Source organism: Rhinoraja longicauda, chromosome 17 (genome assembly GCF_053455715.1).
Source record: "Rhinoraja longicauda isolate Sanriku21f chromosome 17, sRhiLon1.1, whole genome shotgun sequence".
NCBI classification, from domain to species: Eukaryota; Metazoa; Chordata; class Chondrichthyes; order Rajiformes; family Arhynchobatidae; genus Rhinoraja; species Rhinoraja longicauda.
In genome coordinates this window covers 5,756,258-6,044,615 of record NC_135969.1, presented here as the reverse complement: position 1 = coordinate 6,044,615, position 288,358 = coordinate 5,756,258, and the positions used below count along the sequence as shown (strand labels likewise).

Genomic DNA, 288,358 nt, shown 5'->3' with positions numbered 1-288,358 from the left:
TCTTCAGACTGAGAGACTGAGAGTCACAGGAGAGGGAGTCTATAGTTATGGATAAGTTGTACACCGAAGGCTCTACAACTTACCCTCCCATATCTCTCGACTCCCTCTCCCCTGACTCTCAGTCTGAAGAAGGGTCTCGAACCGAAAACATCACCCATTCCTTATTAGCATCTGCTTTGATCCGTCGTTTTCACACCTTACCCGTCCATATCTCTAGACCCCCTTTCCCCTGACTCTCAATCCGAAGAAGGGTCTTGACCTGAAACGTCGCCCATTCCTTCTCTCCAGAGATGCTGCCTGACCCACTGAGTTACTCCAGCATTTTGTGTCTACATTCAGTGTAAACCAGCATCTAAAGTTCCCTCCTACATACGAAGAAAATGGGGATGACTGTAGAATTTTATTGCCTTCTGAAATATTCTTAAGCAATAGTCTGTGCCAACAACATTTCAGGAATGAGAACACCAGATATTACTCCAGCATAAATACCTGTGGTGATCAGTGCTCCTCAAAATACAAAGGGTTTTCATTCATCGCAGTCATGTGGACTCATTAAGGATCTTGTCAGACAATGAGAGTGATTGCAGTGCTCACGCCTGGGAAATCAATATCAGCAATGTAATTGCCAATCGCTCGGCTCTTGAAAAGCCTTTTGTGTGAGTGCTTGAACAGAAACTCTTCCCCGAAGATTGTGCAGCTGCTAAGCCAGCTAATTGCACCATACCTAAAGTGATGCAAGTTAGTCCAATACTCTAAAGCACCAACGAGCTTTGTGCTGGCCATGTAACTTCAGAAACCGTCTTCTTAGGCCCCCTTGGTCATGGCTGACCATGGGTGATGCATCCTAGTTGGCTGCTTGCTCCACACCTCGGCTAGAGCAGCGTCGCTTGTGGCTGAAGAGACCAATGCGGGAGTGAGTCTCTGTGGCAAAGGTCACATTTGTGTGCGGTCTCTGGTCTGTTGAAGTTGCTGCGCTCCTTTCTGCGTGCCCGCTTGTCTGCCGCTGTGTTCATCAGTTTCTCTTCCCCCGTTTTGAGGTGTTGGTTCAGGGTACCTCTCTCCACCTCGTACGGTCAGCTGCAAGGCTCTCCCAGGACTCCACATCGATGTCGAGCGCCTTCAAATCTCTCTTGCAGACTTCCTTGTAACGTAGCTGGGGGCGGCCGATGGTTCTCCTCCCAGATGTCAGCTCTCCATAGAGGATGTCTTTTGGAATACGGCCATCCTCCATGCGGTGGACATGGCCCAGCCACCACAGCCTGTGCTGCCTGAGTAGAGTGGACATACTTGGAAGGCCAGCGCGAGACAGAATCTCGGCGTTGGACACTCTGTCTTGCCAGGATATACCCAGGATACGGCGGATGCTTCTAAGGTGGAAGGTGTTGAGTCTTCTCTCCAGTCTGGCATATGTAGTCCATGTCTCATTGCCGTACAGCAGCGTGCTGTTGACACAGGCGTTGTAGACTGCTATCTGTGTCTTCACTGTCAGCTTTGGATTGGTCCACACTCGAGTTGTGAGGCGAGCGAGAGTTGTAGCTGCCTTCCCGATCCTCTTGTCAATCTCTGTGTCCAAGGAGAGGTTGTCGGTGATGGTGGAGCCGAGGTACGTGAACTGATGGACGGCATCGAGTTCGTAGTCGTCGATGGTGATGACAGGCGGTGCCTCTGTATCCTGTCCCAGGACGTTCGTCTTCTTCAGGCTGATGGTCAGCCCGAAGTCCTTGCAAGCCCGATAGAAGCGGTCCATCAATGACTGTAGTTCCTGCTGGGTGTGGGACACAACTGCTGCGTCATCGGCGAACAACATGTCTCTGATGAGAGCTTCACGTAGTTTTGTCTTGGCTTGGAGGCGGGTGAGGTTGAAGAGCCTGCCGTCTGATCTAGTACGCAGGTAGATCCCCTCTGCGGAGCTGAAGGCATGTTTCAGGAGCAGAGCGAAGAAAATCCCAAAGAGTGTGGGAGGATGCAGCCTTGTTTGACACCACTGCGGATGTCGAAGGGCTCTGAGAAACTGCCATTGAACTGCACTGTCCCCTTCGTGTTGATGTGGAAGGATTCTGTCATGCTCTGCAGTTTTGGTGGGCAGCCGATCTTTGGGGGAGCCTTGAATAGGCCATCTCTGCTGATGAAGTCGAACGCCTTGGTGAGGTCCATGAAAGTGGAGTGTGCATATATGACGCAAATACATGGCCTGGTATTGAGTTGGAAATTTGATCAACAACGGTTGAATGGGCGGCGCGGTGGCGCAGCGGTAGAGTTGCTGCCTCACAGCGCCAGAGACCCGGGTTCAATCCTGACCACGGGCGCCGTCTGTACAGAGTTTGTATGTTCTCCCCGTGACCTGCGTGGGTTTTCTCCGACACCTTCGGTTTCCTCCCACACTCCAAGGAACGTACAGGTTTGTAGATCAATTGGCTTGGTGTAAATGTAAAATTGTCCCCAGTGTGTGAAGGATAGTGTTAGTGTACGGGGATCGCTGGGTCGGAGCGGACTCGGTGGGCCGAAGGGCCTGTTTCCGCGCTGTATCTCTAAACTAAACAATGGAAATAATGTGAGTAGCATGATGTTTGGGAACACTTCTCTTTCCCTGCAGACGATATATGTGGGAAGGAACTGCAGGTACTGGTTTACACCAAAGATAGGCCAAAAGTGCTGGAGTAACTCAGCGGGGCAGGCAGCATCTCTGGAGAGAAGGAATGCGTAACGTTTCGGGTCAAGACCCTTCCTCAGGCTTCTGAAGAAGGGTCTGGACCCGAAACATCGCACATTCCTTCTCTCCAGAAACGCTGCCTGTCCCAACTGAGTTACTCAGTTATTTTGTGACTCCCTTTCCCTGCAAATGACAGCGCTGAAAGATTCCATGGTCACCTGACTTAACAGTGCCCTGAAGAGGAGACAAATTCATCAAGAGGTCTACTCCAGAGAACCACTGTATTTTACTTAGGACTTGAGGAACCACGAACTGCATGAGAAAGAAGTGGAATCCTGAGATGAGAATGGGTTTTACGTGGCGGGGGAAATCGCATTATGGGGGCAAGGGCAGTGTTTGGGCCATGCAAAGCTGGCATTAATGTCTGCACTGCCGATTCCCAGTCACAATTGATCTAGGTTAATTCCCGGAATGGCGGGACTGTCGTATGTTGAAAGACTGGAGCGACTAGGCTTGTATATTAAGGGGTTGGACACGTTAGAGGCAGGAATCATGTTCTCAATGTAGGGGGAGTCCAGAACAAGGGGCCACAGTTTAAGAATAAGGGGTAGGCCATTTAGAACTGAGATGAGGAAAAACCTTTTCAGTCAGAGAGTTGTGAATCTGTGGAATTCTCTGCCTCAGAAGGCAGAGGAGGCCAAGTCTCTGAATGCATTCAAGAGAGAGCTAGATAGAGCTCTTAAGGATAGCGGAGTCAGGGGGTATGGGGAGAAGGCAGGAACGGGGTACTGATTGAAAATGATCAGCCATGATCACATTGAATGGCGGTGCGTACAGGCTCGAAGGGCCGAATGGCCTCCTCCTGCACCTATTGTCTATTGTCTAGCTTTACCTCTCCATGCCCATAAAATAAACCCCCCCACACCTAACTTTAAATTGAATCTATAGTAATTGGTAAGGCCCAAAGAAGTTATATATGGGTATGAGTTTCTATTGAATAGTGCATAGTACAGCAACACAGCGCAGGTTTGCTCTCCTATGCCCATGCCAATCATAATACCAAGTTAAGCTAATCTTCTCTGACTCCATGTGATCCATGTCCATGTGCCTATGTAAAAGGCTTTGAAATGCCACTATTGTTTGTGGCTTCACCACTCCTGGCAACGTGTTCTAGCCACCCACCGTTCTCTGTGGAAAAATGACCTGCCTTGGACATCTCCTTTAAACTTCACCAATTCCGGCTGTGCCGCCCAAATGAATGTACTTCTCGACGTTCATTGTCCCACCAATCCAATATATTCTCTTGCATTTCATCAATGCAGCTCCTGCTTCCTCATTGAACAATGTACCTGAGAAGGACTTGAGAGGATGGAAGGACCTTAGACTGTAACCCTGCCACCACAAAGCTTTTCGGTGGTTGCACTGAACATACACCGATTAGCCAGAACATCATGACCTTCTTGTTACAATGGCACCTGTCAAGGGGTGGGATATATTAGGCAGCAAGTGAACAGTCAGTTCTTGAAGTTGATGTGTTGGATGCAGGAGAAATGGGCAGGAGTGATGACCTGTGCGACTTTGACAAGGGCCAAATTGTTATGGCCAGATGACTGGGTCAGAGTATCTCCGAAACGGCAAGGCTTGTGGGGTGCTCCCGGTCAGCAGTGGTGAGTACCTACCGACAGTGGTCCGAGGAGGGACAAACCACAAACCGGCAACAGGGTTTGGGCGCCCAAGGCTCATCGATGCGCGAGGGCAACGAAGGCTATCCCGTCTGGTCCGAACCGACAGAAGGTCGACTGTGGCACAAGTCACAGAAAATTTTAATGGTGGTCACGGGAGGAATGTTTCACAATACACAGTGCATCGCACCCTGCTGCGTATGGGGCTGCACACGGAAGACCAACAGCAGATTTGGCAGGTGGTCATAATGTTTTGGCTCATCAGGTCATAATGGTTTGGCTGATCGGTGTATACTGCTGAACTGTGGATATGCCAGTACGTGGCAATCATTTGCCAACAACGCCTTGGACAGGAAGACCAACGAGCTTCAGGCAGACCAAAGTGATAATCTTCGAGCCTTATAACAACACCTTATATAACTGCAACATGATCTCCTAAATTCACTGTATTTATTTTCTTATTGGGGAGAGCAACATCTTTGACAGTCAAAGTTCTCCAATGCTGTACCAGAACACTGCCAGGTTAGGAACATGTCTTTTGGACATCCCGTAGATAGGAACCGGTGTTTGGGAGACTGACGGGATGAACGAAGATGGGTTTGCCAGCTGCTGCCGGGCATTTCCACGCACCTTCTCTCTCCACACCCACCCCCTTCACCCACTCACTCACTCACCCACTCACCCACCTACTCACTCACTCACCCACCCACTCACTCACCCCCTTCATCCACCCACTCACCCACCCACCCACTCACCCACCCACCCACCCACTCACCCACCCACTCACCCACCCACTCACTCACCCCCTTCATCCACCCACTCACTCACTCACTCACTCACTCACTCACTCACCCACCCACTCACCCACCCACCCACCCACCCACCCACCCACCCACCCACTCATCCACCCACCCATCCACTCACCAACCCACTCACTCACCCACCCACCCACCCACTCACCCACCCACTCACCCACTCACCCACTCACCCACCCACCCACCCACCCACTCACCCACCCACCCACCCACTCACCCACCCACCCACCCACCCACCCACCCACCCACTCACTCACTCACTCACTCACTCACTCACTCACTCACTCACTCACTCACTCACTCACTCACTCACTCACTCACTCACTCACTCACTCACTCACTCACTCACTCACTCACTCACTCACTCACTCACTCTCTAAGGGCCTGTCCCACTTAATCGATTTTTTAGGTGACTGTCAGAGTCGTAGCAGCTCACCGCCACGACAATGTCTACGACAAGCTACAACAACCTACCACCTAGTCGACGTCAAGAGACCAACAACCGGCGACCCAATCGTCGCGAGTAAGACGTCCACCTACGACAACCTACGACCACACAGACGGCAACCTACGACAACCAAAGTCAACCTACGTCTACCCGTGACAAGCTACGACCGTGTCGGCGACAACTGAAGACAATTCATGTCATTTTGGCCTCCGGTTGTGACGCCGGTACCTGTCGCCGGTTGACGTAGGTCGTCGCCAATGGAATTCAACAAAGTCAGCACCGGGGACAACCTACGTCACCTGGCGACAACCTGGCGACAACCTACAACAGCGCCCCCGTCAGGAGACGTCAAGCTACGATCATTGGCGTCAAACCAACAGTCGACGAAAACTTTTAAACATTTCAAAATCCAGCGGCGACCAGAAAAATGCTACGACTCCTTGGAGACGACTCACGGCCGTACAGGCGACACCCCGGCAACCGTGTGGCGACAGCCTAGTCACCTGTAGTCACCTAAAACATCGCCTAAGTGGGACAGGGGCTTCACTCACTCACAGAGTCATTGAGACCGAGTGGCAGCTGCCCTATCCACGCCTGCTCACTCTCCCCCCACAGCTCGTTCTGTGACCTCTCCCACACATTGTTTAGTTTAATTTAGAGATACAGAGATACAGCACGGAAACAGGCCCTTCGATCTACAGAGTCCGCGCCAACCAGCGATCCCCAGACATTAACACCATCCTACACACACTAGGGACAATTTACACTTATACCAAGCCAATTAACCTACAAACCTGTTCGTCTTTGGAGCGTGGGAGGAAACCGAAGATCTCGGAGAAAACCCATGCAGGTCACGGGGAGAACGTACAAACTCCGTACAGACAGCGCCCGTAGTCGGGATCGAACCCGGGTCTCCGGTGCTGTAACCCGCTGTAAGGCAGCAACTCTACCGCTGTGCCACCGTGCCGCCTCCAATGGGATTAGCACAGAGCAGCATCACACTCAGCTGGACATGGTGAGCTGAAAGAGCCATTCCTGTGTTGGACAATTCTATGATCGCATGAGATGGGAGATGCCCTGAAATAAAGCGTGTGAATGCTCAATGTGGGATCTGCTGGAGCCCAATGGTTGGGTCGAGATGAAGGTGTGGTGCCTTGAGTCAGGTCTCCGGTCAGTAGTGCAACAGACGAGATGTGGCATCCTGTGGGCACATTCACAGATTGCAGGGAAAACATCCCTGGAAAGCACAGCAGGAAATGCAGGGGAAAATTCAGTTAAGGGCCTATCCCAGCTCGGCGATTTTTAAGGTGACTGCCGGCGACTGTCAAAGTCGCAGCAGATCGCCAAGAAGCCTTTGATTTTTCTAACCCAATGACAATGTCTACGACTGCCCCTACGACAATGTCTACGACAACCTATGACAATCTACCACCTAGACGACGGCAAGCAACTGACAACCGGCGATTCGGTCGTCGCGACCTAGGATGTCCGCCTACGACAGGGACTACGACAAGCTACGACGACCGAAGTCAACCTACCTCCACCCTCGACAAGCTACGACCCTGTCAGGTCACAACTGATGACAACGGTAACCATTTCACGTAATTCTGGCGCCAAAGGGGTGTGGGTAGGGTCTCTGATCATTCAGCATCATGACTGCCAGGAAGCAACATATGATGGCGATGCTCTAACATCAAATGCAAGCCCTTCTGCTGCTGCTTGCAGCGGCCCTCGTGCTTAAAGTTCTGCAAGACAGAAGGACAAGAAGAATGGGGAAGAAGAAGCCCAAGAAGAGGTCTGTGTGGTTGAAGCCCTTGTCCCTGAAGAGACCCAGTGCAGTGCAACGTCAAAATAAATGCAAAGAGCTCGCTTTTCAATGCAGTGCAATGTTTGTGCTTGTGCTTGTGTTATTGGTCAAAATAAATGAAATTAAAATATTTGAAAGAGATGCCATGAGAAACTACTCTGAAATACAATAACTTCAGACATCAATCTTTGGTCAAAATGTCCAAAATTTACTTTATTCAAACAAGCAAAATTGTTATAAAAGGTGGATCAGCACCGGCGACGACCAAAGTCACCTGGGCGACAACCTACGACAGCGCCCGCGACAGGAGACGACAAGCTACGATCATTGGCGTCAAGCCAGCAGTCGCCAAAAATCATCGAGCAGGGAGAAAATCCCTGCGGCTTTTTGGCGACTACACACGACGATGCCCACGGCACCCCCGCAATACACTGGCGACCGTGCGGCAACAGCCTAGATGCCTGTAGTCGCCTTAAAAAATCACCAAAGTGGGACAGGCTCTTTCCTGAGATAAAAAGAACAGCCGTTCTCACGCTGAAAGGTGCAGCAAGCATGAGGGGTTGAACAGCCCACGTGTGCTTCTGTTTCTCATATCCTTAATAAGGCACTCTGAAATTTAAAAGAAAAACACCAAATCCTGAAAATGCTTGGACTGCATCTGTGGAAAGAGAAGCAGAGTTGACAACCTTTCATTGCAAAAGAGGGGGTGCCGAGACACCAGGGGGGGGGGGGTATTGAAGGGACCTTCTCCCATCAAGGGGACAGATTCAGATTGCCTTTCAAGAGATGGTGAATGTCTTTGCTCTTCCAGTGCAATTCCCTTCTTTGGACAGTACACCAGGCTTCATCACTTCACCTGGTGTCCTGGTGTCTCTCTCAACACTACCACTGGCATCAGTCGGCAAACAAACTTTAACTGGTGAATTAGTTTAGTTTATTTCAGTTTATTTCAGTTTATTTCAGTTTTTTTCAGGTCAGTTTAGTTTAGTTGAGTTGAGTTGAGTTTAGTTTACTTTAGTTCAGTTTAGTGTAGTTCAGTTTAGTTTATTGTCACGTGTACCGAGGTACAGTGAAAAGCTTTTTTGTTGCGCGCTATCCAGTCAGTGGAAAGACAACGCATGATTACAATCGAGCCACATAACAAACCGAGTTGAGTCCTTATTGCAATAAACCAAACAAAATCTTACTCATTGTGATGCAGTTGCAGGGGGTTAAACACTCTTTACAAGCCTTTAATCAATGCGATACGTCAATTAATGCCGTTTGACAAACAAGCAAAACATTTATTTAGCATGTCATATTCTTTTTATTTTGCAATATCTGAATCAACATATGTTTAATAGTTTACCCCTTAGGGAGCCAGAGGAGTGAATTGATTCATTACAACTTTGAAATGTCCCTATCTTTGTGTAAGGGGACCTTCGGACTTCCTGTCGTCAGCTGCAGTTGTGTGGTATGCTCACTTCACACCACATCTGAAAGCCTGGTGCTGTGCAAAGTGACTGCTAACCCCGAGATTAATGTAGAATGAAACAATTTGCACTTTGTTTATGTGGGAAAGTTCAACCTCCCAGCAAGAGGACACCCTTTCAAGTCCTGTGTTGGGGGATTTTATCTGCTACCAACTATTCTTGTCGGCCTGTGCACACAACACATCAATAATCGCATATTTAGCAGAAAGCGAAAAGAAGCTACGACAACGTTCTTGAGGTGACTTCACTGTGAAGTATTTATTTTCTTTTTCGTTAAATGGAATCAACTTGCAGAATTTAGAATCGTGCATAAGGCTTAAAGACACAACAAAACCGCAAGGCGGCTCGTATAATTTTGGAGGTTTTGGCCTGGCAGCTGTTGGGAATATGAAAGTGAATCCTCTAACTGGTAGCTGGAGCCAAGGCACTGGCATTAGCCATTGATATGAGTGGATGTGCTTGGAATGGCTTGGGCTGAGAGAGCCAGCTCCCATAGCCGCGGTGAAGCTTAATGCCGAATAAATTCAGGTCCACGCTCAAGGCTGATTTCCCGAAAGAATAGTCCTCTCTGTTGGAGCTGACTTGAATCGCACTGGCTCCCCATCGCTGTGCTGAGGTAGGGGTAATTGACAGCCCTTTAGAAATGGCCAACACAGGGGCTTTTTTTCCCGAGGATTGATTTCAAAATGACACTGCCCTCGGGGTCCTTGACGGCTGAGATTTGCAAATGGAGCCTTCAAAGGGTGTCGTAATGAGATCACCGCGCCTTCTGGTTGTGGCGTGGGTATCGCGGACGCGGGAATGGCATGGGAAAGGATGAGAATGCGCCCTGGGATCACTGTGGCCCATTCAGTAAAAGACTTCTTGTTTAACGCGGTACGCTTTCGATTGTTTCACTCTTTCCTGAGGACTTCAGCACATGCTCACCAAAGGCACATATCAAGTGCAAGTTTTGCAACCCACTGAAGAGTCAGAAAGAAAACATTGATGCTGGGCTCATAGACGCTGAGATCTTTGTTTGTTCCTTTTAGATTTATCCTGCATTTGTTTCCTGTTCTCCGGTGACCCTTTCCTTCCTGACCGCTGCAACGCTGACCTGACAATCTGAAGTATTTACGCAGTCAATAGACAATAGACAATAGGTGCAGGAGTAGGGCATTCGGCCCTTCGAGCCAGCACCGCCATTCACCGTGATCGTGGCTGATCATCCACAATCAGTACCCCGCTCCTGCCTTCTCCACATACCCCCTGACTCCACTATCATTGGCTCAATCTAACTCTCTCTTGAAAGCATCCAAGGAATTGGCCCCGAATGCCTTCTGAGGCAGAGAATTCCACAGCTTCACAACTCTCTGAGTGAAAAGGTTTTTCCTCATCGTTCTAAATGGCCTACCCTTTATTCTTAAACTGTGGCCCGTGGTTCGGGACTCCCCCAACATCGGGAACATGTTTCCTGCCTCTAGCGCGTCCAATCCCTTAATAATCTTATATGTTTCGATAAGATCCCCTCTCATCCTTCTAAATTCCGGAGTATACAAGCCCAGTCGCTCCAGTCTTTCAACATATGACAGTCCCGCCATTCTGGGAATTAACCTGGTGAACCTACGCTCGGGGAAACACTAGGAGCACCTTTCTGGGTTTTAGCGACACAAAGAGTCCAACTGCAGAAGTAGTATCGTCCCACGCTATGCTTATTAAATATAAATCCATATGACGGCCACCATATCCAGACATTGCAGTCTGAAGAAGGGTCTCGACCTGAAACATCAAGCATTCCTTCTCTCCAGAGATACTGCCTGTCCCGCTGAGTTACTCCAGCATTTTGTGTCTACCTTCGATACAAACCACCATCTGCAGTTCTTTCCTACATTTTTTGCCTTCAAACAGGTTCCCACAAATACTTGGAGCATAACGGCAAACTGCTGGAGGAACACAACAGGTCAGGCAGCGGCAGTGGAGAGAAATAGTCAGTCGATGTTTCGGGTCGAGATGGTTCGTGTGGACTGGTTTGTTATTTTCTGCTCTGGATTCCAGCCCCTTATGTCTCCTCACGCTATCTCTTGCTTAACCTTTGTCAGTTGTTCCGTTCCTAGGGGAGAGAAGTTAAATCTTCCGCCTGCTATGAACAAAATGCTGGATGCATTTAATGCTTCAGTCTGGTTTCCAACACCAATTTGATCAATGCAGAAGCACTCACAGATAATTACTTTGCTCTCTCTTTTGGTCTTAGCGCGGCAGAGCATCGTGTCCTTGATTTCACTGCGTTAGCAGCTTGGCCAATTGTTCAGGTTAATTGATATTGAAGCGTAACATTTACAAATATTAACTCGCTATATCCTGCAGCCTGCAATTAATACCTTGCACTGGGGTTCCACCAGAGACAATAGACAATAGACGATAGACAATAGGTGCAGGAATAGGCCATTCAGCCCTTCGAGCCAGCACCACCATTCAATGTGATCATGGCTGATCATTCTCAATCAGTACCCCGTTCCTGCCTTCTCCCCATACCCCCTGATTCCGCTATCTTTAAGAGCTCTATCTAGCTCTCTCTTGAAAGCATTCAGAGAATTGGCCTCCACTGCCTTCTGAGGCAGAGAATTCCACAGATTCACAACTCTCTGAGTGAAAAGGTTTTTCCTCGTCTCCGTTCTAAATGGCCTACCCCTTATTCATCATCATCATCATCATCATCATCATCATATATATACAGCCGGAAACAGGCCTTTTCGGTCCTCCAAGTCCGTGCCGCCCAGCGATCCCCGCACATTAACACTATCCTACACCCACTAGGGACAATTTTTACATTTACCCAGCCAATTAACCTACATACCTGTACGTCTTTGGAGTGTGGGAGGAAACCGAAGATCTCGGAGAAAACCCACGCAGGTCACGGGGAGAACGTACAAACTCCTTACAGTGCAGCACCCGTAGTCAGGATCGAACCTGAGTCTCCGGCGCTGCATTCGCTGTAAAGCAGCAACTCTACCGCTGCGCTACCGTGCCGCCCAAACTGTGGCCCCTGGTCAGAGCATGTACTGTGACCCAGGCAACTGAACCATCCTACCACAACTAGACAGCAGTCCCCAACTACTGTCTACCTCATTGGAGGCCCTCAGACTATCTTTGACCAGACTTTACTGGCTTTATCTTGCGCTAAACGTTATTCACGTCCTTCCCTTTACGATGTATCTGTACATTGTGAACGGCTCTATTGTGATCATGGATTGTCTTTCCACTGACTGGCTGGAATGCAACATTAACTTTTCACTGTACGTCAGTGCAAGTGACAATATACTAAACTAAACTGAACTGAACTCTTGGCACATTTGATCTGTTAGCATTTGGTGATAAGAGAAACCACGTCCAGGAGATTTGAATACACAACTATGTCTCGGTCTGAGAATAGATCTCTTTTCTGTTCGCTCTATCTCTACCTGTGTGACTGCCACTGGACCACAACACCTGTGTGACTACATCACCTGTGCGACTACGTCACCTGTGCGACTACGTCACCTGTGCGACTACGTCACCTGTGCGACTACGTCACCTGTGCGACTACGTCACCTGTGCGACTACGTCACCTTTGCGACAACGTCACCTGTGCGACTACATCACCTGTGCGACTACATCACCTGTGTGACGGCCACTGGACCACAACAAAGATCACCGCCTCTCTAACTCTGGCCTCTTCACCCGTCCTTCAATCTCATCCTTCTGCATCTTGTGTTCTTGTCTTCAGCTCCGAGCCCTGACCTCCGGAACTCTCTTCCATCTTAGCCCCTGTTTTCCTCTACTAAGATTCTTCTTAAAACTTGCATCCTTGATCATTCTTTCGACAACCGTCTGGAGTTATTGACAACGCCATATGAAATGCCTGCTGAGAACAGAATGCTGGAAGAATGCTGGTTTAAGTGATGGACCTAGCTACGTCCACAACTCTCTGCAATTCTTTGTAGTCTTGGACAGGGCAGTTGACAAACCAATGTTGTCGTGGGATTCTCCCAATGGTGCATCTGTAGAAATTGGTAAGAGTGGTTGGAGCCATTTGCTTAATCTTCTGAGGAAGTAGAAGCATTGATGTGCTTTCTTGACTGTAGCATCAACATGATCGGTCCACAACTACATTTTCGTGATATTTATACCCAGGAACTTTAAGCTCTTGACCATCTCCTCGTCACCATTGAAGCTGACTGGGACGTACACGCCACCCCCACTTCCTGAAGGTGATAACTAGCTCCTTTATTTTGCTGACATCGAGGCTATTGTACCCTCACCATGTTACCAAGCTCTCTGTTTCCTTCCTGTAAACCATCTCGTCATTGTTCTGCATCGGGCACACTTACGGTGGTGTCATCTGCACATTTGTTAATGGAATTTGATCAGAATTTGACCACAGAGTCATGAGTGTACATGGAATGAAGCAAGGGTGGAGAAGGCATCCTTGAGGATGTTATGAATTATCGTGGAGGATTTTTGTTGCCTATCCTTTTCTCATAGGTTCACAAGTTCACAAGTTATTGGAGTAGAATTAGGCCATTCGGCCGATCGAGTCCACTCCGCCATTCAATCACGGCTGATCTCTGCCTCCCAATCCCATTTTCCTGCCTTCTCTCCGTAACCCTTGACACCCGTTCTAATCAAGAAGTTGTCTATCTCCGAGATAGTCTATCTCATTGCGGTCCATGGGTCAGGAAGTCAAGGATCCAGTTGCAGAGGTTGCTGAGTCCCAGGTCCAGAGGTTTGGAGATGCGTTTGGTTGGAGTTGTGATGTTGAAGGCAGAGCTATAGTCAATAAGTCGGAGTATGACGTTGGTGTCCTTGTCATTCCAAATGTTCTAGCGACGAATGTCGGGCCAGGAGATGGCATCTAACGTGGACCTGCTGAGACAGAAGGCTAATTGCAGTGGATCATTTGTCCGAGAGACTGGAGTGAATGTTCATCATGACCAGCCTCTCGAAACACTTCACACAATGTCAGAGCCATTGGATGGTCGTCTTTAAGACTGGCTCTCTGGCTATTCTTTGGCCCTCGTAACGCAGGCGAGAACCTCAGACTGCAGTAGGGAGAGGTTAATGATATCAGCAAATACACCTACAATCTGTCCCAGGCAGGTTCTGAGGGCACAGCTGAGGACTCCATCCAGACCAATTGCTTCCCATGGGTTCAGTCCCAAGAAATCCGATCGGATGTCTGCTCCAGTGACCGTGAATGCAGGGGCTCCCAAGGCTGTCGCCAAGGTGACATGTGTAGGAAGGAACTGCAGATGCTGGTTTAAACCGAAGATAGACACAAAAAAGCTGGAGTAACTCAGAGGGACAGGCAGCGTCTCTGGAGAGAAGGAATGGGTGACGTTTCGGGTTGAAACCCTTCTTCCATTGACCTTCTGCTCAAAGCAAGCATGGAATGCGTTGAGCTGATCAGGAAGAGCCACACTGTGCCAGCGATACTCCCCGACTTCACTTTGAAGCCCATTACAGCAAATACGGATCAGGGTCCCAGGTATCATTTGGATCAACGCTACCTCAGACCATCCCTGTCGGTCTGCTCCTGGGCCTGGCCAAGATGGCCATCCGCGGGTCCAGGCAGCGGGCAGTCGACGGCCTCACAGAGGTCGGCTGCCGACCCCTGTTCCGGGCATACGTCCGTGCCCGCGTGTCCCTGGATAGGGAACACGCACACGCGGTGTCCACAGGGACTCTGGAGGCTTTCCGTGAACGCTGGTCGCCGCTGGGTGTCGAATGTATTGTTGACAGAGATGGCGGGATTTTAATGTGATAATTGTTTATTTTGTAAACTGCCGAGACAGGCGGCTTTTGTTTGATCACATTTTGCTTAGTATGTTTGTGTGTTTTTCTTTGGAATAAAACTTTTATATTTAATTTTTTTTTAAAGAAAAAAAAAGGTTAGGATCGAACTCGTGTCCCTGGTGTTGTGAGGCAGCAGCTCTCCCACTGCTCCACCATGCCGTGATTTGCCCGGAAATGCATAAAGAGCTAACAAGCAGCATTGTGCTGGAATTGACCAGGCTCCCCAAGATTTGCTGGCTGATTGGAGATATATCCATTCTGCACAAGGTCTCGGCAAAGCGTGAACAAAAATGCACGCAAATCTCCATTATGTTGTCCGGCATCGAGTTTCAAATGAACCGTGAGGGAGCTGAGCTCAGAACGAGTGAGTGGGAAAGCTCAGTGGCCTCAGAGGCAACCTTGGAGCAATGTGCTGGAGGGGATGAAATCCAAGGCAAGCACTAATAAGATGAGAGAATGTCATTCTCCTGCGGGCACTTTGCTGCTAATGGAATTGCTCTCTTTAAATGTCAGTGCAGTGAATGGCGCAATGTGATTGAACCCTTTCCACCCCTCCTGGGCATTCATGCCAACCGTTACATGCTAAAAATGATAGCTAATGGCCATAACAGGCAAAGCAGACGGATATTGATTATTTACAAACTCCATCTTGAAAGGCTTTTGTTTCTATTTGGCAGGAAACACAGAACGCCACAAAGGGCTGTGGAGGCAAAGTCGTTGGGTTCTATTTTAAAGCGGAGGTTGGCAGATTCTTGATCAGTAAGGGTGTCAAAAGGTTTTATGGGAGAAGGCAGGAGGATGGGATTGAGAGATTGAAAGAAAGATCAGCCATGATTGAATGGCGGAGTAAACCCGATGGGCCCTAATTCTGCTCCGGTTATATTTGAACTTGTGAATTTGGTTTCGATGATCTTGTCAATGGCGGATGGATATCTTACACTGTTTACTGGGCACTTATATTCAGTCCATCGCCATGATATTTGAGTATTTGGCCACAGCGCTTTAATTATTCATTCTATTCCCAGTCAAGCTTCCCTCTCCTGATCTCTCTGATCATTCCAAGGATTTCCATGTGAACAGGGGTCATCCGAGACTTACTGCCAAACTCTGGAGACATGCTGCGGAAATTAAAAAAAATGCAGATGTTGGAAATCTAAACTAAAAACACAGAATGCGGGAACGTAAGAAGCTCTTTCCTGGACCCAGCACACTGATGCAATTATACATCGACGCCTCTACCTCCTGAGTAGATTATGGAGATTCGGCATGTCAGAGAGGATTCTCTTGAACTTCTACAGGTGTACAGTAGAGTGCATATTGACTGGTTGCATCACGGCCTGGTTCGGCTACTTGAACGCGCAGGAGTGAAGAAGACTGCAAAAAAAGTCGTGAGCACTGCCCAGTCCATCACGGGTACTGACCTCCCCACCATCGAAGGGATTTACCGGAGTCGCTGCCTCAAAAAGGCAGCCAGCATTATCAGAGACCCACACCACCCTGGCCACACACTCATTTCACCCCTGCCATCGGGAAGAAGGTACAGGAGCCTGAAAACTGTAATGTCCAGGTTCAGGAACAGCCATTCGGCTATTAAACACTACAACCTCAAATAATCTCTGAGCAACATCGATTACTATTGTTATTATTGCACTATTATTGTTTATTTGTATGTGTATTTGTCATTTGTATAAGTGCATGTGATCTATATATATATGTGTATTTGTGGGTGTGTGTACACACTGAATTTTTTCTCTCTCGTTTATCATATTGTTTACAGTGTACTATGTTTACATATTCTGTTGGGCTGCAGCAAGTAAAGGGTCTGTCCCTTTTTGGCGATTTTTTAGGCGACTGCCGGCGACTGTCAAAGTCGTAGCAGATCGCCAAACTTTTCTTTTACCCGATGACAATGACCACGACAATGCCGAGTCAGGTCGAGATTACACCGTCTTCGGAAACATTGTGAAATTCCCACGCTGTCAATGCTTCTCCGGCATCCTACTTTTCGCTGAAATCACTGACAAGTCGGTAAGTACTTGAGAGTTTTGAAATATAACATCTTGCCCGGGTTACTTGAAAACCAAGCTTCACGGTAACAAGGCATAAACTGGATTGACTTCCAGTTTACTAATAGCAGCATTAAGAAATTTAATTTTAAAAGTGGTTAAATGCATTTTTGTGCGGAGTGTGGGCATTCTTTGAAAATGTACGGGAGATGCATATCTGGTTTCTGGGTTGCATATCTGGGTTGGGAGCCTACTTTAAATGTAATCGCTGATGGCCATAAACATCGCAAAATTCCCACGCTTACCCGACCATCAAACTGTCGCCTCCAATCTACCTGTCAAATGTCCTGACGGTAAATAAATTGGTTAAACACAAGCATTTTATGGTATCTTCAAATGACTTTACTTATTTTAATATTATGTGCTTCTAAATGCATCTAAGAGAACCCAGCAAACCTGGGGTCAGCATGCGACAGCGCCCGCAATAAGCAACGATACCTGGCGACAAGCCAGCTGTCGCCGAGAAATTTCACTCCGGTTGATTTCTCAGCGACGCGTCGAGATCCACTACGATTCTTGGAAGACTCCTCACGATCATGCCCGCGACACCCTGGCGAACTGTCGGCGATAGCCTAGTCACCGGCAGTCGCCTTAAAATCGCCTAAAGTGGGACAGGCCCTTAAGAATCTCAGTGTTCTATCTGGGGCATAGGACAATAAAACACTCTCAGCTCTTGACTAATGAGAAACAAAGAGAACTACTGAGAAACAAAGTTTTCCGTTGTATCTGCATGTGCAACAATAATAAACCAATAGCAACATGAAGGGTCTTTGGTGGGAATCGTTAACTGTTTCTCTTCTCACATGTTGAGCATTTCCAGCATTTACTGTTTTGATATCAGTATAAAAGGATATTTATTATAAGTACATATTTCACTTTGACAAACATTATTCATGTAGCAGTCAAGTAAGTAACAAAATAATCATATTTACAGTAAATTGAAAATTGCTATTTTTGCTTGAAAATTACTGTTTTTAGTTCAGTGTGGACAAGATAGTGACACAAGTTGGACTGAGATTTATATTACAAAATGGTGGAGTAACTCAGCGGGTCGGGCAGCATCTCTGGAGAGAAGGAATGGGTGATGTCACGGGTCGAGACCCTTCTTCAGACCCTGTCTGAGGAAGGGTCTCGACCCGTAATATTACCCATTCCTTCTCTCCTGAGATGCTGCCTGACCCGCTGAGTTACTCCACCATTTTGTGGTACCATCGATTTGTACCAGCATCTGCAGTTATTTTCCTACACTACCGAGCTTTATATTGATTATCTCAAATAACATGACTAGGTTCAAAGATCTTACACATATTCACTCGTTATTCATGGAATTATCTTTCTTCAGGTTGAACTGGCATGGCGAGCCAATCAGTTGTGATAAAGAAATCAAAGTAACATTTGGAAAACATCTTAAAATGTGGCATTAAACACTGACTAACTGTCCCACAAGTCTGAAGGAGGGCCTCGTCCCGAAACGTCACCCATTCCTTCTCTCCTGAGATGCTGCCTGACCCGCTGAGTTACTCCAGCATTTTGTGAATAGTCCCACAAGATTGATTACAAACGCGGTATAAAGAGCCAACCTTGCTCGATTCGCAAGGAGATTGACAGAAACAACAAATCATCACACAGCAGAGGGGATGTTGAACTGGCTAATGGAAACAATGAGAGCTTCACACCATTTAGACAAAAACAGCAATGATCATTTTGCAGAGCACAGTTCTGTTTTAATGTGCGCGGTGTTCTTTCTGAGGGCCGGCGCTGAGGGTTGCCACCTTTTTATTTCATTAATCAAAAATATTTATTCAAACATTAAAATAATATATACAATACAATAAAACCAAAACAGAACCCACCACCATAACATGAGACAAACAATAAACCATTGTACAACTATCTTACGCTCCTTGTCAAGGATGCATTCAACCCCCCCCCCCCATGCCCAGCGGTCCCGGAAATCCTCCAGGGTGCCCGTGGACGGCGCGCGGTCCCTCTCTCACCCACCCGGGTGCGGACGTAACCCTGGAAAAGGGGCAGGCAGCTGGCCCGGGCAGTGGGGGTTGCCACCTCGGTGGGTTGTGATGGAGTAGCGTGCGTGTGACTGAGATGCTGAGGGCTTAGCCATCACCTGGCTTGGCACGTGGAAGGGTCATCCATGGCGGGCAGAGTGAGGGGGAGGATTCGGACAAAGCACGGCCCAAGGTGAAGACCTCAACCGTGAAACAGGTGGAGGATGGTGGATGGCCAGCAGGTGGAGCACCACAACGGCTGAGAAGACGCTAGTGTGGGAGATGGGGGGGGGGGGAGTGGGGAGTGGGGAGGAATGGGTTTAGGAGGGAGAGATAGATCCGCCATGATTGAACGGCGGAGTAGACGTGATGGGCCGAGTGGCCTAATTCTGCTTAAGGTCATTCATCATTTATGACCTTGTGACCTCAAGGCAGAAGTGGACTGCAGCTGTGAGAGACTCCCACAAGTCATGAAGTCATGTTCATAAGTTCTAGGAATAGAATTAGGCCATTCAGTCCATCAAGTCTACTCTGGCATTCAACCATGGCTGTTCTCTCCTTCCTTCCCAACCCAACTCTCCTGCCTTCTCCCCATAACCCCTGACACCCGCACTAATCAACAATCTGCCAATCTTTAAAAATACCAAATGACTTGGCCTCCACAGCCATCTGTGGGAAAGAATTCCACAGATTCACCACCCTCTGACTAAAGAAATTCCTCCTCATCTCCTTCCCAAAGGTACGTCCTTTTATTCTGAGGATATGGCCTCTGGTTCTGGACTCTCCCCCCCTGGTGGAAACATCCTCTCCACGTCCACTCTATCCAGGCCTTCCCCTTTTCAATAAATTTCCATGAGGTCCTCCTTCACTCTTCTAATCTCTAGCGAGTGCAGACCCAGTGCCTTTAAAAGCTCATCATATGGTCAACCCAATCATTCCTGGGATCATTTTTGCAAAGTCCATGCCTTTGGCCCCAGGTCTGTCGTTGTCAGGGACTATGTGGTGGATGTCCATGCGGGTCGCCCAATGCTGTTCAGTCTCCTCTTGTTCAAGGATGCCATGCACATGCACCCACCTGTGCATCCACCACTCTCAGCACCCACAGAATGGACTCACCAACAGGACAACCAAGGAGTCATCAATGACTGCAGTGGTTTGGATAGAGTGGATGTGGAGAGAGTGTTTCCACTAGCGGGAGAGTACAGGACTGGAGGTCATAGCCTCAGAATTAAAGGACGTTCTTTTAGGAAAGAGATGAGGAGAATTTTTTTTTAGTCAGACGGTGGTGAATCTGTGGAATTCTTTGCCACAGAAGGCTGTGGAGGCCAAGTCAGTGGATATTTTTAAAAAGCAGAGATAGATAGATTCTTGATTAGTACAGGTGTCAGAGGTTATGGGGAGAAGGCAGGAGAATGGGGTGTAATAAAACATATGCAGGATTCAAGGATTCGGATCAATGAATGGAGGAAGTACATGGTGAAGAGCACAAATAATGATTCATTAAAGCAAACACAAGTAAAACACAGAAACTCTATCAACTATCAAAGAAAACAATACAAAATAATTCTTACGCCCCTCTGAATCTCCTTTTTTTCCCACTTTTATTTCACACCAGAGTAACTGTACAAGGCAATGTGGGTGCTTTATCACGTTATATTTTGTAGTCAGATTATCATGACATAAATAACGGGAGAATGCTTGGTATAAAGAAACTAGAAGCATTAAGCCTACATAGGATGCATTAGGACAAAAGTGAACATGACCATCACCAGCCAGTACTAGAACCTCAGGATATTCCTACTGCATACGAAATCAAGGGATGTGCACTGTGCAAGCACCCTTGGCTGAATGCCTCAAAAACAGTGTCTTTAGTTAAACTAGAAAGTTTCACACCAGTTGCACACTTGCAGCCTGACATATTCGAGTCTCCTGTCTGCAATGGCTGGCACTGGCACACACCACGGTCCAAGCTCTTCCTCTCTCTCTCCTCGCTCTCCTCGCTCTCTCCTCTCTCCCCTCGCTCTCTCCTCTCTCTCTCTCTCTCTCTCTCTCTCTCTCTCTCTCTCTCTCTCTCCTCTCTCTTCTCTCTCTCTTCTCTCTCTCCTCTCTCTCTCGCCTCTCCCCTCTCTCCTCTCTCCTCTCTCCTCTTTCTCTCCTCTCTCTCCTCTCTCCTCTCTCTCTCCTCTGCTCTCCGGTCTCTCCTCTCTCTCTCCTCTCTCTCTCTTCTCTCTCCTCTCTCCTCTCTCCTCTCCTCCTCTCTCCTCTCCCTCCTCTCTCTCCTCTCTCTCCTCTCATCTCTCTCTCCCCTCTCTCCTCTCTCCTCTCTCTCATAGAAACATAGAAACATAGAAACATAGAAACATAGAAAATAGGTGCAGGAGTAGGCCATTCGGCCCTTCGAGCCAGCACCGCCATTCAATATGATCATGGCTGATCATCCAGCTCAGTAGCCTGTACCTGCCTTCTCTCCATACCCCCTGATCCCTTTAGCAAAAAGGGCCACATCTAACTCCCTCTTAAATATAGCCAATGAACTGGCCTCAACTACCTTCTGTGGCAGAGAATTCCACAGACTCACCACTCTCTGTGTGAAGAAATGTTTTCTCATCTCGGTCCTAAAAGACTTCCCCCTTATCCTTAAGCTGTGACCCCTGGTTCTGGACTCCCCCAACATCGGGAACAATCTTCCCGCATCTAGCCTCTCCAACCCCTTAAGAATTTTATATGTTTCTATAAGATCCCCCCTCAGTCTTCTAAATTCCAGCGAGTACAAGCCCAGTCTATCCAGTCTTTCCTCATATGTAAGTCCCGCCATCCCAGGGATCAATCTGGTGAACCTTCTCTGTACTCCCTCTAAGGCAAGAACGTCTTTCCTCAGGTTAGGAGACCAAAACTGCACACAATAGTCCAGGTGCGGTCTCACTAAGGCCCTGTACAACTGCAGCAGAACCTCCCTGCTCCTAAACTCAAATCCTCTTGCTATGAATGCCAACATACCATTCGCTTTCTTCACTGCCTGCTGCACCTGCATGCTTGCTTTCAATGACTGGTGCACCATGACACCCAGGTCACGTTGCATTTCCCCTTCTCCCAATCGGTCACCATTCAGGTAATACTCTGCTTTCCTGTTCTTGCCGCCAAAGTGGATAACCTCACATTTATCCACATTATATTGCATTTGCCATGCATTTGCCCACTCGCCTAATCTATCCAAGTCACTCTGCAGCCTCCTAGCATCCTCCTCGCAGCTAACACTGCCACCCAGCTTCGTGTCATCCGCAAACTTAGAGATGTTGCATTCAATTCCCTCGTCCAAATCATTAATATACACTGTAAATAACTGGGGTCCCAGCACTGAGCCTTGCGGTACCCCACTAGTCACTGCCTGCCATTCCGAAAAGGACCCGTTTATTCCTACTCTTTGCTTCCTGTCCGCCAACCAATTTTCTATCCACCTCAAAACTGAACCCTCAATACCGTGTGCTTTAAGTTTGTACACCAATCTCCTATGTGGGACCTTGTCGAAGGCCTTCTGAAAGTCCAGATATAACACATCGACTGGTTCTCCCTTATCCACTCTACTAGTTACATCCTCGAAAAATTCTATAAGATTTGTCAGACATGATTTGCCTTTTGTAAATCCATGCTGACTTTGTCCGATGATTTCACCACTTTCCAAATGTGATGCTATCACATCTTTAATAACTGACTCTAGCATTTTCCCCACTACCGATGTTAGGCTAACTGGTCTATAATTCCCCATTTTCTCTCTCCCTCCCTCTCTCTCTCTCTCCTCTCTCTCCCTCCTCTCTCTCCTCTCTCTCCTCTCTCCTCTCTCTCTTTCCTCTCTCTCCTCTCTCTCTCCTCTCTCTCTCTCTCTCTCTCTCTCTCTCTCTCTCTCTCTCTCTCTCTCTCTCTCTCTCTCTCTCTCTCTCTCTCCTCTCTCTCCTCTCTCCTCTCTCTCCTCTCTCTCCTCTCTCTCTCCTCTCTCTCCTCTCTCTCTCTCCACTCTCCTCTCTCTCTCCTCTCTCTCCTCTCTCTCCCATCTCTCCTCTCTCCTCGGTGAAGCTCTTTTCTATCCCTGAAGATGCAGCTAATTTTATGTAATAATTCTATCACTAAGAATAACAGGTGATTATATGTCAGCTAGCTATTCTCCGTGGTACCATAATGGTGTGATTTATATGTCCCATCAGACACTGATGTCTCTGCTAGCCTCAGCTAGCCTCTGATGTCTCTTCCTCTCTCTCTCCTGTCTCTCCTCGCTCGCTCTCCTCTCTCTCCTCTCTCCTCTCTCTCCGGTCTCACCTCTCTCTCTCTCCTCTCTCTCCTCTCTCCTCGGTCTCACCTCTCTCTCTCTCTCCTCTCTCCTCTCTCTCCTCTCTCCTCCTCTCTCTCCTCTCTCTCTCTCCTCTCTCTCTCCTCTCCCTCCTCTCTCTCCTCTCTCTCCTCTCTCATCTCTCTCTTTCCTCTCTCTCCTCTCTCTCCTCTCTCTCTCCTCTCCCCTCTCTCCTCCCTCCTCTCTCTCTCCTCTCTCTCTCCTCTCTCTCTCCTCTCTCTCCTCTCTCTCCTCTCTCTCCTCTCTCTCCTCTCTCTCATCCTCTCCCTCCCATCTCTCCTCTCTCCTAGGTGAAGCTCTTTTTCTATCCCCGAAGATGCAGCTAATTTTATGTAATAATTCTATCACTAAGAATAACAGGTGATTATGTGTCAGCTAGCTATTCTCAGTGGTACCATAATGGCATGATATATGTGTCCCATCAGACACCGGGCTAGCCTCTGATGTCTCTGTGAAAGCAAAGCTTATCTCAGTGACCTCACGGGTGTCTTTATGATCTATTGGTCTCTGAATTAGCCCAAGCATTCTTCAAAAACTATCTACTTGTTTTTTTCTGAGCAAGGTTCGAATTTTGCTGACTACTCCATTTCAGCTCAGTCTATTTAACCCTTACATTACAGGAGGGAGAGATAGATCAGCCACGATTGAATGGCGGAGTAGACTTGATGGGCTAAGTGGCCTAATTCTACTCCTAACAACTTAAGACCTTATGACCTTATGGTTCAAGAAAGCAGCTGACCACCTCCTTCTGGATGGCAATTAGGAATGGGCAATTAAATGCTGGCATTACCTGAGAAGTACATATCCCTTTTTGAGCAAAAAAGAATGCACTTGGCAAATTACTGGAAAGGGAAGCAAACATGATTTTTCAAATCAAGGATCATATGAGCCTTGTCTGCCTTCTGCAGTTTCATATATCAACATTGCCACTTGAGTAGTTCCATCACCTCTGAGTCAGAAGCCCATGAGTTAAAGCCCCTGCCTTTAATTTGTGCATGCAGATAACAGGCAAGAGTACCATTTGGTGTTTAGCTTTTGAGCATGTTATGCAGAGATGGTGGTAGCAACCATTAAAATGAAGCCCTATTTTCCTCATAGAGTCACAGTCATACATCATGGAAACCGGCCCTTTGGACCACACCGGCTCACATCCAATCTATGCCTGCCCGCGTTTGGTCCATATCCCTCCAAACCTGTCCTATCCATGTACCTGTCTAACGGTTTCTTAAACGTTCAAATGAACGTGAAAGATTCCACAGTACATTTCAAGAAGAAGAGTTTTACTGGGTTCCCAGACCAATATTTTTCCCTCATCCAACATCTAAAACAGGTAGTCTAGCCATTTGCTGTTTGTGGAAGCTTCCTGTGTGTATGTGTGTGGGAAGGAACTGCAGATCAAAGGTACTAGAGGAGCAAGATGAACCACTCCATTGAAATCGCCTATACTGAAGTGTAGTTCGCAAAGGAGTGGGACGTCCGCCATTTTAGTAAGCAAAACCCGCCGTTCGCTATGCCTCTCACAGTGCAATCAGTGTTGTGGGGGAACAGTATGTGTGATGATACCATAAAAATGCAGAATATATCTCATCTATCAATTCACAGATTTCTGTTATTTTTATTTTTAAACGTTTCTGCAAGTTTCTGTCTACTAAAATGGCGCCGTGACATACTACGGTTTTTAGGGTCGAGTGGTCTATCTTGCTCTGCTCTATTATCTTTGCTGCAGATGCTGGTTTGCATCATAGGCAGTTTTGTGTCTATCTTCCTGTGTACATGTTGACTCCTATATCTTCTGACCATTGATGACCATTTTCATGAGTATAACATTCTGAGGTTATGTAACTTGCATGTCTTTCATCCTTTACTGCTAATACGTTAGCTGATAATCGGACCTTTGTTGAGTTACATTGTGATTACAGTAAGCTTGAGTACAATTGCAGTTGAAATGTGGCAACCGACTAGAAGGATTCCATTTGCCTCAAACAACTGTCAACGACAACTCGAGGATGAAGTGAATATACTTTGAAACTTTAGTGTAGGATGGAACTGACGATAGACACAACATCCTGGAGTAACAGTGGGACAGACAGCATCTCTAGGAGGGAAGGAATGGGTGACGTATTGGGTCAAGACCCTTCAGATTTAGTGATTTGTTAAACTTTAGGGAGTTAATTTTGGAATTTAACACCGTGCAGTATTTTCATAATAATAATAATAATAATAATAATAATAATAATAATAATAATAATAATAATAATAATAATAATAATAATAATAATAATAATAATAATAATAATAATAATAATAATAATAATAATAATAATAATAATAATTGCAACAACAACAATAATAATAATAATAATAATAATAATAATAATAACAACAACAACAACAACAACAACAACAACAACAATAATAATAATAATAATAATAATAATAGTAATAATAATTATAATAATAATAATAATAATAATAATAATAATAATAATAATAATAATAATAATAATAATAATAATAATAATAATAATAATAACTGCAACAACAACAATAATAATAATAATAATAATAATAATAATAATAATAACAACAACAACAACAACAACAACAATAATAATAATAATAATAATAATAATAATAATAATAATAATAATAATAATAATAATAATAATAATAATAATAATAATAATAATAATAATAATAATAATAATAATAGTAATAATAATAATAATAATAATAATAATAATAATAATAATAATAATAATAATAATAATAATAATAATAATAATAATAATAATAATAATAATAATAATAATAATAGTTTATTTGTCATTCCACTCCTTACAGATCATGCAACGAATGGGACGAAATGGAGTGCCTTCGGGGGCCATAGTGCAATACAAATACAAAACGTATAGACAGGGGATGACAGTGCAGTACAATATAGGGGGCGTGGCTGCGTTCTGCAGCTGCGGCTCACCAGCAGTCTCTATGTCTTTTTTTTGTTTTTGTCTTTGTTATCGTTTAAATGTTTCTTTTGATTTATTTTTAACTCTGTATATGTGGGGGGTGGTGGGGGGGGGGGTGGGGGAAACCTTTTTTTCCAATCTCCTCCTCAATGGAGATGCGACCTTTACCGTGTTGTGTCTCCGTTCGTGCTATGGCCTAACACCGTGGAGTCGGTGGCCTCCAGCTGGGATCGACCTTGAAGACTCCGGTCGCAGGGCCTGGACTTACCATCTCGGAGGCTTCGGCCGTGGGCCCTGCAGACCGCAACATCGGGAGTTCGCAGGTCCCTGGCTGGCGACCGGCTTTCGGGAGCTCCAGCCGTAGCAGCTTCGACCACCCCGAAGCGCGAGGTTTGATTGACCCGCTCGCAGGCCCCTCATCGCCCTGCGTGGCCTGGCCGCGGCACTTTCCATCGCCCGGTGGGGGCTCAGGACCTTTATCGGCCTGCTCGGCTCGGCCTGGGTCTTTCCATCGCCCGGTGGGGGCTTCAAAAGTCGGGAGCCTCGATCGCCTCGTGGCACCACGGGAGAAGAATGAGGAGGAGATAAGACTTTTCTTTGCCTTCCATCACAGTGAGGGTGTGCCTGGAGCAATCACTGTGATGGCTGTTTGTGTTAATAATTGTAATTGTGTGTCTTGTGTTCTTTATTGTCTACTGCCGGACCCTGACGTGAGAGGACGCTGGCGCTATTTGTTCGCCGCTTCTCCGTCAGGATAGTTTGTCTGTTTGTTTTTATGTCTTGACTGTTATTGTAAAGAGTCTTTGAGCTTTTACAAAAGCGCTATAAAAAATAAATGTTTATTATTATATTATTATTATATGATACAGTACAATACAATTAGAGTGCAATACAATACAATACATATAGACAGGGGATTAAAGCTTATCTACTTTATGGAAGAATGTAAGATATATTTTGGAACCTTTGGTAAAATTAAAGCTCAGTTCTATGGGAGCCTGAAGGCTTTCCACAATCGCACAAGTACACTTTTGTTTCCTCTACCCAATTCATTTTGAGAATTGGACTTTGGTCCTTGCGACTGATTTCCCCAAGGAGGAAAACAATTGGATGCAGTAGCAATTCAATAAGCAATAAACAGCAGCAATATTGTAACCGCAATGAAGCAAAGACAGGGAGGTATGTGTATGTCCTAGTCTGTTGCACAGTAACCAAAGCCACTAAGTAATTTGTGTAGGAAGGGACTGCTGATGCTAGTTTAAACCGAAGATAGACACAAGATGAAGTTTTCCACACTAGATCATCGGCGATGTCCTCATTCTTCAGGAAACGGTATCTATACACTGTAAATGGCTCGATTATAATCATGTATTGTCTTTCCGCTGACTGTTTGGCGCGCCACAAAAGCTTTTCACTATACCTTGTGACAATAAATTAAACTAAACTGAAGTGAACCTTTCCCTCCACAGAAGCTGCCTATCCTACATAGTTCCTCCAGCACTTTGTGTTCTGCTCAAGATTCCAGCATCTACAGTTTCTTGTCTCCTAGGTTTTCCGAAGTTCACTACCTTGTTGTGCTGGAGAAGCTTGCCTGTACCTAAGCTAATGAGGGCTGTGCACCGGGCAGAGTCACGCATGGTGGGCAGGTCCAGGGATACGTAAGGAACATGACAACATGCGGCCCATGTAAAAGACCTGGCCAGTGAAACAGGCTGGGAATGCTGGGTGGCCAGCAGGTGGAGCACCACAACAGCTGAGAAGGCAGAACAAACATAGAAACATAGAAAATAAGTGCAGGAGTAGGCCATTCAGCCCTTCAAACCAGCACCGCCATTCAATATGATCATGGCTGATCATCCAAAATCAGTATCCCCTTCCTGCTTTCTCCTCATATCCCTTGATTCCGTTAGCCATACGAGCGCTATCTAACTCTCTCTTGAAAACATCCAATGAATTGGCCTCCACTGCCTTCTGTGGCAGAGAATTCCACAGATTCACAACTCTCTGGGCGAAAAAGTTTTTCCTCATCTCAGACCTAAATGACCACCGGGTGGCGCCTGTAATGGCTGCCTCGCCAACAGTCTGCCTGTCCCTTTCTTCTCTGTTGTTTTTTTACTATGTGTTAAATGTATGTTTTTAGTGTTCTTTAGCTTGTTTTAGCTTGTTTTATGTGGGGGGGAGGGGGGGGGGACTTAAAAAAAAATCTCTTACCTCGATGGAGATGCGAGTTTAGTTTCCTCCCCTAAACTAAACTGAACTAACCTAGTTACCTTTTTACCCCTTACTGCTATTGCAGGAGGATTTGAGTAGACGAGTAAGGACATCTTTCCCCAGTTACATTGGCCCATGGTGAGATCATGTCTGGAATACTGTCTATAGGTCTGGCTGCCTATCCTCAAAAAGGAATTACTTGTGGAAGAAAATGTGTAATAAAGATTTGGTTCGTAGAATGGGAAGATTATCCAGTGAGGGGAGATTGCGCATTCTGGGTCGAGGTGCCGTTGAGTTTAGAAGATTAGCAGAGGGTCTCCTTGAAAAATGTAACATTCTTCATATGATTATCGAGGTGCTATCTTTCCCCTAGTTGGGGTTTCTAGAACCAATGGTCATTGGGTCAAAATAATTGATGCGTCATTCAGGACAGAGATGAGAAGAACTTCATGGAAAGTTTTTAGAAAGAAAGCTGTGCAGAATCAGTCAATTAATATATTTAACTGTGAAATCAATAGATGTTATAAGGGAGTCTGCAAAACCACTAACTTTTGTTTCATCAGCAAACTTGCTAATCTTGCCTTTCTGTTCTCATCCAAATCATTGATGTACATGACCAGCAGTAACGGGCCCAGCACCGAACCCTGAGGCTCACCACTAGTCACAGGCCTCCAGTCTGAGAAGCAACCTTCCACCATTACCCTCTGCTTCTTTCCATGAAACCAATTTGCTATCCATTCAGCTATCTCTCCTTGGACCCCATGCGATCTAACCTTCCAGAGCAGCCTACCATGTGGGTTTTTTTTGGATGGACTCACTAAAGTGATTATGCCTTGAAACAGAACATTACACATCACCATTTAACTGTAAATCATTTGTGTGGAACATATTTTGTTTGTGTGGGAGGAAGCATTGGTCATGTTAGTCAGCAGTCCTCAGTTAGTTCCACCTGCAGAAAGAATATCAGCGAGCTGATGATACTCCTGATCAGTTGGGTTTCGGTTTGATGTCTGTTTCTGTGCAGAACGCTGTGATGTTGAGATGCTGGGAATAAATTTCAATTTTAATTTTAATTAATTTTAAATTGAAATTGAAAATTAATTTCAATTTTAATTTTAATTAATTTATATATTTACCCATTATTCATCCATGTTCTATTTATTTATTTATTCACCTGCCCATTCATTCATTTATTTATTTATCCATCTATTTATCTATTTATTTATCTATTTGTCTATTTATTTATTTATTCACCTATTTATTCATCCATTTATTTATTTATTTATTTCTTTATTTATCCATTTATTTATTTATCTACTTACTTATTCATCTATTTATTTATCTATTTATCTGTTTATTTATTTATTTATTTATTTATTTGTCCATTATCTATTTATTTATCTATCCATTTATTTATTTATTTATCCTTTTATTTATTTATTTATCTATCTGTCTATATATTTGTTTATTTATTTATCGGTCTGTTTTTATATCTATCTATCTATCTATCTATCTATCTATCTATCTATCTATCTATCTATCTATCTATCTATCTATCTATCTATCTATCTATCTATCTATCTATCTATCTATCTATCTATCTATCTATCTATCTATCTATCTATCTATCTATCTATCTATCTATCTATCTATCTATCTATTTATTTATCTATTATTTATTTATTTATTATTACTTTTTTCTTCCTTTCGAATGGCTGTATGGTAATTTGCATATCACTGTACCTTAATTGGTACATGTGACAATAGTCGTGGTGACGATCCCTCGAGGTGGAGGATAATGGTCTACGTTCCGATGTCAGAACGAAGACACCTGTGCGTGTGTGTGTTTAATGTATACTTGATGTTGCACTCCAAGAAGCACACGGTCCTGCACAAATCAATCAACTAATTGTAATGGCAAGGGAACCAAGACGATTGGAGCTGATGGATCTGTTGCCGCTTTCATCCGCCTTCACAGCCGTTGAGTTCAAGATAACTTTGCCTCCCTGGTCCGCCGTTGAGGTCTTGTATGTTGGATGGTTCTTAGTCTGGACCCTCATCCTCGACCTTACCGCCATGGGTGGCCCCACCAGAAGCTAGTGCTTCCCACGGCATTGCTCTCGGAATCATAGGGGCACGCAAACCTCTTCACCACGACAAGGTGAACGATCCGAAGAGGTCACATGTGACAATAAAAGACCTTTGAAACCTTTGAGGTTGCAAAAATGACCTTACCTGTGACCATGGTAGTGGCACAGTCATTGAGCACCACAGGTTAATACACATTGGGTTTTGTTCTGCGGATTGTGCACTATCTAGTAGATAATTGCATATCTATCTCTCCCCCGTAGATTAGAGTGAATAGAGCAGGCAACCAGTGATAGACACAAAAATGCTGGAGTAACTCAGCGGGACAGGCAGCATCTCTGGAGAGAAGGAATGGGTGACGTTTCGGGTCGAGACCCTTCTTCAGGACGGTTAGGGATAAAGGGAAACGAGAGATAGAGACGGTGATGTGGAGAGATAAAGACTAAAAGATATGCAAAAAAGTAACGATGATAAATGAAAACAGCAAACCTGGGGACAGCAGCCGACAGACAGCGCTGCCCGCAATAAGCAACGATACCTGGCGACAAGCCAGCTGTCGCCGAGAAATTTGTTGTTTGTTGGGTGAAAATGAGAAGGTGGTGCGACTTGGGTGGGGGAGGGATAGAGAGTGAGGGAATTCTGGGGCTACCTGAAGTGAGAGAAGTCAATATTCATACCACTGGCCTGTAAGCTGCCCAAGCGAAATATGAGATGCTGTTCCTCCAATTTGCTTTTAGCCTCACTCTGACAATGGAGGAGACTCACACCAGTGATTGGGTGGGTCAGTCTGTTGACTGTCTGCTAGACATCCTAAATCAACAGGGTGAGAGATTGAAATGTTTTTTGGTGCATTAATCATTTATTTGTACTTTGATCGGCACCGTGGCACAGCGGTTGAGTTGCTGCCTTACAGCGCTTACAGCCCCAGAGACCTGGGATCGATCCTAACCACGGGTACTGTCTGTCCTGAGTTTGTACGTTCTCCCCGTGACCGCGTGGGTTTTCTCCGGGTGCCCTGGTTTCCACCCACACTCCAAAGGTGTACAAGTTCGTCGGTTATTTGGCTTGGTATAAATGTAAATTGTCCCTAGTGTGTGTAGGGTAGTGCACACACTAGAGACAAGTGTACTACCCTACACACTTGTCTCTAGTGTGTATAGGGTAGTATTAAAGTGTGGGGATCGTTGGTCGGTGCGGACTCGGTGGGCCGAAGGGCCTGTTTCTGCGCTGTACCTCTGAAGTAAAAAAATGAAACAAAAAAAAAAAATTTTTTTTAATAATGGTAAAGTGTTAAAACATATTCCCCAAACCTCCCTCCTGTTCGGCAATTCATTTGAACCATGTTTTGGGACTTGTCAACCTGTGGCTACAGCCTCAACAGATGGCAAAGGATGAAAAGGGAATGATCTCATCGTTTTATCTGTCCACTGTGAAACATGTAAACAAGCATCAGTAAATAATTATTACCAATGTTGCAAACATTATTCAATCAGTTATCGTTATACCAGGTTGAGGCAACAGTTTGCAAAGGTCAAAACTACTGAGCGAGGGGCGTAGGCGATTGATCGGTGAGCTTAAGTAACTGATCAATGTGGAATTCCGAAATCTCCAGCCTCACTAATGGTGACGTTGAAAGTAACCAATTGATGCACCCCTTTAAGGGCCTGCCCCACTTTATGCGATTTTAAGGCGACTGCCGGTGACTAGGCTGTCGCCGACAGTTCGCCGGGGTGTCGCGGGCATGATCGTGAGGAGTCTTCCAAGAATCGTAGTGGATCTCGCTGAGAAATTATCCGGAGTGAAATTTCTCGGCGACAGCTGGCTTGTCGCCAGGTATCGTAGCTTATTGCGGGCGCTGTCGCATGCTGTTTGCTAGGTTCCCTTAGATGCATTTAGAAGCACATGATATTAAAATAAGTAAAGTAATTTTGAAATACCATAAAATGCTTGTGTTTAACTAATTTATTTATCATCAGGACATTTGACAGGTAGATTGGAGGCTACAGTTTGACGGTCAGGTAAGCGTGGGAATTTTGCGATGTTTATGGCCATCAGCCATTACATTTAAAGTGGGCTCCCAACCCAGATATGCAACCCAGAAACCAGATATGCATCTCCCTTACATTTTCAAAGAATGCCCACACACTTTTCACAAAAATCCACTTAACCACTTTTTAAATTATTATTTTTTAATACAGCTATTAGTAAACTGGAAGTAAATCCAGTTTATTCCTTGTTACAGTGAAGCTTGGTTTTTAAGTAACCCATACAAGATGTTATAGTTCAAAACTCTCAAGTACTTACCGACTTGTCAGTGATTTCAGCGAAAATTAGGACGCCGGAGAAGCATTGACAGCGTGGGAATTTCGCGATGTTTCCGAAGACGGTGTCATCTCGACCTGACTCGGCGTTGTCGTGGTCATTGTCGTCGGGTAAAAGAAAATTTCGGCGATCTGCTACAACTTTGACAGTCGCCGGCAGTCACTTTAAAATCAACTAAACTGGGACAGGCCATTTAGTTTTACGATTGACCCTCCCTCACCCCTCCCACTCCCAGTCTGACCTTTCAATCATGGGCCTCCTCCAGTGTCACGGTGAGGCCCAACCGCAAATTGGAGGAACAGCACCTCATATTTCGCTTTGGCAGCTTACAGCCCAGCAGTAAGAACATTGACTTCTCTAACTGTAGATAGCTCATCTGTCCTTCTCTTTCCTCCCCCTTCCTAGTTCTCCCACAGTCTTCCTGTCTCCACCTATATCCTGCCTTTCCTGCCCCCCCCACATCAGTCTGAAGAAGGGTCTCGACCCGAAACGTCACCCATTCCTTCTCTCCAGAGATGCTGCCTGACCTGCTGAGTTCCTCCGGCATTTTGTGATACCTTCGATTTGTACCAGCATCTGCAGTTATTTTCCTACTCCCAGATGTAAATGTGCCACCCTAAACAAAACCCATGAAAGTGAAATAGCCTAACAAACCATTTTGTTCATGGGCAGTTTGGGATAATTCATAAGTTCGTTCATAAGTTCTTGGAGCAGAATAAGGCCATTCGGCCCATCAAGCTTATTCAATCATGGCTGATCTATCTCTCCCCGTCAACCCCATTCTCCTGCCATCGCTCCACAACCCCTGACACCCTCACTAATCACGAATCTATCAATCGCTGTCTGAAAAATATCCATCAATTCGGACTCCACAGCCGTCTGTGGCATTTTATTCCACTAGCCATTAACCGGTGGCCTTGCTAGGGATATCCAAGCCCATGAATCAATAAACTCACTGACTGGACCAGGAGAAGTCAATAATTTTATTGGTTTGTTTTCCTGAATAGGGTTATGCAAGTGGCAAATGCCAGGGCAGTAAAGCATGCAGTATTCATAAGATCATCAGGTCATAAGATCGTAAGTGATAGAAGCAGAATTAGGCCATTCGGCTCATCACGTCTACTCTGCCATTCAATTATGGCTGATCTATCTTTCCCTCTCAACCCCATTCTCCTGCCTTCTCCCCATGACCCTTGTTACCCACACTACCAAGAATCTATCTATCTATTCCTGCCTCAAAAGTATCCATTGACTTGGCCTCCACAGCCTTCTGTGGCAATGAATTCCAGAGATTCACCACCCTCTGACTAAAGACATTCCTCCTTTTTTAATCTCCTTCCCAATGCTTGGTCCACTCATTTCAAGTGGTTAAAATCGGTATACTTCAATGTCCTGAATTAAGAGCTCCAGCTCACGCCAACAGGAGAGGCTTCCAGGGGCCCCAGAAAGACAAGAGGAAATTGTGTTTAAAATGTATTGCAATGTTTTGTGGAGAGAATTAAAGGTTGATCAATGAAGAATGAAAGAAAAATGAGAATATTTGAATACAGTCGAATGATATGTACAACATGGAGGCGGCTGGAGAGGACCGGAGGCGTTAGTGGAGAGGTCGGCGCGACGGTCGATGATGGCGCCGACCAGCGGACAAGGACGGGCACGTGGAGTGAGGACGCCGCGGCCGGGGGAAGGAACAAAGGAGGACCCGGCGTGGGGGGGACCGCTGTGAGGGAGGGGAAGAGCAAGGGGGACCCGGCATGGGGGGACCGCCGTGAGGGAGGGGGAAGAGCAAGGGGGACCCGGCGTCGGAGGACCGCCTTGAGGGGGGGGAAGAGCAAGGGGGACCTGGCGTGAGGGGACCGCAGTGAGGGGGGGGAAGAGCAAGGGGGACCCGGCGTGAGGGGACCGCTGTGAGGGGGGGGAAGAGCAAGGGGGACCCGGCGTCAGAGGACCGCCTTGAGGGGGGGGAAGAGCAAGGGGGACCCGGCGTCGGAGGACTGCCTTGAGGGGGGGGGGTAGGGGGAGAAGAACAAAGGGGGAACTGGCACGGGTGGGGGGGGGGGGGGGGGAACTGGTAACTTTGTAACGTAGAAACATAGAAAATAGGTGCAGGAGGAGGCCATTTCTCCTGCACCTATTCAGCCATTCATTGTGATCATGGCTGATCATCCACAATCAGTAACCCGTGCCTGCCTTCTCCCCATATCCCTTGATTCCACTAGCCCCTAGAGCTCTATCTAACTCTCTTTTAAATTCGTCCAGTGAATTGGCCTCCACTGCCTTCTGTGGCAGAGAATTCCACAACATCACAACTCTCTGGGTGAAAAAGTTTCTTTTCACCTCAGTCTTAAATGGCCTCCCCTTTATTCTTAGACTGTCGCCCCTGGTTCTGGACTCCCCCAACATTGGGAACATTTTCGCTGCATCTAGCTTGTCCAGTCCTTTTATGATTTTATATATCTCTATAAGATCCCCTCTCATTTTTTAGTTTTCGAGATGCAGCACGGAAACCAGCACTTCAGCCCACCGAATCCGCACCGACCGGCGATCCCCGCACATTAACACGACCCTACACACACAAGGGTCATTTTACACTTACACCAAGCCTATTAACCTACAAAGCTGTACGTCTTTGGAGTGCGGGAGGACCCCGAAGATCCCGGAGAAAACCCGCGCGGTCACGGGAAGAACGTACAAACTCCTTACGGACGGTGCCCGTGGTCAGGATCGAACCCAGCGCCTCAAACGCTGTAAGGCAGCAACTCTACCACTGCGCCACCGTGCCACACCATTTAGTGATAATAAATGTATTGACTGGTTTTGCATTAATAGACAATAGACAATAGACAATAGACAATAGACAATAGGTGCAGGAGTAGGCCATTCAGCCCTTCGAGCCAGCACCGCCATTCAATGCGATCATGGCTGATCATTCTCAATCAGTACACCGTTCCTGCCTTCTCCCCATACCCCCTCACTCCGCTATCCTTAAGAGCTCTATCCAGCTCTCTCTTGAAAGCATCCAACGAACTGGCCTCCACTGCCTTCTGAGGCAGAGAATTCCACACCTTCACCACTCTCTGAATGAAAAAGTTCTTCCTCATCTCCGTTCTAAATGGCCTACCCCTTATTCTTAAACTGTGGCCCCTTGTTCTGGACTCCCCCAACATTGGGAACATGTTTCCTGCCTCTAATGTGTCCAATCCCCTAATTATTTTATATGTTTCAATAAGATCCCCCCTCATCCTTCTAAATTCCAGTGTATACAAGCCCATCTCTGCCTCCTCACCTGCTAGGCATGTCCTCCTGAAGACCTTTCTTCGGACCCGAACCATCACCCTTTCCTTCTATCCAGAGATGCTGCCTGTCCCGTTGAGTTGCTCCAGTATTTTGTGTCTACCTTCGCGTGTAACTCAGCATCTGCAGTTCCTTCCTGCACAGTTATGTCCCCCTGTTCTGCAGGTTGCAACCCCCCCCCCCATTTTAATGTATTTTCTCACGCTTTACTTCCAGCCATTCACCCATTGGAAAGACTGGGTGTATTCACTGGAGTTTGGAAGGATGAGAGGGGATCTTATAGAGACGTATAAAATTATAAAAGGACAAGTTAGATGCAGGAAAAATGTTCCCAATGTTGGGGGAGTCCAGAACCAGGGGCCACAGTCTAAGAATAAAGGGGAGGCCATTTAAAACTGAGGTGAGAAGAAACGTTTTCACCCAGACAGTTATGAATTTCAGGAAATCCCTGCCACAGAGGGCAGTGGAGGACAATTCACTGCATGAATTTAAAAGAGAGTGAGATAGAGCTCTAGGGGCTAGCGGAATCAAGGGATATGGGGAGAAGGCAGGCACGGGTTACTGATTGTGGATGATTAGCCATGATCACCATGAATGGCGGTGCTGGCTCAAAGGGCCAAATGGCCTCCTCCTGCACCTATTTTCTATGTTTCTATGTTTCTAGTCTCGATTTTTGGTATCCCCATGGTCACCCCGGTTAGGCCAGATAGGGACGTCCACTCTCCTACTCCCTTCATGCAACTTTACAAGCTTCATTTACGTCCCTCTCGGTTTTGACAATGGATCTCTGATCTGAAACATTGACCCCCTTTCTCTTCCCACAGCTGCAGCCTGACCTGCGGCGTATTTCCAGGAGTTTCTGTTCTTATTTTAGATTTCCTGCATCTGGGGTTACTTTTGTTTTTGATTTTGAAGCTCCATGCTCACCATTTATCGATAATGCAATAAAATATTTCTCAGAAAAAAATTGTGCAAAACTTGGGTCAGAAGATGTAATTGTCATTTAGCTTAGTTTAGAGACACAGCGCTGAAACAGGCCCTTCGGCCCAACAAGTCCGCACCGACCATTAACACCATCTTACACACACACCAGGGACATTTTACACTTACACCAAGCCAATTAACCTGCACACCTGTACGTCTTTGGAGTGTCGGAGAAAACTCACGCGGTGATGGGAAGAACGTACAAACTCCGTACATATCATATCATATCATATATCTACAGCCGGAAACAGGCTTTTTCGGCCCTCCAAGTCCGTGCCGCCCAGTGATCCCCGTACATTAACACTATCCTACACCCACTAGGGACAATTTTTACATTTACCCAGCCAATTAACCTACATACCTGTACATCTTTGGAGTGTGGGAGGAAACCGAAGATCTCGGAGAAAACCCACGCAGGTCACGGGGAGAACGTACAAACTCCTTACAGTGCAGCACCCGTAGTCAGGATCGAACCTGAGTCTCCGGCGCTGCATTCGCTGTAAAGCAGCAACTCTACCGCTGCGCTACCGTGCCGCCCATCTGATGAGAACTGGTGCTACCTTAACACATCTCGCCTGGGTGATGTTGCCTGCTTGCCCTCAAAATGACAGCTGTCTGTTAGGATTTGCTGTATTTCATACATGGTTGGAGGAATAGAATGATGATCCCGATAATGACCCCACAAGCTGCCTGTGGCTAAAATGCTGAAAGGAGAACGTGCCTTGGTTTTTAATATTTCTGTCATCTCATTTCTCTCGAGCATTCAATATTCAAATAACGATTGCGTTATTTATATTACTGCAATGTGATGCATATGGTTTGATGACCAAAACACGATGTCACATGGATTATTTAAAATTAAATCCTAATTTAGCAGCTATGTTTCCAGTTGATGAAATCAATCATCGTTCTCGCATCCGTAAGCCAGCGTTGGCTTTCATTTATCCTTTGCCAGGCCTGGGTTCACTCCACTGCAGAGGGACGCAAGATGCTAGGGTAACTCAGCGGGACAGGCAGCATCGCTGGGGGGAAGGAATGGGTGACGGTTCGGGTCGAGGCCCTTCTTCAGACTGAGAGTCATGGGAAAGGGAGTCTCGAGATGTGGACGAGTAATGTTTGTGAAAATGACAGATCAAAGCATCAGTGCACAGTGCTCTGTGCAGATGCTGATAAGGAAATGTAGAATGGTTCTCTGTTGGCTGAGGGGAAGGTGACAACGTGGCAACCAATCGGTAATATTTAATCAGGAGGACAGTAAGACTAGTTGGGCAACTAGGGTGGGGGAGGGACGGAGAGAGAGAGAAAGCAAGGGTTACTTGAAGTTAGAGAAATCAATATTCATACCGAAGGTAGACACAAAATGCTGGAGTGACTCAATGGGACAGGCAGCATCTCAGGTGAGAAGTAAGAACAGTCTGAAGAAGGACCTCGACCAGAAACGTCATCCATTCCTTCTCTCCAGAGATGCTGCCTGTCCCGCTGAGTTACTCCAGCATTTTGTGTTTACCCTTCGATTTTCAAACCATCATCTGCAGTTCTTTCCTACTCAATATTCATGCCGCTGGGTTGAAAGCTGCCCAAGCAAAATATAAGTTGCTGTTCCTCCAATTTGCATTTGGCCTCACTCTAACAATGGAGGAGGCCCAGGACCAGAAAGGTCAGTGTGAGAATGGGAGGGGGAGTTAAAGCATTTCGCAACCGGGAGATCACATAGGCCTAGGCGGACTGAGCGGAGGTTCTCAGAGAAACGATAGATTAGCCTGCGCTTGATCTCGCCGATATATTCGAGTATGCACTTGGAACAGCGGATACAGTAGGTGAGGCTGGAGGAGGTGCAAGTAGGGTTGCCAACTGTCCCATATTAGCCGGGACATCCCGTATATTGGGCTAAATTAGTTTGTCCCGTACGTGACCGCCCTTGTCCCGTATAAGGTCCAGGGGTGATGTAGGCCCAGACAGTGTAGACCCGGACACTGTAGGCCCGGGGGCGATGTAGGCCCGGACACTGTAGGCCCTGATACTGTAGGCCTGGGGGTGATATAGGCCCGGACAATGTAGGCCCGGGGGTGATATAGGCCCGGACAGTGTAGGCCCGGACAGTGTAGGCCCTGACACTGTAGGCCCGGACAGTGTAGACCCGGACACTGTAGGCCCGGGGGCGATGTAGGGCCGGACACTGTAGGCCCGGACTGTAGGCCCTGACAGTGTAGGCCTGGACACTGTAGACCCGGGGGCCGCTGTTGGCCCGGACAGTGTGGGCCCGGAGGCCTGGGCTCCTCTTAATGGAGGTTGCATAGCAACCCGCCTCCCGGCCCAGACGGCCGCCATTGGTGGAGCGGGAGCACATGGTTGCTGGCTGGGTGAGGTCACATGAGGCATGGGGCGATGATGTCACCTTTTGTCCCTTATTTGGGAGTGAGAAAGTTGACAACCCTAGGTGCAAGTGAGCTTCTACCTCATCTGCCACTCCACTGCCAGTGATAACTGCATGGAAGCCAGCAAGGCCCTGGTTGTGGTGTGAGAGGCTTAATCTGCACCATCAGATGGAGAGAGAGCGGCTCCTGAATATTAACAAACAAAACTCCACTCCCTCTCCCTGCAGATGCTTAATGTTTATGAAAAGGCAGGGAGGAATTTATACCTTGTCAAACATAGACAAGAGCTGCCATTCTAAAATGTCCAATTTCGGACTCGTCGGAATTTGGCTTCACACAATATCGAAACGCTGTTTGTTACTCAAAACAACAGGGTCAAGACTACAGCAGTGTGGTGTGAACTGTATGTAGCACTGCGAACCTAAACTACAGCGGCAGGTAAATTCCTGTCAATTGCAAACAGAGTTGGAGGCTCCAAGGAGGCTGGGCAGTCTATGTTCACTGTTGTCATGGAGCACTGTATCTCCACTGACCTCATCCCACCACTACCAGAATTCCAAAGGCAGAAGAAGGAACTTGAACAGGTTGGTTAGTGCAGGAAAAATGTTCCCAATGTTGGGGGAGTCCAGAACCAGGAGCCACAGTCTAAGAATAAAGGGGAGGCCATTTAAAACTGAGGTGAGAAAAAACGTTTTTCACCCAGACAGTTGTGAATTTGTGGAATTCTCTGCCACGGAAGGCAGTGGAGGCCGATTCACTGGACGAATTTAAGAGAGAGTTAGATGGAGCTCTCGGGGCTAGCGGAATCAAGGGAAATGGGGAGAAGGCAGGCACGGGTTACTGATTGTGGATGATCAGCCATGATCACAATGAATGGCGGTGCTGGCTCGAAGGGCCAAATGTCCTCCTCCTGCATCTATTTTCTATGTTTCTAGTACATGGATATTGTCCAAGTGTTCTCTGCAGACAGAAAGAATGGTTCCTTTTTGATGATAAATGGTACTTTTTTGTCACATATAACTCGATACAGTGACATTTTTTACAATTCAGTAACATCATACTATACACAAACACAATCGTACAATAAAAGTGCAAGGATTGGAGTGCAAAGTTAGTAGACTTCGCTGAGGTGGCACACAAAATGTTGCCATGTTACCAGCACCATCCTGTACCCTTCCAGTTTCAAGTTTTGTGGGTGCCATTTGGAACCCTTTCAGTTCAGTTCAGAGTTACAGCACGGACACAGGCCCTTTGGCCCACCAAGTCCAGCGATTCCCGCACACTAACACTATCCTACATACAATTTTACATTTAAGCCAAGCCAATTAACCTGCAAACCTGCACGTCTTCGGAGTGTGGGAGGAAACCGAAGATCTCGGAGAAAACCCACGCAGGTCACGGGAGGAATGTGCAAACTCCGTACAGACGGCACCGGTAGTCAGGATCATAGAAACATAGAAAATAGGTGCAGGAACAGGCCATTCGGCCCTTCGAACCTGCACCGCCATTCAATATGATCATGGCTGATCATCCAGCTCAGTATCCCGTACCTGCCTTCTCTCCATACCCCCTGATCCCTTTAGCCACAAGGGCCACATCTAACTCCCTCTTAAATATAGCCAATGAACTGGCCTCAACTACCTTCTGCGGCAGAGAATTCCACAGACTCACCACTCTCTGTGTGAAGAAATGTTTTCTCATCTCGGTCCTAAAAGACTTCCCCCTTATCCTTAAGCTGTGACCCCTGGTTCTGGACTTCCCCAACATCGGGAACAATCTTCCCGCATCTAGCCTCTCCAACCCCTTAAGAATTTAATATGTTTCAATAAGATCCCCCTCAGTCTTCTAAATTCCAGCGAGTATAAGCCCAGTCTATCCAATCTTTCTTCATATGAAAGTCCTGCCATCCCAGGGATCAACCTGGTGAACCTTCTCTGTACTCCCTCTAAGGCTAGAATGTCTTTCCTCAGATTAGGAGACCAAAACTGTACACAATACTCCAGGTGCGGTCTCACCAGGATCGAACCCGGGTCTCCGGCGCTGTGAGGCAGTAACTCTACCACTGCACCACCGTGTCGCCTTTCCCCAGACCTCATTATATAATGAGGACTGTGATGGTTTTAATTCCCGATAGCCTACTCGAAGTTCGGCTGCTTTAAATAGAAAGAAGAAAGGTATCAAAGGATTCCTCGGGGCTTCAGAGGCCAGGAGAGAAAATGGTTGATGGATTGGACTCCCTTAATTCCTGATGGCACAGTGACTTCATGTGTATTCATTCTTCGAAGATGATGAAGAATCCAAGATTGCTGTTCGGTGTGATTATATGCTTCTGATTGCACTGTAGCAACACAGCAGCATGACTGAATAATCAGATTCTGTTCAATAATGCATTTCAGTCAAGCATGAAAAACTGTTTTTAATTACTTGATTTCCCATTATAGTTTGTCCTTTGAATATCATTGCTGTTATACATAAACGCCTTTGACAGCAATTAATGGTGAGACTGTAAAATACTTGATAGGCTCTGAAACGTAACAAAGCTTTGGACCCATGGATTAAACGAAGTCCTAGCCTGACACCATATAATCGTGATTGTCCCAAAGCACCTGGCGGCCAATGAAGTCATTTTGATAGAAGTGGTATACTGAAACCAGCAGCCAATACCTTGGGTGTGCAAGGAAAGAATTTCACTGTGACTGGTCACATGTAACAAGAAAGTACAGATGCTCCCCGACTTACGATATTTTGACTTTACGATCGTGCAAATGCTGGGCAAACGTAGCTCGCTTCCGGCCACTTGATCAGGTGTATTAAATGCATTTCGACGTACGATATTTTGGGTTTACGATGGGTTTCTTGGAACTTAACCCCATCGTACGTTGAGGAGCACCTGTATTCAATTCAATTCACTTTTTGTGCGCAGTCAATATTTTATAATTGATTGATTGATAAGTATTTGTATTTATTCACTTATTTTGAGCATGCATGCTGCAGACAAGGAGGGATATGCATCACATGCAACCACAGGTGATTAGTTAATCTCGACGTTATGTTCGGAACAGACATCATAAGCCGAAGGGCCTCTTCCTGTGTTGTACTTTTCCATGTTCTATGCCCTAAAGATGTGAAGATAATAATAATAATAAAAATAATAATAATGCATTACATTTATAAAGCGCTTTTCTAAACACTCAAAGACGCTTTACAGGGTTTACTAAAACATAGAAAATAAAATAAATAGATAAATAAGTAAACGAACAGAAAAGGAGACAGAAGGTGAGGTGACGGTCAGTGGTTGAAGGCAGTGCTGAACAGGTGAGACTTCAGTGATGTTTTGAATGTGGTGAGTGAGGAGGAGTCTCTGACGGTTTGGGGTAGTGAGTTCCAGAGGGTGGGAGCAGCGATGGAGAAAGCCCTGTCCCCCCAGGATCTGAGTTTGGTCCGGATGGGGGGGGGGGACAGGAGGTTAGCAGCAGCAGAGCGGAGGGTACGGGTTGGAGTGTGTCTGTGGAGGAGGTCAGTCAGGTAGGATGGGGCCAGGTTATGGAGGGCTTTGTAGGTCATGAGGAGGATTTTGTACTGAATTCTCTGGGGGATGGGGAGCCAGTGGAGCTTGTAAAGATGGCGGTAAGACATGTCTTCAATTCTTCTGATGAAGTTGCATTCGCCGTTCTATTCACATCTAGTCACAGTGAGGAATCAGTGGCGTGTTTGTGAGTCTTGACGATGCCCAATTTGAAGGGGAACCTGCAGATGGTCGTGTTCCCTTGTGCAACAACCATTGTCCTTCCAGTGGTAGAGTTCCGAGGGGGGTGCTGTCAAAGTGGGCTGGCTGAGAAATGTTTAGAGATGGCCTGTGCTTTAATTACCATGTGCTTGTGGGGGGCTAAGGTGGTTGGAGTGACATTCTAGTAGCTGCTTTAGAAAACATAGAAAACATAGAAAATAGGTGCAGGAGAAGGCCCTTCGGCCCTTCGAGCCAGCACCACCATTCAATGTGATCATGGCTGATCATCCAAAATCAGTACCCCGTTCCCGCTTTAGATTTATTTTTTTTAGATTTAGATTTAGATTTAGAGATACAGCGTGGAAACAGGCCCTTCGGCCCACCGGGTCCGCGCCGCCCAGCGATCCCCGCACATTAACACTATCCTACACACACTAGGGACAATTTTTACATTTTACCCAGTCAATTAACCTACATACCCGTACGTCTTTGGAGTGTGGGAGGAAACCGGAGATCTCGGAGAAAACCCACGCAGGTCACGGGGAGAACGTACAAACTCCGTACAGATGGCGTCCATAGTCAGGATCGAACCTGAGTCTCCGGCGCTGCATTCGCTGTAAGGCAGCAACTCTACCGCTGCGCCACCGTGCCGGTTTGTTCCCCCATATCCCTTGATTCCGTTAGCCCTAAGAGCTGAATCTAACTCACTCTTGATAACGTCCAGTGAATTGGCCTCCACTGCCTTCTGTGGCAGAGAATTCCACAGATTCACAGCTCTCTGGGCGAAAAATGTGTTGAGCATCTAGAGATTTGTTGGAACTGCATCCATGCAGGTGCATGAAGATTGGAAAATATAGCACTGGACCATTCAGCCCTTACGATCCCGCTCCACCATTCAATACCATACGTCTTTTTTTCCGAGCAAATGGGACAAGGTTAGATGGGATTCTTGGTCAGCATGGATGAGTTAGGTTGAGGGGCTGTTTCTATGTTGTATGAATCCATGTCTCTCCCCATTCCCACAGATGACTCTTGCATCTCAAAATCTATCTATTTCTTTCTTAGATATTTGGCTTCCACAGTCTTCTTTGGACCCTGTCAGATCCTAGGGCAGTGTTAACGTGCGGGGATCGCTGGTCGCTGCGGACTCAGTGGGCCGAAGGGCCGAAGCCCCCCCCCCTCCCCATATCAAAAATCTTCTAACCCACCACTCTATCTCCAGGTCCCTCAGATCGGCCGACTTGGGGCTACTCACTATCCAGCGGTCTAGGCTTAAGCTCAGGGGTGACCGCGCTTTTGCGGTTGGAGCTCCTAGACTGTGGAACAGCATCCCTCTCCCCATCAGAACTGCCCCCTCCATCGACTCCTTTAAGTCCAGGCTCAAAACCTATTTCTACTCCCTAGCGTTTGAGGCTCTCCGAGGGGGCGCTGTGAACTGTTTATGTATGTGCTGTTATGTTTGCGTGCCATTGTATGTTCGTTTCTTCGTACCTGAACTGATGTACAGCACTTTGGTCAACGTGGGTTGTTTTTAAATGTGCTATACAAATAAAATTGACTTGACTTGACTATATCTCTAAACTAAACTAAACTAAACTAAACTAAAAAATAATATATTTGACAGTCTGCACACCACTGGCCTCACTGGCATCATTTATCATATCATATCATATCATATATATACAGCCGGAAACAGGCCTTTTCGGCCCTCCAAGTCCGTGCCGCCCAGTGATCCCCGTACATTAACACTATCCTACACCCACTAGGGACAATTTTTACATTTACCCAGCCAATTAACCTACATACCTGTACGTCTTTCCTGCAATGTAGAAAGTTATCAGATATATCAGCATCTACAAACAAAACAGAACCAATCCAATCTCCCTTACTATTGAATCCGTCTACCCTCGACCATTATCTAACCCATGTGCACTCGGCTTCTGCATCCTGTGCAGCTTGATAATCTTTTCAGGGGCAAAACAAGTTACTTCAGTTCTCTCAGAATATTTGCACACAGGGAATAATCACAATATTATTTTTTTGAATGACAGATGGCTGTGGAGGCCAAGCCAGTGGATACTTTTAAGGCAGAAATAGAGAGATTCTTGATTAGTACGGGTGTCAGGGGTTACGGGGAGAAGGCAGGAGAATTGGGGTTGGGAGAGAGAGATAGATCAGCCATGATGGAATGGCGGAGTAGGCTTGATGGGCCAAATGGCCTAATTCTGCTCCTATCACTTATGACTACTTAAAGCCAGAACAAGGGGCCACAGTTTAAGAATAAGGGGTAGGCCATTTAGAACGGAGATGAGGAAAGACTTTTTCAGTCAGAGAGTTGAGAAACTGTGGAATTCTCTGCCTCAGAAGGCAGTGGAGGCCAATTCTCTTAATGCATTCAAGAAAGAGCTAGATAGAGCTCTTAAGGATAGCGGAGTCAGGGGATATGGGGAGAAGGCAGGGGCCGGGTACTGATTGAGAATGATCGAATGGGGTACTGATTGAGAAGGGCCGAATGGCCTACTCCTGTACCTATTGTCTATCGTCTATTGTCTATAAAGCAGAAGATGCAGTTTAATGATTTGATACCCCATGTATTCAAAATCATTGCAAAGTCTGTGGTCTGTGTGCAGAATGAAGAGATGGAATTGGGCTTTGAAACTGCATGCCTACAAGCTCCATGCCTATTTGGATTTCCTTACAAAAGGATATCCAACATTAGTAAAGTTGTTGCGCCCAATCATGCTATAATGGACATATGCCAATGCCTCCTTTTCATAATGCTTGGCCTAACAAGACTTCTCAACAATTTCTAAACAAAGCTGCTTCACATGCCCACTTCACTGTCTTGTTAGTGCTGCTGTGGAACCCCCCGCTAGGACAATTTGAATACAGTCACATTCCTGTAGCTCCACTTCCCACACAAGTAGTGTTTATTTCAGCCATAGCTTTTACCCCCTCGTAAACTGGTTACTTGTTTGTAAATAGGAGTGGGCTACGAGGTTTCGAAAAAACGAAGCCTCGGCAGGATTTACCCCTCAGCGCGCACGAAAAAAATGATCAAAGATCAGAATCCAATTAAAACTGTGCAGAAAATATTTCTGTGAGATGTGTTAGTGAATTAGATAGTTTAGCTTAGTTTAGAGACGCAGCATGGAAACGGGCCCTTCGGCCCGCCGAGTCCGCGCCGACCAGCGATCATAGAAACATAGAAACATACAAAATAGGTGCAGGAGTAGGCCATTCGGCCCTTCGAGCCTGTACGCACCGCCATTCAATATGATCATGGCTGATCATCCAGCTCAGTAACCTGTACCTGCCTTCTCTCCATACCCCCTGATCCCTCTAGCCACAAGGGCCACATCTAACTCCCTCTTAAATATAGCCAATGAACTGGCCTCAACTACCTTCTGTGGCAGAGAATTCCACAGACTCACCACTCTCTGTGTGAAGAAATGTTTTCTCATCTCGGTCCTAAAAGACTTCCCCCTTATCCTTAAGCTGTGACCCCTGGTTCTGGACTTCCCCAACATCGGGAACAATCTTCACGCATCTAGCCTCTCCAACCCCTTAAGAATTTTATATGTTTCAATAAGATCCCCCCTCTGTCTTCTAAATTCCAGCGAGTATAAGCCTAGTCTATCCAGTCTTTCTTCATATGAAAGTCCTGCCATCCCAGGGATCAATCTGGTGAACCTTCTCTGTACTCCCTCTAAGGCTAGAATGTCTTTCCTCAGATTAGGAGCCCAAAACTGTACACAATACTCGCACATTAACACTATCCTGCACAAACCAGGGACAATTTGCAATTATACCAAGCCAATTAGCCTACAAACCTGGACGTCTTTGGAATGTGGGAGGAAACCGGAGCTACCGGAGAAAACCCACGCAGGTCATGGGGAGAACGTACAAACTCCATACAGACAAGTACCTGTAGTCTGGATCGACCCCGGGTCTCCGGCGCTGTAGGGCAGCTACTCTACTGCTGTACCACCATGCCATACGAAGTAAACATGAAGTACAGAATAAGCGAAAAGACTAATTTCCATGGGAGGATGTTTTTGTTCTCAACCAAACAAGTTAAAGAATTCAATGATTTGGGTACTTTAGCATTTTGACTTTTATCATGATGTTTCAAGTGAGCGAGATTGTTTATTGGAATAACGATTTATATCTTATACAGCAAACAACAGGATGGTGCGTAGCACTTTGCTGTTAATGAAGTACTTTTGAAGCGTCATTACTGTTGTTATGTTGGAACCAGAGCTGCCAATTTGCAAACAGAAATTCTGCACAACTGCAATATGATAATACCCAAATGGGTGATTATTTTATGTTATGATTATTTTTAAGTGCTGTTGTTTGAGGGTTAATATTAATCGTGACACTGTGGAATCACAGTGGTGCAGCTAGTAGAGCTGCTGGTTCGATCCTGATTTTGGGTGCTGTCCATGAGGAGTTTGTACGTTCTCCCTGAGACCGCATTGGTTTTCTCCGAGGGCTTTGGTTTCTTCCCACAAACCCAAGACGTGCAGGTTTGTGGGTTAATTGGCCTCTGTAAATTGCCTCTAGGGAATGGGATAACATAGAACTAAAGTGAATGGGTTACCAATGGTTGATTGATCAATGGTCGGCATGGACTCGGTGGGACGAAGGGCCTGTTTCCATGCTGTATCTCTAAATGAAACTAAACTAAATCACCGCCATTCATCAGAATGGGCAGAGGGAGTTCTTGTTCAATATCTCTTCAAAAACACACCACTTCCAACACACAGCACCCCTTCAGCAGCGGAGTACAGTCACAGCCCATGTTTTTGTGAATGGGATTGATCTTACAACCATATAATTGGGAAGTAAGAGTGAGATTACTGACAACTACTTTACGATGCTATTGCTGCTGTGGGCAGCACGGTGGCGCAGCGGTAGAGTTGCTGCCTTACAGCGCCGGAGACCCGGTTTGATCCCGACTACGGGTGTTGTCTGTATGGAGTTTGTACGTTCTCCCCGTGACCGCGTGGGTTTTCTCCGAGATCTTCGGTTTGCTCCCACACTCCAAAGACATACAGCTTTGTAGGCTAATTGGCTTGCTGTGTGTGTAAATTGTCCCCAGTGTGTGTAGGGTAGTATTAATGTGTGGGGATCGCTGGTCGGCGCTGACTCGGTGGGCTGAAGGGCTTGTTTCTGTGCTGTATCTCTAAACTAAACTAAACTAAACTAAACTAAACTAATCTCCAGTTGTGGACAGCAATGTAAATCTTCTCCCACCCCTCCCTCACCAGCCCCACTCCCTTTCTTACAATACAATACAAAATTGGTTGACAGACAGAAAGCAAAGAGTGGGGATAAATGGGTCCCTTTCGGAATGGGAGGCAGTGACCAGTGGGGTACCGCAAGGTTCGGTGCTGGGACCCCAGCTATTTACGATATACATTAATGACTTAGACGAAGGGATTAAAAGTACCATTAGCAAATTTGCAGATGATACTAAGCTGGGGGGGAAGTGTGAATTGTGAGGAAGATGCAATAAGGCTGCAGGGTGACTTGGACAGGTTGTGTGAGTGGGCGGATACATGGCAGATGCAGTTTAATGTAGATAAGTGTGAGGTTATTCACTTTGGAAGTAAGAATAGAAAGGCAGATTATTATCTGAATGGTGTCAAGTTAGGAGGAGGGGGAGTTCAACGAGATCTGGGTGTCCTAGTGCATCAGTCAATGAAAGGAAGCATGCAGGTACAGCAGGTAGTGAAGAAAGCCAATGGAATGTTGGCCTTCATACCAAGAGGAGTTGAGTATAGGAGCAAAGAGGTCCTTCTACAGTTGTACCGGTCCCTGGTGAGACCGCACCTGGAGTACTGTGTGCAGTTTTGGTCTCCAAATTTGAGGAAGGATATTCTTGCTATGGAGGGCGTGCAGCGTAGGTTCACTAGGTTAATTCCCGGAATGGCGGGACTGTCGTATGTTGAAAGGCTGGAGCGATTGGGCTTGTATACACTGGAATTTAGAAGGATGAGGGGGGATCTTATTGAAACATATAAGATAATTAGGGGATTGGACACATTAGAGGCAGGAAATGTGTTCCCAATGTTGGGGGAGTCCAGAACAAGGGGCCACAGTTTAAGAATAAGGGGTAGGCCATTTAGAACGGAGATGAGGAAGAACTTTTTCAGTCAGAGAGTGGTGAAGGTGTGGAATTCTCTGCCTCAGAAGGCAGTGGAGGCCAGTTCGTTGGATGCTTTCAAGAGAGAGCTGGATAGAGCTCTTAAGGATAGCGGAGTGAGGGGGTATGGGGAGAAGGCAGGAACGGGGTACTGATTGAGAGTGATCAGCCATGATCGCATTGAATGGCGGTGCTGGCTCGAAGTGCTGAATGGCCTACTCCTGCACCTATTGTCTATTGTCTATTGTCTAATACAATATATCTTTATCGGCATTGTACAGGGGTACAACGAGATTGGGAATGCGCCTCCCATACGATGCAATAAATTAATTAGCTAGTCAGTATTAATTTAAACAACAACAACCCAATGAAACAAATTGTAACAGTTTTAAGACAGAATAAAGTGCAAGTAGATCTGTGCCGGTTCACTGTGCGATGTGACCATCCGGCTCAGCAGGACCGGTTCATAGCAGCTATGGCCCTGGGGATGAAGCTGTTCCTGAGTCTGGAGGTGCGGGCCTCCACAATAACACCAAAGCTCATTCCATGTACTTATCAGAGATCCTTTTTAATGCGCTCGAGATTAGCTTTAAATATTATGAATTCCACAGACCTCCAGCGTATTAGCTTGAAATTACAATTAGCCAAGGAAACATTTAACATTCCACATGCTTGCAACTTGCGAGGCAAATCCACTGATATTTAATTTTAGTTCATGTCCACCTGAAGTAAAACCACATGCAGGCTAAATTATAGTGGCTGATATGATGTTGCCTCGCATGCCAATGCTTCTAAGAATGGGAAAACAAAGGATACGGGAAACGTGAAGAAAACTAATTTTTTGAGCCTTGTTGATGACTGGCTTTATATTTTCAACTGCTTCAGTATGCTTGCAGGCCACCAGAGGGAGTATTTTTGACATAGACACAAAATGCTGGTGTAACTCAGTGGGACAGGCAGCATCTCTGGAGAGAAGGAATGGGTGACGCTTCGGGTCGAGACCCTTCTTCGGACTGAGCCCCAGTGCACTGGAGAATGGAGTAGGCAGCTGCTATTTTGTTATTCAAAAGTGCATTTTATTTATAATAAAATGATGTATACAAAACATAAGGTATTTATTCACAAAATGCTGGAGTAACTCAGCAGGTCAGGCAGCATCTCAGGAGAGAAGGAACGGGTGACCCTGTCTCGACCCGAAACGTCACCCATACCTTCCCTACTGAGATGCTGCCTGACCTGCTGAGTTACTCCAGCATTTTGTGAATAAATACCTTCGATTTGTACCAGCATCTGCAGTTATTTTCTTACTCTACAAAACATAAACTGTGCAAAAACTCTCAATGTATAATATCCACAACTATCTTTAAACAAAACCATTTTGCCTCTTACATGGCCCAAATTTGAACATCAGATCTTTTTTTCCTAACAATAACATTTTATTCAGAATTTAAAAATTGAATGCAAAACAGATATTTCAAAAAATCTTCAGACATTCTCAGCATCGAAACATTTCTTACTTAGTAGTATTCACACCTATTGTTAAACAAAAAAGAAGGGTCTCGACCTGAAACGTCACCCATTCCTTCTCTCCGGAGATGCTGCCTGACCTGCTGAGTTACTCCAGCATTTTGTGTCTATCTTTGGTTTAAACCAGCATCTGCAGTTCCTTCCTACACAGAACACCCTTGCCACGGATGCAGTCCCCTGGGGTGGTAACTATTCCCTTGTTTGGGGGGTGTCCCCACCTGACTCTGCCCCTCAATGATCAGCAGTAAGAAGACCCTGGACTGTGGTCCTCCCAGCAGAGCTTGCCATTGGCTGCACCAAACCGGTGAGCCCCTTAGCATGTGCAGCTGCAGCCTGGAGCGGGCCACTCAGCAACATTCCCTCATGGATATCCTGCTGTGCCGGGAGGCCAGCAGGCAGACCAAAGAGCGTCTATCATAGAGTTGATGATCTTCCATCAGCAAGTGATGTCCATCTCCAATTGTGTCCCTCAGAGCAGCTCGTAGATCAGAGAATCCTTAGGACTTGCCTAAAGGCCCGTTTGTCGGCAGGACCTGTAATCTGCCTGAAGGCCCGTTTGTCGGCCGCACTAGGAACTGCCTGAAGGCCCGTTTGTCGGCCGCACTAGGAACTGCCTGAAGGCCCGTTTGTCGGCCGCACTAGGAACCTGCCTGAAGGCCCGTTTGTCGGCCGCACTAGGAACTGCCTGAAGGCCCGTTTGCCGGCCGCACTAGGAACCTGCCTGAAGGCCCGTTTGTCAGCAGGATCTGTAATCTGCCTGAAGGCTCGTTTGTTGGCTGCACTAGGAACCTGCCTGAAGGCTCGTTTGTTGGCTGCACTAGGAACCTGCCTGAAGGCTCGTTTGTCGGCAGGACCTGTAATCTGCCTGAAGGCTCGTTTGTTGGCTGCACTAGGAACTGCCTGAAGGCTTGGCTCTCGGCGAGACTGGGACCCGCCCAAAGGTTCATCTGTCAGTGTGACCAGTAACCTTCCCAAAGGCTCATCTGTCAGTGTGACCTGTAACTTGTCCGAAGGCTCATCTGTCAGCAGGACTAGGAACCTGCCTGACGGCGTGTCGCTCGGCGAGACTGGGAACCTGCCCAAAGGCTCGTCGGTCCCGTCCGGACACTAAGTGGCGGTCGGTGTTGCCTTCCGGTCACGAGGGGGCTCCGCGGTGGGGGTCCCTCTACGCTGGGATTCTGCCCCTCTCCATCGGGGACCTGGGGTGGAAGGTATTGCACCGAGGAGTCCCCTGCAACCTGTTCCTCGCGCGGTTCACAGACTCGCCAGCCGCCTGCCACTTTTGCAGGTAGGAAGAGTCTGTGTACCACGTGTACATGGAGTGTGTGAGGTTGCAGCCCCTGTTCCAATATCTAAAGGGGCTGCTCCTTGCTTTTTGGCTGCATTTTTCACCCACCATCCTCATCTTTGGACACCCTGTGCATAGGGGAGAGGGTGGGGGGCCGAAGATGTCCTGGTTGGGTTGCTCCTGGGCCTGGCCAAACTGGCCATCCACGACTCACGGCGCCAGGCGGTAGAGGGCTCTGCCCGAGCCAGCTGCCTACCCCTTTTCCGGGGTTGCATCCGCGCCCGGGTGGTGATGGAGAGGGACCACGCGCTGCCCACGGGCACCCTGGAGGATTTCCGGGACCGCTGGGCACCGCGGGGGATTGGATGTATCTTGGATGGGGATTGTAATATAATTGTATAATAGTTTCAATTGGTGTATTTGTTTGTATAGTATTCTGGTGGTGGGTTCTGTTTTGGTTTTATTGTATTGTATATATTATTTTAATATTTGAATAAATATTTTTGGAAAAAAAAAAAAAAAGGCTCATCGGTCGGTGTAACTGGGAGGGAGCTGGCGACGCCAGATGTGAGGTGCGTGGCGGAGGGTGAACCGGGGTAATGCCTCCAGCACCTTCAAGATCAGTTGCGGGAGGCGCCCCTGGACACAAAGATGGCCGGACGGGCCGACCGAACTTTGGACTTGAAATAATGGCGCCAAAAATGGTGGTGCCCACATGCGTAGTATATGCAAACTAAATATCACTACGCAGTTGCAAATGTGATAAATAAAGCACTATTGGCTATTGAACTGTTGATCTACGAGCTGCTCAGGATGAACTGTGACAAAGACCCTTGCATCATTCTCCGCCCTTCTTTGCAAATAAGATACAATACGATACGATAGAAATTTATTTATCTGCCGACAGTCGTAAAACACAACAAGATACATGAAACATGACATTAAAGTGATGAGTGGAAAGTCCAGGATTGGAGATGTGCAAATATTGGAGGGGGAGGGGGGGGGGGGGGGGGAGGGGAGTCAGTCTACCCCATGACAGAAGGGGGAGGAGTTGGACAGTTTGAAAGCCACAGGAAAAAATGATCTCCTGTGGCGTTCTGTGCTGCATCTTGGTGGAACCAGTCTGTTGCTGAAGGAGCTCCTCAGGTTGACCAGCCTGTCATGGAGGGGGTGAGCTGCATTGTCCAAGATGCTCTGCAGTTTGAGGAGCATCCTCCCCTCCAAGACCATCTTCACTCGGCAAAGATGAGGACAACCATCTCCTTTTGTAGCGGCCGCCCCACGAGATGTGTGCACCATTTGTAAACGACAATGGTGCAAGAAGGATGTGACTGGGAGGCCCCTCTCACCTCCAGCCAAGCGAGGTCTTGGTGCTTGTTGGTGAGTTCTGGAGACGAGGCATTTCACCAGACAACCAGCACAGCCACAGGGTCCACTGAGTCCTTGTCCTGCAGTGCCTGCAGGATGCCCCATGCTGACCACTGCCTGATGGACTTGTGACCAAAGGGTCTCGAAGTGAAGAAGGGTCTCGACCCGAAACGTCATCCCTTCCTTCTCTCCAGAGACGCCGCCTGTCCCGCCGAGTTACTCCAGCATTTTGTGACTATCTTCGGTGTAAACCAGCATCTGCAGTTCCTTCATACACATTAGGGCTGAAAGAACCTTTCCACAAAGGGCAGGTGGTGCGGCAATGTCCATCTGTCTGGCACAGTGTGCCAGGCCTATCAAGATGTTTTCAAGAGAGAGTTAGATATAGCTCTTAGGGCTAATGGATTCAAGGGATATGGGGAGAAAGCAGGAAAGGGGTACTGATTCTGGATGATCAACCATGAAAGCAAAATAGCAATTTGCTCATTTTTGCCTTAACCCGTTATTTATTTAGATTGACGTCAATTTTAAAGATGCCAGTTATAGCTTATTAAATGCTCTTTATTAAAGGCAGAAATAGATGAATTTTCTCAGTAGTCGCTTTATATTGAGGCGCACTGATTGTAAATAAGCACTAACTTGTTAAGATTGAATCATGCGTAATGTACTTAAAGCCTTTGTGGTCCTTCTGATGGTGCATGAGTAGCTTCTACAATGAAGATGTCCGGCTGTTCCTGTGTCCAGGAATGAAGCCCCAACTAAGCTTTTAGTTCAGTTTAGAGAAACAGTGCGGAAACAGGCCCTTCAAGTCCACATCCATCCCCGCACATTAACACTATCCTGCACACACTGGGAACAATTTACACTTATACCAAGCCAATTGACCTACAAACCTGTACGTCTTTGGAGTGTGGGAGAAAACCCCAGCGGTCATGGGGAGAGCATACAAACTCCGCACAGACAGCGCCCGTGGTCAGGATCGAACCCGGGTCTCGTGCTGCAAACGATGTAAGGCAGCAACTCTACCGCTGCGCCACCGTGCCGCGCTTTGCTCAATGAGACCAGCTTGCCTCCTTCACCCTGCATTGGCCATCATTGCGGTTCAGTTCAGTAACGCTGTGAAGCACCACTTTTATGAGCTTTGTGCAAGACATTGCCTGGAGTTTAAATTAAACAAGGAATGAGGGGACCTGGAAATAACTGGACCAAAGGTTGTAACGCAGAAGGACTATCTTGTTACAGTCAGGAACCAAGAAGTACGGCACGCCAATTGCAATGATCTGAATGTCCTCAAAATACATTTTAAGGCCTTTAGCAATGCTTGAGGTACAAATGAGATCATGCAGCATGGAGAAAGGCCATTAAATTTCACTTGGATGAACTTTCATTAAAACGGAAGATTAATAATTTAAGATGGGGGGGGGGTTTGCCCCAGAAAGTGACACAAAGATTATTCCTCCAATGATTTTCCATATAATTTTCTGCCTTTTCCAGTTTGGGTTGGAAATAAGACTGCGTACTTCCCATATTTCTGTGTGACCACTTGCTGCTTAGCATCAAGTTTCAATGAAGCAATTGGGGTCGGTTCTCAATTTCCAGCTTCTTATTGGCAGCTGACCGCTACTAGGGAAACGGATCGTGGAATCGGAACACCATCCCCACACGTACAGGGATCAGACATTTTATTTTGCGCAATATGACTGCTGCTCAATCATTTCTTGATGTCTGGCTGCATTGTAAAGTTACGAGAGGCATCGATGGAACCTTGTTTCCCAAGGTGGAAGTGCTAAAGAGGAAAGATCACAGCTATAAGATCAGATGGATAGCTTTAAGGCCAGAGGGAGAAGGGAGAAGGGAGAAGGCAGGTGAACACACAACGTGTGGTGATGAAGAAACCATTGGCTGGAACCCACTACCATACCCCTTACCAATGATAATAGAGCAGAGCAAGATAGACCACTTGACCCTAAAAACCGTGGCATATCATGGCGCCATTTCAGTAGGCGGAAACTTGCAGAAACATTTTAAATGAAAAATAACAAAAGTCTGTGAATTGATAGATGAGATATATTCTGCATTTTAATGGTATCATCACACATACTGTTCCCCCAAAACACTGATTACACTGCGATAGGCATAGCGAACGGCAGGTTTGCTTACTAAAATGGCGGACATTACACTCCTTTGCGTACTACACTCCAGTACGGGCGATTTCGACGGAGTGGTTCATCTTGGTCCTCTAGTATCTTTGCCCCTTACAGCCACTCTCCAAAGTCGCTCAACATTGCCACCCACAGCCCACACCTTGGATATATTACACTGAAATCATTATTAAAACACACCGTGAATAGTTGGGGTCCTTGTACTGAACTCCGTGGTTCCCCATCAATCATTCCCTGCCACTTGGAAAATCATCCATTTATTCTTGCTCTTTGTTTCCTGTATGCCCACCAGTTCCCCATCCATTGCTTCTAGGCCCATTATGTGCAGCCTGGTGCAATTCCTTCTGAAGGATCAAATACACCTGGATCTCCCTCGGTCATTTTGCTGGTTGCATCCTCAAAAAACTCCAGTAGATGTGTCAAATAATTTCATCCTCTTCAACATGCCCCTTGACTCTCATGATGCAGTCGTTGCTTCATGTGCTCCGCATTTTCCACAACCCTGTTTCCAGGACATCCAGCCTTCCTTCCGTTCCTTGTTTTATCTCAGTCTTTCACATTCCAGTCGGTTGGAACTGTTCCAGAGTCTTTGGAACCATGGAGAATTTAAACCTCCAGTTTAAATTCCATTTGGAATATTTTGGAGGGCCAAGGACCAAGTACCAAGGAAGACCATCAGTCCTTCTCTTTCCGCAGATGCTGACTGTTCTGCGAGATCCTCTTTTGGTTCTGACATTCGGTAACTGGTGTGCTCTATTGCGGCTCCACTGAGTTGTTTTGATTTCCCTCCCTATTTCTATCGACAACGAGGTCACTGGAAGCATAGTGTCCACCAGACAACATTGGTCTCCATCCAATCATGGACATTCCCTCCATTCTCTCTACAAATGCAATCCATTTAATGTTCATGGTTTCATAGCCTGCTGCTTACAGACAACAGCCAAGCCAGAAGGACAGGGTCAAGCATAACCATTTTTTGATGAGGACAGCAACTTATGGAAGTTATTCAAAGTCAAGTGACATTCCATTTAAGTTAATATGCACTGACAAGATGACAATGGTGTAACTGAGTGAGTTTCCAATGGACTTTCAGCTGGGAAAGGAGACTCAATTGTCTGGAATTGATAACAACCAGCATTCCATGACACAGTTATAATGGTTTACAGTCAAAATAAGGATGGGGATTGGGATGGAGTGGCGGGGAGGAGAAGGGTGGAGAAGTTGGATAGATCTCAATTTTACACGATGGTTTTACATGAATTAACTATTCACCAAGAACATGTTATACCAAAGGGCCTGTCCCACTTAGGCAATTTTTTTAGACGACTGCCGGCGACTGTCATAGTCATAGCCAGAAATCTGGTGACTGGACCCCCCCTACGACAATGTCTACGACAAGCAACAACAACCTACCACCTAGTCGACATTAAGATACGGCAAGCTACCGACAACCGGCGACCCAATCGTCACGAGTAGGACGTCCACCTACGACCGCACCTACGACAGGCGGCAACCTACGACAACCGAAGTCAACTTTTGTCTACCCATGACAAGCTACGACCCTGTCGGTGACAACTGAAGACAATTCACATCATTTTGGCCTCCGGTTCCTGTCGCCGGTTGACGTAGGTTGACGTAGGTAGTCGCAAATGGAATTCACCGAAGTCAGCAGGGGGGACAACCAACGTACGACAGCGCCTACGTCAGGTGACGTCAAGCTACGATCATTGGCATCAAAGCCACTGTCACCGAAAATGTTTCAACATTCTGAAAATCCAGCGGCGACCAGAAAGACGCTACGACTCTCTGGGCAAATGAGGAGACGAATCACGACCGTACAGGCGACACCCCCGCGACCATGTGGCGACAGCCTAGTCGCCTGTAGTCGTCTAAAACATCGCCTAAGTGGGTCAGGGGTTTAACCGCCATGTGAATCAAGATCTAGCCCAAGGTCTCATTTCCATTCCTTTCTACCTCCAATAATCAGTCATTTTTCAATCAGCTTCTGAAATGTAATACACTGCTGACATTGATTGGTCACTTTTTTTTTGGCTTAAATTTTAAATGATGTTCTTGTTAAAAATCATTAAATTTTGGTCACAAAGCCTGCACAATGCAACTAGCAGTTTGGAAGGATTCGTGTGGTGAGAAACAACATCCTTCCACTTGCAATGTTGCAATCGCTTGCCTTGCAGCCAAACAACGTGGGGCAGCACGGTGGCACGGTGGCGCAGCGGCAGAGTTGCTGTCTTACAGCTCCAGACACCCAGGTTTGATTCTCACTATGGGTGCTATATGAATGGAGTTTGTACGTTCTACCTGTGACTACGTGGGTTTTCTCCAGGTGCTCCAGTTTCCTCCTACATTCCAAATTGTAATGTAACATAGAAACATAGAAACATAGAAAATAGGTGCAGGAGTAGGCCATTCGGCCCTTCGAGCCTGCACCGCCATTCAATATGATCATGTCTGATCATCCAACTCAGTATCCTGTACCTGCCTTCTCTCCATACCCCCTGATCCCTTCAGCCACAAGGGCCACATCTAACTCCCTCTTAAATATAGCCAATGAACTGGCCTCAACTACCTTCTGTGGCAGAGAATTCCACAGATTCACCACTCTCTGTGTGAAAAAAACGTTCTCATCTCGGTCCTAAAAGACTTCCCCCTTATCCTTAAACTGTGACCCCTTGTTCTGGACTTCCCCATCATCGGCAACAATCTTCCCGCATCTAGCCTGTCCAACCCCTTAAGAATTTTGTAAGTTTCTATAAGATCCCCCCTCAATCTTCTAAATTCCAGCGAGTACAAGCTGAGTCTATCCAGTCTTTCTTCATATGAAAGTCCTGCCATCCCAGGAATCAATCTGGTGAACCTTCTCTGTACTCCCTCTATGGCAAGAATGTCTTTCCTCAGATTAGGAGACCAAAACTGTACGCAATACTCCAGGTGTGGTCTCACCAATGCCCTGTACAACTGCAGCAGAACCTCCCTGCTCCTATACTCAAATCCCCTCACTATGAATGCCAACATTTCATTCGCAATGCCAACATACCATTCGCGTAAATTGCAAATTGTTCCTAGTGTGTAGGATAGTGCTAGTGTACGGGGTAATTGCTGGTCAGCACTGACCCGGTGGGCTGAAGGTCCTGTTTCCACGCTGTATTTCTAAAGTCACTGAAGTCTCAAGTCACAATTGACACCAATGCCTCCTTTTCAATGAATGCCTTTCCATTGCTGGAACTTCTTATAGCAGTCTAAAAGTTCTTCCTTGTGGGACAGTCACATTGAGTAGCTCTGTGACCTAGGCACAACAGTTTCATGTAAGAAATCCTCCTTCCACTGGAAGCAATATTCTACACACAGCAAGCCCAAGAAAAACAGGTAAGAAAGATGTTACAGGACACTGGCATCTAAGTCCAAATCACGTTTAGCTGTTAGGTTTCAGACTTAATTCCTTTGCGTAACATGGAAAAAATGTTGTGGAATCTCCCACCCACTGTACATGAATGAACATTCAATCTAAAGTAACTTTAGACTGAATGATTAATTGCACGATACAGCATTGGAAGAGGCCCTTCAGCACACCGAGTTCAAGAGAGAGAGAGAGAGAGAGCTAGATAGAGCTCTCTAGGAGTCAGGGGGTATGGGGAGAAGGCAGGAACGGGGTACTGATTGAGAATGATCAGCAATGATCACATTGAATGGCGGTGCTGGCTCGAAGGACCGAATTGCCTCCTCCTGCACCTATTGTCTATTGTCTATTGTCTATTGTCTATTGTCCACACCGACCATCGATCATCTGTTCACGTGAGTTTTTGTTATCCCACTTTCGTATCCACTCCCTACGCTCTGGATGTGGGAGGAGGGAGGAGAATGCGGGAGGACACCGAAGGACCCGGATAAAACTCACGTGATCACATGGAGAACATGTAGGCGGCACCCAAGGTCAGGATCGAACCCAGGTCCCTGGCCTTACAAGGCGGTAGCTCTACCACCTGTGCCACTGTGCCACCCAAACTAAACACTTGCTAAAAAGAAAATCCCAACAGCCTCCTGTCACTTCCCTTTGCCTCCTGTGTCTCTCTGTTCATCGTATCCCCTTCATTTCCCAGCCAGAAAGAAAACCCAAACCTGCCCCAATGCTTTGGTAGTAAAATGCTTATGAATTGGTGTGCCGGGCCAATAAAGAACATTATTTATAGCTAATGGGAAAGAAACACTGAAGCGAACTGATTTGCATTTCAATCACCCATTGGCTTGGTGACTTCTTATTAAAAAAAAACTTTTGTAAATTTAGAACGCTTTGAAGCTTCTTTCTCATCGGCAATCTCTCAACATTAAGCACGGGCGGCTTGCTTCCAACTCCAATCAATCACCCGGGTTCTAACTTGGCAGTGGAGTCCTGATCTGCCGCAGATAGTTTGTTGTGCTTGACAGGATGAGTGGGTGGTTGGTTGGTGAGAGATGTAGGGTGCCCCTTCCACCTTGTACACCTGGCCTCCGCGTGCTCTGGTGGCAGACACAGAGTGTGGAGAACCTTGCTGGACATTTGGAAGGTTATGAGCTAGGTGTTCACGAGTCCTAAAAGCAGCACATTTGCTACATTCCCCCGCTCCGCCTGGTTCAGCAGGTGCGTGACCATGAGGTATCATGAGGGGACCACATGGGTTTCCTCCGGGTAGCTCCTGTTTCCTCCCACATCCCGAAGACGTGCGGGTTTGTAGGTTCGACACAAAATGCTGGAGTAACTCAGCGGGACAGGCAGCATCTCTGGAGAGAAGGAATGGGTGATGTTACAACTGTGTCATGAAAGACTGGGTGTTATCAATTCCAGGCGATTGAGTTTCTCCCTCCTTTCCCAGCCACAAATCCATTGGAAACTCACTCAGTTATGCCATTATTATCTTGTGAATATTAACTTAAATAGAATGTCTTCATCAAAAAATGTTTATGCTTGACCCGGTTCTTCTGTCTTTTTCAGTCAGAGAGTTGTAAATCTGTGGAATTCTCTGCCTCAGAAGGCAGTGGAGGCCAGTTCTCTGAATGCATTCAAGAGAGAGCTGGATAGAGCTCTTAAGGATAGCAGAGTCAGGGGGTATGGGGAGAAGGCAGGAACGGGGTACTGATTGAGAATGATCAGCCATGATCACATTGAATGGTGGTGCTGGCTCGAAGGGCCAAATAGCCTAGTCCTGCACCTATTGTCTATTGTCTATTGTCTATTTAAGCAGCAGGCTGTCATATCATGAACATAAAATGAATTGGATTTCCACCAGTCTCGACCCAAAGCATCACCCATTCCTTCTATCCAGAGATGCTTCCTGTCCTGCTGAGCTACTCCAGCATTTTGTCTCTATGTTTGAGAGAGTTGCAGTTCCTTCATACGAGTTTGTAGGTTAATTGGCCTCTATAAATTGCCCTTAGTATGTAGGAAGTGGATAGGTGAGATAACAGAGCTGGTGTGAATGGGGGATCGATGGTGGGTATGGACACAATGGGCCGAAAGGCCTGTTTCCATGCTCGATCTCAAAAATCAAAACTAAAAACTAAAACTATCAGAGAACATTTCAATGATGGCCATTTAATTAAAATTAAATCATGAAAGAGTTATTGTTATTCAAGTAAATAAAATCACCCACTTAATCTTCTGCTGATTTGACAAAATAGCAACAATTAATGAGTTTGTGAATGGTAATTTAACCTGCATTATTTCCACAGTTTGATTTTATTATATTAGGCTTAATATTGTTGAACTATCAAGCTGCTGTTTATAGAACTGTTCTGTATATTAGTGATGCCTCATAAACTACCTATTCAATTTATATTAAACAACCATAATGGTGATATGAGCATTTCGTAATGCAACACAAGCCCGTCTTCTGCCAAGTTTTTCTACATTATTATCAGATGAGAAAATATATCTAAACCTGTGATTTTTAAGCTCTGTGTATTGGGATTTGCATTAATACAGTTAAATGGAGCATTTTATGTACAACAAGCCCTCATTATATTGGCCAACTAGACCAAGTGGACCCGTTGGGCCCAAACCTCTCCTACATTGGTGCAGCACCCTCTCCTCCCCCCACTTCCCCTCTCCCCCCCACTCCATCCCCCTCAGCCCCCCTTATCCTCCCTCCTCCCCCCTCCCTCCACCCCCCCTCCACCCCCCTCCCTCCCTCCCTAGGAGATAGATTTAAACTTTAAAATGTGAATAACTTAAAAAATATAACTCCGATTTCAATGAAGCTTCTGCCATTAGCACCAAAGGGACGACGGTGAGTAAGGTGGGCCTAAAATTGTCACGCTATCGTGTACCGATTTGGCTGTAGTTCAGGAACAAACAAACAAACAAACGGGCGTTTTAGTATATAGATAGTGGGGGCGATGGTGAATGTTATTGCCAATTGTCTGCTATAACCAAATAAGGGATTATCATTGCACAAGTAGCAGAAACAAACAATTGCAGATGCCGGTTAATACATAAACAGAAACAAAATGCTAGAGTAACTCAGCAGGTCAGGCAACATATCTGAAAAAATGGACAGGTGACATTTCGGCTCGGGACCCTTCTTCAGAATCTCGGTCTGGAACTGGTCTGGCGTCCAGGTGAGCGAACGGCCCCACCATGTTGGCACCCAGGGGGTCGGCAAGGCTGGGTGGAGTCATTGGTCATGGACCACAGACGGCCGGAGTGCAGGGAAGTGTTGGCAGTGGCCGTGGCGGCAGCAGGCACAGTCTGGAAGCGGCAGAGGAAGCTGTGTGGGGCCGTCGGTGGAGATAGTAGGTCTGGCCAGGAAAGCGGCCGTGAAGACGGTATGGGGTGTGGTTGGTGTCGGCAGACCGGCCTGGCGGCAAATGGTGGTAGGTCTGGCCAGGAAGCGGACTGGGAGAAGGTGTGGGCCGCATGGGGTGGTGTCGGCAACCCAGACTGGCGGTGAAGGTCGGCCAACCCGTCCACCATAAACCAAAATACATTGTAATGTGGTCCGTAGAAACGTGTACGTGAAAACAGATACTGTTAAAATCACTGTTAATATTAAATCGTGAACAGTCTACAATGATCCCCCGCCAAGTACATTCACCATTCCCGGTCGAAAAAGATGGAAGCTATTTTGCAATCTATTATTAGGGTGAACCGTACGCTTTCAAGATTAATATTTTGAAATTTCTCATTTCAAAGGAGTTGCTTTCAATAATAAAGCGCACTAAATTATTCTTCAGAATAATTTGTGTCAAATGTTTTAATACCAGGACAGGTGAGGAAAGATGGAGTAAAGTATTCTCGGGCTGATAGATGCTCTGAAATGTCTTTACAACATCATGGCTGCTGAATATGATGGACTTCAGCCAGAAATCTGCATCAGATCGCAGCTTGGTTTCATCATCTTCCAGCTGACAGTGATGATCCACGTATATTGCTTGGTATATTATTGTGGAAATTTAACATTCAATTGAATAATCTTGGCCGACATTGTGAGCAATAATGACGTTACCATGGAGATCACATACACAACAACCGATATTTAAAATATTTTAAAAATGCAGTTTAATGTAGGATTTGATGTGTCTAATCCCACATCAACAGGCCTTTAAATCACTATTGTCAGTAGTAATACCTCAAAACATGTAACAGTGGTTATACCAAATATGTTATATTGCCAACTGTTTGCTATTGGGAGATGCAAATATGATTTTCCTTTAAGCAGTTTTGTTTCCTTCCACATTTCTTTCAATAGAGAGTGCACGTGACTGGGGCCAGGTTTCCTAGCAACCAGCGTTGTCTCTTTCCCACTGGTCTAGTATAAATTCATATTGGGAGGAACAAAAGTCTGAAAGCAAATCATGAGACAAGATAATTCAACAAAATTCAAGTTCTCCATTTAAGAAATAAAATTGCAATATTTTGATACCGCTATTCCTAAACCTAAAGTAGTGCCGATATTGTTAACAACAGCAACACATTAATCCGTATTCACAAGCAAGTGATTAGTTACAAACCAAGAAAGGGTTGGTGATAATAATGAAAGGTAATCTTCTTTGAGGAAGTAACCATTCTTAATAGGATTTGGATGTGAAACCTAATACCAATGAACTTGGAAGTACCAAAGTTAATCTCTTGGTTGCAATTTCCACTTGGTGACACTTCTGCCAGAATTTATTGGGGACTAATATGCTGCCAAGCTCATTATTTACTGTCTGCTGTAAAATGCAGAAAATAAATTTCCTTCAGGTCTTTGGAAATCTGTGGCCTATTTGTCTCCTGCAAACAAGAGCTTGTTTTCTTTTTCCAAAGGCATTAACAGTCATCCAATGCAAGTTCATGCATTTCACGTCTCGCAATGTGTTCAGTAATAGAGGGCGAGTTAATCTGCGGGCAAAACAACAAAAGCGCCATAATGCAAAGAAATAACAATAAATATGGAAGTCGCAAAAGGTAATTGCGATGATATAAAGCTCGAAGCAAAGGCTCGGCACAGTAATTGCAAAATGTTCATTTGCATTCAAAATAACAATTTGCCACTTGATGGTATTCATCACTCCTCACAGTTTGAAAAGCTTTTATTGATGTTGCCTGTAGTTTATGCTGGTCTCCCTGGATGTCATTGTTATTCCAGACACAAACTGTGGCAAAGCTTGCCCCGTTAACGATGTTATGTTTCACATGGCAAATTCCACATTAAAAGCCTTCTTAAAAGCAGGCAATTAAGATTTTTATTCACATTCTACACCGTTGTTTTCAGACGTTCATTAAAAACTCCATATCTTTGGTTTTGAAAACACTGTTTACATAACAGTGCAGGACTGTACATCGTGACTGAGTCACGGAACCCAATAAACAGCTTTAAACTTGCATTCAAGTTCTGATTCAAGGATTGCATTCAATTTCTGATTCTGTCATCTGACCACTAAAAAACTATTCCAATTTATTACATGTACCCTGATTTCAAGCACTGGTCAATAAAATTATGTTTCTATTTGCAGTATTTATTCAGTAAAGGTAATGAAATGCATGCAGCTCACAAACATCTCTAAGCTGTGACTGCTTAACATGCTTTGAATATTGAGAATGGTATTTTTGCTAAGATGTGCTTCTGCAGTTTTTCAAGGGGACACCTTCCAACCGCACAACTCAGTCTAGAAATACTTAGCCAGGGACGATGAAAAAAAAATCAAATGATGTATTATGTAAGCGAGCAGGTGGAAGTTTCAGAAATACTCTCAACAAAATTGCAAGGACACATATCAGATGGCTCGCTACCTTGTTGAAACTTCCTTCTTAATCACAGTGCACAAAGATTGTCACATCCAAGATTATTTTCTGAATGCTTCAGTTGAACGTGTCTGGACAATCAAATGATTATTTCTGAAGTGTTATTAACTTTTTTGCCCACATGTGGAGTTTTGGGCAAGCAAAGAAAGTGTAGCCACTAGTCCGTGAACGATTCCACCATGTCGACATGCTGGCAAGGCCAGCAGCATAATCAAGGACCAGTCACACCCTGGCCACTCCCTCTTCTCCCCTCTCCCATCAGGCAAAAGATATAGAAGTGTGAAAACACACACCTCCAGATTCAGGGACAGTTTCATCCCAGCTGTGATCAGGCAAACAAATCATCCTACCACAACCAGAGAGCAGTGCCGAATCTACCTCATTGAAGACCCTTGGACTATCGTTGGACTTTGCTGGCTTTGCCTTGCACTTAACGTTATTCCCTTATCATGTATACCTACACTGTAAATGGATTGATTGTAATCATGTATTGTCTTTCTGCTGACTGGTTAGCACACAACACATGATTTTCACTGTACCTCGGTACATGTGACAGTAAACTAAACTAAAGTAAACTAAAGTGTAAGAAAATAACTGCAGATGCTGGTACAAATCGAAGGTATTTATTCACAAAATGTTGGAGTAACTCAGCAGGTCAGGCAGCATCTCAGGAGAGAAGGAATGGGTGACGTTTCGGGTCGAGGCCCTTCTTCAGACTGATGTCAGGGGGGCGGGACAAAGGAAGGATATAGGTGGAGACAGGAAGACAGTGGGAGATCTGGGAAGGGGGAGGGGAAGAGAGGGACAGAGGAACTATCTAAAGTTGGAGAAGACAATGTTCATACTGCTGGGCTGCAAGCTGCCCAGGCGAAATATGAGGTGCTGTTCCTCCAATTTCATCAGACATCTAAAGAAGGGTCTCAAGTTCTGCAGTTCCTTCTGACACATAATAATATCCATTGAGGTTTCGGGTTGAGACCCTTCTTCAGACATCAAAACGTCACGCATTCCTTCTCTCCAGAGATACTGCCGGTCCTGCAGACTTACTCCAGTTTTTTTGTGTCGATCTTTGGTTTAAAGCAGCATCTGCAGTTCCTTCTTACACGATACTAATATCCACTGATTTGACCTCCACAGCCTTCTATGGCAAAGAATTCTACAGATTCACCACCCTGGCTAGATGGCGTCACTTCATAAGATATCGCCTACTCCCAATTTCTCCGTCTACGCCGCATCTGCGCCCGGGATGAGGTGTTTCACACTAGGGCATCAGAGATGTCCTCATTCTTCAGGAAACGGGGCTTCCCCTCTTCCTTTATAGATGAGGCTCTCACTAGGGTCTCTTCTACATCCCGCAGCTCCGCTCTTGCTCCCCCTCCCCCCATTCGTAACAAGGACAGAATCCCCCTCGTTGTCACCTTCCACCCCATCTGCCAGCGTATCCAACAAATCAGCCTCCAACATTTCCGCCACCAACAAAGGGACCCCACTTTCCATCCCCTCCCCTTTCTGCATTCCGCAGAGACTGTTCCCTCTGTAACTCCCTGGTCCACTCGTCCCTTCCTACCCAAACCACCCCATCCCCAGGCACTTTCCCCTGCAACCGCAGGAGATGCAACATCTGTCCCTTTACCTCCTCCTCAAATCCATCCAAGGACCCAAACAGCCTTTCCAGGTGAGACAGAGGTTCACCTGCACCTCCTCCAACCTCATCTATTGTATCCACTGCTCTAGATGTCAACTTCTTTACATCGGCGAAACCAAACGCAGGCTCGGCGATCGTTTCGCTCAACACCTTCGCTCAGTCCGCCTTAACCAAGCTGATCTCCCGGTGGCTGAGCACTTCAACTCCCCCTCCCACTCCCAGTCTGACCTTTCTGTCATGGGCCTCCTCCAGTGCCATAGTGAGGCCCACCGGAAATTGGAGGAACAGCACCTCATATTTCGCTTGGGCAGCCTGCAGCCCAGCGGGGTGAACATTGACTTCTCCAACTTTAGATAGTTCCTCTGTCCCTCTCTTCCCCTCCCCCTTCCCCGATCTCCCTCTATCTTCCTGTCTCCACCTATATCCTTCCTTTGTCCCGCCCCCCTGACATCAGTCTGAAGAAGGGTCTCGACCCGAAACGTCACCCATTCCTTCTCTCCTGAGATGCTGCCTGACCTGCTGAGTTACATCAGCATTTTGTGAAATAAATAACTTCATAAGATAGCTTCACTTCACCACTCGATAACACTTCAGGATGATTAGACCAGGTGCCCTAGTCACCCTGCAGTAAGCCTGAGAGGACTGCAGTGTAGACCCTGGAAGGCAACGTCTGTCCCGATTGTTCTCTGCTCTACTTGAGGCCCCAGTCTCTCCCGGGACCTTATAGCAGACATGCACTTTTCAGATTTACTCCCGTCCACCACTAATGGATAGGCACTCACTTATCAACAGTTATTTAACAATCATACATGAGGGAGTACAATATCACAGTGGAGAAATCAATAAACCACTGTACAAGAGGGCTGGGATATTGATCCACTCAGAATTAAATCCAACCACACCAGAAGTGGAATTTAAATTCAAGTAATATAATAAGTCACGGATCATCAGCATCAATAATTGTGAACAGAAAGCTGCTGGATTATCCTTTAAAAACGATCTGGTTCACTCATGCCTGGCAACTTTGTGACTGAGAACAATATTGGGCCCCATGTCTGAGGAAGGATGAGCTTGTGCTGGCTCTGGAGACGGTCCAGAGGAGGTTTACAAGAATGATCCCAGGAATTAGTGGTTCTAACATACGATGAGCTTTTGACGGAGTGGAGCAGTAACATGAAAACACAAGGAACTGTTTCTGCTGGAATCCTAAACAAAACACCGTGTGCTGAAGGAACTCAGCAGGTCAGGCAGGGTCTGTGATTGAACGGACAGACAATGTTTCAAGAATGATCCCAGGAGTGATTGGGTTAACATATGATGAGCGTTTGACGGCACTGGGCCTGTACTCGCTGGAGATTAGAAGGATGAGGGGGGGACCTCATTGAAACTTACCAAATAGTGAAAGGCTTGGATAGAGTGGATGCGGAGAGGATGTTTCCACTAGTGGGAGAGTCCAGGACTAGACGTCACAGCCTCAGAATTAAAGGACGTTCTTTTAGGGAGGAGATGAGGAGGAATTTATTTAGTCAGAGGGTGGTGAATCTGTGGAATTCTTTGCCACAGAAGACTGTGAAGGCCAAGTCAATGGATATTTTTAAGGCAGAGATGGATAGATTCTTGATTGGTACGGGTGTCAGGGGTTATGGGGAGAAGGCAGGAGAATGGGATTAAGAGGGAGAGATAGATCAGCCATGAATGATTGGTAGAGCAGGATTGATGGGCCGAATGGCCTAATTCTGCCCCTATTGCCTTTTGACTCTTACCAGCCCTTTGAAAAAGCAAAGGAAGCAACAATTCTCAGAGGCAATTCGGGATGGACAGAAAATTGCATCAAAATCAACCAGCCACACACAATTAAATTGCAAAGTTGCTGTAAACCACTAGAACACCATTCAGTGTAACGACTCACTGAATGGTACTTGTTATTGTATAATTGGAAGGTATTAATGCTTTTTATGACAAGTGATAAAATAGACCATCTTGTGGAAATCAAAGTGTGCCCTTTATATTTTATCCAATCCACTGTAACAAGAGTTGACTTCCCGCCATTCCAATGCTTAAATGTGTTAACTGCTTTCACCCTCCTAACTCATCCACAAAAAACATCAATCAGGCGAAAGGAGATCTAACTTTGGTGTTGCTATACCGAACCACAAAATCACAAAATTCCTGCAGTTCAGAAACTATCCTATGAGTTCTGCCAAACATGTCCAAATGTCTCGACTAATTGTGGATTTCCTAGATATTTGAATGATGCTTGATACTTAATTTGATTTCAATTGAACAGTTGATTGATGTGCAATGAGATTAGCAATGAGCTAATTGAGTGTCCCTCCAAGTAGTGGACAAAGGAGAAACAGTAGACCTTCTGTCGGTTCGCACCAGACGGGATAGCCTTCGTTGCCCTCGCGCATCGATGAGCCTTGGGTGCCCAACACCCTGTCTGTCACCGGTTTGTGGTTTGTCCCTCCTCGGACCACTGTCGGTAGGTACTCACCACTGCTGACCGGGAGCACCCCACAAGCCTTGCCATTTCTGAGATGCTCTGACCCAGTCGTCAGGCCATAACAATTTGGCCCTTGTCAAAGTCGCTCCGGTCTTTACTCCTGCCCATTTCTCCTGCATCCAACACATCAACTTTTGTCCACATACTTGGAGGACACTCAATTAGCTCATTGCTAATCATTCAATCAAATCAACAGTGCATCATTGAACAATCAATATCGACTTAAGAATGATATAAAGCACATGGAACATAGAAACGTACAGCACAGGAACAGGTCGTTTGGCCCACAATGTCTTTACCGAGCATGATGCCAAGTTAAATCATGAATTATATCACCAAACTTGAGATAACGAAGAAAAAAGGAGGTCCCGGTGTGGAGGAACCACCGTTGGGGGGGTGGGAGAACAAAGGAAGACCTCGCGCGAGATACTTTGTAGCTTTGTCGGTGCCCTTTATGTGGCGACCCTTTGTATACCTTGGGTATGCAAAAACAAAGAATTTCACTTTGACTTGTCACATGTGACAATAAAGTATTCATTCATTCATTGTCGGAAGGAGGGAATGTTTCTTCAATGACTTTTCAGATGAGGAGGTGTTTAAAGGGCCTGTCCTACTTAGGCGACTGCCAGTGACTGTCAAAGTCATAGCAGATCGCTGGACGTTTCTTTTACCCGACGACAATGACCATGACAATGCCGAGTCAGGTTGAGATTACACCGTCTTCGGAAACATCGCAAAATTCCCACGCTGTCAACGTTTCTCAGGCGTCCTGATTTTCGCTGAAATCACTGACAAGTCGGTAAGTACTTGAGAGTTTTGAACTATAACACCTTGTATGGGTTACTTAAAAACCAAGCATCACTGTAACAAGGTATAAACTGGATTTACTTCCAGTTTACTAATAGCTGTATTAAAAATAAAAAAATTAAAAGTGGTTAAGTGGATTTTTGTGAAAAGTGTGTGGGCATTCTTTGAAAAATGTACGGGAGATGCATATCTGGTTTCTGGGTTGCATATCTGGGTTGGGAGCCCACTTTAAATGGAATCGCTGATAGCCATAAACATTGCGAAAATTCCCACGCTTACCTGACCGTCAAACTGTCGCCTCCAATCTACCTGTCAAATGTCCTGATGGTAAATAAATTGGTTAAACACAAGCATTTTATGGTATTTGGAAATGACTTTACTTAATTTAATATTATGTGCTTCTAAATGCATCTAAGAGAACCTAGCAAACCTGGGGACAGCATGCGACAGCGCCCGCAATAAGCAACGATACCTGGTGACAAGCCAGCTGTCGCCAAGAAATTTCACTCCGGATGATTTGTCAGCGACGCGCCGAGATCCACTACGATTTTTGGAAGACTCCTCACGATCATGTCCACGACACCCGGCGAACTGTCGGCGACAGCCTAGTCACCGGCAGTCGCCTTAAAATCACCCAAGTGGGACAGGCCCTTTAGTTTAACTTTTGGGATGGGACCCTTCTTCAGACTGATTTAAGAATCCCAAAACATCACCAGTCCATGTTCTTCAGGGATGCTGCCTGACCCGCGGTCATGGCAACTATTTACCGTAATAATCAGTCTTCCTCACCCAAGTAGGTTAATTGGCTTGGTATTAATGTAAAATTGTCCCTAGTGTGTGCAGGATAGTGTCAGTGTGTGGGGATCATTGGTCGGTGCGGACTCGGTGAGCCGAAGGGCCCGTTTCCGCGCTGTATCTCCAAAACTAAAAACTAAACACTGAGGTGGATAAAAGGGAGGGTGAATGGCTGTGAGCATTCTAGGAACTCACCCCCCACACCCCCAGAGAGCACCCTCAACTTCCACGATTTGCCCGGACAGCACTTTGGTTTAGTTTATTGTCACGCGTATCGAGGTACAGTGAAAAGCTTTTGTGCCGTGCTATTCAGCTACCCTGCTATCCAGAAGGACATGTCGACCTCAGTGCATCGAGAGGTGAGGGGTCGGCTGCTGGAGGCAGTGGATGACATGTTTGTGGTGGTCTCAGTCCTGGTGCCAGTGTCCCTGTGGCTGTTGGGCGATGGAAAATGTCAAGCGAAGCCCACAGCAGATGCATGGCCTGGCCCTGGACGGAGACAATGACATCAGGCTGACCTCTACTCCACTGATCCGGTGTTGCCAGGACACTGGGCCTTATCGATACGATATAACTTTATTTATCCCAGGAGGGAAATTGTAATTAGATTGGAATATAATGATTGGGTCTTTTTGTAATTGGGAAAAAGAGAGCCTTTTGAAATGTGCATGTTCGTGTCTTTGGGACTTTAAAATCCATTTTAGTATCTAAACCCTGTTCAAAGACCAATTAGCAGAAACCTCCCATGCTAATAAACAAATCCTTGCAACTATGCAAGAGTAACCAAATGTTAGAAAAAATGCAAAAAAAGTAAATTAATTGTTGAAGTTCGGTTAACATTATTTGTGATTAGAATTTCACTATTCTTTTGTAACAGTTGCACGGAATTGAGGGTCCCAGCGCCAGGCATTTTGTCAAACACATCTCTTGTAATGGCAGGTGGCAACTGGCCAGTTGGAAAGACGGGACCATTGAGCACTCTGCGTTTCACACTCATAAGGATGCCATTCATACCTTGGCCTTTGCTGAGTAGTAGTTTTCAATCCAAGTTCCACCATCAAGTTATTATGTTCCTTCGTGAGACCACCACCGCTGTAAACATTGGCAACAGAGCGTTCCAATTAATTTATAGAACAATAATTTTCAGCGCCAAAGATAAAATCACCAATTTTCCAGTGACAAGTTGGTAATGTGCATGCACACATTCTCCAATTCTGCACACCATTCTGTGCTGTGATCTAACAACTTGGGCGGCCTGGTGGCGCAACGGTAGAGTTGCTGCCTTACAGCGCTTACAGTGCCAGAGACCCGGGTTTGATCCCTGACTGCGGGTGCTGTCTGTACGGAGTTTGCACGTACTCCCCGTGACCACGTGGGTTTTCTCCGAGATCTTTGGTTTCCCCTCCCACACTCCAAAGACGTACAGGTTTGCAGGTTAATTGGGCTTGGTATACGTGTAAATTGACCCTAGTGTGTGGAGGATAGCATTAACGTGCGGGGATCACTGGACGGTGCGGACATGGTGGGCCGAAGGGCCTGTTTCCACGCTGTATCTCAAAGCTAAAATGAACTGGTTTTCTCCTGCTGCATCCATAATATACCCGGCAAGAGTACTTCAGGGAATATTTCGCAGAATTGCAGAATGGTTGCAGCGTGGAAGGAGGCCATTTGGCCCATCAAGTCTCTCACAGCTCTACATATCTGTAAGCAACCCAGTTAGATCTACTCCTACTACCCTCTCTACTTCTACAGATACACATACTGTTAGGTTGTATCACAGTTTGGTTTGGGAACAGCCTCTGCTCAAGTCTGCAAGAAATTATATGTCACCCAGTCTATCAAACAGACCATACTCCCCACCATTGATTCAATAGACAATAGGTGCAGGAGTAGGCCATTTGGTCCTTCGAGCCAGCACCACCATTCAATGTGATCATGGCTGATCATTCTCAAACAGTACCCCATTCCTGCCTTCTCCCCATACCCCCTGACTCCGCTATCCTTAAGAGCTCTATCTAACTCTCTTGAATGCATTTAGAGAATTGGCCTCCACTGCCTTCTGAGGCAGAGAACTCCACAGATTTACAACTCTCTGACTGAAAAAGTTTTTCCTCATCTCCGTTCTAAATGGCCTACCCCTTATTCTTAAACTGTGGCCCCTGGTTCTGGACTCCCCCAACATTGGGAACATGTTTCCTGCCTCTAACGTGTCCAACCCCTTAATAATCTTATATGTTTCGATAAGATCCCCTCTCATCCTTCAAAATTCCAGTGTATACTTCCATCTACACTTCACGCTGCCTCGGGAAAGCAACCAGCATAATAAAAAACCTTTATTACCCTGGTTGTTCCTTCTTCTCCTCCTCACTCACATTGGGCAGAAACTACTGAGCTTGAAAGCGTGCACCACCAGCCTCTGGAATAGCTTCTTTCCCCACCGTTATCAGGCTTCTGAATGATCCTTCCATAAGCTGGAATACAGACTGATTCTTCTGTATCTCATTGTGGACATTGAATTGAATTGAATTGAATGAGTTTATTGGCCAAGTATGTACACATACAAGGAATGTGCCTTGGTGCTCCGCTCGCAAGTAACAACACGACATACAGTTAACAATTAAGAATAAAACATAAAACATTAAAACATTAAGAATAAAACATTATAGTTTAAACATGCGAATGAGATAAAATTCCAGAGCAAAAGGAGGCTACAGACTTTTGGTTGTTGAGTAGAGCTACTGCTCATGGGAAAAAGTTGTTTTTATGTCTGGCTGTGGCTGCTTTGACAGTTCGGAGTCGCCTTCCAGAGGGAAGTGCTTCAAAGAGTTTGTGGCCAGGGTGAGAGGGGTCAGAGATGATCTCACCCTATATACAGTATTTCCCTTCACTCCACCTATAGTACGAGCTTGGCTTGATTGTATTTATGTACAGTATCTGATTTGATTCGATAGCGATAGCAAATCATAGCTTTTCACTCCACTTTGGTACACGTGATAATAATAAACCTAAACCCGAAACGTAGCCCACATGAGATGAGTTGGTTTTATTTGTAAATGTATATATTTTTACAAATAAACATAAACCTTAGGCTGAAGATAGATACAAAATGCTGGAGTAACTTAGCGGGACAGGCAGCATCTCTGGAGAGATGGCATGGGCGACACTTCAGACTGTCTGAAGAAGGGTCTCGACCCAAAACATCACACATTCCTTCTCTCCAGAGATGCTGCCTGTCCCGCTGAATCGCTTCACCTTTTTTTGTGTCTATTTTCAGTGCATCTGTAGTTCTTTCCTTCTCACACATAAATCTTAAGCTGGCAATTTTGTGAGTTAGGCATTCTGGGTTGGGAACTGGTTTGGAGATGACTGATTTACGCTATTTTCCCCATTGTAGGAATAGTATTACTGGTGATCGTAAAGGTCCCTGCAGCCCACATGCGTTCCTATCTCAAACTCATTCTGAACTGTCTGAGTAGGCATCACATCAGCTATAACACTCAGACCACACTGTGATAACCATGAGACCGGTTGTAAAACTCCTCAATACATTGGTCCTAAAGGCCGGTCGGTGCTGCCTCTCCCATCCTGGTGCCTTGATTTTGATGGCAAACTGATGCTCCAGAGGAGCACGGTGATAAATGATTTATGCCTGTGCCCCGGAGGTCACCAGCCACTGCAACAACTCGCACGAGCATGGGCAGATGGAGAAGCACTAGCCAAGCATCTGATGCTCAGTCTGAGCACAACTCTGCAAAAGGGAACGTGACATGAGCTGCGGTAATGAAGAAGAATAAAGTGAGCCCAGTTTTGCATGTATTGGGGACGTAACCAGCAAAAGTAGCAGGGCGAGAGGAAAACTTTGGTGGCCCCTACGATCTGACCATTTACTTACTTAAGTGAAATGCTGGCTCGGCTCAACTTGGCCGACTTCCCGGGGCTATTATCATTTCACATTGGCTCCCACACCCTTTGCCACAGCATTTAATCTCTCCATCACTTGCTGCCAAGCAGAGTGTCTAGTTCTACTACTCAAGCAGGACAATTGTCCTTTGCTGCAGTTCTTGCTGAGATTTTATAGAAGAATAGAGTTGCTCTCCATCACTGACCAGCCGGAGAAAACTTTGTTCCCAGCCTTGTTTGAAAGGGGCCAGAAGCCTTTAACAGATGTGGCATGCAACATTTCAAAACACCTCTCCCCTGACTACCTCCTGCCCCATTGACAGCAAGTCCCCGAGATTACCCGCTATGGAGTAGATGCAGTCCATATCAGTAATTCCAACAGTTGTGGGATATCCCACTAGCTCGACTCAGTATCAACAATGCTAACATGGCTGATCCATAAGCAAAAAAAAAATGTATCAGCGTATGGATATGCAGGGAACGGAGGGATATGGATTATGTGCAGGCAGATAAGAGTAGGTCTTGGCGTTATGTTCAGCACAGACATTGTGGGCCGAAGGGCCTGTTCCTATGCTGTTCCTTTATGTTCTATGTCCTATTGTGTTTGTGTTGCCACAGATGATTGCACCAGCTACTGTGCTCAAAACTAACCCAGTGCTAGGCTTCATTAAGAATGCTGATTAGACAATAGCTGTATGATAAATATTGATAATGTTATTATCTGAATGGTGGCTGATTAGGAAAAGGGGAGATGCAACGAGACCTGGGTGTCGTGGTACACCAGTCATTGAAAGTACGCATGCAGGTGCAGCAGGCAGTGAAGAAGGCGAATGGTATGTTGGCATTCATAGCGAGGGGATTTGAGTATAGGAGCAGGGAGGTTCTGCTGCAGTTGTACAGGGCATTGGCGAGACCACACCTGGAGTATTGCGTACAGTTTTGGTCTCCTAATCTGAGGAAAGACATTCTTGCCATAGAGGGAGTACAGAGAAGGTTCACCAGATTGATTCCTGGGATGGCAGGACTTTCATATGAAGAAAGACTGGATAGACTCGGCTTGTACTCGCTGGAATTTAGAAGATTGAGGGGGATCTTATAGAAACTTACAAAATTCTTAAGGGGTTGGACAGGCTAGATGCAGGAAGATTGTTCCCGATGTTGGGGAAGTCCAGAACAAGGGGTCACAGTTTATGGATAAGGGGGAAGTCTTTTAGGACCAAGATGAGAAAGTTATTTTTCACACAGAGAGTGGTGAATCTGTGGAATTCTCTGCCACAGAGGGTAGTTGAGGCCAGTTCATTGGCTATATTTAAGAGGGAGTTAGATGTGGCCCTTGTGGCTAAAGGGATCAGGGGGTATGGAGAGAAGGCAGGTACAGGATACTGAGTTGGATGATCAGCCATGATCATATTGAATGGCGATGCAGGCTCGAAGGGCCGAATGGCCTACTCCTGCACCTATTTTCTATGTTTCTATGTTAAGGGTCATTGAACTTCTGCCACAAGGAGCTGGAAGTTCAAGGTGTGCTGGTGCTGGGAAAAGGGGGGAGGTATGAGGTGGTGAGGTGGGGTGGGAAGGGGATTTTTTGGTCCAGTTGCAAGAAAGTGGAGATACTCCATCTTGGAGAACTAGAATTTGGAACAGGTCAGTACACCAGATTTAGACCAGGCTCTAAGCTAACGAATCAGAAGTTAATTTGATATTTACTGAGTTATTAGTGCTGGGCCCTGACTGAATAACTGTATATCTAATGATCAATAACCACATTATTAACCCAGATAATAAGGGATAGGTTCAAACATGAACCCCTGGACAGTAATGACTACCATAATGGAGACCAAATAATCATGAATGGTAATGGTGGGTGTAGACAGGTTCTCGGGCTGGGAGGTACTTTTCCAAATCACCTTGAATCTCTCAGCTCACAATTGGTTTTTAGCTTCCCGGCCCTTGTGGATTGAACATCTTCAAAAAAATCTATCAGATTTGTGAAACACGACCTCCCATGTACAAAACCATGCTGATTATCCATAATCAGCCCTTGCCCATCCAAATGCCTGCATAACGTATCCCTCAGAATACTTTCTAGTAACTTTCCAGCTACAGATGTTAAGCTCGCCAGCAATTTTCTGCAGCCTTTCTTGAAAAGGGGCACAACATTTGCCACCCTCCAGTCTTCCGGCACCTCTCCTGTATTTGAGGATGGCTCGTAAATTTCAACCAGGGCTCCCGCAATTTCCTCTCTAGTTTCCCGCAATGTCCTCGGATATATCTGATCAGGCCCTGGAGATTTGATTACCTTCGTACACGATAGTACCTTCAGTATTTCTTCGACGGTAACACTGACTGCTCTCAAGACGCTTCCATTGACTGCCCCAAGTTCCTCCGTCCTACTGTCTTTCTCCTTGGTAAATACTGAGGACCTTGCCCATCTCCTGTGGCTCCACACAGAGGTGACCGCTTTGGTTCCTGAGAGGTCCCACTCTCTCTCTCTAGTTACCCTTTTCCCCCTTATGTATTTATAAAATCTTTTGGGATTGTCCTTAATGCTATCTGCCAGAACGATCTCCTGGCCCCTTTTTGCCCTTCTGATCTCCTTTTTCAGTTTACTCATTGGTTCCTGAAACTCCTCCAGGGATGCACTTGATCCCAGCGGCCTATACCTGTCCCATGTATCCTTCTTGTTTTTGACCAACGCCTCAATTTCCCTCATCAGCCGAGCTTCCTTACGTTTGCCTGCTTTGCCCTTCACTCTAATGGGGACGTACACGTCCTGAGCTTTCGTCAGCACACTTTTTAAAACATCCCACTTGGCCGATGTTCCTTTCCCTGCTCCAGTCAACTTGAGCGAGACCTTCTCTCCTACCCTCAAAGTTGGCCTTACCCCAGTTGAGCATTTTAACACGTGGGCCCTCTCTGTCCCTATCCATAACTATCTTAAACCTAATCGAACTGTGTTCACTGGTCCCAAAAGGCTCCTCCACACACACTTCATTAACTTGCCCTTCCCAATTTGCCAATACTAGATCCAGCGTCACCCTGTCACATGTGGGTCCTCCACATACTGCTTCAGAAAACTCTCCTGAACACCTTTGAGGAATTGCACCCCATTTAAACCCTTCACAATATGATTTTCGCTGTCAATATTAGGAAAGTTAAAATCCCCTACTGCAGCAACCTTATTTGACCTGCGGATAGAGAACTGGTTGGCAGACAGGAAGCAAAGAGTTGGAATTAACGGGTCCTTTTCAGAATGGCAGGCAGTGACTAGTGGGGTGCCGCAAGGCTCGGTGCTGGGACCGTAATGTCACCTCTGACCACTGCCGTGACATCCTCCTCAACCAACAATGCAACCCCCTCCCTCCTCTTTGTCCCTCACCACTGTCTCTCCTGAAGCTCCTGTATCCCGGAACATTGAGCTCCAGTCCTGGCCCTTCTTCAACCAGGTTTCAGTCATGGCTACAACGTCCCAGTTGCTTGTCCCAGATCCACGCCCTAAGCTCATCTGCCTTACCTGTCAGGCCCCTTGCATTAAAACACGTGCAGTTTAAACCAACCCTCCTTCCTCGCTCTCCACCTTTCACCTGCCTATTCTGTCCACTAACCTTTCCCTCACCACCCTCCACACCAACATAGCCTCTGTCCTGTATGGGATCCCACCACCCCACTGCCAATCTAGTTTAAACCCTCCCGTGTAGCATTAGCAAACCTTCCCACTAGGATGTTGGTCCCCCTCCAGTTAAGGTGCAACCCGTCCCTTTTGTACAGGTCACCCCTGCCCCAGAAGAGATCCCAATGATCCAGAAATCTTAATCCCTGCCCCCTGCACCAACTCCTCAGCCACACATCCATCTCCCCTATCTTCCTGTTCTTACCTTCACTAGCACGATGTACTGGATGCAGTCCTGAGATCACTACCCTGCAGGTCCTGCGTTTCAGTCGCCTACCTAATTCCCTAAACTTGTGTTGCAGGACCCCCTTCCTCTTCCGGCCTATATCGTTTGTGCCAACATGCACAACAACCTCCGGCTGCTCCCCCTCCCTCCTGAGGATGCCGTGCAGCCACTCCGGGACAGCATGGACCCTGGCGCCAGGGAGGCAACACATCGTCCTGGAGTCTCGCCTGTTGCCATAGAATCTCCTGTCCGCACCTCTGACGATGGAGTCTCCCACCACTGTGGCTCTGCCTGACGCCAATCTTCCCCGTTGAGCCTCGGCACCAGGGTTGGAGTCACAGCCCAGGCTGCCACTCAATCTTGTCGTGTCGTCTGCTCCAACAGCTCCCACGAGGGTGGAACTGTTTTCAATAGGTACAACCGCCAGGTACTGCACTCCACGCTTACCTCTCCTCCTCATTGTCACCCACCTTCGCTCTTCTTGTATCCTCGGTGTGGAGTGGGCGCCGCCATCTTACCGCGGGCCTCTGGTGGCCGCCGCCTTCGCCCCGCCGCGCTGCCACGGCCGCCACCCCGTGTACAATGCGGGCGGGCAGGGCCAGGGCCAGGGCCAGGGCCAGGACCAGGGCCAGGGCCAGGGCCAGGACGACCCTGCCTCCCGGGGACAGCACGGCCGGGTTGGAGGCGACTGGAGGCCGGGTCTCCCGGGCTGTGACAGAAGCCTCGCCGGCGCCCCGGGGAGACTGGAGCCAGTGGCCTGGGGCCCGTACCCGGGGCCTGAGGAGCAGCAGCAGCCGGCGGACGGCGCTCCCCTCCCTGCCCGTGGGGCTGCGGACCACCGCCCGGAGAGAACCGTCCAGGTCTCCACCGTCCCCCCAAGCCATGGGATCAGCCGCAGGACCATCCCCGCCCACACGATGTCTCCACTGTCTTGTGTGCATGCCACAAGTACAGTTGGCAAGTCGTTGGTTTCAGCGGCTTTAGGGCTTGTCTACCTGGCACGTCAAGCTTGGGGTCGGCGGATCGCTCGGAGGAAACCACCGGAAGGTTCAATGGGCAGAAAGACGATCCCAGCAAAGCGCCGTGGAGCGCAGACAGGGCAGAGTGAGATACGTAGGGCACTTCTGACCATCCACTGCATCCTGACCTGTCCCCAGCCGTCTCAACTATGTCTTGCTGCTGGAACCCGATAGGCCAGGACGAGAGAGTGAGGTCGGCGATCTGCGCAACTCCCCCTCACTTAAACCCAAGTCAAGCGCAAGTCATGACCTCAACCTTGGCCAGCATACCGCGGCTGGCGGCGATCCCAATCAGCGGTCAAAATAATACGATTGAAAGTGAAGTCACGGTCATCTTCGAACCCGAAGGACAAACAACAACAACAACAACAACAACAACAACAACAACACATCCTCGGTGTGATAACCTCACTGTAGGTCCTGTCCAGGAAACTCGTTTTCCCAGATGGTCCTGAGGTCAACCAGCTACTGCTCCAGTTCCCTAACACGGTCCTTCAGAAGCTGCACATGGACACAATTTCCGTAGGTGTAGTTGTCAGAGGCACCAGCAGCCTCCCTGACTTCCCACATCCTGCACGGGAGACACGGCAACAACTTGCCTGCCATTACTTCAGTACACAAATCACCAATTACAAATGAGACCCACTCACAAGAGCTGAGTGAAACCGATTCCCTTCTCTGCTGCCAATAGACAAAGGACAATAGGTGCAGGAGGAGGCCATTCGGCCCTTCGAGCCAGCATCGCCATTCAATGTGATCATGGCTGATCATTCTCAATCAGTACCCCGTTCCTGCCTTCTCCCCATACCCCCTGACTCCGCTATCCTTAAGAGCTCCATCTAGCTCTCTCTTGAATGCATTCAGAGAATTGGCCTCCACTGCCTTCTGAGGCAGAGAATTCCACAGATTCACAACTGAAAACGTTTTTCCTCATCTCCGTTCTAAATGGCCTACCCCTTATTCTTAAACTGTGGCCCCTTGTTCTGGACTCCCCCAACATTGGAAACATGTTTCCTGCCTCTAACGTAGCCTTGTTCAATAAGTCACTGCAATAAGTGACAAATTTAAATATCGGAAAACACTCGGAACTGATTCGAGTGTGTACTCCTCGCCTCAATAACAGCTTGATCAATGAAAATAAAACACATCACTAAAATTGTTTCCCTTATGGTTATTACAAAGTGTCAACCCTGATTTCAAACGATTTACAGTCGCAAGTGCATATTTGTAACAAGCAGGTGCTTTAATTACAAAATGCAACATGTGCCAAATATTTAGGCCATTCTTGCCGAACAAGAAGTCACAAACAGAACTTTGCATTAATACACCTCTAAGCAAATAAACATTTTATCCGGATGCATCATGGCTTGGTTTGGGAACAGTTCCATCCAAGACCGCAAGGAATTGCAGCAAATTGTGGATGCAGCCCAGACCATCACACAAACCAACCTCCCTTCCATTGACTCCATTTACACCTCACGCTGCCTCGGCAAGGCCAGCAGCATAATCATAGAAACATAGAAACATAGAAAAATAGGTGCAGGAGTAGGCCATTCGGCCCTTCGAGTTAGCACACCCAATCAAAATGATCATGGCTGATCATCTATAATTCCTGCTTTTCCCCCATATCCCTTGATTCCTTTAGCCCTAAGAGCTAAATCTAACTCTCGCTTGAAAACATCCAGTGAATTGGCCTCCACTGCCTTCTGTGGCAGAGAATTCCACAGATTCACAACTCTCTGGGTGAAAAGTTTTTCCTCATCTCAGTCCTAAGTGGCCGACCCCTTATTCTTAAACTGTGACCCCTGGTTCTGGACTCCCCCAACATCAGGAATATTTTTCCTGCATCTAGCCTGTCCAATCCTTTAAGAATTTTATATGTTTCTATAAGATCCCCTCTCATCCTTCTAAATTCCAGTGAATACAAGCCCAGTCGACCCATTCTTTCATCATATGTCAGTCCTGCCATCCCGGGAATTAACCTGGTGAACCTACACTGCACTCCCTCAATAGCAATAATGTCCCTCAAATTAGGAGCCCAAAACTGCACCCAATACTCCAGGTGCGGTCTCTCCAGGGCCCTGTACAACTGCAGTAGGACCTCCTTGCTCCTAAACTCAAATCCTCTCGCAATGAAGGCCAACATGCCATTAGCTTTCTTCACTGCCTGCTGCACCTGCATGCTTACTTTCAGTGACTGATGTACAAGCACACCCAGGTCTCGTTGCACCTCTCCTTTTCCTAATCTAACACCATTCAGATAATAATCTGCCTTCCTGTTCTTGCCACCAAAGTAGATAACCTCACATTTATCCATGTTATATTGCATCTGCCATGCATCTTCCCACTCACACAACCTATCCAAGTCACCCTGCAGCCTCATAGCATCCTCATTGCAGCTCACACTGCCACCCAGCTTTGTATCATCTGCAAACTTGGGGATCCCACATTTAATTCCATCGTCTAAATTGTTAATATATATTGTAAATAACTGGTGTCCCAGCACCGAGCCTTGCGGCACCCCACTAGTCACTGCCTGCCATTCTGAAAAGGACCCGTTAATTCCAACTCTTTGCTTCCTGTCTGCCAACCAGCTCTCTATCCATGTCAATACCCTACCCCCAGTACCATGCGCTCTCATTGTATCCACTAATCTCTTGTGTGGGACCTTGTCAAAGGCTTTTTGAAAGTCTAGGTACACCACATCCACTGGCTCTCCCTTATCCATTCCACTTGTTACATCCTCAAAAAATCCCAGAAGATTAGTCAAGCATGATTTCCCTTTCATAAATCCATGCCGACTTTGACCGAACCTGTCACTGCTTTCCAAATGCGTTGCTATTACAAGGGTGAGTCGCACCCTGGCCACTCCCTCTTCTCCCCTCCCCCATCAGGCAAAAGGCAGAGAAGTGTAAAAACGCACACCTCCAGATTCAGGGACAGTTTCTTCCCAGCTGTTATCAGGCGACTGAATCATCCTACCACAACCAGAGAGCAGTGCTGAACTACTATCGGACTATCTTTGATCAGACTTTACTGGCTTTACCTTGCACTAAACATTATTCCCTTATCATGTGTCTATACACTGTAAATGGATCGATTGTAATCATGTATCGCCTTTCAGCTGACGGGTTAGCATGCAAAAAAAGCTTTTCACTGTACCTCGGTACACGTGACAATAAAGCCCACTGCCTCAGAAGGCAGTGTAGGCCAATTCTCTGAATGCATTCAAGAGAGAGCTAGATAGAGCTCGTAAGGAGAGCGGAGTCAGGGGGTATGGGGAGAAGGCAGGAACGGGGTACTGATTGAGAATGATCAGCCATGATCAGCCATGATCACGAAGGGCCGAATGGCCTCCTCCTGCACCTATTGTCTATTGTCTATAAAGTGAAGTGAACTGAACAAAATGAAAATATAAAATGAAGTTGGGAGAGATAATCATATTTTAATAACAGATTTTATTTCTCCTACTTAAAATTGAGTGCTGCTTTAAACTGATTATATTTGAAAATACAATAATCTATGAAATATATCTAATATTGATTGTGGTCTATTTAAGTAGCCTTTAAATGAATGATGAATTCAGAATATTCCAAAGCCAGTTGACACGTTACCTCATCAAACACTTATAAATAAATGAAGGCATACTTTATTAAATTAGAATGGAAGGAAATGTGTTTTAAAGATATAAAACAGAGGTTAATTAGTAATGTTCCTCAGGGTTAGTGCCAGACCATTAATCATACATATAATTTATATATAGAACTGATCTCCTGGACTCTCCCACTAGTGGAAACATCCTCTCCACATCCACTCTAACCAAGCCTTTCCCTATTCTGTGCATTTCATGTGAGGCCCCCCCTCATTCTTCTAAACTCCAGCGAATGTAGGCTCAGTGCCATCAAACGCAAAGATCGCGGCTGATCTGTTTTCCTGCCCACTCACAATAATCATTGCTTTTGAAGTATCTATCTACCTCTGCCTTAAGAATATTATGACTCTGTTTCCACCACTCTGAGGAAAAAGGTTTACAATTGCTCGTGACACTCCGAGAGAAAAACGTTCAGCCTCATCTCTCTCTTATATGGACAAGCTAATCCTTCCATACCAGACAATTTCATTATTTCACTAGGTTGTAGAAACGTACCCTTCCAATATTAGCATTGTAAAGGATTCTTCTTCTTGCGTTTGAGGCAGCAGAAGTTATGAAGCTGCTTCTGCTTCTGCTGTCTCTGTTTGTCGTCGTTCGCCTGACTGAGTGAGGTCAGTTGACAGGGCTCAGCACGGGGAGGTCGACAACGTGAGCCCCTGTAAAGGATTAAGATGGTTTGACGTTCATGCTGTCAGGAAGATACCGCATTCAGATATTTACAACTAATCAAGAAAGATCCTGCCCTACACACACAACCAATTTCCTCAACACCTCCGCTCAATCTGCCTAGGCCCACACAATCTCCCAGTTGCTAAACACTTTACCTCCCCCTCCCATTTCCATACTAACCTTTCTGTCCTGGGCCTCCTCCACTGTCAGAGTGAGGCCCAATGCAAATTGGAGGAACAGCACCTCATATTTTGCATGTGCAGCTCACAAATCAGCAGAATGAGTATTGATTTCTCTAACTTCAAGTAACCCTTGTTTTTCCTCTCATTCGGTCCCTCCCCCCACCCTAGTTCTCCGACTAGTTTCACTGTCCTACTGATTAATTTTACTGATTATATGCCTCATTGTTACCTTCCCCTCAGCTGACAAGGAACCATTCTACATGCCTTTGATCATCGTTTGTTTTGATCTGTTGTTTTCACACCTTACCCATCCATATCTCCAGTCTCCCTTTCCCCCGACTCTCAGTCTGAAGAAGGGTCTCAACCCGAAACGTCACCCATTCCTTCTCTCCTGAGATGCTGCCTGTCCCGCTGAGTTAAACCCCTGTCCCACTTCGGCGAGTTTTTAGGCGACTACAGGTGACTAGGCTGTCGCCACACGGTCGCGGGGGTGTCGCCTGTACGGCCGTGAGTCGTCTCCTCAGTCACCCAGAGAGTCGTAGCGTCTTTCTGGTCGCCGCTGGATTTTCAGAATGTTGAAAAATTTCAGGCGACAGTGGGTTTGACGCCAATGAGCGTAGCGTGACGTCTCCTGACGTGGGCGCTGTCGTGGGTTGTCGCCAGGTGACGTAGGTTGTCGCCGGTGCTGACTTCGGTGAATTCCACTGGCGACGACCTACGTCAACCTATGTCAACCGGCGACAGGTACCGGCGTCAAAACCGGAGGCCAAAATTACATGAATTGTCTTCAGTTGTCGCCGACAGGGTGGTAGCTTGTCGTAGCTTGTTGCGGGTAGACGTAGGTTGACTTCAGTTGTCGTAGGTTGTCGTAGGTTGTCGTAGGTGCGGTCGTAGGTGGACGTCCTACTCGCGACGATTGGGTCGCCGGTTGTCGGTAGCTTGCCGTAGCTTGATGTCAACTAGGTGGTAGGTTGTTGTAGCTTGTCGTAGACATTGCCGTAGGGGGGGTCCAGTCGCCGTTTTTTCGGCGACCTGCTACGATTATGACAGTCGCCTAAAAAATCGCCTAAGTGGGACAGGTCCTTTTACTCCAGCATTTTGTGTCTATCTTCTACCAATTTCCTCGACGATTCCATAGCATTTACTTCTGGAATACACTTCCAATTCTTTGTTCAAGAGGAGTTCCCAGCCATCATCGCCAATTTGATCAGATTACAGCAATTATTGTGTGTGATATTACCACAGTGAAACCCAACACCTTTGCATGAAATTACTCGATCTGCAACTTTAACAATATTTACCAGTTTCCTTTAATGGCGCTTATTCCTTTATAAGAGCAAACAAAAATCTCTTGGAAACCAATTATTTCTTGAAAGCTGTGACCATGATGCCACGGACCAGCCTTGTGACACTTCTACACATCTCCACAGCATGAATGGCTCCTTTGTGTCCTCATGACCCAATTGGACATGTTATTCAAGCACAATCTCCCCCTCTTCATGCTGGTGCTCAATCATCTATATACTAAAACTCTCGTTTGTTTGTTTGTTTGTTTGTTCCTGAACTACAGCCGAAACGGTACACGATAGCACGACAATTTTAGGCCCACCTTACTCACCGTCGTCCCTTTGGTGCTAATGGAAGAAGCTTCATTGAAATCGGTGTTATATTTTTAAAATTATTCACATTTTAAAGTTTAAATCTAGGGAGGGAGGGAGGGGGGAGGGAGGGAGGGAGGGAGGGAGGATAAGGGGGGTTGAGGGGGATGGAGTGGGTGGGAGGGGAAGGGAAGGGGGGATGGGGAGGGAAGGAGGGAGGGAGGGGGAGGGGGGAAGGTTGGAGGGGGAAGGGGGGAGGGGGGAGGGGGAGGGGGGGAGGGGGAGGGGGTGGAGGGAGGGAGGATAAGGGGGGGTTGAGGGGGATGGAGTGGGGGGAGGGGAAGGGGGAAGGGGAAGGGGCGATGGGGAGGGAGGAAGGGAGGTGGGGAGGGGGAGGAGGGGAGTGGGGAGGGGGGAGGAGAGGAGTGGGGAGGGGGGGAGGAGAGGGTGCTGCACCAATGCAGGAGACGTATGGGCCCAACGGGTCCACTTGGTCTAGTTTACAATAAACTACAAAATAAACTACATCATGGTGAATCAGGCTGATTTAAAATCGTGGCACAAAATCAATCATTCATTTGTAGACTTTAAATTTATTTTTATTCTCGGATGCCACCAACCAATGCTGTCCATCCTTAGTTGTTCTGGGTCAGCTCATGCTCGATCTAGTCCACTGCCTGTTCTCACCCTTCACCCACCACCTTCACCTTACTCATGGCACGGTGACGCAGCGGTAGAGTTGCTGCCTTACAGCGCTTACAGCACCAGTAGATCCGGGTTCGATCTCAACTACGGGAGCTTGCCTGTACGGAGTTTGTACGTTCTCCCCGTGACCTGCGTGGGTTTTCTCCGAGATCTTCGGTTTCCTCCCACACTCTAAAGACGTACAGGTTTGTAGGTTAATTGGCTTGGTATAAATGTGCAATTGTCCCCAGTGTGTGTCGGATATTGCAAGTGTGCAGGGATCACTGGTCGCTGGTCGGCGCGGACTGCGTGGGCAAGTTCTCACACTTAACCGAGTATTAAATAACTAGCTACCTGGAGTCAGCTGTGGGAAGAACAGCAGTCACGACCACCAGCAGGATTATGCTTTTTAACAGAGTGCCATAACGTATCTCACTAGAACATTCAGGCAAGGACTCAATTTAATGTGCAGGAAGGAACTGCAGGTGTTGGTTCAAACCCTACTTCAATCTAATGGCCTCTCCACAGGGCAGCGTCCTTTCAATGTTAAACTTTCGCAATCAGTTAAGCAAAGCTTTGGAAAGAGCGGGCGGCAGCTTTGAGCAGCGAGGGGTTTGGCTGTGACATCGGGATCGATTGACCGAAGCGTATATAGAAGTGAGGTTAGGACTCGCGGAGCGGCCTGTTGGGAGCGGCCTTGTTGAGGTGATGTGCCTTGGAGTGGTAAAGTGTGCGTCTTTGGTTCAGGAGTCTTCGGCCAGGAGGCTGAGGCAAGGAGACCACGTTTAAATCAGCACTGTGTGTGTTCCGATATTTAACTTAATAAGTGACCTATTGCAGTGATGGCAGGCATGTTGCTGCAGTGCGTTTGTTGCAGGATGTGGGATGTGGATGTGGGAGGCTTGTATACACTGGAATTTAGAAGGATGAGAGGAGATCTTATCGAAACGTATAAGATTATTAAGGGGTTGGACACGTTAGAGGCAGGAAACATGTTCCCAATGTTGGGGGAGTCCAGAACAAGGGGCCACAGTTTAAGAATAAGGGGTAGGCCATTTAGAACTGAGATGAGGAAAAACTTTTTCAGTCAGAGAGTTGTGAATCTGTGGAATTCTCTGCCTCAGAAGGCAGTGGAGGCCAATTCTCTGAATGCATTCAAGAGAGAGCTATAGACAATAGACAATAGACAATAGGTGCAGGAGTAGGCCATTCAGCCCTTTGAGCCAGCACCGCCATTCAATGCGATCATGGCTGATCACTCTCAATCAGTACCCCGTTCCTGCCTTCTCCCCATACCCCCTCACTCCGCTATCCTTAAGAGCTCTATCCAGCTCTCTCTTGAAAGCATCCAACGAACTGGCCTCCACTGCCTTCTGAGGCAGAGAATTCCACACCTTCACCACTCTCTGACTGAAAAAGTTCTTCCTCATCTCCGTTCTAAATGGCCTACCCCTTATTCTTAAACTGTGGCCCCTTGTTCTGGACTCCCCCAACATTGGGAACATGTTTCCTGCCTCTAATGTGTCCAATCCCCTAATTATCTTATATGTTTCAATAAGATCCCCCCTCATCCTTCTAAATTCCAGTGTATACAAGCCCAATCGCTCCAGCCTTTCAACATACGACAGTCCCGTCTTTCAACATACGACAGTCCGGGAATTAACCTAGTGAACCTACGCTGCACGCCCTCCATAGCAAGAATATCCTTCCTCAAATTTGGAGACCAAAACTGCACACAGTACTCCAGGCGCGGTCTCACCAGGGCCCGGTACAACTGTAGAAGGACCTCTTTGCTCCTATACTCAACTCCTCTTGTTATGAAGGCCAACATTCTATTGGCTTTCTTCACTGCCTGCTGTACCTGCATGCTTCCTTTCATTGACTGATGCACTAGGACACCCAGATCTCGTTGAACTCCCCCTCCTCCTAACTTGACACCATTCAGATAATAATCTGCCTTTCTATTCTTACTTCCAAAGTGAATAACCTCACACTTATCTACATTAAACTGCATCTGCCATATATCCGCCCACTCACACAACCTGTCCAAGTCACCCTGCAGCCTTATTGCATCTTCCTCACAATTCACACTACCCCCCAGCTTAGTATCATCTGCAAATTTGCTAATGGTACTTTTAATCCCTTCGTCTAAGTCATTAATGTATATCGTAAATAGCTGGGGTCCCAGCACCGAACCTTGCGGTACCCCACTAGTCACTGCCTGCCATTCCGAAAGGGACCCATTTATCCCCACTCTTTGCTTTCTGTCTGTCAACCAATTTTCTATCCATGTCAGTACCCTACCCCCAATACCATGTGCCCTAATTTTGCCCACTAATCTCCTATGTGGGACCTTGTCGAAGGCTTTCTGAAAGTCGAGGTACACCACATCCACTGACTCTCCCCTGTCAATTTTCCTAGTTACATCCTCAAAAAATTCCAGTAGATTTGTCAAGCATGATTTCCCCTTCGTAAATCCATGCTGACTCGGAACGATCCTGTTACTGCTATCCAAATGCTCAGCAATTTCATCTTTTATAATTGACTCCAGCATCTTCCCCACCACTGATGTCAGACTAACTGGTCTATAATTACCCGTTTTCTCTCTCCCTCCTTTCTTAAAAAGTGGGATAACATTTGCTATCCTCCAATCCACAGGAACTGATCCTGAATCTATAGAACATTGAAAAATGATCTCCAATGCTTCCACTATTTCTAGAGCCACCTCCTTAAGTACCCTGGGATGCAGACCATCAGGCCCTGGGGATTTATCAGCCTTCAGTCCCATCAGTCTACCCAAAACCATTTCCTGCCTAATGTGGATAGAGCTAGATAGAGCTCTTAAGGATAGCGGAGTCAGGGGGTATGGGGAGAAGGCAGGAAATGGGGTACTGATTGAGAATGATCAGCCATGATCACATTGAATGGCGGTGCTGGTTCGAAGGGCCGAATGGCCTCCTCCTGCACCTATTGTCTATTGTCTATTGTGCTGGTGCCTCCGATCACTGCACCCGTGGGAACTGTGTCCAGGTGCAGCTCCTCAGGGACCGAGGCAGAGAACAGGAACAGCAGCTGGATGACCTTGCGGACCATCTGGGAAAACAAAAGCTTCCTGGGCAGGACCTACGGCCATGTCGTCACTCCGAGAGTGCAGAAGGTGCGATGGTTATAGAGACAGCAAGGAAGGGCATGAAACGAGTGCAGGAGACCTCAGTGGATGTACCTCTTGGAAACAAGTACCACCGTCTTGGGAGCAGTCGGGGCAGACGACACTTCAAGTCTGAGCGGCGGACAGGTCCGTGACTCGAATCCTGGCGCTGCGGCTCAAGCAGAGAGACCGACGACAGGCAGAGTCATAGTGGTAAGCGACTCCATCGCCAGAGGTGCAGACTGGAGGTTCTGTGGCAACGGTGACACTCGAGGGATGCCAGAACCAACTGTTGAGCCTTCCCAAGGTGTCGTGCGCCTAACTCGACGAAACGCCATTGAAGGGAGGTGCCCACTAAACAACCCCAATGATATATTTGCATCCACACAATCAGTTTTTTTTAAAGAGCTAATTAATATGTAGTAATATTAAATATGGTTTTTTTTTTAAATATGGAGTCATTTATTGTAAGTTGGTGTATTTAGTTAGATAATACTTTGGTGTTGGGCTTGGTTTTCTTAGCTGAGCGCTTATCCTGAGGATATAGCACAAGTACTTTGTGTTTTAATTGTAATAATGAAAGGCACAGATAGAGTGGATGTGGATGTGGAGAGGATGTTTCCACTGGTGGGAGAGTCTAGGACCAGAGGTCACAGCCTCAGAATTAAAGGGCGCTCTTTTAGAAAGGAGGTGAGGAGGAACTTCTTTAGTCAAAGGGTAGAACTCATTGCCACAGAGGGCTGTAGAGGCCAAGTCAGTGGATATTTTTAAGGCAGAGATAGACAAATTCTTGATTAGAACGGGTGTCAAGGGTTATGGGGAGAAGGCAGGAAAATGGGATTAGGAGGCAGGGATCACCCATGATTGAATGGTGGAGTAGACTCGATGGGCCGAATGGCCTAATTCTACTCCTATAAATTGTGGAAGCTGAGGTTGCAAATTAAACGTACACCTCTCTCTCAGTATGGAGTGCTACCAGTCCACACAACTAAAGCATTAATTATGCTGCTGGCCTTGCCGAGGCAGCTTGAGGTATAAATGGAGTCAGAGGAAAGGAGGTTGGTTTGTGTGATGGTCTGGGCTGCGTCCACAATTCTCTGCGATTTCTTGCCGTCTTGGATGGAGCAGTTCCCAAACCAGGCTGTGATGCATCCTGATAAAATGCTTCCTAGGGCGCATCTGTAGAAGTTGGTGAGAGTTGTTGGGGACGTGCCGAACTAATCCATCTCAGGAAGCAACAACAGTGGTGTGCTTTCTCGGTCGTTGCTTCAACATGGGTGGTCCAGGAGAGGTTGTTGGTGATATTTATTCCGGGGGAATGTGAAGTTTTCAACCAATTTTATCCGTTTTCTCTCTCTAGCGTGGACCATGTCCTTTTCCTTGTGGCAGGCGGCGGGGTGGATTCTAGGAGAATGTGCCGACTTCTGCAATTTGACTCTTGCTTTTCAGAGTGCCCCGAGTATCTGCCTCAGACTTCGAGGCAGCCCTGTTTGCATTTCATGGAATGGTTATCAAATTTCAAGGCTGTTTATTTTGACGTTACCAGACGTTTTGGTGTGTCATCCAGATTAAGCAGCGACAGGATTTTCTGAATTTGTAGCATTTCCCGTCTGCCTAAGAGGTGTCAGCTAACAGAAGATTCCTCGTCTCCACGCCACTTCAGCATCTTGACCCACCACATATCATCTGGAAACTGGTTACTATGTTGAAACAGATCTGAATGAGATGCTTAGCACAGTTATCTGATGTGCAGAAGAACCTGATACTGTATCGTTCACTTTAGTTTAGTTTAGAGATACAGCGCGGAAACAGGCCCTTTCGGCCCACCGGGTCCGCGCCGACCAGCGATCCCCGCACATTAACACTATCCTATACCCACTCGGGACAATTTTTACATTTACCAAGCCAATTTCCTACATACCTGTATGTCTTTGGAGTGTGGGAGGAAACCGAAGATCTCGGAAAACACCCACGCAGGTCACACGGAGAACGTACAAACTCCGTACAGACAGCACCCGTAGTCGGGATCGAACCTGAGTCTCCGGCGCTGCATTCGCTGTAAGGCAGCAACCCTACCGCTGCGCCACCGTGCCGACAGGTGACCTGCAAAGATAGACAGCCTTACATTGGAATCTTACTCTCAAAATGGAAGTTATAGATAGTCTGTAAAATAGGCACATTATTTAAATACCATGAATGATTGGTAATGATACCTAGGAGGTTATTTTCAGAGTATCCGACATAAAGACATTGCTTCAAACTAGCGAACTATGAAAAACTCAATACTGTTTTTGGCTCCCCTTATTTTGTCACACTGTTAGAAATTTAAGCTCCCAACCATTGAAAAATAGTACCCGAGGCAGCTGGACAGTTGAAATAAGGCCCTGATTGCTATAGGAAAAGTGCACTGTTGTGTTGAGGGCAGACCTGATCATTAAAACAGCATTCTTTTTCAAAACCACATCTTGAACATACTTTTCAGAATAGAGAGTGGGGTTCTTAGATGGACAATAGAAGCAGCAGGTTGGCTCCAAGGTCAACCGAGACGAAAACTGGACAGTGTTTGGAAATCTGCATCGTCCTAGCAACTTTGGTGAAAAATATGTCAATTAAGATGGAAAACTTTGTCTAACTGGGAGGAGATCAGAGATTCTGAACATTCTTTCAGTGCAAGGGTTTGGGATCTATCAGGCTTGTGATTTTTAAAAGATAGACACAAAATGCTGGAGTAAAGGGCCTGTCCCACTTAGGCGGTTTTTTTGGCGACTGCCGTCGACTGTCAAAGTCGTAGCAGATCGCCGAAATTTTCTTTTACCCGACGACAATGACCACGACAATGACCACGACAATGCCGAGTCAGGTCGAGATTACAGCGTCTTCGGAAACATCGCGAAATTCCCACGCTGTCAATGCTTCTCCGGTGTCCTGGTTTTCGCAGAAACCCCTTGTATGGGTTACTTAAAAACCAAGCATCACTGTAACAAGGAATAAACTGGATTTACTTCCAGTTTACTAATAGCTGTATTCAAAAAAAATTTTTTTTTAAAGTGGTTCAGTGGATTTTTGTGAAAAGTGTGTGGGCATTTTTTGAAAATGTACGGAAGATGCATATCTGGTTTCTGGGTTGCATATCTGGGTTGGGAGCCCACTTTAAATGTAATGGCTGAGGCCAAAAACATCGCTTCCCTGACCGTCAAACTGCCGCCTCCAATCTACCTGTCAAATGTCCTGATGGTAAATAAATTGGTTAAACACAAGCATTTTATGGTATTTTGAAATGACTTTACTTATTTTAATATTATGTGCTTCTAAATGCATCTAAGAGAACCTAGCAAACCTGGGGACAGCATGCGACAGCGCCCGCAATAAGCAACGATACCTGGCGACAAGCCAGCTGTCGCCGAGAAATTTCAAACCATTTGATTTCTCGGCGACGCGTTGAGATCCACTACGATTCATTGAAGACTCCTCACGATCATGCCCACGACACCCCGGCGAACATTTGGCGACAGTCTAGTCGCCGGCAGTCGCCTTAAGATCGCCTAAGTGGGACAGGCCCTTAACACTGCGCCACCGTGCCGCTCTATATGAGCCATTGTTATCGGTAAAGATTTTGAAAGCACTTGTTGGACCTTTGAAAACTGGGGCCTGAAGGGTGTCCCTTGCAACAAGTACTGGAGGATCACACAGGCCTCATCGTTCCCAAAGCTTTGCACTGGCCAGGGAACATAATAAATCTACAGGACACCTGGTTTCCTCCCAGCTAGTCAATAATTCCCCTTGTTTATATCAAGGCTGTTTGTTAATAGACTGTTGCAGCAGTATCGATCGAAGCAATTGCTTGTCACTTTCATTGACTTCCCGCAGTGTAATCCGCAGCCTAAGCCCTTACAGAGACAGTGGTGACCGATTACTGTGGGGACACTCCATCCACTCTGTCTGAAGTCCATCATAAAGAGGTGCATAATAACTAGGGTAAACTGTTATTCTCTACAGGGTCAATCCTTAAATCTCACTCAAAGAAAATGGATTGGGTAGCTCACAAAAATATGGAGTTCCACCATCTAATTTCAAAGCAAGCATTTTGTTAAATAACCAATGGTGATGTAGCTAACCGAGACGTGGAGATAGAGGTCAGATGGCAGCACGATGGCGCAGCGGTAGAGTTGCTGCCTTACAGCACTTACAGCGCCAGAGGCCCAGTTCCGATCCTGGCCACCAGGGTGCGTGGCTGCACGGAGTTTGCACGTTCTCCATGTGACCGCGTGGGTTTTCCCCGAGAACCTCCGTTCCCTCCCACACTCCAAGAGGTGCAGGTTTGTAGGCTAATTGGCTTGGCGTAAATGTAAAGATTGACCCTAGTGTAGGACGGTATTAATGTGCGGGGATCGCTGGTCGGCGCGGACTCGGTGGGCCGAAGGGCCTGTTTCCGCGCTGTATCTCTAAACTGAACTAAACTAAACTAAACCTTTGAATGCCCTGCCTGCTTCTTTGCTTCCCATCATGGCTGATAAGTGATTCTGGTGACATCTCCCCTCCCTTTCCCAGCAACTGTCCTGCACTCATTGTTGCTGCTGCCAGTTAGCACGGGAACTGGTGACAACTGGGAATTTAGTCAATTCAGTGCACAGCATCATAATGAGAGCTTCATGCGCTCAAGATATTGCGTCACTGTGCCCGACGCATGCAAAAGAATATCCCTTGCGCTCTCGACAAACAGTTGCGACATTGGGGTTTGATGTTTGGAGTTTGGCCGGGATTTTAATCAGCTGTAATGACTAACTGAAACAGACTCTGGCAATCTTTAAATCTCCTTGTTGAAACACAGAGGTGTACAATGGGCCATTCAAGGCTGCGTCCACAGGCCAAAGGAATCTGGAACCTTTCTGCTCATTATTATATTTCTGAACAACACTGGAGATATAAATGAAACCGAGGGGCAGGCATGGGAGGTAGATGGTGAACACACACACAGTCTCTCACACACACAGTTGGGGAGTGTGTCTGCTGGAACTCTCTCCTCATTATAATGACAGAGTTCGCTGGGTCAGTGGGAAGGCTTATTTTCTTCCCCAGCCAGTCCCATTTGCTGTAGGGTATCATCTCTCCAGGTACGATGGGGTTTTTTAACCTCTATTTGGCAACTTACACATCAAAAAGGAATCTCCTCAAAGGTGCAGAATGCTTCTCAGGAGATAGATAAGCTAAAACGTTCCAATTCGAAACCTCACCTATTCCTTTTCTCCGGAGATGTTGCCTGACCCACTAAGTTACTCCAGCTTTTTGTGACTACCTTAGACAATAGACAGTAGACAATAGGTGCAGGAGGAGGCCATTCTGGCCTTCGAGCCAGCACCGCCATTCAATGTGATCATGGCTGATCATTCTCAATCAGTATCCCGTTCCTGCCTTCTCCCCATACCCCCTTACTCCGCTATCCTTAAGAGCTCTATCTAGCTCTCTCTTGAATGCATTCAGAGAATTGGCCTCCACTGCCTTCTGAGGCACAGAATTCCACAGATTCACAACTCTCTGACTGAAAAAGTTTTTCCTCATCTCTGTTCTAAATGGCCTACCCCTTATTATTAAACTGTGGCCCCTTGTTTTGGACTCCCCCAACATTGGGAACACGTTTCCTGCCTCTAACATGCCCAACCCCTTAATAATCTTATACGTTTCGATAAGATCCCCTCTCATCCTTCTAAATTCCAGTGTATACAAGCCTAGTCGCTCCAGTCTTTCAACATATGACAGTCCCGCCATTCCGGGAATGAACCTAATAAACCTACGCTGCACGCCCTCAATAGCAAGAATATCCTTCCTCAAATTTGGAGACCAAAACTGCACATAGTACTCCAGGTGCGGTCTTACTAGGGCCCTGTACAAATGCAGAAGGACCTCTTTGCTCCTATACTCAACTCCTCTTGTTATGAAGGCCAACATTTCATTGGCTTTCTTCACTGCCTGCTGTACCTGCATGCTTCCTTTCAGTGACTGATGCACTAGGACACCCAGATCTCGTTGTACGTCCCCTTTTCCTAACTTGACACCATTAAGATAATACTCTGCCTTCCTATTCTTACCACCAAAGTGGATAACCTCACACTTATCCACATTAAACTGCATCTGCCATGCATCCGTCCACTCACACAACCTGTCCATGTCACCCTGCAACCTCATAGCATCTTCCTCACAGTTCACACTACCACCCAGCTTTGTATCATCTGCAACTTTGCTAATGGTACTTTTAATCCCTTCATCGAAGTCATTAATGTATATTGTAAACAGCTGCGGTCCCAGCACCGAGCCTTGCTGTACCCCACTAGTCACTGCCTGCCATTCTGAAAGGGACCCATTTATCCCCACTCTTTGCTTTCTGTCTGTCAACCAATTTTCTATCCATGTCAGTACCCTACCTCCAATACCATGTACTCTAATTTTGCCCACTGATCTCCTATGTGGGACCTTGTCGAAGGCTTTCTGAAAGTCGAGGCACACCACGGGATTAGGTTAATGGGGTTAGGAGGGAGAGATTGATCAGCCAGGATTGAATGGCGGAGTAGACTTGATGGGCCGAATGGCCTAATTCTACTCCTATCACTTATGACCTCATAAACGGCAGCTTCTAGGAGTTAGATTTCAGCATATTGCCAAACACCAGCAAGGGATATCAGGCAGAGACTATCTTTAGACTTAAAATGTGCAAATATATGTAAATGGATTAAAATATTTAATGAACTACCTGCATCTCATGAAAAAAAAATCTCTTTTGATTTGTTGTCAACAGCTTCTGGTGAAAATCCATGCTTCATGATGAAATGGGGTCATATATTCTGCACAGGGAAGAATTAGTACATTTTTCAGCAAGTCTACCTGATAGTCCAAAAGATATCCCTCTTAAAATTAATGACATTTAAACTAGGAATTAATTCACTTTCTGGAAACAACTGGTTATAATCAAGCCTAAATGTACTTGCGCATTAGGTGCATGCTATTTACAGAACGGCCTGACAGAACGAATGTGGCTCAGTTCCTTCTGCTTCTGAAATTAATTCTGAGAAATGTTTCACATTGCTTCATATTTTCCTGTGCTCTTGGGTTGCATTGAACAGCTGAAACGTTAGATGAATGAACCTATTTGAAGCTCTTGCTTTGTTAATTCTATTGGACAGTGACATTGCCAGGTCACATAACCGTATAACATATAACAACTACAGCACGGAAACAGGCCCGTTCGGCCCTTCCAGTCTAGTCTCATCTACCTGCACTCAGACCATAACCCTCCAATCCCCTCCTATCCATATACCTATCCAATTTACTCTTAAATAATAAAATCGAGCCAGCCTCCACCACTTCCACCGGAAGCCCATTCCATACAGCCACCACCCTCTGAGTAAAGAAGTTACCCCTCATGTTACCCCTAAACTTTTGTCCCTCAATTCTGAAGCTATGTCCCCTTGTTGGAATCTTCCCCACTCTCAAAGGGAAAAGCCTACCCACGTCAACTCTGTCCGCACCCTCTCAAAATTTTAAAAACCTCTATCAAGTCCCCCCTCAACCTTCTACGCTCCAAAGAATAAAGACCCAATCTGTTCAACCTCTCTCTGTAGCTTAAGTGCTGAAACCCAGGCAACATTCTAGTAAATCTCCGCTGTACCCTCTCCATTTTGTCGACATCTTTCCTATAATTTGGCGACCAGAACTGCACACCATACTCCAGATTCGGCCTCACCAATGCCCTGTACAATTTCAACATCACATCCCAACTTCTATACTCGATGCTCTGATTTATAAAGGCAAGCATACCAAATGCCTTCTTCACCACCCTATCCACATGAGATTCCACCTTCAGGGAACAATGCACAGTTATTCCCAGATCCCTCTGTTCCACTGCATTCCTCAATTCCCTACCATTTACCCTGTAATTCCTATTTTGATTTGTCCTACCAAAATGCAGCACCTCACACTTATCAGCATTAAACTCCATCTGCCATCTTTCAGCCCACCCTTCCAAAAGGCCCAAGTCTCTCTGTAGACTTTGAAACTCTACTTCATTACTAACTACACCACCTATCTTAGTATCATCTGCATATTTACTAATCCAATTTGCCACACCATCATCCAGATCATTAATGTAAAGTCTTCTGGCTTTTTCAGCATAATGACAACTTCTGCCAAGTGGAAGTCGAGTTCAATTCCACCTGCAATAGGATTGGCCTCATTCAGGATAGCCATGAATGCAACCACACCAACTCAAGTGACAAAAGAAAGCCAGGAGAGGTTTGAGGTTCCCCACTTTACTCCTGGTACCACCACCCGCTCCCAGGGAACTCCTGAATGATTTGCAAAGGTGGCCTGGTGACAATGTGCTGCCGAGGTCTGAGATCCCATCTCAGATCAGATCCAGGTTTCTGATGGATGACGTGCACCTCCTCGAATCTGCTGCATGCGGTGCTCCCGATGTGGTCTCCTGCACACCGGTGAGGCCAAGAGATGGACTAGGCACAACGCTTGCGCTCGCTCCACCAAGGTCTGCTCGATCTCTCGGCTGCTAACGCTTTTAACTCCCATCCCCAGACTGACCTGACTGTCCTGGGCCTCCTCCATTGCCAGTGAGGCCACACACAAATTGGAAGAACAGCATCTCATATTCCGCTTAAGTAGCATAAAGTCTAACAGTATAAACTTCAAATTCTCTAATTCTCCTACAAACTAACCTAACTCCCCCTCCCCCTTCTCCGCCCACCCATCTTTTTCACCCTCTCTCTTCCCCGTGCCCCACTTAGATTCACACCCATTTCTCCCATTTCACCCAGGGAGTTGTGAATTTGTGGAATTCTCCGCCACAGAAGGCAGTGGACGCCAATTCACTGGGTGAATTTAAAAGAGAGTTATACAGAGCTCTAGGGGCTAGTGGAATCAAGGGATATGGGGAGAAGGCAGGCACAGGTTACTGATTGTAGATGATCAGCCATGATCACAATGAATGGAGGTGTTGGCTCGAAGGGCCAAATGGCCTCCTCCTGCCCTATTTTCATAATTCATAATTCATACATTCTTTCCTCTGGTTTCACAATTCACGCTTCTTCTTTCCGTATCCTACACTTTTTGTCTTTTCATCTCTGGCCTTTGTCCAACCATCTGCCAATCAAAAGTTCCCCTCACCTGTATCCATCCCAATGGATGCATCCCAATAAAATGCTCTCTACGGCGCATCTGTAGAAGTTGGTGAGAGTTGTTGGGGACATGCCGAACTTCCAAAGCCATCTAAGGAAGTAGAGGCGTCGGTGTGCTTTCTTGGTCGTTGCTTCAATATGGGTGGTCCAGGAGAAATTGTTGGTGATATTGACTCCTAGGAATTTGAAGTTTTCAACCATCTGTGCTTTGGCGCTGTCAATGCAAACTGGGGATATGTGTACCGCTCCGCTCCCTGAAGTCCATCACTATCTCCTTTGTCTGGCATTTATCTGGAATCTGAGGAAGGATGTGCTGGCTCTGGAGAGGGTCCAGAGGAGATTTACAAGAATGACTCCAGGAATGAGTGGGTTGGCATATGAGGAGCGTCTGACAGCACTGGGCCTGTACTCGATGGAGTTTAGAAGGTTGAGGGGGGACCTCATTGAAAATTACAGAATAATGAAATAGTGGATGTGGCGAGGATGTTTCCACTGGAGGGAGAGTCCAGGACCAGAGGTCACAGCATCAGAATTAAAGGGGGCTCTTTTAGAAAGGAGGTGAGGAGGAACTTATTTAGTCAGAGGGTAGTTAATCAGGGGAACTCGTTGCCACAGAGGGCTGTGGAGGCCAAGTCAGTGGATATTTTTAAGCCAAATTCTTGATTAGAACCGATGTCAAGGGTTATGGGGAGAAGGCAGGAAAATGGGATTAGGAGGCAGAGATCAGCCATGATTGAATGGCGGAGTAGATTCGATGGGCCGAATGGCCTAAATCTACTCCTATAACGTGTGAACTTGTGATTGTGGAACAGTCTTGGCCAGGATACCAGATAGAAGACTTCTGCCATTCTTTAAATGCTATCAACGATCCTTTACATCCTAAGAATGCAGACAACACATCAGTTTAACACCACGTCCGATCATGTTGCACTGAAAAATGTCCACCTTGACTTTTGTACCTAATTCTCTACAGCAAGACTCAAAGCCACAATCTTCAAATTTGGGAGTGTCGGCCCTGAGCCATAATGGGACATTGACTTGGCTAATTCTTTATGAAAAAAATGGGTCTGATTGTGTTTATTATCTAAAATCAGCCATTTCAATCCAGTGTTAGATAGAGCTCTTAATGATAGCGGAGTCAGGGGAGTATGGGGAGAGGGCAGGAATGGGGTACTGATTGTGAACGATCAGCCATGATCACATTGAATGATCGTGCTGGCTCGAAGGGCTGAATGGCCTCCTCCTGCACCTATTGTCTATTAAAGCTCGGCTGTATGTCTACTTCAGTGTCAGTGATTATATAATTGGTACACGCTTACAATATTACTGTATGAAGCAAGATATTGATATTTTTAAGGTGGTTTTGAGTTCATTCATTGGAATTACATGCCAAATTATCCAATTTATTAAAAAATATGAAGTATACAATACTGAGTAACAATTTATTTGTCTAACTTGCATTCACAAAGTGAAACTTTTTTTTGTATTTTAAAAGCCTAATGCAATTAAAAAATGATAATCATATCATTGCTTTAGCCGTTTGATATGACGAAAGATGTTCCTTCCTGTTTGTTCATGTAATTTACTTTCTGTATCTTCTATTTATACACAAGGTTGTCAGCCAACGTGGTAAGTGTTGATCTTGTCGAGCAGGTGGATCATCTGTCATTGAGGGATGCCCCTTGAGTAGTCAGCAAATTCCCGCAAGACGAGGTTCCTTCATATCAGATTGCTACTTGGCCCCAATTTGGCCCTGCCCTCAGAAGTCCAAATTTATCGCACTGACCCAATAAATAAGTTTTTTTTTGTCATTCTTAATGGTGAAATATTATATAAAGTACTATCTTTACACAGGGCCGGCTGTACTTTTTGAGAAGGCTCCGCTCCTTCAACGTCTGCAGTAAGATGCTGCAGATGTTCTACCAGTCGATGGTAGCCAGAGACGTCTTCTTCGCTATCGTGTGCTGGGGCAGCAGAGCGAAGGCCATGGACGCCACCAGGATTAACAAGCTCATCGGGAAGGCCGACTCCGTCTTGGGGGCCGAGTTGGATTCAGGGGAGGTGGTCTTGGAGGGGAGGATGCTCCTCAAACTGCGGAGCATCTTGGACAATACAGCTCACCCCCTCCATGACACACTGGGCAACCCGAGGAGCACCTTCAGCAACAGACTGGCTCCACCGAGATGCAGCACAGAACGCCACAGGAGATCCTTCTTCGCTGTGGCTATCAAACTGTACAACGCCTCCTCCTTCTGTCATGGGGTAGGCTGACTCCCCCCCCCCTCCCCCTCCTTCTCTCCAATCTTTGCACATCCACGATCCTTTCCACTCGTCACTTTAATTTCATGTTTCATGTATCTTGTTGTGTTTTATGACTGTTGGCAGATCAATTTCCCTCCTGGGATAAATAAAGTTCTATCGTCTCGCATCATATCTTTAAAAAAAGTTGCACATCAAAAACCATGATAGATTTTGTTCCAGATCGCACAATAAACATAGTGTCATAATGTCACAGAGCCGTGCAGCATGGAAACAGGCCCAACTCATCACCGACCTAGACGCCCCAACTAAGCTAGTCCCATTTGGTCTATATCCCTCAAAACATTTCCGGTTCATGCGCCAGTCCTTCTAAATGCTGTTACAGTATCTACCTCAGCCACCTCCTCTGCTAGCTCATTCCATATATCCACCACTCTTTCAATTAAAAATTTGCCCCTCAGGTTCGGTATAAACGTTCGTAAGTTTGAGGAGCAGAATTAGGCCAATCAGTTCTTCAAGTCTACTCCGCCATTCAATCATGATCCATCTTTCCTTCTCAACCCCATTCTCCTGTCTTCTCCCCATAACCCCTGACACCCGTACTAGTCAAGAATCTGTCAATCTCTGCCTTAAAAATATCCTTTGACTTGGCCTCCACAGCCGTCTGGGTTCATGATTTTGTTGTGTGCAGTGTGTGGAGATTGGAAACATTGGTTGGATTGGGTGCCGCAATACATTTATTTGAATGGTCTAGTATCCCCAGATACACTCACTCTACACTCCAACAAGGTGAATAAGCTTGCAGCACTGGGACAGGGCACTGGAGGTTAACTGTGCTGCTGGAGGTGATGCCATGCTTTCCCAAAGTCAGACGCTTGGAAGAACACGTTCCCCCAGAATGTAACTGCTCGGGTTCCCTTAAATGATTTTCATGCCACAGGCAACCTTGACAAGGTGGAGGTATTTGAGGGGAATCCTGACTCATGAGGTCAAAGCAAGAAGGGGGCACATTGAGGAGTGACTGCAATAGTGGGGGGGGGGGGGGGGGAGGGGGGGAGAGAGAGGGCTTACAGGTGAGCTTGCCAGGCCTGGCAGTGATGATGTACTTGACTCACTTGCACCTCCTCCAACCTCATTTACCGTATGGGCTGTTCCAGGTGTGGGGTCCTGTGTACTGGCGAGACCAAGCGCAGGCTTGGTGATTCGTTTCGCTGGACACCTCCGCTCAGTCCGCCTAAACCTACCTGATTCCCAGCTGCTAAACATTTTAACTCCCCCTCCCTTACCCACACTGACCTTTCTGTCCTGGGCCTCCTCTATTGTCAGAGTGAGGCCCAGTACAAATTGGAGGAACAGCACCTCATATTTTGCTTGGGCAGCTGACACCACAGCGGTATGAATATTGACTTCTCCAACTTCAAAGTAACCCTTGCTTCCCCTCTCTCCATCCCTCCCCTCTTCCTAGTTCTCTGACTAGCCTGACTGTCCTCATTTACATTTTTATCTCTGTTTGCTTTGTTGTTACCTTCTCCTAGCCTACAATGATCTATTCTACATTTTCCTTGTTCTCCATCCTCTTTGTCTTGTTTTCACACCTTACTTTTTCTTATCTCTGTACCTCGCTCTTCAGTCTGAGGAAGGGCCTTGACCTGAAACTTCACACATTCCTTCTATCCAGAGATGCTGCCTGTCCCACTGAGTTGCTCCAGCATTTTGTGTCTATCTGGTAGTGATGATGCTGTTCTTCCTTGGCCCACAAGCAATGACACAACAATATTATCTTATGGACCTTGCTCCGTTTGCTGCTCTTGGGTTGTTCGAGGCCAGAGACACCTGGCTCCTGTGATAGAAAATAGAAGAGTTAATCCAAAGGCAAGATCTTCATTAAAAGATCTCCTTCATCCTGCCTCTGTCATATCACAACATAAAAAAGAGGCAGACCATTCGGCCCAACTTCTAGCTTCATCCTATCTTTGAGGAACATGTGGACAGGCTGGTTCCTATTCTAGATGGGTTTTTTAACCTCGATCCATCCATTTTCCTATTGGGAATCCATTAAGATTCAACTTGGAGTCACCTTTGAGACGACCATTGCCATATTCAAAGAAGAAGCATGCCACTTCAAAGAAATGCTTACTGGGAAGAAAGCTTGCATTTATTTGGCATTCCAAAGCGTTCTACAGATAACAAAATATTTCTGTTTGAACTTTGCGACCAATTTGCACACAGCAAGATCCCACAAAACCAACAATGTGATCAAGGAACTTGGTTTAACACTGCCACCAAAAGAAAAAAACCTTTCTCCTTTATATCAGAAAACGTTCTGTTTTTATTGTCCATTGTCCATGATAAAACCTTTTGTTTTAATATCATAGTTTGTAGGGATGTCCATTCCCCCTAGTTGTAAACACGTTGTAAAAGTACAACACCAAAGTATCAAATAGAAGTTTTTTACAATGCTGATATATATGAAACAAAGAAATTCTTATCAACTTCTCGATGGTCTAGTGAACATTAATAAAGCTTATGGGAAGGGTTACAATTTTTTTTTTACCATACAATAAGGGAGAATTTCTTGGAATTAAATAAAAGAGGCCATTTCAGGAGGAAAAAAAAGCAGGATAACAAAAGATACCTTATCATGAGAAATGTGGCAACCTAAAAGTTAAGTTCTAAAATCTAATCTCCTGTTCACTGGACAGAACAGACCGAAGGTGGGAGTGGGGTTGGTGCAGAATTGATTCAAGGAAATTGTATTAATGCAGTAGGCACTGATGGTCCCAAGTGTTCTTCTCTTCTGTGATTTGCAATTGTTAAATAGTTTTCATGTGCACCGAAAAACCCCACCACACACACATTATAGAGCCCGCATAGTATAGTTTTCATCACAATTTGCAATTAATTTTGTTTGTTGGGGCCCATGCAACAAGTGAAAGTCAATACCTTCAGAGAGCATAACAATTCTTGCCTTCCGGAATTCAGACCTTGGCATTCCCTTTCTAAGAGTCTAATTGTTGATTCAGAGTTCTCTAACCATACTGGGGTTGACCCTTTGCCCCTGCCCATGTTGCAGCATGTTCATTAATATTTAACTTTTGGATACTTCTACCCAGTCTGCCCATTTGGTTAGTAGTAGGTTTTTGATTATTGGATTGACTTTTGTTGCCGATGTAATTGTGTTCCAAGAAGAAAACAACTTCTATTCTGTTATGGCTGGAATGGTTTGTTATTAATGCAATTTTTAAAAAAAAGCTGTTTCTGTGTAGCCCTGTCCTGCAAGACTTAAATCAGAATCCATTCTCTTCTGAACTGTGGAGATTTAAAATCATTCAGAAGATCTAAAGTTGGACAAGGATTCCGTATAATCATTTTTAGGTTTCTGGTTAAACCAATATTGTGCATTCTCTTAGATAGACCACAAATATTCAGCCCAACATCAGATTAAGTGCAATACTGCTCAGTCGACTGATGCAATACCATCCCAATTACCAACATGTTTGCTTAGACTTCAATATGCATGAAAAATCCCCAAACTATTCTTGCTCTACTTCACTTTATGGAGATGTGTTTCTTTCTGTTACCTCTCCCCATTCCAGCTATTACAGTTAATTACAAAAACTAAATAAAATTATTCACTTTTATAATTTTGCCCACTAAATTTGCCAATTCCTTCACTTTTCATACTTGGGATCTACACCAACTATAAAGGTGAGGCATCATGTTAATTCTGTCCTTTAGGCCATTAAATAGAACATAATTTAGATTTTCTCCAATTTGTCCATTATAAGATTATTTTGGCTGCAAGTGTCCCATTGTTGAATGATTGCTCTCCCACCCCCTCACTCCCCAAATCCTAATTGGTTGATAAATGGATTTGAGAAGCAATGGTGTGAGATTGGTCAAAATGCTTATAGAATAATTGGATGATGCAGTAACTGCTGGTTTTTGGCTCTTTAAGTAACAATTGACAAACAATCCCTTGAAATCTCATCATTGGAGTATCTCATAGAAACATAAAAAACAGGTGCAGGAGGAGGCCATTTGGCCCTTCGAGCCAGCACCGCCATTCATTGTGATCATGGCTGATCGTCCACAATCAGTAACCTGTGCCCAACTTCTCCCCATATCCCTTGATTCCACTAGCCCCCAGAGCTCTATCTAACTCTTTCTTAAATTCATCCAGTGATTTGGCCTCCACTGCCCTCTGTGGCAGAAAATTCCAAATTCACAACTCTCTGGGTGAAAAAGTTCATTCTGACCTCAGTTTTAAATGGCCTCCCCTTTATTCTAAGACTGTGGCCCCTGGTTCTGGACTCCCCCAACATTGGGAACATGTTTCCTGCATCTAGCTTGTCCAGCCCTTTTATAATTTTATATGTCTCTATAAGATCCCCTCTCATCCTTCTAAACTCCAGTGAATCCAAGCCTAGTCTTTTCAATCTTTCCTTATATGACAGTCCCGCCATCCCAGGGATCAAACTCGTGAACCTACGCTGCACTGCCTCAATTACAAGGATGTCCTTCCTCAAATTAGGAGACCAAAACTGTACACAATACTCCAGGTGTGGCCTTACCAGGGCCCTATACAACTGCAGAAGAACCTCTTTACTCCTATTACTGAAATCCTCTCGTTATGAAGGCCAACATGCTCTTAGCTTTCTTCACTGCCTGCTGCACCTGCAGGCCAACTTTCAGTGACTGGACACCCAGGTCTCGCTGCACTTCCCCCTTACCTAACCTGACACCATTGAGATAATAATCTGCCTCCTAGTTTTTGCCGCCAAAGTGGATAACCTCACATTTATCTCCAGCTTGAAGATCCAACAAAGGGTTGCTGTGAGGGTCTTGTGGCATTTGAACACTCCATTAAAGCTCCTTTGAACTTTTGCTTTGCTGCTTTGAAAGCTTTGCCAAAACCATGTTAACATTGTGATTGTGTTAAAGACAGCAGTTTGAAATGTTCTGCATGTTTTCCCATTGCCTTTGGGTACATGGCGATATTGTAGCACAATTAGGCCTTGGGTCAACTGGTAACAACCTAGTTTATTACTTTTGAGGCCCACTGAAAGATTTGCAGCCTCATCCTGCCGACTACTGTGGAAGAAATTAATTTAGAGGGAAATTAAAGGAAAATGAAAAGCAGATTTGCTTTGTGACTTTATTGCAAGAGATCATGGAGAGATGTGGCAGTAACTGCCCACTAGTTCTCTGACTTCACAGCAGAATTAGCTGGCAGTTATACTGTGCAGTAAACAACTTTTGTTTTTTGTTATCAGGTGACAAGTGAGACAGTCCGCTGACTCCGTGAGGTGTTGTAGGAAAGCCCATGGACACAGTGTGCTTCCCATAGCATCTGATTACTTGACATGTTGCTAATCTAGGCCCCCATTCCACTAATTCACTGGATATCTGTGCAATGCCAACAGCAAAGCTTTGTATTCCACACACAGGGCATGGGATTCACTGTGTACGTCATGAACTCTGTGGCCATCAACTGGTTTGCCTCTCTGGAGTACAAATGTTAAGGTACATTTATCAATGGAAATTTATTCACAACTCAGCAGGTCAGGCAGCATCTCAGGAGAGAAGGAATGGGTGACGTTTCGGGTCGAGACCCTTCTTCAGACTTTCCATTTATCAATGGAAAGATATTCTCTGCAGAGCTGTTAGAGCAGATGGAATGGGAAGATAGACACAAAATGCTGGAATAACTCAGCGGTACAGGCAGCTTCTCTGGAGAGAATGGGTGACGTTTCGGGTCGAGAAGAAGTGTCTCGACCCAAAACGTCGCCCATTCCTTCTCTCCAGAGATGCTGCCTGTCCCACTGAGTTACTCCAGCATTTTGTGTCTACCTGAAAGACGAGAAACTGTTCCCCAAATTTTGCAAGAGTCACCCAAGGATTATAATTATAAGTGTATCTTGACTGGTTCTTACCTTTTTGATACTATTATATAACCTGCTTATATAACACAGCTTGGAATAATTTCAAGTTTCATTTCTCCTTCAGTGGGCTACGCGTTAGAGAGTTTGTTTCAACAAAGATCTCCATGCCGATCAGTGACGTTTGTGGTGGCTTATTCTGGTTTAAATATTTGTGAATATACAAAGTGCTTTTCACTTTGAGGATTTGAGTAATTTGACTGGATTTACCTTCGCACATGTGATCAGACAGCAAGGGGGTACAGATGATATCTGGCAAGTCATGTGCTAGCTTGCAAGATGTAGAGTCATAGAGTGACACAGTATGGAAACAGGCCCACACCGGCCAACATGTCCCAGTTACACTAGTCCCTCCTGCCTGCGTTTGGTCCATACCCCTCCAAACGTGTCCTATCCATGTACCTGTCCAACTGTTTTTTAAACGTTGGGATAGTCCCAGCCTCATCTACCTCCTCTGGCAGCCTGTTCCATACACTAACCACCCTTTATGTGAAAAAAAGTCACCCCTCAGATTCCTATTCAATCTTTTCCCCTTCACCGTGAACCTATGTTCATGTATGTAGACAATTTTAATTTGGCAAAATGATTGAATTTAGAATCAAATCAATATGGTATGGTGCTTTATATGTCACCAGTGAAATTCATTTCTGCATAGAGTTCAGCACAAGTATTACTGTACATAAGCACTTAGAGGCATATTAGACAAGCCATCTAAGGTGCAGTACATAATCCCACTACTGCTTGTATCACCTTTCATACATTAACGAGCCCATTTGTCCATTTTTAACCAAGAAATAAACTAAAACTAAACGGTTCAACTTTTCAGGTCATCATGACAGGACCCTAACTCCCACTGAAAGTTCAAAAAAGGTGTCGGGCAAAAGAATTCTTACGGCGACAGATATACCTTCTATGGTGAAATAAAATAAAGTCACACTTGTCTTGCGAAACCGCACACAAACATCCCCTTCGTTTGTTTTCAATGTTACTGGCTGTCTCCAGCAAGCCCGGAGAAGCCGAGGGTGCAAATAAGTAAACAGGTCAGTCTGAAGAAGGGTCAATTCTTCTCTCTGTTCCCTGGAGATGCTGCCTGACCCGCTGTGTCTTTTTTTGTTGTTGTAAATCTGCTTCTGCAGTCTCTTGTGGGGTTTTTGTTGTTGTTGAAAAAAAAATGGACAAATGGGCTTGCTTGCTTTGATGAGGGGGGTTTGGATGTCTTGGGCCAAACACCTCCTCGGCTCCCACGTTACACATCAGTGTCTGAGCTATCATCTCCGAGGAGTCTCTGCGCTGTCAGTGCCAGTGCTAGTGCCCACATATCTCCACACACCCAGTAGTACTAGTTTGCTGAGAGCTACATTTTATTTTTTTTGGGGGGTGGGGGATAACGATTGAATTTCTCCTCGCATCCTCCCCACTCTCCTTTTGTGTGTGTCTGTGTGTGTGTGTCTCTCTGTGTCTGTGTGTGTGTGTGTGTGTGTGTGTCTGTGTGTGTGTGTCTCTCTGTGTCTGTGTGTGTGTGTCTGTGTGTGTCTCTCTGTGTGTGTGTGTGTCTGTGTGTGTGTGTCTCTCTGTGTCTGTGTGTGTGTGTCTGTGTGTGTCTGTGTGTGTGTGTGTGTGTCTCTCTGTGTCTGTGTGTGTGTGTGTGTGTGTGTCTCTCTGTGTGTGTGTGTGTGTGTGTCTCTCTGTGTCTGTGTGTGTGTGTGTGTGTGTGTGTGTCTGTGTGTGTGTGTTTAGGCTGCCGGCTGGAAGCCCCATCTCTCCCCCTGCAAAAGTGGCGACAAATGAAAGCCTGTGGACATTCCCTCAGCAACTCTTCACCCACGGTGTTGCGCCATTAAACTGATACACAAGCCAGCCAGACGAGAGAGGGGCTCGCTCGCCTCAGGCAGCTGCTTGCTACAGCTCACACATGGCTCGGGTCCAGTACAGCAGCATCTGAGAAAAGAGTGTGCGTTTGCTCTCTCAAGTCACTCGTTTCGCAGAAGGCATCAGCCAGCCAGAGGACCAGGCGCATCTGCACCGACCGACCGACCCACACGCCGGGCAAGCAAGCAAGACATTGCGGAACTCGGGTCTCGCTGCTAGTGGGAGGGGAGAGAGAAGAGACCGGCAAGCAAGCCTTGCAAACAGGCGGGTCAACGGCGAAACCAGACCGGGTGAGTCATTGATCAGCACCTTCAATCCGTTACACGGGGGCGGGGGGGCATGTTGCATTCATTTATTAATTGTAAATCCAAAGCACACGGCCTATTTTAAACAATTATATTTTGTGAGCTGTTCTCAATTTAGTTTTTTAATATTTGTCTTGTTCCCCTCAGCACAGACACTAACCAATTTGTCTGATCAAACCCTCAGACTATAACCAATTTGACTAATCAAACCTCAGACTCTAACCAATTTGTCTGATCAAACATCAGACTCTAACCAGGGAGATCTCCCTCTATCTTCCTGTCTCCACCTATATCCTTCCTTTGTCCCACCCCCGACATCAGTCTGAAGCAGGGTCTCGACCCGAAACGTCACCCATTCCTTCTCTCCCGAGATGCTGCCTGACCTGCTGAGTTACTCCAGCATTTTGTGAATAAATCAGACTCTAACCAATTTGACTAATCAAAACCTGACACTAATCAATATGTCTAATCAGACACTAACCAATTTGTGTCATCAAACCTCAGACTAACCAATTTGTCTAATCAGACACTAACCAGTGTGTCTAATCAGACACTAACTAACCAATTTGTCTAATCAGACACTACCCATTTGTCTAATCAGACACTAACTAACCCATTTGTCTAATCAGACACTAACCAGTTTGTCTAATCAGACACTAACCAATTTGTCTAATCAGACACTAATTTGTCTAATCAGACACTAACCCATTTGTGTAATCAGACACTAACCCATTTGTCTAATCAGACACTAACTAATCCATTTGTCTAATCAGACACTAACCAGTTTGTCTAATCAAGTACTAATCATTGTCTGACCTAACCTCCGATGGTAATCGATTTGCCGCGCTTTATGATTTGCACGTTTTGGAAGCGATACAATATATATATATTTTAAAATGCAATCAATAATCGTCGAGTAAACTTTTCTCTCTCCCTTTCAGTCGGCCTCAGATCGTCATGAGAGGGGAGAAAGCTACCCCAATAATCAATGGGAAGCCAGAAGATACGATGGAAATCGAAACTTCCAACGTCAATTTAGTTCGTAGCAACGACCAGAGAGTGTCAGAAAGAGGCCACTGGAATAACAAAGTCGAGTTTGTCCTGTCTGTGGCTGGGGAGATCATTGGACTAGGGAACGTCTGGCGGTTTCCCTATCTCTGCTACAAGAACGGAGGCGGTACAATCACATAGCTTTTCTTTTTTTTAAATCCTACCTAGCATTTTCAATGAACACATTAAAGCCCATCGTTTGGGAATTTGCGCAGGTTGAAGGAGACGAATGTGCATTTGTTTTAAAATATAAAAGAGCTCTTCAGATGTGTTGTGTGCAGTGCGACTGATAAAAAGTGTGAGGACCGACACTAGTACTTTCAAGCTGGCAGTCCCGAGTGATAGTTGGTAAACTGTAGTTGTGCAGGAAGGAACTGCAGATGCAGGTTTAAGCTGAAGGTAGACACAAAAAGTTGGAGTAACTCAGTGGGCCAGTCAGCATCTGTGGAGAAAAGGAGTAGGAGATGTTTCAGGTGGAGACCCCTCCTCAGATTATAGTTGGGGTTGGGTAAACGAGGGGAGTCTACTACTAACCTGGTCTTTCACTCGTGGTGTCCAGTTCTCAGTAAAGGTTATTGCTTTCTTTACTTCCAGGAGCGTTCCTCATCCCATATGTAATCTTTTTCATCGGCTGTGGTATACCTGTGTTTCTCCTGGAGACTGCCCTGGGCCAGTACACCAGTGAAGGGGGGATTACCTGCTGGAGGAAGATTTGCCCCCTCTTTGAAGGTAATCTTGAAGCATTGGTCCTACTGTCTTCCTACTGACTAAGAAAGGACAATTTGAAAGTGTAAGCAACGGTAGCTAACAGAAGGCTTATTCATCGGCAGGTATCGGCTATGCTACTCAGGTGATCGAGGCACATTTAAATGTGTTTTACATCATCGTTTTGGCTTGGTCCATATTCTACCTTTTCAATTGCTTTACGACTGAACTGCCTTGGGCCACGTGTGGACATTACTGGAACACAGGTAAGATGTGAGAATGCTGTGCCTTGAAGTAAACATTAACGGGTCTCAAATCTGACATGTATGCATCGACCGTCATGACTAATTACTTTTTTTAATCATGGATTGTCTCTTTCATTCCCTTGAAGAAAACTGTTTAGAGTTTCAGAGGCTGAATTCCACCAACAGCAATCGTACAATCGTACCAAATGCAACTTCGCCTGTCATCGAATTCTGGGAGTAAGTATAGGATAATCTGATTAAAACAAAAAAATGTATGATGCAGTAATATATTTTTTAAAATTCATGTAAAATATCAATTTGGAAAGTTTTGCAATGGAAGTTTTGCATTATTGAACAATGAAATCGATTATATTTTTCTTAAAAGTTGAAATTAATTAAATTAAATTAATTAATTAACTAAGTAGTGGGGGGGGGGGGAGGGGTTGACAAATTGTGAATATGAATATGAGGTTAAAGGGAATACAGGAGATATTGCAGAAGACTCTCGGAAGAATGGGAACAAGTTCTAGAGGGGAAAAGAGATTAAGGGCAGGGCCATTTGTGACCGATGTGAGAGGGGAGGTAAATACAGAAGTTAAAGTGTTGTGCTTAAATGCGCGTAGTATAAAAAATAAAGTGGATGAGCTTGAGGCTCAGTTAGTCATGGGCAAGTATGATGTTGTAGGGATCACTGAGACATGGCTACAAGAGGACCAGGGCTGGGAACTGAATATTCAGGGGTACACAACGTATAGAAAAGACAGACAGGTGGGCAGAGGGAGTAGGGTTGCTCTGCTGGTAAGGAATGATATTCATTCCCTTGCAAGGGGTGACATAGAATCAGGAGATGTTGAATCAGTATGGATAGAAATGAGGAACTGTAAGGGTAAAAAGACCCTAATGGGAGTTATCTATAGGCCCCCAAACAGTAGCCTCGACATAGGGTGCAAGTTGAATCAGGAGATAAAATTGGCGATTCACAAATGTAATGCTACGGTGGTTATGGGAGATTTCAACATGGAGGTAGACTGGGAAAATCAGGTTGGAAATGGACCCCAGGAAAGAGAGTTTGTAGAGTGCCTTCGAGATGGATTCTTAGAACAGCTTGTACTGGAGCCTACCAGGGAGAAGGCAATTCTGGATTTTGTGTTGTGTAATGATCCTGATCTGATAAGGGGACTAGAGGTAAAAGAGCCATTAGGAGGCAGTGATCACAACATGATAAGTTTTACTCTGCAAATGGAAAGGCAGAAGGGAAAATCGGAAGTGTCAGTATTACAGTATAGCAAAGAGGATTACAGAGGCATGAGGCAGGAGCTGGCCAAAATTGACTGGAAGGAGGCCCTAGCAGGGAAGACGGTAGAACAGCAATGGCAGGTGTTCCTGGGAATAATGCAGAGGTTGCAGGATCAATTTATCCCAAAGAGGCGGAAAGACTCTAAGGGGAGTAAGAGACACCTGTGGCTGACAAGGGAAGTCAAGGACAGCATAAAAATTAAGGAGAGGAAGTATAACATAGCAAAGAAGAGTGGGAAGACAGAGGATTGGGACTCTTTTAAAGAGCAACAAAAGTTAACTAAAAAGGCAATACAGGGAGAAAAGATGAGGTACGAGGGTAAACTAGCCAATAATATAAAGGAGGATAGCAAAAGTTTTTTTAGGTACGTGAAGAGGAAAAAAATAGGCAAGGCAAATGTGGGACCCTTGAAGACAGAAGCAGGGGAATTTATTATGGGGAACAAAGAAATGGCAGACGAGTTAAACCGTTACTTTGGCTCTGTCTTCACTGAGGAAGATACACACAATCTCCCAAATGTTCTAGGGGCCGGAGAATCTAGGGTGATGGAGGAACTGAAGGAAATCCACATTAGGCAGGAAATGGTTTTGGGTAGACTGATGGGACTGAAGGCTGATAAATCCCCAGGGCCTGATGGTCTGCATCCTAGGGTGCTTAAGGAGGTGGCTCTAGAAATAGTGGAAGCATTGGAGATCATTTTTCAATGTTCTATAGATTCAGGATCAGTTTCTGTGGATTGGAGGATAGCAAATGTTATCCCACTTTTTAAGAAAGGAGGGAGAGAGAAAACGGGTAATTATAGACCAGTTAGTCTGACATCAGTGGTGGGGAAGATGCTGGAGTCAATTATAAAAGACAAAATTGCTGAGCATTTGGATAGCGGTAACAGGATCATTCCGAGTCAGCATGGATTTACGAAGGGGAAATCATGCTTGACAAATCTACTGGAATTTTTTGAGGATGTAACTAGGAAAATTGACAGGGGAGAGTCAGTGGATGTGGTGTACCTCGACTTTCAGAAAGCCTTCGACAAGGTCCCACATAGGAGATTAGTGGGCAAAATTAGAACACATGGTATTGGGGGTAGGGTACTGACATGGATAGAAAATTGGTTGACAGACAGAAAGCAAAGAGTGGGGATAAATGGGTCCCTTTCGGAATGGCAGGCAGTGACCAGTGGGGTACCGCAAGGTTCGGTGCTGGGACCCCAGCTATTTACGATATACATTAATGACTTAGATGAAGGGTTTAAAAGTACCATTAGCAAATTTGCAGATGATACCAAGCTGGGGGGTAGTGTGAATTGTGAGGAAGATGCAATAAGGCTGCAGGGTGACTTGGACAGGTTGTGTGAGTGGGCGGATACATGGCAGATGCAGTTTAATGTAGATAAGTGTGAGGTTATTCACTTTGGAAGTAAGAATAGAAAGGCAGATTATTATCTGAATGGTGTCAAGTTAGGAAGAGGGGATGTTCAACGAGATCTGGGTGTCCTAGTGCATCAGTCACTGAAAGGAAGCATGCAGGTACAGCAGGCAGTGAAGAAAGCCAATGGAATGTTGGCCTTCATAACAAGAGGAGTTGAGTATAGGAGCAAAGAGGTCCTTCTACAGTTGTACCGGGCCCTGGTGAGACCGCACCTGGAGTACTGTGTGCAGTTTTGGTCTCCAAATTTGAGGAAGGATATTCTTGCTATTGAGGGCGTGCAGCGTAGGTTCACTAGGTTAATTCCCGGAATGGTGGGACTGTCGTATGTTGAAAGGCTGGAGCAATTAGGCTTGTATACACTGGAATTTAGAAGGATGAGGGGGGATCTTATTGAAACATATAAGATAATTAGGGGATTGGACACAGTAGAGGCAGGAAACATGTTCCCAATGTTGGGGGAGTCCAGAACAAGGGGCCACAGTTTAAGAATAAGGGGTAGGCCATTTATAACGGAGATGAGGAAGAACTTTTTCAGTCAGAGAGTGGTGAAGGTGTGGAATTCTCTGCCTCAGAAGGCAGTGGAGGCCAGTTTGTTGGATGCTTTCAAGAGAGAGCTGGATAGAGCTCTTTAGGATAGCGGAGTGAGGGGGTATGGGGAGAAGACAGGAACGGGGTACTGATTGAGAGTGATCAGCCATGATCGCATTGAATGGCGGTGCTGGCTCGAAGGGCTGAATGGCCTACTCCCGCACCTATTGTCTATTGTCTAAAAGAATGTGCGCTCTATTTCCGGAATCATAGAGGTTTATCGTGGAGGGAGATGGCTAATGTGTCTGTTAATGCAGTTATTGTTTTGTTCATTGGGTCTTGTAGATAAAAAAAGGTTTACTCATTTCATATTTCTCCTTTGATTTATGGATAAAGTTAAAATGAACAGTAGGGGTCTTGAGAAACACAATATTTAATACAAAGTTAATTTTGGCCCATTATAAGCTTTTTATAAAGAATTCATATTTAATCATGACTTTTCAATGCACTATTATATGTTGGAATGTATTTAATCTTTTAGATAAAGCACTAGTGTTAATAGTGTTACCATTTCATTGTTAATATATCCCATATGTTTTTTCTTGGAAAGATAAGTGCACTTGTGGAAAATCCCTATTTCAGGAAAGAAGTTCCATGGAAGTACTGTGGTCAAAGAGACTTGTGCATCCAACCATGTTTAAACTTTTCACCATTTATTACTTGGCATATCATTTCTAACTAGTTCTGCTTAGGAAAAACTACTGCCTCTAAGTGTTGGGTCAGATTGGACTTGACCCATCCCTACTTCATGATGCCCCCACCCCCAGCATAATCCCTAAATTTGTATGACCCCCCCCCCCCCCCCCCTCCTCCCCCCATGCAGATTGAATTGAACTCATAACCCTTGTGGTGCATCCATTTCGTGCACCAGAGCATTCCCTAGGCAGCGGCCAAACCTCGAGTGGTGTAACCTGATGTCCAGCATGTTGACTTTGTGTATTTAATAACAGTTTGATGAGATTTAAATTATTTTGAAGTTGGAAATTATTATTTTTTAATATTAATTTCTTTATTTAAATACATGTTTAATGGATGCAAATCAATAGAAAAAACCCATTAAGATTACATTAAAGTGGGAGGAGAGAGACAAAGCACTTACTTTTTTTCCATCCAGTTTAGCTGTAGTCAACATACGACAGACAGTATGTCGTATGTTGAAAGGCTGGAGCAATTCGGCTTGTATACACTGGAATTTAGAAGGATGAGGGGGGATCTTATCGAAACGTATAAGATAATTAGGGGATTGGACACATTAGAGGCAGGAAACATGTTCCCAATGTTGGGGGAGTCCAGAACAAGGGGCCACAGTTTAAGAATAAGGGGTAGGCCATTTAGAACGGAGATGAGGAAGAACTTTTTCAGTCAGAGAGTGGTGAAGGTGTGGAATTCTCTGCCTCAGAAGGCAGTGGAGGCCAGTTCGTTGGATGCTTTCAAGAGAGAGCTGGATAGAGCTCTTAAGGATAGCGGAGTGAGGGGGTATGGGGAGAAGGCAGGAACGGGGTACTGATTGAGAGTGATCAGCCATGATCGTATTGAATGGCGGTGCTGGCTCGAAGGGCTGAATGGCCTACTCCTGCACCTATTGTCTATTGTCTATTGTCCAGTCAGTGATGAGTTCAGTGGCAGAGGGCAGATCAAATACCCTGGAATTTGACCTCCAGCTCCTTCTTTGCCTTTTGCTCTGCAGTACACAGATATTGAAGTCAAAGATTTGCTCAACGCTGCAGGAGAGATGGGATGAGGTGGGATGGGGTGGGGGAGGGGGGGGTTGGGGGAGGGGGGGGGTTGCGGGAGGGGGGGTTGGGGGAGGGTGTGGTGATAGAAACATAGAAAATAGGTGCAAGAGGAGGCCATTCGGCCCTTCGAGCCTGCACCGCCATTCAATATGATCATGGCTGATCATCCAGCTCAGTAACCTGTACCTGCCTTCTCTCCATACCCCCTGATCCCTTTAGCCACAAGGGCCACATCTAACTCCCTCTTAAATATAGCCAATGAACTGGCCTCAACTACCTTCTGTGGCAGAGAATTCCACAGACTCACCACTCTCTGTGTGAAGAAATGTTTTCTCATCTCGGTCCTAAAAGACTTCCCCCTTATCCTTAAGCTGTGACCCCTGGTTCTGGACTTCCCCAACATTGGGAACAATCTTCCCGCATCTAGCCTCTCCAACCCCTGGGTTGTAGTGATGGGTGGTAGTATCATGGTTCTGTTCTGCGTTTTCTGAATGGCATCTCTAAATGGCACCATCATTTTCTAACCTTATCACTTGCTAGAGGGGGGTCCCGTATAGAAGACCATGATGTTGGGTCTTCTATACGGGACCCCCGTATAGAAGGGGGTCATCGTCGGGTACTGCAGACTGGAGTCAGCACCTTCAGGAGAGCGAGCAAATGTGGACGTAGTTTTGAAGGATTCTGCAAAGTATTTTCAGAAATGCAAATCAGGGTTAGCATGGGGATCTTTCCGAGTTAATATAGAAACAGTAGGTCACTCTGATCTGTAAATAAGCAAAGACATTACACAGTTACCAGCGCACTGATTCTGTCTGATAACTTGGACTTGGACAAAAGGCAGGCTCCTTTCTTGCTGGTAATTTACAGTAATCAAAGTGCAATACTATCAAAAAAATTCACAAGGACTTGCCAAATTAGTTGAGACTTTTGCTGTTGTGATGCTGTCTCATGTAAAACAGTTTAGTCTAATGTCTTCTGAATAGTCATTTTTGTTACCTTTGGGCAATTGCTATTCAAGCAGGTTGAATACCACGTTAGGAAAAGGGGACGTACAACGAGATCTGGGTGTCCTAGTGCATCAGTCACTGAAAGGAAGCATGCAGGTACCGCAGGCAGTGAAGAAAGCCAATGGAATGTTGGCCTTCATAACAAGAGGAGTTGAGTATAGGATCAAAGAGGCCCTTCTGCAGTTGTACAGGGCCCTAGTGAGACCGCACCTGGAGTACTGTGTGCAGTTTTGGTCTCCAAATTTGAGAAAGGATATTCTTGCTATTGGGGGCTTGCAGCGTAGGTTTACTAGGTTAATTCCCGTAATGGCGGGACTGTCATGTGTTGAAAGACTGGAGCGACTAGGCTTTTATACACTGGAATTTAGTAAGGATGAGAGGGGATCTTATCGAAACGTATAAGACTATTAAGGGGTTGGACACGTTAGAGGCAGGAAACATGTTCCCAATGTTGAGGGAGTCTAGAACAAGGGGCCACGGTTTAAGAGTAAGGGGTAGGCCATTTAGAACGGAGATGAGGAAAAACCTTTTCAGTCAGAGAGTTGTGAATCTGTGGAATTCTCTGCCTCAGAAGGCAGTGGAGGCCAATTCTCTGAATGCATTCAAGAGAGAGCTGGATAGAGCTCTTAAGGATAGCGAAGTCAGGGGGTATGGGGAGAAGGCAGGAATGGGGTACTGATTGAGAGTGATCAGCCATGATCGCATTGAATGGCGGTGCTGGCTCGAAGGGCCGAATGGCCTCCTCCTGCACCTATTATCTATTGTCTAATATTGCCTTGTGAGTAAAAGGTTCCAAAATGCTAACAGAGGTTCCATGTTTTGTCGGGCGAATGTAATGAATGACTCATTGATGATCTGGGGCAGGATGAGGGGCCCAAATGTGAACTTGACATTCGGATGCGGGAAGATTTCATTAGTCGGTTGCGTGTTGCATTCTTGGGAGAGATGCAGAGTTGATGGAAATATTTTCTTCCTTGTATTCCGAAACCAGAGCCTTTTGGTTTAGCAACCAGAAAGCAGCATTTGTACACCTGGTGGAGGATGGTTAACAAATGGGAGGAATTGTATCTTTTGGAGGTGTTTACTGAGGAATGGAAGCAAATGTGTTAAAGCATCAATAGGTTTCTTCAGCAAGCATGAAAGGCCTTAAGCAGCACCTGTCAAGAGCAGTGAGTTATTATGCTTTTCACAACCATTTATTCTACGGTACTTAATTTGCTGTGTGTTCAGAATGTTATAGACCAAGTTGTGGACTGCAGTTCCTTTGTCCGATTAATTGACTGCTACTCATCATGGTCTTATTTAATCAACATTTCCCAGAGGGTTGGGGCATTCTTCAATGCAGCTAATTATCACATAACTTCCAAATTGATCACTAATGATAAAAATTAAATTGAGATATCTATTTTAACATAAATAGTTGATATGCATCATTTCATTCATGATATGTTAAGGGGCAGGGTGTCATTTCAGTATCTAACAGGTTATTCCACTTTCCTTAACTGGTTTTGAGCGTGAGAGATTATTGATTATGTCTATTGAATGCACCCCTGTTAGAAGCCATTTTCACAGTGACACAATGCGAATCTTGAAGATCATTTGCTAATTTTGTAATGCTTTGAGCCATCCAGTTTGGCACAGTTTTATAGTCGGCATGCTGTTAACTTTGAACATCGCATTAGTGACAGAACTGATTCTAATTAAAATGGATTGACTGACAGCAGCATGCCCACTGTACTAATTGCCATTTAATTTATGTTCGCAAATTAACAAGCTATGACAAAAGTTGTGTTGGTGTCAGTGGCAAGTTTGTGGAGTTTCATTGACTCCAAGGCAGAAGGTTGTGGACTTGTAGCTTGTCCCAAAGATTTTGTGCAGCTCCGTGAGAATGGGGGTGCTGACTTTTACATTAAGTAAAAACCCTGTGAGTTAATTATAAGATTCCATGCAACATTTCTAACCAGAGAAGAAACTGCCCACAGGTATACTGGCATCTCTGAACTAATATCCCTGGACAAAACCTGCTTTTAGTCATTATTGCTGCCTACCTAATGAACACTGTGTACCTTCCTAATTGAGACCTATCTAATGAACACTGTGTACCTTCTCTACCAACAAAGGCATTCACTCAAGCTGCAACCAGTCTTACACATCAACTGTCTTCATGCCGAAGGTATCACAAAATGCTGGAGTAACTCAGCGGGCCAGGCAGCATCTCGGGAGAGAAGGAATGGGTAACGTTTTGGGTCGAGACCCTTCTTCAGTCTGAAGAAGGATATCGACCCGAAACGTCACCCATTCCTTCTCTCCTGAGACGCTGCCTGACCTGCTGAGTTACTCCAGCATTTTGTGATACCTTCGATTTGTACCAGCATCTGCAGTTATTTTCCTACACAACTGTCTTCGTGCCAGTAACTATCATCTAATTAGTTCAGCATTAAATGAGTGCATCATTTTCTGTACTGCAAAAGATGCAACCCTGCCATGCCAGTACACTCTGTTTCAATTCAATAACTGCAAAGTACGTTAAGGCAAGCTCCCATTTCATTCCTAGACATGCATCTCCTTGGCAGTCACGACGTGAGCTGTCAGAGGCACAGTCTTGCGATTGAATCACCGAGCCACGGTCCTATCAACTCAACTGTGCTCAACTCAACTCAACTCAACTGCCTGAAGTAATTTCTTCCTATTTTTGAACTAACACAGTCGTGGGAAACAAAATCCCTGCATCTACCTTGTCAAGCCCCGTAAATGACTTTGTGTTAAAATCAGACACCATCTCTCATTCTTTTAAAGTTAAATGTGTACAGACCAAGTTTACTGAAGCTCCCTTCATATAAGTCACCTTCCCGGCAATCGCTTGACTGCTTATATGTGTTTATATGCGTTTATATATGTGTTTATATGTGTTTATTTGACTGCTTATATGCCTTTAATGTGATAATAACTGTCTGCCCCATGCCTTGTTAGTTTGCTTTATTCGGACCCTGGTTTTGGATTGAACTGAATCACTTTCAACTTTATTTAGCCCAGAACCAGATGTGTTCCCCTCCTCAAAACCCTACAAATTCTGTCCTTCAAGTTCAGATCCGGCCCCCTGCAAGTAAATCTACCTTAACGTCTGCCCTTGGCGATGTATTCCATACTGCAACAATTTGGTTCTTGGTTTTTTTGTTCTAGCTTCTCGTGTCTGGTGCACATGGTCTAAATCTCCCAGTTATTGATCCTTCTGCTAATGGAAACGGTTTCTCTCTACCTGCACCATTTACGACTTTAACCACCTATAGCAGATGTGTTAGAGTAATACAGCTTGGAAGCAGATTAATCGGCTGGACAAGTCTACACCAACTATCAAGCACCCATTTACACAAATACAACACTCGTCCCATGTGATTCTGCCAATATTTTTGGGCGGCACAGTGGCGCAACAGTAGAGTTGCTGACTTCCAGCACCAGAGACGTGGGTTTGATCCTGACTATGGGTGCTGTCTGTACAGAGTTTGTGCATTCTCCCCCTGACCGTGTGGGTTTTCCCCGGGTGCTCCGGTTTTCTCCCACACTCCCATACGTTAGCTTTAGAAAAAATTGTAACTTGTCCCAAGTGTGTGGGATAGTGCTAGTGTATGGGGATTACTGGTTGGTGCAGATTCAGTGGGCCAGAGGGCCTGTTTCCACACTGCATCTCTAAACTAAACTAAACTCCCATCAACTTCCTTGCCTTTGACAAGGTCCTGCATGGAATTTTAGTTTGGATGGTTAGATTACATGGAATCTAATTGGATACAAAATTGGCTTGGAGGGAGGATTTAAAGAGTAATTTTATTTATTTTTTTAAGATACAGAGCGGAAACAGGCCCAGGCCCTTTGGCCCACCGAGTCCATGTCGACCAGTGATCCCCGCATATTAACACTATCTTACACACACACACAAGGGACAATATACATTTATACAAAGCCAATTAACCTACAAACCTGTACGTCTTTGAAGTGTGGGATGAACCCGAAGAACTCGGAGAAATCACACGGAGAGAACGTACAAACTCCGTACAGACAGTGCCCATAGTCGGGGTTGAGCCCGGGTCTTTGGCGCTGAAGGTGCCGTAAGGCAGCGACTCTACTGCTACGCCACTGTTGTGTAGGGTTGCTTTTGTGATTGGAGTCTCATGCCCAGTGGAGTGCCGCAGGGGTTGGTGCTGGGTCTGCTGCTGCTTGCTTTGTACGCTAACGGTTACGATGACAATTTTGTCAACATCGTCAGTAAATTTAAAGATGACACCAAAATCGGTGGTATGGAGGACAGTGAGGAAGGATAACCAAGTTAACTGAGGATTTAGATCAGTTGGGAAGTGGGCCAAGGAAGGACTATTGGGATTGAACTCTTGACGCATGTGAAATGTTGAAATTTGGTGTGTAAAATTGTGCAGTAATTGGTAGAACCCTGGAGAGTGTTGCAGAACACATAGATCTGGGATACTGGTGCATGGCTCCATATAAACGGTGAGTCAGGTGGACTGTGAAGAAGGCGACGATTGGCAATATTTGTCTTCATTGGGTAAGCTATTGAGTATAAAAGTGAGCGCATAATAATGCACCTGTACAGGTTGTCGGTGAGACCACACTTGGAGTACTGTGTACAGCTCTGGCCACCCAGCAATGGAAGGGTGTCATTAAGTTGGAATGGGTGCAGAAGAGATTCACCTGGCTGTTACCTTGGCTGTCAGGTTTGCGTTGTAGGAAGAGGTTGAATAGGTTGCGGCTTTTTTCTTTGAGGCTTGAGAGGCTAGGAATTCACTGGATGAATTTAAAAGAGAGTTAGATAGAGCTCTAGGGGCTAGCGGAATCAAGGGATATGGGGAGAAGGCAGGCGCAGGATACTGATTGTGGATGATCAGCCATGATTACAATGAATGGCGGTGCTGGCTTGAAGCGCAAATGGCCTCCTCATTTCTATGTTTTTTGTTAAGAAGTATAAGATCACGAGGGGCATGGATAAAGTGAACGCTCGCGTCTTTTTTCCAGGGTAGAGAATTCTGAAACAACAGGGCACATAATTAAGGTGGACGGGTGGGAGTAAAGAGGACCTTGGGGGTAACGTTTTCACTCTGAGGGTAGTTTGTATCTAGAATAAGCTGCCAGAGAAAGCCAGAAATGTGGATAGAATTACTACTTTTAGACAATAGACAATAGGTGCAGGAGTAGGCCATTCAGCCCTTCGAGCCAGCACCGCCATTCAATGCGATCATGGCTGATCACTCTCAATCAGTACCCCGTTCCTGCCTTCTCCCCATACCCCCTCACTCCGCTATCCTTAAGAGCTCTATCCATCTCTCTCTTGAAAGCATCCAACGAACTGGCCTCCACTGCCTTCTGAGGCAGAGAATTCCACACCTTCACCACTCTCTGACTGAAAAAGTTCTTCCTCATCTCCGTTCTAAATGGCCTACCCCTTATTCTAAAACTGTGGCCCCTTGTTCTGGTCTCCCCCAACATTGGAAACATGTTTCCTGCCTCTAATGTGTCCAATCCCCTAATTATCTTATATGTTTCAATAAGATCCCCCCTCATCCTTCTAAATTCCAGTGTATACAAGCCTAATTGCTCCAGCCTTTCAACATACGGCAGTCCCGCCATTCCGGGAATTAACCTAGTGAACCTACGCTGCACGCCCTCAATAGCAAGAATATCCTTCCTCAAATTTGGAGACCAAAACTGCACACAGTACTCCAGGTGCGGTCTCACCAGGGCCCTGTACAACTGTAGAAGGACCTCTTTGCTCCTATACTCAACTCCTCTTGTTATGAAGGCCAACATTCCATTGGCTTTCTTCACTGCCTGCTGTACCTGCATGCTTCCTTTCAGTGACTGATGCACTAGGACACCCAGATCTCGTTGAACATCCCCTCTTCCTAACTTGACTTAAAAGACATTTAGATGGATGTATTGATAGGGTTAGTTTAGAGGGTTATTGACCAAATTCCAGGCCAATGGGACTAGCCCCATATGCTAACTTGGTCAGCATGGTCAGGGTGGGCTGAATGGCCTGTTTCCATGCTGCACTGCTCTACCACTCTATAACTTCCTCAGATTCTATCTAGCGCTCGCCTAGCTGAGATGTGCAGTGGTCAACCAGTTTATACATCTTTGGAATCTGGGAAGAAATTGGGTGTAGTTTAGAGATGCAGCGCGGAAACAGGCCTCTTCGACCCACCAGGTCCACGCCGCCCAGCGATCCCCGCGCATTAACACTATCCTACACCCACTAGGGACAATTTTTACATTTACCAAGCCAATTAACCTACAAGCCAGTACGTCTTTGGAGTGTGGGAGGAAACCGAAGATCTCGGCGAAAACCCATGCAGGTCACGGGGAGAACGTACAAACTCCGTACAGGCAGCACCCGCAGTCGGGATCGAACCCAGTTCTCCGGCGCTACATTGGCTGTAAGGCAGCAACTCTACCGCTGCGCCACCGTGCCGCCTGGAGAAAATCCACGCGTTAACTGTGGAAACATGCAAATTCCATGTGGATAGCACTGGAAGTTAGGATTGACCTCTGTTTGTTGGATCTGTGAGACTGCAGCAATACTAACTGTGCCCCATATCCTCCAATCTGCTTTGTTCCAAGGAGATAGATTTAGAACATAAATGGCTCCTCCAAAATTATGCCCCCGGTAACATTCAGTGCAATGCAATTTTAACCTTGTAAGCTTGCACAGCCCCCCTGATACCATTATCATTAAACCAATACAGCACTGGTTGAATGTGGATGTGGAAGATCATGCCTGGAACACCACCAGGTGGATATTAAAAAAAAGAGATGCTTTTCTGATGAAGCTACAACACAGAACTATTAGTGTGCTAGGGCATAAAACTATTAAAAGAATTAAGAGATTTTGCAACCAATATATCAGATCAAAACTATGCAGTTCCATCACATCCTGCAGTGAATGGTGGCGGCCAATTAAACTGCACAAGGAACACCCATGAATATTCCAATCCTTAATGACTGAGACACATGACTGAGATTGGGAGGAAAACTTTTTCAGCCAGAGAGTAGTGAATCTGTGGAATTCTCTGCAGTGGAGGCCAATTCACTGGATGTATTCAAGAGAGAGTTAGATATAGCTCTTAGGGCTAACATAATCAAGGGATATTTGGAGAAAGCAGGAACAGAGTACTGATTGCGGATGATCGCCCATGATCATATTTAGACTATAGCGTGGAAACAGGCCTTTTCGGCCCACCGGGTCCTTGCCAACCAGCAATCCCTGCACATTAGCATTATCCTATAGCTACTAAGGACAATTAAAAAAACAAACATTTACCAAGCCAATTAACTTACATACCTGTACGTCTTTGGAGTGTGGGAGGAAACCGAAGATCTTGGAGAAAACCTACGCAGGTCACGGGGAGAACGTACAAACTTCGTACAGACCCTTATGAAGGGTCTCGACCCGAAACGTCACCCATTCCTTCTCTCCTGAGATGCTGCCTGACCCGCTGAGTTGCTCCAGCATTTTGTGAAACCTGCTTCGTGTACAAACATTTGGGATCCATTGAAACCACTTGGGTCTGGACCTTTAAACAGCTTTGGTCTCGATGTAGGTTCAACGGCCAAAGATGGACAAAATAATTGAACTTCGAAGATGAGTTGAAAATGACTGCCCTCAACATCAGAAGAGCGTTTGATCAAGTGTGGTGTCAGCGAGACCTATTGGAATTGAAGACCGTGGAATCAAAGGAAAACCATCTCCACTAGCTGCAGTTTTGCCTATCACAAAATTGAACGTAGTGTTAGCTGCAATCACCTGTGGCCAATCATAGCTCCAGGACATTATTTCAGATGTACCAGGCCATTGATTAGGTCTTATCATCTTCAGCTAGTTCATCAGGGACTTTCCTTCCATTATAAAGTCAGTTGTGTTAGTATCCCATTCCATTCATATTACCTCAGATCATCATCTATTTAAGATGAAGCAAAACCTTTAAAGCTTGTGGTGGTGTGGCAAATAACATTTGGAGTTATAGAATCACGGAGATATACAGTGAGGAAAACAGACCCTTCAGTTCATCTTGGCCCATGCTGACCAAGCTGGCATTCTGGGCTGCTCTCATTTGCCTACATTTGGCCTATTGCCCTCTAAATGCTTACTATCTATGTATCTGTCCAAATATCTTTTGACCGTTGTAATTGTATCCATTTCTATAGCGTTTGGCAGCTTATTCAAGATACGGACAACCTCTGAGTGACAAAGTTGTTCCTGAGGTCCCTCTTAAATCTCTCCCCTCTCATCTTAAGCCTCTGCCTTCTAGCTTTATAATCCTCTACTCAAGGGGGTAAAGTCTGTGAATGTTCACCTTATCCATGCCCCTCATGATCTTCTACATCTTAATGAGATCACACCCCCCCCCCAGCCTCCTACGCTCCAAAGAAAGAAATTCCAGCCTATCCATCCTTTCCCTGTAACTCAAGCCCGCGAGCCCAGGTAACATCCTGGGGAATTCCTTCAGCGCCCTTTGGACCTCAAGCTGTTCTCATCATGATGAGACTCTGCTGAGGAGACTCGGGTCCTTTGGAGTGCAGGACCTGAGGACCGAGATGAGAAAACATTTCTTCACACAGAGAGTGGTGAGTCTGTGGAATTCTCTGCCACAGAAGGTAGTTGAGGCCAGTTCATTGGCTATATTTAAGAGGGAGTTAGATGTGGCCCTTGTGGCTAAAGGGATCAGGGGGTATGGAGAGAAGGCAGGTACAGGTTACTGAGCTGGATGATCAGCCATGATCATATTGAATGGCGGTGCAGGCTCGAAGGGCCGAATGGCCTACTCCTGCACCTATTTTCTATGTTTCTATGACCTTCTTCGACACTGGTGGAATCAGCCATTTTCTATGGAGTGATCTGCTGGAGCAGCAGCATCTCAACTGCTGACAGGAAGAGACTGAATAGACAATAGGTGCAGGAGTAGGCCATTCAGCCCTTTGAGCCAGCACCGCCATTCAATGCGATCATGGCTGATCACTCTCAATCAGTACCCCGTTCCTGCCTTCTCCCCATACCCCCTCACTCCGCTATCCTTAAGAGCTCTATCCAGCTCTCTCTTGAAAGCATCCAACGAACTGGCCTCCACTGCCTTCTGAGGCAGAGAATTCCACACCTTCACCACTCTCTGACTGAAAAAGTTCTTCCTCATCTCCGTTCTAAATGGCCTACCCCTTATTCTTAAACTGTGGCCCCTTGTTCTGGGCTCCCCCAACATTGGGAACATGTTTCCTGCCTCTAATGTGTCCAATCCCCTAATTATCTTATACGTTTCGATAAGATCCCCCCTCATCCTTCTAAATTCCAGTGTATACAAGCCTAATTGCTCCAGCCTTTCAACATACGACAGGAAGGCCAGCTCTGTCCCGGGTTGCCCCCTCGGCTCAGTGCAGGCGGTGGGAGAGAGGAGGATGGTGGCAAAGCTACCATCGCTGCTGGACGACTCCTCCCACCCCATGCAGGGCACTGTCAATGCACTGAGCAGCTCCTTCAGTGACAGACTCCTTCACCCCAAGTGCGTGAAGGAGAGATATCGAAGGTCCTTCCTTCCTGCTGCCGTCAGACTGCACAACCAGCGCTGCTCCCAGCACGCCAGTAAATAAAGATCATTACTGCTATTTTAATTTTTTAATGAATGCTTATTTATTTTTGCTATCCACTTTGCTTCAGGAACCCTGCAAATTTCCCCGTTGTGGGACGAATAAAGAACTTATTATTATTATAGACAATAGGTGCAAGAGGAGGCCATTCGGCCCTTCAAGCCAGCACCGCCATTCAATGTGATCATGGCTGATCATTCTCAATCAGTACCCCATTCCTGCCTTCTCCCCATACCCCCTGACTCCGCTATCCTTAAGAGCTCTATCTAGCTCTCTCTTGAATGCAATCAGAAAATTGGCCTGCACTGCCTTCTGAGGCAGAGAATTCCACAGATTCACAACTCTCTGACTGAAAAACGTTTTCCTCGTCTCAGTTCTAAATGGCCTACCCCTTATTCTTAAAATGTGGCCCCTTGTTCTGGACTCCCCCAACATTGGGAACATGTTTCCTGCCTCTAACGTGTCCAACCCCTTAATAATCTTATACGTTTCGATAAGATCTCCTCTCATCCTTCTAAATTCCAGTGTATACAAGCTTAATCGCTCCAGTCTTTCAACATATGACAGTCCCGCCATTCCGGGAATTAACCTAGTAAACCTACGCTGCACGCCCTCAATAGCAAGAACATCCTTCCTCAAATTTGGAGACCAAAACTGCACACAGTACTCCAGGTGCGGTCTCACTAGGGCCCTGTACAACTGCAGAAGGACCTCTTTGCTGCTATACTCAACTTATTATTTATTATTGTGATGTGCCAACTTGGCATCGTGACGCTCTGACCTTTGTGCTCGATACTCTTCGCCATGAAGGCAAGTGTCAACACCCTGTCCACCTACCATTGTAGGACCATGCACCTCTACTCTCAGATCTCTCTGCTGGGCAACGACCACAGGCAACACGAGACATTCCAATCACTACTCCTCTGCACGTATCAACATTGCTATTACCAAATCCCTCGGCTTCAAGGTCTTGTGAGCTCGACACGAGCAGGTTGATTGGGTGGAATGCAGCAAGGGGCTCACCACCAGCTTTTCCTACACCATTTCATGGCTGCAAGGCAGTATTTTGCAGTGTGGTGGAACACTCTGAACTTGCTTTGTCGTGCGGGATTCCAGAAAACACTGAGGGGGTTCAGTAGAATCGAGGACAATCGGAGAAGTCTACGATCCATCCCTCACTTTAGATGGTTGGTCTTTCTGTCTACAGCGTCCACCATTCACCATTGTGCGACACAGGAACCCTTTTATAGCACCTTGCAAATCTGCAATCACATGAAAGTCACGGGTTCAGAATCCTGGAACTCGTACGTGACTGTTCCGTGGGAATACCTTTATCACAGAGGCTGCAGTGGTTCAGATGACAACTCAAACCACCTTCGAAAGGGGAGCACTCAAAATAGTCTTGAAAGTGGCTTCTAAAACACACAAATGAACTAACATATCCAGCAATTCTCAAATGTGGATCATGGATCTCTGACCAGGGGAACAAAATGATGAATGCATTTTTCAATGGAAAAATTCTCTTGAACCTTGAAATATAAGAGTTTTGCTCTGCGTCATTTTTTTCCGCTGTGCACTAATATCGGCATGTACCTCGGCAAGTGCAAAACATTGCTCTTCTGCATTGCAAACATTCTTTGTAGGTAATATCACCTTTAGCCCCTGTAAACAATAACGTGTGACTTGGTAACTGGCCACTTGGATTAGCTTATTGGCTCTAATATCTTGCTGCTTCCCCACAATCTCTTTCTGCTGTCATCATTAAACATGCTGTAAGGGTGAATTACAGTGTATTGTCAACATTATCATTGTAGCTTTACCTTTGGAGATCTTCCAGTCATTGCTTCCCAAGTCTCGGGTATCCTAGGATTCACAAACCGCGGCAGTGAGTGAAAGAAAAACGGGGGAATTATGTTGACCATGGTCAAACAAACATTGCAGCGTTACATCCAATTCTGATATTTTGGAATGTATATGAAGGTTTTAGAGGGTAATAAAGATAACTACAGTATAAGAAAATAACTGCAGATGCTGGTACAAATCGATTTATTCACAAAATGCTGGAGTAACTCAGCAGGTCAGGCAGCATCTCGGGAGAGAAAGAATGGGTGACGTTTCGGGTCGAGACCCTTCTTCGGACTGATATATAACTACAGGATGGGTCTGGGATAAGGGTTTCTGCTATTATGTCCGAGTGGGGTTCTCCTTCGAGCAAAGAAGGCTGAGAAGAGATTTGATAGAGATCTAGAAGAATATTAATGACTTGAACTAAATGCATAACCAACCATCTCTCCATACAATAAAAAGGTTGTATTAATATGCTAAAATCCTGAGTTCGAAAGCTACAAAAACTATATGGCATTAGAGGGAATCAGGATTATTAGATTTTAGAATTGGAAATATCTCATTCATTATCTATATCTATATACTAAAACTCTCGTTTGTTTGTTTATTTGTGATCGAACTACAGCCAAAACGGTACACGATAGCTTGACAATTTTAGGCCCACCTTACTCACCGTCATCACTTTAATGGTAAAGCAAGTAGTTTTATTGAAATCGGTGTTATATTTTTTAAGTTATTCACATTTTAAAGTTTAAATCTATCTCCTAGGGACGGAGGGAGGGGGAGGGAGGTGGATAAGGGGGGTTGAGGGGGATGGAGAAGGGGGAGGGTGGAGTGGGGTAGGAGAGGGTGCTGCACCAATGCAGGAGAGGTTTGGGCCCAACGGGTCCACTTGGTCTAGTTGTATTATAATCATAGAGCATGGAAACAGGTCTTTAATTCCAACTTGTTTTGGTGACCAAGGTGCCCCATCTAAACTAGTTCCATTTGCCCACATTTGGCCCATCCATATACCTCTACATGTCAACCTGTCCATACCTTCTAATATCACATCATAGACGTCCATAAATACTGATTTAGAATGTATTTATTTCAAACAAGTAGCAACACCATCTAAATGTATTTAATAGAGATATTATGTTAATTTTTTTTTTCCAGACAACACTTTTGGCTAAAAACAAAAAAGATAATTGGCAAATTGTTACTAATTTATCTGGTACTCTGCAGCATTTTACGCAAAATAAGAATTGTTGAACTATGTTTTTGATGAAATATTATTGCTAATTCTCAGACGCAGAGTGCTTGGATTATCTTCGGGAATTGACAAGATTGGAAGTGTACGATGGGAACTGGCTCTGTGTCTTCTTGCGGCCTGGGTAATCTGCTACTTCTGCATTTGGAAAGGACCAAAGTCCACTGGGAAGGTAGGTTTAAATTTACACACTTGGTTCTATTCAATCCATGCGACTCTGAAATATGGGTAGCCCATATTAGCACTGCATTAAAGAATGCATCAAAGAATCCAGGACTATATGTTGCCTTCGCAATGGTATATGATGCTGTTTGACATCACCGAATCTAGTTCTGCTGCAGGCTATGATTCTTTCAGTTATTATGGTTGCTTATGATAATTTCCTTTGTGATACTAATTAGTGCAATGTCTCCAAGTAAAATGACATTATGGAAATGCTCAGTGACTGTAGTCTGTGCCCTTAAAGTAGTCCAACTTAGAAATTACTTGGCATTGATTCTGATTTTTAAATGTTATGCATACTGCTTCACTGTCAGTTTCTGGTCTTAAGGATGTGAATATATACGGTACGATGCACTGATGTACAGTTTTATCATAGATTGGCCTCCTTCTTCTAATTGAGGAAGGACATTCTTGCTATCGAGGGAGTGCAGCGTAGGTTCACCAGGTTAATTCCCGGGATGGCGGGACTGTCGTATGTTGAAAGAATGGAGCGACTGGACTTGTATACACTGGAATTTAGAAGGATGAGAGGGGATCTTATTGAAACATATAAGATTTTTAAGGGATTGGATATGCGAGAGGCAGGAAACATGTTCCCGATGTTGGGGGAGTCCCGAACCATGGGCCACGGTTTAAGAATAAGGGGTAGGCCATTTAGAACGGAGATGAGGAAAAACTTTTTCACCCAGAGTGCTGTGAATCTGTGGAATTCTCTGCCTCAAAAGGCAGTGGGGGCCAATTCCCTGGATGCTTTCAAGAGAGAGTTAGATTTAGCTCTTGGGGCTAATGGAATCAAGGGATATGGGGAGAAGGCAGGAACGGTACTGAATGTGGATGATCAGCCATGATCACAGTGAATGGCGGTGCTGGCTTGATGGGCCGAATGGCCTACTCCTGCACCTATTGTTTATTGTCTATTCACTGCCACCCTTCCCTCTTTAGGTGGAAAGGAAGAATTGCCAGAGCTGAGCATTTATTCATGGCCGTGATGAATAGCATTCAGTGGTCGCATGGTCAGCAGAGAGAGCCAGTGTTAAACATAGAAACATAGAAAATAGGTGCAAGAGGAGGCCATTTGGCCATTTGAGCCAGCACCGCCATTCATTGTGATCATGGCTGATCATCAACAATCAGTAACCCGTGCCTGTCTTCTACCCATATCCCTTGATTCCACCAGCCCCTAGAACTCTATCTAACTCTCTTTTAAATTCATCCAGTGAATTGGCCTCTGCTGCCTTCTGTGGCAACCAATTCCACAAATTCACACCTCTCTGGGTGAAAAAGTATTTTCTCACCTCAGTTTTAAATGGCTTCCCCTTTATTCTTAGACTGTGGCCTCTGGTTCTGGACTCCTACAACATTGGGAACGTTTTTCCTGCATCTAGCTTGTCCAGTCCTTTTATAATTTATACCTCTCTATAAGATCCCCTCTCATCCTTTTAAATTCTTGGTGTCTAATAACCTGCATTCTCTATTTATCAGGTTTTCTGCAGTTGCCCTGAGGTGAGATCTGTCATTGTAATTTTTTAGCCAGGGTTCCAGGCTTAGACAATAGACAATGTTCCTCCTCACCAAGCGAGGAGTGTCCCGCTTCATGTCTTGTTCCCTCTGGCAGCGTGTTAAACCCCATCCCAACCTGCTCACTCAGAGCTGTAGGAAAAACAATTGCAGATGCTGGTTTAAATCGAAGGTAGACGCAAAATGCTGGAGTAACTCAGTGGGTCAGGCAGCATCTCAGGAGAGAAAGAATGGGTGACGTTTCGGGTCGAGACCCTTCTTCAGATTGATGTCCGGGGAGGGGTCAGAACTGAGAAGGGGGAGGGGATAGAGAGAGGAAGCAGGGACTACCTGAAGTGGGAGAAGTCAATGTTCATACCGCTGGGGTGTAAACTGCCCAAGCGAAATATGAGGTGCTGTTCCTCCAATTTGCGCTGGCAAAGGAGGAGGCCCAGGACAGAAAGGTCAGTGTGGGAATGGGAGGGGGAGTTGAAGTGCTGTCTGGGCCAAAGCTGAAATATAATCCTCTAACTCATTGCTTTCACTGGTTTTTGGCTGCATAATATAAATGGAAGGCTGTACATGTAACGTGAAGTTATGGCGAGTCCGAAACTTGTTGGTTGTAGAAGAAGTTTATTGCAGCCGCAATATTCGAATACAGAGTTAAACAACAAGGTAAAGGACAACCATCACAAACTTACTGTCTTCCTTGAAGACTTCGCCGAACTAACTAAATCGGGCGCCAAACGCGCACATGACATCGCTGGCCAATCAGCGATGTCGCTCCCTGGACCAATCCCCATGGTCGCGTTCCCACGTGACCTCGCTGGCCAATCCGAGGGTTCGACGACCTGGACCATTCTCTATGGTCGCTACATGACCCCCCCCAGAACCCGAGGTGCGGAACCTAGCAGGGAGCCGGATTTCGCGACCATAACGAGTACGGAGAGGGACAGCCTGAACCACAGGAGCCGGGGGTTCCGGACTTGGCGGAACAGCCGGAACGGGAGGTCCTGGAGGAACTACCGGAACGAGGGGTCCTGGAGGAGCTGCCGGAACAGGTGGTCCTGGAGGAGCTGCCGGAACGGGGGGTCCTGGAGGGACTGTCGGAACGGGGGGTCCTGGACTGAGCGGAACTAACGGAGGTCGGCCTCTCCTAGGGGTTTGACCGACCAGGACTGGTTGATCCGGATCCAAATGGGCAGGTTTAAGCCGGGACACCGAGACGAGCTCACTCTTGCCGCCCATGCCTAAGGTGAAGGTAGCCGTTCCCTTACGCAAAACCCGGAACGGCCCTTGATAGACCCTCTGCAACGAGGCGCGATGGGAATCTTTTCGCAGAAAAACGAACTCACAGTCCTTCAGGGAAGGCGGTTCATGTAGCATGGGACACCCATGTCGTGAAGTCGGAACTGGAGCCAGGGAGCCCACCCGTTCCCGGAGAGACGCTAACACTGAAGGGACAGTAGGCAGCTGGTCTGAAGGGTCCGGAAACAGATCTCCGGGTACTCGAAGTGTCGAGCCATATACTAGCTCTGCAGACGACGCACCGAGATCTAGCTTGGGAGCAGTCCGGATGCCCAACAGAACCCAAGGGAGCTGGTCTACCCAGTCCGGGCCTTCAAGCCTTGCACTGAGGGACGCCTTAAGTTGGCGGTGGAACCTTTCTACAAGTCCATTTGCCTGGGGGTGATATGCAGTCGTGGGTTGTAACTTGGACCCGTACAGTTCTGCAAGCGCGGCCCAGAGGGACGAAGTGAACTGTGGCCCTCTGTCAGTGGTAATAACTGCCGGGACCCCGAAACGAGCTACCCAATGAAGGGCCAAAGTCCTAGCACAAGACGCTGACGAAATATCAAACAATGGGAAAGCCTCTGGCCACCGGGTGAACCGATCCACCACCGTGAGGAGGTGGGTGTAGCCCCGGGAGGAAGGCAAGGGCCCGACCAAATCCACGTGGATGTGGAAAAAACGAACAGCCGGGACCTCGAACTCCTGTACGGGGGGCTGGACGTGGCGCTGGACTTTAGCGGTCTGACAGGGCACGCAGGAACGTGCCCACCCCGCTACCTGTTTCCGTAGGCCATGCCATACAAACCTCGCTGCTACCAAGGCAGAGGTGGAGCGGATGGACGGGTGCGCCAGCCCATGAATGGCATCGAAAACCCGGCGCTGAAGGGAGGGCGGTACTACAGGCCTGGGACGGGGAAGAGAAACATCGCACCAGACTTTTGTGCCCGCCGACCCACAAGCTACCTGGGCCAACTTCAATCCCGAAGTGGTGGACCGGTAAGCCGAAACGGTATCCGCCAGAAGCTGTGCCTCCGCAAGCTCCTGGGGATCCACTTCGCAGTCCACCGCCGAAATAGGGGAAAAAGCAGGTCTAGACAGGGCGTCAGCAACGGCATTAAGCTTACCCGCGACATGACGGACATCGGTGGTAAATTCGGAGATAGCAGTCAGGTGCCGCTGCTGGCGGGCCGACCATGGGTCAGACAGTTTCAAAAAAGCAAATGTTAATGGTTTGTGGTCCGTAAAGGCCACAAATGGGCGGCCCTCGAGGAAGTACCTGAAATGACGAACAGCTAAATAGAGAGCCAGAAGCTCTCGGTCAAATGCGCTATACTTCAGCTCGGCCGAATTTAGTTGCCGGCTGAAAAACGCTAAAGGCTGCCAACGGCCACATACCTGCTGCTCCAGAACCCCGCCCACCGCCACGTCAGAGGCGTCAACCGTCAGGGCCGTGGGGGCGGAGGGGCTCGGATGGACCAACATGGTGGCGTCTGCCAAGGCTGCCTTAGCTGCTGTAAAAGCCGACTCTGCGGCCGGGGACCATATCAACTCTACCGGTTTTCCCGCAAGGCACTGGAAGAGCGGGTGCATGACCCGCGCAGCTGCCGGAACGAACCTATGGTAGAAATTAACCATGCCTACGAACTCCTGTAGCCCTTTTACTGTGGTGGGCCTGGGAAATGCCCGGATAGCCTCCACCTTCTCGGGCAAAGGGGAGGCGCCGGCAGGGGTAATTCTGTGCCCTAGGAAATCAAGAGCAGGAAGGCCGAATTGACATTTGGAGGGTTGGATAATGAGCCCGTGGTCTTGGAGCCGCTGGAACACGGTCCGCAAATGGGCCTGGTGTTCCTGCACTGAGGGGCTGGCGACCAGGATGTCGTCTAAATAAATAAACAAAAAGGGTAAACCCCGGCCCACGCGGTCCATCAGTCGCTGGAAAGCCTGTGCCGCGTTCTTTAAACCGAAAGGCATACGCAACCATTCAAACAACCCGAACGGAGTAATTGTTGCAGTTTTCTGTATGTCCTCCGGTCGCACCGGAATCTGATGGTATCCTCGCACCAAATCGATTTTGGAAAACACCACCGCTCCTTCCAGCCCAGATGAAAAATCCTGTAGGTGCGGTATGGGGTAGCGATCAGCCGTGGTGACAGCATTGAGACGCCGATAATCGCCACATGGTCTCCACCCCCCAGATGCCTTGGAGACCATATGTAACGGCGAGGCCCACGGGCTGTCAGACTGACGGACAATTCCCATTTCCTCCATTTTCCTGAACTCCGCCCGTGCCACCACCAGTTTGTCTGGCGGTAGTCTCCTGGCCCGAGCGAAAACGGGAGGGCCTTCGGTGCGGATGTGATGGACCACGCCGTGCTTGGCCGAAGGCGTGTCAAAACGTTGGATGAGCAGCTCTGGAAACTCCGCCAGAATCTCAGCATACGAGTCGGGGGCCGCGACGACGGCCTGGACAGTAGGGCTGGGCGAGGAGGCGATTGTCGGAGCGACGTGCTCATCTTCGGCGGAGGGTCGGAGGTCGTTACCGCGGACATCAGGAACCAGTGAAAAAGCCCAGAGAAAATCTGCGCCCAGGATCGCTTGTTTGACGTCGGCTATGATGAATGGCCATTCGTACGTGCGGAGGCCTAACACAAGGGACATCTTCCGTGTACCGAAAGTGCGAATTGGGCTGCCATTAACCGCGATGAGGGTGGGACCTGTCTTACCCGATCTGGTTTCGAGGTCGGTCGGCGGCACTATGCTGACGATGGCTCCCGGGTCTACCAAAAATTCTGTGTCCGTGAATCGATCATGGACATAGAGGCGCCGGTTCTGGCCAATCGTAACTGCCCCTATGTACGATCGGCCGAGGCATTTCCCGCGAAGGTACAAGGCAAACGGCAGTTGCGGGATTCGTTACCCCATCGTAGGTGATAATAGCACCAGCCGCGCTTGTGCGGATCTTTTTGGCGGGCTTTCGGAGAATTGGCGGGAGACGTGGCGCCATCTTGCCGTCGCTGTGGCGTGGTCACTGATGTCGAGACTTTGTTGATCGAACCACTTGCCTTGTTTTTTGCCGCTATGAGCGCGTCCGCTTTCGCTGCATATGCTTCGGGGTCCTTAAAAGAACAATCCGTGAGCAGCAGTCGGACATCCTCGGGAAGTTTCTCGCAGAATGCCTGTTCGAACATAGGGCAATCCGTATGCTCACCGGCTAGCATCATCATTTCGGCCATGAGGACGGAAGGCAGTTGGTCTCCAAGATCTGATAGGTGCAGAAGTTTTGCCGCACCACCATGCTTATTAAACCCGAAGGTTCGCAGTAATACTTTCTTCATGGCCTCGTACTTGTTTTCCGCAGGTGGATCCACGATGAACCGCATCACGCGCTTGGTTGTGTCCGGCGATAGAGCGCTGACGAGGTAGTAGTACATCGTGGATTCGTCCGACACCTTCTTTATATGAAATTGAGTCTCGGTGTGGATAAACCAAGCTTGCGGCGCGTGCGTCCAAAACAACGGAAGGTGAACGCTTGCCGCGCTTAACTCCGGTGTGCCCGGCTCGGTCATCGTCAACGAGGCGTCGGGTTCCTGCTCAGTCGGTGATCGTCCAGATCACGTCGGGGTCACCAATATGGCGAGTCCGAAACTTGTTGGTTGTAGAAGAAGTTTATTGCAGCCGCAATATTCGAATACAGAGTTAAACAACAAGGTAAAGGACAACCATCACAAACTTACTGTCTTCCTTGAAGACTTCGCCGAACTAACTAAATCGGGCGCCAAACGCGCACATGACATCGCTGGCCAATCAGCGATGTCGCTCCCTGGACCAATCCCCATGGTCGCGTTCCCACGTGACCTCGCTGGCCAATCCGAGGGTTCGACGACCTGGACCATTCTCTATGGCCGCTACAAAGTATTATTTATGGACATTTTTCCAAGATGATGAAGAACAGGGAAGTTACAAACCCTTTGCCCAATGACAGCAACTCATTATTTGCTTGTGAATTCGCAGCGCATAATTCTGGCAGCGGAAGATGGAATGGAGACTTCAATCAGTAACGTTTACAGTATTGGTGGGAAATTAAATAATGGACTGGTGAGAGGCAGATTAGTTCCACAATTAGTTGAAGACCTCTTTGTGAGGACACTTAGAAATGCGTTCACTCCAAGCATACTTGTGTGATGATGCAGGAAAGCTTTGGTTTAACTCCATTCCCCACGTGCGTTGACAAGCACAAAATTGTGTGTTCTGCATGGGAGGTGCAGTAGCTTGTTTGGTTGCTTGAGCTTGTGAAGGTTTTGCAGTGAGTCACAGCTTGAATGAATAATTCCACAACAAGAATGACAGAAATCACAATCTATTGTACTATCAATGCAGACATGATTTATACACTGGGCATCACTCTTCCTGCATGCACACCATTGGGCAGCCATTGTGCCCAAATCAGGGCGGCACGGTGGCGCAGCGGTAGAGTTGCTGCCTTGCAGTGCTTGCAGCGCCGGAGACCCGGGTTCGATCCTGACTACGGGTGCTGTCTGTACAGAGTTCGTACGTTCTCCCCGTGACCACGTGGGTTTTCTCTGAAATTTCAATTCAGTATAAAAATTGCTGGAAACGCACAGCAGATCCGGCAGTGTATTGCAGAAAGTAAAACAGACAATATTTCAGGTTAAGACCTATCATCAGAACAATAATTAACTTGTGTTTTGGAGACCCGGATTTGATCCTGACTACGGGTGCTGTCTGTACGGAGTTTGTACGTTCTCCCAATCATTGCGTGTGTTTTCCCTGGGTGATCTGGTTTCCTCCCACACTCCAAGATGTACAGGTTTGTAAGTTAATTGGCTTTGATAAAATTGTAAATTCCACCTAGCGTGTGGTGCCGGAATAATGGGGATCGCTGGTCGGCGCGGACCCAGTGGCCAAAGGGCCTGTTTCCACGCTGTGTCACTAAACTAAACTAATCTAAACTAAAAAGAAAAGCTTTAAATGACCTCCAATTCATAAAATGCTGGAGTAACTCAGCAGGTCAGGCAGCATCTCGGGAGGGAAGGAATGGGTGACGTTTCGGGTCGAGACCCTTCTTCAGACGAAGAAGGGTCTCGACCCGAAACGTCACCCATTCCTTCTCTCCCGAGATGCTGCCTGACCTGCTGAGTTACTCCAGCATTTTGTGAATAAATCGATTTGTACCAGCATCTGCAGTTATTTTCTTATATTCCAATTCATAAAACATTGCTGATTTTGTGAACATTGTAAAAGTTTTACATGTTTCATTGGAACTGAGTTACACAATGACAACTATTTGAATTAGGCCCTCCTTGGTTTCGTGACCCTGTTTTAGTCCTGACTTTGGCTGCTGTCCATGTGGAGTCTGCCTGTGACCGTGTAGATTTCTGCCAGGTACTCCAGTGTCCTCTGATGTCTCAAAGATGTGTGGGCATGTCAATGGATTACCCTTCAGTATGTGTGGCAGGTGGCAAAATGATAAAGGTGGAATGGTGTGCATGTGAGAGAGAAGCTACGTGGAAATAAAGAGAGAGAGAGAGAGAGAGAGAGAGAGAGAGAGAGAGAGAGAGAGAGAGAGAGAGAGAGAGAGAGAGAGGGACGCATGACATTGGAAGGCTGGTAGCCCAACTCGATGGGCTGAATGTCCATCATCTGCAAGTGAACCATCACTGCCCCAGTATAGGTGGGCGATTGTATTTTTAAACACCTTGGGATGAGGTGCTGCAACCAACAGGGGAAGCAGAACAACAGCCTTTGATTCCTTCTACCTTTTTATATTTGTCCTGTTCCCCTTGCATCAGAAGAAACCTTCCTTGCCTTAATGCCAGCAGTTCAAACTGGCTGCGCTGAGAAGGGTTTTAAAAAGCGCACTATAATGAGACTAATGGATTCAATGAGGCATAAAGGAACACTGAAGAAAGGGAAAGAGATGTGTGAAAAAAAAAAAACCCCCGAAAGAGCTACGTTGTAATGGGCTAGGAAAAGGAGCTAGGCAGCCATGATTATATCTCCTGAAGTGTCTTTTGTTTCCGTTTGCAGCAACTGCAAAGAATGGCCCTTCACGGAGAGCCATTAATAGTAGGGCAAAGATTGATCTCTGCATTCACAGGAGGGAAGGAGAATGTTCACGAGATGCATGCAGAGTTTCTGCTTTGCCAACCTCCCCTGTGTGAGGAATTAAAGCAGTCTCTGAAAGATTTTTTTTCTTTTTCCGTTCCAGATCTAAACATTCAAGGCAGTCTCCAGGCTGTTTGCTGGGTGCCTTTGTGTTTTTGTGATTGGAAAGGTTTTTGCACATTTGTTGACTGAGGAGTGAGCAGTAAAACACAAATCTGAAGTAAATAACTCGGGCTTCACAGACTCTTGGTCTAAAATACAAAGATATCGCACAGTTATCGTGGCTCTGGGGGCTGTGACAATAACTATTTAGCATCAGTGCCTGTGAGATTAGTGGGGGGGGAAAGTCAACCGGCACTTTCAAAAACAAATTGGATGAGAATTTTGGAGGATTGTAAAGAAGAGGGATTGGGAAGTAGAGTTGACTGGAATGCGCCACGAATATCCGGCCTGGACTCAGTGGGTCGAATGGCCTCTTTGTCTCCATCAATGAATCCAAGTGGAGCCCTGAACACTTGGCTGCTAATTACCTTTTAATTTTGAGAAGTTATTAAAAGCCAAAAGATCTAAACTTCCAACAGGAACACTTTTGAGGGGAGCGGGCAAGAAAGCAGTTTATTCAATGGCATTTATTCAGAGACTGTAATAGCCAGGCAGGGATAAATACCCTGCTTTTAGCACTGCTGTTCCATCATTTGATATATGAATTCACATGCCTTCATTTTCTCATACTCAGCTAGGATTGAACTGTACGCTAGGGCCTGCAAAGTAGGAATAAATCGAGCATGAAACTACAGCTAACATAACATGAAATGCTAAATAATAGCATTATATAACAGGGCTGTCCATCTCTTTGAAATACATAGAAACATTGAAAATAGGTGCAGGAGTAGGCCATTCGGCCCTTCGAGCCTGCACCGCCATTCAATATGATCATGGCTGATCATCCAACTCAGTATCCTGTACCTACCTTCCCTCCATACCCCCTGATACCTTTAGCCACAAGGGCCTCATCTAACTCCCTCTTAAATATAGCCATTGAACTGGCCTCAACTACCCTCTGTGGCAGAGAATTCCACAGATTCACCACTCTCTGTGTGAAAAAAAACGTTCTCATCTCGGTCTTAAAAGACTTCCCCCTTATCCTTAAACTGTGACCCCTTATTCTGGACTTCCCCAACATCGGGAACAATCTTCCCGCATCTAGCCTGTCCAACCCCTTAAGAATGTTGTAAGTTTCCATAAGATGCCCCCTCAATCTTCTAAATTCCAGCGAGTACAAGCCGAGTCTATCCAGTCTTATATGAAAGTCCTGCCATCCCAGGAATCAATCTGGTGAACCTTCTCTGTACTCCCTCTATGGCAAGAATGTCTTTCCTCAGATTAGGAGACCAAAACTGTGCGCGATACCGAACATGTTCAGCCGATTTAAAAACTGTGTGGCGTCTAAAACAATGGGATGTTTGCCGGTGGATGGAGAAGACTGTCTGTGTGGAGTTTGCACATTCTCCCTTTGACCGCGTGGGTTTCCTCTGTGTTTTCCTCCCAATCCCAAAGACGTGTGGGTTTGCAGGTTAATTTGCCTCTGTAAACATTGCCCTAAATGTAGGCTGAGAATGTGGGATGACATAGAACTCTTATGAACAGGCAATCGATGATCAGTGTGGACCTGGTGGGGTCATGGGGCCTGTTTCCATGTTGTATCTCTAAACTAAACTGATAGATTCAAGGTATAAAACTATTCTGTAGTTGTGTATAATGAATTGAAGGTGCATTTTTTTTAAATAATCACGAAATGGTGGAGTAACTCAACGGGACAGGCAGCATCTCTGGAGAGAAGGAATGGGTGACGTTTCACATCGAGACCCTTCTTCAGACGTCTCGACCCCAAGTGTCACCCATTCCTTCTCTCCAGAGATGCTGCCTGTCCCGTTCAGTTACTCCAGCATTTTGTGTCTATCGTTGGTTTAAACCAGTATCTGCCGTTCCTGCCTTCACTGTGCATTTTTTTATAAATCTAACTCATATGTTTCTAAAAGCAATAAAGTCACTCAATGTGCAATGCGAGAAATTGTTTACAGAAGGTAGCTGAGGTTTTTTTTGTTTTGTAAAAGCTCATGGATATAGAGACGATTGTGTAGTTCTTCAAGCCTGCTCTGCCATTTGATCATGAATGAAGCTGAGCCTCGAGCCCGCCTGGTGGTCTGATCACTGTATCCCTGACCTCTTTCATGCCTAGACTTCCAACGATCACAACCCCATACAAACTCAATGTCCGGACATTCACAGCTCGGGGACTTGCAGCATTCCAATGGCCACCGAAGGAGGTTTTTCTCTTATCTCAGTCTGCAGTGGATAATCTTTGAGAAGTCTAGGAAAATAACTGCAGATGCTGGTTCAAATCGAAGGTAGACACAAAATAACTCAGCGGGTCAGGCAGCATCTCAGGAGAGAAGGAATGGGTGACGTTTCGGGTCGAGACCCTTCTTCAGACTGAGAAGTCTATTGGTTATATTGATTTAAGGCAATGCAACAGGGGTCAGAAGCACGGGAAAGTTTAGTCTTAACCAACGTCACCAAGGCCGACGTCAGTTTTCGGACTCCTATATTTTCTTCCCGATGGCAGGAGTGAGATGAGAGAATTGCCAGGATGGTGAGGGTGCTTGATTTCCTTTGTTCCTGGGTTTAGTTTAGTTTAGAGATACAGCGCGGAAACAGGCCCTTTCAGCCCACTGGGTCCGCGCCGACCAGCGATCCCCGCACATTAACACTATCCTACACCCACTAGGGACTAATTTTTACATTTACCAAGCCAATTCACCTACAAACCTGTACGTCTTTGGAGTGTGGGAGGAACCCGAAGATCTCGGAGAAAACCCACGCAGGTCACGGGGAGAACGTACAAACTCCGTACAGACGCACCCGTAGTCAGGATCGAACCTGAGTCTCCGGCGCTGCATTCGCTGTAAGGAAGCAACTCTACCGCTGCGCCACCGTGCCGCCCCACTCTGGTATTTGAGCTGTCGAATCAGACCGTGATGCAACCAGTGAATATGCTCTCTCTACCGTACACCTGTAGAAGTTCAAGTGAATATTTTGATCGTCATAATGAACTCCTCAATATTCCAAGGACGTAGAGGCATTGATGGGCTTTCTCTATGATTGCATCAATGTACTGAGCCGATAGCAGAAATATGCACACCCAGGAACCTGAAGATGTTGACTCTCTCCACCACCAACTTGTTGAAGACAGGTTGGAAGCATAGACAATAGGTGCAGGAGGAGGCCATTCGGCCCTTCGATCATGGCTGATCATCCACAATCAGTAACCCGTGCCTGCCTTCTCCCCACATCCCTTGATTCCGCTAGCCCCTAGAGCTCTATCTAACTCTCTCTTAAATTCATCCAGTGAATTGTCCTCCACTGCCCTCTGTGGCAGAGAATTCCACAAAGGTTCATAGATCCTCGGCCTTCCTCTTCTAAACGCAAAAATCCGCTCCTTGACCTTACTGACTTGAGAGCAAGGTTGTTGTTCTGGCACCATTCAATTAGATGATCGATCTCCATCTTCTACTCTGACTCATTATTCCCCATAATTTGTCAACATCGGTGGTGCCATCAGCGAATTTAAAGGCGGAGTTGCAACTGTATCTGCCAACATGGTCGTGGGTGCAGAGGGAACACAGCAAAGAATAGATCACACAGCCTTGAGGTGCTCCTGTGCAGATGGTTATTGAAGGAGAAGTGTTGTTGCCAATTCGTACTGATTGTGGTCTGTTGATGAGAAAGTCAAGGATGCACAGAAACAAGTTACCAAAGGGATGAGGGTGTGGGGTGTTGGGCAGTAGGATGAACAAGGGCCTGGCATGGGTCTGTCTCCAGCTCTTTATCTTTGGTAAGGAGTCCTCAGCTCCCATTGATGATACCGTTTCCCTTCTCCAACATTCCTCCTCACCGTAGACGTTCCCTGCCGGCTTTCTACCCTCTTTGGACCTTTTTATTTCCAACTGCTACTGCGGTGACATCAACCGTCTTGACTTCTTCCAAAGCTTTCTCTGTTACACCGACAACTGCATCAGGGGCTGTCTCACGCGTGGAACTCATTGACTTCATTAACCTTATTGCTAATTTCCATCCTGCCCTCAAATTCACTTGGACTATCTCCAGCACCTCTCTCCATTTTCTTCATCTCTGTGTCTCCATCACAGGGAGTGGACCATCGACTGAAGTCTTCCACAAATCCATCAAGTCCCTCAGTTATCTGGACTACGCCTCTCACCCTGCCTCTTACAAATACGCTATCCCCTACTCCCAATTTCACTACCTCCACTGCAACTCTACTGCTGTGCCACCGTGCTGTGTATAAACTGAGTGCAAACACAAAGGGGAAGCTGCCTGAGCTGGTATATTGACAACACATACATAACATAGTCAAAAGGAAGAACCATCACACACTGATCCACAGTGTGTGCTCTTTTTCTATCCAAAACTCTGAGGGCCCAGTACAGGTTAATAGACAATGACAGACAGACAGAGACAGTCAGACAGAAAGAGAAAGACAGACAGAAAGAGAGAGACAGGGAGACAGAGGGCGCAGAGAGAGAGACAGAGAGGGAGAGAGAGAGAGAAAGAGAGAGATAGACAGAGTGAGACAGAGAGAGACAGAGAGAGACAGAGACAGAGAGAGAGGCAAAGACACAGAGAGAGACAGAGACAGAGGGCAGAGAGAGAGAGAGAGAGAAAGACAGAAAATGCATTTAATTGTCATATGTACCAAAATTGAATAATGAGATTCTTACTTGCAGCAACACAGCAGATCCATAAACACAGTACTCAGTAGATAATATAATCAAACAAAAATAAATAGAAATTCGATAAATATAAAAGAGCAATATAGTGTAAAACAAAACAAAGCAAGCATGACAGTTGGTAGTTAGACGTTTAGTTGCTGTTTGTTGTGTTCAGTGGCCTGATGGTTATCGGGGAAAAGCTGCTTCTGAACCTGGCGGTCAGACTCCTATACCTTCTTCCTGATGATATAAATGACATGAGCGCGTGGTCAAGGTGGTGTGGGTCCTTGGTGATTCTAGCTGCCTTTTTGAGGCAATGCCTCCTGTAGATCCCTTTGGTGGTGGGGAGGTTAGCACCCGTGACGGGCTGGCCTGTGTCCAACATTGCTTGTATCACCTCCGTATCTGGGCATTGGGCGCCGTGATGCAATCGATGATCATGTTTTCTACCGTACACACGTAGAAGTTCAACGGAGCATTTGTTGACATACCGAATCTCCTCAATCTTGTAAGGAAGGCGAGGCGTTGATGGGCTTTCTTTACGATTGCATCAATGTGCTGGGTCCAGGACAGATCTTTGGAGATATGGATGCCCAGGAATTTGAACTTGTTGACTTTCCACCAGTGACCCGTCGATGAAGACCGGTATCTGGATCCTCGATGTCCCTCTTGTAAAGCATGGAACACCCAGCCTTCAGGTGCCCCTGTGCAGATGGTTATCAAGGAGGAAGCATTGATTGTGTTCTGTTGATGAGCAAGTCGAGTGTCCAGTTGGACAGGGATGCGCAGTTTCCTGAGCTTGGTAACCAGTTTACAGGGGGCGATGGTGTTGAAGGCCGACCTGTAGACAAGAACACCAATCTGATGTATGTGTGGTTATTGTCCAAGTGGTCCAGTGCAGAGCGGAGGACCAGCGAGATCGCATCTCCTTTGGTCTATTGTGGTGCGAGGCAAATTGTAGTATGACCAGGTTCCAGCCAAGGCAGGTGTTGATACGTGCCATAAACAACCTCTCCATGCAGGCCACGCCTAACTCACCCATGTAGGCCTAGATACCTATCTCATTTGCCTGTGTTTGTCCTTTATACTTCTAACCTTTTCCTATGCATTTACATCTCCAAATATTATTAAATGCTGTAACTACACCCACCTAGATCCCTAGAAGCTCATTCCATCAACTTATGTGCCCCTCATACCCCTTTTAAATATCTCCCCTCTTCAACCTATGCCCTTGAGTAAAAAGACTGTGATTGTCTACCCTCTCTATGCCCCTGGTACTTCTGTGCTCTCGAGGGCCCTGCCATTCATAGTGTATGTCCTGGCCTAGTTTAACTTTCCAAAATGCATCACTTCGTATTTATCTGAGTTAAACTCCATCTGCCATTCCTTGGCCAACTTTCCCAATGATCAATATCTTGCTGTAACCTTAGACACCCTCCTTCACCACCCACCGTATAGCCAATATTGGTATCTTCTGCGAACTTGCAATAGTAACTACAGGTGCTCCTCGACTTACGATGCTTCGACTTATAATATTTCGACTTTACGATGGTGCAAAAGCGATACACATTCAGTAGAAACCGTGATGGTCGGTAGGTTAGGTGGCTATGACGTTGGGTAGGTTAGGTGGCTATGACGTTGGGTAGGTTAGGTGGCTATGACGTTGGGTAGGTTAGGTGGCTATGACGTTGGGTAGGTTAGGTGGCTATGATGTTCAGTAGGTTAGGTGACTATGATGTTGGGTAGGTTAAGTGGCTATGACGTTCAGTAGGTTAGGTGGCTATGATGTTCAGTAGGTTAGGTGGCTATGATGTTGGGTAGGTTAGGTGGCTATGATGTTCAGTAGGTTAGGTGGCTATGATGTTGGGTAGGTTAGGTGGCTATGATGTTGGGTAGGTTAGGTGGCTATGATGTTCGGTAGGTTAGGTGGCTATGATGTTGGGTAGGTTAGGTGGCTATGATGTTGGGTAGGTTAGGTGGCTATGATGTTCGGTAGGTTAGGTGTATTAAATGCATTTTCGACTTACGATATTTTCGATTTACGATGGGTTTATCGGAAAGTAACCCCATCGTAAATCGAGGAGCACCTGTATTTTGATTTATCTTAAATCGATTATCATAATTCTTGATGTTTAGAAAGTAGAAAGTACACTTGTGCATGAAAACATGCCAATAAAAGAAGAAAAGTTGCCGGAAATATCAGTTAGTAGTAAATCAGAATAGTCACAGGCTGCTCACAATGCCTATGGCACACCATTGTGGACTTCTATCCTTCCAGTTCTGATTCTTACATTTGATAAACAGAGATATTTTCCTTGGCAATTGCTGGACTTTTAAAGTAATTTAACATTACAATAGTTGGTGGTTAGAATGATCTGTTCTACATATCTTGGAACCCTGCTGCAAAATGATCTACTAATCATTATAATTTTTAATTAATAACCTGTTGGTTGGAGTAAAACACGCTAAATAGCAAGATCAACATCAGAAGGGTCTCGACCCGAAACATCACCCATTCCTTTTCTCCAGAGATGATGATTCATGTTGTTATCTGAAGCAGTTTAACTGAGCTGCACTTGGATCTTATTGGGGTTTTTTAATTGGTAATCAATACGCAATCAACCCATGTATTACTTAATTGAGAGATACTTTTTATTTTGTTCATCTCCTGTTGATTTATTTTATTGATATACACCGTCGGAAGGCGGCTTGATAAATCATATTGGAGTGTTTGTTTTCTCGGCTGATTTCCATCAATACGATAAATGTTAGATATGCTTACAACTCTTGTTAACCCTACTATGAGGAAATGTACCAGTGTGAGCTACGGAAGAGTATTTTGCAAAGGCAGTTTGAATCATGATTGTAAAATAGATAGTGGAAGTGTATGGTACATCCAGGATTGTGGGAAATTGGGTGTTCCCATGAGGGATTGTCTTGCATACAGACCAAGAATCACGGTACAATTCTGATAGTCCATTCTTCGGAAATCCCGATGCTTCGGTGTTTGGATCACGGGGTGCGGGTTCCTGCATTCCCGTCGTTTGTATTGGTTTGCCATTGGTTTATTATTGTACCGAGGTACAGCGAAAAACTTAGTTTTGCTTGCTATCGAGGCAAACCATGTCATGCATGGGTGCAATCAGACCTTGCGTGAGTGCAACAGTGGAAAGGAAACAGAGTGCAAAAGATAGTATGCCAAGACTTCAATCCCTCTGTCCCTTTAACTCACAGGGGCCCCTTTAAGGTCATAAGTGACAGGATCAGAATTAGGCCACTCGGCCCATCAAGCCTACTCCACCATTCAATCATGGCTGATCTATCTCTCCCTCATGACCCCATTCTCCTGCCTTCTCCCCGTAACCCCCGACACCCGTACTAATCAAGAATCTATCTATCTCTGCTGTAAAAATATCCCACTGACTTGGCGTCCACAGCCTTCTGTGGCAGAGAATTCCACAGATTCACCGCCCTCTGACTGAGCACATGGGGACTCACGGTTACCGTGCTCTCTCTTGCACAACCCACGCTCTCGTTAAATTCCCCGTGGCCCTGATTTCTGTGCTCCCTTTAAACTCACTGTGAACCAGTTCCCACACGACTTTCAACACACTGCAGCCCTCCTTCCAGTGGTCCCTTCGAAGTCCTATCGGCCCCAGTTCTTGCACTCTCTCTCTCGAGCCTCGTCGGAGGGCCTGCTTCCCGCCCTCCCTTTACACACAGTTTTGTTTCCTGCGCTCCCTTTGTAACTCACCAGGGCTCAGCTTCCCACGCTTCCTTTAAACTTACGGGCCTGCTGGAATTTTGTTTACTCTGCCGTGCGACGTGGAAAAAGGGGCTGAATGAAACGGAGTGTGAATGGGAATGTCATCGAACAGTGCGGAAAATCTGCAAGTCCACCGCCACCAGAATCCCGCATCTGCTGGGTTGATGGGCGTGCAACTTGTCCCTTTCATAACAAGCTTCCGTACGGAAAAGTTGCTGCCACTTTGGATTCATTGCCATTTAAAACAAATTGATATATTTTTTTTAAAAAGGAGGTATCACAAAATGCTGGAGTAACTCAGCGGGTCAGGCAGCATCTCAGGAGAGAAGGACAATAGACAATAGACAATAGGTGCAGGAGGAGGCCATTCAGTCCTTCGAGCCAGCACCGCCATTCAATGCGATCATGGCTGATCACTCTCAATCAGTACCCCGATCCTGCCTTCTCCCCATACCCCCTCACTCCGCTATCCTTAAGAGCTCTATCCAGCTCTCTCTTGAAAGCATCCAACGAACTGGCCTCCACTGCCTTCTGAGGCAGAGAATTCCACACCATCACCACTCTCTGACTGCAAAAGTTCTTCCTCATCTCCATTCTAAATGGCCTACCCCTTATTCTTAAACTGTGGAGGGTCGAAACGTCACCCATTCCTTCTCTCCTGAGATGCTGCCTGACCCGCTGAGTTACTCCAGCATTTTGTGATGCCTTCGATTTGTACCAGCATCTGCGATTATTTTCCTACTTTAAAAAAAAAAGGAAATGATTTCGGAGAGAATCAGAAACTCAATGATGTGTCGGATTCATTTTTAAATGTTTACCTCTGTGTGGAAGTTTGCGAGTATTTGTTATTCTCCCAGGGTTTTGTTGATGCAGGCAGAGATTAATACGAGGAAACTTTCCCCCCCCCACCCCCCTTCCTGCATAGTGGGTGTTCTTGAGCAATGTGGTTATCTAATTGAATGGGTTTATGATTTGTTTTGCTTTCTTCACAAGTTTGGAGAGTAGCCAAGAGCTAGACTGTCAACCCCACTCTCACTTCATCAGTGGGAGAGTAATTCTGTTAGTGGGGCAACTTAATTCTATTTATTTTATTTTTTTAAATTTAGGCTTCACTTTAAAATAATACAATGCACTGAGGTATTATTTCAGTGTCTGCTTTGGACCTGTTCCCTCGGCGTGGAGGAACTGTCCTTCGTACTGCTGCAGACAAACACTCCACATTGTTCTCCTCTCCATGACAGAACAGCCGGTTTAGCTTGGAACTCTAATCCTTTCAATCAAAGGGAAGGGGTTTTTTTTTTTTTCTCACAGAGTTCTTAAGACTTGTTTGGACTGTAGCAGGAGCTCCTGTGATTTAAAAAAAAATATCCAGTGGGGTGTCCACATCCTGAGAGTGTTTTCATTCACAGGACCTGGATGTCAATGGCAATGCCAACGTCTATTGTCCTTGAGTTAAAAGTCAACAAATCGGTAGGCTCGCACTCACCGAAGGACCAGGCAGGGGAGAGGGAGGGCCACAAATGTGTCCCCCCCCCCCCCTCAAGGAAGGGTACTGGCAAACAAGCGTTGAGTCCAAATCACCACTACTTTTGCTAAGTTACTTCAATTTTCTACTAGTGTAGGAAAATAACTGCAGCTGCTGGTACAAATCGACGGTATCACAAAATGCTGGAGTAACTCAGCGGGTCGGGCAGCATCTCAGGAGAGAAGGAATGGGTGAGGTTTCGGGTCGAGGCCCTTCTTCAGACTGATGTCACGGGAGGGGCCGGGACAAAGAAAGGTTGTAGTGGGAGACAGGAAGACAGCGGGAGAACTGGGAAGGGGGAGGGGAAAGAGAGGGACAGAGGAGCTATCTAAAGTTAGAGAAATCAATGTTCAAAATCAATTTTATACTTGTACATTTACTTGAATTTAAAAAATCTCCAGCTGCCTTGATGGGAGTTGATCTCGCGCATTTGAACCAAATGTCTATTCATAGAGTCATAGAGTGATAAAGAGTGGGAACAGTCCCTTCGGCCCAACTTGCCCACACCGGCCAACATGTCCCAGCTACACTAGCCCCACCTGCTCGCGTTTGGTCCATCTCCCTCCAAACCGTGTCCTATCCATGTACCTGTCTAACTGCTGCTTAAATGTTGATATGGTACAATAGACAATGGGTGCAGGAGGAGGCCATTCAGCCCTTCGAGCCAGTACCGCCATTCAATGTGATCATGGCTGATCATTCTCAATCAGTACCCCGTTCCTGCCTTCTCCCCATACCCCCTGACTCCGCTATCCTTAAGAGCTCTATCTAGCTCTCTCTTGAATGCATTCAGAGAATTGGCCTCCACTGCCTTCTGAGGCAGAGAATTCCACAGATTCACAACTCTCTGACTGAAACCCCCTGCCTCAACTACCTCCTCTGGCAGCTTGTTCCATACATTCACCACCCTTTGTGTGAAAAAGTTACCCCTCAGATTCCTATTAAATCTTTACCCCTTTATCTTAAACCTATGTCATCTGGTCCTCGATTCACCTACTCCGGGCAAGAGACTCTGTGCATCCACCCGATCTATTCCTCTCATGATCTTAGACACCCTCATTCTCATCCTCCTGATCATCTCTCATCCTCCTGCGCTCCAAGGAATAGAGACCCAGCCTACTCAACCTCTGCCTATGGATCAGCCCCTCTAGTCCTGGCAACATCTTTGGGATACTATTCTGGTAACCTAACCACCATGCTATCAGTCCCCCTAAGCATTTGGTTTTCACTCCTTGTCTGAATAAACTATTCAATTGACCAGATGGTTATGGAATTTGGAAACAGAGACACAGCCAATATTAAAAATAGATCTGGCATCCCAGTTCAGGCAGATGGTTAGGGGTTGAATTACGTCAATGGATTTGTTTTCTTATGATGCAAGTCCACTTTGAATTACCATTGCATGCCTGTCACAGATACTGCAGGCCATTCACACAAATCTCACCAGTTGTTAAAGTGATTAATGGGGGTTAAGGATCTACTGGACCAGTTTTGTGTTCCATCTTATTGCCAGTCAGCAAATGCCAGCACTTAACCCTGATACAATACAATCAGAAAAAAAATCCTGGAACATTCAGCATATAATATAACAACATTAAAGTAGCTTAGCAAAACTAATGGTGATTTGGACTTGCCCTAGTTTGCCACTACCCTGCTTTTGGTTTAAAAAAAAAAACAGGAGGTAATGTTTCACCTCAAAGGTTAACTTTGTTTTCCCTTCCAGAGATAGTACCTGACCTAATTTAGTTTCAATTCCCAGCACCCACATTTTTTTAATTTTTCAGTCAGTTTCTATAGCATTAGCTAAAATTAAATCAGAAATCCAGTACTACTATTCACCGAGGTCAAGAAGGAGCATCAGTCTGAAGAAGGGTCTCGACCCAAAACGTCACCCATTCCTTCTCTCCAGAGATGCTGCCTGTCCCGCTGAGTTACTCCAGCATTTTGTGTCCATCTTCGATTTAAACCAGCATCTGCAGTTCTTTCCTAAACAAGAATATCTAGGCTGGTGTGTGGATAGCTGAAGGCAATGGGTGTTTTTAATTCATTTAAGTATCAGATCATCACAGCAAGAGAGGTAAAGGGCCTGTCCCACTTAGGCGATTTTTTAGGCGACTGCCGGCGACTGTCAAAGTCGTAGCAGATCGCCAAAATTTTCTTTTACCCGACGACAATGACCACGACAATGCCGAGTCAGGTCGAGATTATATCGTCTTCGGAAACATCGCGAAATTCCCACGCTGTCAATGCTTCTCCGGCGTCCTAATTTTCGCTGAAATCACTGACAAGTCGGCAATTACTTGAGAGTTTTGAAATATAACATCTTGCCTGGGTTACTTGAAAACCAAGCTTCACGGTAATAAGGCATAAACTGGATTGACTCCCAGTTTACTAATAGCAGTATTAAGAAATTTAATTTTAAAAGTGGTTAAATGGGTTTTTGTGCGGAGTGTGGGCATTCTTTGAAAATGTACGGGACATGCATACCTGGTTTCTGGGTTGCATATCTGGGTTGGGATCCCACTTTAAATGTAATGGCTGATGGCCATAAACATCGCAAAAATTCCCACGCTTACCTGACCGTCAAACTATCGCCTCCAATCTACCTATCAAATGTCCTGACGGTAAATAAATTGGTTAAACACAAGTATTTTATGGTATCTTCAAATGACTTTACTTAATTTAATATTACATGCTTCTAAATGCATCTAAGAGAACCTATCAAACCTGGGGACAGCATGCGACAGCGCCCGCAATAAGCAACGATACCTGTCGACAAGCCAGCTGTCGCCGAGAAATTTCATACCGGTTGGTTTCTCAGCGACGCGCCGAGATCCACAACGATTCTTTGAAGACTCCTCACGATCATGCCCGCGACACCCTGGCGAACTGTCGGCGACAGCCTAGTCACCGACAGTTGCCTTAAAATCGCCTAAGTGGGACAGGCCCTTTAGGCTTTCTGCTGAGGACGTGTCACGGACAGAATGAGCGATTTTGTGGTTTTACCATCATCCGTCTGGTGACTGTTTACCACAGCCAACTGCATCTCATTTGGTTACATAAATACATAGAAACATAGAAAATAGGTGCAGGAGGAGGCCATTCGGCCCTTCGAGCCAGCACCGCCATTCATTGTGATCTACCTTGTGATTCATTGTGAAATACCTCCAGTTCAGAAGACTGTGTGCTCAAATCTCCCTCAAAAGACTTGAGTACACAATTTCAGACTGGGAGTCCAGCACCTGCATCCAGTGCTGCCTTTTAGATAAAGAATTACCTTGTGGGCCTTGTCCACTCTGAGAGACAGCCAAGAGGCCAAGGCATGCGTTATCTCTGGGACCTGCAAGGGATTCATCCATGATGCCCTGGCCAATATTTATCTCTCGTCTAACTTATTACAAGGAAAGAAAAAATCACATTGTCATTGTCGCAGTGTGATTGGGAGCTTGCTGCACATAAATCAGCTGCTGCAGCAGGTGATCACTGTAAAAGTGGTGATACTTAATTTTTTTTTAATTCATTCCTCCGTGAAGCACTTTGGAGCATTGCAAGAGGCGCCATGGCAACACAGCTCCATTTTCATCAAATACTGATGGTGCTACCTTGATTAATTGCGTTAGTGAAAGAGGGCAACATTATTCTCCGCATCCAGAGGACCTGGTCATGGGCTCCCGTGACCTTCACATCACTTTTACAATCACTTTTGGATCAAGGACAATTAGTCATGTTATTGCTATTCATTTTATTGCTATTGCGTTTTCCCTAGCCTAGTGCTTCTAATGAGATGCCTTCCTCCCGTTGATAAATGAGGGTGTTGCTTATTTCAGTTTATTTCATTGTATTGATGAAAAACGTTGGGCTGCATATCCACAGCCAAGGCAAGATTACTCGTTGCCTAGCAACCACAAAAAAAAATCCACCCGAGTATTTGCGATTTTGTCTGTGTTTAGTTTAGAGATACAGCGCGCAAACAGGCCCTTCGGCCCACCGAGTCCGAACCGACCGGCGATCACCCACACATTAACACTATCCTACGCTTTTGTGGTTGCAGCTCCTAGACTGTGGAACAGCATCCCTCTCCCCATCAGAACTGCCCCCTCCATCGAATCCTTTAAATCCAGGCTCAAAACCTATTTCTACTCCCTAGCGTTTGAGGCCCTCTGAGGGGGCGCTGTGAATTGTTTATGTATGTGCTGTTATGTTTGTGTGCCATTGTATGTTCGTTCTTAGTACCTGAACTGATGTACAGCACTTTGGTCAACGTGGGTTGTTTTTAAATGTGCTATACACTAGGGACTTGACTTGACTTGACTACACACACTAGGGACAATTTTTACATTTACCAAGCCAATTAACCTACATACCTGTACGTCTTTGGCGTGTGGGAGGAAACCGAAGATCTCGAAGAAAACCCACGCCGGTCACGGGGATAATTTACAAACTCCGTACAGACAGCACCCGTAGTCGGGATCGAACTCGGGTCTCCGGCGCTGCAACTCTACCGCTACGCCACCGTTTAGAGAGCTCCCCTGCGATTTTTGGGAGGAAAATCAGACATAAAGACAAGTTCAGGTGAAGGTGCTCCAACCAAAAACTTGCTCGAAACGCAACCAGACCAGACCACTGGAGAGGGGGCAGGAGATTCACCAGCATGCTCCCGGCTTTGAAGAACGTTAATTATGGGGAGAGGTCGGGTAGGCTGTACTTGCTTCCCCCCAGAGTGAAAGATCCCGTGGATTGAACTGATAGATGTATCAAATGATAAGAGGCACAGGTGGTATAAGAAAATAACTGCAGATGCTGGTACAAATCGAAGGTATTTATTCACAAAATGCTGGAGTAACTCAGCAGGTCAGGCAGCATCTCAGGAGAGAAGGAATGGGTGACGTTTCGGGTCTGAAGAAGGTCTCGACCCGAAACGTCACCCATTCCTTCTCTCCTGAGATGCTGCCTGACCTGCTGAGTTACTCCAGCATTTTGTGAATAAGAGGCATAGGTAGGTGAGTTAGGCAAATTATTTAACCCGCGATAGGGGTTACAAGGTAAAAGAGGCCATCGATATAAGGAGAGAGATGAAGTTTTTAAGGAGACCCACGGAGGAAGTATTTTTACACAGAGAGTGATTGATAGCTGGAATATGCTGCCATGGGAGAAGGTGGAATCAGACACAATTACTATATTCAGGTGACGTTTGGACAGAAATAGGCAAGGCAAATGTCAGGGGAAGTGTACAGTTAATGGCAGGACCCTAAACAGCATTAGTGTACAAAGAGATTTTGGGAGGTCTGGTCTCGACCCGAAACGTCACCCATTCCTTCTCTCCTCGGATGTTGCCTGACCTGCTGAGTTACTCCAGCATTTTGTGAAATAAATACCTACGAGAGGTTTTGGGATGCAAGTTCATAGCTCCCTGAGAATGGAAGCACTGGTAGGTAGGAGCGGCAACGAAGGCAAATGGAGTGCTTGCCTTCGTTGGTCGGGGCATTGAGTACAAGAGTCAGGAAGTCATGTTGCAGCTTTTTGGAGTACTGTGTTCAGGTCCGGTCACCACATTACGGCAATGATGTGAGGGTGCAGGAGAGGTTTCCCAGAATGCCGGCGGCATTACTGGGTATCACCAATAACGACAGGGTGGACAAATTTGGATTGTTTTCTCTGGAACGTCAGATGATGGGAGACCTGATAGGAGTAGGTTAAATTTGAGGGGCACAGATCGGAAAGACAGTCAGATCCTTTCTCCCAGTGTGGAAATGTCAAGCAGCAGAGGGCAGCTTTAGGGTGAGATGGGCAAAGTAATGCCTGGGGTAATGGTGAAGGTAGATACTGCAGTGGCATTTAAGAGGCTTTTGGATAGGCACACGGATATTCAGTGTGCTCTCTCTCTTTCTCTCTCTTTCTCTCTCTTTCTCTCTCTTTCTCTCTCCTTATCTCTCTCTATTCTCTCTCTATCTCTCTCTATCACCTCTCTTTCTCTCTCTCTTTCTCTCATCTCTTTCTCTCTTCTTTCTCTCTCTTTCTCTCTCTTTCTCTCTCTTTCTCTCTCTGGCTCTGTCTCCGGAATGGCGGGACTGTCGTATGTTGAAAGGCTGGAGCGATTGGGCTTGTATACACTGGAATTTAGAAGGATGAGGGGGGGATCTTATTGATACATAAGATAATTAGGGGATTGGACACATTAGAGGCAGGAAACATGTTCCCAATGTTGGGGGAGTCCAGAACAAGGGGCCACAGTTTAAGAATAAGGGGTAGGCCATTTAGAACGGAGATGAGGAAGAACTTTTTCAGTCAGAGAGTGGTGAAGGTGTGGAATCTCTGCCTCAGAAGGCAGTGGAGGCCAGTTCGTTGGGATGCTTTCAAGAGAGAGCTGGATAGAGCTCTTAAGGATAGCGGAGTGAGGGGGTATGGGGGAGAAGGCAGGAACGGGGGTACTGATTGAGAGTGATCACCCATGATCGCATTGAATGGCAGTGCTGGCTTTGAAGGGCTGAATGGCCTACTCCTGCACCTATTGTCCTCTCTCTCTCTCTCTCTCTCTCTCCTCTCTCCTCTCTCTCTCTCTCTCTCTCTCTCTCTCTCTCTCTCTCTCTCTCTCTCTCTCTCTCTCTCTCTCTCTCTCTCTCTCTCTCTCTCTCTCTCTCTCTCTCTCTCTCTCTCTCTCTTCTCTCTCTCTCTCTCTCTCTCTCTCTCTCTCTCTCTCTCTCTCTCTCTCTCTCTCTCTCTCTCTCTCTCTCTCTCTTCTCTCTCTCTCTCTCTCTCTCTCTCTCTCTCTCTCTCTCTCTCTCTCTTCTCTCTCTCTCTCTCTCTCTCTCTCTCTCTCTCTCTCTCTCTCTCTCTCTCTCTCTCTCTCTCTCTCTCTCTCTCTCTCTCTCTCTCTCTCTGTCTCTGTCTCTGTCTCTGTCTCTGTCTCTGTCTCTGTCTCTGTCTCTGTCTCTGTCTCCTGTCTCTGTCTCTGTCTCTGTCTCTGTCTCTGTCTCTGTCTCTGTCTCTGTCTCTGTCTCTCTCTCTCTCCCCCTCTCCCCCTCTCCCTCTCTCTCTCTCTCTCCCTCTCTCTCCCCTGCAAGGCAGCGAAGAACACAGTCGCCATGTCGGCAAATGGGATTAGTGTTGATTGGCAAAAGGTGGGCATGGATATGGTGGGACCAAAGCACATTGCTGTGCGATACCACTCGATGACTGTGAAATAAATTAGTGGGCCAGATGTGCCTGAAGCAGCTCGCACCTAGGGCTCCGCTGGCGCTCGGGACAGATGTGGCCCTGCAACTCCAATCGGGTTGAAAGCCTGGCCATCGTGACCACCTACACAATGGAGGTTGCTGGTGTGGCAGCTAGACAGTGGAGCCTGAGCCCCACATCCCAGTGCTAACTCCCATCAGAGGACATTACCTGGGTCTTATAACCAAAGAAAACTAACAATTTTAATTGTCAATTGTGAACAAATAACAAAAAAAATAACACTTGCAAAGCATGCAAATCATTTTTTTAAAATAAATTCACGGCTTAATTTAATCTGATAGATTAATTTAATTACAGACGCAAAGGTGAAGGTAAATAAGGGAGATTAAATAAGGAAGCTTTAACTGCCCTTACATTTTGTACTCAACATTAGTGATCATCACGTTTAGTTGCAAAATGCTGGAGTGACTCAGTAGGTCAGGCAGCATCTCAGGAGAGAAGGAATGGGTGACGTTGCAGATGCTGCCTGACCTGCTGAGTTACTCCAGCATTTTGTGAATAAATACTTTCGATTTGTACCAGCATCTGCAGTTATTTTCATACATCACGTTTAGTTGAATGGGCTTTCACTCAATACACCAGGCACGGCTGGTTTAAAGCTAAGGGGCCACATGTAAACTGCATCCACCTCCTTGGTTCAGGAGAGAGCCGAGGGTAGTCCCACAGCGGGAAGTTAAAGGTGTTGGTGTCTGATATCCAGCTTCTTAGAGTGATACAGTGTGGAAACAGGCCCTTTTGCCCAACTTGCCCACACCGGCCAACAACATGTCCCAGCTACACAAATCCAACCTGCCCGCGCTTGGTCCATATCTCTCCAAACCTGTCTTATCCATGTACCTGTCTAACTGTTCCTTAAACGTTGGGATAGTCCCCGCCTCAACTACCTCCTTTGGCAGCTCATTCCATACACTCACCACCATTTGTGTGAAAAAGATACCCCTCAGATTCTTATTAAATCTTTCCCCCTTCACCTTAAACCTATGTCCTCTGGTCCTCGATTCACCTAATCTGGGCAAGAGAATCTGTGCATCTACCCGACCTATTCTTCTCATAGAGTCACAGAGACTTCTTGACTTCTGCATTGTGATGCACAAGACACATACAGAACGCAAGTGGTGAGTGGCCCATGAAAAGTTTGTCACCAGTAGTTTCTGTGGAGCTACCTGCCACAGGTTACGAGGTTTCATCTGCAAGACGGCTAGTACGTGGCTAGTTTGTATAAGCTGCACTGTGAGGGGAGAAGTGTGTGAAATCAATATGAAATCCTATCTGCACCTATTGCATTTTTAACATCAATATAGTCAATACGTCAATATAGTCTGAAGAAGGGTCTCAACCTGAACCGTCACCCATTCCCTCTCTCCAGAGTTGCTGCCTGTCCCGCTGAGTTACTCCAGCATTTTGGGTCTTCCTTTGGTGCAAACCAGCATCTGCAGTTCCTTCCTACGTATGACCCATCCATGTTCTCCAGAGATGCTGCCTGACCTGCTGAGTTACTCCAACACGTTGTGACCTTTTGTGTATTAACCAGTGTCTGCAGTTCTTTGTTCCTCAATGTGGTGAGGCCTTGTTTCCATTTGACGTGAGCTGGAGTGGGCAGCTTTACCCCCAGCATTAGTATGACTCTGGAGCTGATCCTTGTACAATAAGGGACAGCTACAAAATGAGAATTCTCAACCAAACTCAAAGTTTTCATGTTGCTCTCTTGGGTTTTGTCACTGAAATCATTCTCTTGCCACACATCTGAAGCCTTTTTTAAAAAAACTTTTCCCCCCTCTGGTTAGCTTTTGAACGTTCATCAATATTTCAGCCGCTCTGGGTATATTTATTCCAGATGGTGCAATCTGTCAAATGTAATTCAGATTGGCGCTGCTTTAGATTTATCAGCACTGATCTAAGTCCTCTACAGAAGCTGCACTATAAGACATGGGCGTTTGTGAACGACACATTTCAAGGGGTTCACTGTGCAATCAGTAAGCATTTGTGTTTTACAGCAACCCAGTACTTTTTTGGGTTTAAGAAAGACACAAAAAAGCTGGAGTAACTCAGTGGGTCAGGCAGCATCTCTGGAGAAAAGGAATAGGCGCCTTCTTCAGACTGGCAGCGAGTCTGGATGAAAACGTTGTGGTAGACCCAGAGATCAGGAGGAATCATAGAGGGGGAGCAGCGAGACAGAGTGTTGCAGGACTCCCATCGGAGACTTCTTCAAAGTCGGCATACCGACCTTGAGGAGATTCCGCAGTGGTGCAGCCAAAATGTTCAGGAAGGAACTGCAGATGCTGGTTTACACCAATTAATTTGGTGGGTTGGTTGGTCCGTTGAGAAAGCATCCATTGTATTTTTCATCACAGCGGTAAGAGGCACTGGTCAATACGTTATCACACATTGTTGGCAGCTGGATGGCCAGCTGGATTAACCAGTGTGAAATTTAAATATTGTATTGTAAAGGGCCTTAGGCGATGTTTTAGGCGACTACAGGTGACTAGGCCGTCACCACACGGTTGCCGGGGTGTCACCTGTGCGGCCGTGAGTCGTCTCCAAAGAGCCGTAGCGTCGTTCTGGTCGCCGCTGGATTTTCAAATTTTTTTTGGCGACAGTGGGTTTGACGCCAATGAGCGTAGCTTGATGTCTCCTGACGTGGGCGCTGTTGTAGGTTGTGACCAGGTGACGTAGGTTGTCGCCGGTGATGACTTCGGTGAATTCCATTGGCGACTACCTACGTCAACCGGCGACAGGTACCGCCATCAAAACCGGAGGCAAAAATGATGTTAACTGTTTTCAGTTGTTGCCGACACGGTCGTAGCTTGTCGTAGCTTGTCACGGGTAGATGTAGGTTGACTTCGGTTGACGTAGGTTGCCGCCTGTGTGACACAAGGCTGGGTGGCAGTGTGAACAGTGAGGAAGATGTTATGAGGTTGCAGGGTGAAGGGCCTGTCCCACTTAGGCGATTTTAAGGCGACTGCCGGTGACTAGGCTGTCACCGACAGTTCGCCGGGGTGTCGCGGGCATGATCATGAGGAGTCTTCCAAGAATCGTAGTGGATCTCGGCGCGTCGCTGAGAAATCATCTGAGTGAAAATGTTGCATGCTGTCCCCAGGTTTGCTAGGTTCTCTTAGATGCATTTAGAAGCACATTATATTAAAATAAGTAAAGTCATTTCAAAATACCATAAAATGCTTGTGTTTAACCAATTTATTTACCGTCAGGACATTTGACAGGTAGATTGGAGGCGACAGTTTGACGGTCAGGTAAGCGTGGGAATTTTGCGATGTTTATTGCCATCAGCCATTTCATTTAAAGTGGGCTCCCAACCCAGATATGCAACCCAGAAACCAGATATGCATCTCCCTTACATTTTCAAAGAATGCCCACACACTTTTCACAAAAACCAACTTAACCACTTAAAAATATATATTTTTTAATACTGCTATTAGTAAACTGGAAGTAAATCGTTTATTCCTTGTTACAGTGATGCTTGGTTTTTAAGTAACCCATACAAGGTGTTATAGTTCAAAACTCTCAAGTACCTACCGACTTGTCAGTGATTTCAGCGAAAAGTAGGATGCCGGAGAAGCATTGACAGCGTGGGAATTTCGTGATGTTTCAGAAGACGGTGTAATCTCGACCTGACTCGGCATTGTCGTGGTCTTTGTCGTCGGGTAAAAGAAAAGTTTGGCGACCTGCTACGTCTTTGACAGTCGCCGGCAGTCGCCTTAAAATCACCTAAAGTGGGACAGGCCCTTGACTTGGACAGGTTGTGTGAGTGGGCAGATGCATGGCAGATGCAGTTTAATGTGGATAGGTGTGAGGTTATCCACTTTGGTGGTAAGAATAGGAAGGCAGATTATTATCTGAATGGTGTCAAGTTAGGAAAAGGGGACGTACAATGAGATCTGGGTGTCCTAGTGCATCAGTCACTGAAAGGAAGCATGCAGGTACAGCAGGCAGTGAAGAAAGCCAATGGAATGTTGGCCTTCATAACAAGAGGAGTTGAGTATAGGAGCAAAGAGGTCCTTCTGCAGTTGTACAGGGCCCTAGTTGTACAGGGCACCTGGAGTACTGTGTGCAGTTTTGGTCTCCAAATTTGAGGGAGGATATTCTTGCTATTGAGGGCGTGCAGCGGTAGTGAGGGGAGTGTGCGGTACGGAGATAAAATGTAGTAGGAGACAGTAAGACTGGTGGGAGAACAGGGAAGGGGAGGGGATGGAGAGAGAGGGAAAGCAAGGGTTACTTGAAGTTAGAGAAGTCGATATTCATACCGCTGGGGTGTAAGCTGCCCAATAAAATATGAGGTGCTGTTCCTCCAATTTGCGCTGGGCCTCACATGATGAATAATGGAGGAGGCCCAGGACAGAAAGGTCAGTGTGGGAATGGGAGGGGAAGTTAAAGTGTGGAGCAACCAGGCGATCGGGTATGTTTAGGCGGACTGAACGGAGGTGTTCAGCGAAACGATCGCCGGGCCTGCACTTGGTCTCGCCAATATACAGGAGTTGACACCTGGAGCAGCGGATACAGTAGCCCTTGCTTAACCTCTCTCTCCATTCCCCCCCAGCCCAGTTCTCCCACCAACCTTACTGCCTCCGACTACATTTTATCTCCGTCCCGCCCCCTCCCCTGACATCAGTCTGAAGAAGGGTCTCGACCCGAAACGTCACCCATTCCTTTTCTCCTGAGATGCTGCCTGTCCCGCTGAGTTACTCCAGCATTTTGTGTCTATCTTCGATTTAAACCAGCATCTGCAGTTCCTTCCAACACATTCAGTCTCGCACACAATGTGAGGCAGCAGCACTAAATTCTTCTCCTTCAGGACACCCTTGCGATTCACTCAGCCATTCTAAGATATCCTGCTTATCACAAAATGCTGGAGTAACTCAGCAGGTCAGGCAGCATCTAGGAGAGAGGGAATGGGTGACGTTTCAGGTCGAGACCCTTCTTCAGACTGATGTCAGGGGGGCGGGACAAAGAAAGGATATAGGTGGAGACAGGAAGACAGTGGGAGATCTGGGAAGGGGGAGGGGAAGAGAGGGACAGAGGAACTATCTAAAGTTGGAGAAGTCAATGTTCATACCGCTGGGCTGCAAGCTGCCCAAGCGAAATATGAGGTGCAGTTCCTCCAATTTCCGGTGGGCCTCACTATGGCACTGGAGGAGGCCCATGACAGAAAGGTCAGACTGGGAGTGGGAGGGGGAGTTGAAGTGCTCAGCCTCTGGGAGATCAGGTTGGTTAAGGCGGACTGAGCGAAGGTGTTGAGCGAAACGATCGCCGAGCCTACATTTGGTTTCGCCGATGTAGAGAAGTTGACATATCGTGCTGTTCAGCGAACCCTTGCCTGGTTGATATCTCCACTGGCTTTCATCTGATTTTGCTCTACACTCAGTGATACCTAAACCTGTCAAAAATCGGTTTCAGCCTGAAAAGGTTTTAATTGACTCGGCCTTTGGGATCCCCAAGGTCATATATTTCTGCTCTGTGAAGAACTCAAATTTTAAGATGACTCCTGGCTCGAGATTCTCGACCACAGAAAATAGTTATTGCCAGAAACTACGTTTGCAAATTCCAGTCTTGTTTTAAGGACCTCAAATAAATCACCCCTCTGCCCAAACGAAGCAATAATGATGAGAATGCCTTGGGTTCAGCATCAGTGGGATGGACCGGATCTGGAATCACCAGGATCCAGAGTGTCTTCATCAATCCTCCAATGGTTTGATTAGCAGAGCCTCGCTAAGACCAGCCTTGCATGTACACAAAAGAAGACACAAAATGCTGGAGTAACTCAGCGGGACAGGCAGCATCTTTGGATCGAAGGAATGGGTGACGTTTCGGGTCGAGACCCTTCTTCAGACTCGGACTCAGACTTCAGTGTGAAGAAGGGTCTCGACCTGAAAGGTCACCCATTCCTTCTCTCCAGAGATGATGCTGCCTGTCCCGTTGAGTTACTCCAGCATTTTGTGTCCATCTTCGGTTCAAACCAGCATCTGCAGTTCCTTCCTACAACATTGGGCTCATCGGGTCCATGCTGACTCACAATCGAGCAGTCCCATTGTGCCATTGCAGCTAGCCACGGTTTAATTCCTTACAGCCCTGATGCTTTATTCTCTTGTCTGCACGCCCCTTTAATCATTTTGTAAGGGGCGGTTTTCAAAACCCAGTTAACCTGCAAGTACATCTTCAGGATGTGGGGGGGAAATCCAAGCATCCAGCGGAGTCACAGGGAGACCATCCAAGCTCCACTCCCAAGGACAGCTCTGAACCCAGGCCTTGGAACTATGGGGCAGCTGTACTAACTGCTGCACCGTCATGTCATCCAAACCAGGTCAAAACATTTTTTTTAAATCATGGTCCGTTGCTGGACGGCAGATGTCTGCAGAGCTGTGGGTGAAATGGAAGAGGGTCAGAGTATGAGTGCAAGTTTAGACTCATGGAATCATACGCAGAAACATAGACAATAGGTGCAGGAGGAGGCCATTTGGCCCTTTGAGCCAGCACCGCCATTCATAGTGATCATGACTGATCATCCACAATCTCTGACCTGTGCCTGCCTTCTCCCCATATCCCTTGATTCCACTGGCCGCCAGAGCTCTATCTAACTCTCTTTTAAATTCATCCAGTGATTTGGCCTCCACTGCCTTCTGTGGCAACGAATTCCACAAATTCACAACTCTCTGGGTGGAAAAGCTTTTACTCATCTCAGTTTTAAATGGCCTCCCCTTTATTCTCAGACTGTGGCCCCTGGTTCTAGACTCCCCCAACATTGGGAACATTTTTCCTGCATCTAGCTTGTCCAGCCCTTTTATAATTTTATACGTTTCTATACGATCCCCTCTCACCCTTCTAAATTCCAGGGAATACAAACCCAGTCTTTCCAATCTTTCCTCATATGACAGTCCCGCCATCCCGGGGATTAACCTGGTGGACCCGCGCTGCACGGCCTCAATAGCAAGGACGTCCTTCCTCAGATTAGGAGACCGTATAGCATGGAACCAGGCCCTTCAGCCCATCATATCCAAACTGACCATCATATACCTATCGGCAATCATCCCAATGGGGTATAACCATCTATGTTTTAGCAATTCAAGTGTCTCGTCAAATATCTTTTAAATGTTATGAGAGTACCCATGTCCACCATCTCGGGCTGTGTGCTCCAGATTGCAAGACGCTCGGTGTAAAAATCTTAATTTTATCCGCTCTAGCTCTCTTAGTCCTGTGCCCCATGTTGTAGACTTCTCTGTAGTGGGAACAGGTTTCTCATTATTCTGTACGAGTTTATGCCTTCGTAGTTTTGTATATCTCTATCAAGCTCCCCCCACAGTTTCCTCCACTCCAGGGTAATTAAACTGCCTATCCAGTCCACCCTCAGAATTAATTCGCAGGCAACATGCCGGTAAATCTCCTCCAAACCTTCTCCAGGGCAATCACGACCTTTTTGTGATGTGGTGTGACAACCAGAGCTGCTCACAGCACTTTATGGCGGTGACTACGCCAAGGTTTTATAGCACATCACCTTGACCTTTGTGCTCCTGCATTCTATTTCCCAGCTAGTGTCAACTGTGAGGAAGATGCTATGAGGCTGCAGGGTGACTTGGACAGGTTGTGTGAGTGGGCGGATGCATGGCAGATGCAGTTTAATGTGGATAAATGTGAGGTTATCCACTTTGGTGGTAAGAATAGGAAGGCAGATTATTATCTGAAAGGTGTCAAGTTAGGAAAAGGGGACGTACAGCGAGATCTGGGTGTCCTAGTGCATCAGTCACTGAAAGGAAGCATGCAGGTACAGCAGGCAGTGAAGAAAGCCAATGGAATGTTGGCCTTCATAACAAGAGGAGTTGAGTATAGGAGCAAAGAGGTCCTTCTGCAGTTGTACCGGGCCCTAGTGAGACCTCACCTGGAGTACTGTGTGCAGTTTTGGTCTCCAAATTTGAGGAAGGATATTCTTGCTATTGAGGGCGTGCAGCGTAGGTTTACTAGGTTAATTCCCGGAATGGCGGGACTGTCGTATGTTGAAAGACTGGAGCGACTAGGCTTGTGTACACTGGAATTTAGAAAGATGAGAGGAGATCTTATCGAAATGTATACGATTATTAAGGGGATGGACACGTTAGAGGCAGGAAACATGTTCCCAATGTTGGGGGAGTCCAGAACAAGGGGCCACAGTTTAAGAATAAGGGGTAGGCCATTTAGAACTGAGATGAGGAAAAACTTTTTCAGTCAGAGAGTTGTGAATCTGTGGAATTCTCTGCCTCAGAAGGCAGTGGAGGCCAATTCTCTGAATGCATTCAAGAGAGAGCTAGATACTCTTAAGGATAGCGGAGTCAGGGATATGGGGAGAAGGCAGGAACGGGGTACTGATTGAGAATGATCAGTCATGATCACATTGAATGGTGGTGCTGGCTCGAAGGGCCGAATGGCCTCCTCCTGCACCTATTGTCTATTGTCTAATAAAGGCCACCATCCTGTACTACTTCCTTTCCACCTTGTTGCTGCCACCTTTAGGGAATCCATGGACCTGTACACCAAGGTCTCTCTGTTCCTCAATGCAATCCAGCGTGCCGTCATTCGTAGCAGTTTAGTTTAGTTTAGAAATGCAGCGTAGAAACGTGCCCTTCGGCCCACCGAGTCCAGCGATCGCCTTTACACTCGTACACACTGGGGACAATTTACACCAAAGCCAATTAACCTGCAAACCTGCACGTCTTTGGAATGTGAGAAGAAACCGGAGCACCTGGAGAAAACCCACGTGGGTCACGGGGAGAATGTACAAACTCCGAACAGACAAGCACCCGTAGTCAGGATCGAACCCGGGTGTCTGGTGCTGTGAGGCAGCGACTCTAGATTTTTAGATTTAGAGATACAGCGCAGAAACTGGCCCTTCGGCCCACCGGGTCCGCGCCGCCCAGCGATCCCCGCACACTAACACTATCCTACACCCACTAGGGACAATTTTTACATTTGCCCAGCCAATTAACCTACAAACCTGTACGTCTTTGGAGTGTGAAGATATCGGAGAAAACCCACGCAGGTCACGGGGAGAACGTACAAACTCCGTACAGACGGCGCCCGTAGTCAGGATCGAACCTGAGTCTCCGGCGCTGCATTCGCTGTGAGGCAGCAACACTACCGCTGTGCTGCCTGTGAGTACATATCCCGTTCTTCTTGGATCTCCCAAAATGTACAACTTTTATTTTCTCTTATGAGGAGCGAATTCCTTCTGCCATATCTTTGCCAGTGTGGATTAACTCTGTCGCTCAGGATTTTCTCCCTCGTAACTTCTCTGCGACTGACACCAGTCTCGCCGGCCCCGCAAATCCATGGCTTATCCCTGCTGCCTTTTCTTGAGTAAATGACATTTTGCTGCTAACCAGTCATCCGGCACCTCACCCCATGGCTAGCAGAGATTTGGAAATCTCAGCCAAATCCCCAGTAATCTCCTCCCGTGCCTGTCACAAGCCTTGTCGGATAATAATTGGGCGATGTTTACTTTTCATGCAACAGTGTTCTTTAAACTTCAGACAAGTTGAATTCCACGTGTTTCTGGCTTCCCTTACTATTGAATTTCCATCCCCCTTTTGGCCTTATTTCCGCCCCTCCCCCCCCCCCCTCCCCCCCCATCCACCTCCCCTCGTGACTGCTGCTGCTTTCCCCAGGTCGCACATCACCCCAACTCCAAATTGCCAGAGGACAATAGACAATAGGTGCAGGAGGAGGCCATTCGGCCCTTCGAGCCAGCAACGCCATTCAATGTGATCATGGCTGATCATTCTCAATCAGTACCCCGTTCCTGCCTTCTCCCCATACCCTCTGACTCCATTATCCTTAAGAGCTCTATCTAGCTCTCTCTTGAATGCATTCAGAGAATTGGCCTCCACTGCCTTCTGAGGCAGAGAATTCCACAGATTTACAACTCTCTGTCTGAAAAAGTTTTTCCTCATCTCAGTTCTAAATGGCCTACCCCTTATTCTTAAACTGTGTCCCTTTGTTCTGGACTCCCCCAACATTGGGAACATGTTTCCTGCCTCTAACGTGTCCAACCTCTTAATAATCTTATACGTTTCGATAAGATCTCCTCTCATCCTTCTAAATTCCAGTGTATACAAGCCTAGTTGATCCAGTCTTTCAACATATGACAGTTCCGCCATTCCGGGAATTAACCTAGTTTACAAGAATGATTCCAGGAATGAATGGGTTAACATATGATGCGTGTTTGACAGCACTGGGCCTGTACTCACTGGAGGTTGATGGGGGACCTCATTGAAACTTACAGAGTAATGAAAGGCATAGATGGAGTGGATGTGGAGAGGATGTTTCCACTGGTGGGAGAGTCTAGGACCAGAGGACACAGCCTCAGAATTAAAGGGCGCACTTTCAGAAAGGAGGTGAGGAGGAACTTCTTTAGTCAGAGGGTAGTTAATCTGTGGAACTCATTGCCACAGAGGGCTGTGGAGGCCAAGTCAGTGGATATTTTTAAAGCAGAGATAGACAAATTCTTGATTAGAATGGGTGTCAAGGGTTATCATCATCATCATATCATATATATACAGCCGGAAACAGGCCTTTTCGGCCCTCCAAGTCCGTGCCGCCCAGTGATCCCCGTACACTAACACTATCCTACACCCACTAGGGACAATTTTTTTACATTTACCAAGCCAATTAACCTACATACCTGTACGTCTTTGGAGTGTGGGAGGAAACCGAAGATCTCGGAGAAAACCCACGCAGGTCACGGGGAGAACGTACAAACTCCTTACAGTGCAGCACCCGTAGTCAGGATCGAACCTGAGTCTCCGGCGCTGCATTCGCTGTAAAGCAGCAACTCTACCGCTGCGCTGCGCTGGGGAGAAGGCAGGAAAATGGGACTAGGAGGCAGAGATCAGCCACAATTGAATGGTGGAGTAGATTCAATGGGCCGAATGGCCTAATTCTACTCCTATAACATGTGAGCTTGTGGAAGCTGAGGTTGCAAATTAAACGCACACCTCTTTCTCACTATGCCAGTGCTGCCAGTCCACACAACTAAAGCATTGTTGTGTAGAAGGAACTGCAGATGCTGGTTTACACTGAAGATAGACACAAAATGCTGGAGTAACTCGGCGGGACAGGCGGCACCTCTGGATAGAAGGAATGGGTGAGGTTTCGAGTCGAGACCCTTCTTCAGACTGAGAGTCAGAGGGAGAGGGAGACGCAGAGATATGGGAGGGTAAGGTGTGAAAACACTGTTCAAAGGGGACTATGTCCACGTTGCCACATCTGCTTGAGAGAAGATTAGCCACAAGGAACTCCTGGTCTGTCTTCATGCTCCACCTGCTTTGTCTGATGTGTTTCCTGCCTGGGCAGTCGTTGTGTGGAGTGCCTCGTTCATTAAGCATGCTATACATCCACCATGTCCTCAGCATCGCGGATGGTCCGTGGTCAATCCATCCGCACCTCTCTCTGAGCAATATAGTTTGTCAGAAGCTGTGGCTGGACACAGTTCCCTGGCTCAAGGTCACGCTGGAAAAGTGTCCCCAATCTCCTGCATGTCCACAGGAGGAGGATTAAGGTGGCCGTGTAATCCACCCGTGGATCACCCTTGAACTATCCGAGTTCCTGCACCAGCCCTGCTGAAACGTGCAGATTTGTGGTGTCCGATGTGTGGATTGGGTTTTCCGTGACCCCCATTAATCATCCCACACTCAAACGCTCCTTGTCAAAGCACTTGCTCCGCATTTAGAACGTTACCAGTATTTAGTTTAGCTTGGGAAGGAACAGCAGACGCTGGTTTACACCGAAGATGGACACAAAATGCCGGAGTAACCCAGCGGGACAGGCAGCATCAGTCTGAAGAAGGGTCTCGTCCCGAAACGCCATCCGTTCCTTCTATCCAGCGATGCTGCCTGTCCCACTGAGTTACTCCAGCATTTTGTGTCCATCTTTAGTTTAGTTTAGTTTATTGTCTCATGTACCGAGGTACAGTGAAAAGCTTTTGTTGCGCGCTAACCAGTCAGCGGAAAGACAATACATGATTACAATCGAGCCACTCATAGTGTACAGATACATGATAAAGGAAATAACGTTTAGTGCACGATAAAGTCCAGTAAAGTCCAATCAAAGATAGTACAAGGGTCTCCAAAGAGGTAGACAGTAGTTCGGCACTGCTCTCTGGTTTGTGGTAGGATGATTCAGTTGCCTGATAACAGCTGGGAAGAAACTGCCCCTGAGTCTGGGGGTGTGCATTTTCACAGTCCTATATCTTTCGCCTGATGGGAGAGGGGAGAAGAGGGAGTGGCCGGGGTGCGACTTATTTCATATTATTATTTCATATTTATTTCATATTTCAGATACAGCGCGGAAACAGGCCTTTTCGGCCCACCAAGTCCGCGCCGCCCAGTGATCCCCGCACATTAACACTATCCTACACACACAAGGGACAATTTTTACATTTACCCAGTCAATTAACCTACATACCTTGTATTGTCCTTGATTCTGCTGCTGGCCTTGCCAAGGCAGCGTGAGGTGCAGATGGAGTCAATGGAAGGGAGGTTGGTTTGTGTGATGGTCTGGGCTGCGTCCACAATTTTCTCCAAGTGTGACCGGCGGATGGTGATGATGGTCACATGGAGGCTGGAGTAAGATGTGTTTATTTTTTATCTAAAGTGGATGATGTTGTCATTATAATGAAATTTCATTAACAAGTTTACAGCCCGTAGAAATAAATCTTACACGATTAGTTTGCAAATAAATATCATACATAAGTGTCTATTACTTTCATCCATCTCTGGGTTGGTCTTGCGATGAATGATTTTTCGTCTTAATCAAACTACTGTTAATTAATTGCACGCAAAAGAAAGAGATTCGTTTCAATTATGTGGCTCAGTTATTTAGGCTAAAGTGTTGAAGTTAATTGATGTGCGGAGTTTGATTAATAAATAATTTCTCATCTGTTTCATACCATTCAGTGCTGATAAATAATTAAACTTGATGAGGCTAGAATGATATGGAGTATAACTTGCCAGAAGCTTAAGGGACACTGTTGCATGAGTAAATGAAGAGCCAGTTAGTTCCTCTGCCATCCATCATCTCTCAGTTAGTATTTGGCTTGGCTTTTAATTTAGGTCATTGCATATTTGGCTTGATTTTGTTAAAGCCGTGTATATCTTCTGTGTTTTGACAGCTAGAATGGAGGTAAAAGGGCTGAATGGTCTGCTTTCCCCTCCTGCACAGGTCAATGAGAATAAACATAGCATACCTTGCATGCGGATAGCGTGAATCTGCCAGCAGAATGTTAACCGATAAGCAGTTCAGATTTATCGGCCAGTTAGAAATCAGTCTGAAGAAGGGTCTCGACCCCCGCAACGTCACCCATTCCTTCCCTCCGGAGATGCTGTCTGGCCCGCCGAGTGACTCCAGCATTTTGTGTCCGTCTCTGGAACTGATTGTTTTCCTGCTTCACTGAGAGTTTACCACAAATTTCAGACCGTTTCTCAATGATTCATGGAGTGAAAGACGACCGATGCACTATCAGTACTGAAATGTTTTGCTGTCACATTCCCACTGGTGGCGTGTGTGGCTGCAATCTGTGTCCAGGCATCACATATACCTGCGCAGTGCAAATGATATTATCATGTGCTGCTGCCATGGACAGATTGCCTGCATTAGACAGCTGCTGCAGCTATTCTGCCCTTTGAGCGCTGACCCCTATTATTCTGAATAATTTGCCAGATGCACTGGGCCTCAGCTGATAAATTCTCCCAAAAGGGCGCAGCGTTTGAAGAAACATTTTTTGAAAATATCCACCAGCTATGAAAACACTCAGCTGCCATGCAGACCCAGGGGAGCGCCTGACCAGAATATGGGTTTATTTTGTTTGTCCCTTTCACTGGTGATTGCATTCGGGGAAAACCAGGGCCGGTTTGTGATTCATCCGCTCCCCAACAATTGACCTTTGTGTCTGGAACTGTCTTGTACAGTTTTCCATCAATACCAATGAAGGCCTTCTGTCCTGGGTGGGAAGCTAATATGAAAATTGAACAAGGGGCCCTCCTCACATCCAGCAAATTTTAACGCCAGAGCATACAGTCTCCAGCCTGACTTTCTTTGCAGCCATCTTCCCACTGAGATAGCAGATTGACGGTTCAAATCCCACTTGAGCATAAAATATTAAAAATGTTTAGGCTAAAAATATTTAAACTATTTAAAAATATTTAGGACGGCGTGTATTACAGTGCTTTACAGTGCTTGATTCCCGGATTGGCGGGACTGACATATGTTGAAAGACTGGAGCGACTAGGCTTGTACACACTGGAATTTAGAAGGATGAGAGGGGATCTTATCGAAACATATAAGATTATTAAGGGGTTGGACACGTTAAAGGCACGAAACATGTTCCCAATGTTGGGGGAGTCCAGAACCAGGGGCCACTGTTTAAGAATAAGGGGTAGGTCATTTAGAACGGAGATGAGGAAAAACTTTTTCAGTCAGAGAGTTGTAAATCTGTGGAATTCTCTGCCTCAGAAGGCAGTGGAGGCCACTTCTCTGAATGCATTCAAGAGAGAGCTGGATAGAGCTCTTAAGGATAGCAGAGTCAGGGGGTATGGGGAGAAGGCAGGAACGGGATACTGATTGAGAATGATCAGCCATGATCACATTGAATGCTGGTGCTGGCTCGAAGGGCCGAATGGCCTACTCCTGCACCTATTGTCTATTGTCTATTGCTTGACACGCTGGAGACCCGGGTTCAATCCTGACTACGGATGCCGTCTGTACTAAGTTAGCACGTTCTCCCTGTGACTGTGCGTGTTTTCTCCGAGATCTGCGGTTTCCTCCCACACTCCAAAGACGCAGAGGTTTGTAGGTTAATTGGCTTGGTGTAAATGTAAATTGTCCCTAGTGTAATGATAGTGCTAATGTGCGGGGATCGCTGGTCGGTGTGGACTCAGTGGGCCAAAGGGCCTGTTTCCGTGCTGTATACAAACTAAACTAAAAAATAAACATGGCAACATTTCAGAGATAGCAATGTCGTGATCGTCAGATAATCTTTTTCTAATGATGGTTGTTGACTGAAAATAATATTGGCCTGAACCCTAAGTCCGTCTCAAGAGAGGTTGGATCGACTGGGATTTCTTTCCTTGGAGCATAAGAGGCTGCAAAATTACCTTGCAGAGGTAGATCAAATAATGAGGGGCGTAGATAAGGCAGATGTTCAAGGTATTTTTGATGCCCAGGGCAGGGGTGTCTCAATCTGGAGGACACATGTTTAGGGTGAGAGGGGAAAGATTTAAAAGGAACTTGAGGTTTAACCTTTTCCACACTGAAAGTGGTCCTCAGGTCATAAGTGATAGCAGCAGAATGAAGCTATTCGGCCCATCAAGTCTACTCTGCCTTTCAATCATGGCCGTTCTATGTCTCCCTCCTAACCCCATTCCACCATGCCACACTGTGTGTGGATTGTCTGCCAGGTTTTCAACATGAAAATGCCCTCACTTAAATCTCGTTCCACTGGTTGAGTACTTTTAATGACCAGCATAGTTGTAGGAGCCATTTTGCGTGTGGAAAACTTTCTGTGTGGAAAAAGTTGATCCTCAAGTTCCTTTTAAATCTTTCCCCTCTCACCTTAAATACATGTCCTCCAGATTGAGACACCCCTGCCCAGCGCAAATTGGAGGAACAACACCTCATATTTTGCTTGGGCAGCTTACACCCCAGCGGTATGAACATTGACTTCTCAAACTTCAAATAACTGAGTAGTAATAGTAACTAACTGAGTAGTAAAAGTACTCAAGCGGCACGGTGGCGCAGCGGTAGAGTTGCTGCCTTACAGCGAATGCAGCGCCGGAGACTCGGGTTCGATCCTGACTACGGGCGCAGTCTGTACGGAGTTTGTACGTTCTCCCCGTGACCTGCGTGGGTTTTCTCCGAGATCTTCGGTTTCCTCCCACACTCCAAAAACGTACAGGTATGTAGGTTAATTGACTGGGTAAAAATGTAAAAAATATTGTCCCTAGTGTGTGTAGGATAGTGTTAATGTGCGGGGATCGCTGGGAGGCGCGGACTCGATGGGCCGAAGGGCCTGTTTCCGCGCTGTATCTCTAAATCTAAATCTAATAAAAAGTAATCCTTGCTTTCCCTCTCTCTCTCTCCATCCCCTCCCCCCTTCCCAGTTCTCCGCCTATTCTAATTGTCCTCGTTTTACATTTTATCTCTGTTGGCTTTGTTGTTTCCTTCTACTGGCCAACCATGATCTATTCTACATTTTCCTTGATCTCCGTCCCCTTTGTCTAAGGTTTCACACCTAACACTTCCTTACCTCTGCATCTCCCTCTCCCCTGACTCAGTCTGAAGAAGGGTCTCAACCCGAAATGTCACCCATTCGTTCTCTCCAGAGATGCTGCCCGTCCCGTTGGGTTACTCCAGCATTTTGTCTCTATCTTCAGTGCACTAAAGTAACATTGCTGCTTCACGGGCATTGTCTGTGTGGGGTTTCTCCCATTCTCCCAGTGACTCTGTGGGTTTTCCCCCCTGTGCTCCGGTTTCTTCCCACATCCCAAAGGCATGCTGGTTGCCACGTGCTAGCTAATTGATTGCTGCAAATCACCCCTGGTGTTGGCAGACAGAAGGAGAACCAGGGAGGAGTTGATCACCATATGAGAGATGAGAGGTTGCAGGGAAATACGTGGCTGAACAGGGAGCGAAAAGCAAACTGCTGGAGGAACTTGGTGGGCCGAGTAGCATCAGTAGAGGGGAGAGGGGAGGCAATGGTGGATGTTTTAGGTTGAAACACTGCCTCGAGACTGGTGTAGTGGGATTGCTCTCAGAGCAGACATAGATTTCATGAAGCAAATGGACTCCTTTTATTTAGATTTTTTTTTTGATTTTTAGATTTAGATTTAGAGATACAGCGCAGAAACAGGCCCTTCGGCCCACCGGTCCGCGCCGCCCAGCGATCCCCGCACATTAACACTATCCTACACACGCCAGGGACAATTTTTACATTTGCCCGGCCAATTAACCTACAAACCTGTACGTCTTTGGAGTGTGGGAGGAAACCGAAGATCTCGGAGAAAACCCACGCAGGTCACGGGGAGAATGTACAAACTCCGTACAGATGGCGCCCGTAGTCAGGATCGAACCTGAGTCTCCGGCGCTGCATTCACTGTAAGGCAGCAACTCTACCGCTGCGCCACCGTGCCGCCCTTTATGACACGAGGAATACAAGAAAGGCTTTTTTTTAACCACACAGAAACCCTTTCCTTTACATAATAACTGCTTATGTTTCCAGATCTGAAAATTAAAATATATATTCCTTGTCGTGATGAATAAGCAGAATGTCAACTCCTACCTGCTCTTTAAACTCCCAGTTGATATTAGACATGGGTGGGATGATGATGCCATTTGTAGTAAGAAGCAGCATTTAGTAGTAATCCAGACAATGAATTCAAGAGAGAGTTAGATATAGCTCTTAGGGCTGACGGAATAAAGGGATATGGAGAGAAAGCAGGAACGGGGTACTGATTCTGGGTGATCAGCCATGATCATATTGAATGGCGGTGCTGGCTCGAAGGGCCGAAAGGCCTACTCCTGCAGCTATTTTCTATGTTTCGATGATTTCTCGGTAAGAAGCAGTTTGGTGATGTGGCAGTAAAGTGAAGCTCAATAAATCATGGTGGAATACGATGGTCGTTGGATCACGATGGCATCAATTGTTGACATTGGTAGGATTCAATGAAATTGTCGAACCAACTGAAAAACAGAGAGGTCCAGCAAAAATCTATGACGTTGTGGTCGACACTTACTTTATTTTAGTGTCATGGTCCTCTCATGGCTAAATATAATTAGGTCTTGACCCAAACCATCACCTATCCATATTCTCCAGTGCCCAGGGTAGCACGGTGGCACAGCGGCAGATTTGCTGCCTTGCAACGCCAGAGACCCGGGTTCCATCCTGACTACGGGTGCTGTCCGTACAGAGTTTGTACGTTCTCCCTGTGACCTGCCTGGGTGTTCTCTGGTTTCCTCCCACACTCCAAAGATGTGAAGGTTTGCAGGTAAGTGGCTTGGTAAATTAGTAAAATTGTCCCTAGCATGCATAGGATAGTGTTGGTGTGCAGGGATCGCTGGTCGTCACGGACTCGTTAGACCGAAGGACCAGTTTCTGCTCTGTATCTCCAAACTAAACTGGAACTAATATGCTGCCTGACCTGCTGAGATACTCCAGCACTTTTGTGTCTTTTTGCCTATTAACCAGCATCTGCTGTTCCTTGTTTCTAAATATGATTCCTCCCACTTTCTGCCCTGTGCAGGAAGTGTTGAGCCACATTGAGCCACTGCACATAGGCACTAAATGCTGGAGTAACTCAGCGGGACAGGCAGCTTCTCTGGATAGAAGGGGAGGGTGGCGTCTGGCGTCGAGAAGGGTCTCGACCCGAAACTTCACCCATTCCTTCTTTCCAAAGATGCTGCCTGTCCCGCTGAGTTACTCCAGCATTTAGTGTCTATCTTCGGTGTAAACCAGCATCTGCAGTTCCTTCCTACACATTGAGCCACTGCATGTTGTGTGGTGAAGACACGTTGTTGTGCTGCAGCACCACAATGATCAGGAAATACAAAGTATTTCCAAGTCAGCATCATGCGGAAAACCTATCTCAGCAGTTGTTATTCCCCTCCATGGTTCTCACCTATTGTTGAGGATGGACATGTTCATATGTCATTTGTATGTGGTCATATGTGGTTGGAGTAGAATTTGGCCATTCGGCCCATCAGGTCTACTCTGCCATTCAATCATAAAAGTTTTAGTTTAGTTTAGAGACACAGTGTGGAAAAAGGCCCTTTAGCCCATCGAGTCCGCGCCAATCAGTGATCCCCGCACATTAACACTGTCCTACAAACACTAGGGACATTTTTTACATATAGAAATAGCTGTTTAATCTTACCATACCATCAAACAAGGCTGTAGAGTTGGTGCAGCGGTAGAGTTGCTGCCTTACAGCAAATGCAGCGCTGGAGACTCGGGTTCGATCCTGACTACGGGCGCCGTCTGTATGGAGTTTGTACGTTCTCCCCATGACCTGCGTGGGTTTTCTCCGAGATCTTCGGTTTCCTCCCACACTCCAAAGACGTACAGGTTTGTAGGTTAATTGGCTGGGCAAATGTAAAAATTGTCCCTAGTGGGTGTAGGATAGTGTTAATGTGTGAGGATCGCTGGGCGGCGCGGACCCGGTGGGCTGAAGGGCCTGTTTCTGCGCTGTATCTCTAAATCTAAAATCTAAAAAATCTAAATCTTTCTGAACTGTGTCTCTTGGGTTGCATGGACAATGCTGACTGCTTGTTATATCCAACCAGACTGCCTATACAGTTTGGAATTGGATTTCCTCTTGTCCTGTGCAGGATAGAATGGGTCGACTGGGCTTGTATTCACTGGAATTTAGAAGGATGAGAGAGGATCTTATAGAAACATATAAAATTCTTAAGGGATTGGACAGGCTAGATGCAGGAAAAATGTTCCCGATGTTGGGGGAGTCCAGAACCAGGGGTCACAATGTAAGAATAAGGGGTAGGCCATTTAGGACTGAGATGAGGAAAAACCTTTTCACCCAGAGAGTTGTGAATGTTTTCAAGAGAGAGTTAGATTTAGTTCTTTGGGCTAACAGAATCAAGGGATATGGGGAAAAAGCCAGAACAGGGATACTGATTTTGGATGATCAGCCATGATCATATTGAATGGCGGTGCTGACTCGAAGGGCCGAGTGGCCTACTCCTGCACCTATTGTCTATGTTTCCATAGCTTTCTTTTCCTGGACCACCTGCTTTCTTGGATTCCCCCCTGCCCTGTCCTGGATTCCCTGCATATTTGCACTGTCCAACTAATTCACTGTCCACATATTTGCATTGTCCAACTAATCAGCTCACACCAACAAGTAAGAAAATGTAGGAAAATAACTGCAGATGCTGGTACAAATCGAAGGTATCACAAAATACTGGAGTAACTCAGCAGGTCAGGCAGCATCTAGGAGAGGGAATGTGTCAGTCTTCAGTCTGAAGAAGGGTCTCGACCCGAAACGTCACCCATTTCCTCGCTCCGAGATGCTGCCTGACCTGCTGAGTTACTCCAGCATTTTGTGATACCATCAAGTAAGAAAGATCATCTCGACGGGAATTTACTTTCACAATTCTGTTCCTTGCTCTCCTCCCTGAAGTTGCCACACCTATACAGATGTGGAAGTAGAACTCTGTAGCCAAGTGAACATAGATAACTCCTGGGTTTTTATTTCTCAAGTTTGGAATAGTTAAATGGTTTTTTATTAACTGGATGTTAACATTACCGGAATGCTGCCTGGATCAGAGGGTTTGAACTACAGAGAGAGGTTGGATAGACTTGGATTGTTTTCCTTGGAAAGTCAGAGGCTAAGAGGAGACTTGGTAGAAGTATATAAAATGATAACGCATCGATAGGATAGACAATCAGAACCTTTGTCCCTATGGTGGAAATGTCCAACATGAGAGGGCGTACCTATAAGGTGAGATGAGAATGGAGATGTGTGGGGCAGGTTTTCTACACAGAGAGTGGTGGGGGTCTGGAATGCATTGCCAGGGGTGGTGAGTGGAGGAAGACACAATAGTGGCATTTGAGAGACTTTTATAGGTACATGGAAGTGCAGGGAATATAGGGATCATGTTCGGGCAGATGAGATCAGTTTAATCATGTTCAACACAAACATTGTGGACTGAAGGGCGTCCTGTGCTGTACTGTTCTTTGTTCTATGATAACCGTGGAGGCAGATTTATACTTTGTCAACATAAGATAAGGTCATAAGAAATAGTAGAATTAGGCCATTCGGCCCATCCAGTCTACTCCGCCATTCAATCATGGCTGATCTGTCTCTCCCTCCTAACCCCATTCTCCTGCCTTCTCCCAATAACTCCTGACACCCGTACTAATCAAGAATCTATCTATCTCTTAAAAATATCTACTGACGGCCTCCACAGCCTCCATAGCCTTCTGTGGCTATGAATTCCACAGATTCACCACCCTCTGACTAAAGAAATTTCTCCTCCTCTCCTTCCTAAAAGAACCTGGGTCTTGGGCGCTGTAAGGCAGCAACTCTATTGCTGCTCCACCGTGCCGCCAAGGTTCGTTCGTTATGCGTTCCCTTCGATTAATGCATTAAAATCCCAAAACAGGAATAAAATCCTTAATTCAGGCAGTGACAGGAATTTTAATCTATCCTCTTCGCATTGAGACAGTAACAGTTTCTCTTTAGTTTCTAGTTTGGAAAGGCAGCGTGGAAACATGCTCTTCGGCCCACCGAGTCCGCACCGACCCGTTTACACTAGTTCCATATTACCCCATTTTTGCATCCACTAGGGATAATTTACAAGGCCAAATTAATCTACAAACCCACATTTCTCTGTTCTGTTTAGTTTAGTTTTTTGTCACGTGTACCAAGGTACAGTGAAAAGCTTTTGTTGCGTACCAACCAGTTGGCGATTGCAATTTTTTTAATTTTTACAGCTGAAGCAAATTCCTAAAGTTAGTGGGCAGCACCAAAGACGAGAAATGGCATCCAATCCATTTGACCATTTCAGTGTTTATAAAAATTACTTTGTTTTTTAGGCATTTGTTCTTTATAAGCACAGTGTTGTCACTTCCTTTATCACAAATATTTATCCAACCTGCCTTAAAAGCCATTGCTACTATTTTGTGCTTCAACCACCTCCTGTACAGAGCCTTCCAAACTCCTGCCAGCCTGACCTGGGAAAGTAACCTTGGCTAATACAGGCTTCAACGGCAAAACTCCTCAAAATGAATATAAACGATCTTTCCATAATTTAATTCTGCTACTGAGATGTGGAATTTATTCATAAGTCCATAAGTGATTCGGCCCATCAAGTCTACTCCGCCATTCAATCACGGCTGATCTATCTCTCCCTCCTAACCCCATTCTCCTGCCTTCTCCCCGTGACCTCTGACACCCAAACTAATCAGGAATCTATCTATCTCTGTCTTAAAAATATCCATTGACTTGGCCCTCGATGATTCACCACCCTCTGACTAAAGAAATTCCTCCTCATCTCGTTCCTAAAAGAACGTCCCTTAATTCTGAGGCTATGACCCTTTGAAGCTAAGAAGTAGCTTCTCTTCTCTACGTTAAAGATATTCCCTTGTTACCAGTAACATAGTTATTGTGGCCTCATGCTGGTGGCGATATAAGGTTGGTCTCACCTGCTATAGGGATGAGATGGGTAATCATGTTTAGCCACACTGTAACATAATACAATTACATGCATCTGTTTAGGAATCAAATATCCTCACACTAAAACCTTGCAAGGAATTGTCAGGAGGTAACAGAGCTGCAGGATACATGATCCCAAAATGGTGTAAACCATTAAAATAGTGCAGAAATAATAATAACTTGCTATTCAATGTCAGCTCCAAGGACAGCTAGATCGGGAAACGTCCTTTAATTCTGAGGATGTGACCTCTGGTCCTAGTCTCTCCCACTAGTGGAAACATCCTCACCACATCCACTCTATCCAACTATTCGGTATGTTTCAATGAGAAGTGTGTTGCTATCAGTAGTTCACAAGAAGAATTGATGCTGGTTGAATATGTTTTACAATAGTACTGTGCTTCTAAACTGAATCGAAGCTATTTATTCACAAAATGCTGGAGTAGCTCAGCAGGTCAGGCAGCATCTCGGGTGAGAAGGAATGGGCGACGTTTCGGTTCGAGACCCTTCTTCAGACTGATGGTTCCGAGATGCTGCCTGACCTGCTGAGTTACTCCAGCATTTTGTGAATAAATACCTTCGATTTGTACCAGCATCTGCAGTTATTTTCTTATTCTAAACTGAATCTGTTGAAGTTAATGGAAAGGAATTTTGGAGTGGTTTAGGTTTAGGGTTTATGTTTATTATTGTCACGTGTGTCAGATTGCAGTGAAAAGCTTTGTTTTGTATGCTATCCACATAGACCAGGTATGCCATACATATATGCAATCAAGTCAAACACAATAGATAGGGCAAAGGTAAAGATACAGAATGCAGTATATATTTCTCATCATCGTAGTGGACCAGTCCCATCGACAAAGTCCAATGTCCACAATGAGGTAGAGGTTAATCGGACTGTACCCTTGCCCAATGACAGGAGCATCCAAAAGCTTGATTGCAGTGGGGTAGAAGCTGTTCCTGAGTCTGATGATGTGCACTTTCAAGCTTCTGTACCTTCCGCGGGATGGGTGCTGGGAGAGGATGAATGAATTAGTAACGAATGAACACTTTGTTGCCACGTGTGACGATTCACAGTGAAATTCTTTGCTTGCGGACCCTCGGGTATGACCGGGGTGAAGCAAGACTTTGATAAGGTTGGCTGCTTTTCTGAGGCGGCGTGTGGCGTGTAGATGGAGTCAGTGGTGGGAAGTCTGGTCTGTGTGATGGACTTGGCTACATCCACAACTCTCTGCAATTCCTTGTGGTCTTGGGCAGAGCTATTCCCAAACCAAGCTGTGATGCGACCCGACCCGACAGTGCGCTTTCTATGATGCATCTATAAGACGTTGCTCAGAGTAACATTGGAGTATAATATTTTGTGCCTTTAACTGTAGATTTTTTTTTTGGCAAAAGCACAAAGTGCTGGAGGAACTCAATGGGTCTGGAGGCACCTGGGGAGGGAATGGGCAGGCGTTGTTTTGGTGAAGACCTTTCCTCAGACAGTTTGAAGAGTCTGAGGCAAGGTCCTGACCCAAAACGCCATCTGTACATTCCCTCCGCAGATGCTGCCTGACACACTGAGTTCCTCCAGCACTTTGTGTTTAGCTCAGATTGCAGCATCTGCTCCCTTTTGTCCCTCTATTAATCTTTTGGCTGTGGCCTTTTCTGTTTCAAGGAGAACCGAGCAAAAATGTGCAGGTTTTCTTTGTAATCCGAATAGCCGTTGCTGTGCATTTCTGAATGACATGACACGTGCAATAGGATTTTGCATTTTGCTAATATCACTTCACATAGTCCTTGCAATTTTTGAATTGTGAATTATGTGAAGCTATCTTTGGGGAAAAAAACCCCCCACACAACCACAACTTTAATTGTGTCTGCCAACACTGCAGATGATGCATGAGGTGGAACAGGCATCAGATAATTATAGGCCGGATCCCACTGACTTGACAGCCAAGAGTTGTGAAGGGAACCTTCAGCTATTAGCCCAGGAAGTCTCAAATTTCCATTCATGTGCCATCAAACACAGATACCCAGTGCTTGCCAAAGGTTTGATGCCAGTGTATCTGACTGACTGTTCTGTTGTTAGACTCGCCACTGAGATCAGTAATTCCCTCAGGAAACACTTGTGCATTTTGCACCTAGGGTAGGCAGAAAGGGCTAAAGATTGAAGACTCCATTAATTTTTAGTGGGGTCACTAATCCTGTGAAAAAGTAAGTGGGTGTAAGTGTTTTAATGTAGTTTGCTGTATTTTTTATATTTTTAATTATTTGTTGATGTGTTCATGTATTTTTAGCAAGATGCATTTTCTAAATTAAATTCTGAACAGTTTTCTAATCAGGTCAATATTTTTAATGAGAGTTAAAACTGTTGAAACGTTTTTTACAATGAGCAGGCTGTGAAACGCAGTCAGGACCTTGTGAGGGACTGCAGATGCTGGAATCTTGAGTGGTGGAGTAAGTCAGTGGGTCAGGTGACATCTCTGGTGTTCCTGAACCTTCTAAGACCTCGGGATATGCGGCCGAAGGCCCACTTTCTGCAGAAAGCTTATACTACCTTGAAAGGCACCTAAAAAAGTCACAGTCATAGAGTGATACAGCATGGAAACAGGTCCTTCGACCTAACTTGCCAAAATGTCCCAGCTACACTAGTCCCACCTGCCCGCGTTTGGTCCATGTCCCTCCAAACCTGTCCTTTCCATGTCCCTGTCTAACTGTTTCTTAAATGTTGGGATAGTCCCTGCCTCAACTACCTCCTCTGGCAGCTTGTTCCATACACCCACCGCCCTTTGTGTGAAAAAGTTACCCCTCAGATTCCTATTAAATCTTTTCCCCGTCACTAAACCCGTGACCTCTGGTCCCCGATTCACCTACTCTGGGCAAGAGATTCTGTGCATCTAACCCGGTCTATTCCTCTCATGATTTTATACACTGAACAGTTAGCTTGTACAGCCCGCCCTATCCACTAAAGGTGTGTGTAGGGACACACGAAGGGGCTGTGGGCTGAAATGTACTCAGTGGGCCTTGTCCAGGAATATTAGCCTATTATGGTTTCACTGGAGAATGGTGCAAAGGCAGAGCTAATATGTTGTACGTTCTCTCCCCAGGTGGTGTATGTAACAGCAACATTCCCCTACCTGATGCTGCTGGTTTTGTTGATTCGAGGAGTGACTCTACCTGGAGCTTCAGAGGGAATAAAGTTTTACCTTTACCCAGACATCTCCCGCCTGTCAGATCCTCAGGTAGGAAGAACAAGTGGAAATATTATTCATCGATTCCCTCTTTCACCCTTCTGGTAATGAACAGAGGTAATATTCCAACCCCACACATAAAAAGTTAAAAACCGATAACACAACTCCTGTAAGTATAGTTTATTGAATGCATATTGTAAATAAAATGGCATGCAATTGATCACCTGTTTCTCCTGCTGTTGTGGTAAATATGTCGCATTGAGGATTAATAGCCTGAAAACAGACAAAGACTGCGATTCAACATGTTTTTTAAAATAAATTAAACAGTTTACTCTTTTTAATCCACAACGCCGATGAAGGGACTCGACCCAAAAGGTCACCCATTCCATCTCTCCAGGGATGCTGCCTGACCCGCTGGGTTACTCCAGCATTTTGTGTCTATGCTGGTTTCCTTCCCGACAAGCAAACACACTAATTCTCAACAATCATTTATGGCCATATTAGAAAATAAGAATTTTCTCTTACAGGATTCTTTTGTTACCTTCAACTGTGTTTGGAATATTCTGTTACGATTCTCGGGGATATAAACATTTTCTGTTGTTGTTGGTTTTAATTGAGTCTTGCCGAGTAGAATAGTTAAATTAATCTAATTAGTTAAATTAAGGAATCAATAACTGTGTGTAGACTTAGTGTATGTAATAGCCTGGTCAAAGACAATCCAATGAACTAATAGACCCAAAGTACAGTTGTTCTTAAATAGGCACTTAAATATTTTATCACAAATAAATTTGTTCCTGCTTTTTAAGACTTTTGGCTCATAGTTCTAATTCCTTGAAAAACGACGGTAGAAAACAACTCCATGTCTCAACTTTGTTTAATTTGCAGGGCCCTTTATACCGAACAGCATTTTCTGTCTACCTTCCAACTAATCCAAGCATTATTCTGGTAAACCTCCTCTGCAGTCTTTTCAAAGCCTCCACATCTTGTAATCAGATGACCAGAACAGCTCATTACATTCCAAATGCGCCCTAATTAAAGCCCTGTAAAGCTGCATCATGACTTCCTGACTCGTATATCCAATGCCCCAACCTATGAATACAAGCATACCATTTGCCTCCTTCATCACACTATCTACTTGTCTTGCACTTTCAGGGAGTTATGGGATTGGACCCCAAGATCCCTCCATACATCGTTGCTGTTCAGGGTCATGCTATTAATTATGTATTGTCCCCTTACATTTGACCTCCCAAAATGCACTTGCATGGATTAAGATAGACACAAAATGCTGGAGTAACTCAGCGGGACAGGCAGCATCTCTGGAGAGTAGGAATTGGTGATGTTTCGTGTCGAGACCCTTCTTCCTTCTCTCCAGAGATGCTGCCTGTCCCGCTGAGTTACTCCAGCATTTTGTGTCTATCTTTGGTTTAAACCAGCATCTGCAGTTCCTTCATACACACTTGCTTGGATTAAACTCCATCTGCCATTTCTCCGCCCTTTTCAGCAGCTAACCTATATCCCGCTGTGTACTTTGACAAACTTCCTTACAGTCAGTGGCTCCAGCAATCTTGGTGTCATCTACAAACTTACTAACCAGCCCATCTACATTTACGTCCAAGACATTTGTATAGATCACAAAAGGCGGCAGTCTTCTCAAAATAATTCTGGTCAGGAACTTAATGGCATCTCAATCTTGCCTACATCCATGCCCAGTGGAGTGGGGCAATGATCGAATGGCCAACCCACTTGTGGACTAGTTGTTTAAGCATTAGGAAGAGACTACAGCCTTCAGTTAAACATTGAGTTCGTTGTTAGTTGCCAACAGCCGGGTTTCCCAGACCCATGAGTTACAGGTCTTTATCTTATTGCTGATACATCAAAAAGAACAATGGGCAATGGTAGAGCTGCTTGCTGCCTGACAGCCCCAGAGACCCGGGTTCAATTCTGACTATGGGTACTCATTTGTACGGAGTTTGTGCGTTCTCCCAGTGATCTGCGTAGGTTTTTATTCAAGATCGTCAGTTTCCTCCCACACTCCAAAGACGTACAGGGTTTGTAAGTTAATTGCCCTTGGTATAAATGTAAAAAATTATCCCCAGTGTTTGTGGGGAAGTGTGAATGTGCGGGGATCACTGGTCGGTGAGGACTCGGTGGGCCGAAGGGCCTGTATCTCTAAACTAAACTAAACTAAACAGAAGGTGCAAGATTCTCAGCAAATTCGCCCTTTACTCCTCTGATCAATCTGCTCTCTTCCCCCGTAACAACACTCTACCTGGAGCTTCCTCTTGGCAAGACATGTCCAGGAGGACACATCTCTAATCCCATCGTCCACCACAGCCTCAGTAACATCCGTGACCTCTCTTACCTATTTGATCTCATGGGCTGAAATCAGCCTTTGGTAAGAACAGGTTAATGTTTGAATTTCTGGGCCAGTGTCTGTTATCTTACATAGAAACATACAAAATAGGTGCAGGAGGAGGCCATTTGGCCCTTTTAGCCAGAACTGCCATTCAATGGGGGGATCTTATTGAAACATACAAGATAATTAGGGGATTGGACACATCAGAGGCAGGAAACATGTTCCCAATGTTGGGGGAGTCCAGAACAAGGGGCCACAGTTTAAGAATAAGGGGTAGGCCATTTAGAACGGAGATGAGGAAGAACTTTTTCAGTCAGAGAGTGGTGAAGGTGTGGAATTCTCTGCCTCAGAAGACAGTGGAGGCCAGTTCATTGGATGCTTTCAAGAGAGAGCTGGATAGAGCTCTTAAGGATAGCGGAGTGAGGGGGTATGGGGAGAAGGCAGGAACGGGGTACTGATTGAGAATGATCAGCCATGATCGCATTGAATGGCGGTGCTGGCTCGAAGGGCTGAATGGCCTACTCCTGCACCTATTGTCTATTGTCTATTGTCTAATATGATCATAAAATGCTGGAGTAACTCAGCAGGTCAGGCAGCATCTCAGGAGAGAAGGAATGGGTGACGTTTCGGGTCGAGACCCTTCTTCAGACCGATGTCAGGTGGGCGGGACAAAGGAAGGCCCCCCCTGACATCGGTCTGAAGAAGGGTCTCGACCCGAAATGTCACCCATTCCTTCTCTCCTGAGATGCTGCCTGACCTGCTGAGTTACTCCAGCATTTTGTGAATAAATACCTTCGATTTGTACCAGCATCTGCAGTTATTTTCTTATATATATTCAATATGATCATGGCTGATTATCTAAAATCAGTACCCCATTTCTGCTTTTTCCCCGTATCCCTTAGAAACATAGAAACATAGAAAATAGGTGCAGGAGTAGGCCATTCGGCCCTTCGAGCCTGCACCGCCATTCAATATGATCATGGCTGATCATCCAGCTCAGTAACCTGTACCTGCCTTCTCTCCATACCCCCTGATCCCTTTAGCCACAAGGGCCACATCTAACTCCCTCTTAAATATAGCCAATGAACTGGCCTCAACTACCTTCTGTGGCAGAGAATGCCACAGACTCACCACTCTCTGTGTGAAGAAATGTTTTCTCATCTCGGTCCTAAAAGACTTCCCCCTTATCCTTAAGCTGTGACCCCTGGTTCTGGACTCCCCCAACATCGGGAACAATCTTCCCGCATCTAGCCTCTCCAACCCCTTAAGAATTTTATATGTTTCTATAAGATCCCCCCTCAGTCTTCTAAATTCCAGCGAGTACAAGCCTAGTCTATCCAGTCTTTCTTCATATGAAAGTCCCGCCATCCCAGGGATCAATCTAGTGAACCTTCTCTGTACTCCCTCTAAGGCAAGAACGTCTTTCCTCAGATTAGGAGCCCAAAACTGCACACAATACTCCAGGTGCGGTCTCACCAAGGCCCTGTACAACTGCAGTAGAACCTCCCTGCTCCTAAACTCAAATCCTCTTGCTATGAATGCCAACATACCATTCGCTTTCTTCACTGCCTGCTGCACCTGCACGCTTGCTTTCAATGACTGGTGCACCATGACACCCAGGTCACGTTGCATCTCCCCTTCTCCCAATCGGTCACCATTCAGGTAATACTCTGCTTTCCTGTTCTTGCCGCCAAAGTGGATAACCTCACATTTATCCGCATTATATTGCATCTGCCATGCATTTGCCCACTCGCCTATCTATCCAAGTCACTCTGCAGCCTCCTAGCATCCTCCTCGCAGCTAACACTGCCACCCAGCTTCGTGTCATCCGCAAACTTAGAGATGTTGCATTCAATTCCCTCGTCCAAATCATTAATATACACTGTAAATAACTGGGGTCCCAGCACTGAGCCTTGCGGTACCCCACTAGTCACTGCCTGCCATTCCGAAAAGGACCCGTTTATTCCTACTCTTTGCTTCCTGTCCGCCAACCAATTTTCTATCCACCTCAACACTGAACCCTCAATACCGTGTGCTTTAAGTTTGTACACCAATCTCCTATGTGGGACCTTGTCGAAGGCCTTCTGAAAGTCCAGATATAACACATCGACTGGTTCTCCCTTATCCACTCTACTAGTTACATCCTCGAAAAATTCTATAAGATTCGCCAGACATGATTTGCCTTTTGTAAATCCATGCTGACTTTGTCCGATGATTTCACCACTTTCCAAATGTGATGCTATCACATCTTTAATAACTGACTCTAGCATTTTCCCCACTACCGATGTTAGGCTAACTGGTCTATAATTCCCCGTTTTCTCTCTCCCTCCCTTTTTAAAAAGTGGGGTTACATTAGCTACCCTCCAGTCCTCAGGAACTACTCCAGAATCTAAGGAGTTTTGAAAAATTATCACTAATGCATCCACTATTTCCGAGGCTACTCCCTTGATTCCCTTAGCCCTCAGAGCTAAATCTCTCTCCCTCTTAAACTCTTGTGCAGTGTGGCACTTTCTTTATAGACCGTATGGTTCATCAGTTCGGTTTAGTTTATTGTCATGTGGACTGAGGTACACTGGAATTTAGAAGGATGAGAGGAGATCTTATCGAAACGTATAAGATTATTAAGGGGTTGGACACGTTAGCGGCAGGAAACATGTTTCCAATGTTGGGGGAGTCCAGAACAAGGGGCCACAGTTTAAGAATAAGGGGTAGGCCATTTAGAACTGAGATGAGGAAAAACCTTTTCAGTCAGAGAGTTGTGAATCTGTGGAATTCTCTGCCTCAGAAGGCAATGGAGGCCAATTCTCTGAATGCATTCACGAGAGCTGGATAGAGCTCTTAAGGATAGCGGAGTCAGGGGGTATGGGGAGAAGGCAGGAACGGGGTACTGATTGAGAATGATCATCCATGATCACATTGAATGGCGGTGCTGGCTCGAAGGGCCGTATGGCCTCCTCCTGCACTTATTGTCTATTGTCTATTGTTTAAAAACTTTTGTTGCATGCTAACCAGTCAGCAGAAAGACAATACACGATTAGAATCGAGCCATTTATACAGTTATATGATAAGGGAATAACATTTAGTGCAAGGTAAAGCCAGCAAGGATAGTCCGAGGGTCACCAACGAGGTAGATAGTAATTCACCACTGCTGTGTTGCCCTGCCAGTTATAAATTTGCAGGCAAGCTTGCTTGGTGTGCATGAAGTCTCCATGAATTACTTCAAAGAGCCTTTGAGTAGCACGCAGTGTCATTCCAATGGGCAGTATCTCGCAGCATGTTCATTAACAGAATCCAGATGTGAGCAGGGTCAAAGTATCTATGTGCAATGTGCATATATTGAGAAAACTATGCTTGGGGCACCTCCGAGAATCCCTGATGTAATTCCTGTCAAGAGAAAGAGAAAAAATTGTGAAGACGAAAGGGCAAAGATTTCTGAATGTTGTAGTACATCAGAGCCATCAAATCTGAAAAGGGGAGATCAGTGTGACCGTCAGAGAAACTGGAGTGTGCTAAAAGTGGACTCGCATTGAGGCCAATGAAAAGCTTTACAAGGCGTTGTGGTGGAGCGTACAGAAATGGGAGGAGGAACAGGGACAATTTAAGAGTAAGACGGCTGCATTGCAAAATACAAATGAAGAAACAGTTAGCCAAAGATCACAATTAGCCATGAGAAGCCGAGGCCGGAGCCTCGTGGGTAGGAGGTGGAGCCTTGCAGGCCGGAGGCAGAGCCTCGCGGGCTAGAGACGGAGCCTCGCGGGCCAGAAACGGAGCCTCGTGAGCTGGAGGTGGATCCTCATGGGTCAGAGCCTCGCGGGCCTGAGCCTCGTAGGTCAGAACCTCATAGGTCATAGCCAAAGATCACAATTAGCCGAGGCCGGAGCCTCGTGGGTAGGAGGTGGAGCCTCGCAGGCCGGAGGCAGAGCCTCGCGGGCCAGAGGCGGAGCCTTGTGGGCTGGAGGTGGAGCCTCATGGGCCAGAGGCGGAGCCTCGCGGGTCGGTGCCTTGCGGGCCAAAGCATCATGGGTCGGAGTTGGAGCCTTATCGGTCGGAGGTGGAGCCTTGTGGGCTGGAGGCGGGGCCTCATGGGCTGGAGGCGGAGCCTCATGGGGCAGAGCCTCACGGGTCGGAGGTGGAGCCTCTCGAGTCGATGAAGCTCGCGGCCAACGGCCCCTCGGTCCACAGAGCCCTCGGCTGGGGCCTGGGTCGTTGCCGCGGAGGCGTCCGGAAGGGACCCGGTGGTGATAGTGGAGAGGTTGGTGCGGCGGTCGATGACGGCATCGACCGACGGACAAGGACGGACACGTGGAAGTGAGGACGCCGCTGCCGGGGGAAGGTACAAAGGAGGACCCTGCGTGGGGGGGCAATTAAGCACGGTTATCGTAGCCAATAAACTACAAATTTAAAAATCAAACGTGATTTCACTTTTTGTTAAAAATTGCCGGTTAATCAACTGTTTGTGAAATGGGCACAGTGGATGTTTTTCTCTGAGTTTGTTGCCGTTCACAACCAGCTTGTACTCTTTGCAACCATGCTCTAGACTTCGCTGAAGTGACTGGTATCTGGGTGCCTCCGTGAAAGGGATCGAGGGAAACCAGACAGCAAGGTGTTCAATGTGAGCCTACGTCGCAAATCGCCAGCCCTTGGTTCTTGCTGAGAATTCCCACTGGATTCTGACGTGTTTGCTTGAGCTTTTACCACATGTTCATGGCAAAGAGTGTACTAACCTGAACTTCACATCTTTCGGCTGAAGAAGGGTCTCGACCCGCCACGTCACCCATTCCTTCGATCCGGAGATGCTGCCTGCCTCGCTGAGTTACTCCAGTTTTTTGTGTCTTTCTTTTTAGATTTTTAGATTTACAGATACAGCGCGGAAACAGGCCCATCGGCCCACCGAGTCCGCGCCGCCCAGCCATCCCCGCACATTAACACTATCCTACACACACTAGGGACAATTTTTACATTTTACCTAGTCAATTAAGCCAACAAACCTGTACGTCTTTGGAGTAAACCAGCGTAAATCAGTGTAAAAGAAGATAACTGCTGATGCTGGTACAAATCGAAGGTATTTATTCACAAAATGCTGGAGTAACTCAGCAGGTCAGGCAGCATCTCGGGAGATGCTTCTCTCCCAAGATGCTGCCTAACCTGCTGAGTTACTCCAGCATTTTGTGAATAAATAAATCAGTGTAAACCAGCATCTGCAGTTCCTTCCTGCACACTTCACATCTTTTCTTATTTCCTGTGGCACGGAAATAGGCTATTCACCCATCTAGTGCATGCTAGCTCTTAGAGTACGCCCTTCAGACCCACTCTCCTAGTTATCTCCCTGCTACTCCACTCTGATTCTCATGGGGCAACCAACCTACAGTGGTCAATTAACCGGCTAGCTTGCCTCTGGATTGTGGGGGTAAACTCGAGCACCCATGCCGGGAAAAATTACGCATTCACAGGGAGAACATGCAAACTCCAGATACTCAGCACACAAGGGCAGCATCGGTCCCAGATTGCTGGAGCTGTTTTGCAGCAGCTCTGCTTGCCTTGTGTCCTTGTACCATCATGATTGTGGCACAACCAAGGTCAGAGCAATGCCTCAGTGCCTTTTTTTCATACTTGATAGCTATTTGGAGACAAAAGCTATAATCTATAGTAGACTAGAGTAGACTGCACCGATGAGCCAAAACATTGTGACCACTGACAGGTGAAGTGAATAACAGTCTGAAGAAGGGTCTCAACCCGAAACGTCAACCATTCCTTCCGAGATGCTACCTGTCCCAATGAGTTACTCCAGCTTTTTGTGTCTGTCTTTGGTATAAACCAGTGTCTACAGTTCCTGCCTACTGATTCTAACCTCGCCATCCAAGCCAATGGGGAGATATCCAATTAACACCTTGCCCAGTGTAGCTCAGATTGAAGCCAGTAGGTTCTAAGTTTCATAAGAACATAAGTGTTACGAGCAGAATTAGGCCATTCGGCCCATTAAGTCTACTCCCCCATTCAATAATAGCTGATCTATCTTTCCCTCAACCCATTCTCCCGCCTTCTCCCCATAACCCCTGAAACCCGTACTAATCAAGAATCCATCTCTCTTTGCCTTAAAAATATCCATTTCCTTGGCCTCCACAGCCTTCTGTGGCAATGATTTCCACAGATTCACCACCTCTGACTAAAGAAATTCCTCCTCATCTCCTTCCCAAAGGAACGTCCTTTTATTCTGAGGCTATGACCTCTGGTCCTAGACTCTCCCACCAGTGGAAACATCCTCTCCACATCCACTCTATCCAAGCCTTTCACTGTTCGGTAAGTTTCAATGAGGTCGCCCCTCATCATTTCTAATCTCCAGCGAGTACATGCCCAGTGCGGTCAAACGCTCATCAATCGTTAACCCACTCATTCTTGCCATCATTCTGGTAAACCTCCTCTGGACCCTCTCCAGAGCCAGCACATCCTTCCTCAGATATGGGGCCCAAAATTGCTCACAATATTTCGAGTGCGGTCTGACCAGCATCTTATAAAGCCTCAGCATTACAACCTTGTATTTGTTTGAGCTAAGGCTGATAGCCCAAACTATTATACCTGCTGGTGACTAGGTTAAATTGGGTTTAAATGAGCCCAGTCCTGAATATCCTACCCTTTTGGCAAAAAAAATAGTCAAATCAGTTTGCCATTAAATTTATTTTACTTATAATTTGATAGTGATGTAAAAATATGTTACTGCAGATCAGGCATCTCAATCTGGCAGAAGTGCTTACATGACGAAGGCTAATTTACCAGATTCGTAAAGTAGGCACAAACTGCTGGAGTAACTCAGCGGGACAGGCGGCATCTCTGGAGAGAGGGAATGGGTGACGTTTCGGGTCGAGACCCTTCTTTCCTTAACAGATTTGGACTTGTGCAATCAGATGCCAGCAGGGTCAGTGGGATTTTCTTTCAATTGGTACAAAGTGTTGAGATTACCTTTTAAGTGGTTAGCCTAAATTATTTCAAAACTTGACATGATGCTCGACGTCAATGTCCTGTAAGAACTGCCGGTTTGTATGAGATGTGGCAACTATGTGTGAATATTCCTTCTGTCCACCATCAGAGTTTACCTCAGTCTGAAGAAGGGTCTCGACCCGAACGTCACCCATTCCTTCTCTCCCGACATGCTGCCTGACCTGCTGAGTTACTCCAGCATTTTGTGAATAAATACATCAGAGTTTACTTTCCAAGTTACAAGAGCTTTGTTTCCATCCTGGTTAAAATATAAACGTTAGGTGCAAGTTACATTTGGTGGCCTCAGATAAATGAGGCAGGGTCACACACAAACAGCTGCTGAATGCAATGAGGTGGCACAGAAACATCCCCTCAGTTGTTCACCTCCATTCTTGGAACTGGTCACGATAACTATTGCAAAGTTCAACTCGGTTTGGCATTAGATTGATTTATCCTGCTGTTATTGATCATTAATCATAATCGTACTTTATTAATCAAGTATGTTTTGCAACATACGAGGATTTCGATTTGCCGTATAGTCATACTAATAAAAAACAACAGGACACACAAAATGCCGGATTACCCGAGTAGCAAAAGTAGCATAAATGCTACAGGCCCCGCATTTTCGGGGGCCCCGCGCTAAACGCTCCTTCCCACCGGTCGGTCCGCACTCCGTCCCGGCTCAGTGACACTTCCAGTCCGGGCTCCGGCTTCTCCTGCGCCCACTCCACCTCTTGGTCCTAGGACCCCCCCCCCCCTGACAAAGCCCCAGTCCACACTGATGGGCTGCCGGGCCAGCTCCGACCCGTTCAAACCCTCCATGGCCGCCTGCCTTTCCTTGCAGCCTTGGTCTCGTACTCCACCAGCGCCTAGCCCTTGAGGTAGCCGGTGCGCCGGTCCAGGTGGAATTGCAGGCTCTTGATCTCACCGTACTCGGCAAACTTGTTGTGGATGTCCTTCCTCCTTGGTGGGTTCCTCGTGGACCCCGGTCCCAAACAGCATCCACCCCTACACCAAACGTTGAGGGCCCGGCTCGTCGCCGTCTTGCTGCACGGAGTCGTGGTATTCTCGCAGCCTGGATCCAGCGCCTTCCTCGGGGCCAAATCCTTGCCTCTTCCTCTTCTTCTTCGCCTTCTCCTTCAGTTTGTGGGTACTTTCGTCGTCCATGGCGACGTCCTTGCCGCCCGCCCAGCAGAAGATGGGGGACATTTCCGGTCACGACCCTTCAGAAGGGTCCGGGCAGTGTAGGAGGAAAAAAACTGCAGGTGCTGGTTAAAATCTGTGCCTACCTTCCGGACAGTGTAGGGTCGGAGGGCCTGGGCGCCACCTGACGGAGGTTGTGTAGCGACCCGCCTCCCGGCCCGGGCGGCCGCCATTGGTGGAGTGGGAGCACGTGGCCGCTGGCTGGGTGAGGTCACGTGGGGCGCGGGGCGGTGACGTCACCTTGTCCCCTATTTGGGAGTGAGGAAGTTGACAACCCTAGCTACAGGCCCCGCATTCGCTTAATCCGGCCCTGATTTTAACATGAGCATCCACGACAGTGATTCCTCCACGTTCTGCACTGTGATGGAAGGCGAAAAAAAAGTTCAATCTCTTCCCTTCTTTGTGCCCTCCCGCCATCGGGGGTCTCGAGCCTTCCGTTCACGTGACGATATATTGGCTCCCGTAGCTGGCGGTCGGGCCCTCCGTGTCAGGGCGATCAAGCTCCCGCATGGGGGGGAGTCTCAGCTGCCCCACAGCGGGAGATCGGACCCTGGGTCGAGGCTGGTCGAACCTTGTACGACTTTGGAGCTTCCTGACATCGGTCTCTACCCGAGACTGCTAGCTCCTCGATGTTGGAATCTGCAGGCTGCGGTTGGAGCGTTAATCCCAGGCAAGGGATCGCAGGCTCCAATGGTAAGTCCACGGCCCCACGGTGAGGCTTAAAGTCAGCCTTGAGCAAGGCCGCCAGCTCCGTGATGTTAGGCCACAGAGCGACCGGAGATACGATCCGGAAAACAATCACGTCTCCGGCAAGGCAAGAGATTGAAAAAAGTTTCCCCCCAACCCCCTTCCCCACCCCCCACATAAAACAAACCAGAGAACATTAACACAAACTTTTTAAACCACACTAAAAATAACAAAAAAGACGAAAAGACAGGCAGACCGTTGGCGAGGCTGCCATCACTGACGGCTCCACCCATTATTTCTGATTGCAACATGTTCTCAACCTTGGCTACAAATCTGCAAGAGTTTAGATTCTTCCAGATGAAGGTTTTGGCAAGGTTGTTGCCTAAGTTAACTAAATTTCCCAATTTGTTCAAAAGTCCCAGTAGAGAAGGAAAAACAACTAAGAATGAAGTTTGCTGCTTGCGTACATAAAGAAATGTTGTCATCCTTAGTTTATAGGTGAGGGCATTCCTTGCAACATAGCTTGAAGCTGCTTCGTATCCAGCAGCTTTGGGTGAAACATGTAACATCTGTGGAGACATTTGACTTCCAGCTGTTGCACTCAAACTTACCGCACATTTATTGAAGCACTTGGTTTTGAATGAATGAATATGCATTTGAAATTGCTAAATAAGGTAACAAGGAACGATGGAAAAGTTGGCTATGAACAAGCGATAGTGGTACATGGATGAAAAATAGGACTGTTGGACCTTTTTTTGCAAATTTGGCACAGTGAACAAGGGTCTTTAGAAGAGGAGAGTAAGCGTGTGATTTTGTCCGAACAGGAGTTGATTATGGTTAAGAGATTTTATCACTCTAGAAAAATGTAGTGTGGTGCTGTGCGCAAAGGACTGAGAACAGTTTGTTCCATTTAGAAGAAATATTGCATAATAATTTCACAGCCATTTAAAATTATTTCCAGAGATGACTTGGACATATGATTGAACCAGCACATCTGGGTAAAGCAGTTATGAGAGTCGAGAGGGGATCATCTCTCAAGTTGCTCACAGATAACTGATGGGGGAAGGAGGCAGCAGCAGAAACAATCTAGAGAATTGATTTGTGTAGGAAGAAGGAACTGCAGATGCTGGTTTACACCAAGGGTAGGCACAAAACGCTGGAGTAACGCAGAGGGACAGGCAGCATCTCAGGAGAGAAGGGAACGGCTGACATATCGAGTCAACACCCTTCTTGAGACTGAAAGCCAGGAGAGAGAGTGAGACCAGAGATACGGAGGGGTAGGGTGTGAAAACGACAGATCAAAGCAGACGATGCTAATGAAATGCAGATTGGTTCATTGTTGGCTGAGGGGAATGTGACAAGGAGGCATACAATTTGTAAAATTAATCAGACGGACAGTGAAACCAGTCGTAGAACCAGAGTGGGGGAGGGATGGAGAGAGTGTGAAAGCAAGGGTCACTTGAAGTTAGAGAAATCAATATTCATAACCGCTGAGTTGAAAGCTGCCCAAGCGAAATATGGGGTGCTGTTCCTCCAAGAGAATGGATGTGTTTGCGAGTTAATGTTCTCAGTCGAGAAAAGTTCTGTTCAGTAATACGTTCAGGCATATAAAGACAGGGAATGGTAGTTGTCTGAGAATAGCTAAATTGGAAGAATACTCCATTAAAATCGAGCAGGGGGTTTCAAACAGAAGTGTAGAAATATTTTGGCACACATTTACACAAGGGGTTATAAGAAAATAACTGCAGATGCTGGTACAAATCGAAGGTATTTATTCACAAAATGCTGGAGTAACTCAGCAGGTCAGGCAGCATCTCGGGAGAGAAGGAATGGGTGACGTTTCGGGTCGAGACCCTTCAGTCTGAAGAAGGGTCTCGACCCGAAACGTCACCCATTCCTTCTCTCCCGAGATGCTGCCTGACCTGCTGAGTTACTCCAGCATTTTGTGAATGAATACACAAGGTGTTAAATATGCACTGGGAAATGGGGAAGGAACAGCAGAAAGAAGAGGCACAATGTCCCTGCCTTGACCTATGACATGAAGATAGACACAAAAAGCTGGTGTAACTCAGCGGGTCAGGCAGCATCTCTGGAGAGAAGGAATGGGTGACGTTTCGGGTCGAGACCCTTCTTCAGACCAGAAGTCCCGCCGAGTTACTCCAGCTTCCTGTGTCTATCTTCGGTTTAAACCAGCATCTGCAGTTCCTTCCTACACATCGGATCTATGACATGGTCCCTATTACCTTTAAAAACAATTCCCTTATGAAATGTCCTGACGTGACGTTATAACATAATACCTAAGTTTGACAAAGGCGAAGGTACCAGCAATTTACAGCCCGACCTTGCTCCAGTCACCTCTGCAGGGAGCACAAATGGGTAGTGTCTCGGGAAATCCACCTGGCATTTGGTAAATTGCATCCTTTTAGGGGGAAAAATTCACTGAAATTGAGCGTTGAATTATCAACAAGTATTGTATATGCCACTCAAAAAAATAACGGCTTAGGTTGCAAGTTGGTGGACTAAAGCTTTGACATCCGACAGTATAGACTGGCTAATAATATTTGTCAAAAAGTGAACCCTTTGTTTTCAACCACCTTGGAGGGAGCTACCCATTTTAATTCAGAATCAGTCTTAACAGGCAACAGGCAACTTCTCCATATTACTATTTTCCTGACATTTCAGTTGTGCGAAGCATATTAATAATTAACTACGGAAAATATTAACCCCCCATTTTGCAGCAAAACAAAATGATATTGCTGTTTGTATACGAAGGAATGCCCTGAAGGGTCTCGACCCGAAACGTCGCACATTCCCTCTCTCCAGAGATGCTGCCCGTCCCGCTGAGTTACTCCAGCATTTTGTGTCTGTCTTCGGTTGAAACCAGCATCTGCAGTTCCTTCCTACACAGTTCATTGACTCAAACGGCTGACTCAGTTTCTGATCCAGTCTCTGTTTGCTGTGTTAAAGGTCACCTTTGTGACCTGACACTGGCATTTGTGTGTGGATTTTAAAATTACACCAAGACAGGAGGCAGTCAAACCTAGTTCAATTGGAAGGATATATTATTGGATTAATAGAATGGTAAAAATATGGATTTCAAAGTAAAACAAATAGACACAAAAATGCTGGAGTAACTCAGCGGGACAGGCAGCATCTCTGGATAGAAGGAATGGGTGACGTTTCAGGTCGAGACCCTTCTTCAGAAGGTCTGAAGCAGGGTCTTGACTCAAAACGTCACCCATTCCTTCTATTTAGAAACGCTGCCTGTCCCGCTGAGTTACTCTATCATTTTGTGTCCATCTTCGGTGTAAACCCGCATCTGCAATTCCTTCCTACACATAAAACAAAGCGAAGTCACCCACTGGGAAACTATAACCTGGACTGATGTACAGCACTTTGGCCAACGTGGGTTGTTTTTAAATGTGCTATACAAATAAAATTGACTTGACTTGACTTGACTATAAAGAATAGAACAGAATGCAATCCCCAGGTGCCAAGCTAAAAGCCATGGAGGTCCTCTCTTAAACACTGTGATTGGAAAATACCAAGACTAATCATGAAGGCTAACGGCAGGCTGTATATCTTGAGAAAAGAGTTTAGTTTAGTTTATTTTGGAGATACAGCGCGGAAACAGGCCCTTTCGGCCCACCGGGTCGGCGCCGACCAGCGATCCCCGCACATTAACGCTATTCCACGCCCACTAGGGACAATTTTTACATTTACCAAGCCAATTAAACTACAAACCTGTACGTCTTTGGAGTGTGGGAGGAAATCGAAGATCTTGGAGAAAAGTCACGGGGAGAGCGTACAAACTCCGTACAGACAACACCCGTAGTCGGGATCGAACCCGGGTCTCCGGCGCTGCATTCGCTGTAAGGCAGCGACTCTACCGCTGCGCCACCGTGACTGCCGAGTTGAGGGTGTCACACCTTAGCAAGGTTTATGCTGATGTTCTGCTTCTTTTTAGATGATTATTGCGGGCAGGGTGTGTGTGTGTGAGTCCTGGTGTGTTCCCACGTGCACATGCCCCTGCCACTGCGATGGAAATAAATGTATGAACTGTGAGCAGCCCCTAGCACAAGGCTGAGAAAATGAACTATTCTGATCCACTTCTAAAGCTGCGCCAAGTCAAATTCTATTTAGTACAAAGATAGTTTGGAAACAAGATGTTTATCTTGGCATCTGCCAAGACTGAGTGTGCATTCATTTTTCGAAATGATTATGAACCAGGCAGCCATTCCTGCGTCATTCCATGGTCTGAATGAAGGTCAGGCGTGAAAGGAGCTGAATTTAGAATTTAGCTAGATTTCTGGGTATAATGCAGACATTTTTAACTGCAGAAAATTGTCCTGAGATGCTTCCAGATTATCAGTTTCTAAAATACCAAAAATGAAGCTTTTATTTTTGTTTTGTAATCTCCAACTCCTGTGGTATTTAAATGGACATCTTGTGACAATCAGACGCATTTCCCGAGTAAGGTCTGAGATCTGCCCATGTTTTGTTTAGTTTCATTTAGAGATACAGAGCCCGCCGAGTCCGCACCGACCAATGATCCCCGCACATTGACCCTACCCTACGCACGCTAGGGACAATTTAACATTTACAGCCAGCCAATTCACCTACAAACCTGTACGTCTTTGGAGTGTGGGAGGAAACCGAAGATCTCGGAGAAAATGCACGTAGGTCACAGGGAGAACGTACAAACTCCGTACAGACAGCCACCGTAGTCGGGATCGAACGCAGGTCTCTGGCGCTGTGAGGCAGTAGCTCTAATGCTGCCCTTGGTGTTGGCCAGTGCTTATAAGGCAGCTTGATGTGTTTAAACACGTCTTGCTTAAAGCCAGCATTGAACTCTGCTTGTTTTCATTAAAGTGCCTTCCAGTTGAATGACTTGAGCTGCACTCTTGACACATTTTTATATTTGGTCCATGGCAGATGAAAAAAATTAAATTGGAAGATTTTGATCTTACAAAGATACCATTTAGTCATTCAAGGAGCCTGATACAGCATTTTCTGATCTGACCAAGCATTAAAATATTTTTAGGAAGTTATTATAAAAAAATTAAAAAAATTAATGTAATGCAATGTAGTGTAACGTGATAGATATACAGACAAATAGATAGATATGGATAGATACATGTAGGAAGGAACTGCAGATGCTGGTTTAAGCAGAGGATAGACACAAAAAGCTGGAGTAACTCAGCGGGACAGGCAGCATCTCTGGGCCACCTAAGGGTCTCGACCCAAAACGTCACGCATTCCTTCTCTCCAGAGATGTTGCCTGTCCCGCTGAGTTACTCCAGCTTTTTATATCTGTTATAGAGACAGAGCTGGATGGATATAAATGAATCTAGATGGATCTAGATCTAGATAGATCTAGATCTAGATAACTATAGATCTAGATAGATAGATAGATAGATAGATAGATAGATAGATAGATAGATAGATAGATAGATAGATAGATAGATAGATAGATAGATAGATAGATAGATAGATAGATAGATAGATAGACGTGTGAAGTTGTGACAGTTTGAATGTAAAAATTACACAGTCAAGGTTTTGAGGTGAAGTTCACTGAATTCTATAATATTTTTAATTATGTTTAATTATATTGCTGTAATATATCTCCATTTGATTATTACGTACATGGACATAGATGTATGTGGGAGGTCAATGCCCCTTGTAGATAGGATGAACAAAACACAACCCTTTATTCAAATCTTAGTGGCAGCACGGTGGCACAGCGGTAGAGTTGCTGCCTCACAGCGCCAGAGACCTGGGTCTGATCCTGACTACGAATGCGGTCTCTACAGAGTTTGTACGTCTAGTATAGATTGGATCTTTTCAACTCCAGTGTTGTGATGCTTCCGCAAAAGGTTTCCTGGACGCACTTCAAAATATTTGAATATGATCCAGTTTATATCAGGGAAACGAAAGGACCCTTTCAATGTCCACATGATGGCTGCAGCTATTTTAAGACGTTATTTTGGCCAAGAAAACAGATGTCGATGCTCAATGTGAACATTTATCATTACTTTTTAACATTAAATAATGTGTACATAATTGAACAATTAATGTGCTAATTAATGTGACTGTGTGTGCTGACATCACTTTTAACAAAATGAGTGAACAAAACCATCTTAAGTCGACACAGAATGGGACCATTCAGTCCATTTTCTCCCTGCCTGTCCCATCAGTCTCATTGTCCCTTGCCCAGGGCCGTTTTTACAGCATTATGGGCCCCCGGGCAAAGCAGTGTACTGGGGCCCCTACCGTTACTCTCCCCCACCTCCCTTTCCCTACCAGCACCCCCCCCCCCTGTCGTGCCGGCGAAAAGCACTTACCGAAAAGCACTTAGCGATGGACTTAGGGTGCTACATTGTTGTGAAAAGCACTTACAGATCGCTGTGAGAAGCACTTAGTGACCGAAAATGTTGCGAAAAAAGCACTTATTGAACCTACATTTTTAAAGTAGTATTTATTTATTGCAAGTCACTTAACATACACAGATCAGCATGGGGCCCCTATGCTCGTGGGGCCCCGGGCAAGTGCCCATCAGGCCCATGCATTAAGACGGCCCTGCCCTTGCCCATTTTCTCTGTACCCCTGCAACATATTCTCTCCCATACACATACTCAGCAAATTCCTTCTGATTCTTCTTGCTAGTAACCTGAACTGGAGGATAATGTAAAATGGCTTATTAACCTGCCAGCGCATTCACGCACGCAGGAGAAACCATGCATTTGACGGCACTGGGCCTATACTCACTGGAGTTTAGAAGAATGAGGGGGGACCTCATTGAAATGCACCGAATAGTGAAAGGCTTGGATAGAGTGGATGTGGAGAGGATGTTTCCGCTAGTGGGAGAGTCTAGGACTAGAGGTCATAGCCTCAGAATTAAAGGACGTTCCTTTCGGAAGGAGATGAGGAGGAATTTCGTTAGTCAGAGGGTGGCGAATCTGTGGAATTCATTGCCACAGAAGGTTGTGGAGGCAAAGCCAATGGATATTTTTAATGCAGAGATGAGTAGATTTTTGATTAGTACGGGTGTCAGGGGTTATGGGGAGATGGCAGGCGAATGGGGTTAGGAGGGAAAGATAGATCAGCCACGATTGAATGGCAGAGTAGACTTGATGGGCTGAATGGCCTAATCTTCTCCTATCATTTATGACTTATTGATCTTGTGCAGATTCAGTGCACAGACAGGTTACCTATGATCATCGTTGCACCTGGGTGCTGGGGCTGTTAGGCAGCAGCACTAAATCTGTGCCACTAGGCTAGCCTCTATGTTAGATGTGAAGCATTGTTTCTTCCTTGTTTCAGCCCTGTGGCATTGCAGATGATTGATGTCATAATTTCCTGTACTTACCTTGAATCTCCTCCTCAATTGAGGTCATCTTCAACTTATTAATTGTCAGGTTCATGTTTGCCAGTGAAAATGATACCCAACGCAGTTAGAGAAATCCGTGTCTTGATTATTTAGAGGCGCGTTTACTTGTAAGGAGGCGTTGGAGTGAGTGTGGTTTTTAAAATTGGGCATCCCAAGCTTCATCTGAACCCATGGACTGTATGGTAAGGTGAAACTGCTTTCTCCAAACAGCTTCACTGATCTATGCCTCAGCATCAGCTAAGGCGGCATGGTGGCGCAGCGGTAGAGTTGCTGCCTTACAGCGAATGCAGCGCCGGAGACTCCGGTTCGATCCTGACTACGGGCGCCGTCTGTACGGAGTCTGTACGTTCTCCCCGTGACCTGCGTGGGTTTTCTCCGAGATCTTCGGTTTCCTCCCACACTCCAAAGACGTACAGGTATGTAGGTTAATTGACTGGGCAAATGTAAAAATTGTCCCTAGTGGGTGTAGGATAGTGTTAGTGTGTGGGGATCGCTGGGCGGCGCAGACCCGGTGGGCCATAGGGCCTGTTTCCGCGCTGTATCTCTAAATCTAAATCTAAACCTAATGTGCTCGCTCCATAGTTAGTCCACATTTACACTGTGACTTGCTACGACATGCTGCTGCACGGCGGCGCAGCCTGTAGAGCTGCTGCCTTACAGCGCTTACAGCGCCAGAGACCCGGGTTCGATCCCGTGATCTGAGTGGGTTTTCCGCAAGATCTTCGGTTTCCTCCCACACTCCAAAGACGTAGTGGCTTGTCGGTTAATTGGCTTGGTATAAATGTAAATTGTCCCTCGTGTGTGTAGGATGGTGTTAATGTTCGGGGTTCGCTGGTCAGTGCAGACTCAATGGGCTGAAAGGCCTGTTTCCACGCTGTATCTCTAAACTAAACTAAACTAAACTAACCTAACCAACACAAAGGGGAATTTCTTCAGCTAACTGCCAGATTACTGTATTGTCATACACTGTACACTTGGGTGCAACGGGATTCTGTGTTCACATGAAGTTAATTGAGTAAACAATATGCGTACAGTAATGAGTCAAAGGTGTTTAATTGCCATATGTACTGACAATGGAACAATGGAATTCTTACTTGCAGCAGCATTATTTATTTTCTTTTATGTTTTAGTAAACCTTGTAAAGCGTCTTTGAGTGTTTAGAAAAGCGCAATATAAATGTAATGCATTATTATTATTATTATTACATCATAACATAGATAATAAATAATAAACAAAAGCTCAATAAATCAATAATCCCAAACTAGTGCAAAAAAGCCCAAACTCTTTAGTTTAACCAAAGACATTTTCCTTGAACTGCATCTCTTTTGATGTCTCGTTTTCACACCTTACCCTTGGCTTAAGTTTATAATGGCAGGCGCCAATGTTGTCATTTAACGCATGGCATTTACCCAGCCATGGATGGCACAACCTCTAACTCCTGGTTCAGGTCATCCATTAAAATTGTGAGGATGGGGAACACACAGTCCATTTCCAATAAAAAGTCTAAGATATGAATGAAAAGTGGGGAGGGGGCAATGACAGTGTTGTGAAAGGGCAGTCAGAAGATAGGACTTCTGAACTCTACGACCTTTGCACCAGGTCCACTGAAGATAGACACAAAATGCTGGAGTAACTCAGCAGGACAGGCAGCATCTCTGGAGAGAAGGGATGTGTGACGTTTCGGGTCGAGACCCTTCTTCAGACATGATTCCACTGTTCATTAAAGGCACACAAATCGCCTTCACCTAAAAATAGACAAAGACTTGATTTTAATAGCAAAGATGTTTAAATTAAGCAGTGGAGTTTTATTTTAGCAATGTGCTGAAGTTGCTGTTACAGGAACTGCAATTAACTGTGTGTCAAAATATATTACATAACTTTACCTTCTTTCTCTAAAATATTCCACTAGATTTACAGTAATGAATACACATTAGACTAACGCCGATGATAATTAGATGAAATTTACTTTCATTTATAAAAAAGGAGAGTTTGTGATTTTTATTTCCATGATTAAAGTTTGGTTGACCTAATTGTTTGACTTTGTAAGATGGCAAAATGTTGTTCATTGGTGTCTAATTATGCAATAAAATAGGCATTCATCAGTCTTATATTCACAAAGGGGATTTCACCCCCATATATGTACTCTTGAATGCAAAGAGCTTCTCGGAATTAGTGAAAGAATCTTGGAGTAGCAGTGTATCATTGGCTGGGTGTAGTCAACATGCAACTTAATAATATATGCACATTACACTTCTCTGAAAATGTCGTTCCAGTGAATTCAGTTGATCAAGTTTCACAAGTAGAGTTCAATGTGCAAATATTATATCGCAGGACAGAGGAAGAAATTGTATACCATGAGTTTCTATATTATTGTAACAATTTACTACAAAAGACAAAAAGCACGAGGGGGCAACCTCATTGAAACTTACCGAATAGTGAGAGGCTTGGATAGAGTGGATGTGGAGAGGATGTTTCCACTGGTGGGAGAGTCTAGGACTAGAGGGCATAGCCTCAGAATTAAAGGACGTTCCTTTAGGAAGGCAATGAGGAGGAATTTTATTAGTCAGAGGGTGGTGAATCTGTGGAATTCTTTGCAACTGAAGGCTGTGGAGGCCGCCAATGGATATTTTTTATGGCAGAGATTCTTGATTAGTACAGGTATCAGGGGATATGGGGAGAAGGCAGGAGAATGGGGTGAGGAGGGAGAGAACGATCAGCCATGATTGAATGGCGGAGTAGACTTGATAGGCCGAATGGCCTAATTCCGCTCCTATTACTTATGACCTTATGAACATATTGTTCTCCAAATTTCCCCGTCTATAGAAAGTATCAATGTTTGCAATTTTCCCTCGCATCCATTGAAAGCAATGCAAAATCCTACTCCAGACAAGGTTTTCCAGGAAAATGAGGCTGCATTTAACTGAAGTGTTTTTTTCCGTGTTGATTCAAGTTTCCCTTAGTGGTGGCTGCAAAAATCATTAGTGCTCTTAATCTGAATCATGCTTTCAGGATTTGACATTTTTGTGACAACATCGTTTTGTACAGTGTTCTGAATAAACAACCAGAATGTGTTCAGAGAAGAAAAGCAATTAATAAGAAGGCAATCATAAGATCGCAATTAGTAATCGCATTTACAGGGTTTTGGAGTTAAATGCTTAAATTAAATTCCAAATTGCCACGGTGATGGCACTTGGAATAAGTGCACTGCATGTGAATGCTCAGGAATCAAGGGGTTCCAGTAGAACAGGAACTTATGTTTTTACTGTAAGAAAAACCATTAAAAATCACCCGTCCTTCAGAATGAAGATTGATTTCTTAGTTCCTTAGTTTATTCCTTAGTCCTTTAGTTTATTGTCACGTGTACCGAGGTACAGTGAAAAGCTTTTGTTGCAGCAGAAAGACAATACATGATTACAATCGATCCATTTACAGTGGATTGAGGCATGATAACGTTTAGTCCAAGGAAAAGCCAGCAAAGCGCATATTTCCCCAACCACTTTTCTCTCACTTCTTACTCGAAGCCTGTGTTCACATTTGTGTTTCGAAACATCCTTTCTTTTGTTGAATTCTTGTCTTCAAAAGAAAAACATCAGATTTTCATTTGAGGATTTACCACCACTGTCCCTATTGAAACCAGTCTTGAGTTTTAGTGCAAGGTAAAGCCAGCAAAGTCCGATCAAGGATAGTCTGAGGGTTCTTCAAAGAGGTGTTAGATTTTCAAATCAACTGAATGCCATCTTATGATTTGGAGATTTTTGGGGGGAATTTAGTGATACAGCTCGAAGGATTTTCAAGTTATTGTGCGAACATTTCCTTCTCTGTCTTTCTAAGGTTCAGTGGAATAAATGTTTCATGTGAACAGTCGTTGGTTAATTACTGTGTCTTCTCAATTTTGACTGCGCTATGATGATACTGGAAGGCTGACCTTGCTCTAACACTGGTTGCTGTTGGATTCACAACCCACTCATAGCACAGACTCATTTCTAGCTCCATGAAGAGGCACTGTAACATTCAATTATACCCGCGCTGCCTCTTCAGTTGAAGGACTATGATAAATATTTCAACCGAGTACGGTGAGCCTGCAGAATGGAGAAATGGGATTGATTTTCAGTTTCGATAAGTACGTGGCCATAGGTTGATGGCCAAAGCTGGCTCCACACAACAGGAGTGAGAAATTGTCTAGCTCTCCGATCTTGACTGCAGAGAGAGAGTAAAGGAAACCAAAAGTGAGTCTCTTCAACCTTTTGAAGGACTGTTAGTTTGGTGTTACAAACGGGCAGAGTGCACCTGGTATTTCCTCCGCCCATTCATCCGTTCCTATCCCAATCAGGGCTCCTGCAGTGGAACTGGAGCCTGACGTATAAATGACCGGGTGTGCAGCAAGTCTCTTTGTTAGAGACAGACACAAAATGCTGGATTAACTCAGTGGGTCAGGCAGCATCTCTGGAGAAAATGGACAGCTCGGACACTTTATTAGCCTGGCTGAGAACTGCTTTAGGTGAGGCTTAGATGATCATTAGCAATTGACATGGCCTCCTGCTCCCCCCTCACCTCACCTCACCTCCTCTCTTCCTCCTCATCACCTCCTCTCCTCTCCTCCTCTCCTCACCACACATCCCATTATTTCCACCGTTCCTCTCCCCACATCCCCTGCACACCCTGATCAGAATGAATATCGGATAAATTGTTTAGATATAATAGAGTCATCTGACTCACTTGCTGGGGGATGTCGGATTGGCAAAGAAATGATTCGGGTAAGAAAATGCTTTCACTTGACCTATTAGTTTTAAGATGGCTTTGCCTAGCTTTTACCAAAAGAACGTTACGTGTTTGATGCACAACACAAAGTGCAAGAACTCAATGGGTCAGGCAGCATCTGTGGAGGGACTGGGCAAGTGACAGCATGTGTTGGGATTCTTCTGAAATAATTTATGTTGTGCCACAATAAAATACCAATAATAAACAATTAATAAGTAGAAGTTTATTGATGGTGTTGTGCATTAATATACTCTACTTACATACTAAACAAAGCCAGCAGATTTGTGGTGGCATAAGTGAAAAGCCACTCACAGGGAGGCACGGTGGTGCAGTGGTAGATTTGCTGCCTTACAGCACCAGGGACCCAGGTTCTATCCCGACTACGGGTGCTGTCTGTACGGAGCTTGTACGTTCTCCCTGTGACCGCATGGGTTTTCTCCGGGTGCTCCGGTTTCCTCCCACCAAAGACATACAGGTTTGTCGGTTAATTAGGTTTGGTAAAATTGTAAATTGTCCCGTGTGTGTAGAATAGTGCTCGTGCACAGGGTGACCACTGGTCGGCGCTGACCCGGTAGGCCGAAGAACCTGTTTCCATGCTGTGTCTCTAATCTAAACTAAACATAGAAGGTATTTATTCACAAAATGCTGGAGTAACTCAGCAGGTCAGGCAGCATCTCAGGAGAGAAGGAATGGTGACGTTTCAGGTCGAGACCCTTCTTCAGACTGATGTCAGGGGGGCGGGACAACGGAAGGATATAGGTGGAGACAGGGAGACAGAGGGAGAACTGGGAAGGGGAGGGGAAGAGAGGGACAGAGGAACTATCTAAAGTTGGAGACGTCAATGTTCATACCGCTGGGCTGCAAGCTGCCCAGGCGAAATATGAGGTGCTGTTCCTCCAATTTCTGGTGGGCCTCACTATGGCACTGGAGGAGGCCTATGACAGAAAGGTCAGACTGGTAGTGGGAGGGGGAGTTGAAGTGCTCAGCCACCGGGAGATCAGGTTGGTTAAGGCAGACTGAGCGAAGGTGTTGAGCGAAGCGATCGCCGAGCCTGTGTTTGGTTTAGTTTCTCTCAATTTCTACCTCAGACCCGGGGAGGTCAGATGGTATTGAGGTAATGACTCCAATTCCAACTCTAGCGACTTCCAAGGAGAGGAAAATCACAGTAATGCATTGGAAACTGTGAGCAGCGTTGCTGCAAATAGTGCTGAAGCAGCAAGGTGTTATTCATAGATCGACACTAACTTTCTAGGGAAGTTTACGTGCATGTTGTATGGAGGCTTTTAGGCCAGTGAGTGGCACTAGTAAATGCCTGTCAGAAACACTGTGTATTATTTCACTTTAGACGAGGGGCCAAAGTGAAAGAGGTAATACACCCACCGTGGCCTTTGAGAGCCGGTGGAGGGGGCTCGCAGTTTGAGGAACAAATTGTAGTTTAGTTTAGTTTCATTTAGTTTAGAGATACAGCGCGGAAACAGGCCCTTCTTCCCACCGAGTCCACGCCGACCAGCGATCCCCGCACACTAACACTATTCTACATGCACATTAGGGGCAATTCACATGTTTTATACCAAGCCAATTAACCTACAAACCTACATGTCTTTGGAGTGTGGGAGGAAACCAGAGCACCCGGAGAAAACCCACGCCGTCACGGGGAGAACGTACAAACTCCGTACAGACAGCACCCGAGTCAGGATCGAGCCCAGGACCCGGGTCTCTGGCGCAGTGAGGCACCGACTCTACCACTGCGCCACCGTCCACCCTACTTATAGAAAGCACTTTATCGGGATGCATCACACCTCGGTTTGGGAACAGCCCCGTCCACGACCGCAAGAGATTGCAGTGAATTGTGAACGTGTTTACACCTCACGCTTCCTCGGCAAGGTCAGCAGCATAATCAAGGACGAGACGCACCCTGGCCATTCCCTCTTCTCCCCTCTCCCATCAGGCAAATGGTATAGAAGTGTGAAAACCCACACCTCCAGATTCAGGGGCATTTTCGTCCCAGCTGTTATCAGGCGACTGAATCGTCCTACCATAACCAGAGAGCAGTGCTGAACTATTGTCCACTTCTTTGGTGTCCATGTAAACACAGCCATCCTTGGCGCTGCTGATATTACTCCCTGAAGCTTTTTTTTAAAGAGGAACTCCAGAAACACAAGGATCATTGTGTGCTCTCTGAGCTCAGGGATTTGGGCAGCTATTGTACAAATATATTTGTTCGTAAATCGCTTTTTTCTTTTCCCCGTGAATTAGGGTTTAAAATGGGTTCAAAGTAAGGGCACTGAGAATCGCCAGAGGGTGAACAAAAGGGTGTCTGTACTCGTACAGTTTCTGGTAATGAATTTATTCATTAGAGTTGATATCCAGCTAAAGTAGAAACACAGAAAGCCAACTGCCTAGCAACCTAAATAAATCTGGAAATGGAGGGTAAAATAAGTCACTTTCATGCAATGGACTCCTTTTAAAATGCTGTCAAGTGTGTAGGATGAAAGCAACTGTTCCTTTATTGGCCCTGATATACTTCCCATCTTAACAGGATTATCTTCAACCATTTTCTCATCTGTGGTCCACTAGTCAAAGGCTTCAATCTTTGCGCAAAGTCTACAAATTAACACCATGAAGGTTGTCGGGAGGGGGGGGGGGGGGGGGGGGGGGGAGGAGGAGGAGAGTACTGTAGGTTTTGCTGCTTTAAAACACCATCCAATCCCTCCATCTGCAGCTCGTCAGTAGAAAGATAAGGGAGAGTGTTACAGCTCAGTGCTTCCAGCCCGGAGCTTTGCTTAATGGGAATGGACCCCAGCAATTCATCCAGCCTGACTCTTCATCTGTCTGACTCTCCATCCACTCGTGTTAACCATTCATGGGAATAGTTGAATGTCCCGACTTCCATTCCAAATTCCCCAGTGGACTCCAATACTTGAGAATGAATACTTGTCCTGATGCACTCAACATCCATAGTTCCTTGTGGGTACGTCTGCACTTTGCACACAAAACACCCTTTCTACAGAGAGCATTGAAGGAATTTGGGCATGAATGAGTAAAGATAAAGCAGGTGAAGTCTGTCATGAGCATGAGGTCCAGTGGACTTCAACGTGTTCATGCAGATGATTATTTGAGCGCTGGCATTGAAGAGGAAGATCCCATCAGTCATGGTCAATTACTGTTGTTCTCAGGGGATCTGGACCAGGGGAATGTCAGTACCTCTTGAGTCCGTGAGTGGTGCCTCATATGCCCCACGGTTCTGGAGGATTGCAGTTCTATTGAGGTGCCACCCTTTGACAAGGATCGGCCCTTACAGGTGACCTGGTCAGATCCATTGTGAGCAGAACATTACTGCTCATCTGGCATCCACATTCATTTCTCCCTAAGTATGATCGCTCAACGCATATAGGCTGGAGAATTTAACAAAATAAAAACGTTGAGAAGCACTTGGTATCATCTCTACTCAATAACCAAAAGTCTGTAGCCTCCTTTTGCTCTGGTATTTTATTTCATTCACATGTTCAAACTATAATGTTTTATTTTTAATGTTTCATGTTTAGACAATAGACAATAGGTGCAGGAGGAGGCCATTCGGACCTTCGAGCCAGCACCGCCATTCAATGTGATCATGGCTGATCATCTCGACCCGTTCCTGCCTTCTCCCCATACCCCCTGACTCCACTATCCTTAAGAGCTCTATCTAGCTCTCTCTTGAATGCATTCAGAGAATAGGCCTCCACTGCCTTCTGAGGCAGAGAATTCCACAGATTCACAACTCTCTGACTGAAAAAGTTTTTCCTCATCTCAGTTCTAAATGGCCTACCCCTTAATTCTTAATTGTTTACTGTATGTTCGTGTTGTTACTTGCAAGCGGAGCACCAAGGCACATTCCCTGTATGTGTACATACTTGGCCAATAAATCTTATTCAAATCTTATTCAAGTTCAAGAACATTAGAAGTTTATTCCAATAATGTGCTTATCTTCTCTTCCCTGTTTCTACCCCATTTCCATTCTCTCTTCTTGGTGTTGTACTGTCTGGAAATGTACTTAATGTTTGATTGCAGTGAAGCGAAATACTGTACTTAGCTGTGAGTTTGATTCAAAAAATTTAAATCCAAGAACTGAGTTCACATTGAAACGTGTAATAATATGCCCTTATTGTCATTGTACGCAAGGTACAACAAAATTAGAAGTGCTACAGCTGATAACAGTGCGACAGTGGATATCTTTCAAAGACAATTGCACAGACATACGAACCAACACAACAAATACCAGTATCAATAAAAAAACAATTTAAAAACCTAATAAATAATGAATGAGTTTTACACCTAAAATTCTAAAAAAAGTTTCTTTTTTTTTTAAATGTGGGACGAAAATGAGAGTAGTCAAGTCATGTGCTTCCGTTCACTGTTCTTATGGCCCAGGGAAAGAAACTGTTTTTGAGTCGATTTGTCCTGGCCCTTAGGCTCCTGTAGCGCCTCCCAGAGGGCAGGAGAGCAAACAATTCAATACAATACAATACAATATATCTTTATTGTCATTGTACCCAGGGGTACAACGAGATTGGGAATGCGCCTCCCATACCATGCAATAATTTAAGTAATTTAGACAACAGACAACAGGACTCATTCGTGTCCTGGATGAGTGCAGTCCTTGATTATGTTTCTGGCCCTGTTCAGAGAACGCTTCAGAGAAGGTAGTGGACAGCCAATGATTTTCTCTGCTGTCCTGGTGACCTACTGGAGGGCATTCTGGTCTGCAGCCGAGCAGCCAGCATACCACACAGTGGTGCAGTATGCCAGTACGCTCTCGATGGTGGAGCGGTAGAAGGTCACCAGCAGATTCTCCTTCAGTCTGTTTTTCCGGAGAAATCTTAAGAAGTGCAGTCTCTGCTGTGACTTTTTCACTACCGCTTTGGTATTTGCAGTCCAGCAGAGGTCCTGGGAGATGGTGGTCCCTAGGAACTTGAAGGTGGAGACCCTCTCCACTTCCTCCCCATTTATATGAAGTGGGGTGGGAGCCGCTCTTTGTTTCCTGAAGTCCAGCACCATTTCTTTTGTCTTGCTTGTGTTTAGTGCTAGATTATTTGCCTCGCTCCATCCGGACAGAGCACAGACCTCGTCTCTGTACGCAGACTCATCCCCTCCAGTGATCAGACCGACCACAGTTGTGTCGTCTGCAAATTTGATGATTGAATTGGAGGGGTGAATAGGAGTGCAGTCGTGTGTGTACAGAGCATAGAGGAGGGGGCTCAGCACACAGCCCTGCGGGGAGCCAATGCTAAGCCTAATGGTGGAGGAGCTGTGGGGGCCGATCTTAACAGATTGTGGGCGGTTTGTGAGGAAGTCTCTTATCCAGGCGCAGATGGATGGGGGAAAACCCAGGTTATTATACAGCTTGTCCACTAGTATGCCTGGGATGATCGTATTAAATGCGATATATGCGATATGCTCTACTTCGTGCACTATTTTCGATCAATGGACATCTGTGAGCTACCTATAAGAACAAAAACTGTTCGGGTTATTAGATGAAATTGTTCCTCATATATCAACCACGACCTTAGAATAGTTTCAATTCTGTTGCATTTTTATTTATTTGTCAGTAAGTGGGCGCATTTGGGCATGGTTGACATTCAACACCTTTTTCTATGATTTCAGCATTATTAATGGAATCTTATTGCATGATGATTCAAGGTTAAGAACAAAAATCAGTTCACCTGAAAGCAATTGGGAAATGATCACCAATTCTCAATTGGGACTATAAATGCATCATATCTTTTAGAATAAGGACAGGCACCATTGTCTTCCTGAGCTGGCTTAAAACGTTTCTCGATTTAGAAAGGCATTTTCATGAGATTTTTCATTAAAATGGCCACTTTTCCTGAGGATTTTGCATTCCCCGACAGCCAAGAAAGAGAGTACTGTACGAGCAAGGCAGGTCGGGAGGGATTGGACCAGGGGGGATAGGATGGAGTCGAGGTATTTGAAAATGAATTCAGTGGGACAGGAGCAGGCAGAAAAAATGGGTCTGCCAGGGCAGTTCTGCTTATGGATTTTGGGGGAGAAGGTAAAACCGGGCCATGCAGGGCTGCGTTTCCACACCCTATCCTGCCATATCTCTATGTCTCCCTCTCCCCTGACGCTGTCGGAAGAAGGGTTTCGACCCGAAACGTCACCCATTCCTTCTCTCCGGGGATGCTGCCTGTCCCACCGAGTTACTCCAGCATTTTGTGTCTATCAAGAGATTACTGCATGAGACTCATGACCATTTCTCACACTCTCCTTCACCACTTTGGAAATGCAGGAGCACCCCTGGCCTCTGGTTTACCACGTGAGCTTTGAAGCATGGTGCAAAGTTTGGAGCTTCTTTAACAGGCGAACTCAACGGAATATTTAACATCAGAATTATGATAAGAATCATTATTATAGTACGTGGTGCAAATAATTTATGTTGTGCAATAAATGAGCTTCAGAAATGAATCGAAGGTATCATAAAAAGCTGGAGTAACTCAGCGGGTCAGGCAACATCTCAGGAGAGCTGGGTCTCGACCCGAGACGTCACCCATTCCTTCTCTCCTGAGATGCTACCTGACCCGCTGATTTACTCCAGCTTTTTGTGATACCTTCAATTTATACCAGCATCTGCAGTTATTTTCCTTCAGAAATTAATCCTTTTTTGGCTAATATGCTGATAAAGTTAACATATTAATATGTTAATACATATTCATACATATATACATATATGTTAATATATATGTTAATATATATAATATGTTAATGCATATATATTAATCATTCAAAAATGTGATTGCATCATGTTTAGCACAGACATCATGGGACAAAGGGACGGTTTCTGTGCTTTAATGTACCATGTGTAGGAAAGAACTGCAGATGCTGGTTTAAATCGAAAATAGACACAATATGCTGGAGTAACTCAGCGGGACAGGCAGCATTTCTGGAGAGAAGGAATGGGTGACATTTCGTGTCGAGACCTTTCTTCAGACTGAGGGTCAGGGGAGAGGGAGACACAGAGATCATGGAAGGGTAAGGTGTGAAATCACCGCACTGCCCCGCACGGACAGGCAGCATCTCTGGACAGAAGAAATGGGTGCCATTTCCTCAGCCTGATGTCAGGGGAGTGGGCAGTACAGAGATAAAATGTAGTTGGAGACAGTAAGACAGGTGGGAGAACTGGGAAGGGGGAGGGGATGGAGAGCAAGTATAATGTTCCAAAGTTCAAAAATTCAAATGGTAAATACATCAATCATTTATCCTCCATATCATTTAATTGTTTTGGTTAATATTGGTATTTGAGAACTTTGGTAGCAGGATAATTGGGTTATATGTAAAAATGATCGTATTTTGGTGATCTTGGTCCAGAGATCAACTCACTCCCCATTAATGAAGTTGCTGATTGTAACGTTTTATACTTGCTTCATTATTTCAAGGAAACAGCGGAGTAACGAAAGGCAGTGCAAAGTTTGACTGTTGCTATAGTAACAATGGTATTTCAACATCATCAAGACAGAGAAACAGTTTTCCCAATTGGTATTGATAAAGTCACTGGGGAGCAATGAGTGCGGCCATTTTAGACTTCCTCATTTTCTTCGATGACAGCTAAACCTTGTGGCAGACTAAGCTTTGAGGATTGGAAGCCAAGTTTCGCAACAGTTCCCCATGGAATTCCTGTGTACTTTTCCACAGAGCGACTTATGTATAGCTGTGAGTAGACTTGAGGCAGAAAGAGTCAGAATTCCTTGGAAGAATACCAGAACCTTGATTTTGATTTGCCAAATAACAGCTTGATGGTAGGCACATTTCTTTGTGGATATTTTTCAGGATTGCACAGCTAGTGATATGTAAACCTACTACATGCCATTTATGGGATAACTGAACGATTTCAAGATTCAAGATCAATTTATTGTCACATGTACCAATTAAGGTTCAGTGAAATTTGAGTTACCATACAGCCATTCTAAGTGAAAAGCAACAAGACACACAGGCAACTAAAATAAAATTTAACATAATTTTTCTTGAGGTTTACTCCTGGAGCCTTTTCCGTGACTGGACAAGGCAGTGGAGGTTTTAGATCAGAGTTTTCCCTCTCCTAGATGGACTGCCTTCCCAGGCTGACGAGCCTCATCTGCCCGAGACTCGGTGGGGTGGGGGTGGGGGTGGGGGTGGGGGTGGGGGTGGGGGTGGGAGCGTCTACCTTCCCATCTACAGCACCTGCCCACTGCAGCCTTCATCCATCCGCCTTCCCAGCCGTTGTGACGCTCCACTAATGTCAGCCGTCACCCTCCGCCTGTTCCACCGTTGAGGTCCTGGATGGATTGCTCTTTGTCAGGGACCTCCCCCTCGACCTCACCGCCATGGGTGACCCCACCAGGAGCGTAGCTCCAGACGGCATCGCTCTCAGGATCTCAGGACCACACAAGCTTCTCCACCACGACAAGGTGACAATCCACGGAGAACTACGCCCAAGGTAGACACAAAATGCTGGAGTAACCCAGCGGGACGGGCAGCATCTCTGGGGAAAAGGAATGGGTGACGTTTTGGGTCGAGACCCTTCTTCTTCCTTCTCTTCAGAGATGCTGCCTGTCCCGCTGAGTTACTCCGGCATTTTGTGTCTATCTTCGATTTAAACCAGCATCTACAGTTCTTTCCTGCACCTCTAGACTACTCCATGTCTTCTCAGGTGGCAAACCCTCCTTTGCTGGAACTATACCGGTGATGTTTTTGTGCACTCTTTCTTTGGTAAGCACTTCCTTGCTCTTCACCTAACAGGAACATGCTGCCCTTGTACTCTTGCTATCTCACTTTTGAAAGCCTCCCACTTGGCATATCTCTCTGTATGTGTGAACAAATTCATTCAATCAACCTCTTCTGCAAGTTCCCACTTAATGCCTCCAAAATTAAAATTTCCTATAATATATCGAGTATTGTGTGGCTGAAAATGTTACAACGATAATACTTGAAACTGAAGCGTCAAGAGTATTTTAAGAAAATAACAGCAGATGCTGGTACAGATCGAAGGTATTTATTCACAAAATGCTGGAGTAACTCAGCGGGTCAGGCAGCATCTCTGGAGAGAAGGAATGGGTGACGTTTCGGGTCGAGACCCTACAGACTCAGTCTGAAGAAGGGTCTCGACCCGAAACGTCACCCATTCCTTCTCTCCTGAGATGCTGCCTGACCCGCTGAGTTACTCCAGCATTTTGTGAATAAATACCTTCCAAGAGTATTTCAATGTCATATGTCCCAAAATGAGCCATTATTTAGTAGCCTGGGAAGAAGCTGCTCTAAACTTGGACGTTACATCTTTCAGACTCCCCTCATGTGTTAGGGGCTTCTCCCACATAGGCGTTTTTTTAAGCGACTGCCGGCGACTACAATAGTCGTAACAGGTCGTCGAAAAACCGGCGACTGGACCCCTCCCATGACAATGTCTACGACAAGCTACAACAACCTACCACCTAGTCGACGTCAAGCTACGGCAAGCTACCGACGACCGGCGACCCAATTGTCGCGACTTAGGACGTCCACCTACGACTGCACCTACGGCAACCTACGTCCACCCGCGACAAACTACGACAAGCTACGACCGTGTCGGCGACAACTGAAGACAATTCACGTCATTTTGGCCTCCGGTTTTGACGCCGGTACCTGTCGCCGGTTGACGTAGGTCGTCGCCAATGGAATTCAACAAAGTCAGCACCGGCGACAACCTACGTCACCTGGCGACAACCTACGACAGCGCCCACGTCAGGAGATGTCAAGCTACGATCATTGGCGTCAAACCAACAGTCGCCGAAATTTTTTTAACATTTCAAAATCCAGCGGCGACCAGAAAAACGCTACGACTCTTAGAAGACGACTCACGACCGTACAGGCGACACCCCGGCAACCGTGTGGCCACAGCCTAGTTACCTGTAGTTGCCCAAAAAATCGCCTAAGTGGGACAGGGGTTTTAATTTAGTTTAGTTTAGAGATACAGCGTGGAAACAGGCCCTTCGGCCCACCGAGTCTGCACTAGTACTGCTGCACCACCATGCTGCCCTGAAGGTTTGATTAAAGGGTAGCTGATGTTTCGTTCATCCTATCTTCAAGGGCACATACATATATGTTCATGTATGTAATCTTCGAATGGAGATTTATTGCTGCGCTGAACATAATTAAAAATATTATGGAATTCAGTGAACTTCACCTCAAAACCTTGACTGTGTAATTTTTACATTCAAACTGTAGCAACTTCACATTTCCATCTATCTATCTTGATCTATATTCCTTTAGTTTAGTTTAGAGACACAGTGCTGAATCAGGCCCTTCGGCCCACCGGGTCCGCGCCGAGCAGCGATTCCCTCACATTAACACTACCCTGCACACACTGGGGACAATTTTTACATTCACACCCAGCCAATTAACCTGCAAACCTGTACGTCTTTTGAGTACAGGAGGAAGCCGAAGTTCTTGGAGAAATCCCACGCAGGTCACGGGGAGGATGTACAAACTCCGTGCAGACAAGCACCCATAGTCGGGATCGAACCCGGGTGTCTGGCGCTGCAAGGCAGTAGCTCTACCGCTGCGCCACCGTGCCGCCCATTGGCAGGAGTGACATGGAGCATGGAGCTGGATTGGGTGTGGAGCTGCCTTTTTGAGGCAGTGACTCCGGTAGATCCCTTCGATGGTGGGGTGGTCAGTGCCTGTGGTGGACTGAACAGTTGCCACCCTGCTATTTGCAATCTTCTTCGTTCCTGGGCATCAAATACTGCGAGTGGAAAGGAAAGGAGCTATGAGTTGACTTTGAACCACAATTGGATTAGGGGTTGATTGGAAAATGTGAGCATCTCGCTCTGGCAGTCATGCTCTCATCAAACCCCTTTACTTCTATCATCTTCTGTAGCCCCTCCTGCATCTCCTTGACTTCCCCCCGGTTGATTAGTCTATGTTCACACTATCTCTCTTAATACCTCACATCCTACTCTGTCCCCCTCCCCCCCCCCCCCCCCCCCCCCCCCAGAATGTAACACATTTTCACATTTTCTGAAGCTGAGGGATCATAAACTACTCATCATACAGCGGGAATCACTGGAATTTAGAAGGATGAGAGGGGATCTGATAGAAACGTATACAATTATAAAAGGACTGGACAAGCTAGATGCAGGAAAAATGTTCCCAATGTTGGGGGAGTCCAGAACCAGGGGCCACACAGTCTAAGAATAAAGGGGAGGCCATTTAAAATTAAGATGAGAAAAAAACGTTTTCACCCAGAGAGTTGTGAATTTGTGGAATTCCCTGCCGCAGAAGGCAGTGGAGGCCAATTCACTGGATGGATTTAAAAGAGAGTCAGATAGAGCTCTAGGGGCTAGTGGAATCAAGGGATACGGGGAGAAGGCAGGCACGGGTTACTGATTATGGATGATCAGCTGTGATCACAATGAATGGCGGTGCTGGCTCGAAGGGCCAAATAGCCTCCTCCTGCACCTATTTTCTATGTTTCTATGAATAGACCCATCCACACACTATTTACAAATAGATCAGGCTTTAAGGGAAACCACTCTGTTTCTTACAGTCAGACACGGAGACACAATTTTGGCAGAGAAAGTGTTATTTGCTTCAAACACATTGTAGAGAAGGAGGTGCAGATTATGCTCACTTCCCCCACACAAAGCAACCAATAGGCTGATCGATGACTACATTGTGTAGGAAGGAACTGCAGATGCTGGTTTAAACCGAAGATAGACACAAAAAGCTGGAGTAACTCGTGGGACAGGCAGCACACAAAAGGCTGGAATAACTTGAAACGTCACCCATTCCTTTCCCTTCTCTCCAGGGATGCTGCCTGTCCAGATGACCACCATTGGCAGAGAACACTCGCGTAATCATTTACCGTTATCAAGCTAAGAAAAACTCTCCTTGGTTTTTTTAAGAACCAATTCACTCAGAATAGCTTATGCAATGTGTCTAGTTGTTTTCCAGAATAATACTTTAAAATACTGCTGAGAACTAAAGAAAAATATCTAATTGAAGAAGGACACAAAATGCTGGAGTAACTCTCTGGATAGAAGGAATGGGTGACGTTTTGGGTCGAGACCTTTCTTCTGACTGTGAGTCAGGAGAGAGGGAGACCCAGAGATAAAGAATGTGCAAGGTGTGAAAACGAGACGGTCAAAGGGGACGAAGTTCAAGGAGAATGTAGAATAGATCCTTGCTATCGAGGGCAAAGTGATAACGAAGCGTACAAAGATAATCATTTAGTCAAGGGGACATTCAGACTGGTCAGAGAACTAGGATGGGGGGATTTTTTTGTCTATCTTCAAAGTAAACCATCATTTGCAGTTCCTTCATACACAATAAGTATCTAATTGATATTCTCCCCTGGGGAGCGTTGACGTATTCTAGGAACATAGATGGCACCTATTCTGATTGTGCAGGGTGATTTCAACTCGGGTGCGAACAACTAAATAAAATGCAATCTGTGGAGGCAGGTAAGGTGTTCAAACACAAATGATGTAGGAAAATAACTGGTTCAAATCGAAGGTAGACACAAAATGCTGGAGTAACTCAGCGGGTCAGGCAGCATCTCAGGAGAGAAGGAATGGGTGATGTTTCGGGTCCAGACCCTTCTGATGCGAATGGTGTAATTATGATGAAAGTACTATAGTTTAATTTAGTTTATTGTCACCATGTGGTACAAATCGAAGGTATCACAAAGTGCTGGAGTATTTCAGCAGGTCAGGCAGCATCCCAGGAGAGGAATGGGTGACGTTTCGGGTCGAGACCCTTCTTCAGACTGAAGAAGGGTCTCGACCCGAAACGTCACCCATTCCTTCGCGCCTGAGATGCTGCCTGACCCGCTGAGTTACTCCAGCATTTTGTGATACCCTCGATAATGCAAAACCCAGTCACTAGATGCAGATATTGTAACAATTTCAGGAAAATATTTTTTTTCTTTGATGGTGGAATTAACAACATCCGCAACAATTTGATGAAGGCCCTCCCTTCCCATAAAGTATGCTCCCATTTTATGCGCACAGCTCCCATAAGTCAATTAGCAATCGCAAAGAGCAAAACACAAAGTGATGGAGGAACTCAGCGAGTCAGCCTCTGGGAAGGGAATGACACGTGGCGTTTCACATCAGGACCCCTCTTCAGACTGAAGTAATGGGGAGAAAGCTGGAAAAGAGAGGTGACAACCAGGCAAAGCAGGGGAGGTTGCAATGGATTGGCCGGCTTATTCCAACCATCTGTTAGTCAAACAGTCACCAGTATCCACCTACCACTTGCTCGCATAGATACAAGATGCTGGAGTCACTGGAGGTCTGAAGAAGGGTCTCGACCCGAAACGTCACCCTTTCCTTCTCTCCAGAGATGCTGCCTGTCCCGCTGAGTTACTCCAGCATTTTGTGTCTATTTTCGTTTTAAATCAGCATCTGCAGTTCCTTCCTCCCACTTGCTAGGCTTTGTCCCCACCCATGCCTTTGTGTTTTAGAGTCATATAGAGTCATACACCATGGAAACAGTCCCTTCAGCCTAACTTGCCCACACCGACCAATATATCCCATCCACACTAGTCCCACTTGCCTGCCTTTGGCCCATAGTCCTCCTAATGGGGGAGGGGAACAGGGGGTGGTGGAGGGGGGAGGGGAAAGGGAGGAGGGAGGAAGGGGGTGGGGTTGGAGAGAGGGGGAGGGGCAGAGGGAGAGGGGAGGGAGGGGGAGGGGAGGGAGGGGGAGGAGGGAGGGGAAGGGAGGAGGGGAGCTAGAGGGGGGAGGGGAAGGGAGGGAGGAGAGGGTGCTGCACCATTGCAGGAGAGGTTTGGGCCCAACGGGTCCACTTGGTCGAGTATATTACTGTTTATACATTGTGCCTTTTTTTTCATTGAGATAAATGGAGTATAGAAATGTTTCTTTGCTGTCAGTCTGACATCAAGTCACACAAACCAAGATAAGTACATTGCAAAACAGAGCATTATTGTCAAGAGAGCAAACCTTTCTGTGAATGACAGTGCCACTTCCTGGGATTTGTTTTCTTGTCTCATGATCCTTGGTGTGATCTGTTTGCTGTTGCGTTAGGCGCATGCTTGAATAACAATCACACGCAGTCTCCTTGAAGAAAAGAGTGCTGTTCCCCTGTCTGTGGGGAGACATTGAATAAACTAAGCATTGTTTTATTTCGATCTGGCGATGTCAATTCTAGCTGAGTTACCATGGCAAGTAGCAGCAGAATGTTACACCTAACTTTTTTTAGATTTTTTTTTAGATTTAGAGATACAGCGCGGAAACTAGGCCCTTCGGCCCACCGGGTTCGCGCCGCCCAGCGATCCCCGCACATTAACACTATCCTACACCCACTAGGGGCAATTTGTACATTTGCCCAGCTAATTAACCTACAAACCTGCACGTCTTTGGAGTGTGGGAGGAAACCGAAGATCTCGGAGAAAACCCACGCAGGTCACGGGGAGACACGTACAAACTCCATACAGGCAGCGCCCGTAGTCAGGATCGAACCTGAGTCTCCGGCGCTGCATTCGCTGTAAGGCAGCAACTCTACCGCTGCGCCACCGTGACCGCCCTTCAGAAAACTATTCTTTCCGGTCAGATTTAGCATGCTCCCATTCTAAACTGGAAAATAAAAGCAAATATCAAAGTATAATTGTTATGGAGCTTATATTAGAAACCTTATTTCTTAAAATTGTGAAATATTGCTTCCTCATGAATTTATTGTGGCACCCTGTCCAACTAGAAGAGCTGCTGCCTCTCAGCGCGAGAGACCCAAGTTCAATCCTGACCTCCGTGAGCTGTTTGCAGCACGTTCTCCCAGTTATTGCGTGGGTCTCCTCCGGGTGCTCCGGTTTTCTCCCACATCCCAAGGACGTGCGGGTTTGTGGATTAATCGGCCTCTGTAAACTGACCCCTAGCGTGTCGGGAGTGGATGTGAAAGTGGGATAACATAGAACTAGTGTGAACGGGTGCTCAATGGTCGACTATGCTGTCAGATGCTTTTTTCGCAGAGTGGAATTGTCCCACACGAGAGGGGGTAGCGGGAGAAAGTTTAATGGAGCAGCGCTGGTCGATCTTTTGCACAGAGGGTGGTGGGGGCCTGGAATGCATTGCCGGGGGCTGATACCATAGTGGCGTTTAAGAGGCTTCTAGATCGGCACATGGAAGTGATAGGAATAGAGGGACGTGGATCATGTGCAAGCAGATGAGATCAGTTCATCCTATTCCTAGGCATCCTATTCACCACGAATGTGGGCCAAAGTGCCTGCTCCTGTGCTGTAGACAGACACAAAAAGCTGGAGTAACTCAACGGGACAGGCAGCATCTCTGGAGAGAAGGAATGGGCGACGTTTCGGGTCGAGCAAGGCCCTTCTTCAGACTTTCCTGTGCTGTACTATTCTATGTTTTATGTTCTATGAATTGAGTATTACTCCCAATACTTTCCTTGAGTTTTAAGTCTCTGTGTGAGCATTCATTAACTCATTTCTCAAACCCAGTGAAGACTCCAAAGAGTTACCACGGTGAGAAGTCTAAAGGTGAGAAGTCCAAGGGTGAAACAAGGCGAAATAGCATTTCTATTCCCATAGGGTTGAAACCTTCAATGGAAGTTATACCTTGTTGAAGGTCACAAAGCAATATGCATTGTACAATAATTTGTATTTGTACAGTGGCTTTATCAGAAGGGAAATGCCTCCGTGTATCCATGTATTTCATTAAAGATGCCTTTTGATAACAGTGCTGTGTTACGAACAGAGACATTTAAGTCTCAGTGTGGCAACGTAAACAGGTTAATGGCAGCATTCAAGTTAATGCCACAATGTCTGCCTTCATTACTTTCAGTTTTGTTGCATAATAGGTAGCGGTGTGCACGTGATCTGTAATTAATTCCAACCGCTGCTGCACGCTGGGATTCCAACATCTGCAACACCAGCTGTCTCTTCTCCCCGCAGAGCATGCATATTAATGATTAGATATCAACTGCGAAGCAATTTAACGTGGAGTTATGTCCACCTCTGACCTTTGGGTTTTCTCAGCTACACGGTTCCCATCAATGCCAAACCATGGGTTTCTGTTCCTGCGTTGCATCTCAGCTGGAAGGCATCCTTTTAGATTTAGATTTAGATTTAGAGATACAGTGCAGAAACAGGCCCTTCGGCCCACCGGGTCCGCGCCGCCCAGCGATCCCTGCATACTAACACTATCCGTCACCCACTAGGGACAATTTTTGCATTTGCCAAGCCAATTAACCTACATACCTGTACGTCTTTGGAGTGTGGGAGGAAACCGAAGATCTCGGAGAAAACCCACGCTGGTCACGGGGAGAACGTACAAACTCCGTACAGACGGCACCTGTAGTCAGGATCGAACCTGAGTCTCCGGCGCTGCATTCGCTGTAAGGCAGCAACTCTACCGCTGCGCCACCGTGCCATCCCTTTAGTTCAATCTGCAGTTTACAGCTGATGATTAATTTTCTTAGAAACCACAATGAATATCCTTATTTTTTTCTAAGTTACCTTTATATTCTTTTATTCCTTTTTATCTTTCCCTTTTCAGTGACAGATAAAAAGAAATGAAGGACTTCAAATTTTTAACATTACAGTGGGTCACTTTGGTGTGGTCAGTTTATTTCACAAGCTTTTCTTGGCAGGAGAGTAAAATGGCTTCAAAGGCTGACGACCTGTGGTCAGTACGCTTTGATGTACACAATTTGTGTGGACCCCCAGTCACTCAGCGGCATTTGCTGTAAGCACTGCCGACATCCCAGTATGGTAATCATTAGAAGTTCATCCAAGAAAAACATAACCGATTTTCACATCAATTTTCATGAGTGAACAAAGAACTAATGTTGGATTCAGTCATAATGCAAATATAGATCAATACAGATAGTTTGGTGGTTGAGTGGAGATATTGACATTGTTATTAATTAGTTTCAGATGCAATAAATCATGCATCATTAATCAACTGGACTTGTGAGGGGATAATCAGAAAACATTAAATGTGCGTTGTTCTAATCTAGGAAAGTGGTGGAATGCTGAAGATTTTTTTGAGTATTGTAATCGTTACACAGTGTTATACGACCATTCGGGAGATAACTTAATATTTGGATTTCAGTATCTAGAATATCGGATCCCTGAATCCAGAGTGAACTTGTGTTGCTATTTCATACTTTTGATTTGTGGTATCCTAAAATAATATCTGGATTGGTACATGCATCACAACATCACGTCAGAGTGTACCTTTAAGTAATACTTTTGTAAATTGGTCAGATAAAATGTTTGAGTTTGTTCACTTAGATTATAATGTAATTAACTCAATAGATTTTAAGTATATCCTACATAGATTCTAAAAGATTTGAAGAATACTAATTTTATATTTGGCGGTCACGGTGGCGCAGCGGTAGAGTTGCTGCCTGACAGAGAATGCAGCGCCGGAGACCCGGTTTCGATCCCGAGTACGGGTGCTGTCTGTATGGAGTTTGTACGTTCTCCCTGTGACCTGCGTGGGTTTTCTCCGAGATCTTCAGTTTCCTCCCACACTCCAAAGACGTACAGGTATGTAGGTTAAGAAAATAACTGCAGATGCTGGTACAAATCGATTTATTCACAAAATGCTGGAGTAACTCAGCAGGTCAGGCAGCATCTCGGGAGAGAAGGAATGGGTGACGTTTCGGGTCGAGACCCTTCTTCAGACTTATATATATATATATATATATATATATATATATATATATATAGTGTGTGTGTGCATATAATGGTGTGTGTATATATATATATATATATATATATACATACACACACACACACATGTGTGTGGGTATGTATGTATATATATAATATAAAATGTGATATATATATTATATATATATAATATACTGTATATATACCCATACACATATAATATATATATACACACACATTTACACATATACAAATTACACACACACACACATATATGTATATATATATATATATATATATATATGGCGCGTCACATATATATATATATACATATATATATATATATATATATATGTGTGTGTGTGTGTGTGTGAGATGTGCCACATATATATATATATGTATGTATATATATATATATATTGAAATGGCAGTGATATATACAATGGTCGGCATGCACTCATCGGGTTGTTGGGCCTGTTTCCATGCTGTATGACTCTACGACTATGATTCCGTGAATGTTAGAAGCTGTTCAAATGGTCAACAATAGAACAGTTTTAACTGTACTCCACGCACATGTGATTCCGGCAGACTTTTGGACAACAAATAAAGGCCATAACAATGACAATAATCCTTATCCATCGTAACAGCTATACTGACCTTCTGGTTATTGTGACCTTCCTGTACAGCTGAGCTACTGGAAGAATGATCAGAGGAGAATGGAAATGACAGTACAGATTAAATTACTTCATAAATTCAAAATCATCATGTTATAGGGGATCTGGCCACATAAACAGATAGTGTTGGACATATCAGTGTTAACAGGAATACATTCTGCAATAACATGTATAAATTAACAGATATCAGTGCATGGAAATAATATAAATAACACTCGATGACAAAATAAGAAAGAGGAATAGATTTAGTAGGATTATATATAACTTAATAATAGACCCAATCAATTCTAACAACAGTATTACAGAAAATATCAAGATTTAACGAATAGTTAAATTTGAACATCAGATATGTATAACTTTTGACTTTGTAAGCAAATTCTAAATAACAAACATAATGTTTAAAATTTTAAGAATATGAGTGCACAGGGAATCTTGAATAACTGCAGGGACTGCACGCACTGCTCTGTGGGGCTGTGAGTTTGAAAGATTCACTGCCGTTCGCATGAATTCACATCTCCTCAATCATCCTGAATGGCTGACCCCTTATCCTGGAGCCCTGGCCTCTATTCCCAGCATGAAAAGTTTAGATTGGAGGAACACAGGGCTCTAAGGGTAAGTACACATGTAAAGATTGGTTGTAGCTTTGTTGAGACCTTGGGAGTACCACCTTTGTTGAGACCTTGGGAGTACCACCTTTTGAGCACAGCTACAATCATCATCGTTTCAAGAGTGTTTTATTGTCACATGGACCAAAAAAGAACAATGATTTTCTTACTTGTGTATTATATTTTGGAGAATTATTTACACTTTGGTGTCATAAAGAAAATTCCGTTATCTCTGAAAAAAATTACAGGGAGATATTTGCCTCTCACACAATTAAAAAGCAGCGTGGCACATCAAATTGCACATTGTCTGTGCAATGAACAGAATGAGTTGCCTTTTTTGGATTCATAATTTCTCAGTTCACATTTCTTTTTAAGTTCAGTATTTTTACATGGTAGGTAGAGCAGTCTTTTCATGTCCATGGAATAGTGGCCGGTGCAATGCATGGCTCTCTTCTCTCGACTCAGCATCTGCTTAGACAAGGGGGGTAATTCAGAGCAACTGGAGTCAAAGGGCATTATTCACCTTTATAACCGTTTAATCACTGCAATCAATGTGTGAAAAATCAGTATCAGAGGTTGATAGATCTGTCACGTAACAATATCAACGATGTGCCGGAAAATAAGATGAGGAATATATATATATAGTTCTAAGAGAAGCAAACTCGACATGTTTTATGTCATCATAAAATAGCACCATTACTAATTGTTGTCTTTTATCTGAAGGTGTTATTTTTATTTATCATGTTATGCAACATTTTGGAGTGGATGAGTGCATAGGATATCAGCTTTGCTGCCTCGGAAATGATGCTCAGTTTATGTTAACTCATGGGCTTCGTTAGCTTGTTGCTGGCTGAGATTCCCCCGAAACACACCAGATGTGGTGGAAACTCACACAGCCCGAGTCTGCCTCCAGTCTGTCCGGGCAGGAATGTGGTGGCGGCTGTTGGGTTGCATAGCCCAACCTGCGCTTGTGAGGACAGACGCAAAAAGCTGGAGTAACTCAGCGGGTCAGACAGCATCTTTGGAGAAAAGGAATAGGAGACGTTTTGACCCGAAAAACGTCACCCATTCCATTTCCGACTCAAAACATCACCTATACCATTTCCGACCCAAAACGTCGCCTATTCCTTTTCTCCAGAGATGCTGTCTGACCCGCTGAGTTACTCCAGCTTTTTGTGTCTATCTTTGGTTTTAACCAGCACCTGCACTTCCTTCCTACTCATTGTGTTTTTGGGGCCCAGCGGCTCTCTGCTGCTTTCCATTCCATTGCAGCTTAATACCTTATTGTAGCCGGGTAGTATTGCTGGTGATCATCTTTCTTGGAAGTATTTTCTGGTGATGAAATTGAATGCCTATTACTGAGGATGGTTGACAAGTTTCTCTCTATTCCCAGGTCTGGCTGGATGCTGGCACCCAGATTTTCTTCTCTTATGCAATCTGCCTTGGGTGTCTAACTGCACTCGGAAGCTACAATCCCTATCACAACAACTGCTACAGGTAAGACAATACGTTAAGTGGGTTTCTGAACATTCAAGGCACTAGCTATTTTTCAATCGTTGTTATATTCATTAACCTACATAAAGGCCAGAAAGTACTCGTTTCCACAGACCCCCCACTTTTACCAGCAGTGCGTACTGCCTCGGCAAGGCCAGCAGCATAATCAAAATAACTACAGATGCTGGTTCAAATCGAAGGTAGACGCAAAATGCCGGAGTAACTCAGCGGGTCAGGCAGCATCTCAGGAGAGAAGGAATGGGTGACGTTTCGGGTCGAGACCCTTCTTCAGACTGATGTCAGGGGAGGGGGCGGGACAAAGATAGGATGTAGTTGAAGACAGGAAGACAGTGGGAGAACTGGGAAGGGGGAGGGGGAAGAGAGGGACAGAGGAACTATCTGAAGTTAGATAAGTCAATGTTCATACCGCTGGGGTGTAAACTGCCCAAGCGTTTTTTTTCACAGAGGGGGAGCAGTGAGAGAGCATGTTGCTAAACTCTCGTCGAAGAGAGGAGGAGAAAGCAGTGAGAGAGTGTTGCTAAAACCTTGTTCCTTCTGCCTCCACAGATGTTGCCTGACCTGCTGATTTATGCCAGCATTCTTGTTTTTGTTTCGGTTATCAACTGGTGTTTATTTTAGCTCACCTATCAGCTCTGGAAGTTATTAATAATGTCCGATAATATTATGATGTTGCTATATATCACTAAAAGGATATATGACAGGAAGGATATTCTTGCTATTGAGGGCGTGCAGCATAGATTTACTGGGTTAATTCCCGGAATGGCAAGACTGTCGTATGTTGAAAGACTGGAACGGCTAGGCTTGTATACACTGGAATTTATAAGGATGAGAGGAGATCTTATCGAAACGTATAAGATTATTAAGGGGTTGGACACGTTAGAGGCAGGAAACATGTTCCCAATGTTGGGGGAGTCCAGAACCAGGGATCACAGTTTAAGAATAAGGGGTAGGCCATTTAGAACTGAGATGAGGAAAAACTTTTTCAGTCAGAGAGTTGTGAATCTGTGGAATTCTCTGCCTCAGAAGGTAGTGGAGACCAATTCTCTGAATGCATTCAAGAGAGAGCTAGATAGAGCTCTTAAGGATAGCGGAGTCAGGGGGTATGGGGAGAAGGCAGGAACGGGGTACTGATTGACAATGATCAGCTATGATCACATTGAATGGCGGTGCTGGCTCGAAGGGCCGAATGGCCTCCTCCTGCATCGATTGCCTATTGTCTAATAGCTAACTGCCAGAATCAGACAAATTAACTGGAGATCCAGGAGCTGGAGCCCTAAACAAATTGATGAACTGAATTGCATACACTATGTGGCGCAGCGGTAGAGTTGCTGTCTTACAGCGCTTGCAGCGCCGGAGATCCGGGTTCAATCCCGACTACGGGTGCTGTCCATACGGAGTTTGTACGTTCTCCCCGTGACCTGCGTGGGTTTTCTCTGAGATCTTTGGTTTCCTCCCACTCTCCAAAGATGTACAGGTTTGTAAGTTAATTGGCTTGGTGTAAATGTAAAAATTGGCCCTAGAGTGTGTGCGTTAGTGTTAATATGCGGGTAGACACAAAACGCTGGAGTAACTCAGCGGGTCAGGCAGCATCTCTGGAGAGAAGGAATGGGTGACGTTTCGGGTCGAGACCCTTCTTCAGACTGATGTCAGGGGAGGGGGCGGGACACAGATAGGATGTCGTCGGAGACAGGAAGGCTAGTGGGAAAACTGGGGGAGGGGATAGGGAGGGAAAGCAGGGACTATCTGAAGTTAGAGAAGTCAATGTTCATACCGCTGGGGTGTAAACTACCCAGGCGAAATATGAGGTGCTGTTCCTCCAATTTGCACTGGGCATCACTCTGACAATAGAGGAGGCCCAGGAAAGAAGGTCAGATTGGGAATGGGAGGGGGAGTTGAAGTGCTCAGCCACCGGGAGATCAGGTTGGTTAGGACGTACTGAGCGGAGGTGTTGAGCGAAACGATCGCCAAGCCTGCGCTTGGTCTCGCCAATGTAGAGACGTTGACATCTGGAGCAGTGGATACAATAGATGAGGTTGGAGGAGGTGCAGGTGAACCTCTGCCTCACCTGGAAAGACTGTTTGGGTCCTTGGATGGAGTCGAGGGGGGAGGTAAAGGGACAGGTGTTGCATCTCCTGCGGTTGCAGGGGAAAGTACCTGGGGAGGGGGTGGTTTGGGTGGGAAGGGACGTGTGGACCAGGGAGTTACGGAGGGAACGGTCTCTGCAGAAAGTCGAAAGGCGTGGAGATGGGAAGATGTGGCCAGTAGTGGGATTCCATTAATATGCGGGGATCGCTGGTCGGCATGAACCCAGTGGGCTGAAGGGCCTGTTTACGCGCTGTGTCGCTAAACTAAACTAAAATACCCTACCAGTTTAAGATTGTAGGGTATTTTTAGCACATTCCAGAGAGATACAGATTTTCAACATTTCAATTATGGAGCACAGCAGGAGGATTAGCTTAAGGTGGCAGTGAAGAAGCTAAGGTATCTTTTAAAGAGCACAGGCACAAAAAGCTGGAGTAACTCAGCGGGGCAGGCAGCATCTCTGGATAGAAGGAATGGGTGACGTTTCGCGTCGAGACCCTTCTGACATCTCTTGTTGAAGGTCGTGCCCTTGGTTGACAGATTACCAAGACAGTCCTCCACAGGGGTTTGACAATGGGGAAGAGAATTATACTCTTTTTGGCTCTTTAAATAAAATGGACACACTACAGGAGATTATGCAGAACAGTGAGGCAGAGGCAGAAAGCGCTCTAATTTCCCAACGCAATCAGTTTGATAATGCAGTCTGCTAAACTCAAGAAGGACAGAGATTGTGTAATTTGTTTTAAAAGTTAGGATTAGTGATATAAATGGGTGAATCAGACTTTGAGAATGAAGTTGTGTTTACATCTGCTATAATCGCAAAGGAAAACAGTTTTAGTTTACTTTTTTTTAGTCCTTGCCTTGTCTAAGTGGTTGCGAGCTTTTCTTAACGCTAGAGGCAGGAAACATGTTCCCCGTGTCTGGGGAGTCCCGAACCAGGGGCCACAGTTTAAGGATAAGGGGTAGGCCATTTAGAACGGAGATGAGGAAGAACTTTTTCACTCAGAGAGTTGTGAAACTGTGGAATTCTGTGCCTCAGAAGGCAGTGGAGGCCAATTCTCTGGATGCTTTCAAGAGAGAGTTAGTTAGAGCTCTTAAGGATAGCAGAGTCAGGGGGTATGGGGAGAAGGCAGGAACGGGGTACTGATTGTGCATGATCAGCCATGATCACGGTGAATGGCGGTGCTGTCTCGAAGGGCTGAATGGCCTACACCTGCACCTATTGTCTATTGTCCATTGTCTATTAAAGGGGAGAAAATGTGAAAACCTGTGAGTAATCACAGTATCCCACGCACTGAACAAAGACATTTATTAGCGGTCCACAGCCGTGCTGTAGATATTAGACTGGTGTATGTACTGGTGAATGGTTGATAATATCTAGTGTGAACTCGAAACTTGCAATATTACTCACATGATTGAAAATGGTTGAAATATATATAGGGTTGAAGTATATCAAATAGTAACTTCCAGCTATCTAGAATTGTAGGACTGAATTCCTGTAACACAGAAGGAGGCTACACCGCATGTTAAGTGTGCCACCCATTGTACAGCAATCAAATCTGTTCAATACCCCAGATCTGTCACCAGAGTTCTGTAAAATATTTTACCTACAAATATTGATCTAATTCCCTTCAAAATCCCCAGTTGATTCTGCGCCATTCTCAACAATGGCTCTCTCAGCCTTTGCAGTTGTAACGTTGGCTCCCACCTGACTCTCCTGTCACATGTCGGCCCTCCTCACGGGGCCAAAGCACAACCCAAGACGTTCAGCTCTTTGTCCAACATGAGACCAGCCCTTCAAACAGCACTCAGTCTGTTCTGGGGTAGACCATCCCTGTGCTGGAGGTCTGGTCCAGGCACCTGCCAGCTCTCCGCTCTGAACTTTTCATTGGAGTTAAGAACAAGGTAAGTTGGCAGAATTCCCAGGAGATCTCATGCCCAGCCCCAGTGCCCCATGTCCCTACATCTCTATGGGATGTTCCTACACTACAGGGACAGCTGCCATTTTGTGGTCGCCCACTGAAGCAGCTTCCAGGGTAAATCTATCAGAACAGAGGCCCCTAAATGCAGACTTCTGTCCCATGGGATCATTCTGTTATTCCCAGCCCCTGGAATTTTGAACTGACAAAGAACACGGAGAATAAAAGTCTTCCAGTTGACTCGAACCAACCTTCGACTAAGAGCTGGAGCATCAGATGATGATTAGTGTGAAGCACAAACATCAATCTACTTTGGTTGAACAGTAACAAAAGAATGAACAATTCCATCGAGGTGCGATGGAATTATTTGTTGAAGGCTATGGTATAGATAGGGTTAAAAGTAAGAACTGTTAGTTGGTCATCAAGCTGAAGGGCCCATGTTTAGCTTTGAACATCAAAAGCACTCACTGTTAATGGAAGAAGAGGTGGTTTGATGTCCTAATGTTTGTTGAGTGGTTTTGGTGTTAATGCTGTTCCTGTATCAAATCAAAAATTTGGCAATGCACCCGAGAATACCCTGCAAATATAATCCATGAGCTACGACAGCAATTGAAGCTTACATTGTCCAACCCACTTCTCAGTTATGTGAGAGATTGCAAATGACTGACCCTCAAATGGATGCTTTTGAAAATTGTGGTGTTTATGTTTTTCTTCTGTTCCATCTTCAAAGGAATTTATGCTAGCATTTATTTCAAGAGGGTTAGAATACAAGAACAGGGATGTAATGCTTTAAGGCACTGGTCAGGCCACATTTGGAATAGTGTGAGCCATTTTGGACGCCATATTTGAGGAAGGATGTGCTGGCTCTGGAGTAGTCCCCCCATTTCAGGGCACCATAATGTTTGGGACCCAGCAATGTCATGTCAATGAAAGTAGTCATGTGTAGTATTTTGTTGCATATCCTTTGCATGCAATGACTGCTTGAAGTCTGAGAGGGTCCAGAGTATGTTTACAAGAATGATCCCAGGAATGAGTGGGTTAACATGCGATGAGTGTTTGATGTCACTCGGCCTGTACTCGCTGGATGGTTCAGAAGGATGAGGGGGGGGGGGACCTCATTGAAACTTACCGAGTAGTGAAAGGCTTGGATATGGTGAATGTGGAGATAATGTTTCCACTGGTGGGAGAGTCTAGGACCAGAGGTCATAGCCTCAGAATTAAACAACGTTCCTTTAGGAAGGAAATGAGGAGGAATGTCTTTAGTCAGAGGGTGGTGAATCTGGAATTATTTGCCACAGAAGGCTGTGGAGGCCAGTCAGTGGATATTTTTAAGGCAGAGATAGATGCAGTGCCCTCCATAATGTTAGGGACAAGACCCATCATTTATTTATTTGTCTCTGTACTCCACAATTTTGGATTTGTAATAGAAAAAAAAATCACATGTGGTTAAAGTGCACATTGTCAGTTTTAAATAAGGGCCATTTTTATACATTTTGGTTTCACCATGTAGAAATTACAGTAGTGTTTATACATAGTCCCCCCATTTCAGGGCACCATAATGTTTGGGACACAGCAATATCATGTAAATGAAAGTAACTTGTTTAGTATTTTGTTGCATATCCTTTGCATGCAATGACTGCTTGAAGTCTGCGATTCATGGACATCACCAGTTGCTGGGTGTCTTCTCTGGTGATGCTCTGCCAGGCCTGTATTGCAGCCATCTTTAGTTTATGCTTGTTTTGGGGGCTAGTCCCCTTCTGTTTTCTCTTCAGCATATAAAAGGCATGTTCAATTGGGTTCAGATCAGTTGATTGACTTGGTCACTCAAGAATTGACCGTTTGTTAGCTTTGAAAAACTCCTTTGTTGCTTTAGCAGTATGTTTGGGATCATTGTCTTGCTGTAGAATGAACCGCCGGCCAATGAGTTTTGAGGTATTTGTTTGAACGAGCAGATAGGATGTGTCTATACACTTCAGAATTCATTACGCTACTACCATCAGCAATTGTATCATCAATGAACATAAGTGAGCCAGTACCTTCAGCAGCCATACATGCCCAGGCCATAACACCCCCACCACCGTGTTTCACAGATGAGGTGGTATGCTTTGGATCTTGGGCAGTTCCTTCTCTCCTCCATACTTTGCTCTTGCCATCACCCTGATAAGTTAATCTTAATCTCATCTGTCCACAAGACCTTTTTCCAGAACTGTGGTTGCTCTTTTAAGTACTTCTTGGCAAACTGTAACCTGGCCATCCTATTTTTGCGGCTAACCATTGGTTTGCATCTTGCAGTGCAGCCTCTGTATTTCTGTTCATGAAGTCTTCTGCGGACAGTGGTCATTGACAAATCCACACCTGACTCCTGAAGAGTGTTTCTGATCTGTCGGACAGGTGTTTGGGGCTTTTTCTTAATTATAGAGAGAATTCTTCTGTCATCAGCTGTGGAGGTCTTCCTTGGCCTGCCAGTCCCTTTGCGATTGGTAAGCTCACCAGTGCTCTCTTTCTTCTTAATCATGTTCCAAACAGTTGATTTTGGTAAGCCTAAGGTTTGGCTGATGTCTCTAACAGTTTTATTCTTGTTTCTCAGTCTCATAGTGGGTTCTTTGACTTTCATTGGCACAACTTTGGTCCTCATGTTGATATCATGTGGGCGGCACGATGGCGCAGCGGTAGAGCTGCTGCCTTACAGCGAATGCAGCGCCGGAGACTCAGGTTCGATCCCGACTACGGGTGCTGTACTGTACGGAGTTTGTACGTTCTCCCCGTGACCTGCATGGGTTTTCTCCGAGATCTTCGGTTTCCTCTCACACTCCAAAGACGTACAGGTTTGTAGGTTAATTGGCATGGTATAATTGTAAATTGACCCTAGCATGTGAAGGATAGCGTGAGTGTGTGAGGATTGCTGGTCAGCGCGCACTGAGTGGGCCCAAGGGTATGTTTCCACGTCGTATCTCGAAGCTAAATTAAACCTTTAATTTTTTTAATGTTGTCATTATTTGGAAGTCCAATAGGTAACATATCTTGTTACAGGCATTCCTACCGATGCACTGTATTCTTGGATCCATTTGAGATTGGATCATTTTGTAACTGTGGAACTAAAAGTTTATCATCCACATAGAAATAGGGATGAAATGTGGTTGCGCTAGACCTTTTGAATTTATGCTTGGGTCTACATACAGTGGCTGTGCCATGTTGCACATTTGACAATGGTAAAAGGAACTTTGTTGCTTCCTCTCTGGAAGCACTTTCCAATGTTTTGTCATTTCAAAGGCGCAAATTAAATAGGCTATTATTGCATTATGATAATTTTTACAATTTCCATGATTTTGGGCAAAATGGGACATAGGTAGAAACTCATCAACTTAAGGTGTCACAAAATGCTGGAGTAACTCAGCAGGTCAGGCAGCATCTCAGGAGAGAAGGAATGGGTGACGTTTCGGGTCGAGACCCTTCTTCAGACTGGAAGATGCTGCCTGACCCGTTGAGTTACTCCAGCATTTTGTGATACCTTCGATTTGTACCAGCAGCTGCAGTTATTTTCCTACACAACTCATCAACTTAAGGCAGATTGCTAGATAGAAACATAGAAACATAGAAAATAGGTGCAGGAGGAGGCCATTTGGCCCTACGAGCCCACACCGCCATTCATTGTGATCATGGCTGATCATCCACAATCAGTAACCTGTGCCTGCCTTCTCCCCATTTCCCTTGACTCCACTGGCCCATGGTGCTCTATCTCACTCAATGAGCGGCACGGTGGCGCAGCGGTAGAGTTGCTGCCTTACAGCGAATGCAGCGCTGGAGACTCAGGTTCTTCTGTACGGAGTTTGTACGTTCTCCCCGTGACCTGCGTGGGTTTTCTCCGAGATCTTCGGTTTTCTCCCACACTCCAAAGACGTACAGGTGTGTAGGTTAATTGACTGGGTAAATGTAAAAATTGTCCCTAGTGTGTGTAGGATAGCGTTAATGTGCGGGGATCGCTGGGCGGAGCGGACCCGGTGGGCTGAAGGGCCTGTTTCCGCGCTGTATCTCTAAATCTAAAAAAATCTAAAAATCAATGGGCTGTATTAGATGTTATGCTAAATACAGATATGCCGTTGTGAGAGACATCCACTGGGATATGGTTTCTGGATTGTCCAGCTTAGGACACGTACGTTCCTTGTTTTTCAACAGACTTTGTACTAATTGCTCTGGCATTGGAAATATTACTGGTTGATATTAGTATTCTGTGGATGAACTGATCAATGGGGAGTATAGACCAGATGTGTCTGCATTCGAAGTAAATGATACTGAGCTCTTTCAGCTGCTTTTCCAGGCAGGTGCAGAGATATCATGGTGTCTCCCTAACTGCAGATTTTCCAGTTCATCAGGGAAATAGCAGCAACTGTGACTCAGTCTGTTGTCAGGATGCCGGCGGGTGGCATGCAATATTTTCCCCCGGTGCTCAATACTGGCTGCGCACAGCTCTCAGGTTAGACCTGGCACAGATTCAATGACTCCATTAACTTCAATGGAGAGGAACAGCTGTGGGTAGAGTCAGCTGTAAACCTGAACTCTCTGCAGGAAAGAAAAAAACTGCAGATGCTGGTTCAAATCGAAGATATACACAAAATGCTGGAGTAACTCAGCGGGTCAGGCAGCATCTCTGGAGAGAGGGAATGGGTGGCGATTTGCATCAAGACCCTTCTTCAGACTGATGCGGATCGAGACCCTTCTTCAGACAGATGAAATTCTCCGCATCTGCCTCATGCCACGGGGTGCTAGATTTTGGAGCCAAACGTAACACCCCCCCCCCATGCACATCACCCCCACTTCACAGATCTTCAGACAGAGGAGTCGTCTGTTGGACTACTCCATCCCTCAATCTCTGTTTCCCACTCTCATTGCGAATGTGAAAGTAAATAGGTTCTCCACCAAGTTTGGAAGATGGCTTTGCAGGGAAATAGATACATCAATTTAGCAGTCCTTTTAAGAATTATCATCTGTCTTTAGCCATTTTACTTCCCTTGTTTGTCCCACATAATTTTACTAGAAGTGAGCTCACACAATAAGTAGGGCAAAAGCAGTGACGATTAACAATGCACGATTGTTACCCCTGTTCTGCCAAAATGAAGAATTTTGGCACCAACTTAGTTTCTTCTTCCTTAAACAGACACAAAATGCTGGAGTAACTCAGCGGGACAGGCAGCATCTCTGGAGAGTAAGAATGGGTGACGTTTCGGGTTGAGACCATTCTTCAGACTTAGACTTGCTATGTGCTGGAAGCTAGATTGTGCAAACTGCGCACAGACAGCGCCCGTAGTCGGGATCGAACCCGGGTATCTGGCTGCAAGGCAGCAACTCTACCGCTGCACCGCCGTGCCGAGATTATCATCTTGATTTTGAAGAGATGGAAACAGTGCTCTTTTATTCCACCCCTCGGAGTATTGTAACGTTTTGGTTGATATTTTTTCTCTTTTCAGTGAATATCACCTGAGCTGTCTTTCTGACGAACTGACAGATGTTTATTGCACTTGGAAGCTGTTCTGAGCATTAAATAAATGTTGTTGTTTTGCAGGGATTGCTTAATGCTCTGCTGCCTCAACAGTGGCACCAGCTTTGTTGCTGGTTTTGCAATTTTCTCCGTGTTAGGATTCATGGCCCTGGAACAAGGTGTGCCGATAAAGGATGTGGCCGAATCAGGTGGGTTGCAAACGGTCGTGTAGATTGAGAATGATCTGAAACAAGTGAGCTTGTCTGAATGTGACGAGCCAGTAAATGTCGACGGCAGATTTGGGCACACTACTGGTTTTTACATCAATTCATAATGCCTGTGCAGTCACCTAGAGAGTTATGAGCTGCACTGAATCAGTCGTCCTTTGTATCTCAGTTTACTATTCAGTTCCCTTAACGTCAGTGCAACTGGAGATCATAGATGGGCCTGTAAAAGGCAATCAGTATTAGATTTCAGTCTGAAGGAGGGTCCCAACCCGAAACATCACCTATCCATGTTCTCTGCCTGACCCGCCGAGTTACTCCTGCACTTTGTGTCTTTTTTTTCAGTATAGGATTTCACTCTGCAACACCACTGTACAACATGAAGTACAACATATCCCTGTTATTTTTTCCTCCCCCAATCTGCTCTCCTGGATGAACATGTTTAACCCAATCTGGGAAGTTCCTCAAAGTCATCAAAGCTACCTGGGACCTGCTGGGAAGGAATGACCACATGCAGAGCAGACCTAACCCTGAATTTGTTTGTACCTGACAGAGTCTGGTGAGAATGTTCAGACTTAGTTAGAGGCCAAAAGCATCTTTGATAATTCTGGGAATAGTCACCAAGTATCTGTTGAGAAAGAGACAATGTTAATGCTTCAGCTCAACTTCCATTGATTATCACGCACCTGTTAATATTTCACATGTGCAGCGTCTGCAGAATTCTACTTTAGCTTTATTAACCGGGTAGCAATGAGGGTGTCTAAATGAAATCAAAAGCTAAGGTTCAAACCTTGCCATCTAATGAATGGGCATCTAATGCCACCTGTGGGGAAATGATGCAGATATTTAAAGTTATTCTTCGTCTCTTGATGACTGCCTTCAATGCCTGGCCTGGCGCCAGCGAATTTTATTCGGGCACCTGATGTTCAGTCTGGGGGACATTAAGCTGGTTGGTGCAGCCACTGCTCGCTGTAATGTAATGTTAGTGAATGGAGGTTTTGCGATCCACCCTTTCAAACCGGCGCGGGCAACTAGGCTGGCAGGATCACAGAGTGGCACTGATCAGCAGTGCTTGGCTCAGTTCCAAAGACCCATGAATCCGTCAGTGTGGGATTCCAGGCTGTGTTCAGTTTAGAGTTACGCAGCGTGGGAACAGGCCATTCAGCCCACCCAGTCGGCACCGACCAGCCATCACCCGTACTCTAGTTCTATCCTGTACTCTAGAGACAATTTACAGAGGGCCAATTAACCTACAAACCTGCGCATCTTTGGGATGTGGGAGGAAACAGGAGTACCCAGAGAAAACCCACGCGGTCACAGGGAAAACCTGCAGACTCCATAAAGACAGCACTGATGATCAGGATCGAACCCAGACCTCTGGCACTGGAAGGCAGCAACTCTATCGCTGCACCACTCTGCTTTTGGACTCTCTCGAGAAGAAGTACATTTCACTAATGACCAGGATTTAACTGTCCCACCTCTCTCCAATTTTAGGCTTTCTCACTTCATATAGCCTCACCATCACTTTGCCTTTTCTGATCATTCTTTCTCTAGTTTTTCCCCAATATAAACATTCTGATGGTTTGCAAAAAAAAAAAAATCTGTTGGTTTTTTTAAATCATTATATTGACGTTGTTATTTTCTTTTGGGTGACATTTCCATTCATTCTGCATGAGCCTGACAAGGTGTGTCGGAGGTCAGGGTTCTGTAAGGGATGGGAAGAGGAGCAGAGAGGAGGTGGGGAGATGAATGAATGAATGAGTGAATGAATGAATGAATGAATGAATGAATGAATGAATGAATGAATGAATGAATGAGTGGATGAATGAATGAATACTCCATTGTCACATCTGACAAGTCACAGTGAAATTCTTTGCTTGCTTACCCAAGGTATGCAAATAGTCACCACATAAAGGGCACTTGACAAAGTTACAAAGTATCCCGCATCAGGTCCCCCTTTGTTTCCCCCCTCCTTCACAGCGGTCCCCCTCACACCAGGTCCTCCTTTGTCCCCCCCCCCCCTTCACAGTGGTCCCCTCACACCAGGTCCCCCTTTGTTCCCCCCCCTTCACAGCGGTCCCCCTCACACCAGGTCCCCCTTTGTTTCCCCCCCCCCTTCACAGCGGTCCCCCTCACACCAGGTCCTCCTTTGTTCCCCCCCCCCCCTTCACAGTGGTCCCCTCACACCAGGTCCCCCTTTGTCCCCCCCCCTTCACAGCGGTCCCCCCACGCCAGGTCCCTTTTTGTTTCCCCCCCCCCCCCGCTTCAAAGCGGTCCCCTCTCGCCACGTCCCCCTTTGTTCTTCCTCCCCTCACGGTGGTCCTCCTTTTATTCCAGGCAGCACAAGATGACCTAGGTCATTGGGCGGAAAGTGAACCAGATGAGTTGTTCTGTTCTCTTCTGTTGTTCTGTGCCTGTGTTTCAGCTCAATTAAGCTGAGATTCAACACAATCGCAAGAAGTCCAAGAATAATGTGCTTTCATTCACAGCTACATATATTTACATGTCGAAACAGGGCGCCATCAAGTGGCAACATTGAGAAACTACTCTGTGAAAACCAATAAAGGAAATAGATTTTCCATGGAGGCCATGTAAAAAGATTTTATAGTTTGCCTGCTCAGCACTGCCTGAATTTGAAAGAAAATAATAAAATGACCCAGCTTTGTTTTCTTCACTTACGAATGCCAAATAAAATCATGTCTTCCCTCTAACTGGAAATGAAATGTGCAGCATTAAACCTGCCAATCTACATATTTGAGGCTGATGAGTTTCGATAGATATAGCTAAGCAACACAACATTGAAGTAATGAGGATCCACAGTTTCCACTTTACACATTGACAAAGAAGGTGCATCTAACTTAACAAGAAACCTTCAGCGGAAGCTGCAATGGATTTTCTCCTGCGCTTCATCCTGAATCTAGACTGTGTCCTGATATGTATTCATTGGAATTGTCATGCAAAGCTAAACTTAGCTGCTGAATACCTCTTCAGGCCTCTTAAAGACAAGACAGTGTATATCCACAGGGAGGCACATGCACTAGTGAAGAGTGTTGTGGGAGTATCAGTGAAAGAGCTGACAGCCCTGATGAAGGTTTAATTCTCCCACCGTCGCCTTTTCTCATGAGATTGGAGCGTTTGGGTGCAGGGTTGTTGTTAGATGATCAGTGACTAAGGTGACACTGACAAGATGTGGCCAAACTTTAACATTATTTACTATAAAAAAACCCCAGGAAGTGCCCTTAGGACCTCAGTGATGTTCTTCCTTAGGAGTTCTGGGTTTACATGGGAAGAAGCAATACCCCCACTTCCAATCTCCAGCTTCTCCCTATGTTTGGCATTGAAGAAAAGGGTGCCACGGTGGCACAGCGGTAGAGTTGTTGCCTTACAGCGCTTGCAGCACCGGAGACCCGGGTTCGACCCTGACTAAGGGTGCCGCCTGTACGGAGTTTGTACGTTCTCCCCGTGACCTCATGGGTTTTCTCCGAGATCTCCGGTTTCCTCCCACACTCCAAAGACGTACAGGTTTGTAGGTTAATTGGCTTGGTATAAGTGTAAATTGTCCCTAGTGTGTGTAGGGTGGTGCGGACCCGGTGGGCTGAAGGGCCTGTGCGGGGATCGCTGGTCAGTGCGGACTCGGTGGGCTGAAGGGCCTGTTTCCGCGCTCTATCTCTAAAACTAAAAACTAAAAAACTAAAAGAAAATCGAGAGGTCGGCCAGCCACTGTGGATTGATACCGAAGGAAACAACATAAAAGGGATTAAAATACAGGACCAGAAATCCAGGGGACTAAGTCTACTCCGCCATTCAATCATGGCTGATCTCTCTCTCCCTCCCAACCCCATTCTGCTGCCTTCTCCCTGCAACCTCTGACACCCTTACTTCGGTGTCATGTTAAATGAGAAGATAGGATGAGAATAAAACGTTGGCTTTGCATATCTGAATGAGTAAAAATATAAATAAAGAGATAGCTGGGGCTTTCAGAATGGAATTCAATGACTTGGGTGAGGTTGCAGTCTTATTTAAAAAGGGGTGCTTTGCTTTTTTTTAATCTGTTCCCAGTCTGGATGAGCACCCTTTGACTGAAACATTTGACGTGTTTCTCTTTCCACAGATGCTGCCTGACCTGTTAAGTATTTACAGCTTTTTCTCCTTTCATTACTGATATAGGTTTTCAAAAAACATTTTAAGTTTTATTATTACATCAGCCCCTCACAATTGGCTCATTTTTTAATTACCCCCGTTAAAAGGAGTGTATTGCAGTAAGTTCGATCAGTTTCCTTGTCAGTCTTGGTGCCTTTTGGGGGATAAAGTCAATTCAACCTACTTATTGAAGCAAAGGGAAATAAGTCCCGATAGACCTCAGAAAATAATCAGGCAGTGCAGCTGATATTCACAATAAAGATTTTTTTAAATCGACACCAGTTTTTCAACTTCAGTTCAGTTCCACTTAGAAAGGAAATCTATATTTCGGTATGTTAGTGTACTTTAAATTAACATTGCCTGTTCAGCAGCAGATAATGATAATGAATACATTTTATTGGCCAAGTATGTACACATACAAGGAATGTGCCTTGGTGCTCCGCTCGCAAGTAACAACACGAACATACAGTAAACAATTAAGAATAAAACATAAAACATTAAAACATTAAAAATAAAACATTATAGTTTAAACATGTGAATGAGATAAAATACCAGAGCAAAAGGAGGCTACAGACTTTTGGTTATTGAGTAGAGTTACTGCTCGTGGAAAAAAACTGTTTTTATGTCTGGCTGTGGCAGCTTTGACAGTCCGGAGTCGCCTTCCAGAGGGAAGTGCTTCAAAGAGTTTGTGGCCAGGGTGTGAGGGGTCAGAGATGATCTTGCCCGCTCACTTCCAGGCCCTTGCAGTGTACAGTTCGTCAAGCAGAATCCTTAACCAATCTGAAGAAGGGTCTCGACCCGAAACGTCACCCATTATTCCTTCTCTCCAGAGATGCTGCCTGTTCCGCTGAGTTACTCCAGCATTTTGTGACCTTCCCAAAGCCATGCTCCATCACAGGGGAGAATATCCTGCAGATGGACATCTGAATTACAAGGAGAACATGCTGGAGGTACTCAGCATGTCGGGCAGCATCCACACAGAGAGGAGCTGGGCCAATGTTACAGTCTGACATGCTGGACATTCTCAGCACGTCAGGCAGCATCCACACAGAGAGGAGTCAGGCCAATGTTACAGACTGACATGCTGGACATTCTCAGCACGTCAGGCAGCATCCACACAGAGAGGAGCCAGGTCAATGTTACAGTCTGACATGCTGGAGATACTCAGCACGTCGGGCAGCATCCACACAGAGAGGAGCCGGGCCAATGTTACAGTCTGACATGCTGGAGATACTCAGCATGTCGGGCAGCATCCACACAGAGAGTAGCCGGGCCAATGTTACAGTCTGATGGCCTGTCATCAGCCCACAGCACATCTCAATCATAAACTGAATTAAAGAAGGGAAGGATCAAACACAAGAAAGTAGAAGGTGAAGGAAAATGATACATGAAGCTGCAGATGCTAGGGATCCAACGAGGAACATAACATGCTGGAAATATCTTGGAATGAGAAACAGAGTTAATGCTTCATGTTGAAGTTCTATCGAACTTCATGTTTGACTTCAAACATTAATTCTGATTCTCATTCCACGGATGTCGCCTGACCTGCTGAATGTTTTCTATTTGATTTTGCACCTTTTTTGATTCCCTGTTTAAATCTGCACGTGAATTTCAATTCATCATCACTGTCCTTATTACTGAGATGTTTACTGAGAATTATTACTGAGGTGTTAAAGATACGTCTGGCTACCTCATGTTTTGCCTCCGTTTTGTCTATTCCGTCCCTCGTAATCGAGGCCTTTGTGCTTATCTTCAGGCCCCGGGCTGACCTTCATTGCCTATCCGAAAGCGGTCACCATGATGCCTCTGGCGCCACTGTGGGCAGTCCTCTTCTTCCTGATGCTCATTTTCCTTGGACTGGACAGTCAGGTAAAATAAACATGGAAATGCTTTCTTCCCCCCCTCCCGCTCCCTCACGGCAGTTCCCCCCCATGCCTGGTCCCCCTTTGTTCTTCCCCCCCCTCCCGCTCCCTCACGGCAGTTCCCCCCCATGCCTGGTCCCCCTTTGTTCTTCCCCCCCTCCCGCTCCCTCACGGCAGTTCCCCCTCATGTCTGGTCCCCCTTTGTTCTTCCCCCGCCTCCCCCTCTCTCACGGCGGTCCCCCCCTCGCCAGGTCCTCCTTTGTTCTTCCCCCCTTCCACCTCGCCCTCTCTCACGGCGGTCCCCCCCACGCCGGGTCCTCCTTTGTTCTCCCCCCCCCCCCCTTCCCCCTCTCCCTCACTCACAGCAGCCCCCCCCATGCTGGGTTCCCCTTTGTTTTCCCCCCTCTCCCTCCCTAACGGCAGCCCCCCCCCCCCCCCCCCGCTGGGTCCTCCTTCGTCCCGTCCCCTGGCAGCGGCGTCCTCACTTCCACATGTCAGTCCTCGTCCGTTCCACTAACGCCGCCGGATCCTCGGGCGGTGGCCCCGGCCTCGGCCCCAGCCGCGGGCTCCGCAGACCCAGGCACCGATGGCCGCGGGCTTCGTCGGCTCGCGAGGCTCCACCACCAGCCCGCAAGCCTCCGGCCCTTGAGGCTCTGGCCTCGCCTTCTCAGCGGCACCTCCGGAAGGCGTCCGCAAACTGCCATCATCTACACGGCAATGCATTGGTTGGAGCATTTATCCGTGGCATGGAAGATTCCTGCGTAATTTCCAATTAATAATTCCTTTTAGTCATGCCAGATATCTCCAATGTAACTTTTTAATTTAAAATTTTCCAATTTGTTAAAAAAAACACCTTACACAGCTGTTCTTGATGTCAATTTTCATTCAAACTTTAAAGAACTTAACTTGTAAAATTCATACCTCTCTGAGCTTGTGAGATTTATGACTTCCTTGGGGGGTGGCTATTAATTTAGGAAATCAGTGAATCATGCTTAGTGAATGCTCCCTTTGCCTTTTATGCATGGAACTCAATAATTGTTTTAGTAGAGACCGTGATGGTAAATCCTCAAATGAAAACCTGGTGTTTCTCTTTTGAAGACAAGAATTTAACGAAAGAAAGAGCTTTTGGATAGAGCTCTTAAGGATAGCGGAGTCAGGGGGTATGGGGAGAGGGCAGGAACGGGGTACTGATTGAGAATGATCAGCCACATTGAATGGCGGTGCTGGCTCAAAGGGCCGAATGGCCCCCTCCTGCACCTATTGTCTATTGAAAGGATGTTTTGAAAAACAAAGTGAATACAGGGTTCGAGTAAGTCATCAGAGGAAAGTGGTTGGAGAAATATGCTGGCTTTACCCTGCACTAAACATTATTCCCTTATCGTGTATCTAAACACTGTGAATGGATCGATTGTCATCATGTATTGTCTTTCTGCTGACTGGTTAGCACGCAACAAAAAGCTTGTCGCTGTACCTCGGTACACGTGACGATAAACTAAACTGAACTGACCTGAACAGTAAATAAAAAGGGTTCAGCTTCTATGATCACAGCTGTTGGACACCCAATGGTACATCTGGAAGCTGGCAAGGGCAAAATCTCTGGTTTCTGCGGAAGAGACCCAGTGGTTTCCATGGAAATGTTCATCTAGCAGCTGCTCTGAAGACTGCCAAATATACTATTTCCTCTCTCTTCCCTGCCAAGCACCTGGCCACTTCAGGCCCTCCATTTAATGGCCATTCAACCTCATCAGAGAAGTACAAAGTCTCACCACTGCTAGACTACAGTCCAGCTATTTGCGGGCGGTACATTAGCACAGCGGTAGAGTTGCTGCCTTACAGAGCCAGAGACCCGGGTTCGATCCCGACTACGGGTGCTGTCCGTACGGAGTTTGTACGTTCCGCACGTGACCTGCGTGGGTTTTCTCCGGGTGCTCCGGTTTCCTCCCACACTCCAAAGACGTACACGTTTGAAGGTTGAAAAATTGGCTTCGATAAAAACTGTACATTGACCCTAGTGTGTACAATAGTGCTACTGTTCTGAGATCGCTGGTCGGTGCGGACGCGGTGGGCCGAAGAGCCTGTTCCACGGTGTATCTTAATTGAAGGTCCTTTGTGGGATTTGCACCATATCGCTGGTGGACGTTGGATCAGTTGGTATCCAGAGAGCAAGGACTCAGAAGTTCAGATACCTCCCAAAATATCTGACATACAACCATCACTCTTATTTCCCTTGAACCAGTTCAGTGCCTTGCTGCAGCCTCCAGCAGTAATGCATCCCAATCTCAATTAGACTGTAGTGACTGTAATAAACCTCTATTGTGGTTACATAAGCAAATAATCAGAAGGTGAGCTGTTTAGTTTAGTTTAGTTTACTGTCATGTGGACCGAGCTACAGTGAAAAGGTTTTGTTGCGTGCTAACCAGCCAGCAGAAGGACATTACATGATTACAATCGATCCATATACAGTGTATAGATACATGATAAGGGAGTAACATTTAGTGCAAGGTAAAGACGATCAAGGATAGTCCGAGGGTCATCAAAGAGGTAGATAGTAGTTCAGGACCACTCTCTGGTTGTGGTAGGATGACTCAGTTGCCTGATAACAGCCGGGAAGAAACTGTCCCTGAATCTGGAGGTGTGCGTTTTCACACTTCTACACCTTTTGCCCGATGGGAGAGGGGAGAAGAGGGAGTGGCCAGGGTGCGACTCGACCTTGATTATGCTGCTGGCCTTGCCGAGGCAGCGTGAGGTGTAGATGGAGTCACTGGAAGGGAGGTTGGATTGTGGACATAACACATCCATTACTGATGGCAGCATTAGGAGATGGTGGTGGTGGTGCAGAGCTTGCATAACTGGTCTGCAGTCCCAGGTTGAAATCCTGCCATTGCAGCGGTGGAATTTAAATGTAATTAATAATCTAAAGTGCTATTCTCCTCTGAACAGTGTGAAATAACCATGAACGGTGAAATGGCATTTCCTGGGGTAAGATGAGTTGTGGTTTGGCTGGCCGACTGTGCTGGAGGCCTCTGTTAATCGGTCAGAGCTGCCCCGTCCGTGTAGGGCGCCTCCACGTGTTGGATCCATTGCTGGAGGCACGTGATAACGCAAATTCCCAAACTCTCCTCGGTGCGGCTTCCCGTGCCTCAATGTGGTGGAATGTTTTGTGTTCAGTGCAAAGATCCTTTGCTGATGAGAATGTAGCAGAGTCGGGTCTTCCAGTTTAGCTTGAAGCTGCAATTTGAATTAGGGACACCAAACTCTTTGTCACGTGTGGTAGGCAGACGTAGAATGCTGGCAGGCACTTTCAAGCTTTTGCACTTTCTGCTCCACAGAAGGGGAGGAGAGAGGATGACCCAGATGAGAAAGGTCCTTGATTGCGTGGCCTCTGATTTCCCAAGGCAGCGTGTGGTATAGATGGAGTAGATATTGTGGGTCTGGTTAAACATAGAAAATAGGTGGAGGAGGAGGAGGCCATTTGACCCTTCGAGTCAGCACCGCCATTCATTGTGATCATGGCTGATCATCCACAATCAGTAACCTGTGCCCAACCTCTCCCCATATCCCTTGATTCCACTAGCCCCCAGAGCTCTATCTAACTCTCTCTTAAATTCATCCAGTGATTTGGCCTCCACTGCCCTCTGTGGCAGAGAATTCCACAAATTCACAACTCTCGGGGTGAAAAAGTTCCTTCTCACCTCAGTTTTAAATGGCCTCCCCTTTATTCTAAGACGGTGGCCCCTGGTTCTGGACTCGCCCAACGTTGGGAACATTTTTCCAAACATCTAGTTTGTCCAGTCCCTTTATAATTTTATACGTCTCTATAAGATCCCCTCTCATCCTTCTAAACTCCAGTGAATACAAGCCTAGTCTCTTCAATCTTTCCTCATATTGTTTGTGCTGCATCCACATGCTCAGGCATTTCAACTAACTTCTGTTTCCTTGCAGTTCGTGTGTATGGAGAGCCTGGTGACTGCTGTGATAGACATGTATCCCAAAGTGTTCCGAAAAGGATATAGGAGGGAGCAGTTAATTCTCGTTATTGCAGTGGTATCTTACTTGCTTGGGTTAATAATGGTGACGGAGGTAAGCTAATTAAACCGAAGCTTCGTGTTCATATTATAAATCCATGCAAGACCGAGTCGGGGAAATTATCTTTAATTTATTTTCAGTTTAAAGCAATAATTACATTTGAAATCTGAGATAGGAGTCGCAATTTAATTTTTCAAAGGAGTTTTAAATAGCAAAATATTACATTGTGGTAAAATCCAAAAATATATTTGCACTACGCGAAACGAGGAGAACTGGAAGGGCGAGGAGATAGGAATTAAGATATGGTCTCCATTAGCCAAAAGCTTTCTTCCTTTTTGTGATCTAATGTTGTGGATTCCCCAAAGGTTTTCTTAATTCCTATCTCCTTGTCCTCCCAGTAGAAACTATTGCATAATGCTACTCCACACTTTCCATGTTACCTGCAAATTCTACTCCGAGAGTTGTGATCTAGTTTCTTTTTGTAAGCCATGATTCACAGTGCTTCCACTCTCTTTGCAGGTGACGAGCTACAAATCATTATCCCTCTGTGCATAAACGTGCTTTTTCCTTGCGTGACTTTTAACTTTGTGCCCCTTTGTCCTTGAATCACCCACGATTGGTAGTAGTTTCATTCCATTTAGCCAATCTAAAATCCTCGCACTGTCCACTTCCATCAAATGTCCTCCCACTGGGTTTGGGTTTTTTTTGCCCCAAGGGAAGAATTCCCAATGCCCTGGACTAACTTGTGGCCAATCTTACTTGGTCTGGAACTATTTATTCCCTCATGGAGAAAGCCGCAAGAAATCAGTGAAGAGGGACTGATGGCACCAAAGACGGGGTAGGATGGTAGGACAGATGGCATCAATGCAAGGGTTGGAGAATTGGGCGGCACAGTGGCACAGCGGTAGAGTTGCTGCCTTACAGCCCTTGCAGCCCCGGAGACCCAGGTTCGATCCCGACTACGGGCGCCGTCTGTACGGAATTTGTTTTTTTCTCCCCGTGACCTGCGTGGGTTTTCTCCGAGATCTTCAGGTTCCTCCTGCACTCCAAAGACGTACAGGTTTGTAGGTTAATTGGCTTGGTATAAGTGTAAATTGTCCCTAGTGTATGTAGGATAGTGTTAGTGTACGGGGATCGCTGGTCAGCGCGGATTCGGTGGCCGAAGGGCCTGTTTCCGCGCTGTATATCCTGAAGTCCATGGCTGATGAAAGCCAGTGTGCCAAAAGCTTTCCTCACTTTCACTTTCAGGGAACTATGTACTTGTCCTCCGAGATTACTCTGGAACACAACACTCCCCAGGGCCCTACCATTTACTGCGACGGTCCTGTCCCGGATTGACATCCCAGCGTGCAACACCTCACACTTACCTGAAGTCAACTCTATTAGTCATTCCTCGGGCCCACTTGTCCAGCTAATCAAGATCCTGCTGTAATTCCAGATAACTATCTTCACTGACTACAGTACCCCATATTTTAGTGTCATCTGCAAACTCACCGATCATGCCTTGTATATATTCACAAAATGCTGGAGTAACTCAGCAGGTCAGGCAGCATCTCAGGAGAGAAGGAATGGGTGACGTTTCGGGTCGAGACCCTTCTTCAGACCCGAAACGTCATCCATTCCTTCTCTCCTGAGATGCTGCCTGACCTGCTGAGTTACTCCAGCATTTTGTCGATATATACCTTCGATTTGTACCAGCATCTGCATTTATTTTCTTACACGATCATGCCTTGTACATTCTCATCCAAATTGTTGACATGGATGAGAAACAGCAATGGGCCCAGCACTGATCCCTGAAGCACTGCATGTCACGGACGTCCAGTCCAAACAAAACCACCTTCCATCGCCACCCTTTGCTTTCTATCATGACGCCAATTCTGCATTCGTGTTTACAAAGTGTCAATGTTCTGGAGAAGCCCTTGCTTCTGATCTGTGTCACAAAGCTAGGTCCCAGTAGAGTCAAACAATGTATCAAGCATGCCCAGACAGCCCTTTTCACTTGAGTTTATACGTTCATCAATGGATATCCCTGTCCAAGCTGGTGTCCTCTAAAGCCAAAGTCTGTTCCTGCTACATCCCGTTGGTCAGGACACAAGAAATCATTTTGCTGACCATACTCGGGATGGATAATTGAAAAGGAAAATGTATTAACCATTCAAATGCGATCTACACCTCACGGTATTAAATTAATCAACTTGAATTAAAATGAGTGGACTGCAGGAGCATGCTATAATTAATTCAACATTTAGACAATAGACAATAGGTGCAGGAGGAGGCCATTCGGCCCTTCGAGCTAGCACCGCCATTCAATGTGATCATGGCTGATCATTCTCAATCAGTACCCCGTTCCTGCCTTCTCCCCATACCCCCTGGCTCCGCTATCCTTAAGAGCTCTATCTAGCTCTCTCTTGAATGCATTCAGAGAATTGGCCTCCACTGCCTTCTGAGGCAGAGAATTCCACAGATTTACAACTCTCTGACTGAAAAAGTTTTTCCTCATCTCAGTTCTAAATGGCCTACCCCTTATTCTTAAACTGTGGCCCCTTGTTCTGGACTCCCCCAACATTGGGAACATGTTTCCTGCCTCTAACATGTCCAACCCCTTAATAATCTTATACGTTTTGATAAGATCTCCTCTCATCTTTCTAAGTTATTCTGCATAAAATTCCCAAAAATCATTTATTCTAAAGAGATTGCTTTTTCAACTGCAGAAAACGCTATATTCTATTCCTCTTAACTTGTGCCTGGAAAGGCTGTCACAGGATAATGGCAAGGGGTGCAGATCTCATGGACTGCATCTTATTCCGAAGGTCATTGTCAGATCTGGAACTTAAAGATGCATGCCTGTGTTCTCCATGAGACGCTTAATGGATTTGACAAGGGACAACATAAGTTTAAAAAAGTGAGCTAACCAAATAAATGAGCTTCGCTTCGCTCACAGAATGATTTGGGCCTACATTCATGGAGTGATACAGCATGAAAACAGGCCCTTCAGCCCAACTTGCCCACACTGGCCAACATGTCCCAGCTACATTAGTCCCATCCAAAGATACCAGAGGAGTAAGATAGACCACTCGACCCTAAAAACCGTAGTAGGTCATGGGTAAATTTCAGCGCCATTTTAGTAAGCAGATTCTGTGCGCTAGACTGGGCAATGTTCACAACTCTGCGATTTCTTCGTCTATAAAATGTTTGCAAACGATTATTTTTGTTCAACTTCTTGGATAAGTTGACAGTTGACATTTATAACGATTTATTGAAGAGTTGCTGCTTCGTGGTCTTTAAACTTTGGATGTTACTGATTGAATATTTGCACCAGAGATCCACTTTGTCTGTATCAGACCAATTGATTTATCGATGCCTGCATCTCCAATTGCAAGAAGCAAAAAGACATTTACTTAGAACCAAGAAAATTTGAATTGGTGAATTGATTGGTTGAAAACCCTTGACAGCCACTAAAATGATCAATGCTGCCTGATGTGGTACAGAAGCATGAATCCAATTCAAATAGACATAGTGGTTGAGTAAATCACCGGGTCAGGCAGCATCTCTGGAGAAAAAGAATGGGTGATGTTTCAGGTTGGGACCCTTCTTCAGACAAGGGGGAAAGGTGAAGAGCTGGTATAAATCAGGACCTGATCTTTTCATTGGTTTGCTGATATGTGAAACAGCGCAACCCTTGTGTGTATATCTCACACACAGAATTATGTCAATCTTTACCATGAATGACAGAAATAAAAAGTGCTATCCTTGTTTATGAAGTTCAATTTTGAATGATTTAAAATTGAGGTGGTTGGTGCAATATACTGATAACCCACAAATGTGTCGTTATGAGATATTCACATTTGAAAAATCCATAAATCACAAAAAAAACAAGAATGTGCCTATGTTATTTGACCAACTTATCAGTTGAATTTAAATATGAAATTATCACAGGTTGTAGGGTAGTGGGTAAGGATCGTGTTAATGCGTGCAACTCATTTTTCACAAAAGTGAGGGTTAGCACTATATTGCACCGACACCCTCAATTAAATGTTAAATTCAAAACCAAACTATGGTAGCAAACTGTGGTAACAATCAGTATGGTAGCATGTCTAAAACTACCATCTCTGTATCAATGTAGGTATGTATGCATTACATTGTGTTAGATTAATATAGAATGAAAAAATATCTTGCCATGTGTTCATAGTTATTTTATTCACAATATTAGGATTTCTGGAAATAAGTTTGATGTCACTGATTGTGAATGTGTATGGGTAGGGTCTAATGAAATGTATGTGAGGGAATCACCTTTATGGTCGAATCACCTTTATGGTTTATGTACATCATGTGAAAAATAAGATAAAGAGAGAAATAGTGTTGCTTTAAATCAAAGTTGCTTCTGATCCATGAGAAGGAACTTTGAGATCTATTTATCTCTATCTTGCCTCACACACACATTCATATATATTTATATATATATAATAAGTTAAATTTCTGCATAGTGTTCCTCTCTCCCCCCTCCCCCTTCCCAGTTCTCCCACTGTCTTCCTGTCTCCAACTACGTCCTGTCTTTGTCCCGCCCCCTCCCCTGACATCAGTCTGAAGAAGCCAAAACGTCGACCCGAAACGTCACCCATTCCTTCTCTCCTGAGATGCTGCCTGACCCGCTGAGTTACTCCAGCATTTTGTGTCTATCACAATCGCAATAATACTTTATTAGCCAAGTGTGTTTTGCAACATATGAGGAACTTAATTTCCTATACAGTCATAACAATAAAAAGCAACAGGACACACAAAATACATTTTAACATGAACATCCACCACAGTGACTCCTCCACATTCCTCATTATGATAGAAGGAAAAAAGTTCAATCTCTCCCTTCTTTGTCCTCCAACGGTCGGGGGCTTCTAACCTTCCGTTGATGGGAGGATCTTGACTCCCGGCTATGGGGGGAGGGGGGGGGTCTCAGCTCCCCCGCACTGGGCGATCTACCCCAGGTCAGAAATAGACACATAGCTCTTCTGCCTGAAACCAGCAGTATCTTTAAGAATGAATACACAACAGATTCCAATGGCATACACAGGACCCTAAAGCAACTTAAAGAATTAATGAACCCTAAAGAATTAAAGGGTGTTCCTTTAGGAAGGAGATGAGGAGGAATTTCTTTAGCCAGAGGGTGGTGAATCTGTGGAATTCATTGCCACAGAAGGCTGTGGCGGCCAAGTCAATGGATATTTTTACGGCAGAGATGGATAGACAGGGGTTATGAGGGTGAATGGGGTTAGGAGAGAGAGATGGATGAGCACTATTGAATGGCGGAGTAGACTTGATGGGCCGAATGGCCTAATTCTGCTCCTATCACTTATGACCTTCAGCACTCCACTGGGATGAGCACATTGCACATCCCCAGCAGGTGGAACTTCATGTTGAGCAACCTAATAGGTAGTCCTTAAGGGGAACGGTGGGCCACCCAGCCATGACGTTTCAGGTCAGTTGTTTTAATGTTTTTCATTTGAGTTCATATTTTCTGGAAGCATTTTTAATTAATCAAAACTGAAGCTGACTCCAATTACCTTATCGTGCCCAATTTATAATTCAACTTCACAAGTTCGCAAGTTGTAGGAGCAGAACTAGGCCATTTGGCCCTTCGAGTCTGCTCCGCCATTCAATCATGGCTGATCTCCGCCTCCTAATCCCATTTTCCTGCCTTCTCCCCGTAACCCTTGATACCGGTTCTCAATCAAGGATTTGTCATATCTCAGCGTTGAAACTATCCACTGACTTGGCCTCCACAGCCCTCTGTGGCAATGAGTTCCACAGATTCACCACCCTCTGACTAGAGAGGGGAGATAACTCTCCCGAACCAGCTCCTCCCTGTAAAATAAGAAGAATCTTTCAGTCTGCAAACCTTCCTTCGAATGCCGAGTCGCAGTGATTTATGGGTTACATTTATGCCCAAGAAGATAATCTATTTTGTAAAGTGTAGGATGGAACTGCAGATGCTGGTTTAAACCGAAGATAGACACAAAAAGTTGGAGTACCTCAGCGGGTCAGGCAGCATCTCTGGAGAGAACGAATGGGTGACGTTTCGGGTCTGAAGAAGGGTCTCGACCCGAAGCGTCGCCCATTCCTTCTCTCCAGAGATGCTGCCTGTCCCGCTGAGTTACTCCAGCATTTTGTGTCCATTTTGTAAATGTATTTGCAAACATTATGTGAAACATTTTATGAAAAATGAAGTGCCTAACCAATTTTCTTTATATTTGAAGGGAGGAATGTATGTTTTCCAGCTGTTCGATGCTTACGCTTCAAGTGGCATGTGCCTCCTGTTTGTGGCTTTTTTCGAATGCATTTGTATAGGCTGGGTCTATGGTATGTCATTCTTTGCTTCTATATCTAGGGACTAAGTTAGTCTTTATCTGTGGATTACCGAGTGCTAAAGTAGAGTTAGACAACATTTAGATGTGTGCATCTAATTCAATGGATACGTGCTAATAGATTGATGAAAGAATAATATTTGATGTCAGGATGTCAGAAGTCCCATAACTGAAAGCAGGAAAGTCAGCAACTAAATAAAATAAACATCTCAATAACATACCCTCCTTTGCAAAACTTTTAAAAAATGTTTGGGACATGGCTAAAATACGATACGATACTTTATTTATCCCAGGAGGGAAATTGATCTGCCAACAGTCATAAAACACAAGATACATGAAACATGAAATTCAAGTGACGAGTGGAAAGGATTGGGGAGGTGCAAAGATTGGGGGGGGGGAGTGGTGGAGGGGGGTCAGTCTCAGTCTACCCCACGACAGAAGGGGGAGGAGTTGTACAGTTAAACCTTCTGTACAATCGTACAGTTAGACAATAGACGATCGACAATAGGTTCAGGAGTAGGCCATTCGGCCCCTCGAGCCAGCACCGCCATTCAATGTGATCATGGCTGATCATTCACAATCAGTACCCTGTTCCTGCCTTCTCCCCATACCCCCTGACTCCGCTATCTTTAAGGAATCTACCTCTCTCTTGAAAGCATCCAAAGAATTGGCCTCCACTGCCTTCTGAGGCAGAGAATTCCACAGATTCACAACTCTCTGACTGAAAAAGCTTTTCCTCATCTCCGTTCTAAATGGCCTACCCCTTATTCGTAAACTGTGGCCCCTGGTTCTGGACTCCCCCAACATTGGGAACATGTTTCCTGCCTCTAGTGTGTCCAATCCCTTAATAATATGTTTCATATTATTCATATTATGATATTATATTATATTATGATCGTATATTATATTCATATTATCATATTAATAATATGTTTCAACCAGTTGTACACCTATAATACAACACAAAAGTAAGATATGACTTTATTCATCCCCAGAGGGAAATTGTTCTGCCAACAGTCACAACACATAATGAGGCACGTGAAAACATCAAATTAGAAATTAAATTAAAAGTAAAGAAAAAAAGAAAAAAAAGAAAAACACAAACGACTGTTGGCTCACTGTCAAGTCAAGTTTATTTGTCACATACACATACAAGATGTGCAGTGAAATGAAAGGTCACCCACAGTCCAGCAATAGAGCAATAAAAATAAGCAATAACACACACAATCACAACCAACACAAAAAAAAAAAAGAAACATCCATCACAGTGAGTCTCCTCCAGTCCCCTCCTCACTGTGATGGATGGTCAGAATGTCTTTTCTCTTCTCCTGCCGTCTTCTCCCGCGGTCAGGCTGTTGAAGTTGCCACGTTCCAGGCCGCGCCGGACGGTGAAAGGTTCGCAGCGCCTTAACCGGAACGAACGAACGAATAAACAAACAGACAAATGAACGCAGACTTATCCCCTGGGCAGGGGATTCTAAAACTGGGGTGCCCCATCTCCCCCACACTGGGTCCCCCTTCGTTCTCCCTCAGTCCCCCACGCCGGGCTCCCCATTGTTAATCTTATCTTATCCACCGCTACTCCACTGTGCTCATGAATCTCTTTTGTTTTTAAAAGATTGGCATGAATTCAATGGGCCAAATGGCTCCCTTTTGTGCTGCAAATGTTTAATTCTCTTGGTTTTATCAAAGATTTGTTGAACATTATTATTCTGTGTTCAGTGGAATGTATTCAGGGTGCCAATATGTCATTGATGAGACAAGGCACGAGTGTTCCTACAATGCCTCGGTACTCGGTGGCAGCAAGAGTGGATTAGTACCATCACTATTGCATAAATAGAACTACACCATCAGTAGTGATTAGTATTCAAAGCTGACCTACGGTGTCACATTCAGTGACATTTTACGCATAAGAAATAGAAAATATGTCTACTTACCTTCTTTTATATACCCAGAATGACGAAAGGAGAAAAAATTGATTACCAGGTAAAATCCAATGTAGGTTTTTAACATCATTACCTTCTTTTCCGTTTTGCAGTGTGAGACCAATTATTTTATATTCACCAAAGCAAAGCCATGAGGCTGGTAAGGGAAAGTGGGAAGGGGTTGCTAGGAGGATTGCCAAGAGAATGGTGGGCTGGTAAAAGAGAGATGCACATATACCACTGCACCTCCTCCAACCTCATCTATTGCATCATCCGCTGCTCTAGATGTCAACTTATTTACATCGGCGAAACCAAGCGCAGGCTCGGCGATCGCTTTGCTGAACACCTGCGCTCGGTCCGCATTAACCAAACTGATCTCCCGGTGGCCGAGCACTTTAACTCCCCTCCCACTCCCAGTCTGACCTTTCTATCATGGGCCTCCTCCAGTGCCATAGTGAGGCCCACCGGAAATTGGAGGAACAGCACCTCATATTTCGCCTGGGCAGTTTGCAGCCCAGTGATATGAACATCGACTTCTCCAACTTTAGATAGTTCCTCTGTTCCTCCCTTCCCCTCCTACTTCCCAGATCTCCCTCTATCTTCCTGTCTCCACCTATATCCTTCCTTTGTCCCGCCCCCCTGACATCAGTCTGAAGAAGGGTCTCGACCCGAAACATTACCCATTCCTTCTCTCCCGAGATGCTGCCTGACATGCTGAGTTACTCCAGCATTTTGTGAATAAATGCACATATACCACTTACTGCTTGTAAATCAGAAGAGTGTCTAGATTATGGAGGAAGGAGAGACCAGAGGAACTGGATACCATCACCCCTGACCATTTCAGCTCTAGCTCCAGTTATAAGATCATAAGTCATACGTGATCGGGGCAGAATTAGGCAGGTTTGGCCCATCGAGTCTACTCCGCCATTCAATCATGGCTGATCCAGCTCTCCCTCCTGACCCCATTCTCCCCCATTAACCCCATTATGTTCCCAGCATTGGGGTCCCTTTCTATGGCCGGCACCTCCTCCTCCCTTTTTAAAAGCTTTCATAGAAAATGTTTCTCTAGGAAAAATATATAGTGTGTACGCGGGCAATATTTTACATATTTGCAGCCAATACATCGTACATTAAGCAATCCCTTGCTTATTCCAGTAGAACAGTCAAAGGGAGATTGGAAAATCAGCATTAAATAAAATAATAATTTTGAGTTGCACACCTCCTACAGTGCATCCTGCAGCATGTATTCTTGGGTCTGGTGTTCTGCCAGCAGTTCTCAGTCATGGATAGTTCCCTGTGCAAGAAGACCAGAAGGCCTCTTCACTGGAACAGAAGGTAGAGAGCGGAGCCCATTGGTACCACAGAACAGGGGTTGCCTCCACATCAACCCCCCCCCCCCTCCCTTCCCCTACACCCCACGGACACCTTCCCTGCAAAGCAGCACTTCCAGCTCGCAGCAGGGCTGAAGCTTCAGGTGCGATGGAAGGGACTTTCTCCCTGATCACCAGCCAGGCTGCAACCTTACGCCTGCCCGGCCGTTCTAGCAATCTGACATTTTGGCAAATGGTCTCCACCACCTGGACAGGGAAAAGGCCGACTGGGTCCATCTTTCTCCTGCCCTCAGGATCTACCTCCCGGGCCAACCATTCGCTGACAGCTTTGTGTTTGAAAGAAAACAGAAAATGCAGGGAATGCTCAGCAGGTCAGGCAGCATCAGTTAATATTTCAGGTCCATCAGTTCTCTATTCCTGAAGTTCAACATCTCCAGTTTTTTAATAATTTGAAGAATTAAAATTGTTCAAATTAATTAAAATTAATTGTTCTGAAGAGGGGTCTCGACCCGAAACGTCACTCATCCCTTCTCTCCAGAGATGCTGCCTGTCCCGCTGAGTTACTCCAGCATTTTGTGTACTGTGCATCTTAGGTGTAAGCCAGCATCTGCAGTTCCTTCCTACACAATTTTTAATTTTATGTTTGACGAAAAGCTTCTTCAGGAATTTTCCTCTTCACATCTTGATCTAAGCCTCTCATGATCATCCAGCATTGGAAATGTCTCCCAATAGCTTTCCCTGCCAGACATCCTAACTTTAACAGGCATGAACCTTTTCTGGTCCCCTACGCATAGGCATGCATCATTAGCATTAGCTAAATGGCACAGTCGTTAAAATTAACAGGTGCTGTACCTACTCTACGCCAAATGGATGTGATACAATCACAGGGAAACAAAGAACTGCAGATGCTGGTTTACAAAAAAAACACACAAGGTGCTGGAGTAACTCAGCGAGCCTGGGGTCATTGGATAATTCAATGTTCACACTGGTCGTTAGCTACCCACGCGACCCAATATGAGGTGCTGTTCCACCAGTTTTCACGTGGCCTCACTCTGCAATGGAGGAGGCCCAGGACAGGGAGGTCAGTGTGGGAATGTGAAGAGGAGTTCCTACTGTTCCCAATGTTGGGGGAGTCCAGAACCAGGGGCCACAGTTTAAGAATAAGGGGTAGGCCATTTAGAACGGAGATGAGAAAAAACGTTTTCAGTCAGGGAGTTGTGAATCTGTAGAATTCTCTGCCTCAGAAGGCAGTGGAGGCCAATTCTCTGAATGCATTCAAGAGAGAGCTAGATAGAGCTCTTAAGGATAGCGGAGTCAGGGGGTATGGGGAGAAGGCAGGACCGGGGTACTGATTGAGAATGATCAGCCATGATCACATTGAATGGCAGTGCTGGCTCGACGGGCCGAATGGCCTCCTCCTGCACCTATTGTCTATTGAACACTGGCACCATCCCCCAACTCGTGCACAACTCGTTGATTTGATTAACTTTATCACTAACTTCCACCATGTCCTCAAATTCACTTGGACGATCTCCGACGCCTCTCTACCCCTTCTTGATCTCTCTATCTCCATCACGGGGGACGGACGATTGAACGGCGTCTACCACAATCCCACCGATTCTCATAGTTATCGGAACGACACCTCCTCCCACCCTGCGATGGGCACAAAAAGCTGGAGTAGCTCAGTCTCCACCCGAAACATCACCCATTCCTTTTCTCCAATGATGCTGCCTGACCCGCTGAGTTACTCTGGCTTCTTGTGTCTACATTCGGTTTAAACCAGCGTCTGCAGATCCTTCCTGCACACTTGCCCCAGCCGGCCTTGTGTAAAGGTGCAATCCTATACTCCCAATGTTTCTATCTCTGCCGCATCTGCTTTGAACATTAGGCTTTCCATTGCAGGAAATGTGAGTTGCCCTCTTTCTCTAGTAAACGTGGTTCCCCCCCTCCCCCTCTCCCCCCTTCCCCCACTGTCATAGATAGATCCCTTTCCTACATCTCTTCTTTTTGCTGTAGTTCTGCTCTTATTCTTTCCCCGCAGACAGAACAAGGATGGAGTTCCCCTGGTTCTCACCGTCCACCCCACCAGTCTCCGCATCCAACACCATCACTCTCCAATGTTTCTGCCACCTTCAGCGTGACCCCACCACCAGTCACGTTATCCCATCCCCACCCCTCTCCACCTTTCGCAGGGACTGCCCCGCTCTGCAACTCCACAAGGGCGCAACTCCACAGTGGCGCAACGGTGGAGATGCTGCCTCCCAGCACCAGAGAGCAGGGTTTAATCCTGACTACGGTTGCCGTCTGTACAGAGTTTGTACGTTCTCCCTGTGACCATGTGGGTTTTCTCTGGGTGCTCCCACTTCCCGCCACATCCCAAAGACGTGCAAGTTAATTGGCTTCTGTAAATTGTCCCTTGTGTGTAGGATAATGTACAGGTGATCGATGGTCGGCTCAGACTCGGTGGGCAGAAGGGCCGGTTTACACACCGTATCGCTGAACTCAACTAAAATCCTTGTTTCACTCAACTCTTCCCACCCAATCCACCCCCTTCCCAGGAACTTTCCCCAACAACTGCAGGACTTACAACACCTGACCCAATGCCTCATCCCGCACATCCGTCCAGCGACCCCAGCAGTCCTTCCAGCTGAGGCAGTGGTTCACCCGCACCTCATCTACTGCATCCGATGTTCCCAATGCGGCACCCTTTACATCGGCAAGACTAAGCGTAGACCAGCCGGCCGTTTCGCTGAACATTTGCACCCGGTCCACCAAGGCCAACCAGATCTCCCAGTTGCCAACTGTTGCCATACTGGCCTTAATGTCCTGGTCCTCCTCTGTTGGCCAGAGTGAGGCCACACACAAACTGGAGGAACAACGCCTCGTATTCCGCCTGGGTAGCCTCCAACCTCACAGTATGAACATTGAATTCTCCAATTTTAGATAACTAACCTGTTCTCCAGAGATGATATCCAGCCCACTGTGTTACTCCAGCATATTGCATCATTCTTGTGATATCAACACATGCTGTGATCCAATACCCGTTTTTTAGAGCCTTTACTCAAATACATAGATGTTTACAAGACCTGAGGGAGATATCCATGCTGGAGGACTGTAGGTGGCACTGTTGCAAACCAAACCACATTTCTCTCATCTTTTAATATACGTGGGTGAGGCAAGAACAAAAACTGTCTCTTGATATAAGGATCTGAGATTTGCCTAACTCCAAATCACTGATTTCTTTTTAAATCGCTTTGTGAAATTATAGCTCTCTCTGGTCTGGGGAAGCTAGCACTTCCCTGGAAACAAAGGGCTGATGATATCCATCACAGGGCCTGTTCACAACCTCACAGTTGTTTATTTTCTTCATCCAGTCTCTCTGGGAAGCTTTGGAGTGATGAATACCAGCGTAAATTACCTCTGGCCAGCAAGGCTGTGCAGATGAGATAAAAATGGATTTCAAGAGAACGACAGCGAATCTTTCATTCCTCTCCCTTTTGTTGTTGTTCTTGGTCCTCCAGGTGCAGATATCGCAATATGTCTCCACAGATTAGCAAGATTGTTAAGAAAGAAAATGAATAAGATTGCGTTAATAAGAATCACAACAATAAAAACATCAATAGTGTCCTTATCATATGCCATGCTCTCCAAAATATTGACTGGTTATTAAATAGTTTTGTTTTCTTAACATGCAAGAGTAATTACCAACCGAGTATTTCACTCTTTTAGGCCAGCTAACGATTGTAGTAAAATATTGCAATACCAGCAATTTGATGATTTGATGTTATTTTATGCAGAGTGAAATAATTGATATCATTGCGGTCTCTCTTATGTCCACAGGAAGTAACCGTTTTTATGATAACATTGAAGACATGATTGGGTACAGACCGTTCTTTCTGATTAAATGGTGCTGGTTACTCATTACCCCTGGAATATGCACAGTAAGCTCTTCATCTATTTCTCCGTCTTTTCATAATTACTTCCCTTCATCATTTGATTAAGAAAAATATTAATTATTTAAAATTTCCCTCAACATTAAGGAAAACGGCAAACGATCAGAGGACTTTTATCAACTGTTGGCAGTCATTTGTGGACCGTTTTTACAAGGAAGATACCTCTTTGTTTTTAAAATTCTATTCTTTAGACACCTGCACCAAAGGGATTTTTACGTCCTCTGATATTCCTTTTTTTTAATAATCGTGTAGGTTTCTAGGTTTTAGAATTATGCACTTATTCTTAACTTCACTAAAATTTGTATTGTTCATTTTTTTAAAAATTACTCAGGTATGTCCCCAGATTTATTTTTATTAATGTGGTGAAAGGAAGTGCCGATGCTGGTTGAAACCCAAGATTAGACACAAAATGGTGGAGCAACTCAGCGGGTCAGGCAGCATCTCTGGAGAGAAGGAACAGGTGACGTTTCGGTCACATGTTCCTTTTCTCCACAGATGCTGCCTGACCCGCTGAGTTGCTCCACCATTTTGTGTCTATCTTTTGATTTTATTAAGAAAGGCATGAAAAGGTCAAACTCTGACAGCTAGTGCCAACGCAAAATACTGCGGAAATCTGCAGAAAAACTGCAGAAAATGTTGAAGAACTCCTTTATCAGGTTAGATAAAATCTGATGAGAGTAAAATAAAGTCACTGCTATTGATATTGGTTGATAATTGTCAGGAGCATTGAGATACAATGAAGTACTTTGTATTTTGTGTCATCCCACACATCGTACTATACATGAGGGGTTTAGGTCAAGGGCCTTTGCACAAATTAAATACAACAATACTAAGTACAGTGCAAATTGCAACTCAGAGCCAGCTTGGTTTGGCTCAGCCACCAAGCACGACATCCGGAGGCTGCAGCGCATCGTTCGATCAGCCGAGAAGGTTGTTGGCTGCAACCTTCCCCCCATTGACGAACTGTACACTGCAAGGGCCAGGAAGCGAGCGGGCAAGATCATCTCTGACCCCTCTCACCCTGGCCACAAACTCTTTGATGCATTTCTCTCTGGAAGGCGACTCCAGACTGTCAAAGCCGCCACAGCCAGACATAAAAACAGCTTTTTTTCCCACGAGCAGTAGCTCTACTCAACAGCCAAAAGTCTGTAGCCTCCTTTTGCTCTGGTATTTTATTTCATTCTTCACATGTGTAAATTATTATGTTTTATTCTTAATTGTTTACTGTATGTCGTGTTGTTACTTGCGAGCAAAGCACCAACACTCATACCTAAGTATATTGGAACATCTGAAATAATGAACATGAATGTCACTAAATTATTCTTCTTGCAGGCAATTTTCATTTTCTTTATCGTGAAATATAAACCGCTGAAGTATAACAACGTATACGTTTACCCAGCCTGGGGTTACGCACTAGGCTGGGCCTTGGCTTTGTCATCGATGATCTGCATACCTCTGGGCTTTATCATCAAAATATTGAACTCTGAAGGTACCTTTTTAGAGGTAAGCTTATATTTCAATAATATCACTTGTTTTCTGCCATGTTTTTCTTCTCTGCAGGACCGCAGCTTTGAAATTCAATCACAAGTCACTTTTTTCACCATTGTACAATTTAAAGCATTTTCCTTTTTAGTTTAGTTTAGTTTAGTTTAGAGATACAACACAGATATAGGACCTTCGGCCCACCGAGGCCGTACCGACCAGCGATCCCCGCTCATTAACATTACCCTTCACACACCAGGGATAATTTTTCATTCATATCAAGCCAATTAACCTACAAACCTGTACATCTTTGGAGTGCGGAGGAAACCGACGATCTCGGAGAAAACCCACTCAGGTCACGGGGAGAAAGTGTCTGGCCAAGAGAGAGGCCAGAATCGGGGTGATGTGGTCCCTTTTACGGGTACCCGTCAGGAGTCTCACTGCGGCGTTTTGGACCAATTGCAGGCGGGACAGGGATGATTGGCTGATCCCAGTGTATAGGGAGTTGCAGTAGTCTAGGCGGGAGGAAATGAATGCGTGGAAGGAAGTTCTGTGCCATCCAACATTTTATGTCCTCAAGGCAGTGCATGAGGCTGATTAAATTTGACCGGTTGTTGGGTTTCAGGGGGAGATAAAGCTGTGTGTCATCGGCATAGCAGTGGAAAGAAATGCCATGCCTTTGAATGATTTGGCCGAGGGGGAGCATGTACAGAGAGAAGAGAATAGGGCCTGGGATGGAGCCTTGTGGAACCCCGCAGGAGAGGCTAGCTGGGGAAGAGGAATAATTGCCTATGTTGCCTGTGTGGACTCCGTACAAGCAAGCACACGTAGTCAGGATCGAACCTGGGTCTCTGGCATGGTAAGGCAGTAGCTCCAACGCTGTACCACCGAGCTGTCCTGTGAGTGAAACATAACAATGACTATGTGCAGCATAGCGAGGGCATTTTGCTTTGGAAATTTGTCCCAGCACGTCTGGATATGAGTCCCCTTTGTGTCCCTGATGTGAGTTTCATTTCATGGCACATGGGACTTCATAACTCCCCACGCAATGCTCCTTTACGAGGTTGTTGCTGGGACTAGAGGGCCTGAGCTATAGGGAGAGGTTGAGTAGGCTGGGTCCCTACTCCTTGGAGAGCAGGAGGATGAGGGGTGATCTTATAGAGGTCCAGCCAGTGTTACTCCAGCATTTTGTGAATAAATACCTTCGATTTGTACCAGCATCTGCAGTTATTTTCTTCCCCTTGGCTTCACCTGGAGATCTGCCCCCTGCTAAAATGGCATCTGTTGCACTGGGCTGAACAAACAGTCTGCAGAAACGTTTCGACCTGAAACACCACCTATTCCTTTTTCTCCCGAGATCCTGCCTGTCCCGCTGAGTTACTCCAGCATTTTGTGTCGATATCTTCTGAAGCATCCATCTGGATGGTTTGGGATTTCTGAACCTGTTTCCTTGTCCCTGCTACGTGCTCAACCAGTACACATGGTAGTTATCGTCTTTGTGAATCTTGCCTTGTGCCAGAAGCTTGTCAATTTTGAGAAGAGAAATTGAGTTTCAATTGTTCATGCAAAAACTTGGTGTTTTGTGCAAAAGCTTAGTCAGGAGGCTGGGAAGGAACCATAAACTAACAGAAACAGGAAGATAAATGTAGGTTTGTATCAGACACGGGTTATTTCTGCCGCTCATCATTTTAGTTCTGTTTTTTTTTAGCAAATCCCACAATTTTGCAGTAAACAACACATTGCACAAAGATATTTCTTCTGAACTTAACTGCTACTTAACTGTCACATTATTTCATCTGGAGCCATCCTCTCAGCGATATTCCCTCCAGCCCTTGCTCACATTCTCTAACACGAAGAGAAGTAGCTGGTTTTCTCTCTCTCCCACTTCTGATAAAGTATTCTCGGCCTGAAACGTCAACTGTTTCTCTCTCCACAGACACCGAGCGACCTGCCGAGCGAGTATCCCCATCATTTTCTGCTTTGATTTCAGACATTCGGCGTTTGTGGGGTTTTTTTATTCAGTGTAAATTTACTATCTTTCTCTTGCCTTTTGGCAATGGCTGTGCCAAATTAGTATTAATAAAAAAACTTATTTATTCCAAATGTTTATTACAACTTCTACAAATGTCCCTATGTCATGGATTAAAGGCACAGGGAGACGAGAATTGCAGACGTAAGGTGCCCTTACTTGATATCAATACAAGCAATAGCGAGGTTAACTGTAGGAAGGGACTGCAGATGCTGGTTTAAACCAAAGATATGAGATATCTCCAGACCGTCAGACTCAAGAAGGGTCTCGACCCGAAACGTCACCCATTCCTTCTCTCCAGAGATGCTGCCTGACCCGCTGAGTTACTCCAGCATTTTGTGTCTATCTTCAGAGAGGTTAACATGGATATCTCATATCTTTGATAGTTTGGATACAAGAATTACTAACGGTGGGTAGTTGAGGGTCTATCAGATATGACCAAGACCATTTTAGTGAGAATGGTTGACAGGCTGATAAAACTTTTTCAGTCAGAGAGTTGTGAATCTGTGGAATTCTCTGCCTCAGAAGGCAGTGGAGGCCAATTCTCTGAATGCATTCAAGAGAGAGCTAGATAGAGCTCTTAAGGATAGCGGAGTCAGGGGGTATGGGGAGAAGGCAGGAATGGGGTACTGATTGAGAATGATCAGCCATGATCACATTGAATGGCGGTGCTGGCTCGAAGGGCTGAATGGCCTCCTCCTGCACCTATTGTCTATTGTCTATTGTCCCAGCTTAATTCATTCTTGCATGCACTGTCTCAGGGATGCCTGTTCCATTCATGACTTGCCTTATCTGTTGATGACTGTTCTTTATCAACTGGCACATTCTATACCTCTGTAGCATTGATTCAGCATGAATTTCTCTGTCCTTCAGGCACAGCTCCAGCGTTCAGTCTCAGAGTTTGCACTTTCTCCCTCTGACTGCATGGGTTTCATGTCATAAGTAACAGGAGCAGAATGAGGCCATTCGGCCCATCAGGCCTACTCCGCCATTCAATCATGGCTGATCAATCTCTTCCACCTAACCCCATTCTCCTGCCTTCTCCCCATAACCCCTGACACCCGTACTAATCAAGAATTTATCCATTTCTGCCTTAAAAACATCCATTGACTTGGCCTCCACAGTCTTCTGTGGCAAAGGATTCCACAGTTTCACCACCCTCTGACGAAAGAAATTCCTTCTCATCTCCTTCCGAAAGGAACGTCCTTTAATTCTGAGGCTATGACCTCCAATCCTGGACTCTGTAATGGAAACTCACTATTGGAAACATTCTCTCCATATCCTATCTATTTAAGCCTTTCATTATTCGGTACGTTTCAATGAGGTCCCCCCTCATTCTTCTAAACTACAGCGAGTATAGGCCCAGTGCTGTCAAACGCAGAAAATAATCTATGCCTTTATTCTTACTACCAAAATGCTTGACTCCACTCTTTGCGCAATATATTCCATCAGCCACTTCTCTGCCCACTCTCCCAACCTGTCCAAGTCCTTCTGCAGAGTCTCTGCTTTCTCTACACTACCTGCCAATAGACAATAGACAATAGGTGCAGGAGTAGGCTATTCGGCCCTTCGAGCCAGCACCACCATTCAATGTGATCATGGCTGATCATTCTCAATCAGTACCCCGTTCCTGCCTTCTCCCCATACCCCCTGACTCCGCTATCCTTAAGACCTCTATCTAGCTCTCTCTTGAATGCATTCAGAGAATTTGCCTCCACTGCCTTCTGAGGCAGAGAATTCCACAGATTTACAACTCTCTGACTGAGAAAGCTTTTCCTCATCTCAGTTCTAAATGGCTTACCCCTTATTCTTAAACTGTGGCCCCTGGTTCTGGACTCCCCCAACATTGGGAACATGTTTCCTGCCTCTAACGTGTCCAACCCCTTAATAATCTTATATGTTTCGATAAGATCCCCTCTCATCCTTCTAGATTCCTGTGTATATAAGCCTGGTCGCTGCAGTCTTTCAACATACGACAGTCCCGCCATTCCGGGAATTAACCTAGTAAACCTACGCTGCACGCCCTCAATGGCAAGAATATCATTCCTCAAATTTGGAGACCAAACCTGCACACAGTACTCCAAGTGTGGTCTCACTAGGGCCCTGTACAGCTGCAGAAGGACCTCTTTGCTCCTATACTCAACTCCTCTTGTTATGAAGGCCAACATTCCATTGGCTTTCTTCACTGCCTGCTGTACCTGCATGCTTTCTTTCAGTGACTGATGCATTAGGACACCCAGATCTCATTGTACGTCCCCTTTTCCTAACTTGATACCATTCAGATAATAATCTGCCTTCCTATTCTTACCACCAAAGTGCATAACCTCACACTTATCCACATTCTGCATCTGCCATGCATCCGCCCACTCACACAACCTGTCCAAGTCACCCTGCAACCTCATAGCATCTTCCTCACAGTTCACACGGCCACCCAGCTTTGTATCATCTGCAAATTTGCTAATGGTACTTTTAATCCCTTCATCCAAGTCATTAATGTATATTGTAAATAGCTGCGGTCCAAACCTCTCCTGCATTGATGCAGCACCCTCTCCTCCCCCACTCCCCTCCCCCCTCCCTCCACCCTTCCCCTCCCCCTGCCCTCCTCCCCTCCATCCACCCCCCTCCCCTTCCCCTCCCCCCTTCCCCTCCCCCCACTCCATCCCCCTCAGCCCCATTATCCCTCCTCCCCACTCACCCCCTACCTCCACCCTCGCTCCCTTCCCCCTTCCTCCCTAGGAGATAGATTTAAACTTTAAAATGTGAATAACTTAAAAAATATAACACCGATTTCAATGAAACTTCTTCCATTAGCACCAAAGGGACAACGATGAGTAAGGTGGGCCTAAAATTGTCGCGCTATCGTGTACCGTTTTGGCTATAGTTCAGGAACAAACAAACAAACAAACAAACGAGAGTTTCTGTATATAGATGGTTGCTTGATCGCCAGCACAGACTTCCTCCCACATGACTGTGTGGCTCTTAACTCATCAACGTTCCTTAGGTGTAAGTGTGTATCACCAGATATCGATAAATACATAATAGCGGTCTGTTTCAATCGTAGTGGCCTAGGCTAGGCTTGTATACACTGGAGTTTAGAAGGATGAGAGGGGATCTTATAGAAACATATAAAATTATAAAAGGACTGGACAAGCTAGATGCAAGAACAATGTTCCCAATGTTGGGGGAGTCCAGAACCAGGGGCCACAGTCTTAGAATAAAGGGGAGGCCATTTAAAACTGATGTGAGAAGCAACAGAGAGTTGTGAATTTGTGGAATTCTCTGCCACAGAGGCCAGTGGAGGCAAATCACTGGATGGGTTTAAGAGAGAGTTAGATAGAGCTCTAGGGGCTAGTGGAATCAAGGGATATGGGGAGAAGGCAGGCACGGGTTACTGATTGTGGATGATCAGCCACGATCACAATGAATGGTGGTGCTGGCTCGAAGGGCCGAATGGCCTCCTCCTGCACCTATTGTTTATGTTTCTATTTCTATGGCCTGTTTCAGTGCAGCTGTCAGCAGTTGATAGTGATCCCTGGATTTGTACTTGTAATCTCATTTACCACTGCTGCTATAATGTCAATGAATGTTTGCCACGGTAATGAAATGGATTGAAGGGATGCTGATTTATTTTTATTAGTTCTGAGCACTTCTCCTTCTAAACTGCAACTGCAGACTACATTTGTTTCTAAATCTGCCACTTTCTGGTCTAAATTCACTGCCTTGCACGCCAAAGTGTTTCATTAAAGGCACCTTGTTGAGTCTCGTTGTCTGTAACTCGTTTTCTCCTAGCCCACAGCCAACAATGGCCTGTTTCCTTTATCGTCATTACTTTTTTTGCATATCTTTCATTCATATGTTCTATATCTCTCTATGTCACGGTCTACATCTCTCATTTCCCTTTCCCCTGACCCTCAGTTTGAAGAAGGGTCTCGACCCGAAACGTCTCCTATTCCTTCTCTCAAGAGATGCTGCCTGACCCGCTGAGTTACTCCAGCTTTTTGTGTCTATCCCCGGAAAACAAATGTGGATGTTAGAAGTGTCTTTGGTTCTGACACATATAGAAGGGGCAAGGTGCAGTCAGATTCTCGCACAAATCCAGGGTCTATAAATTTGGCAATTAAGCACTTCAACCTCAAATAAGCTCTGAACTACATAATTATTGTTATTATTGCACTATTATTGTTTGTTTTTGTGTGGACGTCTGGGTGAGTATATACTGTATCTATATATATAGATACAGTAGATATAATTTATATGTGTATTTGTGAGTATGTGTATATATACACACACTGAACGTTTTTTTCTCTCTCGTTTATTATATTGTTTCCAGTGCACTATGTTTACATATTCTGTTGTGGTGCTGCAAGTAAGGATGTCATTGTTCTATCTGGGACATAGGACAATAAAACACTCCTGACTCTCTAGACCATATGAATAAATCACACCACTTGCTTCCTTCCTTTAATGTGTCTGTTTTAAATTTCACTTGTGAACATGATTGCCCACGCAAAAATTAAAAATTAAATTATAAAAACTGAAATCAAGCCCGCATGTTGTGTTTGGTGCTTGGTGCTACGAGACATCCCACTTGAGTTGGTACCAGGCGATCAGTCTCTGGGTTGTTTAGATGTCGGTGTTCCGTTTTACACAGAGTAACCATTCAGACAGATTCACAATCTAACCCCAGCCCTACCAGGAATGCCACTTGAGCGGGCTATCGCACTGCAGACTCACCAGACTCAAGATTCAGGCTTTGAGTTCAATCCAAAGCCTCACAACACTCATTAGGATCCTTGTTTTAATCGTCCACCACTACGTACTCATTAGTGTCACCCCTACATTCTTGAATGCTGGAGTAACTCAGCAGGTCAGGCAGCATCTCAGGAGAGAAGGAATGGGCGACGTTTCGGGTCGAGACCCTTCTTCAGACTGATGTCAGGGGGGGCGGGACAAAGGAAGGATATAGGTGGAGACAGGAAGATAGAGGGAGATCTGGGAAGGGGGAGGGGAAGAGAGGGACAGAGGTACTATCTGATGTTGGAGAAGTCAATGTTCATACCACTGGGCTGCAAGCTGCCCAGGTGAAATATGAGGTGCTGTTCCTCCAATTCCCTACATTCTTGAGTCATTACAAGAAAGCAAACTCAATGTTAGTATTTAGTTCGAGGGTTTGTATAACAAAAATAGGGATATAATGCTGAGGCTCTATAAGGTGCTGGTAAGGCTTAATTTGGAATATTGTGAGCAATTTTGGACACCATACCCGAGGAAGGATGTGCTGGCTCTGGAGAGGGTCCAGAGGTGGTTGACAAGAATGATCCCAGGAATGAGTGGGTTAACCTCTGATGAGCGTTTGTCAGCACTGGGCCTGTACTCACTGGAGTTTAGAAGAATGAGGGGGGACCTCATTGAGATGTACAGATTAGTAAAAGGCTTGGATAGAGTGGATGTGGAGAGGATGTTTCCACTAGTGGGAGAGTCTAGGACTAGAGGTCATAGCCTCAGAATTAAAGGACATTCTTTTAGGAAGGAGATGAGGAGAAATTTGTTTAGTCAGAGGGTGGTGAATCTGTGGAATTCTTTGCCACAGAAGGCTGTGGAGGCCAAGTCAGTGGATATATTTAAGGCAGAGATTGATAGATTTTTGATTAGTACAGATGTCAGGTGTTATGGGGGAGAAGGCAGGAGAATGGGGTTAGTCAGGAGAGATAGATCAGCCATGATAGAATGGCAGAGTAGACTTGATGGGCCGAATGGCCTAATTCTACTCCTATCACTTATGACCTTATGACATCGACTCGTGATTTTGCCATTGATTTTAAATTACAGCTTGGAAATAGGACTTCAACCCTCGGATTCCCAGCCGACTAGCGTTCATCTGTTCACTCAAATTCCATGTTATCCACAGAAAGAGCTAGATAGAGCTCTTAAAGATAGCGTAGTCAGGGGGTACGGGGAGAAGGCAGGAACGGGGTACTGATTGAGAATGATCAGCCATGATCACATTGAATGGCAGAGCTGGCTCGAGGGGCCGAATGGCCTCCTCCTGCACCTATTGTCTATTTTCTATTGTCTATCCTACTTTCGCATCCGCTCTCTAGGTACAAGGGGGCAATTTACAGAAGCCAATTAAGTCAAGTCAAGTCAAGTCAATTTTATTTGTATAGCACATTTAAAAACAACCCACGTTGACCAAAGTGCTGTACATCTGATTAGGTACTAAGGAAAAAATGAAACATACAGTAGCATACAAACACAACAGCACATACAAAACAGTTCACAGCGCCTCCTCAATGAGCCTCAAACGCTAGGGAGTAGAAATAGGTTTTGAGCCTGGACTTAAAGGAGTCGATGGAGGGGGCAGTTCTGATGGGGAGAGGGATGCTGTTCCACAGTCTAGGAGCTGCAACCGCAAAAGCGCGGTCACCCCTGAGCTTAAGCCTAGACCGCTGGATAGTGAGTAGCCCCAAGTCGGCCGACCTGAGGGACCTGGAGTTAGAGAGGTGGGTTAGAAGATTTTTGATGTGGGGGGGGAATGTCCATTTAGGGCTTTATATGTGAATAGGAGGAGCTTGAAGTCGGTTCTGTACCGTACTGGGAGCCAGTGGAGAGAGGCCAGAATCGGCGTGATGTGGTCCCTTTTACGGGTACCCGTCAGGAGTCTCGCTGCGGCGTTTTGGACCAGTTGCAGGCGGGACAGGGAAGATTGGCTGATCCCAGTGTATAGGGAGTTGCAGTAGTCTAGGCGGGAGGAAATGAAAGCGTGAATGATTTTTTCAGTGTCGTCGAATTGGAGGAAAGGTTTGATTTTAGCTATGGTTCGAAGTTGGATGAAGCTGGCTTTTACCACAGCGTTGACTTGCTTGTCAAATTTTAATGCAGAGTCAAATAACACGCCGAGGTTTTTGACATGCGGTTTGACCAGGCAGGATAGGCTTCCAAGACTGCCTGTTATCGATTTGATGGAGACGGGGGGGCCGAATAGGATGACCTCAGACTTGCTCTCGTTTAATTGGAGGAAACCGGAGCACCCGGAGGAAACCCACGCGGTCATAGGGAAGAACATGCAAACTCCACCCAGGCAGCCCCCGAGGCCAGCATCGAACCGGCGTCTCTGGTTTGGCCTCTGGGTCTGTGAGGCAGCGGCTCTGCCAGCTGCCCCACTGGGCTGCCTCTATTGTGTCCTCTGTTGCTAGGGGGGAAGCAGGGCATTCTTTACCTGAGAAACTGAACGGGTTCATCAGCTCACATTGATGCAATTATTTTGAAATTCTTTCAGAGAATTAAAAAGCTTACAACACCCAGTGCAGAGTTGCAAAGGAAAATAGTGGCGATATCGAATGTGGACACGGTGTGCAACGCAATGAATGACTGTGATGGTAAACTTAAAGACGATGAACTCGTTCCCATCATCACAGAGAAGGAGACACACTTCTGAGCAAATCCCTCAGTCTGTTTTGTAAAACGACAGCAAAAATGATGCCACTTAATTATAGAGCCCTGCTTGTTTTGCACAAACTTTATTATTAACTTGTTAATTCAAAATTAAGCATTATATACTTGTATTTTTTAAAAAAGTGACTTTTTAATGATTGTATGAGTAACTGAACATATATATAGTGCATATTAGTGAGCTCATGCAATAATGTGACACTGGTAAATGTTTTATAGAAAATTTAGTGTGCAATCAATACATAATGTGATATAAAACTTTTATACTTGGAACTCTTCTTCCTTATGGAAGGCACAGTGTTTAATGGACATTTCTGCTCATCTGTACGTACATTGCAAGTCACAGTGCATGTTTATGGAGCTGTTACATTGAGCCACCTCCCCGCATTGACAAGAGGAGGTACAACAACAGTCTCCAATGTTAAGGGAGGCACATAAATCCACTTCTTAAGTTGTCACTTCTCAATAATTTTGATGGAATCTTCTTATTTAAGGACTTTTAAATTTTACAATATTTCTAGAGCTATGACTTTCCACTGTATATTTTCCCTAACCGAAGCCCCATTAACTTACATATATGATTGGTGTGCTCCCAAAAGTTCTATCACTAAAGCGCGCTGCTTGTAAATGTATGCCATGGACATGAAGTAACACACTACTGATATTTTTTACAACTTTCCTACGTTTATTTGTTATTTCTCAGACATATATTCAAGAAACTGTGGGGAAAACAGATCTTTTTAGTTCCTGTGTAAAAAAAATGACTTGGTACATAGAAAGGCCAAGTAATCTGGCCTTTTTAAAAGAATCTGCAATGTTAGGTGTGGTGCCAAGTTTCACGCACTGGAGAGTTCTGTGGCACAAGATTTTGTTTGCTTACTTATCATTTTTAAAGGTAAATAAAGTTATCAATTTACTTCAGTGCTGCTCGCTATTCTTTTGTGGAGTGAGAGGGCAGACGCGTGAATTAAAACATTATGGACAATAGATGTTCAAGGGGAAGGGAAAGTTCCAAAGATAAATATTTTAATTCATATTCTGTGAAATAGTTGCACACAGCTTGGCAGCATTGACTTTACACCATAATTTTCAATCACCACCCTATTTCACCTTCGAAGAAAGATACAAACCCTGATCCATTTGCTTCTTGAATATTTTCATTGCATTTTCAAATATGTCCCATCTTTTCTGTTCTCTTACATTTCAAGATTATCTGCAGCAATGAGATATAATGGTTTAGTTACTCGACTAACATTCAGAAGACTGGCCGGTTGATTTAGTATAGTTTAGTTTAGAGATACAGCGCAGAAACAGGCCCCTCAGCCCACCAAGCTCGCGCCAACCAGCAAATCCCCGCATTTTAACACTATCCGACACACACTAGGGACATTTTACATTTATACCAAGCCAATTAACCTACAAACATGTACACCTTTGGACTGTGGGAGGAAATCGAAGATCTCGGAGAAAACTCATGCAGAACGTACAAACACCGTGCAGACAGCACCCATAATCGGGATCGAACCCGGGTCTCTGGCGCTGTGGGCACCAGCTACTGTAAGGCAGCAACTCTACCACTGCGCCACCATGACACCCTCTTATGATCTGGACATATGACTCAAATACTGAATTTAATTACATGTAATCAAATGAATAAGCTGGTATCAGTAATAATCACAAAATAATCAAATTGTTGTAATTATGGTCAAGAATAGTTTATTGACCTCTTAGAGTGATAGAGTGGAAAGAGGATCTTCAGCCCAACGTACCCATGCCGGCCAACATGTCCCAGCTACACTAGTCCCACCTGCCCGCATTTGGTCCATATCCCTCCAAACCTGTCCTATCCACGTACCTGTCTAACTGTTTCTTAAACGTTGGGATTAGGGTTGCCAACTTTCTCACTCCCAAATAAGGGACAAAAGGTGATGTCACTGCCTCGCGCCCCACGTGACCTCACCCAGCCAGCAGCAACGTGCTCCCGCTCCACCAATGGCGGCCGCCCGTGCCGGGAGACGGGTTGCTAGGCAACCTACGTTAGACGGCGCCCGGACCTCCGGGCCTACAGCGTCCAGGCCTACAGTGCCCGGACTACAGCCCCCCCCGGGCTTAATACGGGACAAGGGCGGATCTGTATGGGACAAACCAATTTAGCCCAATATACGGGATGTCCCGGCTAATACGGGACAGTTGGCAACCCTAGTTGGGATAGTTGCTGCCTCAACTACCTCCTCTGGCAGCTTGTTTCATACACCCGCCACCCTTAGTGTGAGAAAGTTACCCCTCAGATTCCTATTAAATCTTATCCCCTTCACCTTAAACCTATGTCCTCTAGTCCTCGATTCACCGACTCTGGGCAAGAAACTCTGTACATCTACCCGATCTATTCCTCTCATGATTTATACACCTCAATAAGATCACCCCTCGTCCTTCTGTGCTCCAAGGAATAGAGACCCAGCCTACTCAACCTCTCCCTATAGCTCACACCCTCTGGTCCTGGCAACATCCTCGTAAATCTTCTCTGTACCCTTCCAGCTCCTTCTGGTGTCTGAAGGATATGCTGTTTTCACCTGGTCTGGTCATTGTATGATTCCAGAAGTGAGTTTGTCTGAACTGTTTTCTGAAAAGGCGCTCAGTTCAGTATTCTGAAAAGGGGTCCTCACTCGAAATGTCACCAATCCGTGTTCTCCAGGGATGCGGCCTGACCCGCTGTTACTCCAGCATTTTGTGTCTTTCTTTGGTAAACCAGCATTTGCCGTTCCTTAGTTTCTCAGTTCAAGGGGTGTGGATGACAACAAATGCAAGCCCATCCACCAAAGACCACATCCAGCAAACAAGCAAAACACAGTGAATAAACAGAGCAGAGTGACGTAGACACAAAGTGTGTGGAGCAACTCAGTGGGCCAAGCAGCATCTCGGGAGAAAGGATGGGTGACCTTTCGGGTCGGGACCCTTCTTCAAATCTCCAGCACTTTGTGTCTATTTTAGGTATAAGCCAGCATCTGCATTTCTTTGAGTGCACAACAGGCCAGAGTAGCCGCACACAGAACAAGAGTGCACGAGAGTTGTGAATTTGGGGAATTCTCCGCCACAGAGGGCAGTGGAGGCCAATCCACTGGATGAATTTAAAAGAGAGTTAGATAGAGCTCTAGGGGCCAATGGAATCAAGGGATATGGGGAGAAGGCAGGCACGGGTTACTGATCGTGGATGATCAGCCATGATCGCAATGAATGGCGGTGCTGGCTCGAAGGGCCCAATGGCCTCCTCCTGCACCTATTTTCTATGTTTCCATGCCTTCCTGCACCAGATGCAAATGTCCGATCTGTCCTTAAGGAAAGAGGGGGAAAAAGAGATACTGTTTCTTGCTATCCAAAGCAGCAAGTAAGCTGGACTGCCTCCGGTCGACACACACCAAGGTAGTGACCCTAACACACTGCTTGGCAACCTCCCCTCCACCGGACAGCATGTTGTCGCCCATAGCATGCGCCTTCTGAGATCGGGAGCACATGTGGTGACATATAAATCGACATGAGTGTCATTCACTGTGTAGGAAAGAACTGCAGATGCCGGTTTAAATCGAAGGTAGACACAGAATGCTGGAGTAACTCAGCGGGTCAGGCAGCATCTCTGGAGAGAAGGAATGGGTGACGTTTCGGGTCGAGACCCTGCTCCAGACTGATTTTTGGGTCTCTACCCGAAACGTCACCCATTCCTTCTCTCCAGAGATGCTGCCTGACCCGCAGAGTTACTCCAGCATTTTGTTTCCACCTTGGTTGTCATTCATTGTACTCTTGAGTGTCCAGTAGTGGCAGGCCAGGGGAATGGAACAAAAACAGAAAATACTGGAAACACACAATCAATTTCAATGAAAGATCAGCAAAATGAAACATTAATTCCTTCCATTCCAATACATCTCCCCTGAGTTTTTCCAGGCATTTCGGTTTTTATTTCTGATTTACAGCATCCGCTGTATTTTATTCCTTGATGGGATCTCTGTGTGAAAAGTCAACAGCTCAAATCAGTTCTGCCATTATGAAATTGCATGATTTAGAGACAATAGACGATAGATAATAGGTGCAGGAGTAGGCCATTCGGCCCTTCGAGCCAGCACCGCCATTCAATGTGATCATGGCTGATCATTCTCAATCAGTACCCCGTTACTGCCTTCTCCCCATACCCCCTGACATCGCTATCCTTAAGAGCTCGATCTAGCTCTCTCTTGAATGCATTCTGAGAATTGGCCTCCACTGCCTTCTGAGGCAGAGAATTCCACAGATTCACAACTCTCTGACTGAAAAAGTTTTTCCTCATCTTCGTTCTAAATGGCCGACCCCTTATTCTTAAACTGTGGCCCCTGGTTCTGGACTCCCCCAACATTGGGAACATGTTTCCTGCCTCTAACGTGTCCAACCCCTTAATAATCTTATACGTCTCGATAAGATCCCCTCTCATCCTTCTAAATTCCAGTGTTACGTGACCATATTGATGCCTCATCTGTCTCCTCATAACTTCTCCTGCTCCTTCCCATCCTCGTCGTATTGATCCCCCTCACCTCCATCTCCCCAATGAGGAGATGAACAGTCGATACATGACTGCAGTGAGCAGTTTCAGACAAAAGCAAACCACAACAATGAAGGCTTTTAGTTTCAGCTTTAGAGATACAGCGCAGAAGCAGGCCCTTCGGCCCACCGAGTCCGCACTGGCCACCGATCCCCGCACATTAACACTACCCTACACACACTAACGACAATTTTACACTTATACCAAGCCAATTAACCTGAAAACCTGTACGTCTTTGGAGTGTGGGAGGAAACCAAAGATCTGGGAGTAAACCCAATGCAGGTCACGGGGAGAACGTACAAACTCCGTACAGACAGCCCCCATAGTCAGGTATTTATTTCACAAAATGCTGGAGGTCAGGCAGCATCTCAGGAGAGAAGGAATGGGTGACGTTTCGGGTCGAGACCCTTCTACAGACTGAGTCGATCCCGTATCTCGGGCGCTGTAAGGCGGCAACTCTACCGCTGCGCCACTGTGCCGCCCCAAGGCCTTGAAAATTGGAATTCATTTCAGAAATTCAGGAAATAGGTAACATATAAGACACAGGGTATTATTCACACCACTTGTAGCTGTGTCTATCACATAGTATTGTAATAATGTTACCAAAGTACCATCATGATGTGACCAAGGGTACAAATAAAGGCCCAGGCATTAGTTTAAATTTGATTGGAAGTGGGATTAGTGCCAATACATTTAAAATATAAATGAGCTCAATGTCGGCAAAGTTCAAATCCTGAATAGCTTAACAGCGATGTTTTACAATAGACAATAGACAATAGGTGCAGGAGTAGGCCATTCGGCCCTTCGAGCCAGCACCACCATTCAATGTGATCATGGCTGATCATTCTCAATCAGTACCCCGTTTACAGCAACGTTATGAAATGTTCCACTTGTCAAGGGACGCTTAATCGATTTTTGCAGTGAACTTCAGGGCATTTTCTGTCAGCATTAGTCAGGCAGCATGCAAGGAGACCGTTCTTTAGGAAGATGACCCACGGCAGCACATTAAAGGGAAGGGGAGTTAAAAGGTGGGAGGTGGCACTTAGTGGGCAGCACAGGAAGAGGAGAAATGGCACAGTGCAGTCTCTCCTCAAACTTAAACGTCAAGAGTCAAGAGTCAAGAGTCAAGAGTGTTTTATTGCCGTATGTCCCAGACAGAACAATGAAATTCTTACTTGCTACAGAATATGTAAACATAGTGCACCGTAAACAATATGATAAACAAGGGAGAAAAAAAAGTTCAGTGTGTATATATACACATACTTACAAGTACACACACACACACATATCTATATATACACATAAACTCAAAAAACAAACAATAGTAATGCAATAATAATAATAATACTAATAGTAATAATAATAGTAATAATAATAATAATAATAATAATAATAATAATAATAACAATAATAATAATAATAATAATAATAATAATTAATAATAATAATAATAATAATAATAATTATTATTATTATTATTATTATTATTATTATTATTATTATTATTATTAAGACAATAATAATAATAATAATAATTATTATTATTATTATTATTATTATTATTATTATTATTATTATTATTATTATTATTATTATTATTATTATTATTATTATTATTATTATTATTATTATTATTATTATTATTATTATTATTATTATTATTATTATTGTCTATTGTAGTTCAGAGCTTATTTGAGGTTGCAGTGTTTAATAGCCCAATTGCTGTAGGGAAGAAGCTGTTCCTGAACCTGGACATTTTTCATTACAGTTTTCAATGTTGGCCGGTGTGGGTGAGTTGGGCCAAAGGGCCTGTTTCCACACGTTATCACTCTATGACTCTATGACAACAACAGTGGTGGCAGCACTGAAATGGAACTTATGTCGTTGCACCATCAGAGAGGTTTCGTGTCATGCCAATCTGCTCACCGCAAGCTGTGCTCCAAAGAACAGTCAAAAAACTCTTCTTCTGTAGTAAGTGAATGCAGCGCCGGAGACTCAGGTTCGATCCTGACTACGGGTGCTGTCTGCACAGAGTTTGTACGTTCTCCCCGTAACCTGCGTGGGTTTTCTCCGAGATCTTCGGTTTCCTCCCGCACTCCAAAGACGTACAGGTTTGTAGGTTAATTGACTGGGTAAATGTAAAAATTGTCCCTAGTGTTTGTAGGCTAGTGTTAATGTGCGGGGATCGCTGGGCGGCGCGGACTCGGTGGGCCGAAGGGCCTGTTTCCGCGCTGTATCTCTAAATCTAAATCTAAATCTAAGTGGACTCTTTTTTCTATTTTACTCTGGAAATCAGGCAAATAAAAATGCGACCAGTCCTTAGTAAACCTTCATCCGTGCCCGCAAATTAATATCAATAAAATGGACATAATTTTAAAGCAATTACATGAGTTGGTCAGAGAATATACAAGCCATTGTTCACTTTGTGACATCCAAATTGATGAGTTTAAGTCATATTGCTGCCCATGGAAATATCTTACATTTTTCCATCATTGCATCATAGCAGTGCTTTTGCCTGAAATTCCAAGCTTTCAATGAATGTTACTGTACTCTGAATGTGAAAATGCCTAACTGTAAGCTTCCCATTTGTTGAGGTTAATACATCTTCCATATCTTCCAAATATAACTACATGTAACTGAACACAGGAAATGGGACCAGTGATTACCCTTTGACATTGAAAATATCAGTCAGGGAATGGCTTAATTAAACTGGAAATGTTTTCATCGAGGCTAAAGTTTGCTGATGACGCAAAGATATGCAGGAAAGTAGCCTGTGAACAGGACATTAAAAGGATCGAAAGGGGAGATACATAGATTATGTAAGTGGACAGGGAACTGAGTATAAATAGAGTATAATGTGGGAAAATGTGAAGTCGTTCATTTTGGCAAGGAAAAAGAAGAAAGAATTGTAATCTAAATGGTGAGAGACTGTATACTTCTGAAATCCAATGGAAATTAGGTATCCTAGTGCAGGATTATCAAAAGGCTAGTATGCAGGAACAGAACATAATTGTGAAAGCTGATGGAATATTACAGTTACTTGGCAGGGGAATTGAATACTAAAGTAAAGAGGTTATGCTGCAGATATATCAGATGTTGGTGCAACCACTTTTGAAGTATTGTGTACCTTATCGATTTCTCATTCAAGGATACATGTTGAAAACAGCTCAGGTTATGCTTACTAAGTTAATATCTAAGATTATTAAGGGGTTGGACACATTAGAGGCAGGAAACATGTTCCCAATGTTGGGGGAGTCCAGAACAAAGGGCCACAGTTTAAGAATAAGGGGTAGGCCATTTAGAACTGAGAGGAGGAAAAACTTTTTCAGTCAGAGAGTTGTAAATCTGTGGAATTCTCTGCCTCAGAAGGCAGTGGAGGCCAATTCTCTGAATGCATTCAAGAGAGAGCTAGATAGAGCTCTTAAGGATAGCGGAGTCAGGGGGTATGGGGAGAAGGCAGGAACGGGGTACTGATTGAGAATGATCAGCCATGATCACATTGAATGGTGGTGCTGGCTCGAAGGGCCGAAAGGCCTCCTCCTGCACCTATTGTCTATTGTCTATTGCCTATCTGGATTGGGAATGTCATTTTGTGAGAAAAGGTCGGACAGGCCAGGCCTGAATCCATTAGAGCTGTGGGACAGTGAGAAGGGATTTTATTGAAATACATTAGGACCTGAGGGGTAATGACAAAGTTGTAAAGATGATTCCTTCCATGGGAGAATCTAAAAATGGGAATCAGTTCAGGTCAGTTTAGTTTATTGTCACGTGTACCGAGGTACATGAAAAGCAATGAAAAAACATATTATGATGGATGTGGTCAGAGCCACATTGTACTGCCTTGCCACAAGCTTATATGTGAGGTTTGAACTGGCATGATGTTTTTGCACCTAAGGAGGGTGAGAAACCCCACCAATCAGCCTCGGAAGTAGCAGCAGGGACAAAGTAGAGAACTGCACATTCAGGTAGGAAGGAACGGCAGATGCTGGTTTACACTGATGATAGACACAAAAAGCTGGAATAACTCAGCAGGACAGGCAGCATCTCTGGAGAGAAGGAATGGGTGACGTTTCACGTCAAGACCCTTCTTCAGACTACACATTTAGGTCCTGCCTTGTATTCACATTATTCCACATTCACCACTTCCCCTCACCACCTCCCTTCCCCCCAACCTGCGAGAGTCTAGGACTAGAGGTTATAGCCTCAGAATTAAACTTCTTTTAGGAAGGAGATGAGGAGGAATTTCTTCGGTCAGAGGGTGGTGAATCTGTGGAATTCTTTGCCACAGAAGGTTGTGGAGGCCAAGTCAGTGGATATATTTAAGGCTGAGATAGATAGAGTATTGATTAGTACAGGTATCAGGGGTTATGAGGAGAAGGCAGGAGAATGGGTTAGGATGGAGAGATAGAACAGCCATGATTGAATGGTGGAGTAGACTTGATGGGCCGAATGGCCTAATTCTAGTCTTATCACATAATCTCATGATTTTATGAACCTAAATGCGTCACTCCTTTCAATCCAAACCATTTTACAACAATCCGTTAGTGAAAATTCATATTTAAATCAGGCTTCCTAATTACTGTTCAAGTGGCTGTGGTAATGGTTGAAATTATCTCATTTGCAACACATAAGGGTGAAATTTGTGCAAGAGTCATTTGTTGTCATTGCAACAGAAGACGTGTGAAAATAAACCTGTGAAAAATTCAGATAACTAGACTTTAGCAATGTCTTGGATCCATGCACCTCATCTCCAAAAATGTGGAGGACCATTTATGGAGCAATCAGGGAAATAAATGGACCTCCACTGATGTAAATGTGTTCAGTAAAAACGGAAAATGAAGAAAATACTCAGCAGGTCACCAATCTGAAACAAGTCCTGTTGAATTAAATTGAGAGGCACAGGATGGAAACGGGATCTTTGGTCCACAGAGTCCATGCCAACCATGGATTAGCCTTTCACACCAGTGCTATGATATCCCACTTTTGTATCCGCTTCCTACACACTAGGGGCGATTTGCGGAACCCAATTAACCTACAAACAAACCCACATGTCTTTGAGATGCGGAAGGAGACCGGGTCAGCCGGAGAAAAACCCCACGTGATCACATGGAGGATCTGCAAACTCCACAGAAACAGCATCCCGGATCAGGATTGAACAAGGGCTTCTAACATTACGCTTCTAATATCTAGCAGCTCTACCAGCAGTATCTCTGATGCTGCCCGACATGTCCACCATTTTCCGTATTTAACACATATTTCTAACATCTTTTAATTTACATTTCAATGTTGGAATGTTTTTCAATGAAAAATAATAGTTCTTCTTTTGGTAGCATTTTTGCATAACATGGTCTGGCAGTGCATCTTTTAATATTCTCCTTTCTACAATCAGTGTCGGTAAGTGGAACTCATCTGTACTGTGGAGCCCACCATTCGTATATGTTCTTATAGAAACAAATAAAATTCTTAAGGGATTGGACAGGCTAGATGCACAAAAAATGTCCCTGTTGTTGAGGGTAGTCCAGAACCAGGGGTCACGGTTTAAGAATAAGGGGTAGGCCATTTAGGACTGAGATGAGGAAAAACGTTTTCACCCAGAGAGTTGTGAATCTGTGGAATTCTCTGCCACAGAAGGTAGTGGAGGCCAATTCACTGGACATTTTCAAGAGAGAGTTAGATGTAGCTCTTAGGGCTAACGGAACCAAGGGAGATAGGGAGAAAGCAGGATCGGGGTACTGATTTTGGATGATCAGCCATGATCATATTTGATGGCGGCGCTGGCTCGAAGGGCCGAATGGCCTTCTCCTGCACCTATTTTCTATGTTTCTGTGTTGCTTCATCTGATTCCTCAGTGTATTCCTTGCACTGACCACCTTCCAGTCTCATTTAAGTCCGTAAACATATACAGAGAGAGCCACTTAACATGCAAATAAGCTGACTGGAGAGTTTCCTCCGTGACTGTTGTTTGTAAAATGATTTCCCTTTGTCCTGTTTAATGCAGCGAGCTTTGTTCACATGGATCCCAGTGCATGCGATCGCAATTTATATGCAAATGGAGAGCTACAAGTTGCAGTTAATCACCGTCGAAGGCTTTTAAGTGAAAGTGAAAGCATTGTTCGTATTCTGTTGGCGCGGTAGGGGTATGAACATGACCATAATCATGGCAGCATGACCAATGCCCTGCTGGGCAGTTAATGCAAGATTCCAGTTCTCCGACCACATCAACCTTTGTTTTTCAATTTAATAGGTGAGTGGAGTTTGGTTACATTCACAGGATGGTCCGCACAGCAACACTGAAGTTCTTACAACAAACAAATGATCATTTGTGGAATATCCCTTACATTATGTAATTATGTGTATATATATATATATATATATATATATATATATATATATATATATATATTTCCCCCACCCCTTGATGTTCCAAATGGTTTCTGTACTTTGCTGAATCTATTATTTCTTTCATTTCCATTGCAAATTAAATGGGTGACTGTTGTGGATAAGAACTGATGTAGCCAGAAAATGAAGAAATGTATGCACAGAAAGTTATCCCCTACAAGTTGTGCTACATCTCTGCTACTGCATTGCACTCTGCTTCCAAAATGGATTCCATTGATTTCAATGGAAGGTATTTAAGATGCTCTGGACAACCCCAGTATCCAGCATGAACATACATTTCTAGGCACTGGAAGTGACGAGAGGTTGTAATCATGATTCATTACTAAGGTAACCTGCACTCAGATGGCACACTTGCAACTAGGATGAGTTGCAGGGATGGTTTATTTTTAGATTTAGATTTAGCTTTATTAATGTTATGTGTACACGAGGTACAGTGAAAAGCTCTGTTTTGCATGATATCTCATCAAATCAGATAACTACAATAGAGCCGAGCTCAATCTACTACAGGTGGAGTGATGGGAAAGATACAGACTGCCCTGCTCCTTTGAGGGCAGTTCGTCCACCTTTGGTCCTCACCTGGCCCCCACCTCTCACCTGCGGTTCCAAGAAGCTGTTAGCGTGCCACAGCGACCACGCCCTGGAAAACCGCTTTGGCTGGAGGGCGAATCCAGGCGAGGGTAGCCGGCAGGTCTCAAACCCTCGGGACTTGCTCAGGCCAGCGTGCGGAGTCTGTTCACTAGGTTAATTTCCGGAATGGCGGGACTGTCATATGTTGAAAGACTGGAGCGACTAGGCTTGTATACACTGGAATTTAGAAGGATGAGAAGGGATCTTCTTGAAACGCATACGATTATTAGGGGATTGGACACGTTAGAGGCAGGAAACATGTTCCCAATGTTGGGGGAGTCCAGAACCAGGGGCCACAGTTTAAGAATAAGGGGTAGGCCATTTAGAACAGAGAGGAGGAAAAACTTTTTTAGTCAGAGAGTTGTAAATCTGTGGAATTCTCTGCCTCATAAGGCAGTGGAGGCCAATTCTCTGGATGCATTCAAGAGAGAGCTAGATAGAGCTCTTAAAGATAGCGGAGTCAGGGGGTATGGGGAGAAGGCAGGAACGGGGTACTGATTGAGAATGATCAGCCATGATCACATTGAATGGCGGTGCTGGCTCGAAGGGCCGATGGCCTACTCCTGCACCTATTGTCTATTGTCTATTGTTCCTGGCGGATTGGCTGGAGGAAACCCACTGGAGGCCAGGAAGGCGGCTCAGCGACACACTGTGGAGAGCAAAGGGCACGTCAAAGCACAACAGAAGACATGGCCATCCACTGCAGCCAAGGGAGTTTCCAACCGTAAAGTCCAACCACGCCACTGGAATCCATCTCGTGCGGCTGAGAGGGTGGGGTGGCTCTTACGCAACAGCCTCTCCACCGTAATCTTTCCCACGCCCAGGTTCTTGTGCGAGTGAGACTGCACAACCATGCAATCATCGCCTACCACCATCGAGTAGGGCCCCAGAGCCACTGTGGCTCATCGCAATCCCCTTTCATTACAGTGGGGGCTGTGGCACAAATAGCACTATTGCTAAAAATCGGTGAACAAGACGTGATTGTGGAGCTGCAAGGAAGTAGCATTAGATTTTTTTAATGTTTTTTTAGAATTAGAGATACAGCGCAGAAACAGGCCCTTCGGCCCACTGGGTCCGCGCCGCCCAGCGATCCCCGCACACCAACACTATCCTACACACCCTAGGGACAATTTTTTAAAATATTTGCCCAGCCAATTAACCTACATACCTGTACGTCTTTGGAGTGTGGGAGGAAACCGAAGATCTCGGAGAAAACCCACGCAGGTCACGGGGAGAACGTACAAACTCCTTACAGATGGAGTATAATAACAGATATAGACTGAAAGCTGATTAAACCCTGGTACCTTATCACCAGCACGTCAATGTTTTGAAAAGGGGAACCACTTCCTTAATATATTGTTATCTATATACTAAAACTCTCGTTTGTTTGTTTATTTGTGATCGAACTACAGCCAAAACGGTACACGATAGCTTGACAATTTTAGGCCCACCTTACTCACCGCCATCGCTTTAATGGTAAAGCAAGTAGTTTTATTGAAATCGGTGTTATATTTTTAAAGTTATTCACATTTTAAAGTCTAAATCTATCTCCTAAGGAGGGAGGGAGAGGGAGGTGGGGGGAGGGAGGGGGGGGGGGGGAGGAGGGGGGATAAGGGGGGTTGACGGGGATGGAGAGGGGGAAGGGGAAGTGGGGAGGGGAGGGAAGGGGGAGGGGGCTGGAGAGTGTGCTGCACCAATGCAGGAGAGGTTTTTTTAGATTATTAGATTTAGATTTAGAGATACAGCGCAGAAACAGGCCCTTCGGCCCACTGGGTCCGCGCCGCCCACCGATCCCCGCACACTATCACTATCCTGCACCCACTAGGGACAAATTTTACATTTTCCCAGCCAATTAACCTACATACCTGTACGTCTTTGGAGTGTGGGAGGAAACCGAAGAACTCGGAGCAAACCCACGCAGGTCACGGGGAGAACGTACAAACTCCGTACAGACGGCGCCCGTAGTCAGGACCAACGGGTCCACTTGGTCGAGTATATTATAACAGCGCACTTAGAAAACGATGATAGGATTGGACAGAGACAATATGGATGTGATGAAAGGAAAACCATGCTCAGCAAATCTATTGAGGTTTTTGAGCTTATAACTAACAGAATTAGAAAACATAGCCCCGGGTGTGATATCCTGCTGTGGATTCAGGATTACTTCATGAGCAGAAAACAGAGAACATGAATAAAATAGATCATAGGCATTTTGGTTGGCATGGACGAGTTTGGTTGTTGGGCCTGTTTCCATGCTGCATGACTCCATGACTCTTGTTTGTATTGAGGAACTGTGGATAACAGGGTGATGGAGGGAACACAATCTGTACCACTGATTTAATCAAGAGCATCACGCGCAATATATCCAAGTGTGCTGATGATACAAAGTTCAGGAAGGTATTTATTCACAAAATGCTGGAATAACTCAGCAGGTCAGGCAGCATCTCTGGAGAGAAGGACAGGGTGACGTTTCGGGTCGAGACCCTTCTTCAGTCTGAAGAAGGGTCTCGACCCGAAACGTCGCCCATTCCTTCTCTCCAGAGATGCTGCCTGACCTGCTGAGTTACTCCAGCATTTTGTGAATAAATACCTTCGATTTGTACCAGCATCTGCAGTTATTTTCTTATACAAAGTTCAGGATATCAGTACGGGCTGTGAGAAGAATGAAGAGAGGTCATCAGGGATATAGAGGTGCTAATAGAATAGACAATTGAATGGAGAACAGAATATATATATGCGGTCATCCAAAACTAATAAAAGCAAAGTATTGTTTAAATTATGAGAGATTAAAAGCAATTTGTGTTCAGAGGGACCAGGGTACCTTGTAAACAAATATTTGAAGTGCAGGAGCAGCAAGTTGGTAGAAAGATCAATATTATATTGACCTTTTTTGCATGAGGATTTCAGTGCAAGAATAGCGACCAAAATTATATTGTATTATCACACCTGATATATTATGTACAAGTCTGGTCTCCCTACTGAAGGAAGGATATAGATATATTCATTCCAGAGAGAGAACAGTGAAGGTTTATCGTATCCAGAACAAGGGGCCACAGTTTAAGAATAAGGGGTAGGCCATATAGAACTGAGATGAGGAAAAGCTTTTTCAGTCAGAGAGTTGTGAATCTGTGGAATTCTCTGCCTCAGAAGGCAGTGGAGGCCAATTCATTGAATGCATTCAAGAGAGAGCTAGATAGAGCTCTTAAGGATAGCGGAGCCAGGGGGTATGGGGAGAAGGCAGGTACGGGGTACTGATTGAGAATGATCAGCCATGATCACATTGAATGGCGGTGCTGGCTCGAAGGGCCGAATGGCCTCCTCCTGCACCTATTGTCTATTGTCTATTGTCTATTGTATTGATACTTGGGACAGGGAATGGTCCATGGGAAACAATTTATAGGATTTCCAAGACTAAGAATGATCCCCTTTCAAATAGTGTATTTTGGGGACCTTGGCAGGATAGCTGCATGGGTGATGTTTCCACTGGTTAGAGTGTCCAGAACTGGAAGTCAGCATGCTCAAAGAAAGGAAGATAGGCACAAAATGCTGGAGACCCTTCTTCAGACCGACCCGAAACGTCACCCATCCCTTCTCTCCAGAGATGCTGCCTGTCCCGCTGAGTTACTCCAGCATTTTGCGTCTATCTTCGGTTTACACCAGCATCTGCAGTTCCTTCCTACACATTTCCTCAGCCATTCTAGACTGAGATGGGATGGTTTCTTCAGCCCGAGGGTATCCAATATTTGAAGTTGTCCACTCACGGGTGGCTGCAGGAGCTCAGTGCCAGAATATATGCGACAGAGCTATCCATTGACTTTTATATGGTAAGGAGATGGATGAAGCATTGGAAAGTGGCCCTCAGGTAAAAGATGAGGCACGTTCCTATTGAATGTGTAGGAAGGAACTGCTGATGCCGGTTGAAACCGAAGATAGACTCAAAATGCTGGAGAAACTCAGCAGGCCAGGCAGCATCTCTGGGGAGAAGGAATGGGTGACGTTTTGGGTAGAAACCCTTCTTCAGACAAGCGTCTGAAGAAGGGTCTCGACCCGAAACGTCACCCATTCCTTCTCTCCAGAGATGCTGCCTGTCCCGCTGAGTTACTCCAGCATTTTGTGTCTATCTACATTCCTATTGAATACTGGAACAGGCACGAGGGACTGAATGGCCTCCTTCTGCATCTATTTCTAATGCTATTCAAGCAAAACCTTCCAGCTGTTTGTCTTCTATGCCATGTAATTAACATCGTTTCCTCTTTGATTTATGCCACTTTCACAGCTAGAATTTCCTATCAAGCTGCAGCAGCAACACAGGAACCAGAAATGCCAAAAATGTGCATTCCATCGGCAAAGGCTATTAAAATGGAAGGAAAAAGCAGAGAAAGACAGAAAATAAATGGTAGGCTTCAGCTTTGACATGTGGCCGATGAAGGGCCATACTGGAGCGTGCAAGTCTATCAGCTCACAATGGCTCAGTGACTTCGGATGGATCCATTCAGAAGGCAGACAATACCTGGTGAGAGAGGTACATTTTGAGGAGAGTTGTAAAGGGGGTAGAAGTATGCTTCTTGGCAGCAGCCTCTACTTCCTTGGTGGAAGAAGAGTAGACACTTTTCTTTACCTGGAGGTGCAGGTGAACCTCTGTCTCACCTGGAAAGACTGTTTGGGTCCTTGGATGGAGTTGAGGGGGGAGGTAAAGGATCCTCCTCCCTTACCTGACCTGCTGAGTTACTCCAGCATTTTGTGAATAAATGTTCACCATTGGATTGGCAATATCATGCATGCATCGATTTGGAGATAGCTGCATTTCCTGATAAGCATGTTGCAAAGTTAATCTATGTGGTAGAGGGGCATCTTCCTACAATTATCACATTCAATCATGCTGTGACTCCCTCACGATTTGGTCCAGTCATCTGCCTAGAGACTTATTCCTTTGTCAAGAACTACACCGATCAGCCAAAACATTATGACCACTGACAGGTGAAAGTGAATAACATTGATTATCTTGTTACAATGGCACCTGTCAAGGGGTGGGATATATTAGGCAGCAAGTGAGCAGTCAGTTCTTGAAGTTGATGTGTTGGATGCAGGAGAAATGGCCAGGAGTAAAGACCTGAGCGACTTTGACCAGAGCCAAATTGTTATGGCCAGACGACTGGGTCAGAACATCTCTGAAACGGCAAGGCTTGTGGGGTGCTCCCGGTCAGCAGTGGTGAGTACCTAGCGACAGTGGTCCGAGGAGGGACAAACCACGAACCGGCGTCAGGGTGTTGGGAGCCCAAGGCTCATCGATGCGCGAGGGCAACGAAGGCTATCCCGTCTGGTCCGAACCGACAGAAGGTCTACTGTGGCACAAGTCACAGAAAATATTAATGGTGGTCACGGGAGGAACGTGTCCCAATACACAGTGCATCGCACCCAGCTGCGTATGGGGCTGCACATGGAGGACCAACAGCATATTAGGCAGGTGGTCATAATGTTTTGGCTCATCAGGTCATAATGGTTTTGGCTGATCGGTGTACATTCTCCTTCATCTTCACCAGCGTGTCTTGAATATCGTTTTACGTTCCTCCTGCTCAGAGTCTCGTCGGTGCATTTAACTGCTTCAGTGGGGCATTCAGGCACTCCAGGTGCTTACATACATTTAACTGAAGAAAGAGCAGGACTTTAAACCCACAAATAGTCCAACAGCAAAGGCATGTTGAGATTATCATAAAATGTTGAAAGGATGACATTGACAGATAGAAGCAGACTATTTCCAAAGGTTTAGGTTGGGGGGGGGTTGGGAGGGGGGAGGGGGGGAGGAGGGGGGGAGGGGAGGAGGGGGGGAGGGGGGAGGGGGGAGGGGGGAGGGGGGAGGGGGGAGGGGGGAGGGGGGAGGGGGGAGGGGGTGTTCTCCAGAAGATTTATCATGAATACAAGATTAAATGTAAACGTTTCAAAATAGTCAGAAGCAAAACTTCTTCACACGAGCAATTCTAACATTCACCACCAGACTGAGACTGAAACTATCTCAGTGCTGGAGATTCGATTAAAAATATAAATGAACCATAAGTGGCCACAAATTATGGGAAGTGAATTGTTAAATGGGATTTAAATGATTGTTTTGTATAGAAGGTAAATATCAGTGCAATGTATCAACATCCATTGATTTTCGTTTCTTGACAGTGAACCACCCCACCCTCTCCTCATCTGCTTGTTTAAATTACATGGCTGTTCCTAGCGCATAGCTGGGGCAGAATCAAGGCCCTTTCTTGCAACACCACCCGATTCTATTGCTCTGAACGGAAATGGCGAACAGGGACCAAGGCAATTAACTGCCGGCTGCACTGACACTTTGCATGCAAAGCTGGTAAAGATGGCTTTAGCATTGCTGGATTTTTCCTTGATCTTTGGGCAATGTTTGGTCATTGGATTCAGCTCCGACTACACATTTTCAATCCTGTAAAATTCAATGCAATTCGATCTTATAAATTAATGATTAGTTTGCTCTGCCATTGACAGCAAACTCAACCAGAAGTTCAGCTCAGCTTAGTTCATTGTCTCGTGTACCAAGGTACAGCGAAAAGCTTTTGTTGCGTTTCGTTGCTCAGTATCCAGGCCAAGGCCACTTAACTGTACTCAAACTGTACATAAAGTGTTTGAATTCCTGAGGAAAATATATGCTCATCACAGTTTAAGCCATGTAATTTAAAGCAACAGAACAAGCATGCCAACTAGAAAAAGCTTTCTGCTCAATTCAAGTAGCATTAGTCCAGTTAAGACAACTTGGATTTGTATCACTCCATGTTTAACTGGTGGGCTTTTCAGGAGAGAATGCATTGTGATTATAACATGATCCAATATCAAGACGCTAGTGCAAAAATCAATGACTGATGCTTGTTGTTAATATACATCAGTGCATCAGAGCAGATGCCAAAGGATTTTAGTTTTTTTTTTGTCTATCAAGTTACATGACCAGTTAAGAGATAGATCAAGGCTGATTTGCTGTGGCATTTGTATTATATTTGGACTGATTAGTCTGAAGAAGGGTCTCGACCTTACAAGGGTACTTACATGGATAGAAAATTGGTTGACAGACAGAAAGCAAAGAGTGGGGATAAATGGGTCCCTTTCGGAATGGCAGGCAGTGACCAGTGGGGTACCGCAAAGTTCGGTGCTGGGACCCCAGCTTTTTACGATATACATTAATGACTT

At 45.7% G+C, this 288,358-nt stretch overlaps 1 protein-coding gene across 1 annotated transcript; it reads left to right on the top strand.

Moving 5' to 3' along the window:
* The first annotated feature begins 108,024 nt into the window (after positions 1–108,024).
* On the top strand, positions 108,025–270,498 carry slc6a11b (solute carrier family 6 member 11b). The gene is made up of 15 exons (XM_078413997.1): positions 108,025–108,873; positions 109,830–110,065; positions 110,533–110,667; positions 110,769–110,909; positions 111,035–111,125; positions 129,720–129,852; positions 181,415–181,549; positions 225,202–225,305; positions 234,882–235,006; positions 240,918–241,030; positions 244,966–245,103; positions 251,298–251,400; positions 258,502–258,602; positions 259,947–260,117; positions 269,405–270,498. Exons 2-15 carry the CDS (start codon positions 109,846–109,848, stop codon positions 269,561–269,563), a joined length of 1,869 nt encoding a protein of 622 aa, XP_078270123.1. The 5' UTR covers positions 108,025–108,873; positions 109,830–109,845; the 3' UTR covers positions 269,564–270,498.
* The last annotated feature ends 17,860 nt before the right edge of the window (positions 270,499–288,358 follow it).

What these genes read in the sequence shown, in the direction of transcription:
- slc6a11b (XM_078413997.1), top strand. Translation starts at nt 109,846, where the DNA reads ATGAGAGGGGAGAAAGCTACCCCAATAATCAATGGGAAGCCAGAAGAT. An exon ending in CCTGTCATCGAATTCTGGGA is followed by an intron (nt 111,126 to 129,719) that starts GTAAGTATAGGA and finishes GCTAATTCTCAG; the next exon opens with ACGCAGAGTGCTTGGATTAT. An exon ending in GGTTAATAATGGTGACGGAG is followed by an intron (nt 245,104 to 251,297) that starts GTAAGCTAATTA and finishes TTATATTTGAAG; the next exon opens with GGAGGAATGTATGTTTTCCA.